The sequence below is a fragment of the Chelonia mydas genome, chromosome 1, assembly GCF_015237465.2.
Source record: "Chelonia mydas isolate rCheMyd1 chromosome 1, rCheMyd1.pri.v2, whole genome shotgun sequence".
NCBI lineage: Eukaryota > Metazoa > Chordata > Testudines > Cheloniidae > Chelonia > Chelonia mydas.
This window is the reverse complement of record NC_057849.1, coordinates 189,409,346-189,679,136: the sequence shown is the minus strand read 5'-3', so window position 1 is coordinate 189,679,136 and position 269,791 is coordinate 189,409,346. Positions and strand designations below refer to the sequence as shown.

General features: G+C 42.1%; 5 protein-coding genes and 3 long non-coding RNA genes across 22 annotated transcripts; 4 read left to right on the top strand and 4 right to left on the bottom strand.

Moving 5' to 3' along the window:
• Nucleotides 1-40,338: 40,338 nt before the first annotated feature.
• Nucleotides 40,339-74,133, bottom strand: CIP2A (cellular inhibitor of PP2A). 2 transcript variants are annotated; one of them, XM_037907503.2, is made up of 21 exons: nucleotides 73,785-74,133; nucleotides 68,388-68,535; nucleotides 66,519-66,631; nucleotides 63,245-63,339; nucleotides 62,494-62,590; nucleotides 60,744-60,866; nucleotides 60,428-60,573; nucleotides 59,783-59,858; nucleotides 57,622-57,849; nucleotides 56,847-57,006; nucleotides 54,565-54,706; nucleotides 53,597-53,696; nucleotides 52,366-52,484; nucleotides 51,519-51,711; nucleotides 49,329-49,403; nucleotides 49,113-49,223; nucleotides 47,974-48,170; nucleotides 46,602-46,715; nucleotides 43,707-43,789; nucleotides 42,970-43,109; nucleotides 40,339-41,976 (listed from the first exon to the last, which is right to left on the bottom strand). In XM_037907503.2, exons 1-21 carry the CDS (start codon nucleotides 73,884-73,886, stop codon nucleotides 41,806-41,808), a joined length of 2,733 nt encoding a protein of 910 aa, XP_037763431.1. In that variant the 5' UTR covers nucleotides 73,887-74,133; the 3' UTR covers nucleotides 40,339-41,805. The 2 variants fall into 2 exon arrangements, with proteins under 2 accessions (XP_037763431.1, XP_037763434.1); XM_037907506.1 differs by lacking the exons at nucleotides 66,519-66,631; nucleotides 68,388-68,535; nucleotides 73,785-74,133 and having other exon boundaries at nucleotides 63,241-63,339.
• Nucleotides 74,134-81,797: 7,664 nt separating this feature from the next.
• On the top strand, nucleotides 81,798-89,802 carry LOC122464136. Its single transcript, XR_006288049.1, has 3 exons — nucleotides 81,798-81,914; nucleotides 84,186-84,385; nucleotides 89,574-89,802. It is a non-coding gene; the product is annotated as an uncharacterized LOC122464136 (long non-coding RNA).
• SH2D1B (SH2 domain containing 1B) lies at nucleotides 84,282-92,986 on the bottom strand. Its single transcript, XM_007057534.4, has 4 exons — nucleotides 92,667-92,986; nucleotides 89,593-89,656; nucleotides 87,665-87,824; nucleotides 84,282-84,418 (listed from the first exon to the last, which is right to left on the bottom strand). The coding sequence occupies exons 1-4, from the start codon at nucleotides 92,798-92,800 to the stop codon at nucleotides 84,381-84,383; spliced, it is 396 nt and encodes a 131-aa protein (XP_007057596.1). The 5' UTR covers nucleotides 92,801-92,986; the 3' UTR covers nucleotides 84,282-84,380.
• Nucleotides 92,987-141,081: 48,095 nt separating this feature from the next.
• On the top strand, nucleotides 141,082-187,220 carry LOC114018946. Its single transcript, XM_037907481.2, has 4 exons — nucleotides 141,082-141,307; nucleotides 166,061-166,435; nucleotides 167,609-167,727; nucleotides 180,291-187,220. The coding sequence occupies exons 1-4, from the start codon at nucleotides 141,229-141,231 to the stop codon at nucleotides 180,396-180,398; spliced, it is 681 nt and encodes a 226-aa protein (XP_037763409.1). The 5' UTR covers nucleotides 141,082-141,228; the 3' UTR covers nucleotides 180,399-187,220.
• Nucleotides 187,221-187,456: 236 nt separating this feature from the next.
• Nucleotides 187,457-220,360, bottom strand: LOC122464134. The gene is made up of 3 exons (XR_006288047.1): nucleotides 220,278-220,360; nucleotides 190,019-190,748; nucleotides 187,457-188,633 (listed from the first exon to the last, which is right to left on the bottom strand). It is a non-coding gene; the product is annotated as an uncharacterized LOC122464134 (long non-coding RNA).
• Nucleotides 202,633-222,152, top strand: LOC102932126 (T-cell receptor-associated transmembrane adapter 1). Of its 3 annotated transcripts, XR_006288046.1 has the most exons (7): nucleotides 202,766-202,935; nucleotides 211,134-211,267; nucleotides 213,095-213,131; nucleotides 214,484-214,542; nucleotides 216,618-216,676; nucleotides 218,066-218,471; nucleotides 220,294-220,399. XR_006288046.1 is itself a non-coding variant. In XM_043538516.1 (6 exons), exons 1-6 carry the CDS (start codon nucleotides 202,928-202,930, stop codon nucleotides 218,315-218,317), a joined length of 549 nt encoding a protein of 182 aa, XP_043394451.1. In that variant the 5' UTR covers nucleotides 202,633-202,927; the 3' UTR covers nucleotides 218,318-222,152. The 3 variants fall into 3 exon arrangements, 2 of the variants coding, with proteins under 2 accessions (XP_043394451.1, XP_037763394.1); XM_043538516.1 differs by having other exon boundaries at nucleotides 202,633-202,935; nucleotides 218,066-222,152; XM_037907466.2 differs by having other exon boundaries at nucleotides 202,693-202,935; nucleotides 211,154-211,267; nucleotides 218,066-222,152.
• Nucleotides 222,153-226,312: 4,160 nt separating this feature from the next.
• Nucleotides 226,313-268,980, bottom strand: LOC102944284 (Holliday junction recognition protein). 12 transcript variants are annotated; one of them, XM_043538512.1, is made up of 13 exons: nucleotides 268,818-268,980; nucleotides 267,567-267,633; nucleotides 266,054-266,118; nucleotides 264,766-264,793; nucleotides 255,213-255,268; nucleotides 252,105-252,162; nucleotides 249,659-249,720; nucleotides 243,293-243,403; nucleotides 241,950-242,031; nucleotides 238,833-240,328; nucleotides 238,244-238,307; nucleotides 229,297-229,384; nucleotides 226,900-227,034 (listed from the first exon to the last, which is right to left on the bottom strand). In XM_043538512.1, exons 1-12 carry the CDS (start codon nucleotides 268,890-268,892, stop codon nucleotides 229,302-229,304), a joined length of 2,247 nt encoding a protein of 748 aa, XP_043394447.1. In that variant the 5' UTR covers nucleotides 268,893-268,980; the 3' UTR covers nucleotides 226,900-227,034; nucleotides 229,297-229,301. The 12 variants fall into 12 exon arrangements, with proteins under 12 accessions (XP_043394446.1, XP_043394444.1, XP_043394442.1 ...); XM_037907443.2 differs by lacking the exon at nucleotides 268,818-268,980 and adding an exon at nucleotides 267,884-268,189 and having other exon boundaries at nucleotides 238,833-240,331; XM_043538511.1 differs by lacking the exon at nucleotides 229,297-229,384 and having other exon boundaries at nucleotides 226,313-227,034.
• LOC122464135 lies at nucleotides 252,690-261,660 on the top strand. The gene is made up of 2 exons (XR_006288048.1): nucleotides 252,690-256,675; nucleotides 259,128-261,660. It is a non-coding gene; the product is annotated as an uncharacterized LOC122464135 (long non-coding RNA).
• Nucleotides 268,981-269,791: the final 811 nt, after the last annotated feature.

Genomic DNA, 269,791 nt, shown 5'->3' with positions numbered 1-269,791 from the left:
GTATAAGTTGAATGTATATACTAGTGGAATGTGAAAGTTGCAGATAATGTTAGCTGACTACAAGACAAGTAGTAATAATAGGGCTCTGAAGTGTGTTAGTTGGAAAACTGAATTCCAAGAGTTAAAAAACTTAGACAAACATCCAATGTTATATTCCTAGATTTACACTGAGGCGATTATTTTTGTCTATAATCAGACTGGAATAATGACTTACAAATTGAATCTGCTTCTTTTAAAGCTGCTGTCCTGATGGAATGGACAAGGACAGGTTACAAAGACAAGGGGAACACATGAGAAGAGAGAGGCTCACAGAACAGATAAACTAATAGAGGAGATGTTGATGTGCTATGCTTTGAGAGGGTGGATGCTTTACGGACAGGATACGCTGAGTGTTCCAGGGCGGGCGGGGACATGACATCAACCCATACAGGGGAGGTTACCAATACCAAGTGATACAGAAGCAATATTCCTTAACTAGAAACTATGTCCAGTTGGGTTAAAGGAGTTAGGGAGATAAAGGCAAAAGTTTCAATATGCTGTTCAATTTGGTTGCATTCATACAAGCAACATGCATTTGAACACAAAGCTAGCTACGTGCCCCACGTCCCCTAAAGTCCAAGCTGCTGTGGCAGATGTGTTTTTCACATTTCCATTGAACCAGTTTCATTTCACTCCCTCTCTCAAGCCACTGCTCCAGAACTAGTTAGCACTTTTGAGCGTGAAAACACTGATACATAATAATCCACACCACACCGGGGGGGATACGAAACTTGTCTAAGACCACAAAAGAAGTCAGTGGCAGAGCTGAAAGAACAACTCATCTGTTCCTGCTCCCACTCTTGTACCTAGAACACTCGACAACAGTTTACTACAGTTTTTTTCCCTCCAGATCAATCCCGTACTCTAGCTATCTCGTGCTCAGGCCTCAAAAGATTGGTTCTAAAGCCCTGCGCTTTGTAATTTATTGTTTTATATCTGGCTCAGAACAAACAGATTTGAATGTCTGGATTTAGACTATTTAGGTGAATAATGAATGAATGACCCTGTAAAACTTGATTGGATGCTCCTGATAGTGCAATGCAAAACATGATAGATTGCATGCATGGCCCAGATTAATGTTTATGGGGATGCTCTTAATCTGCTACTGAAGACTGGGAATGCTATAGCATTTCACATCACTCATGGCTGCTGGCGTAATACACACATGCTCTTTCCTCACGTCTCCTTTCATACTCTGTTAGTAACTATATTTCCAAACACGGAATTAAACACTAACAGCTTCTTATGTTAAAAAACACCTTTTATAGCCACTGTATTATTTTTTCATCTTCTGTTCTGCACATATTCATCCTCCTTACACCCGTGGTCAAGAGGAGGACAGACAAACGGCTGTTTCAGCAGCTGATGCCAATGCCATTTGATGGTTTGTGTCACTTGAAAGTGGCGTAGGTAGCACTGGGTCCAGCATGATCAATCTGTTTTCCTTGCAAATGCTGACATGGTTGGTCACTGCTCATTTGTTATTCTTGCCTTGTTGGGCTTCTCTCTCGTTTTTTTACTCCCCACTAGAATAGACAACTTGATTACGATTGGTAACAATGACAAACAAGGGCATTAGCCCCTGCACAGCTACATTTAGAAAGGTTAATACTGCTCACTATTTCTTTAACAGATGGTTAGGTTTGGAAAAGGAGGAACTTTGATAAAGTGCACTTGTGACTAACCTATTTTTAATAACATTACATATTGGAGAAGAATGCAATGGCATTTATCTTCTCTAGACCCAGATAGTGTCAACATGGATGGCATGGTCTTACTTAGAGAGGTTGTCATCTGGTTTGTGTAAAAGCCCATTTATGACACCTTACTGTTTTCTAAAACACAAAATGCATCTTGTCAAGGGCTAGCTGTCCCTTAAAACATGACATGCATAATAAAGTCTGTTCTTTAATAGCATGCCTTGGAAATAAAATAGCTTGTACTACTGAAGAGAGCTCTGCAAGTTAGAGGGATGCTATTGCTAATAAACAGATATTTGGAGACTTTGTCTTTTGATTCACGATTCCTTGGTCACTCCATAGAGTAAGCTGTAAAAGAGTATCCCTCAGTGAGGTGCACCATAGCTGTATCTAAAGAGATTTAGAGCCCACTGTTTACCCAAGGGCCCAGCTAGGTCATTGCTCATTGCTGCTGGTGCATTCACAAGTGAGGGGTGTTGTATTAATTTAGGTGGAATATATGGGCCCAAAGAGTCAAAGGTGCTGATATGACCTTGTCACCGTCCAACACGTAACAGTTATAAACAAGGATTGGCATTCAAAGACCTCAAGCTGCTTATTATCATGGCAAACACATTATAAATCAGAGGTGCTGGACCAATTTCTCCTGTGAGGTGCTCAGAGCCATGGAACCAAACTGTAAACCCTGTATGTGATGGAAACCACTTCAAGGGCAGCACCCTTAGTTCCAGCACCTATGTTATAAATCCTTTTAAACTTTTTATTAAAGATCCAGGAAAAGAAGAAAAAACAGTGAAAGCCTTTGAAATGTAAAGTGTTAAGCAATGCTTTCGTTTTAACATCCCTCATTCCCTTTCACTGGAGTAAATTTTTAGAAGGATACCCTCTCCCCTTGTTTGACAGTCTTTTAGATGGTATTACCATTATAAATATATTATATATCATATATAATGGTAAGACTGTCTTTGGGGAGAATAGAAGGAGATAGTTGAGATGGGTTGGAGCTGTTATTGTTAAAGTCTGATTCCATTTCCTATAAGACAAGAGAAGACAAACAGACACAAGAGGGGAGAGAAAAGAACAACAAAGACAGAAAATGCAGCTTCTGTCCCTGGTGTTGATTTTCACTTGCAGCCTCACTTCTGGAGACACACAGACACAGCACACAGCCTTATCCAGCATTCTGAAACGTGGCACACTTGAACCAGCATTGGGCTGTTGAGGGCATTGAAAGTAGCTGCCTTTCTGGTCACAGGTTCACAGCAGTGCTGCAAAATATATAGTCTTAGCTGGCTAAGCCAGACTCTTCTTAAACAGAAGGAAAAAGGAGAGGGGTAGGAAAGAGACACAATAAAGGAGGGAAGAAAAAAAGACACATGGGGTGTGTGGGGAGAACAACAAAGTCTCATGTCCCAGGTAGTGTTTGGGATTTAGCCAGAGTCAGTGGAGATGGTGATATCATCCGGGTCTCTCTCATGGCCCAGACTGATCACGACATCTCTGAGGATCAGGACAATGAAGGCCCAACAGCGTTACAGTAGAGCCCGTGGTCCCAGGAGAAGGTGGGGCTGACAGCTACCATGACACAGCTCACTCTCTTCCCCTTTTCAGTCAGTCACCATTGAGAGAGTGAGCTTTTCCCCCAAAGTCTCTTTTTGAGGACCTCAGGAGGGAGTGATGGGTGAAATAGCCCTCTCATTATTTTGTTCTCCAGTTAGGCCTGACTTCCAACACACCCGTTTTGGTTCATTGATTTCCAGTCCCACTCTTCTCTTACTTACCAGACATGGTCCTAACACAGTCCTTCAGTTACATCAGTGGGCCTTTTTTGTTTGGACTAGTTCAATCTGTTCCCTTTTTGCACCTTTCCCCATCAACATGTGTTATAGGCTATTGTGACACTTTATAAACTTTTATCCACTTTCCCACAGTTAGGCTCACAAGTGGGGTAAATTTGTAGGCTCAATTATTACAACAGGGGACAAATGAGAAGAAAGAGATCAAATGAACTAGAGTAGTCTGGTGTGCTTTTTCAGAGACAAAGGTCATCTGCACAGTAGTCATTCCATGGGGAGAAAAATGTTCAAGTCACATGGAGTGGGAAATTCATGGGCATTATGTATGGACTGGACCTCTTTCCTGTTATGCAGAATCTTGATTAAATTCTTTAAGGATTTGTGCTCTTTAAGATAGTTTTGGGAAGGGACAGTAAGAGGAGTCAGAGATAAGACTGTCTCAGAAAGTAGAAAAAAAGCTAGCTATTATTTTAAGTGGGTTCAGGAGCTTATCTGCCTACACAATTATGCTCTGCTACACCAGTAAAATTAAGCATGACAAAGCTGACATTATTACACACACAAAATTAAATTACAAAACAGGATTGTTGTTTTAGGAATGTGTAAGACAGCTAGATCATATCATTAGCATGAGGGGTTTCTTTGCACGCCTCCCTGAATTTCATCCAGAGGAAGCAGGCATGCTAGATAGCTTTCTAGGAGAATACTGAGTCAAATGGTTGCAATGACAAGTACCACCAGTTCATTTTCTGCCCACTATAGAGAAATAAATTTCACAATACTCATTTCTGAAGAGTTTAAATGGTATCCGTTTAAATTGTGTACAACATTTACAACTTTGCTGCTAGCTAGATCAGTTCTCTGGTGTGCAACAAGCAAGCTACTACTGAGAAATATATCTGCTCCTGCCCTCAAATTTATTCAGCCCCTACCCACTGAGAAACAGTCCCTCAGGATCTGGCTGTCCAGTATGGGACCTTTCTGGTGGATAATATTACCTTCCCCATCTGTTCCTGTTATTCAAGACACAAAAAGCTAGATTCCAAATGCTAAGCAGATCTGAAACAGTGCTCTGCTGTGGTTGCCAGGCTGCTCAGTGAGGGTCACCTGCAACAGCATCCTTCTTTGAATGACCACATGCAGCAAAGGCAGATTACAGCACCCCATCTAAAAGGTTTACTTACAACTGCCACTGTCAAGATCTACCACCTGCACTTGGTAACACCCAAACAGCTCATCAGAACAATGTATAATTTCAAAACAGCTGTAGACTCCCTGCAATGCCTTAAATGTCATCTCACTTTTTCCTTGTACCTAATGGATGTAGCTGAAATCTACGTCTTTGTATGGAGTGAACTTTCAATAAGTTGCACAAGCTCACATTCTGTCTAAGGACTTTACCAGATAAAAGCAACTGAAATCATTTAAAAAATTACTTCTCATTAAAAAAAAAAATTATATGCCGTTAGTTTACATAGCATTTACAAACAAAAATGTGTTTTCCTGCCTTAATGAGCTTACAGCGGAAGTAAAAATCACCAGTGCCCTAAGAAATACAGTATCAAATGAAAATATGAAACCTCAAAGGAAAATAATCTAACAATATATCAACTTCATACGACAAAAAGGTATTCACAGTCTCTGTTGTGTTTTCAGAAGACCACAATATCTGGCACATGATAATGCACTATGTTTCATACGGAAGCATCATGTGTGCTCCTATTCCATCCCAGGCTAAGATAATATATTACATTTTACATAATATATTACATATTACATAATATAATACATTTCAAAGCTGTCATTATGCTTTCCCCCTTGCTGACATTTGATCATTACAGTATCTTAAGAACTTCTAAATAGGTCATGCCTTTAGCGGGAGAAATCAGTTTCAGGAAGTGAGGCTGACAGTCCTTAAGCCTCTTACTAGTGATTACTGACATTGACGGATCCATCTGAGATTCCAGTGATGGACTTCTATACCCATTAGAGAAAGTAGAAAAACAGGAGCCAGCTAAACAAATGGCTCTCAGCTTTTTTAACTCTGCCCACTTCTCCAAAAGGAAGGACTTTATCACATTCCCTCTTTTTGATCTTATTTCTAAAAGCTGTCCTCTTCCTTTAAGTCTCTCCTCAGACAAAAGCTTTTCCATGCCTCCAGTCATTTTCATTACCCTACTCTGCAGGCGTATTTTGCTCACATGAGACCAGACATTAATTTATATAATGACATATTTTTAGAATTATTCTTTAAAGCTTTCTTAATAAAATCTTTTTTTAAAACACCATTATATAATGAGTTTTTTTTTTCTTGAGCTGTCAATTTAGGTTCTAAATTAATTATGATCACCTAAGGAAAAGACCTATCAAGGTGTAAGTCGTTCAGGTTGTTCTTTTCATTATTCATTATTCGGCAAATGAGATTTTATGGAGACAAATGCTATCATCTGGCCCATTCACCAGCATTTGTAGGCCCTGCTAAAGTTCCTCAGAGCCTGACTGTCTTCTCCAGCCTTGACTAGCCAATACAATGATGTTACCTACACATTTGGCCCAAAAGTTTTCATTCTACGATCTACTTCATAACACAGACCATCTCATTATCCTTACCTCCACCCAACACCTTGCTTGTAACATTCTCTCTGCTCAAGTAGTTCAAGCACCATCTTGTGATAAGAGGCTCCATCCTAAAATACACGTACGCCTTCAAACATGAGAGATATTCAGCTGAATTCCTCTCAGTGCCAATATCTGCTGTGGCAAACTCAACTTGGCTTTGCTTTTTATATCAAGTCATCCCCTTCACATGGGGGCAGAATTAGGGATGGTCTATGCTGGTCTCCTGGGTCTTTTTGAACATAACATTTTCAGGTTTATTCCCTTCAGACACTCCATATCAACGAACAATCTTGCTAGCAGACAACTTTACAGGTTAGTTGGTAGCTATGTCTGGTTGAAGCTAATATCAGACTGTACTACACATTTAGAAAAAATAAGCAGGGACAGTTTAATCTGTGAAATAATGTCTTTATCAGGATACTTTGAATACCTTTGCAAGTGCCAGAAAAACAAGGCTTACATGACTTAGGTTGAAATTAGACATCAAGGAGGAGTAACAGCAGGAAGCAGAGAGAAACAGATAGTTTTTCCTTTACGTGTACTCTGTATGTAAAGGGAGGATTCCGCCCGCCCCCCCAAGGTACAGCTGCGGTGAGCTATCCACCTTGTCAGGAAGCTCAGACAGTAAAACGCCTCAAAAGCAAGTCATCCTATATACTACCAGAAACCTTGCATTTCACCAAGAGCTTGAACAACTCTGCTCTTCTAGGATATTCTGAAGATCTCAAAAGGGGTTTTACAGATATTACCACAACAACCTTCATGAGATAGACATTATGGACTTTTTACAGAGAGAAACTGTCACAAATCAAGCGGGTGGTATGAACAGGAAAGGAACCAGGGAATTTAGTGCTCTGACCAATAAAGCACATTCCCTGCTAAAATATGATGCTTATAGAGTCAGACTAGGTACAGTGAATTCGCGGATCCATAATCTATGTGCCAAAGGGCCTTTTACATTAGAGAATTGCTAGCTATGAGTAAGGAGTTTGAGCTGATCTAAAGGGCAACCCATATGCTGACCTTCAGTGCAGTGCTCAGCTCTGCTTCAGTCACACTCAGATATGCCCCTGGCACTTGCTTCCAGAGAGTGAGTAATGAAGACGAAAAGTTGCACCTCTAAATACGAGTTAACCCAACAACCAGCAAAGCTCCTGAACTGCCAGAGGATGTTCCAGACCGAATCTGTGGAATCAGTTTCTTCTGAATGGAGTGTCTATATTCTCCTTCCTCCCTTCCAGCTGTGCATGAATATGTCAAGTCTGGGGCCAGATTGGTGCCTGTATTGAAAAACCAGGGAGAAAAGAGAGGTAAGACAGGTAAGATAGGCAAGGTAAGGGTCAGAAACAAAAGAGGTATAAATTGAACTCCAGCATATTAAGATACTAGACAAGTCCAATTTAGCATAATTTGGCTGCAGAACAGAGTGGAGAAAAGAACTAAACTGTCTGATGGGGTACACGATAGGTTAAGAGGCTGAGTGGAACATCAGGACTAAGTTGGAGGGTATTGGGAATGGGTTTATGTTGACATCAGACACACAAAATCCCATACTGTACTGTGCATGTCTGAGATTGAGCCCCACTTTGAAGGTTTTTCTGTTAGTGCTCTGATCAGAGATCTACTCTGACTGGACATTACAGCTACCGTCAGGTAGTTTGAAGTCAAGTTAGCTTTGCTAGAAAGGAAAGCAACAGGTTAGTTTTCCAGCCACATTGGAGTAGGATGTGTAGCAACTTCTACAGTTGAACAGTTCTACAGCAGAACAGTTTGATTTGATTTTAAATGTATTCTCATCTTTGAAAACTTAAAAAGATACCCAGAGAAAACAGATCAAATACTTGATCATATATTTGCACCAAGCTACAGTAACCACCATTCTGATGGAGTCATGTACTTTGATCCCATACAATGGTCTAGTGACAAAACACAATTTGTCCTTGTATGGTAATGTACAGAGTGACCCTCTGCTAGACCACTTTACACACATGGCGAGAGGATGGAAAACAGAGTGTCGACTTCAGTGATTGCCTCTAAAATTGCACATAAATACCACTGCATCCAAAACCAACCACGCACACGCATGTAGAACAAAACTTTAAATCTAAGGGCACCTGAGAACTGGTTGAAAGTTTTTTCATTAAAACTTTTTTTAGATGGAAAACTGGGTTTCTGACTAAACAATTTTTTTTTCAGGAAAAGCGTCTGCCTTGTGCAGAAAACTAACACTTTTCATCACAAACCTGAAATATTTCAGCCCAAACATGAAAACATTTTGATTTGCAAATGCTATCGCAGTGCTTTCCTTGTAGTTTGGTCGCTTCATGTCCTGGTTCTCTTCTATGGGCCACACTCCCCAGCTGGATGACCTCTCCCATGACAGGCTGGCTTCCATCTCCAAGAGAATGAGAACATGAGGTACGTGAACTACACCTTCCCTGAGGCACTGCTGTAGCAGGACTTCTGCCTAAAAACAAAATGTTCCATGGAGAATTTTGATGAAAACTCTTTATTTGAGTCAAAATTTCCATGGGAGAAACCCAAACATTTTTCACCCAGCTCTAGCCACTTGCCTTTCGGGACCTTTTGCTCTTGGTGGAAACACTGTTATCATTGTTTCTAGCACTGCAGTTGTACACTGTGGCTTTTCCATAATGAAATTAAAAAACAGGCCTCTCCCTTACACATGTGCAGCAAAACATACTCCAAAACCTCAGAGATGTGTTTATAGCCCAAGTAGAAATGTTTTCCAACCCATCAGGGCATTATCCATCTTAGGACAATTATATGGCCTCCATTAAGGTAGCACCTCAGCGTCTCACAATTTTTTAGTGCATTTATCCTCATAACACTCCTGTGAGGTAAGGAAGTGCTATTATCCTCATATTACAGATGGGCAACTGAGGCCAGTGTCTCAGGCACATCTAGCCCAGGGGTTCTCAAAGTTCATTGCATCGTGACCCCCTTCTGACAACAAAAATTACTACATAACCCCAGGAGTGGGGACCAAAGCCTGAGCCCACCCAAGCCCCACCAAAGTCCAAGCCCCACCACCTCGGGAAGGGGGACCAAAGCCAAAGCCCAAGGGCTTCAGTCCCAGGCAGGGGGCCTGTAACCAGAGCCTCACCACCCAGGGTGGGCTTCAGCTTTGGCCCCGGGCAGTGGGGCTCGGGCTTTGGCCCCAGGTGGTGGGGCTCAGACTTCTGTCCCAGCAAGTCTAATGCCACACCTGGCAACCTCACTCAAATGGGGTCACGACCCACAGTTTGAGAACAGCTGATCTAGACAGTCAGTGGTAGCCTGCAGCAGCAAGCCTACCTCAGGCACATGTTACCATGCTAAAAATAGCTGTGTAGACAGATCTTTTTAGGTTGGAGCTTGGGCTCCAGCTAAGGCTCTGACACCCACTGCCATCTATAGGCTTCAGAACTTGAGCTCCAGCCCAAGTAACAACATCTACACAACTACTTTTACTGCGATAGCATGAATCTGAGTTTGTCAACCCTGGGCTGGAGGCTTGCTGCCATGGGCTGTGTAGATGTACCCTGAGTGACTTGCCCAAGATCACACAGGAGGACCAGGAATAACCCCCCTGCCCACCACACGAACAAACAAAATGGACCCGTCACAACAAGTACTCAACAGCAGGCAACTTTAGAGGAAGGCTAGACTGCAAGATCACAATTAGATTTCTAGCCAGATGGACATTATTGCAATTTTTACTTGAATTGGAAATAAACGTTATTATGTAGTCTCATTTCTGATTCTCAGACTAGCGGTGGCAGAGTTATCGTAATTTATATTGAAGCCAGGATAAAACTAAACATGTCAAACCAGGGGAGTCAGACAATTAAAAAACTTGGCACTATAGTCCAAAAGCAGAACAAGAAAAATGCAGAAAAATGCCATTGCATAATAGTAGCAGCCACTATGTTTCATTTCGAAGTACGTGAAAGAATGAGATGTAGTCAGAAAATGTGGGCCACATTCAATCAGATAACCAAATTTGAGGATTTAGCCACCAAGTAAATCAAAAATAGCCCCAGCGTGCACTTGTGTTTCTAAGAGGTTTCATCTTCTCTTATTGATGTACACGCGGAAATTCCATTAGCGTTTCTGGGAGCTGCAGCTCACATGGAGTACAAATGCCCTAAGGGAGGGAAGGGAAAGAGGAGCATGAACTGAGCTACAAAACAGCATTTTATAATTTATTGCAACCTTGAAAGGCAACAGAGAAGGATTAGGAAGCAGCTCTATGGATTTAATCTCTAAAAACAATCAGCACAGAAATTCTGTTTAACAAAGTCTCTAACACCTGGAAAGGACCCTATTCCATAGATATTTCATGCATACAACTCCCATTGACTTAATTACATGAAGTAGGTACGGGATCTGGCATGGCACAAGAGGAGAGCAGAGAGCAAAAGGGAGCATGGCCTGAGAAACAAAACATTTTATAACACCAATCTCACAGACAGAAATGATGCCGTGTTTCAAATTCTGACTTTAAGTTTTCTGATGCCTTCTAAAGAATACCTTACATGCTTTCTTCCTTCAGATGATTTATTTCTCTGCTCAAAAGCCAAAGAATCCAAGACAGGCTCTTGCTCTAACTATTAGTCAATACTCCCTAATATGGAAAAATCTTGAAAGTGAGATTTCAGAAGAGCTCCACATGAGTAGAGAAAATAACATCTCATCATTTCCAGCTCTCTACTCTATTATTCCATTTTATATGCCACACTTTAAAGGCCATTTGTCACATATTATTATGGCCAGGGTGTTACATTGGGTTTTCAGAAGATTGAGATTTGTGCCTTGGATATTACTGCCAATATATTTTGTTCAGGTTATCACATTACTTTAATAATAATTCATTCTGCTTAGTTTGATCAAGACTGTTTCATCAGAACTGCCTCGGTGCATTTTACAGACAATAATTCACAAGAAACATTTTTTTTCATTCTCTTTCTTATAAGCTAAAAGAAGCTACATCTCCTTTATGAACTTGATTTGCCCTTTGGCAAATTGAAATTATTTCCATCTGTAAAGTCCCCACTTTGAAAACCTTTCAAACCCTTGGGCTCTGTACACTGTCTTATTCCAGTTGCTCTAAAAAATAGCACTGTAAACGGTCTTATTCCAGTTGCTCTAAAAAATAGACACTACACAACTGTTGTGATAATTAGGCCTTCAAATTTACCCTAATTGTGAGCTCAACAGTAAAAAGTGAGTAAAAGTTCATAAGGGTTCACAACAACTTATAATAATAAATATTGATGGGAACAGTTGCAAAAGGAAGACTGAACGACTGAATTAGTACAAACAAAAAGGCCTTCTGATATAACTCAAGGACTGTGTTAAGATCACACCTGGTAAACAAGAACACTGAGAGACCAAGTATCGATGACCCAAAACTGGTGTTATGGAAATGAGCTCTGTTGGTGGCCAAAGTAACGAGGGGATGGGCTGCTCCGCCCACCACTTCCTTTTGGATTTCTTAAAAAGAAAGACTTTGGGAAAAATATTGGCTCCAGAGTGAGCTTCACCTTCGTGACTGCCATCCCTGGACCTCCATCATCCTTATCCTCAGAGATGCCCTGACCAGACTGGGCCAAAGAGAGGGACCCCGATGACACTGCCACCTCTATCGGCTTCAGCTATATATTCCAAACACCACCTGGGATTGGAGACGGTCTTCCCCTCCCTTCACCCTCTCCACTGTGTTCATTTCCCTCCCTAGCTTATTTCTTCTTTCCTATCTTTCTCCCTGTGCCTTTAGCTGGCCAAGACTGTATATTTTACAACACTGCTGTAAGCGTATGAGCAGAAAGAAGCAGCTAAATGCAATGCCCTAAAGAGCCCCAAGCTGATACAAGTTTGCCAGGTCTGATAAGGAGTGGCTGATAAGCCTGTATGCTGTGCCATGTGTTTTTCCATCGCTGACACTGCACGGGAGTCAACACCAGAGACAGAAGCGGCGTTTTCTATTTTTCTTGTTCTTTTCTCTCCCCTCATGTGTGTTTGTCTTCTTAACTAACTGCTTCTCATTTCCCTAAAAGGACAGTTATTACCATCTTTAATACTGCCTAAAGACTATCAAACAAGGCCTTTTTCCTTCTAAAGACTCTCTACAGCTAAGAGGGATGTTAACAGGAAAGCCTTTCTTAATGCCTTACCTTTCAAAGGCTTTAACTGCTTTTTTTTCTTTTTCTGTGTCTTTAATACAAGTTTAAAAGGATGTTTAAGGGGGTGTTTGCCATGGTACTGAGCAGGCTGAGCCCGAACCTCGTTTAACACTGTTGGGCAGTGACTGGGTTACGTTAACACCCGTTAGCCCACATAGTCCATCTAAATTCACACCGTACCACCGAGGAAGTCTTCACGAGGCCTCTGAGGCCATCTGCAGGCTGATGACTAAGGCAAGTACAGGCTTCTGGAGCTAAAAAATCCATCATTGCCCATCATTATTAGAGCTCCCCACATTGCTACCGGCAGCTGGAACTGAAAAAGTGTTAGCATGGGTAGGACATTTTACACAACTGCCCGAGTTTAAACAGGACTTCTGCAGCTCCTCTTTTTTCCAACAGTGCAGTAATAAGCGGAGGTATGGCTCAGAGTGGCGTGCAGAGAGAGAGAGAGCGCATGAGCTGCTGCTCAAAGGACCTGAGAGCCAGTTCAAGTGCGGGGAAGAAGCTTTTCTCTTCCCTCCACCACTTCTTCAGCAAGTAGGGGAAGAAGCCCAGTAGCAACTGTTACTTAGTAGCATGATGATTTAATTCCCCCAGGTGGCAGCTCATTTCTCTCTTTTTTCCCAGTAAGGGGCGGAGAAACCCAGAGGCAAAAGGAGAGCACAGCATGACTTCACTACTCATAGCAATGCATTTATTTATTATACACACACACACACACACACACACACACAGAGAAAAGGGGGGGGGCAGAAAAATTAGCTGATTCCATTCCCACATGGCATCCCCCTTTTTTCATCACTGCTTTTGAAAACAATGAACACATCACGTTGGATGTTTTCACTGCTGATCAGTTCAATAAAAAGCTTTAAAGGTTGACTTTTAACTTGTCAGTGTTTGGTTTCAGCATTAACACTTGCCCACACCTGTCAGAGGTACTTTTCAGACTGGCTGCAGATTTGAGGGAAGGAAAAAAAAAAGAAAAGAAGTCCGGCATCTAATAGTAGTGGTAAGTTAACTACCTTCAGAACCATGAAGGACCTCACTTTTAAAATAAAATCCAAAGCTTCAGTTCTGCAGAAACTGATTGGAGAAGAGTGTTCCTGTTAAAGTTTGAGGGTGTTAAACCACCATCCCCATTTACAGAAAATTGTCTCTGCTGAATAGATCCATGTAAACCCAGCCTGGTGCTTCATTATATAAATACATATTAATACCAGATAAAACTACATTAAGATGGAGTTATGTTTGAGAGTATGTACCAATAACATAAGTGTGGAAAAATTACATGGATGTTGTAATTATCCTCAAACTAAAAGTATCTCAAACCCAGGAAATTCAGCGACAAGGTTACACTCAAAAGAAATCCAAACATGTTAGAGTGAGAAAGGCACAGTTAAGGCACCCAAACAACTGTAACTCTCCTGCATAGCGATGCCCTGCAATAACTGTATGATCATGATTAAGGCATTTTAGTATTTGTGGGCCCTGATCAGAATAAACTGATTTTCAGAGACATTACATTTTAACCCCATGTTTTTCCCTTAAGTGATCTGTACTCTCAAGCTCAACTTTGTCTTAACAATTTTTTCTCTGGGACTTTCCCTAGTTTTTTTTTTAAACTAAAAAAACCTCATATACAAACACTAAACAAGAAACTCAGAATGCTACGAGGTGATATTTCTAATGGTTTGAAGGTATGTAGAATCAACTTGAGATAATGTTGTAAAATGTATTTACTTATTTAGTTAGTTCTAACTTTTAAGGGCAGATTCACCAATAGGCCAAAGAAGCACAGAGCAGCCAGCACCTGCTGGTCAGTGAAATGGACTTGACCGCTGTTTCAGGTTGCTAGAGCAGTGCAATACAGCCCAAGCGCAGTCGTGAATCTGGCCTTTTGTTTGCAATTGACTTATTGGCTTGGAGGGCTGTGTTAGTGAGACCAATGCTATGTCACGGGAGGGCAGAGAGAGCCCAGTCCCTGAGCCCCAACAGCTCTGAGTTTTAAGGGCTCCCGTGTGCTTCTGCCCTAGTTCCCCCAGTCGTGCTCACTCAATGGACAGTGCAGTCAATGCATCCATGCCCTGGAGAGCTTTGATGCCCAAACCTGCATGTGGCCATGGACGCTTTAAAGAGCAGGGACAGCTGAGACAGTAAATCTACCAGTGAGAACTCTTGATGCATGTGCTCTGTGTCCCTCATATCACTGAGTCATTACAGCCAATTTGTTGCATGGAAATTTTATGTAGAGGAAGGGGGTGATTTGATTAGTTGAGTTACATCTGATGTCACAATGGACCCACTTAAGAGTTATTTGAGCCCGTCTGTAGCCCATATAATCACAACGATTAGATATAACAGTTGCTTATAACTTAATTATAAACTAAGTTCTTCAAATACACCCCATGCACAAGATTTCAATTAGTTTTAACTATATGGAAAATGTCAAGTGTCTGTGTTATTCCATTTTCATTCAGAACAAAGAAAACAGTGACAGATCTAAATTTCTTAAAGGATCCAGTTTGGAATGTATTTGAACTCACATTAATTAATGGAACTGTAAATTCTCAGTACATTTAATCAATTCTCAAAGAGTAAGTGCTGTAACTTTTGGGATGTACACTTTATGTTTCATACAGGAGCTAGAAACACAACGATATGTATAACACTTATTGATACAAAGGTCTACAAATATTCCATTTGCCCATAGCTTCTGGAACATCTCAATATAATAGTCTGAAGTCGCCATGCTTCCAATGTCTCACATCTGTCACATCTCCCCTCTGGAAAAGATCAGTGACAATAAGAAGCAAAAGAAGTTAACCCCTTCATCCTGGTAGGTAACAGTATGTATCGCGGGGTGCGGGGGGGGGGGGAAGGAGAGAGGACCAAATATATGTATCCTTTCATAAATATAAATCTGAAGTTTTCCAGTTCTCTACCCCTGGCAGCAATCTATTTGCATCATGAAACAGATCTGATTTCCCTTCTGTTTTGGCATATACTACTGAAATAATCCAACTGGTTTAAAGAACCTACTTAATTTTAAAAAAAAACTATGAAAATATTAAATCCTTGACTGCAGTGACCAAAGTCACATTTTTACCCATGACAGAACTTCTTGAACTAGCTTTCAATGAGCTCATCATATCAAAATATATATAATGTACACCGTGATTTATTAGCTTGCTGTATCAAGTTACTGTGAACAATGTAGATAGCTACAGGAAGTAACAACCTCCTGCCATTGTGTTTTACATGCCTTTAGAACGCAGTCTGTTTACACTAGGAATTTAGGGAAATCAGCTGACTGAACTGCAACTGTAATTATCCCAACTGGAAGAGTAAGCATAAGAGAGAACTGGGTTCATAGTCCTGCAACACCCTGCCTAAATGACATGAAGTGACCTTGTCTATTGTTCTCTAAGTGGTTTTTCCAGAATGTCACATGCATCTATTACCCACTTAACCCACTTGAGCATATAGAAACCAGCCAATGTTCTCCTTGCTACATATGGTTATTAAAAATGCAGTATCAATGTGCATTCAGTATCTCTAAACAAAATTCCTAATCCATATACTGTAGAAATATGATCTTAGATTAAAAACGTCACAAAAAACGTTTCACCTGAAAATAATAGTTCCAGAATAAATGTTTATATGTAGTAATATGCATCCAAAGGCTTTTAAGCTTTTAATGTTTGAGAAGTGAGCTTCATAAAACCACTCTGACGTGAGAACTATGCCAATGTCACACAGGGAAACTGAGGCAGAAAGTCTAAGATTTAGCCAGGGTAATACAGGAATTGTATGGAAAATCTAAAAAGAAAAGGAGTACTTGTGGCACCTTAGAGACTAACCAATTTATTAGAGCATAAGCTTTTGTGAGTTACAGCTCACTTCATCGGATGCATGCAGTGGAAAATACAGTGGGGAGATTTTATATACACAGAGAACATGAAACAATGAGTGTTACCATACACACTGTAACAAGAGTGATCAGGAAAGGTGAGCTATTACCAGCAGGAGAGGGGGGCAAGGAACATTTTGTAGTGATAATCAAGGTGGGCCATTTCCAGCAGTTTACAAGAACAGTAGGAGGGGAAATAAACATGGGGAAATAGTTTTACTTTGTGTAATGACCCATCCACTCCCAGTCTCTATTCAAGCCTAAGTTAATTGTATCCAGTTTGCAAATTAATTCCAATTCAGCAGTCTCTTGTTGGAGTCTGTTTTTGAAGTTTTTGTTGTTGAAGAATTGCCACTTTTAGGTCTGTAATCAAGTGACCAAAGAGACTGAAGTGTTCTACGATTGGTTTTTGAATGTTATAATTCTTGACGTTCTGATTTGTGTCTGTATGGTAACACCCATTGTTTCATGTTCTCTGTGTATATAAAATCTCCCCACTGTATTTTCCACTGTATGCATCCGATGAAGTGGGCTGTAGCTCACAAAAGCTTATGCTCTAATAAATTTGTTAGTCTCTAAGGTGCCACAAGTCCTCCTTTTCTTTTTACGGATACAGACTAACACGGCTGCTACTCTGAAACCTATGGAAAATCTAGGAGCTGAACTCCTTAGTGCCTCACCCTAGTCTTTATTAATTTATATATTTTCCAAAGTATACTAGAACAAACACACCCTGCCCCTTGTTTTCTTAGTGCAGACTCATGAATAATGAAAATACCACAAATGGGGGAAATGCAAGGGTGAGAGGTCTGATGGTTATAACAAATGGTTATAACAAAAGGACTTGCAGTTACTTTGCTGAGTTGCCTGCATATTAAATGGTTGTGTTTATAAACAAATTTAAAAAGCTAGATTGGGCTACTTTCACCCATGCCAGGAAATAAAGCGGGACGGGTGAGGAAAGGAAGAGAACCCTCCCTCGCCTGCAGCTGTATGTGGACTACCCAGACCTGGGGTGTGGGCATGACAGAGTAAGCAGGGGAGCTAAGGAGTGAGAGGAATGAACCACCCCTCTTCTTGCTCTCACAATTTCTTTGCTAGGGTGTTTCTGGAGTAACACAACTACATGTCCCTTAATATGAGCAATGTCCTTGGAACATAGTCTAGCCCCAAACTGTTTTTATGCTTCCAATTTAAGTGATCACTAATTTAATATTTCAGTTCATAACATATTTATGGGAATTAGGTTGATTGCCACTGTTTATATTTCATGAGTCTGGGTTAAATCCAAGAAAATGTTACCACTTCACAACAGTCCGAGACTAATGCCAGACTTTAGCTACCTTATTTAAAACTTTATCTCACTTCTCAACACTACAGTGAATGGAAAATACTTACCAAAGATTAACACCACTCCTTGCAATCTGACCCTTTAGTTACTTAAATGAATTTGTACTGTAGGTGCTTTGAAGCAGAAGATTGTAGGAAAAATCTATATGGGGTGGCCAACCTATCGCTCCGGAGCCACATGCGGCTCTTCAGAAGTTAACATGCGGCTCCTTGAACAGGCACCGACTCCGGGGCTGGAGCTTCAGGCACCAACTTTCCAATGTGCCGGGGGGTGCTCACTGCTCAACCCCCAGCTCTGCCACAGGCCCTGCCCCCATGCCACCCCTTCCTGCCCCCTCCCCTGAGCCTGCCATGCCCTCACTCCTCCCCCCACCCCCTCCCCCAGCCTCCTGCATGCCACGAAGAAGCTGACTGGGAGGTGTGGGGAGGGAGGGGGAGGCGCTGATCGGTGGGGCTGCCAGTGGGCAGGAGGCACTCGGAGCGGGGGATGGGGGGAGTGAGGAAGCTGATGGGGGGCTGCTGACGTATTACTGTGGCTCTTTGGCAATGTACACTGGTAAATTCTGGCTCCTTCTCCGGCCTAGGTTAGCCACCCCAATCTATAATTTTACTGTGCAGGTGATCTGACATTTGATAGCCTGTAAGAGAGGAAACATTCATATCTACTGTACATCCACAGCAGCCATGCTACAGAAATACTTTCAATCTGCAAGACATTAAAAGTTTCTATAGAAATTCAGGACATTTACATTGTAAAATCTCCTCACCCCCAATTCTTTGGGTCTTATTCATGTAGAACGACAATATTTTATGTCTATGTAGGATCATATTAGTAAGAGACAAGAGACCTATTGAGAATCCAACTTCCTACAAATTCAGGATACAGCCTTCCTGGAAAGATATAATGTAACAAAATTGATCTTGGCCAAAAGGCCTTTTATTCTAAAAGATCCGAGTACAATTTAAGCTATAACCATATAGCACTGCGCTGGAGGATCGCTCTGCTTTTATTGACTGAATCAGCTTCTTCACGGCCCCGGTGTAGTGGATGGGTTCCACAGGTTCTCATCAGCCACCTCTACTGCAAAAGCCGCTGGTGCACCTGAGCCAGGCAGGATACAAGGAGCATGATCAAGAAGGGGGACAGAACTGGAATTCTAGCGCATGGGGTAGACGAACTGCTTTGGTCCCCTAGTATAGCTGGAGCTCCAGGCAGGTGTGGTGCTTTAATGTCTTGCGACTGGAGGGGCTGCAAAAATGTACCGGGTTGGTGTTATGCCACTGGCCCTGTCTATGCTGTGGCAGGGGGTAAGAGCCACAAAGAAAGGCATTTTTATTTCTCATCAGATATATACTGAAGAAATTGACAATTTTTCACAGTATCAAATAGGTTCATTGTCTTCCACTTTTATTAAGTGGTAAAATTGTATTATGGCCAACATAACGAAACCCCCAATACATGTGGAGTGTGGCATGTTGCCACATCTTAGTGTACCGGGATAGTAATAATTTCCAATAGCAACTTGTCTAAAAAAAATTCCTATTTAGGATAGAGCCTTTCAAACCAAATGAACCAACAGCTTCATTTACAGTTACTTGCTTCTGAAGCTTTTACAACTGGCCTAGGGCTTATAATGGCACCACCACCAGATGTCAAAGTAAAATGTTTAGAGATCAAAATGAACATCTTACATTTCCACAGCATTTTTTCACCCTAAAATACATCAAAGCACTTCAAAATTTATTATCGGTGGGGAGGGGAGCACCACTTATTAAGATGCCTAATGCTTCCCATTGTAACACCCTATTTTCAATTACTTATAACTTTCCCCAACTTTAATGGCTTGGGCTAAAATTTTCCACGCTGAGTGACTGACTCAGGTAGAATTGGTCAGGGGGAAGGGGGGTTTCCTGTGTGTTTGGGTTTTTTTGAAAGTTTTGCTCAAAATGGTTTAGCCTTTTCCCAAAATTAGGCTGAGGAAAAACACTTTATTTTGCTATATAAAAAAATTCTGGCCACCTTTTCTTTGAGAAGCTCCATCACCTCTATGCTTTGGATCAGTGACTTAAATTTGGAAGGAGGTGTCCCTTGTGCCCTGGATGTGTGTCTTTTGCTGCTCCTGTGACAATCCACCCAAATTTGGCGTAGTGGAAATATCACACTTCACACATGCTTAGTAAAGACTTTAGAGGTTTTAGCAGCTAAATTCTCCAAAGGTTCCCTCATCACTGAGCATGCTCCATCGCCTCAGAGCTCCCAGTGCTGCCCAGACAGAGCATGCTTCAAGCCCAGGGCTATATGTGCAAAACTGGACATTTCCTGTAATTGCTGCTCCTGGGTTGTCAAGGCCAGAGCAGGGCCAGGCTTCAGAACTGAGAGCAGGGAGCATGTCTCTCTTGTACTCCCAATCATCACCCAAGCTGGCACCCAGGCAGCATAGAGGAGGAAGCCACCTGACTCTAATGCACAGGGGAACAATAGATGGACCAAGTAACTTCTCCCACATTGTCGAAGGCAAACTGTTTTTTATATACTGATACAGTCTGCTTCTGAAAAGCTGTGAAGGTTACAATCCCTCAGTGAGAATTCCTATTATTTTACAAGGCCACAAGAACAAAAGAGTTATATTCAGAATAGGACAAATCCACACAAGCAAGAAAATTCACAGATATTTCATTGTAACCTAGATTTCAGGTTGGATATGGCATAAAAATAAACCAAGGATTCGTCGAAGCCAGTGGTTCCCAAACTTGTTCCGCCGCTTGTGGGAAAGCCCCTGGAGGGCCGGGCCGGTTTGTTTACCTGCCGCGTCCGCAGGTTTGGCCGATCGCGGCTCCCAGTGGCCGCGGTTCGCTGCTCCAGGCCAATGGGGGCCGCTGGAAGCGGCGGCCAATACGTCCCTCAGCCCGCGCCGCTTCCAGCAGCTCCCATTGGCCTGGAGCAGCGAACCGCAGCCACTGGGAGCTGCGATCGGCCAAACCTGCGGACGCGGCAGGTAAACAAACCGGCCCGGCCCGCCAGGGGCTTTCCCTGCACAAGCGGCAGAACAAGTCTGGGAACCACTGGTCTAAGCTATATCCTCAGGAGATAAAAAGAGAAACAATTAAGGCACTTGATGTGACACAAATAAGCAAGCAGCAATGGCTCTTGACCTTTTTTCTAAGATAAAACAAAATATACTGTAACTGATCAGTGTTGTATTTTTCCAGGGCTTACCATAAGCCTCTGGATTTTTAAATTACAGCAGCTTTATACTTCCTTCAAAGGTCATAGGACTTTTTGGCTGTCCAGTAGAACTCAGTTGAAATGCAACACTTGAATACCAACATAAACAAACAACACACAGATACAGTATTCTAAAGTAAAACCCAGCCAAGACAACAGCTGCTTACTAGCAAAATTAGTTTTTAATAACATAATCCAGTGTGAGACCCCAAAACACATTATAAACTCACAGTTACTTTGAAGAAGAACTTAGCCCTTCATGAGGTATTTGTCTGCTAGTATAAAGACTCAGTTTATGTTTGCAGAAATCAGTGAAGAGGATTACAATTCCTGAGTAGCCATTTCTGCTATGTGGAAGATCCTAGCCCTATATAGAATCTGCTTTTCATGTCTGGGTAACTTTTTCCAGAGATGATATGCTTTGTCTTGAGGGAAAGGAGCTGCAGAATTTAATCTGCATGTATTCAATGACAACCCATTGGATGGAGTCAGAACAAAGGCTACAGATTAAGATTAGGAGACAATCACATTAAAAGAAAAACACAGCTGTCAGTTATTATGCTATTGCTAATTTAATTTAATGTAGCCTTATCCAAGGAAACCTGGGACTCTTTTCTTCTGTTTAGTTCCCCTACTGTGAATCCCCCCATTGTCAAAGAAGTGTTGGTATCCAGAGCCAGTTGGGAACTTTGTGATGAAACATTTTTGCATTAGAAAATGCAGATTCATTGGGAAGGTTTCACAGCTCCAGGATAGAATTTCTGTTCAGAAAATGAGAAAGACCCACTCCAGAATAGCCAGTAGCCTGGTGGTTAAGGCACTCACCTTACATGTGGTTTTACTCTTTGGGACTGAGGCTTTACCGGTCTTGTGAAGCACCTAGCACTTTTCTGGATGCTCTTGAAAAGAGTATTACCTATCTCCTGCCCCCCCACGTGCTAGAAGTGAAAATCCTGCCTTATCTTCCCTCTTTGCAGGTGAGTGAAGGTTCAGCCATTAACTTGCTCCGCTTCTGACCTATCTGGATACATATATTGTTCCCATCACAGTTATATCCTAGAACCTGTGATAGCAATGAGTTTGTCCATGCTGAACCTTCATTTTACATTGAAGGAACTGAGACATGAAATTCAAGAGACTTGCTCAAGATCACACAGGCAGTCTTTGGTAGCAGAGCTGGAATATGAACTCAGATTTCCTGGGTCCCAATCCAGGGCCTTAACGATAAGAGCATCCTTTTTCTTCACAAATCCCATTGTGAGTAAGCATGAAGATTCAGCTACTACAAGGAAAGTGCAGCAGCATGCAGTCAGTCTCCTCAAGGGTTAATGGTTACAATGAGTTTCTCCTGTAGGTGGCTTCTGCAGAAATCTTCAAGTTGAAGGGCAGGAACCTGAGGTGGAATTTCTGGTGAGTTTAAGTGGATGATGTCTATGTGCTTAAGTAAGAGACAGGTGCATAAATAGCACCATATTATTACTGAAAAATATTGTTAGACTTTCAACCCTACACAGTAGAGTTTATATTTTCAAGAAGTTCTTCACTGGGCCTGCGGACATGAGTGAATTGCAACCAAATTCTTGATTTAGTCCTAAGTGTAGCACAGGATCTGGTCCAAGAGGTGATTATAGCTGAACCACTTGGTAATAAGGACTATAATACAATCAGATTTAACATCCCTGAGGTGGGGGTTGGGCCCAAATATCAAAGAAGCCCACCATAGTCGTATTTAACTTCAGAATGGGGAACTACACAAAAAATGAGGAAGCTAGTTAAACAGAAATTAAAAGGAACAATCCCAAGAGTGAAATGCCTGCAAACTGCATGGAAACTTTTAAAAACCACCATAATAGAGGTGCAAATTAAATGTATACCCCACATTAAACATAAGAGGATAAAAAAAAAAGTATGCTACCGTAGCTAAATAGCAGAGTAAATGAAGCAATCAGAGGCAAAAAGGCATCCTTTAAAAATGTGAAGTCAAATCCTAATGAGGAAAATAGAAAGGAGAATAAACTCTAGCAAGCCAAATGTAAGAGTAGAATTAGGCAAAAGCTAAACCAGAATTTGAAGCGCAACTAGCAAAAGACTCAAAAACTAACAGCATTTTTTTAAAGTACATCAGAAGTACATAGGAATCCTGCCAAACAATCAGTGGGGCCACTGACAATCTAGGTGCTAAAGGAGTATTTGAGTAAGACAAGGCCATTGCTGAGAAGCCACAAGAATTCTTTGCATCAGTCTAAATGGCAGGTGATGGGAGGGAGATTCCCACACCTGAGCCATTCTTTTTAGGTGACAAATCTGAGGAACTGTCCCAGAGCTCTGAAGGAACTCAAATACGAAATTGCACAACTGTCACTAAAATCATCATTCTCCCTTACTGCAGATTAAGCCCGTTACTTCTTGATCTACTTTCAATGGGCATGGAGAACAAAGTCCTCTTTATAGCAGCCCTTAACATATTTGATGACTGTTATCAGGTCACCCCTCAGTCTTCTTTTCTCAAGAGTAAACATGAGCTGTGTTTTTTAACCTTCCCTCATAGGTCAGGTTTTATAAACCTTGTATCATTTTTGCTGCTCTCCTCTAGAATGTCTCCAATTTGTCCACATCTCTGGCACCCAGAATTGGACATAGTACTCCAGCAGGGGCCTCACCAGTACCGAGTAGACCAGGACAGTTAGCTCCCATGTCTTACATACAACGCTCCTGTTAACACACTCCAGAATGTTAGCCTTTTTCACAACTGCACCACATTATTGATTTATATTCAATTTGTGGTCCACTATAAGCCCCTGATCTTTTTTCAGCAGCACTACCACCTACCCGCTTATTCCCCATTTTGTTGTTGTGCATTCGGTTTTTCCTTCTTAAGAGTAGGACTTTGCACTTGTCTTTATTAAATTTCATCTTGTTGATTTCAGATCAATTCTTTAATTTGTCAAGGTCATTTTGAATTCTAATCTTATCCTCCCAAATGCCTTCAAGTCTTTGCAGGTTGGTGTCATCTGCAAATTTTATAAACATACTGTCCATTCCATTATCCAAACCATTATTGAAACTATTGAATAGTACCAGACCCAGATCAGACCCCTTTGGGACCCCATTAGTTACACTCTTCCAGTCTGATAGTGAACCACTGATAACTGCTCTTTGAGTACAGTCTTTTCAACCAGTTGTGCACCCACCTTATAGTAATTTCATCTAGACTGCATTTCCCTAGTTTGCTTATGACAATGTCACATGGGACTGCGTCAAAAGCTTTATTAAAATCAAGTCTACAGCTTCCTCACTATCCAATAGCCCAGTAATGCCGCCAAAGAAGGAAATTAGGTTGGTTTGACATGATTTGTTCTTGACAAATCCATGCTGGCTATTACTTATCACCTTATTATCCTCTACATGCTTACAAATGGTTTAATAAATTTGTTCCAGTATGTATCCAACGATCGAAGTTAGGCTGATTGCCCTCTAATTCCTTGGATCCTCTTGGTTCCTCTTTTTCCTATTAACCTAGTCTTTCCCCATTTTGGCTTGCATTTCTTCCCCCTTGTTGTTAATATTAATGGTGTTAAGTATCTGGCCACAATTTACCTTTTTAGTAAAGGCTGGAGCCTCCTCATCATTCTAATACAAGCCTTCTAATAGAAACTTAGGCGTAATACTGATTCTAATAGAAAGCTTCTAATATAATCGAATGATCCCATCGCAAATCAATTTCATAAAGGCAACTTACAATGCAAAGAAAAGTTACTTTCAACCTAACAGCAATTCTTCTCCTGAAAACATCAGTTCATGAATTCATGAATCACACATTAGGAAGCAAATAGCAGAGAATTAGACAGTAGAGGGTCTCTCTTTGGAAGGGTTACATGGAATGAGAGTATGAGAACCATTGACTTAACACGTGTATGCTGTGATGCAAAATCAACAAGCAAAAGAGTTTGCTTATCTGCATTGTAAATGAATATAACAGAAGTTGGAGATAAAAACTGGAAAACATGTTACCTGACAGTGTCTTCTCTGACATTTACATCTTCCCTCAGGGGTTTGCAGGACTCTTCCTGCAGTTACCAGAGCAGTCCAGACCCACCACTCAGGCTCTGAGGCATGGCCATGTCCCTTCCCCTGCCTACCAGTTGAGTATTTCCAAAGCTGCAGAGAAACATATATATCCTGTTAAGTTCCAACTAATATTTAATTTTGAACATGACTAAGCATGCGTTACATGCACATCTGATAAACATCAGATTTTCAAGAAAGTCATCCCGCACAGACCAGAAGGGAGATCAGGACCCCAGGAAATCTGTTATCTGTGATACACTACATGCAGACTGCTCCTGGCTTCAGTATCCCTCTGCAACAGGAAAATACTGGTGAGAGGAAGTTGGCAAGATGGAATTGCTATGTGTTAAGTTATGTTCAGTTTTGCTCAGCCTTTCAGAAATAGCCAGGCATGGAAGAGTCATTCTATAAGTAACTCTGCAAGGCTGAATGAGTTTTCTTCACTCAACTTAAACACCTAAAAATACTCTCTCTTTAGATGGCAGAAAGAGACTGTTTTAGCTTACAAAGGAGTAGAGGGCCTCTCTTTGCAACTGACCTGGGAACAAGGAAGTACACTCTTTTGTTTGCAATGACTAAGTTTTGCACAGACAGCATCAGTGGAATGGACTTGTTCAGATCTCTGAGAGCCAAATTTGTGCCTTCTACAGAGCAGAACATTCCACTAGATGTATCAAAGCATGTCTAGATTAATTTGGCCCACTTTTAAAATCTGTACTGTTGATCAGCGTTGAACTTGTTTGCAGTCCCAATTTCAGCTGAACCAGAAGATGAGTGAGGCTAAAGGTCCACTAGAATGACTTGACAGAGTGCTCAAATGGATACCAACCGCGTTCAGCGGAGTCAACCTATTAAGATTGCTCTAGTCATCCAGTTATGTTAGACGACTGCTACGTCCAAAGAGGCCTCCCTAAAAAAAGCACTATTTGAAACAAGAGTCATATAAATTTCAACGAGCCAAGATAATATCTAACCAGACGAACCTGCATCTCTAACATATGCAGACATCTGAAAGGTCTAGAAAGCAAAATGGAAAGAAGCTTTTATCTCAGCTTAAAAGCCTATGTACAATTTAAATGAAAAAAAATATATGCAGCCCTAAGGCTCCTGGCACATAGCTAACTCAGCTCTTGGCACTGCAAAGATTGTTCACTACTGAAAGCTATAGGTGAACTTTTGCAATTCTCTGCTTTGATCTGACAGAACTTTAGATCTCCTTTTCTTGACTTTTCCCAAATCGATCTGATTATCCACATATTTAGATCACTAGCCAACACACTCAGATTAACATCTGTTACAAATATGAACAGTGTAAATAATGTCAGCAATTCAATACATTGCTTTGTATAAGCAGAGCTGGTAGCATCTCATTATAAAGACCCTGTTTTCAGCTGATTACAAATTTTCTAAACTTAACTGTTTGGGCTGCAGTTTCCTACGCTCCAGCATATGCCTCAGGCTAATTTCTTTTTTTGAAAAATTTCAACCAAAATAGTTATGCTGTTTCTGGTGACCTTTTCTTTGGAAGGCATTTGTGGCCCCTTCTTCCCCCCCATGCTTTGCAGCTAGGACTTGAATTTTGGCCATTGTTTTAGAGATGCGGCTTTTGCCAACCCTGTAGAAATCTGCCTAAATTATAAAACCTTAGGGAAAAAAAAGTTAGTTTGCACATGCTCAGTAAGGACACTTATTTGATTTCAGTTAAAAAATTCCCAGGCAGCCAGGGCTGAGCATGGCTTTCCCAACAATTGCAACTCTGGGCCATAGTGGGTTTGGGTCCCAGACCATGAACCGAGAGCAGGGAGCCTGTGATTATGCTCTCAAAGACCCTCCTGCCAGGCTCAGGCATTGTGGAGGAGGAAACTACCCAATTTAAATGCAGAGCAAAGATGAGCTGGATGTGTGGGAGGTGTAGATTGGGCCAAGGAGCTGTGGGGGAGGGGGGACACACATAAAACTGAAACCCAGGAGAAGAGAGACAGACAAGGAGCCGACAGATTGGATGAGGAACTGGAAAGACTGGGACTGGCTGAATAAGGAGACTAGGACCAGCGGGTTAGCTGAAAAGGAAGAAGTTACTCACCTTGTGCACTAACAATGGTTCTTTGAGATGTGTGTCCCCATGGGTGCTCCATTGTAGGTGTGTCTGCATCCCTGTGCTGCTGATCAAAATACTTCAGTAGCAGTGTCTGTCAGGCCCGTGCAGGTGCTGTCTCTTCTTGTGCTGCACCATGGGCTAACCATCCTCAGTTTCTTCTCTACCACAGAATCATAAATGAGAACTCTGAAGTAGAGGGGAGGAGGGCGGTTGTAGAGTACCCAGAGGGGGACACATCTCAAAGAGCCATTGTTACTGCACAAAGTGAGTAACTTCTTCTTTGAGTAGTGTCCCTATTGGGTGCTCCATTGTCGGTGACTCCTGAGCAGTAGCCCTTCTGGAGGGCTGGGACTTCGGCATTGGGTAACTCACAGATGACAGAACCGTGGGGCCAAAGATGGCATCAAAGACAGAGTCCCCCCAATCATTGCAGAGTGTTCTGCAAAGGTGTGGGCTGATGCCCATGTCGCTGCTCTGCAGATCTCTGAGATACAGACATCATTAAAGAAGGTGACAGATGAGGAGATCAGTCTTGTAGAATGTGTAGGGATCGAGTCTGGAGGGATCATGTTACGAATTTGGTAGCACTGTCTGATGCAATTTGAGATTCACCTAGAGAGTCTTTGGACTGATATTGCTGAACCCTTAGATCTTTCCTCCATAGAGAGGAACACTTTAGGGGACATCCTGAAGGCTCTTGTCCTATCGAGGTAGAATTGTAGGGCTCTCCTAATATGATCTCCCTATTGTCTTGGTGAGGCTCGGGGTAGAAGATGGGAAGGTGGATTGACTGGTTCATGTGAAAAGAGGAGGTTACCTTAGGAATGAACTTTGGATGCAGCCTGAGCGTAACCTTGCCAGGGAAGAATACTGCATACAGGGGATGTGCCATCAGAGCTGCTACCTTCCCTATTCTTCTATTCAAGGTAACTGCTATCAGAAAGGCTCTTTTCATTGATAGTGAGTGAACAGGGGGCTACAGGTTCAAAGGTGGACCTGGTCAGCCCTTTCGGTACCAGGTTTAGGTCCCATGATGGGGCAGGAAGCCGAGGTTGAGGGAAGAGGTTTGTTATTCCCTTAAAAACCTTTTCGTGGGTGAGTGTGATAGTACTGAGTATCCCTCCATGGGTTGGTGAAACACTGTGATGACTGCTAGGTGGACCCTGAGAAAGCTCAGGGATAAGTCTGATTTTTTAATGACAGGTTTCAGAGTAACAGCCGTGTTAGTCTGTATTCGCAAAAAGAAAAGGAGTCCTTGTGGCACCTTAGAGACTAACCAATTTATTTGAGCATGAGCTTTCGTGAGCTACATCCGATGAAGTGAGCTGTAGCTCACGAAAGCTCATGCTCAAATAAATTGGTTAGTCTCTAAGGTGCCACAAGTACTCCTTTTCTTTTTTCTGATTTTTTAAGGGTCAGAGCATGTTTCAGAATATGTGGAAAAGTTGCTGACACTGGAGAGATTTGTTGGGACATGCACCAAATCTGAAACCTGGACCACTTCTGCATGTAAGTGCATTGCATGGAGGACTTTCTACTGTGTAACAAAACTTCTTGCACTTCCCTTCAGCATGAGCTTTCTAGGTTCTGGAACCATGTAGGAGCCATGCTTTGACACAGACAATCCCCAAGTTGGGATGCAGGGTTCTGATAAATATAAAGGGAAGGGTAACTACCTTTCTGTATACAGAACTATAAAATCCCTCCTGGCCAGGGGCAAAACCCTTTCACCTGTAAAGGGTTAAGAAGCTAAGATAACCTCGCTGGCACCTGACCAAAATGACCAATGAGGAGGCAAGTTACTTTCAAAGCTGGAGCGTGGAGGTGGGGGGGCGCGGGGGAACAAATGGTCTCTGTCTGTCTGTGTGATGCTTTTGCCGGGAACAGATCAGGAATGCTCTTCAGAACTCCTGTAAAAAGTTAGTAAGCAATCTAGCTAGAAATGCGTTAGATTTCCTTTTGTTTAAATTGCTGGTAAATAAGCTGTGCTGAATGGAATGTATATTCCTGTTTTTGTGTCTTTTTGTAACTTAAGGTTTTGCCTAGAGGGATTCTCTATGTTTTGAATCTGATTACCCTGTAAGGTATTTACCATCCTGATTTTACAGAGGTGATTCTTTTACTTTTTCTTTAATTAAAATTCTTCTTTTAAGATCCTGATTTCTTTTTCATTGTTCTTAAGATCCAAGGGTTTGGGTCTGTGTTCACCGATGCAAATTGGTGAGGATGTTTACCAAGCCTTCCCCAGGACAGGGGGTGTAGGGCTTGGGGGGATATTTTGGGGGGAAGACGTCTCCAAGTGGGCTCTTTCCCTGTTCTTTGTTTAACAGCCTTGGTGGTGGCAGCATAAGGTTCAAGGACAAGACAAAGTTTGTACCTTGAGGAAGTTTTTAAACCTAAGCTGGTAAGAATAAGCTTAGGTGGTCTTTCATGCAGGTCCCCACATCTGAACCCTAGAGTTCAGAGTGGGGAAGGAACCTTGACAAGGGTACATCCTTTGTCCTGTGAGAGGAGATGAGGAGTGGTCAGAAGGGAAATCAGCAGGCACATCGCAAGCTGCATCAGGTAAGGATACCAGGTCTGGCTTGGTCAAGTAGGAGCAATCAGGATTACGTGAGATCTTAATCTTTAGCAGGCCCTTCAACATAAGAGGAAATGGAGGGAAGGCAGAAAGAAGGTTCTTGAACCAGGGGAAGAAAACATCGACCTCAGAGTGCTGTCCCATCCCCGCCTTGGAGCAGTATCATGGACACTTCTTGTTCTGGTAAGTGGCGAACAGGTCTGTGGATGGTGTTTCCCACCCTGAGAGCAAGTCGTGAAGTACGGGTGGATGCATTTCCCACTCGTGGTCATGCGGGAATTTGCGACTGAGCTTGTCTGCCATCAAGTTCTGTGTGCTCGGGAGGTAAGTCACGGACAAGGTGACATTGTGAGAGATACACCAGTTCCATACCCTAATCACTTCTGCGCATATGGAGGGTGACCTGGCCACTCCCTAGTGGTTGATGTAGTCCATGCAGGCTATGTTGTCCATTAGGATCTTTGTACGTGACCTGCTATCAGAGGAAGGAAATGAGTGCAGTCATTCCTAACTGCTCTCAATTCGAGGAGATTGATGTGTAGGGATATCTCCCCGGTGACCATCTGTCTTGCATCATGAGGCCATTTAAATGCACCTCCCGATCCTATAAGCAATGTGTCGGTGGTAAGGAGCAACGATGGCACCTGCGAGAAGGGAATCCCTTTGCATGCATTGGCTGGGTTCTTCCACCAGTCCAAGGAGTTTTTGATCCTGGTAGGCAGTGATAGGGGTTTATCCAAACTGTCTCTGTTTGGTCTGTAAAACAAACTGAACCATAGCTGTAGGCGTTGCCTGTGTAGTCTGGCACGCAGTATCAAAGCTGTGCTTGCCACCATATGCCCCAAGAGTTGGAGGTGGGGTCTGGCCAGTATTTGAGGACTGTATTGAGCTGCATCTGAGTGAGACCAGGGATAGGAACCGGTCTTGATGTAGGAAGACTTTGGCCTGTAGTGCAGCTAGGTCGACCCCTTTGAAGTCCAGGTATTGCATGGGCATGATGGTCAACTTTTGGATGTTGATCTGAAGGCCTAGATCTGTGAACAAGCATACTGTGAAATCGATAGCTCAACAAGCCTCCTGGAGTGACCGGGCTCTGAGAAGACAATTGTCCATGTAAGGGTAGTTCATTATCCCTTGTGATCATAGATGAGTGGCTACCACAGAAAACTTTGGAAAATATGCTTGGGGCCGACAGAAGTCCAAAGGGGAAGACTGTGTGTTGGTAATGGTCGTGTCCCAGAATAAATCTGAGAAATTGTCAGGGAGACAGTAGTATTGAAATAGGAAAGTAGGCGTCCACTAGGTCGAGGGACAAAATGATGGAATGATCATTGATAAAGTGACCATCTTGAAATTTTGAGCTTTGACAAACTTGTTGAGAGCTCTGAGGTCCAGAATAGGTCTCCAAACTCTCTTTCTTTTGGGTCTTAGGGAGTAATTAGAGTAGAACTCCTTGCTTTGCAGATGTCGAGGTACTGGTTCTACAGCTCCAAACTCCTGACATAGTAAACTCTCATGAGAAGGAACCCTGAAGGGGGATGGAGAAGAGTGTTGTGGAAGGGGTAGAGAGGTGAAATGGATCCAGTATCTGGATAGAATAATCTCTATAACCCCTCTGTCTGATGTTTTGCACTTCCAGGCACTGCAGAACACAGCTAAATGGTGCATGGTCACAGACAGTAGTGGGGAGGGGTCTTGTGGTGCCTCAATCTGCCTGTCAAAAGTTGTGTTTAGGGGCAGGGACGAAGATTGAGAACTGGAAGTTTACAAATTTTATCTTCTTTCCTTTGGGGCTCATAGTGGCACTAGATGGAAATTGAGACGAATGGGACCCGTGCTAGGACTGGGTGCTAAAACATCTCTATTGCCCCAGTGTGTAGATTCCCAGTGACCTGAGAGTAACCTTGGAAGCCTTCAAGATGTGGAGAGGAGTCTGTCTCCTCCACAAAGAGTTTCACACCCTCAAAGGGGAGGTCCTCTACTGTGGTCTGCACCTCCTTTGAGAATCCCGACAGGTTGCTCCATGGTGGCTGTGGAGCCATCCAGCCGTGGAGATGGATCTGGCAGCTGTGTCAGCGTCATCAAGGGCCAAGTACAACAATGTTTTTACCACCAGTTGTCCTTCCTGGATGATGACCGTAAACGATTCCTAAGATTCCTCCAGCAGCTTGTCAAAGTCACCTAACTTATTGTAATTCATGTGGTCATATTTTGGCAATATGAAATTGTAAGATGGCTGAGGAATACACCTTCCTACCAAAGAGATCGAGGCACTTCCAGTCTCTGTCGTAAGGCATTGCTCTGAAAGGATGTTGTCAGCCATGAGAGTTTACAGCATCCACCACAATGGAACTGGATGGTGGGTGGGAGAAAAGAAATGCTGATTCCTTTGCAGCGACATACTATTTCTTGTCTGCTGCTTGTGCCTTGGTGCTACCAATGCCAGGGTTTGCCACACTGTTTTAGCTAGGTCTAAGATTGCCTTATTGATTGGGAGGACGATTTTTGAGGATGACGAAGAATGGAGGATGTCGATGAGCTGGTGGTGCATGTTTTCGACCTCCAATGGTATGTGGAGGGTATCCGCTATTTTCACCAGTTTCTGACACAGGGGGAAGTCATCTGTCTCGCTGCTGAATCTGAGGAAGCATGCCTGGAGGGTTGTTGGTTAATGCTTGAAGCTCATGAGGCAGGTTGTCTGTGTGCAACCCAGGGGTCCCAGTTTGGCCATTATGGTGGCATATGGCCTGGTGGAGGTGTCCATCAGTGGCTTTACCAAGATGGTAGTGGTGCCATCTGCTGGTACAATCCTGGACCCTGTTGATAGTGTGTCCCATATGGATCTTGGGAGGAGTACTGTGAAACCCCATCTGGCTCACTATCTAATCCCTCACTTGATAGTGGGGAGGCATGGCATGATTGCAGGGATATAAGCCATACCCAGCAATGGCTTAGTGCCATGATCTCGGTACCGACTGGTGGAGAGTTGGGTGCCTCCATCATGCCTAGGTTACTGGTTTGATGGAATTCCACTGGTACTGAGTGTCCCAATGTCGGGGGAGATGGAGACCTCATCTGTACTGGGTTCTCAGGTGCCAGGTGGTCTATTATCACTGGCAGTATTGATGTCAACTCGCCTACAGGGAGTGTCCTAGGGCCTTCGCCCTTCTCTCTTGACCCTGCAGATAATGTACTCATACCCAAAGGGTTCATGGGCCTATCAAACAATTGCCATGACTCGTAGGTGCCCAATTGTGGTCTGGTGCCAGCAGTGCAGAGGATACCGAGCGAGATGGCGATCGCTTTCGGCTACTTGTGGGCTTGCTGAGGGGACTTCCCACTCTCTTTTTTGACTCGTGAGAGGAGTCCCCAGGCTGTTTCTTCAACCCACTCTTCTTCAAAGTCGAAGGTTGAGGGGAAGGCTGGGGTCGGAGAGCTGCCTCCATAAAGATGATTTTCTGGCAAAGCTCTCTGTCCTTGTGGGTTCAGGCAAAACTGCTGGCAGAGGGATCACTTCTGCTGGATGTGGCCCTTACTGAGGCAGCAGATGCAGTGGGAGTGCTTGTTCATGACCAGGACAGCTGTGCTGCAAATGTGGCAATTCTTGAAGCCCGGAGAGCTGGGCATACCCTTGTCCAGGGGGATTCCCCCCACTGAGGACCTGACAAAAGAACAAAGTCTTTTCTTCTTTTTTTTGTAAGGCACAGCCAACTAAACATTTAGAATGAGAAAAGAAACAAAAGACATTTCAAAGGAAGCTACAATTTAGCAAATGTAAGAAAGTTAAAGATCCGCAAATGGACAGCTCGGGCTCTGACTCTTGCCAGATGCGGTTGAGAAGGGACTGAGGATGATTAGCCTGCGCACGCTGCCTATCCTCGTGGTGCAGCACAAGCAGAGACTACGCATGTGTGGGCCCGACAGACATGGTTACTGAAGTTCTCTGATCAGCAGTGCAGGGACGCAGACACCTACCAAGGAGCACCCATAGGGATGGTACTTGAAGAAGTAAGACGTTAAGAGGCAGGCAGAGAATTGGGACAAAGGAGCCAAAGAGTGAGGTCATTGAAATTGGATGAGGATCCCTCGGAGGGACATTGGGACTGCGACCAGTTGCTAATAGAGGCCAAAGTGAGAATAGGAAGACAGAGCAGATGAGGAGCCAGTAAGGAGTTAGGGGGGCAGGATTGGTATAGTCTGAAAGGAAAAGATTAGGACTTAATGGGCAGGAAGACTGGGATGGGAAATGGAGATGGGAATGAAGAACAGGGGCGGGGAAGACAGAACCTGGCAGAGACAGATTGGAAGGAACAGGACAGAAAGGGCGGGGTCAAGCATGGGGGAACTAGGGAGGCCTTTGCCCATTAACAGAATCCTCTCCTATGAAGCCTGGAATGGAATCTAAGGCTATGTCTACGCTACGAAATTAGGTAGAATTTATAGAAGTCCGTTTTGTAGAAAGCGTTTTTATGCAGTTGATTGTGTGTGTCCCCACACAAATGCTCTAAGTGCATTTAGTTGGCGGAGTGCGTCCACAGCACTGAGGCAATTGTTGACTTCCAGAGCATTGCACTGTGGGTAGCTATCCCACAGTTCCTGCAGTCTCCGCCACCCATTTGAATTCTGGGTAGAAATCCCAATGCCTGATAGGGCAAAAACATTGTCGCAGGTGGTTCTGGGTACATATCGTCAGGCCCCCCTTCCCTCCCTCCCTCCATGAAAGCAACAACAGACAATCAATTCGCGCCTTTTTTCCTGGGTTAACCGTGCAGACGCCATAGCATGGCAAGCATGGAGGCTGTACTCCAGGGTGCTCTTTTAGCTGACCTCGGGGAGGTCGGTTGGGGCGCCTGGGCAAACATGGGAGTGACTCAGCCAGGTCATTTCCCTTTTAAGTTTCGTCTCATGGCGACTCAGTCCTGCCGGCAGTCGTACTGCACCATCTTCTGCCAAGCACCCATGAGATGACAATGGCCAGCAGTCGTACTGCACCCTCTGCTACCAGCCTAAGATGTACAAAAATAGATGAAGTGGATCAAAACAAGAAATAGACCAGATTTGTTCTGTATTCATTTTCTCCTCTCTTTCTCCCTCCCTCCGTGAAATCAACTGCCTGCTAAACCCAGGGTTCTGAGTTCTATCCTTGAGGGGGCCATTCTGTTTCCCCTTGATGCAAAGCCACCCACTTTGTCGATTTTAATTCCCTGCAAGCCAACCCTGTAAGCCACATTGTCAGCCGCCCCTCCCTCCGTCAGAGCAACAGCAGACAATCATTTTGTACCTTTTTTCAGTGCAGACGCCATAGCACTGGGAACGTGAAGCCCGCTCAGATCACCGCAGCAATTATGAGCACTATAAACCACTCATGTATTATCCAGCAGGATATGCAGAACCATAACCCGCAAGAAAAGCAAAACCAGGCGAGGAGGCGGCGACTGCAGCGTGGCGATGAGAGTGATGAGGACATGGACATAGACTTCTCACAAAGTATGGGCCCCTGCAATGTGCACATCATGGTGTCAATTGGGCAGGTTCACGGCGGGGAACGCCGATTCTGGGCCCGGAAACAAGCCCAGAGTGGTGGGACCGCATAGAGTTGAAGGTCTGGGATGATGCCCAGTGGCTGCAAAACTTTCACATGCGTAAGGGCGCTTTCATGGAACTTTGTGACTTGCTTTCCCCTGCCCTAAAGCACAAGAATACCAAGATGAGAGCAGCCCTCACAGTTGAGAAGTGAGTGGCGATAGCCCTGTGGAAGCTTGCAACGCCAGACAGCTATCACTCAGTCGGGAATCAATTTGGAGTGGGAAAATCTACAGTGGGGGCTGCTGTGATGCAAGTAGCCAACGCTATCACTGAGCTGCTGATATCAAGGGTAGTGACTCTGGGAAATGTGCAGGTCATAGTGGATGGCTTTGCTGCAATGGGATTCCCTAACTGTGGTGGGGCCACAGATGGAACCCATATCCCTATCTTGGCACTGGAGCACCAAGGCAGCCAGTACACAAACTGAAAGGGGTACTTTTCAATGGTGCTGCAAGCAGTGGTGGATCACAAGGGACGTTTCACCTACTTCAACGTGGGATGGCCGGGAAAGGTACATGACGCTCGCATCTTCAGGAACTCTGGTCTGTTTCAACAGCTGCAGCAAGGGACTTATTTTCTGGTCTGGAAAGTAACCATTGGGGATGTTGAAATGCCTATAGTTATCCTTGGGGACCCAGCCTACCCCTTAATGCCATGGCTTATGAAGCTTGGACAGTAGTCAGGAGCTGTTCAAATATAGGCTGAGCAAGTGCAGAATGGTGGTAGAATGTGCATTTGGGCGTTTAAAAGCACGCTGGTGCAGTTTACTGACTCGGTTAGACCTCAGCGAGACCAATATTCCCATTGTTATTACTGCTTGCTGTGCGCTCCACAGTATCTGTGAGAGTAAGCGGGAAGACATTTATGGCAGGGTGGAAGGTTGAGGCAAATCGCCTGGCTGCTGATTATGCACAGCCAGACACCAGGGCGGTTAGAAGAGTAGAGGAGGGCGTGGTGCGCATCAGAGAAGCTTTGAAAACCAGTTTCAGGAATGGCCAGGCTACGGTGTGAAAGTTCTGTTTGTTTCTCCTTGATGGAAACCTCCCCACGGGTTCACTCTACTTTCCTGTAAGCCAACCGCCCTCCCCTCCCACCTTTGATCACCGCTTGCAGAGGCAATAAAGTCATTGTTGCTTCACATTCATGAATTCTTTATTTATTCATCACACAAATAGGGGGATAACTGCCAAGGTAGCCTGGGAGGGGTGGTGGAGGAGGGAAGGACAAGGCCACACAGCACTTTAAAACGTATTGAATGCCAGCCTTCTGTTGCTTGGGCAATCCTCTAGGGTGGAGTGGCTGGGTGGCCGGAGGGCCCCCACCCCCCGCGTTCTTGGGTGAGGAGGCTATGAAACTTGGGGAGGAGGGAAGTTAGTTACACAGGGGTTGTAGGGGGTGGTCTATGCTCCTGCTGCCTTTCCTGCAGCTCAACCATACACTGGAGCATGAATTTGATCCTCCAGCAGCCTGAGCATTGACTCCTGCTTTCTTTCAGCAAGCTGACGCCACCTACCATCTTCAGACCGCCACCTCTCCTCGTGGTCATATTGTGTTTTCCTGCACTCTGAGACTGTCTGCCTCCACGTATTTTGCTGTGCTCTGTCACTGTGGGAGGACAGCATGAGGTCAGAGAACATATCACGAGTGCGTTTTTTTCGCCTTCTAATCTTGGTAGCCTCTGGGAAGGAGAAACGTGCAGCTGGTGGAGGGGGAAAAAAAGGGAGAGTGGTAGTTAAAAAGACATTTTATAGAACAATGGGTACACCCTTTCACGGTAAACCTTGCTGTTAACATTACATAGCACATGTGCTTTCATTACAAGGTCGCATTTTGCCTCTTATTGAGGGTATGCTGGTTTGGTGTGAGAGATCACTCACGCAGGGCCGGGCAGCAGAATTCAGCTTGCAGGCAGACATAGTAAGCCACAGTCTTTTGGCTTCTTTAACCTTCATAACACGTGGGAATGGTCTCAAATAGCAGCACCCTCATTTCCCATATGAAGTAGCCGTTGGGTTGGCCATTAAAAATGGGCTGGTAATTTAAAAGGAGGGTTCACATGCAGCAGAAACCCAACTAACTACCCTCCCCCCCACACAATTCTCTGGAATGATGGCTTCACTCCTCCCCCCACCGCATGGCTAACAGTGGGGAAGATTTCTGTTCAGCCACAGGCAAAAAACCCAGCAGGAACGGGCACCTCTGAATGTCAGTTTACTAAAACCACCCTATTTCAACCAGGTGACCATGAATATCACCACTCTCCTGAGGGTAACACAGAGAGATAAAAAACAGATGTTGTTTAAATGCTAGCAAACACTGGGACCATACATTGCAATGCTTTATTCTGCAATGATTTCCGACTATGTGCTACTGGCTTGGCGTGGTAAAGTGTCCTACCATGGAGGATGGAATAAGGCTGCCCTCCCCAGAAACCTTTTGCAAAGGCTGTGGAAGTACATCCAGGAGAGCTTTATGGATATGTCCCTGGAGGACTTCTGCTCCATCCCCAGACACGTTAATAGACTTTTCCAGTAGCTGTACTGGCCATGAATGCCAGGGCAAATCAATCATTAAACACGCTTGCTTTTAAACCATGTATAATATTTACAAAGGTACACTCACCAGAGGTCCCTTCTCCGCCTTCAGGATCTGTGAGCCCGCCTTGGGTGGGTTTGGGGGGTACTGTGTACAGGGTGATAAACAGATGCTGGCTGTTGGGGAAACCGGTTTCTCCACTTCCTTGCTGTGAGCTATCTACAACCTCCTCCTCGCCCCCAAAACCCGCTTCCGTGTTGCCTCCCACTCCTTGGACGGAGTCAAAGCACAGGGTTCGGTAGTGGTGGCTGCACTCCCTAGAATGGCATGCAGCTCATCATAGAAGCGACATGTCTGGGGCTCTGAACCGGACCAGCCATTTGCCTCTCTGTTTTTTTGGTAGGCTTGCCCGAGCCCCTTAATTTTCACATGGCACTGCTGCGGGTCCCTGTTATAGCCTCTGTCCTTCATGCCATTGGAGATTTTTTCAAATATTTTGGCATTTTGTCTTTTCGAACGGAGTTCTGCCAGCACAGATTTGTCTCCCCATACAGCGAACAGATCCCGTACCTCCCATTCGGTCCATGCTGGAGCTCTTTGGCAATTCTGGGACTGCATGGTCTCCTGTGATGATGAGCTCTGCATGGTGACCTGTGCAGGTGAGCTCTCCACGCTGGCCAAACAGGAAATGAGATTCAAAAGTTTGCGGGCCTTTTCCTGTATACCTGGCCAGTGCATCTGAGTTGAGAGCGCTGTCCAGAGCGGTCACAACTGAGCACTCTAGGATAGCTCCCGGAGGCCAATAGCGTCGAATTGCATCCACAGTACCCCAAATTCGACCCAGCATGACCGACTTCAGTGCTAATCCCCTCGTTGGGGGTGGAGTAAAGAAATAGATTTTAAGAGCCCTTTAAGTAGAAAAAAGGGCTTAGTCGTGTGGATGGGTGCAGGGTTAAATTGAGATAACGCTGCTAAATTCGACCTAAACTCGTAGTGTAGACCAGGCCAAAGATTCCCAAGTGTTACCATTCTTCTGCAGTCACCCTATACCTGTGGTAAAAAGTGTTTCATCCCCCTTGAATGCTGGTCCATATAGAGGATGACAACCTACTAAGCTCTACATTACTATTAGCTCAGCTCAAGTGGCAGAAGTCTGCAGTGGCTCTAAAGATTTCAAACCCTGCTGGTGATCCATGTGGGTCTGAATCTGATGCCATCTGATAGAATTTGTTTTTTGTTTTTAAAGAGACCTACCATATTAAGAGCATTCAAGTTGAAAGGCCAAGCACTCAAAAGTTAAGTGCCAGAATTAAGGTTGCCTGTGCAAACTTAATCCCGTTCCCCCTTGTGTGTATGCATTATGATGGTCTTTAATTACGTGTTCACATACCTTTTTTTTTTTTTTAATATATATAAACACAAGACCCCTGCCTCATTTAGTGCACAGGGTTGCGTAGTGAAGAAGGCTGTTGTCTGTAGGACCCTTGCCTCGTTTGTTGCAGAAGTTGAAAGTGTGTAATAAACGAGGCAAGGGATTGTAGAAAGAGAAAGGAAAGTCTCAATTTAGGCATCTCAGCGTTGCCTTAGAGAAATGGATTCTATCCCTGCTTCTGCCATAAGAGTTTCTATATGTAATGCTAGACAAGTGCCTTAAACCAAAACTTTTTGCTAGGAATCACTATTTTCTGGGTGCACAACTTGAGGCTCTTGGGTTCTGATTTGCAGAAGCACCAATGCCTGCAACTGAAGTCAAGGGGAGCTATGCTTAATTATAATATAGTAATTAATGCTGGAACCAAAAGAGGCCCTGAATATCTCAAATTCCCGCCCCCCACCAAAACAGGATTTAATTATGACTGGCAGAAAGTGCTTTGTTTAAAATATGCCTAAGTTATTTGTAATTTCCATTAGGTAATATTCAGTATTACAGGTTAGAGAATGCAAATTACAAGTAATACCAATATACAAGTTCAGTCAAAGTGGTTTGATGTGTCCACGTATTCATTTGTTAAGAGTATTAATAAGGCTCAGCTAGAAAAGTAAAACTGGGGTAGTACATTTCTACAGAGACATTTATATAGAGAGCTTATCTTTGTGGATTCTGTATACTAAACCCTGAAACATTCATTTCTAATTGGCTGTGGCCATTAAACATTTTTATTGAATAGTCTCAATTCAGTGATCAGAATGCCTATTTTTAAAAGGGGAGAAAAATGCCATCTCAACATTTGTCAGTTAAAATTAGTAAAATGCTTCATATTTTGACTAAGTACTACCTTACATAAAGGAGTTTTTGCCTGATGAAAATATTTACTATCTTTTCATCCATGAGAAAGATTTTTCAAAAATATACCTGTGCCTGTAAAATGATTTTATGACATTCCCTCAAACTTGTTAACCCCTTACACTGAACTATACATTTTAGCTAGCAGACTATTTCCTCAATATATGCATACAAGTCTAAAAAACTGACAAGCAACTGAGCTAGTAATAGAATATTTACCTTCCAAAGCACCCATTATCAAAGTCCGGGAAATGAATCAAAGCTGGAATTTATTATAGATTGACTAGTAGCTGTATCTATAATTAAGGTTGCCCAACACTTTCTATTATAGTATATATGAAGCACAAACAAAATATGGAGTCATTTTTTTTATTCCCCTTCCCGTCGTGGAGGCCAACGATATCTATAAACTGGCCAACAGCCAAAAGATACACCAAGTTATAATAAATATACAATTGATAAGCAAGTTAAAATAGCCACTATTCAGCTGGAGTTTACAAATGTGTCTAATATGTAAAAGATTGTGCTCAGACTCTGCAGTTGAGCAGATTTAAAAAAGATGGACCCATAATACAATTGAAAAAACATAAGGCATCTACACTTATGGCAAGACCTTAAAGGCTGGTCAGTGCAAAATAAATAGTAAAATAATGGCAGTAATAATACAATTGTGATACACATTACATCATTCAAAATGCTGCTATGTTTTTTCTAAAATGCACACAGCCATTCTTGAAATTTGAGGTTGTAGACATGTTATTCATGTCACAGCCAACGTTGGTAAATGACAAGGAAAATAATGTTCCCATGACCCAGAAAAAAGCATGTCTTTTACATAAAAAATATAAAATGTTCTTCACATGAAAATGGCAAAAGTAGTTACACTGTAAGTTTAAAACAGTATAAAATCCTTTATACAATGCACAGTTGACAATGCTGAAAAAGCTAGTGTGTGCCAGGTAAAACTGACAAATTAATTGCAGACCTCTAAGAATCAGAAGAAAGTGCTGTAAAATTTAAGAGTAATGTACTGATGGAGTTTAACAGATATTTGAAGATGCATAAAGAGATGTATAGTATTCCATAAATCTACCTTTTCTAATTGACACTACTTTCTGGAAATTTGACAAGTATGCATTTTTTTTCAAATTCACATCCTTTCACAAATGTGTGGAGGCATTTCTAATATTAGTTCAATTTTAATACTTAATGTAATTTCAACTAAAGCTATGTCAAATACAGTTCTCGCTGTAAAATAGGTCTCTTGCAACAAGTACTACCTTTTAATCCACATTATCGACTCCATTTTATTTCTAGATTTGTACCTTAGACATTTGGAATCAATATTGCATTAATATTTCTATATCTGACATCTGTATAATTCCATACTGCTTACTTTGAGTCTACTTACAGAAGTGGCACTTAACCCTTCCATAATGAAAGTCTCAGTATATCTCACTGGCAGTAATAGGATGGGTAGCAAGAAGAGAGGACTCTTTCTCCTCTTTTTATTCCAGTGTCAAGGGATTGTTAGCCACATTAACAAGACCAGGGCTTTATCCTGCTTCCACTGGAGTCACTGGGAATTTGGCCATTAAATCTCAACTAAAGCAGCAGCAGGCCTACCTTCTGTAATACGGCTCAGATTTTTCAAGCCAAAGTGTTTTTTAAAAACAAGCAATCAAGTTTTTCTTTAATTAACAATGGTTTACGCTTGTGTCAATTTCAGGTGGGCTATGACATTTGAGCAAGATGGTGTATAAACTTTAGACTTACACAAACGTACAAGATATCACAAAACCAAACTTTATACTACAGAGCCCTATAAACTGAGGTTCACAGTTTCTGCATTTAGTTTACCACCACTTAAACTGTGAATCATTGCTATCATATGAGAATGTTTGCTCAGCTCTTCTTGCTGCAGTTTTACTATGGCTTCCTTTTCTTCCAAACGTCCTTCCAGTTGGGACTTTTGAACTTCGAGGGAAGATGACTGCAACATGAACAAAATCCAGTTCAACAATCTCTTCCACAACAGAGATCACAGAACACTTTCACTTAATGTGTAACAGGCTCAAGTAACTGATGTAATACATTTAAGCAACATATTTAATAGCAAAGGCACAGTTTCAAAACAAAGGGATTTGTTTTGGATGCGTCTTCCCCCACACATACATACATTTTGTTCATAACTAGTGCTGTTATGCTTCAGAAATGGTTTGGGCATTAATTTTTTTTTAGAAAATAGCTATTTGTTGTCCTGTCATCTTCCTAATGGTCAGGACATTGAGTTAAACCCTAAACAAAAGTTTGTGGTTGAATAAAAACTAGCTTTTTTCCCTTAGAGAGGCAAATTGTGTGTAAGAACAAGGGCACTATCAGTTTTGTAGCAGACACTAGTTTCTTTGGATGATTAGCCTGCATTTCAAGGGAATGGAATATTACTATTGGTAAAAAGCACATGCTGTAATTTGCATCTTCAAAATTCTGTACAAATATCTATACGCACCATTGAAAGGTGAGTATTAGCCCCATTTAAAAAAATTTAAAGACCAAGTTGTGCTGAACCCTTGCAAGAGCACACACACACACACACACAAAAAAAAATGTGCAAAAAAGCCTCTCTTTCTCCACAGCCTCCAACCCAGGTAAGACCCCGGGTTGTGCTCAGTGCAAGGATAGGTCCCTAACTAGATAGTTCCAGGAGACATTGTGGCTCCCAGAAGCACATCTCCTATAACTTACTGGACAGGGTGGACCTACACCTACTCAAACAGAAGCTCATTGCCTTAACAGCACAGATAACCCAAATCATACCTCTCTGGTTTAAATCTCAGAAGTCCCTTACTCAATTAACTATATAAGAAATTGGAGCAGCCTTAACTTTAGCTATTTCTACCATTTTCATACAATTTTTCATTTCTAGCAATTATTTTTTAACTTTGGCTTTTATAGTTTTCAGTAGGCTGCCAAAAAAAATTCTTACCTTAATGCTCAATTCTTTTCTTGCCTGTTCTGTTTTACTTAATTCCTTTCTGAGAATGTCAATAGTTTCTTCCATATCTATTTTTTCTTTCTGTCGGGCTTTCAGTTTTTCTTCCAGAAGCTTTATTTTTTGTTGTAAGCCTTTTAAAAGATTTGTTAGAGTCAGTTAGCAAGTTTTAATTTGTCCAATTACTAGTAAAACTCCCAGTATGTTTAAGTTTTACACACACCAGGGCTGCTAATATAAATTACCCAGTACTGCCATCTACTACAAAATTTTAGTAGGCAGCTACAGACTTTTCATATTCACTGAAGACTTTGAAAATTATGATCTATCTAATCTAATGTCTAATTTGTAGTTTAGCAAAAAAACTTTTTAGTGAACTTGTTCTAAAAAAGTTTTCAAGGAAGCAGCTATGGTTTTTGACAGCATGTAAAATGCAATGATTTAAGTGTAGGTTTGGCAGACTTTTAAACTTCCTTGGACTTCCCCATCTGTCCTTAAAACAATTCCTCATTTTTTAGTTTACAAATATTTAAGTCTATGTTTTGAGTAAGAGTTACAGGCTTTTCAGGAGCAGAAGGCAGCCAGAGAAGTGCATTTTGAGCCTTATAATCTATTTAGCAAAAATGCAGCTGCCCACAGAACTAAGGAATTCACCGAAAAGTCTATTTAAATCCAGTTAATTCTATCCAGTATGGATAGCACAAGATTTACAAAATCAGACAGTGACTTACTTGATATTTTACTATCTCTATCCTGTAGCTGTTTCAGTAATTCTTTTCTATGATCTTCTGTTTCCATCAATTGTGCAACAGTTCTGAAATTGGAATAAAATCCTGATTACCAGATATTTCAAAGATAACAGACAGATGCAAGATTCATGTCTCCATCTCTTTGCAGCAACAAGCTAGAATAACTTGTGCAGCATTGCTTTGCACGGTCACGAAAGTTCTTTTTAAACTAGGCAGGCTGAAGAGCACCTTTAATTCTGTGCTATACAAACATATTATTTTGATTCCTTATTTGGTTGAAAAAAATACAGTATTCAAGTTTTATTTCCTTCCCTCTGTCAAACACACAGTAGAAACTCCATATCCTAAGAAACCTCATTCCTTCCTAGAGCTTGAATCCTGGAGAATCAGTCCCCCCAGCTACAAGCAGTAAAGCATTCTTGATATTACCAAGGAAATGAACCCAACCATCCTACTAAAACTCTAAAAACCCATTTATCTAGTGTTTTAGATTTACTAATATTACATTATCCCATATTGAGCAAATTAGAAAAATCTGCTTCAAGAAAAAAAGTGTCTTCTGCAACTACTGTGCAACGTTTCCAGTACAGTTCTGTTCATCCATTAGGAGGACCATATATACTAGACCTGTGGTTCTCAACCAGGGGTATGCATACCCATAGGGCAGTGGTTCTCAAACTTTTGTACTGGTGACCCCTTTCATACAGCAAGCTTCTGAGTGTGACCCCCTTATAAATGAAAAACACTTTTTATATATTTAACACCATTATAAATGCTGGAGGCAAAGTGGGGTTTAGGGTGGAGGCTGAGAGCTCGCGACCCCCCATGTAAGAGCCTTGTGACCCCCCTGAGGGGTCCCGACACCCAGTTTGAGTACTCCTACCATAGGGGTATGCAGAGGTCATCCAGGTGGTACATTAGCATCTAGATATTTTCCTAGTTTTACAACAGGCTACATAAAAAGCACTAGCAAAGTCAGTACAAACTAAAATTTCACACAAAGTGTGAAAGTACGTACTTTTTCAGTCACAGCGTGCTATGACACTTTTGTACTTTTTTGTCTGATTTTTTAAGCAAGTAGTTTTCAAGTGAGGTGAAACTTGGGGTATGCAAGACAAATCAGACTCCTGAAAGGGGTACAGTAGTCTGGAAAGGTTGAGAACCACTATCCTAGACAATCTTTTTTGCTGGTAGCACATCTACACTTTAAGGTACTAATTGCTTAAGTTACAAATTTTAAATGGTTAGAATTTAAGTTTAGTTCTACTCTATCACTGTGACCACTAACTTATGCAAATGCACTAATGTGGGTCACTTTGTCCTCCCTCTAGTTTGTCTGTTATTCACCTGTTGCCTATTGTCTAAATCCTAACTGGAAACTCGCAGGGTGGCGGATGGGGAGTGAAGGGAAGTGGACTTATTTATTTCACAGTACCTATTACACTAGGGTCCCTAGGCACTATCCCAATAGACAATCTGAAAATGGCCATGTGAAACACAGAACAGCTTCCTGGTGTACGGAGTAATATCTGATTGCTAATACACATTTTTACACTTATTAATGCTGAAGACACAAACTATAAGAATGTGAATGGCATTCCAGTCTGCCTCATGAATCAGACTTGTTAACTAAATTCTGATTGCAGAATTTTTACTACTGGCAATACAAGAGCCAGGAATAATGCAGCTTGACCTCCAGGGCTGGCAGCTAGAAAAATCAAGCATTTTACTTATAAAGTGAACTTGTCTGGCCTGACTGTCATTTTGAAGAAGAGTACCAGCCTTTTAAAAAAAAATAAAAAATTATTTTTCTTGTTTCTAATTGATATTTTAGTTATTTACAACCAGGAAGCCTCTTCCCTCAGCTGCTGTAGTGAAATATTAATTTTCCTGCCCCGCCCCACTCTTGTCAGACCACCAATTTGCACCAAACTGTAATTTCTATCCTCAAAAACCTGGGTCAGGTGGTAAGCTGGTGGATTAGGAAAGATGAATGAAAAACAAAATTCAGAATTCTTGCTCATTTGGTATAGGAGTACACCTGTGCTTGTGAAGAGAAGAAAGAAGTTAAATAAATAAATGATGTTTGAACATGTTTCAAGTCCTACATCACAGGAGGAGACTGAAATACAGCAAAAGTGAATTATATATTGAATTACAGTAGTGATTATAGGTTGACCCACTGCAATCAAGGACAGCCATCTACCACCATTACTTCAAGTTGTACAGAAGACCCCTGCTATAAAGGTAAGCGATGAACAAGTTAGAAGCTCTACAACTATAGAAGAGAGAGTTTAAGAGTCAAGTTCTTTTCTGCCTTAACTACTACCAGCTATCAAAGTACTAATGAAGACTGTCAAATTTAGCCACATACTAATCAAACAACTCCTACTGGACTTTAATAGAAAGTTGCCTGCCTCATCAAGGATTGAAATTTGGCCCACGGTAGTTAAATGATAGTGAATTTCAATAATCTCTGGCATGGATTTAAGATACCCTCTAATGAGAGGGCATTAATTAGCAAAACTTTTGACCCCATCCGCTGACAAAAGCAATATTCTACGTGAGTAGAGAGAATCCTTGTACATTAGAAGGGAATCTTGAAACCTACTAAGTTCCATAAAATACGCTGTAAGTAGTCTCAGGTATTATACATGACCTCAAGTTCTCCTTCTGTTTGTGTGTAAGACCAGAAACAAAACCAGAAGAAACCGATTACACAGAGGAAACAGGTGAGAGTAACTAATTAAAGCAAAATGGAGAAGTCTCCCCCCCTCACCCCTCAGGTGATACTTGAAACCACAGACACTTAAACAATCAGTATTGATGTAACTTGACGGTCTCCCTTTAATTTGCTTTTAAAAAAAATGAACTTACTTGTCATTCTGTTGCTTGAGCGATTCATTCAGTTTTTTCATGGCCTCAGCTTGTTTATTTAGTGAATTACATGTAATCTGCAGATCTTTATATTGTCTTTCAGTGGTTTCATGCCTAAAAGTAAGTTAGTTAATGGGTTATGGTTAAGAAGCCTAAGTAACTTTTTAAGAGCTTTGCTGTGTCATGAAAGAAAAAATACTTTTGACATCCAATGAGCTATTTTTCCACTCCACTTCCAAGCAAAAAATTGTTATGCCCACTTTTGGCAAAAAACTTATTAAAAAACCTGCAGTGCATAAAATATAAAAAGCAAACAGCAACTTTCATCTTAACCTCAATCCTCATTGGAACCCTTACACATTATCACTGACTGTTTATTAAGATTAAGAATTGGATTGAGACTACACGTTTCTTTCAGACAAAGTTCACCACAATCAGGTGGTTCACACAAATGTAGCGAGTTATACATAATCAAACCAGTAGCTGGAAGTAGCTTGTCTGACAGAGGCCAGACCAATGCTTCAGAGGAAGTACAAGAATTCTCATAATGGACAATTATGAGATTATCTGCACATTGGAGATATTCCTTCTTAAGGAGTATCCAGTAGAAGTTAGTCTCTGCCTAAAGTACAAAGGTTTTTATTCTTTTGAAAATTTTTGATCGTCTAATCTAACTCCGAATGGTCTCATCCAAACAAGTGCATTCCTTTTTTGAATCCCACCAACCTCTTAGCCTCGTTTTTTTGGTATTCGCTTTAAAGTTGTTGCCTTTATTTCACTAAGTGTCCCTTTATTCTTGTATTATAAGGACAGGCAAGTAGGAGCACTCTATTTGCCCTTTTCAGCCATTAATTTTGTACACCTATCACGTCCACTCAACAAACTAGTTCCATTCTTTCTTTACATGGAAATCTTCATTACTCAAATCATCCTCACCCATTCCTTAACTTAATAGCTTTGGAATCTGCACCTTCATCCATCAATTTCTATATTCTGTGCAAGTTACAAACTTTTTCAAACACAGGATTAATTTGATCCAAGAACAAATAAAATTCAACTACATTAGCAGTGACCCACTTAAAACCTACATACAGAGTGTTTTAACACACTGTCCTGCAATACGATTAGCCTAGAAAAAGACAGTGCTTTGAACGCCTCAAAGCCCTTCTTCTGCTTCAGCTAAATTGGGCACTTACTGGATTCAAACAGAGCTCTAACCAGCATTCCTTGGCTGAAAGGACTAATCAGGTCAAAGTAGGTCCTTTAAGAAAGGCCTGTGTAAACCTATTTTCTCTTTTAATCTGTTACCTATCCAAAATTTTTCTGTTTTGGGTTAGTAAACAAGTAGTGCAGATAGATTTTAAGTTCTTACTTCTGCAGAAGATCAATGGAGGATCTTTTCAGTATCTCATATTCTTCAGCCACTGTCTGTAACTTCCTATTATGTTGAAAGAGCTGCTCTATGTCATTCTGCGCCCGTTCAGATTCTACGTGCTGAGCTTTCAGCAATACATCTAGTTCTTCATTTTTTCGCTCTGCATCCTTCAACATTGCAGCAAGCGTCCTTGCCTTTTAGCAAAAAGCAAATACACAGACTCCTTTACATGCTTAATCTACGCTATGTTACTTAACTCACTCAAAACAATGGGGAATTTTACATGGAATTAGAATTTACCCTACTGCTAAATTATCCACAAAAACCTATATGATCAAATGCTCCATGGTCAGTACACTATATTTAAAATTAGATAGCAAGTTTTAAGCATGTCTAAAGTTTGGGCAAATGATGACCGAATCAGTTATTTTACACTCTGAGATACAGTAGTCATTTGTGACCTTAAAAATAAAATAAAAGTTTAGATACTCTTTTAAAAAGTATCTGAAGTGCTTACACTTGTGGCTTAAGCTTCATTTGAAAGCACAGACTAGCTGTTAGCTTGCACATAAACAGGAAAAGGTTCTAGGGCTGTCTGCAAACCCCTAACATTTTAGTACTGTACTCTAGAATAGTGTTATAAAACAAACAGTAACACTAGTACAGTAAATCTTGTTGCATAGATGGGGGAGATTATTGAGGCTGTTCTGAAAGACCAGCCATTAATGGGACATTAACACTAGATATCTATGTCAACAAAGGGTCATATACATAATTTAGCTAAACAGCGGAGGAAGGGAGAGCTTCAAAAATGACATAAGGTCATACCTAAAGGGCAAAAATGTCAAATATGGAGGCTCAAGTTCCTTATAGAGAGAAGGGGATGAAACTAAAAGAATATTTACAGTAAGTATCAGAAAAATTTAGCAGTGACACTAGATTAGAATATTTTCCACAAAAGTGGTAATCTTAGAACTTGAGTTTCTTTTAAAAACTAAACACAAAGATTATCTTAATACTCATGTAGAGAACCATTCTGTACTGGGGCCTCCATGAGAGAACACTGGGGTTTGGACTAGACGACCTTATAAGTATCTTCCACCTCTTCCTTCCAGAGTGTGGTTGTTCATACTCACCTCAGATTCAGCTTGGACTCTCTGACAACGGTACTGGGCAATTAGCCTATCAGCCTGAGCAAGCGCTAGTGCCTTTGCCTCCAATAGATCTTGTAACCTGGTTTCTTTGGACTAAAGATTAAGAAAGATTAGTAGCGCTATTTCCTTAATTTTATCTTTCATAGTAAGTACACATACTCTACAGTCACGTAAATACACATGTTCATTTGTACTCACGGCTAATGCCGCTAGTTTCTGTTCGTAGACATCCATTATGTCAGACATCCTCACATCAGTGATTGGTTCCTTCATCTGTGAGAGAAGTTAGAGTAGTAGAATTCAACAGCCTGAAGATAAATAGTCTAATTTGTAGCTTCTGGATGAACAGTCATTCATTTTATAGATGTTGATGAGAGGATATTAATTAAATGAGCCCACAGGCTGGCAGCTACTCTGCCTTCAAAGATTAAAAGCCTTGCTGCATCAACTTGATTATAGCTCAATCCTGTTCAGTTTAATGTAGGAAAGTATTGGAATTACTGAATAAAATTTACCGAATAAAGGGACAATCATAACATCAGCTATCATGATAAGTTAGTGTGACTCCAAAAATGAGGAAAAACTCATTACGTACATATTGCTGGCTACTAAAGTAAACCTACTGGTTCGGTTGGGTGTGGGAAGCTTAAGTGTTCCTCCTGACAAATGGTATTTCAGTTCTGCAAGACTAGTGACAGCGCATTATGGCCAAAAACTCTAATCTCAGAATTCACTTAGCTTGACAGAGATAGGTCAGAATATTTTGATGAAAATAATACAGAGAAAGTTTTTGTGAAATGTCTCCTCCATCTTTCATTAAGATTCTTTAGTATGCTAAAGAATTTACTGACCTTTATGGCACTGTATAGGGCTTATATGTTTACTCAAATGAATACTTGTGTAAACATTTACATTTTTATACATTCAGTTAAGTAGGTAATTGAGGAGAGAGTCTTCCATGGGTGGTCTGGGGATTAAAAAAACTTTCCATTAAGATAGTGCTTGGGGAGGTGCCAGTGCCAGTTTTGGGGAGGTTGTTCAGTGTATGCTGATGGATGATGCTGTGCAAGTGAGCCCAGCTGTTTGTGCTTTTCAGTATAGAAGATAAATATCATCCAGTGGTAGTTTACTAATATCTTGTTTTCAGAACAGCACCAGCTCCTACACAGGGAAAAATTAGTTCAAAATTCCCTAATGCAGAAGGAGATTAGACATCTATTCTTTTCCCCATTTGTATGTTTTTCAGCTCTCTCTGTATCGTCTTGGACCCTACTGTTGTTGTTGTTACAAAGCTGAAGGATCACGTGGCGTAAGTAGTTTCATCTAGAATTTTATTTAAATGTACAAACAAGTCAATAACAAAACATTACTTGGAATATTCGGTTTTCTGCACATCTTGTATTTAATTTATTTAGCTTCTTCACGTGAAGAACTTAAACTACATTACAACAAGATGGCATCTTCTACAGTGTCCACTTTTCTTCTGTAGCTTGTGTTAAACATTTAAGGCTGAAGTGTTTGATGTTCATGGAACAAAAGATCAAATTATAAAAAGTCATTCCCTCCTGGAAGGAGCAACTCCTCTGATCAGAAGAGTTAAGTGCATCATCGCTAGGTATATGCCAATAAGCTTTCTTTCTGTCAGAAGTTCATCTTATGGTCTGGGTTGCAGGAACTGTTTCTGTATTTGCAGTCCCTTTGTGTTGGAGAAACCACAGTTAACTTAATGCAACAAATTCTGCATTTGGTGCCTAGACACTCTGGTGACATGCTTTAGAAAATTCAAATAAAAGAAATGATAGTGTAATAAAGTTATTCATCAACTTACGATGCACACTATATCGGAGGGAAGCAAGATTTCCACTGTTGTAAAACGACTTCCCTACCTCACAGGGATGCTATCAAATATCAAGATAAGGAGGTGCTCAAATACTACCGTGTTTGGAGGGCACATACAAGTATCTAAAAGATGGGTGATTATCCCTGATCCTATACGTCAGAATGTCATCTGCCCCCCAGGGAGTGTCTTTCTATAAAAAACTTCTCTCTCTCTTATCATTGCAATAGCTTAGATCTTCTGGGACACATCTGCTAAGTCCCCATGTCTGAAAGCTAGGTAAACGTAAGCAATACGCTCTCAGGGTAAAGTTTCTGAACTATGAAAGTCTGACAGACCGGACTGTTGACCTTTCTGGACACAACAGGGATCCTCTTTATTTGGCCTTCTGCCTGAGAATGTAATAGCATACGATTGAGTTCAGGTGAGGTGTTTGAGTTTACATTTGTCAACGTTTACACCGTAGTCTAAAAGTTTCAGGTGCTACACCCCTTCTGTAAATACTAAGAAAGTTAGCAGTTATCCTACCAGAAATATTAAATAGTATTAACCTCCAGTCCAGACTGAAGTTTCTGTATTAGCTCTTGAATGTTCGAAGTTGTTGCATCATCATTTGAAGGGTAGGAAGTAGAGCACTTCATGGACATAACACTAGTAATGGATGACTGCATATGGATTTTTTTTGGTGCATGCTCTGTCTCTTGTTGTCTGTAAGCATTATTTGCTGCAATGCTTTCACCAAGCCTATATAACAAGATAAATGAAGTAAGCAATAGAACCTGGAAAGAATGTTAATGTGAAGGCAGGAGACAATGATTTTATACGTCTACAACAATTACACACTACACTTCAAAAACATATCAACCCTTCTTGTACTATCATACTGAATTAGGTACTTCAGTTAGGTATGTGCATGAAGTATTTCGAGATATAAAAAAGGAGAAATGCTAAAAAAACAAACAGAGGCTGATCATTCACTCATAGCAGATTTTCTCTACAATCACTGTGTGAATTTTAAGGTTCCATAACTCATTATCTACTATATCTAGAAACAAGTGCCATATCCTATTGGAAACGATATTTCCAACTCCTCTCAAATGGCACAACATCTGTTTCTAGCTTTGATAGTTTGAGTTATTGGACTTTAAACCTCTCCGAGAACTGTGAATGTGGCCCAGCATGCATGACAGACCAGCATTGGGGGTGATGAGAAGAAAGATTCAACTATGAGAGCAGAGAAAATGTTTTGAAGAAGGTAACAATTACTCAAACATTTGGAACATTAGTAGTCCTAATGAAAAAGATTCAAACACAGACTTTAAACAAGTCACTCAGACTAAAGTAAGGAAAGTGAAAGACACCACATTATTACCCCCTTACCACACACAAGAAACTCACACTATGGCAGGGAAGTCTGGTAATGGTGCTGCCTCAAACAGTATTCTAAGTCCAGCCTGTACTTGTTCTCTGTGGTCTGATGTTAAAGCAAAAGCCAAAGGTGTAATCAAACGTTGATCCTGGGCAGAAACCACTTACGTCAATTTATAATCAACTAAAGAATCCAGATATTGCAACAGACCGAAGCCAATGCGAATAGATATAAATTTTTAAATTTCAGTTACCCTTTAAAAAAAAAAAAAAATTATGTATCCACACATACTTGCAATTTTCTGAAAACCCATTTAGTTAACCAGAGCAATGACCTTTTACAAATCTGCAAGACTTGCTTTCAGGATTCTGTACATTATCTGCACAGAATTATGTAATAGAAGCATTCAGATCAGACAATGTGTAATGAGTGAGTGGTATTACTGTCCCTGAGCGCAAAATCATCTGACGTATCCAAATACTAGTCTTCCTCCCATCTGGCCTGGATAGCAAAGGGAAGACTAATGCCCCAAACCTGCAACCCATTAAGCACGTGCTTTACTTTGAACATGACGGGTCATGTGGTGAAAGGGTTTACATGATCATGCCAGAAGCATGCCTAGAATAGCTTAAGTCATCCACCCTCCTGAAAGCTACACAAATCTTGTTTTAGATGGTCACCCAATGAGAACTAAAAGGAAGTTGAGTGTCCCTGCATTTGAGAAAAAGGGTGCAAAATACAGGCATTATGATGGTTTTTGCACTGTGCACCCTTGTCCACATGAAAGCGTACTGAATACTATTCATTTGACTTGTCAGTAATGACTGATATTGTACCATACGAACAAAACAGCTAGACTGGATTCAGACAAGAGGTGAAAAGTTTCATTTCCTAGTAACCAATCATCCGAGCCAGCTACATGATATAGGAACCAAAATAATTTTCTGAGTTTAGGACATTTTAAATTTCAACCCTAACACTATTGCTGTAGTTGATCATAAACGCTATATTTAAGTATATCTTAACATACATCACTGGAATAAAAGGCTCAAAACTTCAAAAACTAAATATTTTAAACAAACATAAAAAAACCATTTGGACTGAACAAGAAACATGAGGAATCACAGCTCCCTGGATAGGTTCTTCAATGTGTTATGGACACTTAAGATTTATACTGGAAACACATTCAGAATCAAATCAAGGGTGACATAATATATACTCACTTTCTTAATGATTCTCTGTAAATCATTTAAAGCCTACCTGAAGAATTTTGTAGAAACTGACTTCCATATTAGGCACCAACTGTTTAAGTCTGCTCATAAGATCAAGCGTTTTCAAAATGACAGCAGCAGCAAGTTTGCTTTAAACAAAATAAAATTGGAATGAAAAGTGAAAAGTCTGAAATATATACTGAGAATAAGTTTACACTTACTTAGAAAAAGTATGTGCTTTATTTTAGAAAAAAGGTTGACTTGAATTTAATGATACAATGGCAAACACGGAGATTGAATAGAACAGAAACAGGTGGTAGCAATGCAGGCTTCCCCTGTTCTACCATGTAATGTGCACCAACTATCTCTAGCAGAAAGTTCAGTCATCACACCATGGTCTCTCTGCTTCGATCAATGATAAGGAAGCCAATAGCAACAATGGAGGATTTTACAGAAGACATTTGTAAAACTTGAAGCTGACATAAGAAATTCATTTCATATAAGCCAATTAATAGAGGACAAATGATAACTCCTAGTCACCAATCATTTGGGATAGATCCAGATTGGTGACATTATGGTGAAACGTATGATGATCCCATTCCCATGCCCCAGCCCATTTGGTCCCCCTGAAATCATGTATTTTCAATGTTTCTACCAAAATAATTTCAAACAGATCTCTGAGGTTCAGTTGTCTAAAAACAAGATGTAAAAGAATGGATGGCTTGAACATTAAAGGCACCTAGGATATAAACTGATAACTAAGGTTGGACTAGTATATATTAGGTTAGCTTTTCCATAAAACCAGAATTCCAATTTAGCCTGAAAGAACTACAAAAGGTCTAACAATTTAAGAAAGACACTCAATGAACAGCTAAAGCTATCATTCTGCTCTCTCAGTGCTGCTCTCTATTGCCAAGAAAATTAGCCTGAACAGAAGCATAGTTTTTTTTGGTACTTTATAACCCTCATTTTCAGAGTAAATTAGGTTTTAGACTAATTTGATTTTAGCATGCTCACCACAGTTCAGAGTCCACTACCTTTGTCCCAAAGCCAATGTCAATCCCACTGCACGTAAATTGGTGTTCTATAAGAGATGTGCATCTGCTTGCAGTCAGTGCCTTAGAGACATGCATTTTCATCGTGTCATCTCCACATAGCAGTAAATTCAGTTAAGGATGTAGACTAATTTATTCTTTTATGCATTATAATAAACTAAAAGCTTTCTGAATTAGATTAAAAAAATCAAATGTTTGAGACACTTGACAAGTGAACACATCTTCTCAATTACAATGAAGCGCCTTAAAGACACAAGGGAGTAAACTTTTGTTTGTTTTTCTCTCCAAAACAGAACAAATTTTTTTGGCACTTAAGAAACCTAAACTCATACCATATTAAGCTGCGAATCACTAGCAGAGCAAAGTTTGCCTAGACCAGTTCTTGGATGGGAATCTCCCAAGAACACCAAGATGCTACAGGAAATAACTGATGACTGAAAAGGCGGCACCCTTCACTTTAGAGCTCACGCAAAAGAATACCCCTCCCCCCCCATCACAGGACATGGATCATTAATGCTGTAGATGTAATCTTTCCAAATTTACAAAAGAGGACCGACAAATAAATGCATGAATTGAAAGCTTTATGGCGCTCCTCATAGTAACTGACCATTCCACATTGTTATTACTTTATACTCAACACTGATGTGAAATAACATAATAGCCCCCGCCCCCCCCTTTTTTTCTTAAATAGATGGGGCACTGATAGGGAGAAAGTGACTTGCTCAAGTCTGTGTCAGAAACAGAACACAGATTGCCCAAACAGCAGTGCAGGTTCTTAATCACAAAATAATCCTTCTTTTCCGATCATCTAAAATCCATGGATTCTTTGCAAAAGCAACCTACCAAGTATGTGCTACTTAAGTTTCCCCTGCAGTTTCAACTAGAAAAGGTTATTTTCTGTCATAATTGTGGGTAGTGGTACCATGTGCTGTTAAACAACTGCCTGCCACATTTCTGTAGGCACCTGTATTGAATGTTAAATAAGGTGATCTTTGTATATTGGTTACAATCAGTGATGAGCTGCCAAAATCTTAACAATCGATTCCCTCCTCACGCCATGAGGGGGTCGTGGCCCCCCCGGGACCCGTGCCCCATCCACCCCTCATGCCCTGTCTCCTGACTGCCCCCGAACCAGGCAGGAGGGTCTTGTGGGCCACTGTAGTGGGTGCCCACTCCGCCCCGCCCCTAAGAGCCAGAAGGACCTGCCGGGGAGCGAGGTGGGGAGTCCCGGCGGTGCTTAACTGGGGCGGCTCCCAGGAAGCATCCGGCAAGTCCCTCTGGCTCCTAGGGGCGGGTCAGCATAGCTAGGGTGGGAGCAGGGGGAGCGACTGCACCCCCCCACTGATCACATCAAAAGTGGCGCCTTAGGCGCCAACTCCGTGAGTGCTCCAGGGCTGGAGCACCCACGGGGAAAATTTGGTGGGTGCAGAGCACCCACCAACAGCTCCCCGCCCCACCCCCAGCCCCAGCTCACCTCCGCTCTGCCTCCTCCCCTGAATACACCGCCCTGCTCTGCTTCTCCGCCCCCCTACCCCAGCTTCCCGTGAATCAGCTGTTTGCGCAGGAAGCCGGGGAGGGCTGAGAAGCAGGCGGCGGCTTCACGCTCAGGCTCAGGGTGGCGGAGGTGAGCTGCGGTGGGAAGCGTTTCCCTGCGCGGCCCCGCCCCCTCGGGTTATCTGCTACAGCCCAGGCAGCCCTCCTCGCGCCCCCCCGCCCCAGCTCACCTCCTGTCCTTGGGCGTGAGAGCGAAGCCGCTGCTTGCTTCTCAGCCCTCCCAGGCTTCCTGCGCGAACAGCTGATTCGCGGGAAGCCGGGGGGGTGGTGAAGCAGAGAGAGGCAGAGCGTAACTCAGGGGCGGAGGCAGAGCAGAGGTGAGCTGCTGGTGGGTGCTCTGCACCCACCAAATTTTCCCCGTGGGTGCTCCAGCCCCGGAGCACAGACTGAGTCGGCACCTAAGGTGCAACTTCTGGCTTAACAACCGATTCCAGCGAACCGGCTCCAGCTCACAACTGGTTACAATAACTAGTAGAGTACTTTTCATCCTAAAAGATTCCAAGCTGCAAGAGAAAAGGAAAATTTAATTTTCAAATTTCCTTTTAATTAAGACCTATTAATTTCAGGTCATCTTAATATCTTTGGAAAAAAAAAAAGCGATTTTATATCTAAAAAAATAGCAACTGATACAATCGTACAAGAACAGAGCTCATGTTATACAGCCAACAGGAATAACTTGCATAAGGATATTTAGCATGACTTCAATGACTTTGACTATTCTTTCACATTTCTTCTTTGCTAATAGCTCATCCAGATTCTGTTCTGGCAACTGAAGGTGATCAAGGAGGACAGGGAGCAAAAGATCCACAAAGCGTTCAGCTGAAGTGCTGTTGCCGGTATCAATAACATCCTGCAGCAAAACACAAAGATTCCGTATTTAAACCACCAATCAAGGATGTGCAACCTACTCTTATCCCTAGATCAGCCTACTAACTTCCTCACCTTGGTCCCAGTGACATTCATGCATCCAAGCCTAGGGGCCTCTCCAGCTCTGCCACCAACTGATCATGCTGTTTTTAGATTTACTTTTCAAACTATTGACCAGCATCATCAGATTTGAGGAAAGACTTGTTAACTACACACAATCAGCAGAGACCACCACACTTCTGCAAGTCCTTCAAAATAGCTACAATTGTTTATTATTTCTTGATGAAATTTTGTATTCTAAACATTTTAGAACCAAATGCGAGACTTTATGCATTTGGGTAACAATTTTAATGTATATCAGATATAAGATCTAGACTGACAGTGCCTTCTTAAGTGGAAAACCGGGTTACAAAATGCAGAAGTCTAGAAAGAAACATTACAGCAATAACACTTAGGGTTTATCGTCACGCTTTGCTTTCTAAATAAAAACATGTATGTGATACCCCATTTATGATTGGTAAAATACAGGGGCATATGTTTCTGAATTGGATAACATATAATTCAGATACAAGATGACCACTAAAATCAGTCTTGGTACCTCAAATATCTCCTTGAACAATTCTAAAGTTAGAACACAACAGTTTTCAGATCCTTCCAATGGTTGGTTTAACCAGTGCACTAAAACAACAGATGGCTCTGAAGGTTTAGAACGGGCTGTGAATCTGGTACTTCCAGAGACTGGCACACCAGATGGCTCCAGTATTGTCTGACGCACAACATGGCGCAGTTCAGTCACCGAACAAAAAGCAAGTAGTAATTCCAAGACCTGTACAAATTAGAAGTACATGAGGAGTTAAATATTTTAGTCATGCAAATAAAGCAAATACATTGTTAATTAGAATTGTGCACAGTGACACCTACTGCCGAGGTTGTCTCAGCATATCTATGAAGGTGGATTGATTTAAAGTGATTTAAATTACTGATTTTAATTATGATTTAATACAGCAAACAGGAAATCTTGATTTAAGTCACTGATTAGGAAAATAACTAAAGTACAAATGCAAAACAAGATTATAAACAAAAGTTGATTTTCATTGGCATTTAACCATAAAAACATTTGCAACTAAATATAGCCTTTACACTAAATTTGGTACTTTTTGCTACTAAGAGGATACACTATACACATTTGAGCAATTTCATATATTCAGATTCTTAATTTAAGCTACGTTAATGTTAGAAAATGGTGAATAATGCATTTCTTATTGACTAAATTAACTTCAATTTGTGACTTTTGTCAGGCTGCACTTGAATAGAAATTTAAATTGAATTATTTAAGCTAATAATTTTTTTAACTACCTTAAAGTGCTGGATACATAAGAAAAAAAGTTTATCAAAACATATTTTGCATTTAAAACGGATATATTAAAACATAAGTATTAGCTGTAGTAAAGTTAATTGAACTGATTTTTCCTGGTCACAATGTCCTTCAAGATTATAGAACTAGCAGACCTCATCCTCTCAGATTTTTATTCATAGATTCAAAGAGAAAACAAGCTTTTTCAGATCCCAGTCTGTTTCTCAATTTTAAATGAGCTACTCATTGAATTGAACTAGCTGAATAAAACAAAATGAAGAAAATACTCTCTCGCACCTGCACAAGCAGCCACCACTGTCAAAGCTGGTTTAGGATTTCAAGCTAATTCTAATTCCAGATATTTAGCCAGCGACTTCCACTAGTACAGTAGTTTGTCGCTATCTAAAATTTTGGCAGCAAACATGTACTGCTTGAGTATTAAAGTCATTTAAATTAATAGATTAGACAGTTTAGGCCTTAAAATAGGTTGTGAAATTCAAATTTAATTGAAATTACATTTAAAAAAATTATTAAAATAAATCTAATTTAAATCAATATCCACCTTTTCATTAAAAATGAATCATCCGTTACAAAAGATCACTCGGTTGCTTGCAGCTCTCTCAGAATATTATTCTATTAAATAAATTAGGTATGCTTGCTCTCTTTTAAGGGCAATTATTTTTCTTTGAAGGTAGCAGGTTCAAATTCCCTAAGATGTAGATATCCCTTTAAATGGTCTGATGGAAACCGCACTAATTTGACCAAGATATAAGGGTTATTAAAAAAAATAACAAAAAAAAATACTTTGCCCATGCACACTGGATGTTAAACAATAAGACTATTGCCCAGCAATCTATTGGCAGTGCACACGTATATATAATAGGATATTAATGGATGAAAGTGTGCACATTCACAAAAGAGATTTCAAATAACGAATCTCTAGGAACCTTCACATATCGAGCATGTATCTTTTTGTTCACTAGTACACTCAATGTCCAACACATTAAAATGTTCTAGCATTTATCGTCTGCCATGTTGTAAAATTCATTCTAGGAAGGTTTACAAAAACCTTTAAAAATAGCTAAGTTTACATTATATGCAAGGTACAACTGCAAATAATATTTAACCTGTAACATTTCCAGGTTGCTGTATGACTATTAATCTTCAAAACAAGAGGAATTATTTCATTTTATGAACGGTGATATTGACACAGAGGTTAACTGCCTGATCCCAGAATATACTGAGCACCTTCAACTCCCACTGATTTTAACAGGACTGAATACCTGTGAGAGAGATTTGGTTAAGGCCGCAAAGTATCTAGAGACAGTATTAGAAGTTAGCAGCTCCTGATTTAAGCCAAATGCTTGGTAAATTAGATTCCATAGTTTCTCTCACTGTAAAATACCTTTGATGATGAATCAGGATCCCTTCCATGAAGAAGGCCTAATACTTGATTGAGGCATGAGGTGAAGTGTTCATATCTAGATTATAAATGAGAAAAAGTAAACTAAGCTCTTACTTCAATGATGTAGTTACTCGATTAAACATTTATGAACAGCAGTGGATTAAAATGCCCTCTTCCAGCCACATCCCTAGAATAGTTATGAAAAGCCAATAGGAAGAAATAAAAGCCAAAGGAAACATCCTCCATCTTGTAACTGCTATATTCAAAAAGACTAAGCTTCAGTTTAAAAATCACTTTCTCCTGAAGCTTGTTTTTGTATTTTATGTTTCTATCTAAACATTTTTTTTAAATAAAAGGAGTACTAGTGGCACCTTAGAGACTAACAAATTTATTTGAGCATAAGCTTTCGTGAGCTACAGCTCACTTCATCGGATGCTGTAGCTCACGAAAGTTTATCCTCAAATAAATTTGTTAGTCTCTAAGGTGCCACTAGTACTCCTTTTCTTTTTGCGAATACAGACTAACACGGCTGCTACTCCGAACCCTTTTTTTAAATAGGAACTCAGGATGTTAAGCTTCTTTCAATCACTATTTGAAGATGAGTCTAAAACTGCAACTGGCTAATTTTACAAAGCAAAGTCATACCTAGTAAGATAATCTGCAATTTTGGGGTTCTTCAGCAGATCCATGAGTAGATCAACAGAATATTTTCTTGTCAGTGTGCCATCGCCGTTTACAAGAATGTTGAATATTAACTGAAATGTCTGATGAATGTTTCGGGCATGGAAGAGCTAATAAAAGGAAATGAGAGCTATTTATGCTACGACACCAATAAATCATCTCCCACTAGTCAAAACAATCAGAACAACCGACTCAGTCATTGTGGTTACTCGATAGTTTTATTCAAAGTTTACAAATTTCAGTGAGATTTTCATTACAAGACTCCGAAATATTTACTTACCTTTTCTCCAACTTCTTCATTTAAAGTCAGGCTTGATAATATCGAAAGTGCAAACACGACCATAGTTAAACTACTATGGGCCAAGAAACTGATCAAGGTACGATAGAAACCCTTCACGTCATTCTATAGCAAAAAGGAGAAACTCATGAGCATTTGACAGTTTTGATGAGACTATAATTGATAGAACTGTCTGGAATAATGATTTATAAACAAGGATTCAATTTAGCTTAAGAACTATTCTAAGGTGATACCCAGAAAGAGGCCAGTGAATTACATGGGAAATATACAAAATGTGATTTCCACTTAAGGCACATACTGGTATGAAAAGTATCCTCTAGAACAGAAATTTTAAGTCAAACTTGAATGGTAAAGAAAAAGGGGAGGAAGGATTTTCACTCATTTTACAAGATGAATGGAATGCCATTTCATGAACATATGTCTTTATAGATAAAAGATAGCTATCATAAATGGACACCCGATTCCTGTCTAATTCAGCTATATTTTTTTCTTTATAAATATCAGGGTTACAATGGAGGTATACTTTCAATGACATCTATGGAAGGATTAACTTCCCCACATGCTGGAAATATCTATGTATGCTCCTAAATAGTTTGGCAAAGCTGAGGGTACATTTCACTTTTCCATTTTATTCCCTTAATTAGGGTGAGAATTATTTGATGAAAATTTTAGCTTTAGTTTGCCCTAAGGAACCAGGAGTAACGTGAAGGGTGTTAACTACTCCACAGGCTTTTAAGTAGGATCCTGTGTACTCTAATTCTGCAGCACTAGACTTCACCTCATGGCACATAATTATGCTCCAAATTCTCAGCTTTCACTAAAAAATATGTTTGGAGCCTTTATCATAGTAGAGAAATCTAAAAACAACCAAGACAAGCCAAATGTAAAGCAACAGGATGATGTCTGCTTGAGTCTGCAGAGAAGCTAACTGAGATGTGGATTTCCCCTTTCACTTTAATCTGGCCCCCTGGATTAATTCCACTGGCATGGAATCTGTCTTTTCCCCCCCATAAAATGCCACAATTTTTAACTTTGCTGTGAATTCATCACTCAGCTAAAAACCACACTTAACATTAATTTGTGTAGTGGTGGGAATAACAATGAAAGTACATTACTGTTGAATAAACTGGTGTCGATGCTGAATAAGGGCATGAATCCAACACCAAGATCAGGGGTGATTTTTGCTTTCTTCTCAGATGGGCAAAAGCCTTAAGTATTCAAGTTATGCCAAAAATCAACACTGGTTACCCAGATCCATCTACAATAGTAACATGAGACTGTTTTAATGTTAAAAATATAGAGAAGATGCCATGCTTTTACACTGACAAAATTTAGCTTCTCCCACAAGATCTCAACTGGTGGGTCAGAATCAGACCTCAACTTAAAATCTTTCACTAATGAAACGTGGAAGCAGTATGTGCAATCTGAACTAGGTGGTAATGGTGTGGACAAAGCACAGAGAAGAGCCTGACCTCCTGAGGTCCCTTCCAACCCTGATATTCTATGATTCTAAGAGTAGGCGCTTCACATTAAATTGAGGAAAACGATCAGTGGGATAAAGTGGGACTGCAAGCTCTGGAGGGAAAGTTGGAATCATCACTGCATGAGGGATGGGGAGAAACAGGATGTCTGTGAAAAGGAGCTCTAAGTCCTCAAATGATCAGATTCTGACTACTCTCTTCCTTTCCTCTATCCCCAGAAGAGAAAATACATAATCAGAGAAGTTTCTTACCAAAGATTTTATATGAGCTTGAACAGAGAGATTGTGTCGACAAAGATTTGCCATTAGTCCCAAACATGGTATCGTTAATTCATCTTCTGTTGATTGACTAAAAAAGTTCCACAGGACTTAAGAATTTAACGGTTATAGCCATTTAGCTTCATTTATATATTCAGAATTCAATGAAATCTCCTTCTATATATAAACATCCATCCAAATTACAGTCATGTATTAAAAAGACATTTATAAACTTGCAATGCATATTCTGTATGGAAAAGCTACCCACAATACAAAAGTGAAACCCATCATATGACAGTTCAATCATGTCTATGGTCCTGAACCGGCAATGCGCTTCAGGTGCATGTATTAAAGTCACTAGAGCTCTACACAGGCACAGGTATCTGCCAGCACAGAGCTTGTTGTAGAGTTGGTGGCTCAAATTGTGAAATAAGTCTAAATGACAGGCAGAAGTGTTCTAACTGCTATTTTAGTTTTTTTTATTTATTTCTTCAAAAAGCTCAAATTCTCCTTAAACTCTACCAGCTGTTGAAAATCATAAGTAAATGCCCCATCTTTGAATATTCTTTGCAACAATAGCATTTTGAAAGAGACAAATGTCTGGTAATTTAGAAGCGATTACTTCATAATTTATGCTACATCCAAAGCTTGTGAAATACCACATTAATGAAGCTATTAAAGAAAGTTCAGAAATGTGTTTAGCTAAAGATTTCCTCCCCAAAAAGAAAATTGGACACATACTTACATATGACGCATTAGGAATAAAATCAATTCATCAGTATTAGTGCTGGCTTGGAAAACTCTGACATTGTAGGTTAATCTCTGCAGAAGTTGAATACTCTGAAGAAATAAAATGAAGTCAATTATATAGCCTTCCCACAGCATTCTACTGTAGAACATGGACATTTGGTGTTCAGACTAGAGGATACTTCTCTACAGTTTAATGAGTCATAAGAACAAGCAGTGTTAATTTTGAGACTTGATCACATTTAGATCTCATTAAGTATAAAGTTATGGTATTACAGAAACAATGTAGTATTGATACATGTGGGATATTCACCTAGCATATCTCTACTTAATTAATGAAAGCAAGGTAACAATCTTGGATTAGTACATTTGAATGCTCACAAACACATACAAATTGCTTAGAAATAGGTTGCCCAGTTCTCCCACACAGCTTGGACAATAAACTTGCAATGAGGTGGAGGGATTCTCTATATTTAACTGGGTTTCAGTGGGACTCCTGAATTTTTTTTATTTTTTTTTTTTAAACAAATCCCATATAACTATTTAGAGACCTCCAAAATGTAATCCACAACGGCAATAGTATATTGTAAGCAGACATGCATATTAAGAAGAACAGAATAATTTTTTTTTTTTTTTAAACATGAAGGCTTTTCCCCCAAAGGAATATGGCTTTTTTGTCAAAATGGAAAATTTCCATAGGAAATGTCTGTTTACAACAAAAATTTTCCCAGGGAAAAAACATTTTCCTACAAACTGTACTATAAATACGCCCCCATTCCCCTTTTTATGTGCAGAGAAATGACAGTGACTCACTCAACTCACTCAGCTTCCCAAAGTAGCTAATTTGAGATTTGACTGTAAACCTTTACATAGCATAGCCAAGGTTATCACCCAAATATATAACCTAACTTAGAATTTTTAAGTTAGGGAAGTGGGGAAAAATATAAATATGCTGCTTGCCGCTACCCTCGACACTTCACTGCTATTTTAAATGGGAATTTTCATATTGAGAGAAGCTTTCCTATGTTAGACACCAGACAAACCCATGAGCTGCTTGAGTCGCCTAGTGCCTTAACAGTCCCCCACAGGCCCTGTGACCTGTGGAGAGTCCCCTTAGATCAGAAGAGGTGGGCTCCTATGGTGACTCAATCTGGTCCCTGCAGATCCCTGTCTAAACACTATCAAAGGAGTGCAGCATTGCAGGCAGATCCTGTTCTTTTGTCTGTCTTCTCTCTCTACCATAAAGAAAGAGAGAGCTGCAACACAACAAGGATGGCAGTGAAGTGACACCTGGGAGACCAGTACCAGCTAAAAGAAAATCTACATGGGTTAAAATAAGCATTGCCAAATGCTCTGGGTTAATAAAGAGTGAACCAGTGAAATCAATCTGGGGAGGACTGCTTTAAGAAGAATGAATAGGATCTGCCTGAAGCTGCTGGTGGCAGAACATACATGGCAGGGTCTAAAAAAGTACAGCCATTCCCATTCTGCCTTGTCTGATAGGTCTGGTTCCGCCTTCAAACAGCAGTGAACAGATGGCAGAACGAAAACATGGACACACTGTAAGTAACGGGCAAACCGTTCAGTGGGAAAAAGCCAGTTTTCCTTTCATTAATGACTGATGCTAGAGTAGACACAAATAAGTTGACCAGAGAATCAGTGTCTATTGGTATTTATATCACTCATTAGAGATATCTGTCCCCTTTGTAAAGTGCTTTAAGATCTACAGATGAAGAGTGCTGCAAGAGATGGGGGGTTAAAAGGGTCTGTAACAAAAATTTAAAGATGGAAATATGCAAGACAGCAGAGAGATATCAGACTATCAAGAGTGATATCCTAAAAGCTAATACTTGCTTCAAAATAATAGAAAATGAACCCACTCCCCCCTCACTCATTTCTTGAAGTAAACATTGCCAATTTCTAAGTTAATAGTTTTTGTAAATTAGAGCAAGGTGAAAACACAAGATAAAAGTAAATAAGCAGTTTACCATAAGTAAATACTGAAAAGTAGTCCTAAAACCATTTGTACATCACTTAGCTACTACGATGATGATGATATAGAAAACTTTGAGACAGTAAATAAAATATACAACTTAAATACTTTGATTCTATATATCAGGGAGATCACCTTGAGCAGCATTTCGCAAATGCAGCCACCAAGGGCTCTTCTTGCAGCCACGGCCTCCTGAACAGCGACTGAGGAAGGGAAGAAGTGGCTTTTCCTTTCTGGAGCCACAAACGCCAGAGGAGCAGGCAGCTGATGTGAGTTGCCCACATTCCCAGGGGCAGCGGGACTTGGGCTTCCACCCTAGGGTGGTGGGTGGCAGGCTCTGGCTGTGGGGCTCCATCCCCTGGCTGCAGGGCTTCAAGCTCAGGCTGCGGGCTCACCAATCCCCCAAATGTCCCTCGCCCCTGCCACTTCCCTCAGCCCTCCATCACCCCTGGCCCCCACTGCCTCCCTACCCACCTTTCTATCCAGGGCTTAATTTGTTGCCCGGCTCGTGCTAGGGCTGAGTAAGTCTGCTGTGAAAAGTGATATTTGTTATCATCACTCTTCACTGCCTCCGAGCTATATAATAAGTCTGCTGTTTAAAGTGATATTAGCAAACATACAAGTATCAGTTTTCACAGCAGTAGACTTACAGATGCTCCCCAGGTTACGCAAGACCCGACTTACGCAAATTTACACTTACGGAAAAAGTTCCGTAAGCTAGAAATAGGAGGGTTTTTTTGGGCTGCGTAACTGTTGGGTATACGTTTCCTACTTACGCAAAATTTGCGTGACGCAAGGTGTAACCCAGGGAGCGTCTGTACTAGCTAGCAAGTCTAAAAAAAGGAATAAAAAAATAAAAATAAAACAAAAAAGACAAGACCATGCAAAGCACCTTATTTTGTTTCTATTCTGTTTATGTCCAGCAAAGAAGAGACAATTGTACATTATTTTTATTATTGAGACAGCAAAAAACCCTACTTAAATAAATTATGATTTGGACATGTATATGTGCATATTTGTTTTTCCTCAGGTTAAGTATTTTAAGAAAAATTGTCAGAGCAGCCACCATCAAGAGTTGGTGGCTGCACGCTAAGGCCACCAAAACATTTTTTGTGAAAATTCCTGACCTTGAGGTTCCTAAAATGCATGATTTCTATTATGGATCCCTCCTTATTAAAAATATAGCATTTTTGGTTTTGTTATAAATGTTTGAGAACAGACTCTTCAGAAGAATTAACTCTATGATACAGATAAAATATTAAGCATTACTTTGTCTTACCTGTAACAATACTGGATCATTAGGATTTGTAGAGCTTCGGTGAACCACTCCTGCCAGCACGCTAGTCAAATTATAAGTATTCTGAAGAGCTTCTCTGGTCTCTTTGTCCAAAACTACAGTGTAAAGGCATTTGTTAATGTCGTCCTGCACAACTGCAGTTAATAATAAAAGCAATATTAGCTAGCAGTCTGAGCACTGAACTGGGAACCAGTAACTCTGAGCTCTATCCCTAGTTTTGTTGTTGTGTGTATGTATTTTTTTTTTAAAACCAGCTTTTAAACTTTGTACATGATCTGTGACCATGAGCAAGTCAAAACTTCTCTCTGCTTGTTCCAGACTACCTTCTGCCTAAATGCAGCATGGGAACACTTCCACTTTCTTCACAGGATGTTGTAAGGACCATTCCACCCTGACTAAAAACCCACTTGAAGTATTATAGGCCAGCTGCACAAAACTGTCAAGCAGCTTTATTAGCTTGTGCAGAAAAATCTACCTGTAGTTCTTCAACCAAGATGGAGGGGGGGGCGGCTTAAAACTAAGTTTACTCACAGATCAAACACACTGCAAGATACAACTACTCTTCACTCTAGTGAGTAAACAAGCAGACTTTTACAAAGGTGATCACTGCCATTGCAAATTATCCAGTCTCAAATCTACCTCTAACCATGACCCATCACCCTCAGATCACATGACACAGAATATAACTTAATAGGCTTAAAACAGGCATTTTGTCTAGGTTACTGCTACACTTTTTTAAAAAAACTGTTTCAAGCTCTAGGAACCCATTAAAATCCTTTACAAAAAAAAAAAAAGATTTAAAACAGACTCCAACTACCCCGTATCATACCAACGTACAACCAGATGTAATAAACCTAAGACAACCAGCCCCCTTCAAATGCCCTGCAACCTCTTTCATTTCCCAACTCTTAGGGGCTAGATGCCAGAAAGCAAAGATCATCCTTCAAGCACGCCCTGGAGATTGGCTTGAATCACCCGGAGTCTGTTAAAGAGCAGAAGCAAGTTCCAAATGTGCAGCCCGTAACAAATGCCCTGCCAGCAACCCTCTCTTTTATCTCAGACACTTCTGCTAATTGCACTGTGAAAGAATCTCAAAGGGAAAGCAGCTGTCAAAGAAAATGAATACTGCAAGTGTCATTCAGTTACACAAGCTAGGTTGATGGGGAGAGGGAGAGAGAGAACTCTCATGCTTTGGAACATAAGACAACCACGAACTATATGGATTGAGGAACAAACTTCTCCTATGGGTGTATTACAGGGGTTCTCAAACTGGGGGTCGCAAGGTTATTACATGGGGGGTTGTGAGCTGTCAGCCTCCACCTCAAACCCTGCCTTGCATCAAACATTTATAATGGTGTTAAATATATTAAAAAAAGTGTTTTTAATTTATGGGGGGGGGGAGGGGGAGGGTCGCACTCAGAGGCGTACTATGTGAAAGGGGTCACCAGAACAAAAGTTTGAGAACCACTGGTGTATTAGATAGCTGTCAAGCACAGGAGCTTTTACGTAGTTCTCTGAAACATCTGGTATGGGCCATATTAGAGACAAGACTAAACCAGATGGATATTTTTTCTGATTCAGTTTGGCAATTTCTGTGCTCCCACAGAATGCAAGATATTACACATTGCCAGGAATAAGATATTAGAAAACTAAATACTTAATTTTGTTACAGTACATAGTTAATTATTCCCCATCGCTCAAATCAATGCAATTTACACAGACAGTATAGCAGATAAATCACTTGCGCATGCAACCTGTCACAGATTCCAACTGTTTTAAGACTTATTAACAATCTTTGAAAATTTAGCTTTAATTCCCCTAAAAGAAAAAATAAAGATGTGAACAACTTACCTAGTTGTGACAGCAAAGCAATCACAGACAGGATTAGACATGGACTTATATTTGGGTCCTCAATGAGCTCCACTAAACAGCTCAGACATTCACTTGGCAGTATTTGGTTTGATGCAAACAATCTTGTTAGCTTCAATCCAGAGATAACCTAAAAAGACATTTTAAATTAAAGAAGTATTATATGACTGCAACAATATTTGTCTCAGTTCTGCACAAGATTCAGAGGGGAGTCGTATTTTCAGTTCAATGCAATATACTGCCAACGCCAGTAGCATCCTTGATAGCACACAGATACTTTCGCTTGCCTCTTTTACCTCACTTTTGTTGAATTTGTAAAACTCTGGAAACATGTTTTTCATTACAGTAACTCCTCACTTCACATTGTAGTTCTGTTCCTGAAAAATGCAACTTTAAGTGAAACGATGTTAAGTGAATCCAATTTCCCCATAAGAATGAATATAAACAGGGGGGTTAGGTTCCAGGGAATTTTTTTTTGTTTTTGCCATACAGTACAGTACTATAGTTGAGAGGTGCCCCCGCCTTACCCCACACCGACACAGCCCACTGGCACTGGAGACAATGAGGCAGGCAAGGAGGCTGAAGGTGCTGTAGGCTAGGAGAAGCACGTTGCTCAGCAGCAGCTCCCCTATTCTGCAAGCACTAGGGGCAAGGGGCTCAACCCTCGGCCCGCCCACTCCACCCCTTCCCCCAAGCCCCCACCCTTAACCCGCCTCTTCTTCCCCCCTCCTTTACTCCGCACGCAGCATCCTAACTCCTCCCCTGCCTCCTGCCCACTGCAATCAGCTGGCTTGCGACGTTCAGGGGCAGGAGGGAGGACTTGGGACTCGGCGCGCAGCCTCCCCCCTTCCTCCCCTGGCTCCTGCCCGCAGCAATCAGCTGGTTTGCAGCATTCGGGAGGCAGGGGGAGCCTGCATGCCAAGTCCTCACTCCTCCCCCCTCTCTCCTGAACACCACAAGCCAGCTGATTGCCATGGGCGGGAGGAGGAGGGGGAGGGCGCTGATCCGCGGGGTCTACCAGCGGCTGGGAGGTGCTGTTGGGGGGGGGGGGGCATAGGGGAGCTGATGGGGGCTGCCAGCTGTGGACAAAGCAGGCAGCCAAACAACATTATAGCGAAGCATTGCACAACTTTAAATGGAGCATGTTCTGTAATTGAGCAGGGACGCAAGATCGAAACACCGTTAAGCGAGAGGACGTTAAGTGGGGAGTTACTGTACTGTATGTGTCCCCTTTATATTTGAAAAACATACATTTCTTCTGTTTCAGACTCATAATTAACAGTTGGTTTACTTTGTGCACAGCACTACCAATTATACCACTGGGAATTGATTTTAAGTTAACAGCTGATGCAGCGTGAACACAAATCATTACTAGTTTATAAATACAAAAATACTACAAGTCTGTATTTGTACATAAGAAACATACAGCACCAGGTAAGTTACCCACCAGTTTATGTATCTTTGAGGATAAAAAAAATACTGGTTTTACATAGCCTGGAAAGGTATTGTTTAAACAGAATGTTTGAAAATTAGTTCCCAATTAAATATGATAGACTAATTCACAGTAAGACAGATTTCAATAAAAAGGCATTATTCTGTACAAAGATATGAAATATCATTCACAAAGAACATTCAACTTATCTGTTGCATTAAAGAATGCAAGGCAGAAAGACTGAACTCTATATTTCTTCAACTCCAAATTAGTGGTTGTCAAAGAAAGACTTGTTTTCTTTAATGTAGAACCATCAAATTAATTAAAACATGCTGGAATTAATCTCATTTTAACTCTACAGCCTATACCATGGAATAGCTTGCTAGAACTAGTATATACAATAGACAACAAAAAAGTTACAGCAGTTATGTCTACAGTTGGTTGCTATAGACAATGAAAAACAAAAATGAACAAACATGGAAGAGCTACAGACAGACTCATTAAAATATTAAATTATCTGCAACTGGCAATTTCAGTTGTAAAACGTTCATGTACCACTCATAACTCGCACCAGTAGACTGAGCGATTGGCTGAAACAAGAAGTAGGGCTGAGTGGACTTGCAGGCTCTAATATTTTGCATTGTTTTATTTCTGAATGCAAGTTTTTTTGTACATAATTCTACATCAAGTGCATTTTGGGAAAACAAGGTTGCTTAGGGTTTTAACTAGGGCTGTCAATTAATCGCAGTTAACTCAGACAATTAACTCAAAAAAATTAATCACGATTAATCATAGTTTTAATCGCGCTGTTCAACAATAGAATATCAATTGAAACTCATTAAATATTTTGGATATTTTTCTACATTTTCATATATATTGTATTCTGTGTCATAACTGAATTCAAAGAGTATATTATTTTTTATTACAAATATTTGTACTGTAAAAATGATAAACAAGAAAAATAGTATTTTTCAATTCACCTCATACAAGTCGTGTAGCGCAATCTCTATCGTGAAAGTGCAACTTACAAATGTAGATTTTTTTTGTTACATAACTGCTCTCAAAAACCAAACAATGTAAAATTTTAGAGTCTACAAGTGCACTCAGTCCTACTTCTTGTTCAGCCAATCGCTCAGACAAACAAATGTGTTACATTTATGGGAGATAATGCTGCCCTCTTCTTAATTACAAGATCACCAGAAAGTGAGAACAGGCATTTGCATGGCACTTTTGTGGCTGGCATTGCAACTTATTTACGTGCCAGATAGGCTAAACATTCATATACTCCTTCATGCTTCGGCCACCATTCCAGAGGACATGCTTCCACGCTGATGACGCTTGTTAAAAAAAATAATGCATTAATTAAATTTGTGACTGAACTCCTTGGGGGAGAACTGTATGTCTCCGGCTCCGTTTCTGCCATATATTTCATGTTATAGGAGTCTCAGATGATGACATGATGTTCATTTTAAGAACACTTTCACTGCAGATTTCACAAAACGCGAAGAAGGTACCAATGTTTGATATCTAAAGATAGCTACAGCACTCGACCCAAGGTTTAAGACTCTGAAGTTCCTTCTAAAATCTGAGAGGGACGAGGTGTGGAGCATACTTTCAGAAGTCTTAAAAGTCAACACTGCAATGAGGAAACTACAGAACCGGAGAGGTGTTCTGATGGAACCACCAAAAAAGAAAATCAACCCTCTGCTGGTGGCATCTGACTCAGATAATGAAAATGAATATGCGTCAATCTGCACTGCTCTGGATTGTTATCAAGCAGAACCCATCATCAGCCTGGATGCATGTCCTCTGGAATGGTGGTTGAAGCATGAAGGGACATAAATCTTTAGCACATCTGGCATGTAAACATCTTGCGACTCTGGCTACAACAGTACCATCAGAACACCTGTTCTTCAGGTGACATTGTAAACTAGAAGCAGACAGCATTATCTCCTGGAAATGTAAACAAACTTGTCTGTCTGAGCGATTGGCTGAACAAGAAGTAGGACTGAGTAGACTTGCAGGGTCTAAAATTTTACACTGTTTGGTTTTTTAATGTAATTTTTTTGTACGTAATTCTACATTTGTAAGTTCAAGTTTCATGATAAAGAGATTGCACTATAGTACTTATGTTAGGTGAATTGAAAAATACTATTTCTTTTGTTTTTTTACAGTGTAAATACTTGTAATCAAAAATTATAATATAAAGTGAGCATTGTACACTTTGTATTGTTGTAATCCAAAAATATTTAATTGTTAAATAATAGCATTTAATATAATAAATCATATTTAAATAATCTATTACAGTAACTCCCCACTCAACGTCCTCTCGCTTAACGGTGTTTCAATCTTGTGTCCCTGCTCAATTACAGAACATGCTCCATTTAAAGTTGTGCAATGCTTCGCTATAATGTTGTTTGGCTGCCTGCTTTGTCCACAGCTGGCAGCCCCCCATCAGCTCCCCTATGAGCCCCCCACAGCGCCTCCCGCCCGCCGGCAGACCCCACAGATCAGCGCCTTCCCCCTCCTCCTGCCCGCGGCAATCAGCTGGCTTGCGGCGTTCAGGAGAGAGCAGGGAGGAGCGAGGACTCAATGCACAGGCTCCCTCTCCCTCCCCAACGCCACAAACCAGCTGATTGCCGAGGGCAGGAGGGGGGGAGGCTGCGTGCCCAGTCCCCACTTCTCCCCCCACCTTCCTGCCCCCTGAATGTCGCGAGCCAGCTGATTGCTGCGGGCAGGAGGCGGGGGGAGGAGGGAGGATGCAGCATGCAGAGTAAGGGGGGGGGAAAGAATAGGCAGGTTAAGCATGGGGGCTTGGGGGAAGGGGTGGAGTGGGCAGGCCGAGGGTTGAGTCCCCTGCCCCTGGTACTTGCACAGTAGGGGAAGCTGCCACTGCTGCTGAGCAGTGTGCTTCTTCTAGCCTACAGCACCTTCAGCCTCCTTGCCTGCCTCATTGTCTCCAGTGCCAGTGGGCTGTGTCGGTGTGGGGTAAGGTGGGGGCACCGCCCAACTATTGCAAAAAAAAAAATTTCCCTGGAACCTAACTCCCCTGTTTATATTCATTCTTATGGAGAAATTGGATTCGCTTAACATCGTTTCCACTTAAAGTCGCATTTTCCAGGAACACATTTACAACGTTAAGTGAGGAATTACTGTATTGTTTAATCATGCAATTAATTTTTTTAATTGCTTGACAGCCCTAGTTTTAACATGTATTTAGATTTTTTTTAACCTGATCCACAGCGCTGGGGAAGGAGGCTAGAACCACATTTTAAGCGTAAAGACACGGGTTGTAAAATAGATTCCAACAATTTCTAAGGAAATTGCTTCATTCAAGTCTCACCCCATGGCTTTGTTTGTTAATATTTACAATTTCTAGTTATGAAATGACCCCACTGTATTATCTGTAGATCAAACTAAGAAGTGCTTTGGAGTGCTTAAGAGACTACATAAATGCAGAATACGATTATTAAATGACAGCACGAAAGTATTAGCATATCTTCCAAGGACAGTCATCCTGAAGCTTTGACCAATTTAATAAGTTAAAAAGTCTCAAGTGTATGCCTGCCTTTTAGGCTCCCTGACAGTTGTCACTGTTTTGTTTCATAAAGGCATATTTTTGAAGTATTTTTCCTTTTCTCTATTCCTGTGTGAAAAGGTCCAAACGAGCAACAGGGCAAACTAACTTTTCCAAGCTTAACACGGATTTTTTTTTAAAAGTGCCCCCCCCCCCGCACGCACTCATCCCGGGACTCCCGGAGCTGGGGCTTTAAGGAAACACCCACCCAGTATTGTGGGACCCACAGTAACTCCCCACCCGCCGAGCAGAGAGAGACCAAGGAGGCGGGCTAGGAGCAGCCCCCAGCCCGACGAGGGGTGTGAGGCAGGGAGCTGCGCGGTGCCCGGCTCCGGCTCTCCCGGGGGCCCCGGGCTGACCGCGCGCTCACCTCCAGACTGCGCTGCAGCAGCGCCGCGTGCGCTGGGCTCTTGGCGGCCCGGTACTGGGCGGCGGCCAGCAGCAGGGATTTCATACAGGCCGAGGCGTCCATCCCGCTCCGCCCCGCCCGGCGCCTCACGCGCGCAGCCGGCTCGCAATCGTATTTCGCGCCCGCGCCGCCATCTTAGCTCCGCGAGCGTCCGAACCCCGGAGAACCAGCCCGCCCCCGCGCGGTGCATGACGGGACCGGCGCGAGCGGAGCCGCTGGCCATGGCGCTGTGGGAGGGGGACCCTCCGCGCGGGCATCCTGGGAGCTCGGCCCAGCGGGCGGGGCGGAGTCAGGTTCCTGCTGGTGCATGCTGGGAACGGCGGCCGCCATCGCTCTGTGGGGATAGGGTCCCGCCCGCGGCCCATGCCGGTGTACCGTATCGTGGGAAGGGAGGCCGCCATTGCTCTGTGGAGAGAGCTTCGCCCTGGTGCATGCCGGAAGCCCAGGGAGCGTGGCGTCCGCCATCGCTTTGTGAGGGTCTACCACGTTTGGTGCTTGGGGCGCCCGCCATCGCTCTGTGGGGGTGCGCTCGCCACGCGGCGAGACCAGGCAGCTGCTCGGTGCTTTGTCCTTGCTGGGCGGGTGGCCCAGGGCCCGGCTAGCAGCGGGGCTGGCACAGTGTGTATCCTGGGGGAGCTGAGAGGCATTGAACCAAACTGCAAACCCTGTATGTGACAGGGACCACGTCAAGCCGGGGGGCAGCTGGACCCCCAGTTCCCGCACTTGTGGGAGGGCGCAAGGTAGCCGGCAGCTGGGCGCGCCTCAGTGCAACCCCCTCTGCTCCAGCCACATGGCAGGGCAGATGCGTCTGCCTGCCTGCCGCGCCCCTGGAGCCAATGTCCCCAGCCCCCATCGCCATGACACAGCAAGCGTCCCGACATGTGCCCTTGGCGCAGCCCAGCCACTTAACAGGGCCGGATGATGCCCACGGGCCGCAGAGGCTACATGAGCTCTAAGTGTTCCTGACCCCTAGCGTGGGCCACCTGCCCTGGCAGTTAACATGACACCTGCTCTATGGCACGTGAAAGTAGCACTGACAGAAAGTATCCCGGGCAGTGAGACCACGGTATAATTTTGCATCGTGAGTAAAGCATTGTGGGCAGTAGACATCTGTAGGCAAAACCAGCACAATGCTTTCCGTGTGCAGAGTTGTTGGTGTGTTGGTCTGAGAATATTAGAGAGACAAGGTGGGTGAAGTAATATCGTTTATTGGACCAAGTGCTGTTGGTGAGAGACAAACCTTTGAGCCACACACAGCTCTTCTTTATGTCATCTTCTGCTTTGTGAGAGCATGAAAGCATCTCTTTTGCACCAGTAGAGGTTGGGCCAATAAAAGATACCACGTCTTGACACTTTATGTCCTTAAATGTACAGCACAGTAGAATGAGTTCATGGATTTCCACCAACATAGGGAAAGTGTGATAGGCAGGAGAGTGGGTGGTAACAGGTTAGGCCAGAAGGGGGAGAGCTCAGCTAATATAAGGGACAGGACCTCTCCTGATTTAAATTAAGGGGCAGAAGACAGTGGAAAACAGGCTGCCATGGGCTTCAGCTCTACAATTTTCTCAAGATAGGTTTCAGAGTAACAGCCATGTTAGTCTGTATTTGCAAAAAGAAAAGGAGTACTTGTGGCACCTTAGAGACTAACCAATTTATTTGAGCATAAGCTTTCGTGAGCTGCAGATCACTTCATCGGATGCATACTGTGGAAAGTACAGAAGACGTTTTTATACACACAAACCATGAAAAAAATGGGTGATTATCACTACAAAAGGTTTTCTCCCCCCCCCCCCCCCAAAACACTCTCCTGCTGGTAATAGCTTATGTAAAGTGATCACTCTCCTTACAATATGTATGATAATCAAGGTGGGCCATTTCCAGCACAAATCCAGGTTTTCTCCCCACCCCCAACACACACAAACTCACTCTCCTGTTGGTAATAGCTTATCTAAAGTGATGACTCTCCTTACAATGTGTATGATAATCAGGGTGGGCCATTTCCAGCACAAATCCAGGGTTTAACAAGAACGTCTGAGGAAGGGGGCGGAGGGTAGGAAAAAACAAGGGGAAATAGGTTACTTTGCATAATGACTTAGCCACTGCCAGTCTCTATTCAAGCCTAAGTTAATTGTATCCAATTTGCAAATGAATTCCAATTCAGCAGTCTCTCGCTGGAGTCTGGATTTGAAGTTTTTCTGTTGTAATATCACAACTTTCATGTCTGTAATCGCGTGACCAGAGAGATTGAAGTGTTCTCTGACTGGTTTATGAATTTTATAATTCTTGACATCTGATTTGTGTCCATTTATTCTTTTACGTAGAGACTGTCCAGTTTGACCAATGTACATGGCAGAGAGGCATTGCTGGCACATGATGGCATATTTCACATTGGTAGATGTGCAGGTGAACGAGCCTCTGATAGTGTGGCTGATGTGATTAGGCCCTTTGATGCTGTCCCCTGAATAGATATGTGGGCACAGTTGGCAACGGGCTTTGTTGCAAGGATAGGTTCCTGGGTTAGTGGTTCTGTTGTGTGGTATGTGGTTGCTGGTGAGTATTTGCTTCAGGTTGGGGGGCTGTCTGTAGGCAAGGACTGGCCTGTCTCCCAAGATTTGTGAGAGCGTTGGGTCATCCTTCAGGATAGGTTGTAGATCCTTGATAATGCATTGGAGGGGTTTTAGTTGGGGGCTGAAGGTGACGGCTAGTGGCACTCTGTTATTTTCTTTGTTAGGCCTGTCCTGTAGTAGGTGACTTCTGGGAACTCTTCTGGCTCTGTCAATCTGTTTCTTCACTTCCGCAGGTGGGTATTGTAGTTGTAAGAATGCTTGATAGAGATCTTGTAGGTGTTTGTCTCTGTCTGAGGGGTTGGAGCAAATGCGGTTGTATCGCAGAGCTTGGCTGTAGACGATGAATCGTGTGGTGTGGTCAGGGTGAAAGCTGGAGGCATGTAGGTAGGAACAGCGGTCCGTAGGTTTCCAGTATAGAGTGGTGTTTATGTGACCATCGTTTATTAGCACTGTAGTGTCCAGGAAGTGGATCTCTTGTGTGGACTGGACCAGGCTGAGGTTGATGGTGGGATGGAAATTGTTGAAATCATGGTGGAATTCGTCAAAGGCTTCTTTTCCATGGGTCCAGATGATGATGATGTCATCAATGTAGCGCAAGTAGAGTAGGGGCGTTAGGGGACGAGAGCTGAGGAAGCGTTGTTCTATGTAGTAGTAACCCATCCCTCCTGTCCTGCCCTCTAGAAAAACAGCCTTCTCTTTGGATTAAATGGTTTTTGTTAACCTTTTAGCTCATATGATAGCAGTCTGTACTAGAATAGTGACGGCTTAAGGCTCAAATCCTTCTATGACTCATAAGGAGAAATTAGCTGTTAAAGTTGAACACAAAATTTAGTTTTACCTTTTTTATAAAAAAGCAAATACAAAAATAATAAACATTGTTTCAGAGTCAAGTACTCCAAAATTAGGAAATGCAAGTGCAAGCGCAAGCTTATTTTCACCACTGCATGCATATATATATATACACACACACACACATACTGATATAGCTTTTAATTACATGATTATATATTATTTTTCCCACTACTCCCCTGCCTCATTCAGTGCACAGATGAATCCATAAGGGGAGCAGAATTAAGGCTGCACAGGCAACCATAAATCTATCATTTGCTAATCTTTGCATGCTTGAATTTTCTAACTAACATTTTTAATAGTTTGTGTGTAATACGGTTGATAGGAAGTTTGCCAGAATCCCTCAAGAAAAAGCTGATAAATCTTTAATAGGTTCTAGTCCTTGCTTGAGCTGCACATGGAAGAGTTCGCCTCTGGCATCAAAAGCCTTTCCAGTGAAAATGATAGTGTAGTTTAATCCAATATGGAACATTTGTTAATCGATTTAAAAGGATCATTGGGATGATCTCTTAATTATGGTCAGTTGTTGTTGCGGAAACTCACCAGCTCTGCAGTTCAGCTGCAGACAAAATGTTCTGGCCCTGCCCTATATTGTCCCACAACTGTAGGGCTTGCTGAATGCTCTGTAAGAGAGAGGCTTACAAGGAAGGATCAGATGGTGTCATTATGAAACAGTTAATCATCTCTAAACTGTTCCTCATTAGGAAAGACATCCCTAATTTTAGATTCTAATTTACTTTATGTACACACCTGGTGTTCTCACTTTGATTACTGAGTTAGAAATACTTAAGAAATTGAAATCAGAAATCCTTCTGGAGGCTGAAGAAATTGGCACAATCAGAGCTCCCTCCACTATCATCTTTCACTTCAACTCTATTTTACATTATATTCCACATTGGGTCATTAGACTATCAAGCAGTATGGGCTAGGTAATCACCACAAATAACTGCTAGTTCCTATGGCTACAAACAGTTTTCAAAAGATCCTGGGTTGTCCTTAAGGTTGACTCCAAGCAATTTAGAGGGTTTTAAACCGAATCTTGTCATATTTTTAATCCTCACTTAAAATGCATTACGTCTGCCTACTTTGGGGTTCTTAAACCTTACTATGAAGCATCTGGTACTGAACACTATGAGAGGCAGTGTACTGGAGTAGATGGATCTCAATTTGATGCAGTCTGGCAATTCCTATGTATCAGAAGACACATTTTTCCTAGATAAATTGTGAGAGAACAAGATTTTTTTCCTCAAAACATTAAAACCAATAGTGAGTAAATGTAAAATTAGGTTTATTTGGCTCTGTTATGTTGTTTCTCAGCCTGTGCTGGATAAGGGGAAATGAAAATTACAGCTAGGTGAAATTTTTAGGCAAATGGTTAATTTTGCCAAAAATCCATTTTTCAGGGCTCTGAAATGATTCATTGAATTTGGCCCAAGTTTGCAAATAGCTTCAGCTGGAAAAAAATAATAAAGAAACCTTTCAAGAGTCAAAACAGTTCATTTCAGCCATTTGGAAATGAACCATTTTGTTTGGCCATTTTGAAACTTAATCGTTTCAGCTTTTCATTGAGAAACAGCATTTCATTTTGAAATTTAGCTAATTTTAACAAAAGCTATCCAAAAAACTACCCCCACAACCCCCCAAAAAAGTGCATGTGTGGGGGGGGGGCAGGAGGGAGGGCTTTTCCTACAGAAATAAAAGTGAAATCTGTTCTGCCACCCTCCAGTTCCACATCAATTCTGCGTTCTCCACCTCTGCTTCTCCTGGGGCTCGTCACCCCCTCTCCCAGGCCTACATAGGCTGCAGCAGGATCCCCTTGTGACAGAATACACGCCGGTTTTCACACCCTACACACTGTTGTACTAATCTTTGTGAAAATATGCCTTTTGAGATATCATTTCAAAAAATAAATGTGCTGGTCAATAAAATCATGGTGAGATGTATATAGCAACATTAGATGTAAAGTTATGAACGTGCTCTGAACTGATGACTGAAATGCATTTACCAGACAAGTCTGAGGAGTGGGTAAGCCTGGTTCTCAAACACAAAGGACAAACTGACACCTCTAGCCAGGTGTCATCAAAGCTGATGGGCCATCGCCTGTCAAGTGGCCATTCTTTGGTAAAGAAGGGGAGTGGGAACAAACAGATCTACAGCTTATCAAACAACAGCATGAAACCTTTTCACAACAAGACACCTTGCTGCTGTCCTCACAGTGGGAAGGAACTTTATCAGGCAAATGCATTTCAAAGGGTTACCGAACTATAAAAGTGAGGGGCAAAAACACCCGTAGTTATCTCTCCCTGTCCATCTCTCTCTCCTTCATCCAAGATGACAAAAGAAACAGCCTTTGGACTTGGGGAGATCCTGGCCTGAGAATTTGATCAGCCATGTTACCGGGAATGTGTGGTAAGAGATTTCACCTTGAATCAAGTCTAGTTTGTTAAATTTTAATACTAGGAAGAGTTTTATCTTTATTTCTTTTGTAACCATTTCAGACTTTAATGCCTTATACTTGTATTCACTTAAACCTCTGTCTGTGTAATTAAATACTTTTTTATTCTTTAATCAAAAGTAATCCAGTGTTGTATTTAAACTGAATTGTGTGGATAACTCCACTTAGGGTAGCAAACTGTTGTATACTGATCCCCTAAGAGGGGCAACAGACCTAATATATCTGGACTGGTGAGGAGGGGGCTGGACAGTGCAGAATACATGTTTTGGATGAAAATTCGGGACTGGGGTATGTTGGGATCACTCTGTTAGTAGTAATCAAAGCTGGTGAAAACCAGAGTGGGACTAACAGTGGCTGGCAGGCTACAGCTATACACAGACTCTCAGGGTGTGACCTGCCTGCTGTTTGTGAGTGGCCTAGGTGGGAGCTACAGCTACAAAGCATTGTGAGGCACCCCAGGTTGCCGGGCAAGGGTGACACAGCCCCTCACTGGTCTGGATTGCTCCCTGAAATGTCATACCCCTGTACCTCTTCCAGGCTGGGTTCAGCAGAGAGGGGAGGGGAGAGGAACAGTAGAGCCATCCTCTTGCTCACAGGAGGGGAGGAGGGAGCAGAGTCATCTTAAGGGGCTGCTTCCTCTTTCTGCTCCGTCTCTCCCTTCCTGTGAGAGCCACTTTGGCTCCTGAGAGGAGCAGGCAGATCTTTTTCCTCCTTCCCACAGCAGTTCTGATTCCTTGCTCTTCCCTGGGAGGCAGGCATGTAGGGCAGGCAGACAATGAAATCAGCAAGGTTTTTCCCTCAGGCAGGGCTGAAGTCTGCATCCCTCAGCTAACTGGCTCAAGCTGTAGCAATATTATTTGCTGGGGTCTGTGACCCAGCACTCTTTAAGCACTGGTAGTAGAAGAACAAACAAAAGCCCTTCATCTTTAGGTCACCTATTCAAATCCAGCCCAGGTTGGTAGTGACCAACAGTCATTACCATCCTACAGTTGTTCAATAGCCTGCATGAAATGACACTGTCAGCTCTGGTCTAGAGAATAAGTGTTTATCTCAGAAAAACAACATCACTTCATTGATAGTGACTGGCGCACTGAGAGTCTCGACATTGGCTAAAAGCTGAACAGGAAATCAAATTACAATTTTGATTCACAAGTGGCCCCTCCAAGTTACAGTTAAAGTATATTGGAGAAGAGAGATAAAGAAACTTGTGGTTTCCTGTGCTGTACTGTTTCTAACACTATTTAAAAGTCAAGAAAAGAGAATGACTCATTCTCTGTGACTTTCAAGCTAGAGTCTTTCCCCAGAATTAAATCTTATTTTCAACAATGTTTTTCTCATTCAGTGTGCATGAATTAAATCTTATTTTCAACAATGTTTTTCTCATTCAGGGTGCATGGCCTGTGCTGACCTAATATGTTCATTAGAAAACACCTAGCAAAGATTTCTGCAGGAGTGAAGTTAGTGAGCTAACTTAGTGAACTTTATTCAGATCATTTTCAAGAAAAATGGATGCTCTTTTGCTGTTTCGATTTTTAAACATACATGTAATGCAATACCTGCCTAGGATACTGGCATAAAGCTGCCTCTGATATATACAGTCATAAGCTTTCCCTGAAACCTTTATAGAATTAATACCCCACTCATTATTTCCTTGATTTTCAGGCCATTGTTATCATCTAGTCTGACCTCCTGCATAACACAGACCATGGTCGGGCCTTAACCTCTTGCATGCAGGTATTAGAAACTTGGGCTCATTTTCCTGATGCTCAAGGCCTGTGAATTATCTAGAAACATGTCATGATTTTAATGACAAATAAGACATCTGACTATGTATTCCTCCCCCTGCCAATAATCCCACACGCTGCTGAAAGAACAACTACTGCCTATTCCAGTGGGTCCTATATGGGTACAGGTGGGTATTTTGGCTCAGTTTATCTTTATACTCCCTACCCTTTCCCCTCTTTTAGGACCTGATCCTGCAACGTGCTGACTGCTCTGTGCTTCTACTGACATCTACTGTACTTATTACTTCCAGCTGCAGCGGATTGAGTCCCTCGTTCTCTCACATGTTCTTCCAAAGGATATGTAGTTGGCTGACCTATTCTTCAAGCCATCGAGAACTGAACACAGCTTCTTGTGGAGCTTAGTCTAATGATGTAGCATACTGTAATCTGGAAACCTGAACACTGCTGGCACTTAGGTGGGGTCAATACTTAAAAGGTAGGTTGATCCAGTTACGTCACTCAGGGGAGTGAAAAATCCACACTCCTGAGTGACATAGTTAAGATTGTTATGCTTATAAGAAGCACACAGAATTTTTAAAAAGGGGATAAGGCAATATGCCACATTTATTGAGACTACAGTTAAAGCATTAAAACTAGTATATGCTTCCATTTACACACACACCCCGCCCCCCCACCGAAGGTTCTGCAGCTAGATTATATAGTTACCAGTCCTTAGTGTTGCTCAGTCAGTTTCAATGGTCGGCTGAAACTGCACACGAGGGAGGGGGTGCTGTGTTCTGACGAACACGTTCGAAGATCTGATGTTGATGCAGAACGAACCCAAAGTCCCACTCTTTTTTTTATAGTAATAAGTTCCCATACAAGTCTTTGGACCTTGCTGTGTATGCCCTATTCAAGGTTGCTTTAATTAGCATTATTTGGGTTGTTATTGGGAGTTATTCGCAGCTGTTTCTTATCTCGTCCCTCTGGCTTCACTCTTTATTTTGTTCTTGGGGTGTATGCCTTTGCTTTAGGGTTGTAAATTTGCCATCCGGGTGAAAGTTGGTGCCTCTCGACTCCTCCACTCCCTTCTTGACCATCTGGCCTAGCTGACTGTTCTTTCTTAGTTAATTACCATATATTCTTCGCTCACACCAAACAGTAAATAAGGCAATTACAGCCATACAATTTTTATCCTTCTAAAAACAATTATTAACACAATTAGTAAAGAATAAACTCAGAACAATTTGGGCTTGTGGTTTTAATTTGAGGCTACAATTTTTTTTTTTACTAATTTAAGGCTAGCAAAATAAAGTATAAGGCAAAATAAGCAAAATAAAGTACAATTTTACTTGAAACAATTTCTTCCCATTAGGCTTTTGGCCTACAAGATGACCTAATCCCTGGCGTAGACAGCGTTAGGTTGATGGGATAATTCTTCTGCCAACGTAGCTACTGCCTCTCCTGGAGGTGGATTAACTACAGTGATAGGAAAATCCTTCCTGTTGCTATAGTGAGTGTGTACACTGATGTGCTACCTCAGTGCTGTAGCAATCTGATGATAGAATGTGGAGCAGGCTGCTGGAGCTCTGCTAATATAAAAGCATTAATCCCTATATTTCTTTAAAGTAAGATTTTCCCTACAATACGGAACAGTTTTTTCTCCCCTTCGGCAACCACTTACATTCTCAAACAAATCAATGTTTTGGCCGTCTACACTAATCATCCTGGAAGTCTACGGATTAATTTAAACACCTATTTGCATCACAACACTACAAATACCCTCTGATTCCAACATGTGGAATCACAAGCACTTTAAATTTACAATGAGCCGAGAGTGATACTTCACAATTCTATGGCATGTTACCTGAAGATCTCAAGGCCCTTTACAAACATTAAAGAAACAATTTTTGTCGTGCCTCTGTATCTTCATTTTACAGATGTGGAATGCACACAGCAAGGTTATATGACTTGCCAGAGGTCACAGAACAATCCATTCTCCGTTCTTAGTTCTGCCAGTCAATAGTCCTGAGTTCTCTTTCTGGCAGGTAACCATTAGACATACCACTTCCCCAAGGTCACTTTCTGACCTTCAGAACAAAACTGTACAATAAGCAGATCCCTGGTTTAATTCTTTAAAGCCAACTCTTGTTAGAAAAAAGAAATATAGGCACCACAGAACCATTTGTTTGCTGTGTCAAATGCATGCAACAAATATTAAATATAAAAAAATTAAACTGTTCCTAAAAGTATCTGTGTAAAGCTTGCAGTCCCAAAGTAAATCTTCAACACTACCATTTATAGATATGAAAACAGTCCAGGTCATTTATTTACACTGTATAGTATATTCTCTATTTTCAGTTGCTGCTACTTTCAATGCTTTTTTGTCAGCAGCCTTGGATTGTATCAGTGCTACAGGATGATATTATTCCTTCAAGAGAGTAAAGATTCTGATTGAATACACCATTCAGTTAGCTGAAAATGAGGCAAAACTAATGTCTTTTGCACAAAATATGAAAACACAACAAAACATGGTTTTAACATTCTGTGGAGTCTATAGAGTTTGTATCATAGTAGATTTCAGCTCTGCCATTACCATTTGATCTACCCATATGCAATTAACATATTTACCTTACTATTTTCTAACAGGCTGCAGACTGGGGCAGCTAGAACTTCAGTTAGCAAAAAGGAAAATAACAAATTAAAAATAAAAATAAGTTATTCTAATAATGAATAAAATAAATATAACTTGGATTGTGTCCCAAAGAGTACAAGTCTGTTACCTGGATGCGCTGCCCAGGAGAGCGAATTTCAGAGCCACAAGTCCACTGATGAGAATGTCCAGCCAGCAGATGTGGCATGTGCAAGGATAAGGTCTGAGAACAAGCTTTTTACATTTGATCTGCTGAGATGGGGGCCAGAATAAGAGGTGGCCTCTGACAAAAACCAGGTCCCAGATGATTTAAGGTAAGACATCAACATAATCTCCATCTCCAATTTCTGTAAAGAAAGCAGCATAACAGTATGTCATCATTTGTACATTCCAATGATCTTCTAGGGGGAGGAAAGAGGAGCTTGTTGTAAAATAACACATTTTATTTTGGTTTTTGAGATGGAATCATTCAATGTTCTGGACACCAATTATATATGACTCCAGTTAGGACTAGGGTCTTGCAGATTTGGCCCCCAAGACCACTCCTTTGCCATTCATCTGAGTCAAATTGCCTGAAACTCAAGCTGAAGAGATCCTGCATTGTTCGCCTCCAGAACCTGACAGCTCAGTTCTTGAACTATCATATCCATGAAGTACAGTTAGGAATGCCTCATAGCAAGAAATAATCAACTGCTTCTGAGTGGAAACAGTTTACAAGACAGGTCAGTGGATCTGATGGCCAATGCTGCAACATATCCTTCCACTACGTACAATAGTTCCAAATAGAAAGACAATTGTAAACTGTAGGGCAAGAGAACCTAAGACTCCTTTTCTCTGAGAATAATAAATGTAATGCTAACTAACTTCTGTATTTAGCTGGGGACAAGGATGAGATTTGAGCTCTTAAGACCCTCATCTCCCTCTCCATTAGCTTAGATGTCCTTTCAAGCTGCTATCTGCACTGAACATTTCGTATATTACTATCACACATTCAAATTTTGCAAGAGAAAGGAAGTTTAGTAGAGGCCAAGCTACTTGTAGAGCTTAGGCAGATAGCTGGCAAAAGGATATTGCGGTTTTCTTTAAGAGGCACCAGTGGCCTCTCAAGGTATCCAGTGGCAAACAAACATTATTCTTTAACCTCGACTCATCTGTGCAACTCAGTAGCATTACACAGGAGCCAAGGCTGCTGCAAAGTGGAGCTTTATGTAGAAAGGAACAAAAATGGTATAAAAATAAATACAAACTATGTTTCCAATCCCAAAGTGTTATGACAAATCCCTACACGTATTTGCCAGGCCACAAGCCAAGTTCAGTGTTCAGTCTTTCTCCTGCAAGAGCCGATGCAGCTTCAGCATCAGATACTAAAGCATGTTTTAGATTAGTCTTTTTATTAAAATCTCCCACCATTACTCTCCTGCCAGTAGAGCTCCCCGCGTGCTAGCAATGATGAGAACTCTGGTTTAGACCAGCACTGTAGCCACCATGCCAGGAGCCCTGCTCAATGCCTTTCACCTCAGCTCAGAGCAGGTCTAGATGGCAACTGATCTACCCTAGTGGTCCCACCATGGCTACCAGCTATCGGCAATTGTGGGGAGGCTTAAGAAAACCTGCTAGTATAAACAAGGCTGCAACTTTACTACCCTTTATTGTTGGCAATGGTGTAGATGCACTGGCACCAGCAACATGGTGAACACTAGTAGGCATAGGTCTCAAGGGATTCCTAGAGCAAGTCTTCTTGATGCTGTGCTGAAGATGTCTAAGTATTTTAAACCATTGTTCGAATCAGGGTAGCTGCACCATTGCTGAAAAACAGGTGCAATGTGCCAACGTAGACAAGGCTCTAAAGCAGTGCAAGAGCGTCATTCCTCACACCGCTTTAGATGTCAGGGATAGGGCTTAGCTCTTACTGGGGGACTCAGGTAAAAATATATTTCAGTTAACTATTAGCATGTACTTGTCATTTTAAGTCTACCCATGTGTTCCACTAATGATCTGGAACCTTAAAAACTGGGCCATTTAAACATAAAATGTCAGTTCACCTTTAATTAGGAGCTATTTCAAAGATTGCCATTCAGGGCTCCAGGCTACCTACAAGAGGTGTAACTCACGCAGAGGATTGGAAACTTGAGTTTACACTCGTATAGCCACTGTTCCTAAGTGAGGACTCTTGCGTCATGCATACATGATTCCTACACTTTTGCTGGTATAAGCACTTACTCTTATGGGTAAACAGTTCTAATGGAGAAACGGTTTCTAATGACAGCTCACACTGCCTGATTAACTCAGCAACTAAGCATTATTCAGCAGTTCTTAAAGTCTTTTGCTCTGTGTCAACAGCACTGTCCGGGTTAACAGTTACCACTCTTACTAAATTCATCCGAACAAAACCAAGGGCATGTTACAGTAAAGACACATGACTACAATCAAAGTATACTATATCTGAGAGCCTCACAATTTTTAATGTATTTATCCTAAACACCTTGGTGAAGTATTAGGCACATTTTATAATTGGGGAACTGAGACGGAAACAAAGTGAATTGCCCAGCTTCACAGAAGACGACTATGGCAAAGCAAGGATTGACCTTGGGTCTTACAAATTCCAGGACAGTGCCCTAACCACTAGACAATACTTCCTCCCTCAATTTTTATTTTTAGGACAGTTTGGATTTAAGACTACTTATGATGTTAGAACACAAGGCAAAACAAAAAAACTATGAGTTTGAAGTTAGATTATATTTTCTCCCCTAGGCCCTCAAAGATAATTTAGTTTGTGCCATTTTTGGTATGAAGGTAATTTAGGACTCGGTCTCTCACTTAAATCAGTGGACTCAGCACCTTATAGAACTATATTGTAAATAACCATACTAAAGTAATGCATACTGGCAATGTTTATATTTTTTAAATCTTAAAACATTACGGGTCAAATCCCAACTCCATCAAAGTCATTAAGTATGTCTTTGTCCCCATTTTCGTTAGGGGGCTATTTAGCTAATGTCACTGGTAGGATTTTGATCACTTAGGCAGAATATGTGATTTTTGCTTTTCATCTTGAAATAAAAAGAAAGTTTAAAATCAAGTATAGGGGACTCAATGATTCAGGGATGCAAAATATTTTGCCTCTAACTCATGGGTTCAGATCCAGCCTGTGTTGGTAGTACTTAAGATTATAACCATCCGGAGGGTGCGTCAGAGGCAAGAATTCTGAGTATCACTCCTGACTCTCACCGTGACATGCTAGGAGAGTTTAGATGAATTCTCAAACCTTTCTGTGTCTCAGTTTTACCCATCTGCAGTAGGCCGAATTGATTTTCACATGCCTGTTCATTGTGATGCGGACACCTATTCTGAGAGTTGCCATTATCTTGTTACTAATGGGTACCTTGATTGGCAGGCTAAGAAAGGCTGACAGAGCTCCCTTCTCTCTCCTAAATGTGATTCAAAGCGTTATTGAAACACAGTGGTAAGGACTGAGTAGGAAATGTACAGAACTGCTGTCTGGGCTCTCTGTGCACTGAAGAGAAACAGAAGGGATTCATTCTCAGCACGGTCAATCCAGCACTAGGCTAAAAAGACAGAAATAAACCTCTTACCATCATAAACTTCATCCATCTCTACCTTGGCTTTCCCTGGGGACTTCGGTCTCCTGACTGGGTAGCGAAGGTTGATGACGAGTCCTTGATTTGGCTTTTCATATGCGTATATCAAATCATTTATCGTTTTGAAGACCCGTTGTGGAGCATCTTCAGAAGTCTGAAAGAAAGTGAAAAAAGTGTTGCCACTCCATGTATGTTTCATCCATAGGGTGACCATATTTCCCAAAGGGAAAACGGGACACCACCTAGCATGGGGCTGGCCCAAGCCACTTGCCTGAGCTCCCCCACTCCCTGCACAGGGCTGGCGTCACTGCTTGCCCAAGCACTGCCTGCCCCCCTGCCCGAGTCCTGCCTACCCCCTGCATGGGGCTGGCATTGCCACTCACCCCCACGCATATTCCTCCACACCCCGCTTTTTTCACAAAAGTGGGCATTTGTCCCATTTGCTCTTGACAACTTGATCAGTCAAGAAATATTGTTAAAAAAAAAAGAAAAGAGAGAGAGAGAGAGAGAGAAAGAAATCACACTCTTAGCTGACATTTTTATGCCAGGGAAACTTTCTAGGGTACACCTTGCCTGAATCTCTCAAATAGCTAATCTGACCCACCCTGTTCTAAATGTTTTTGTTGCTTCCCCAGAACAGCAGTTCTCCTGCAGGCATAATTAAACCACCCGCAACAAGCGGCGTTAGCTATGTTGACAGAAGAGCCTCTCCTGCCAGCGTAGCACTGTCCACACCAGCACTTTTGCCGGTGAAACTTAAGTCGGTCAGGGGAGTGGTTTTTTCACACCTCTGACTAACAAAAGTTTTATAGACAAAAGTGGTAGTGTAAACAAAGCCTTAGTGAATCAAAGTTCACGTTCCAAACACCATCCCTCACATTCAACTGGGTGTATAGCAGTCTCCTCTGCCCAACCTTGTAAACAGCACTGAGACACTCGGGAGGTGTCATGCCTGTGATTGAGGGCCCAGGCTGCTGTGATCGAGGTGAGAAGGCTTTTGAGAGTTGTGGTGGGAAAGATAAGGCTTGGAAGTTATCCCTCTATAAAAAAGGATATGCTGTAATGCCAGTTCTGAGTGTTCCAAAAATCAGGAGATTGGCTTAAAAGGGATATTTTTTTAAAAGTACTTTTGAGTTCTTTTTGTCTTCTGATGTCATAGTCTTTAGGTTGAACAGTTTGTCTGCAAGCTTTGCTCTGCAACCATAAAGGACGGAAACTTTTTCTAAATGAATAAACACAGGCCATCAAAATTCCACTCAAATACCCACCACCAATACCTGATGCCCCTGGAATGCCAGGGAATTAGTTTGGTGAGATATCCCCGGATGATCCTAGCAAGCAGTCTATACCCTGTGCTATAGAGGAAGGCAACAAAATAAAATAAAATAAATAAAGCAGAATGCCCTTGCTTAGAAATCCAGCCCAAATCAGTAATGCTCAAAAGCACCTCTCGGAGCATTACAGTCGCACAAAAATATTATATACAGATCTTTTTAAAAGGAAAGGACTAATTCCAAAATTCAAAACCCCTGAACATTCAGAAGCACAAGGTGTTTGTACACAGGATCCAGCAATGTTTTTGGTGAAATGGAAGCGGATTCCATCAGAAAAAGGAAGAAAAAAAAATATGTGAGTAGATACTCAAGAGATAGATTTTATGTTGTCAAAAAGGCATGGTCAAATCAGTAGCTATGGGCAAGCCATGCAATAAATTATGGATACAAAGAAATTACTGTGGAGATAGCAGTAGTGTGTTACTTCCAGGCTAATGGGTAATGAGAGAAAGTGTTGTCAAGGGTTGTGTGAGGTAGAATGCAGGTATGAAAATACCTTGTGAAGGTGAGATTTTATGTATATGATTTTTTAATCAGAAAATGACATTAAACAATATTTTCTCTTGCAGATGAAATGAAATTTTTTACCTGAATCCTAAAGTAACCTTCATGTTCCCTGAAGATTCGATAAGTGAAGATGAGCTGTTCAAAGCTGTGAAGAGATACCCTTTCATAAACTGTTTTTTAATCAACATTCAAGGAACAACAATGGCTAGACACCACTACATCTAAACCTTTTGGTGGAAGTATTTTTTTTTTAAATGTAAACCAAGCTAAAACAATAAATGACTAAAACCCCAGGGAGCCAATCTCAGGAAATGTCTGTCATTACATTTTTTGCTAACAACAATTACGTACCATTTACATCTCTTCTAAAGTACAAAGTATGTCACTTGTACAAACAGCTATTTTAGAAAATGCTTAGCCACTTAATTAGTGAAGTTAGATACCCCAAAGCTAACTCTGCAGCCTAAATCTAACAAAAAAAAATAAAAAAATGCAGGAGTACCTAAAAGCAGAAATAGTGTCCATTTACCTTTTTAAAGTGTATTGTGTGCATTTATAAACACTTGTCTTCAAGCACTACCATTGAAAGAAGGATACTGGAGAGTTTTGGGCACACATTCACTTTTACATTTGATTTATATTAGGGATGTCAATTAATCGCAGTTAACTCAAGCAATTAAATCAAAACAAATTAACTTGATTAAAAAATTAATTGCGATTAAACACAATTTTAATCGCACTGTTAAATAATAATAGAATACCAATTTAAATTTATTATATTTTTTTTATATTTTCTACATTTTCAAATATATTTATTTCAATTACAATACAGAATACAAAGTATACAATGCTCACTTTATATTATTTTTGATTACAAATATTTGCACTGTAAAAAGATAAATAAAAGAAACAGTATTTTTCAATTCACCTCATGCAAGTACTGTAGTGCAATCTTTATCATGACAGTGCAACTTACAAATGTAGAATTTTTTAATTTTTTTACATAACTGCACTCAAAAATAAAACAATGTAAAACTTCAGAGCCTACAAGTCTACTGAGTCCTAAATGTTGTTCAATCAATCGCTAAGACAAACAAGTTTGTTTACATTACAGGATATAATGCTGCCCACTTCTTATTTACGTCCCCTGAAAGTGAGAACAGGCGTTCACATGGCACTTTTGTAGCTGGTGTTGCAGAATATGTACGTGCCAGATATTCTAAACATTCATATGCCCCTTCATGCTTCAACCACCATTCCAGAGGACATGCGTCCATGCTGATGACAGGTTCTGCTCAATAACGATCCAAAGCAGTGCGGACTGATGCACGTTTTGTTTTGTTTTTTCCACCTAAGTCAGATGCCACCAACAGAAGGTTGATTTTCTTTTTTTGGTGGTTCGGGTTCTGTCGTTTCTGCAATGGAGTGTTGCTCTTTTAAGACTTTTGAAAGCATGCTCCACACCTCAATCCCTCTCAGATTTTGGAAGGCACTTCAGATTCTTAAACCTGGGGTCTAGTGCTGTAGCTATCCTTAGAAATCTCACACTGGTACCTTCTTTGAGTTTTGTCAAATCTGCAACGAAAGTGTTCTTAAATCGAACAACATATGCTGGGCCATCATCTGAGACTGCTATAACATGAAATGTATGACATAATGCAGGTGAAACCATGGAGCAGGAGTCATACAATTCTCCTCTCAAGGAGTTCAGTCACAAATTTAATTAACACTTTTTTAAATGAGCATCATCAGCAAGGAAGCATGAAGGAGCATACAAATATTTAGCATATCTGGCACATAAATACCTTGTAATGCTGGCTACAAAAGTGCCATGCGAACATCTGTTTTGACTTTCAGGTAACATTGTAAATAAGATGTGGACATCATTATCTCCTGTAAATGCAAACAAACTTGCTTGTCTTAGCGATTGGCTGAATAAGAAGTAGGATTGAGTGGACTTGTCGGCTATAAAGTTTTACTTTGTTTTATTTTTGAGTGTAGTTATGTAAAAAAATAAAAGATTCTACATCTGTAAGTTGCACTTTCATGATAAAGAGATTGCACTACAGTAATTGTAGGAGGTGAATTGAAAAATACTATTTCTTTTGTCTTTTTTACAGTACAGATATTTGTAATAAAAATAATAATATAAAGTGAGCACTGTACACTTTGCAATTGAAATTAATATATTTGAAAATGTAGAAAACATCCAAAAATATTTAAATAAATGGTATTCTATTATTGTTTAACAGTGCAATTACACCTGTGATTAATTGCGATTTTTTTTTAATCTCGTGATTAATTGTTTTATTTGTTTAACAACCCTAATTTATCAATCTAGAGTTTTCAGACCCTGGAAGCAGACATCTGTTTGTCTGATGTTGTTGCTTCAAGTCATGTTTTAAAAACAAAGGCTGGTTAAATGTGACTGTAAAAATAGCACTTTCTTCGCATGCAAGTTCTGTTCAGTTAGTTTTTAGGATCCAAATTTGCTTATCTTAGTGCAAAGTAATCTTCTTGTTGTTCCTCTGCAGAAGCAGCACAGCTAAGAGCCGGTCTGCAGTGCAGTCACTTGGTGCGACTGCGGATGGAGCAGACATACCGAAGCTAGCTTTAATTTAGCTAGCTCAGGTCCTGGAACAATGAAGCTGTGGCAGCACGAGCTTTAACATGGGCTGTCCAAATTTACCCAGAACCCTAAAGCTTGTGCTGCCCATGGGGATTCCACGTGTGATAATGAGCCAGCCACTTTAACCTGGGGTATATCTGATTGGGCTGGATTGCAGCTAGAGATGTATATGGGACTTGGTCTTTAACATATTACCATGCCAACTGTGTGCAAAGCATCCTGTGTGCCACCCTTCCAACCTTTTCAATTTCAGGGACTCCTAACTACTGCCATCTCCCTCATGCAAGACATGTCTACCCCCCACCCCTTCCATGCCCAAAGTCTTCACTCCCTCCTATGCCAGAGGCAATGTGTGCCCCTTTCCTCTGCAGAAATATTTTGTACGCTAACTAGGGCTATGCAACTTATTTAAGTTTCTGGCCTGTGAGATCACTTTCACATTTGCTACTTATTCACCTTTAAGGATGTAATAACTTCCACTTGTGATTGTCTTAAAATTAATACAATTTTAAAGTACAATACTTACAAAACACAAAGACACAAGGCTCCTGTCACGCTCTCGCTCTCTCGTAATAAGAAGCTGCCATCCTTGCCTTTCTTGCTTAGTAATTCTTCACAGGTTTTTTTTGTTATGTTTCCATGATAAAATGGGAACTCCATGGAAGAACAGGAACCAGACCCTTTGTTTTTATAACTGATTCCAGGTGAATTCAGCAGTCTGGCATGAAAATGAAGTTGTCTAGAGGATGTTGAAACTGAAACTGTGGTGCTAGGAGAAGTTTTTCTTGAAGCATTGATGATGTCAGTGGGTTCATTTTGTGTGGTTGTTACTGACCATTCTGGAAAGCTTTTCTAGCCAACAGAGAGCAAATGAATATGATTAACACAGGAAGTGTGAAATGGCCAATAGTTTACCTGAAATAGGCCCCATACCCCAACACTTCCTTATAAGACCTTGTTTTCCAATGCTCATAGCAAAGTTTAATCTATTGGGCTGATATTTTCCCTGTCAAGTGTGCACCTCAGGCTTGGGGGAGGGCGGGAGGAGGAAGTATCAGCAAACATTGTTCAACAATTTGAGAATAAGATTAGAGAAAAACATGTTTTACCCATGTTAAAAATTGTACACAACCATTTTGTGGAGCAGCTGGAGTGCAGCCAAGATTTAGAACATGGAATGTGAAATTTGGCTGGGCGGTGGCTTGCTCTGCTGTCAAGGATGTCCCTTCTGCTGTCCCCAAGAAAATCTACTCAAATTTGGCCAAATTATAACTCTTTGAAAAATGTTACAAGTCACGCATGCTCAGCAAAGACTATTTAGAGTTTGACAGCTAAATTTGCCCAAGATTCAGTCTGTACTGAGCATGTGCCAGCCCAGGGATGCAGAGACAGAGCAGAACTTTCATTGGAATTGCTACTCCCAGCCATGGAGGCAGCAGAACTGAGAGCAGTGAGCTTGTCTTTCCTGTGCTCTCAGTGGTCTCCCTTTCACTGCCCAGGTAGCATGGAGAAGGAGGAAGCATTCTGAGTTGAATGCAGAGGGGACAAGAGGCAGACTTGGGGGTGTGGCAGAGGAGGAATTAGATTGGGATGAAGAAGGGAAACCCAGAGGAGGAATCTAGGACTATTAAAGCAAAGAGACTAAGGCCTGGTCTACACTACGAGGTCAGGTCGATTTTAGCCACGTTATGTCAATTTTATAATGAATGCGTCTACACAACCAACCCCATTCTGCCGACCTAAGGGGCTCTTAAAATGGACTGCTGTACTCCTCCCTAATGAGGGGAGTAGTGCTAAAATCGACCTTCCTGGGTCTAATTTGGGGTAGTGTAGACGCAGCGCTGTGCAATTCGATGGTATTGGCCTCCGGGAGCTATCTCAGAGTGCTCCAATGTGACCGCTCTGGACAGCACTTTCAACTCCGATGCACTAGCCAGATACACAGGAAAAGCACCGGGAACTTTTGAATTTCATTTCCTGTTTGGTCAGAGTGGCGAGCTCAGCAGCACAGGTGACCACGCAGTCCCAGAATCGCAAACGAGCTCCAGCATGGAGCAAACGAGTGACACTGGATCTGATTGCTATATGGGGAGAAGAATCTGTACAAGCAGAACTCTGATCCAGCAGAAGAAATGCTAATATATATGCCAAAATTGCAAGGGCATGGTGGAGAGAGGCTACACCAGGGATGCACAGCCGTGCCGTGTGAAAATTAAGGAGCTCAGGCAAGCCTAGCAAAAGACAAAGGAGGCAAACAGTCACTCCGGGTCAGAGCCCCAGACATGCTGGTTCTATATCAGCTGTATGCCATTCTAGGGGGGGACCCTAACAGAACCCCAACACTTTCCATGGACACCTGCAAGGTGGCAGCCTCAGGCAACATGGATGAGGATTTTGTGGATGATGAGGAGGAGAATGCGCAGCAGGCAAGTGGAGAATCCATTCTCCCTGGCAGCCAGGACCTTTTCCTCACCCTGGAGCCAATACCCTCCCAGAGCCTATTGTTACCAGACACTGACGGCGGAGAAGGCACCTCTGGTGAGTGCACATTTGTAACGACACTACGGGGTTAAAAGTAATTGTGTTTAATATTTGATTTGCCCTGAGCAATTGGGATGCATTCGCAGCCAGCACAGCTACTGGAAAAGTCTGTTAACGTGTCTGGGGATGGAGCGGGAATCCTCCAGGGACGTCTCCATGCAGCTCTCCTGGAGGTACTCTGAAAGCCTTTGCAGAAGGTTTCTGGGGAGGGCTGCTTTATTTCATCCTCCACGGTAGGACACTTTACCATGCCAAGCCAGTAGCAAGGTCTGGAATCATTGCAGCACAAAGCCTGGCAGCGAATGGTCCTGTGTTTTGGTTGCATTCATGCAACATTCGGTCCTTATCTTTGTGTGTCAGGAGAGTGATATCATTCATGGTCACCTGGTTGAAATCGGGGAAGTTTTGTAAGGGAACAGTAGTCCCCTCTGTTTGCTGATCCCCAACACATTAGACACATTGTGCTTGGCTAAAAGGGATCATCCTGGAGAATAGCCATGCGGGGGGTGGGGGGGCAGGAGCGGTGTGCTGCATATTCACCCCAAAACCGCAGCCCCTCCTTTTAAACGGCAAACACAACCGGCATTGGGAAAGGAGAATGCAGCAGTTTGAAACCATTCCCATACGTTATGAAGGCGGAAGAAGCCAACCCCACGTACCCTTTGGCTTACCGTGGCTGCCTGTAAACCGAATTCTGTTGCCCAGCTATGTGTGATGTGTCACCATACTGGCAGGTATGTACAGCACACCCCTCCCCTGCCCCCCACGTGGCTATTCTCCAGGATGATCCCTTTTAGCCAAGCGCAAACAGCCAAGTTCCATATTCCCTTCTAAGAATGATTAAGAGCCAAGAAAGCCATAGGGTCTTTGACATCATGAGGAACAAAGCAGCATAGTGCACAGGTCAATACCATACCTCCCCACCGTCCTGGGTTTCACAGGATTATCCTGCTTTGACCCGCTCCTGCCCCTGCCCCCACAAACTCCATCCCCATTGAAGAACAACATTTCCCACATTCAGTGCTGTACACAGCCATACGCATGGCAAGCATGGTACATAGCATTGACAGGGTGAGAGCTAGGGAGGAGAGCACCTTTGGCTGCTCTTGGGCATGCTCTGGCCCTCTTGGGAATGCTCAGTGGCTGCAGGAGAGCTTAGGGATGGAGAGTGACACTGCACCTGGGTGGGCCAGGCTGGAAGGTGGGGGCTGAGCATGGCACAGACTCGGCAGGTGAGGTACTAAGGCTAGCAGCTGCAGTGGGGATAGCTCCACAGGGATTAATGGTGACTAAGTGTATCCCACTTTAGCCATTTAAAATGCTGTGAAGTCTGAAAAAAAAAGGGATTAAACTACATTGCTGCCAGGCATTGAAGACAAAGTAGGTGTAACCATTCTGCCAGGTGGAGTTGGCACCAACAAGGGTCAGATTCAATATCTAGGGGTTCCTTTGCTAACCATGAACAGCCAACTGTGAGTGGGGTGCAGTGGAGGGAGAGAGGAGAGATGTGTGATTCATTCGTTGGAGTTTCCCACCGTATGGTGGGAAGCTAAGCCAAAGGACACTGCTCAACTGTGGGGTCATATTTGCTTATGGTCACATGCTTTTGAATGTGGTTGTGATGTTTTCCCAAACTAATGCTTGTAGGATTGTCAGTTTTGGTTGGACGTATTCCTGGAGGTTTCATCACATGACAATTTTTAATTAAAGACTAATCTTTACTTCCTGGAGACTCCAGAATAATCCTGGCTAGTTGGCAACTCTAAATGCTTTGTTCCTGTTCCCTTTTACACAGACTCAAAGCCTGCAAGTGGGGAAGTATTGCTTTGTAGGGGCAATACTTGTAAGGTGGTGTTAAATTTTCCCAGATTAGTTAGTTCTGTTCTGTATTGTTTATAGGAATCCCTAGATATTGAACCCAGCCTTCGTTGCTGCTGATACTACCTGATAGAAGGGTTACATTTTGGGTGGCTCATCCGGGATACTTGGGTCAGTACCTCTCGCAAGCACATCTTGAGTAAACCATTAATTTGGAAAAACAATTTTGCTATATTTTGAGGAAATCACAATTTGTATAATGGCTGTACACATGCTAGAGGATTGGTGCAAGAGGATGAATACTGACCCTAACAACTGCCTTCAAGTAACAAGGATACCTGAGGCATTCAATGAGGGCTCAGATGAATCCACTTCACAGGCAGCCACAGAGGGCCTGAGCAAATGCAGAGTGCACGACTGCATTTTATGAGGGACGATGGTACCTTTGCAGCTCTGTGTGAGCTGCCAGAGGCAGTGGAAGCCCCACAAGCTCCAAGTGAGGTAACAGTGGTGGGCAACATGTGGAAGCTGGTAGGCTCTGAAAGCCAGTCCCCACCCACTCCTGCCTCAGATGCAGTTGTTTAAGAAGATGTCGGCCTTCTTAGGGAAAGACCCTGACTGATACGTTGGATGTCTTGGGTCTTGACCCAGAAGCCCTGAGTCTGGGGGCAGCAGCCTCACCCGATGAGTGGGCAAAGACACTGAAGCAAGCACCAGAAAAGGTTGTGCTGTCCCATCCTAAGTCAAGCTCCTATCATAAGTTAAGGTTATTTGCTGGGGGTCACATCCCAATACCTGGAAAAGAGGAGTTTGAACCCTAGTTGGAACATACCACTGAAATGCTGCAGGAGCGGGATGTACCTGATGCAGAAAAGTGAAGATGTCCAGTAGAGAGCCTCAGGGACCCAGCATCAGACATGATTAGCACCCTGAAGCTCAGTAACCCTGGGGTCAGTATGAAGGACTGCTTAGAGCAGTGGTTCTCAACCAGGGATCCGGGGCTCCCTGGGGGGCCACGAGCAGGTTTCAGGGGGGCCACCAAACAGGACCAGCATTAGACTCGCTGAGGCCCAGGGCAGAAAGCCGAAGTCCCACAGCATGGGGCTGAAGCCCAGAGCCCTGCCACCTGGGGCTGAAGCAGAAGCCTGAGAAACGTACCTTCTCAGTGCTCCCGGTGGTTTGGGGCCCCAGGCAATTGCCCTGCTTGCTGCCCTTAACGCCAGCCCTGACTTTTATTTGCAGAAAACCAGATATGGCACAGGTGGGCCGTGGAGTTTTTAGAGCATGTCGGGGGGGGGGGCGGGTTCAGAAAGAAAAGGGTTGAGAACCTCTGGCCTAGAGGCCCTCAGTCACACCTTTGAGAACACAACAAACTCTGAGGATATTTATTTTAAGTTCCTTAATGTCCGACAGCAAAGGGGCAAGAAGGTTTCAGCTTATATACAGAGGTTGGAGAAACTGCTACAGAGAGCTGTCAAGAGCGGAGCAGTGACTGCTGAGCAGATGGATCAGTCTGGACCGGCTCACATTGTAAGAGGAATTCAATATCAAACCCAATTCTACTTCATCTTCAGTTAAGAGAACAATAGGAAAGAAGAAAGGCAGCCAGCCAGTGAATTTTGGGAAGCCCAGTCACCTGAGTCAGCCAACACAGCACTGCTGGGACCAACCAGCGTACTGATGGCGAGCACCAGAGAGGAACTTGCCTAACAAATATGGGATCTGATGGCACAGATGACTGAACAACGCACAACATTAACAAAGTGCTAAGCATGTAAACAGAAAACAAGAAATAGAGGAAGTGGTCACTTGTATTTTTGGCCATATAATAAAAGCGGATATGTGGGAGAAGAAAAACAATGCTGAGCTACAACTCTGTCTGCTGTGATCTTTGATTCTTTCTGTAATATGTGAAAAACTGCCATGAGGCAGGCGCCTCTCAAAATAGGATCATAAAATAAAAATATGACTCAGATTTACAGTGCAAACTGGACCAAACTAGGTTTTCAACATATTACCAGATCACATTGAAGTCTGTAATGTCCAAGTCCGTAGTATGATTAAGGTATATAGTTTGGTCTCATCTACACTGCAAGACCAACCCACATTTTAAGCCTATTCGGTGTGCTGCCTCATTGTAACTGGGCTCTCCAATGAAATAGATTTTTCCACTGTAGACAGGCTTTTTGTTACAGCAGGATAATCAGATCTTCAGACTGAAAGAGGATAGTCACAATGTAAATGCAAGAAGCAAATGCAATTGCCAAGATCCATAGATAATAGGTGTTACTAGAGGCAGTTATGCCACACTAGAATGAAGATATATCACTAGATTGCCTCCAAATTGCGAAGCCAAGAGGAAACTTGATCCCTCTCTCTTTAGAGAGCAACATACATAACTGCAGCCTTATCCACAATACCATTAGCAGACTGACCACCAAAATTTCCATCCTGCAGGAAATTCCAATATTTCAACGTAGGTTTTCGGCCTATACATAAGTTGTGAAAAAATGTGGTTTGCAAACGTTGAAAGAATAAGATTAGATATTTCCTAGAAAAATGAAATGTTTCAACATTACCAGATGGAAGCATTTTGCTGCATGAGGCAGCTTAGTCTCTCAGGTGGCATGTGCTGGAAGTGTTCTGGCACTTTTGCCACATGGAGGACACAGTTTTGCTCTGAAAATGGCATCCTCCGCATGCACTGTCTGCGTGAAGTCTTGCTGGCAGGGGCATTCCGGTAGTATCTGTTCTTGCCCATTCAGGACTACACCCCTGAAGAAGAGACCATGGTGCATCAAAGGAGATGTAGTCTGGCTGGAGAGCTGGATGTGCAGGAGAGAATGGAGGCATTAGGAACCTGGAATTACATCTCCCATGAGGCACTGCAGCAGCTCAGGCACATGCAGAGATACAGATCAACCTGAAACATTTAGTTTAGATTTTTTCCCAATGTAAAATTCCACTGAAGTAGATCTTTTCCTGTGGAAAATTTTGATTTCAATGGAACTCCATTTACCCCAGGGAAAATGTTTCATTCAAAGTTTTTCAGCCAACCCTAATGGTAACTGTTGGCACGGGACTTTGTAACGATGGCCACAGGGAACACATCGGAGTCCTCCCAATGCCAATGCCACAGTGCTACAAAACAAGTGTCACAGAACAATGTTCAAACTCTCCAGTGGATGGTGTCTTCAGTACATATGGGGAGAGGGATAGCTCAGTGGTTTGAGCATTGGCCTGCTAAACCCAGGCTTGTGAGTTCAATCCTTGAGGGTGTTGGATCATATTAAAGAAGTTCTGTATTAAAATCACAAATGAGTTTGATTCCCCATAGTTTAAATTCCAGGGTATTACTAATTAAGAGGTCTCTTGGTTTTTGGTACTGTTTCTCTCCCTCTGTGTGTGAAACTTGCAAGCTGCTAATTGTGTTAGTACATTCTAAGACAGAGTCTGTTCTCAAAGCAATTCACAGAGACTCAAAGCAATACTCTAACAACAGAAACAGCACCCAGAGACTCCCCGCCCTTTTGTTGTATTAACAATTGTGATTAAAATCGAGATAGAGGATGTATGTGGATGGATGCTTGGTGTGGATAATAACTGAATGATCAGGGAGGTGCCAGCCTAAGAATCCAGTGTCCATCGGCTAAAGAAGGCGTCAAGTGGAAATAACCAGAGGACCCCCGGAGGGCAGACTGGAATCCACCCAACAGCCTCAAGAATGGGAGAACCAAAGAACAAGATAACATCTTGGAGCCGTCAGGAATGTGCCATCTGCTGATTGATTCAGCAACAGCATGATGCAGCAATTCCCATAGACTGGCATAGGAAGAAATTCCTATAAAAATAGACTCTAAAAAGTGAGAACTTTGGGGTCTGATTCTGCAAACTAACTTCCAGGAGCATCAGATGAGCATCTGACAAGGCCCTGCTCCCTCCTCATGTCCAGGCCACCTGGCCAGTGGCTTGGCATGAGCAACTCTAAGGCTGGTAACTATGATGACAACTTTGCAGAACCTGTGTGTGTGTGTGTGTGTGTATGAATGAATGTGTGAATAAATATGAGATTGAATGGAATGTTATAGCTATAATTAACTGCTTACTATGATAACAACCTTGCAGAACCTGTGTGTGTGTGTGTGTGTGTGTGTGTGTGTGTGTGTGTGTATGAATGAATGTGTGAATAAAGATGAGATTGAATGGAATGTTATAGCTGTAACTAACTGCTTACTATGATTCTTTCTGTATTCACAATAAATGTGGTATTTTGCCTTTTTCCCTTTAATAAGATCCTGCTGGTTTTTATTTTATTGGTACAACAAGGGGGCCATTTAGGGATTTGGGGCAAAAATTGGGGATTGGTCCTGCTTTGAGCAGGGGGTTGGACTAGATGACCTCCTGAGGTCCCTTCCAATCCTGATATTCTATGATTCTATGAATACATTTCTCATGAATATGGTTTTCCCGCATCACTGGGAGGAACACTTGTGCATGCTGCTGCACAGCTTGAAAAATCAGCAGCTGTCTTAAGCATTTGCAACAGTGGGATCTCCAGAGGCTTGGATGAAATGTGCTATGAATTTGAATCTTGCTCTTGTGTCTGTCTCCTCTGTGAAGAAAGAAGTGTAGCTACTAAGCGACAGGGGACAAAATGCTCATTATGAAAGCACAGCATTCTCTCCTCATTCATGCAGTGTACCTACCGCCAGTTACCCCTGAGACCTGCTTTGTCCATGTACTGCATAAGATAGAGCTTTGATGGTGGCTGCGAGTGTGATGAGTGTGATTGTGTGTAAATGTTTTAAGAGAGACTTTTGCAAGGATCTAAACCTTCTAAACTCAGGACTGAGACAAAAAGTAAATCTGTTAGTCCTTTGGGGGGTAAAGCCAGATAGCAAGCAGGAATTACAAAGCAGCTCAAGAACAATCAGCTTTCGAGCTTGTGTGCACGGTGAGGTTTGTCTGCTGCTGATCTCAAAAAGTCAGAGCTGTTGTCCACCCTGCGCTGCAGTATCAGGGGTAGGATGGAACACCTGCTTCAAATGGGGGCCCAGAAGATGTCTCCAATTCTCCTACAGGGCATGTAGGTCATCAAGGGGACTGTGCCACAGACAGTCCAGCAGACACAGTCTCGAGAATGAGAGTTCCAGAGCAGCAGGTGTTGAATGGAAGACACTGCAGCTGAAGGAGAAATGCTGCTCATGGAGAAGACATGGATGGAGCTGGAAGCCATGCATTAGAGTGAGCAGGTGGAGCCGGAGTGGCAGAAGCTGATTGACTGGCAGCAAGACAGAGAAGGCAGAGATTACATCAGTGGGTCTCAAACTTTTTTTACGCGTGACCCCTTATACATCGCAAGCCTCTGAGTGCGACCCCACTAATAAATTAAACACAATTTTAAAAATATTTAACACCATTATAAATGCTGGAGGCAAGCGGGGTTTGGAGTGGAGGTTGATGGCTCATGACCCCCCATGCAATGATGTCGCGACCCCAAGTTTGAGAACCCCAGGATTACATGAACTTGAAATGGAGAAAATGTGCCAGCAGCACCCTGATTCGGTAGCTAGGGACAGACCCCAGTTACCTGGTTTCTCAGATGGCATAAATTCTAAATGATTACCACACTAAAGAGAGTGGGAGGACATGGAAGTAATTTTAAATGCTTTTGAGAGGAGTTATGAAGTAATTGGGTAACCAACAAGGACTAGGTCCAGTATCTGTTCTCCCTGCTGACAGAAGGCACTAGAAGCTTTTCACCCAGATGTCTAGGGAAGACTGTGACAGTAATGAGCCCCGTAACCAAGCTCTACTCACGAAGTTTAAACTAACACCCGAGGCATAAAGGAATAAACTTGAGGGGGGGAGGAAATGGAGGGGTAGAAAAAAGGAGAACTGAGTTATTTTGAACTTGAAATCCAAATTACAAACAAAAATGGGGACGTGTTTGAGGAGTTAATAATGTCGAAAATGCTTCTCAGAAATGACTAGACTACAGTAATTTTACAAACTCTGCTGCCTTGATCTAAAAATCCTGGTTAATAGGCCGAAGCCCAAGGGCTAGGTGTACTTTAGGGAAATGGGCTGATACTTCTGCAGACAGCTGGGTCTCAGAGAAAACCCAAAGGGGAATGGCCTCTACATGGGACTAAGAAGGAGGACATGAGGGCGCTCCCTGCAATGGGGAAACACGCAAACCAGCCAATTACCCATGGTCATACATCACAGCAGATTAATTTTGTGGCAGCCTGCCTGGGGCAGGGGAGGGGCGCTGGGACATTGCCCCACAGATGCAGCAGACTAACCATATAAGTGCAAACAAAGAGGAAGTGTACAACATGCACAAGACTGAATGCATACACCAACCTTCCCTGCATCCTAGAGTCATACACAGCCAGATTCCCCAGTGGAAACAGGAGGCAAGAATCAATGGGGAGACATTTGAGGGGTGGAGACACACTGTTACCTGTCACACCTTAGTCAAACACCATGTGGTGAACCCTAGCAGGTGCTAGCAAGTAAACGGATGAGGGTAAAAGGCCCTATGATGAATCCCATCCCCCTGCCAGTTGCCTGAGTCCATATGGACAACAAAGAAAGTTCTTGGATTCTGAGAGTAGGGATAGTGTAGGATATTCCTTTGGTGTGTTAATGGGAAATGATATGGAAGGGTTGAATCCAGACTGCTGAGGCCTGATATACACTACAAAGTTCTAGCTGACATAGCTATGCTAGCAGGAGTGTGAAAAATTCACAACCTCTAGGTGACATAGACCACAGTGTAGACTACTCCAGTTCTAGTCAGCTAATCCATACAGAAGCAGAGTGCATGGCACATTGGAGGGAACATTTCAGCCAGCTGCTAAATGCAGCCCCAAATTGTTTGGACCCTTACATAAAGGCCACTGCAGAGCTGACCCATTCTGCACAAAATGATCCTGGTGAATTGACTATTGATGAAATCCACAGAGATGTAAAGAAGCTTAAGGTAAGTCAAGCAGCAGGAATCTGTGGAATTCCTGCAGGCCTGTTAAAAAACACTGGACCAGTTATTCTTTTGTGGCTGCAGACGCTGTTCAATATCATCTGGAGAACAGAGTTGGTCCCGGCCAACTGGCAAAATATATTATTTTGTCGATTTGGAAATGTAAATAGGCAAACGAGACTGTTGTAACTATCACAGCATTACTCTTCTATCTGTCACAGGGAAAGTTTTTGCTTCAGTCCTGTTGGCCAGAGTTGCTGATATCTTAAGGGCAAGTGAGGACCACAATAAGACAGCTTTACTCCTAGATGTTCCTCGACAGAGCAATCTTCACAGCGCACCAGCTTATTGAGAAGGTATGAGAATTCAAGTACCCTGTTCACATTGCATTTGCGGATGTCAAGGCCACTTCTGATTCTGACAAGGAATTGCTTTGGCCGATCTTGAAACTCGCAGGCCTCCTGGACAAGCTCTGTAGAATAGCTCCTCAAGCTGGGTACTTAATGGTAAAAGAACCACCTTCTTCCAGGTTAGGTCAGGCATTTGACAAGGATGTGTTGTCACCGTAGAACTCTTCAATGTCATCATATACTATGAGTTTGATCAAACACTAAATAAATACATTTTAGGCATATGCCTTGATAAGAACCTCACTGGCACTGATTTCACCAATGACATAGCGCTGGCTGTTAAATCAATGAATGAGCTAGTCTTGGCACTTAAAGCCCTGGAAAGTTCAGCAGCAAAATTCAGACTGAAAATTATTTGGGGTAAAACCAAAATAGTTCCCGCCAGTAATTCGAAACATGCTGCAGGCTCTAGAATCTTAATGGGTGACCACCTAGTTGAGATTCCTTAGAGACTAACCAGTTTATTTGAGCATGAGCTTTCGTGAGCTACAGCTCACTTCATCGGATGAAGTGAGCTGTAGCTCACGAAAGCTCATGCTCAAATAAACTGGTTAGTCTCTAAGGTGCCACAAGTACTCCTTTTCTTTTTACGAATACAGACTAACACGGCTGTTACTCTGAAACTAGTTGAGATTGTCAGTGATTTCACCTACCTCGGCTCTGTAGTCAATAACATGGGCAGTCTTGAGAAAGAACTTGAGCAAAAGCTTAGTCAGTAAGGAGGTGCATCATCAAGAACATCTTTCACAACCCAAACCAAACCACCATGATACTTACAGAGACAAAGCTAAGGATATATAATGCTTTAGTGGTCAGCATTCTGATCTATGGGACGGAAATGTGGCTCCTCCCTGTGAAGATTGAAAAGATGACAAGTGCTGCTCTCTCAAACAGTCACCCAACTCTCTCTAAGGTGGTAGGATCAGCTGCTCTGAACACCGACAGACTTCTCTGTGAGAATCATCTTCGATTTGACCCAATGAAAGCAGGATAGAAAAGACCCCCTGGAAGACCTAAGATATGATGGCTGGATGGTATCAACAGACACCTGTCCCTCAGTGGCATCCGACCCCATAGTGCACCAGATCTGGCTCAAGACATAAGATCATGGCGGCACATAACGTGTTCAGTGGCCTATATGCTGTCCAACTGACAGCATGAGAGCTAAGCTATTCTAGGTGACATTGCTCTGCTGGCAAAATCCCTTCCGTGGATGCAACTAACCCAACAGAAAAAGTGCTTTTATCAGCTTATCTAATGTCCTTCCTGCCCTTTTACTCTGTTGGCAGAAGAATTGCTTCTATTGACATATGCAGCATCTACTCCAGGAGGCTCTGCCAGCATAGCTAGGCCAACATGGATTCAGTACCGTAGACACGGCCTCAGATGCAAACCCACCAAAGCCAGACCACAAGCAGAGATCTCACTGCTGACCCTTACCAGGGAAACCAAGTCAGTGCCAACTGTGTCTGTGGTCAGAACTCCTGCTTGGAAGCAGGAGAAACTGAGGTGCAGCTGACAGGTGCTGAGAATCAAAACCCTACTAGGAGAAGGGAAATGGAGGCTGGGAAAGAACAGAGCCAAATGTATTATATTCATCAGAGGGTGGAAAAAGCCCCAGATAAATATAAAAAAACTGCTTGGAGAATCATAGAAAAAAGGTGGTGGTGGGAATTTCTCCCAAATCCATAACAACAGGTTGGTCAGTCTAAACATAAATGAACTTGAGAATGACGGGGGAACAAGTGCAACTCATCTTTCCTCAGCAGGTGAGAAGGAGATGGGGACTTGGCTCAGGGGTTAAGTGGGGAGACTGCCCCACTTGGGAACAGGGACCCCATATCTACCAGAAGTCCTGCAGGGCTAAGGCTCACTCAGCGGGGGCTAGGCCTTTTGTAGCCCACTCAACCACTGAGAAGTATTGACAACCCCATATGGGGAACACAAACTCTGCCCATGTGTACCCGGCCTGTGGGACCATGAGGGAAGAGATTTGTATGACGCGTGTGGGAACTGATCTGTAATGAAAACTATATTGGTGTGATGATTCCTGGGACTGTTTTACATTAATGTTTGAAACAATAAGAGGTAACAGCAGATGAGGAGTGTAAGAACTCTTCTGGGGTACTTGAGAGGTATCCCAGCCTCATTCTTTTTGAAGGGGAAGTGGGGTGAAGAGATGTAACCATATGTGAGATCTGTGTACAACCTGTGAGTTTGCTGTATCATTGAATGATTCCATGTATGTGGAGTCACCCATCTGCTAACAGGGCTGGTGTCATATCCCTTCTAGATGAGGGACAATGGAGAGTTATTAAGATGACTAGTTTACATTTTAAAGGGATTGGGGGAGGGGGTCAGAGGATTGGGGGTCCCAACTCTCCACCAGACCCCAGTTCAAGTCTTCCCCATTTGTAACATGAGGGTTTTCCCAACACAAACAAACAAAAGGCCCTATTCTCTCTCTCTTTCCCTCATGAGACAGGGGATCAGTGTGAAACAAAGGCAAAGATGGCTTATCTCTTACGCCGTCTTTCTGGGGTCAGCCCATTGGCGATTGGCTTCTCAGCTGGTCTACTGTCTTTAATTAGGGTCTGCCTCTGGCAGTCTGTGCAGTTTCAGGGACACTGAGGCCTGCAACTGTCTCCCTCTTGGCTGATCTGTCCTAGTGGTCAAGCAGTCTCTGGGGTGTAGCAGTCTTCTTTCTGCTCACCACTCCTTCCTGTAGCAGGTTTTCTCCTTCTAAGCTCTCCCTCCAGGCAGTACAAGCCTTACAGGTGAACCGGGCTAATGCTGAATGAGCCCAGAAGAGCTCATTAGTCTCCTCTTTACTAGAGTGAGGGCGTGCCCCTTCAGAGGGAGCACTTTAGGACAATGGGATGGCTAAAGCCTAGGGAAACCAGTTCAATTAAGGGCTTCTCTACACTTAAAATGCCAGAGTGGCACAGCTGCGCTGCTGTAGCTCATCAGTGTGGACATCTCTCCAAAAGGCAGATTACCTCTGTCTGCATGGGGGAGGGGGTTGGGTTGGTACAGGGCTGGATTAATTTTTTATGGGCCCGGCGCCAAACATATTTGTGGGCCCCCCTGGGGAATGAAGGGGCCCGGGGCAAGAGCACAGCGGGCAGGGTGGATTTGATTTAAATCATGATTTAAATCTCTAGTCAGGGAGACTTGATTTAATCATGGTTTTCTACATAAAAGTGCATTCTTGTTGGTTGTTATAACCTTAATACATATTCTTCACAACTCAGAGATAGACGTAGGTTTCATTTTTAGAAGGTACATACTATACATTTTTAAACAGTGATTTATTTTGAAAACTTCTCAGATGAGTTTTACAGCTATATCAGAAAATGAATGATTGTTTGGTTATTTCATTTACCAAAGATAATTGAAGAAGATATTTATGAAGTCATTGGGAGGTGAACTATCTCCAATTCAACAGGTTAATCATTAATATTTGGAGAATTTTCTTGCCATGCTGTATTGGAAGGAGAACATCACCAGAGAGACATTTAAATTGTTTTATTTAACTAAAACAATGTTAACTATTCTGGATTTTTTTCTTCAACTGCAAACATATTTTAACAAAAAAGCATACGTCCCTGGCTTATCACATTTATCTCCAGGCTTCTTCTACTTGTCCAAATCTATTCTGCCCCCAACAATCTTTTATTCATTGAACTTTTTGAAACTTTTCACTTTTAGACAGAGGTAAGGGATTAACTGTGTACACAAATTTGCAGAGGGACAATAGGGTTGAGGTCTGTTATTTCTCACCTCTATATATTATTTATTTATTTAAAACATTTTTGCTGTTAACAAGCACGTTACCTCTGGAGATACAAACCACAGTTTGAGAACTGCAAAACTAAGCATCTCTGATGGTATCTTCTAGACCGAGCACTGAGTCTCATTGGGTAGATAGAAAGATTAACCTAAATAATCTACACAGAAGCCTGTGGAACCACCTAAGATTGGGTCCCTAACCCATGAACTATTAGAACTCATTTACAAAACTTTTCTTAAACATTACATGAATATATTGTCTCATACTATGGAATTAGAATGTATAATCCCTATTCCATGATGAGATATAATGTATCTTAATTAAGACTATTTTTACATAGGGTTTTTCCTCAAAAATCCAATTTAAATAAAAAAAAATCCAATTTTTGGATTTTTAAAAAATAGTCATTGATTTTTATCCACCCTGACAGCGGGGCATGGTAGGGGGGGGGAAGGATTGGTCCCAGCTGGAGCAAGGCAGGGGCCAGGGGCAAGAGCACAGTGGGGCATGGTGTGGGGGAGGATTTGTCCCCAGCTGGAGCGAGGCAGGAGCCAGGGGCAAGATGAGCAAAGTGGGGCATGCGGGGAAGATTAGGCCCTGCTGACTGGAGCAAGGCAGGGGCCTGGGGCAAAAGCACAGTGGGGCGGGAGCTAGCTCATGGCAGGGGGCTGGAGGGGGTACGCCTTGATTCCACCCCCTTCCCCAAGGCCCTGCCCCCACTTCTTCTCCGCCTCCTCCAGCGAGTGTGCTGCAGCCCCGCTCCTCCCCCTCCCTCATGCCGGCAAATAGCTGTTCAGCGGCAGGGGAAGCGCTGGGAGGGGGAGGAGTGGAAACACGGCATGCTCAGGGGACGAGGCAGGGGAGGGGGAGCCTGGCTGCCGGCAGAGCCTGCCTTGTTGCAGCAGGAGCCGGCAGGACCAAGCTTCTGCCCGCTATCCCCACAGGAGAGAGAGGTGGGCGGGGGGCCCCTTTGGAGCATGGGCCCAGGGCCATGGCGCCAGTGGCACCATGGTAAATCTGGTACTGGGTTGGTTTAACAACATTGCTCCAGGGTATGGATTTTTTATACCCCTGAGTGGCATAGTTAAACCAACCTAATTTTCTCATGTAGATCAGGCCTAAGATCGTCTGCAGGGAATGGTGGTTGGAGCGGTGAAATTTTCCCAAAAGTGGAACAAGGAAACCGGGTATCAGTGTGAGCTTTTAAAAACACAGAGGGAGGAGGAGAGGAACAAAGGGACAGGCCCCAAAGGGCTCTTTCCCCTTATCTGATTAAAGGTTGCTGACTTGCAGCACATGTGTTATAGATATACTATTAACTGGGGGCTTGTCTACACTGGCAAGCATTGTTGATGAAACTAATGTCGACACGAAAAAAATTGACAAAAGCAAAGTCACCAATGCGAGTCTACATTTGCTCCCTCTGTCGACAGATCAGACAGATCTTGGACAGATCGTGTCCACATTCGGGGCACCACTGTCGACAGCATGAGCAATGCACTGTGGGTATGTATCCCACAGGGCCTGGCGAAACTATCTGTCGCAAGGCATTGTGGGAAGGCGGAAATGGAGCTCAGCACATCCTGGGATGTACAAAATGTCACATCATGCACCGCTTTGTGTCCCAGCCCTCCAATGGTTTCTGGCTTCCTTTAGTGCTGTTCTGGCTTTTGTTTTGCGCCGTTTTTCCAACGGTCAGTCTTTGTAGTGCACGCCAGCATCAGCAGTGAGAGAGGATGGATCCCACACTTCTCTGCTATATGCTGTTAACTGTCTTGAGAACATTGTGCGCAGCAGCAGAGTTACTCGTAAAGTTACTGACAGAGGATGAATCGCAGGCACCCGAGTGTGATATGGACAGCAGCAACTTATCAGGGCTTTTGGCATTCACAGAGCAGCTGCATACGGTAGACTGTCACTTTGGGGCTAGGGAAACAAGCCCTGATTGGAGGGATCGCATTGTCATCATAGAATCACAGAATATCAGGGTTGGAAGGGACCTCAGGGGGTCATCTAGTCCAACCCCCTGCTCAAAGCAGGACTAATCCCCAATTTTTGCCCCAGATCCCTAAATGGCCCCCTCAAGGACTGAACTCACAACCCTGGGTTTAGCAGGCCAATGCTCAAACCACTGAGCTATCCCTCCCCCAGTGCAGGTGTGGGGTGAAGACCAGTGGGCACAGAACTTTAGGATGCGTAAAGCAACCTTCCTGGAGCCATGTGCTGAGCTGGCCCCCAACCTGCGGCGCAAGGACACCAGAATGAGAGCTGCTCCTTTCAGTAGAGAAGTGTGTGCAATTACTATGTGGAAGCTGGCGAATCCAGACTGCTACCGGTCAGTTGCAAGTCAGTTTGGAGTGGGGAAGTTCACTTTTGGGGCTGTATTACTCCAAGTGTGCAGGGCAATAAATCGCATCCTGCTGCGGAGGACCATGACTCTGGGAAATGTGCATGAAATAGTGGATGGCTTTGCAGAGATGGGTTTCCCTAACTGTGGCAGGGCGATTGATGGCACACACATTCCAATTTTAGCGCCAGACCACCTTGCTTCAGAATACCTCAATAGGAAGGGATACTTCTCCATGGTGTTGCAGGCGCTTGTGGATCACCGAGCATAGAGAGAGGTGGGGTTGGCAAAGACTTGTGCGCGTGCTGCAATGGAGGTCGACCAGGGATCTGCTCAGTCTGCAGCTGTATCAAAGACTTGAGCAGCTCTGTCTGATCCTCCATCACTTTTATCATCCGCTCTGTCGCTTGCCCCTAGCAAATGCTGCATTCTCTTTTCTGTCCTGCCTTTCGGCTTCCCAGCACTCTTTGCGTTCCCTGCTCTATCTCTCATCACGCTGCAGCTCCTCCCTGGACAGGTCTTTGCTGCGTCTCAGCTTCTTCCTTATCTGCCAAAGCTGGTCGGCAGGGGTACGTGGTATGTTCCTCAAGGTCTCAGCTGCTGTGGACAATGCAGAGAAGAGGGATTGTTACATTCCAGCAAAAGATTGAAATATTTCAGTAACAAGGGCCTTTTTGCAACTAGTAGCAATCACTTCCTCTGAGACTCTAGGCAGGCACACAGCTCTGCGAGCATCCCAATCATGGTGAGTGTCGGGAGTTGGGGGGAAGGTGGTTGTGTGTAGGGACAAAATGGTCATGGCTTGCAGGGCAGATTTGCAGGGAACTCATTCTAAAATTATTGCATATTTTTTAACAGGCAGCCAACCTGCTGGCTGACATCTCTCTGCTGCAGGTAAGCAGGGAAACCAGGCCACAGCTACTGCATGCTTGCGGCTTTCCCCCTGGTCTATATGCAGCTCAGCTATGTGCTGCTTTGGACCCAGCTCCAGTGATTGCTAAATGGCATGGTACAGTTTCCTACAATGGGGGAACTAACAAGACTGCAATCCCTTGGAATCTGCGGCAGAGGATTAACAAGTACCTCTTGGAAACTTTCCAGAGCCTCTCTCTGGAGGATTTCCTGCAGGTCTTGATGTCCATCGACACGCTGCTTGGCCATGCAGATTAGCTACCTGGGGCAATGTCCAGCTCACATAAAACACTACCTGCCTCCCATTTTTCGATTCCCTACACAAGCCACAGCAACTTATCCGGCACCTCATCTGCTTCCTTCTCCCCGTAGAGCACTTCTGGAGTGGAGAAAAGTTCTTGGCTGCCTGCCCCACCGGGTGACCCCGCTGGGAACTCCACATCCTCTTCTAGCTCCACCTCTTCATCCAGAATTTCAGCCTCCAGGTTACCTGCTCTTTCTGCTGCCTGCGAAGTATCCATGGGGCTATCGGCGATGGAGGTGGGGTCACCAAGGATAGCATTCAGCTCCTTGTAGAAGTGGCAGGTCTTAGGTGCACCACCGGAGCAATGGTTTGCCTGCCTCAGCTCCTTTATCTTTGCTCTGCACTGCTGCATGTCCCGATCATAGCCCTTTTCGCACAAGCCTTGAGAAATTTGCTCATATGCGTCCTGATTCCTACAGGTCACTCGCAGCTGCGACTGAACAGACTCCTCTCCCCATATACTAATCAGATCCAACAACTCAGCGGTGGCCCAAGTGGGAGCACGTGTGGTGCGATAGCCAGCCATGCTCACCTGGGAAGCCAGCAAACAGGAAATGAGATTTAAAATCCCCGGGGCTTGCAAGGGGGAGGGAGCGAGTTGGCTGCAGGGCAGCGGACTTCAAACCGCTGACTGGAGCAGAAGCATGGGAACTGTGGGACACTTTCTGGAGGCCAACGAAATTGAAAAGAAAAAAAAAAGGCGTGGCGTCTACACTGGCTGTTTGTCGACAATAAAGGGAGGGGAAAAGAAAAGTCTCTCGCAGGGGTGGAAGTTTTTTGTCGCCAAAACTGGGCATTTTTTTCGACAAAAGTCCCATTGCAGTGTGTATGCTGTCGCTGTTTGGTCTCCAAAGGGCAGTTTTGGTGACAAAACTTGCTATTGTAGTCAAGCCCTTCCAATAAGAGTTGGAAGTATCATTCTGACTGGCTGAGATGGTCTGCTTTCGCCTCTTCTCAGAAAAAGTTCATCCAAACTAATGATTTCCATGGCAACAGTATATAATGTCTACTCTCCAATTTTCCTGAGCCCTTAAAACCTAGGCCCTGTTTTCTTTGCCTGGGCTGTTCCTAAAATTAGGATTTCATCTCTGTGTCCTTGGTCAAAATGCCCACAGTTGTGCTAGGTGTCCATTGGCTGCAGTCTGCCACCCCAGAAGTGGCTGCACTGGAGTTATACTGGATGGTTTCAGTTTACAAAATCCTCAAGGATATTTCAAAATTAAAAATACTGTGTAAGGTTATTTTCACTATGTTAATCCACCATTGCATGCTTTAAAACAGAATGATGGTGCTTTCACTTAGGTAAATATCAAATGCCAGAGGGCTCTAAGGTTTCTGAATTCCTGTGATGCTCACACTTAATGGGTTTTTTTTGTCTCTGCCATCCCCTTCTCCTCTGCAGCCAGTTGTTTTGATCACTTGATTAAACACATTTAATAACGAAGCCCCGCTCATGTAGAAGTGCCAGTTCTAGCACTTTGCACGGTTTTACTGGGAAATAACCTGGTTCCCATGTGAACACAACCCACGAACTGTACTGTAAACAGTGTGACCACATTGTTATTGCTTCACTAAGAAACTGCAAGCTGTGTCACCTCTAATGGTCTAAATTCTGTGACATCTCTGGTAAGACAGAATTCGTTCAACTGCTTCTTTATCCAGTACGGTACTTTATGAAATCAGCACTAGTAATTCCCACTTGGGTTCCTTCCATACTGGCTTTGAGGATTTCTGAGGATATCAGCAAACAGTACCATGATGCCATTTGTTACCCAACAGACTATACCTAAAGCCACCTTCGCTGCTTAGTGAACAACACTATCCCGAATCCCTAACTGGTCTTCTAGCTTTCCATCATTTTGAAAAGAAAGAGAATCTACTGCTGGTGAACTGCCTGCCTGCTAACTTAGCTTTCATGCCAAGATTAACAACTAATCCAGCTCCTAGTGTTAACTAGCTACCATCACGTTTGGTATGGACAGCAACTCATAATTCATAGGTCACTCTGCCATCGGTTGGTAAGAGATTTCTGTTACTTGGGTGGATTCGAACCACTGACCAAAAGGATGACAATCTTCCAGAAAGTTAAATACCTGAGAAGAGGGGCTTAAAATAAAAGGCCTCCTCAATATGACAGTATCACTATTACAACTCAGTAACTCTTGCTCATAAAGTTCTGTTCTGGTTTGTTTCAATTCAGCCCAGCCGATAAACAATTCTAATGAATGCATGCCTTCAACTGAAAGTGCACTTGAAATATATGGTTCCACATCAGAACAAGATGAGAGTTTTGAAAGGAAATAACTGTGAATTGGTTGCTTAACTTCCCCTTGAAAAATCTCCTCCATTGCACTGATAACTATGTTCATTACAAAAGAAGCGGTAGCAAAGAAAATGGGTAATGTCAAATTTCCACCTCTGCATCCTTAGCAAAGTCAGGGCCTTGTCTGTGACACTGATGGAGATACATAAAGGAGTCCTATGGGGAAAAATAGCATGTGATCACATAATTAAAGACTATGATAATGCATAAAGGGACTAAAATTAAAGTTGCTAGAATTAAGGTTGCCCCTGCATTTCTAACTTTTGAGTATTTGACTGTGCAGCCTAGCAAACATTCTTCAAAATAAACAGGAGGACTTAGAGACTAACAAATTTATTAGAGCATAAGCTTTCGTGGGCTACAGCTCACTTCATTGGATGCATAGAATGGAACATATAATAAGAAGATATATATATATACATACAGATAAGTTGGAAGTTGCCATACAAACTGTGAGAGGCTGATTAGTTAAGATGAGCTATTAATTAATAATTAATTAATTAAATGTTAGTCTCTAAGGTGCCACAAGTACTCCTGTTCTTTTTGCGGATACAGACTAACATGGCTGCTACTCTGAAACCATTCTTCAAAATCAGTTTTTTTAATGCAGGTATAAATTTGTTCTGCCATTTACAAGTGTAGCAAATTTATTTGTTGCTTTGCTGTGTTTGTTTTTGATTGTTGTCCACTTCCTTACCTTTTATTATTTGGGGCGGATGCTTCATTGGGAATCAATTCACAAGGCTTTTCAATCCATTCATAAGTCTTTAAACACATGCTGCAGCAGAAGTGTGGCATGAAACACCACTCATACTGGGGCATGAGCAAAAGGGTAGTCATATGCTGCAGCTTTTTGATTTTCAACTTACCAGAAGGGATTGAAATGCAGAAACCCATTAGCTAGAAATAACACCACGGACTGAATAGATGACATTCTGAAGGCTAATATACTTTGACCACATTCCACCACAAGTTTTTTGCTTGACAATAAGGTGCTGCTGTTTCTTCCACTGGGCTGCAAGACTATTAACATGCAGAAATTTGAAGGCTAGAAGGCACATTACAGTAGCTGTATGCTGCTGCATTTATGCCTTTGGACTCCTCTTACCTGTGTTACTGTTTCTGGACTCTGCAGCTTTCCTTTTCCATTGTCCTTTTCTCCATTTGATGTAGTATTTCTGATATCATCAGAAGCCTGTGTGTGGAGAGGTACTTGGAGGACATGAAAAAACCATGTGCCAAATTCCAGCTTGTCCTGAAACCTGGAAAAAACAATGAAGAAACCTGGAACGTGGCAGCAAAATGTATATATGGAGCAGCTGACTAAATGGCCTTCATGGGCAAGTTTACTTCTTGTTTTATTCTTGAGATTTTTAAAGCATGATGGTTTCAAAACAAAAAGTGTTTTTTACCCACCTAAAAGTGTTTTTTACCCACCCACTCAAAGCCACCCAATCGCTAAGCTATCAAGGGGCTATTTGATTGTTTCTTGTACACCCTCTGAGAGCATGTTTAGACCTTCAGCTCCCCAGCCATGCCTATTTACTCCATGCTAAGTTATTTTCTTGGAGTTATTTTCTTGCCTCCTGAAAAATAAGCAAGGCCTGTCATGCTGGCTTTTCATGCTGAAATGATTCAACAAAATTGCCCCATCATAGTCTAAAAGCAGCTCCATAGGCTTGTTCAAGATCTTCAGTAAAACAAAATGTCACTCAAATTGTTACAACCAAATATGCTAAAGCTGTACTGTATATATGGCAATGGGAAGGTAAACTCCAGTTGTGTGACAGACTTTAAAGAAATGCAGTCAGCTCGGAGCATCCCTCCCAGTCCTGAACTACCAGCTCAAACATCAACATTTACGAGTGAGAAAGAAATACACAAGAAACGACTTTCAAGAAGAGATGGTAAAACATTTCTCAGTCTCCTTATACAGTTTCACTGAGATTGTTTTTACACTACTAAATTAAATATGGAATGTTAAAGGGAAACTGGCAAGCTAATTATTATACATAAAACAGATTCTTTCCCTGTGTTACACTAACACCACCTTGCAGTACTAAGAGTCTGATCCTTTTAAGGGATCCACATGAGCAGAATCCAGAATCCTACACGCAGGCAGAGTCCCACTGATTTCAGTAGGACTCTAGACTGGCAGGACGTTCCATCTATGCAAATCCCTTTGCAGGGCTGGGGACCAAACTAGAAAGTTTTAGGCATTTATTACAGTGCAGCCAACTCTTGTGATGTAGTTACTGGAAGCCTCCCTGTGTGTGATGTTTTATGTAAAGCCGCAGCTCCTATAATCATGTTCTTACATAAGAATCCCTGCTCTTATTTTTTTTAATGAAGGTAAGTTTCTAGCCCTCATAGCAGCAGAAAAAAAACTTGATGATCCTAAAGGCTCAAATTCAGAAGGCAAATAAAAAGACAATTTTAAAAAATCCTCATTTTAAAGCTAATTTCATGGGGCTTTGGGGGTGGGGTGGGGTAGGACTGATGATTTTAAACCATGGACTGGCCAAATTTAATGTAATGTTCACTCTTCTCTGTTTACACAGATTTTTGCATATCACTCAGGTTGTGTCTACACTACGGAAACTATACTGGACTAGCTATGTCAGCGTAAGCCTGTAGTGCAGATGCAATCTGCACCAATGGAAGGGTTTTGTTTTTAATTTTGTTTTTTTCCAATCTGCACTGGAACACCACCTCCCTGAACAAAGTTAGCTGCATCAATGGAAGCATTCTTCCATTGACACAGCTGCATCTGTGCTGGGAGTTAGGTCGGCGTCGCTACATTGGTCAGGGTTCTGGGTTCTTTTTTTCACATCCCTGACTAATGTAATTACTTTGACTTAGCACTGAAGTGTAAGCTTGACCTCAGCTGAGCCTAAATAAGTTTGACTGGTGTGTTAAAAGGTGAGAGACAGAAGTGTTGAGGAGACTGATGTTTATTTTCCTGTCCCTGATCTCGTGGAATGCATTAGGGTTACAATAGTTTGTCCCTGTCATGTGGCAGTCAGTGTCCAGTTGCTACTGTTAAAACAGGTTAGATTCCCAATATTTAATTTCCAATCCATTTTGCTTCTCCATTCATTTTTAACATTGCCGTGGAGCGTTAAGATCACCCCAAAACTTGTCATTAATATATATATAAAAAATGAACACATTCTACTCTTAAGTTTTGTAAAGAAAAATCTTTTATAACCCTCAAATGTTAAGATATTCAGCAGTGCAATCCTAGAGTTTAAAAGCAACTAGAACTACTTTACTCTCCTCTTAACTAGTATCTGCCAGAAATAGAAAAAGGGGACTACCTAGGAGCATCCTTACTTATATCCAACAGATTATTTATACTGTTAATTTCAAAAATAAAAAATCCTTTTCAGTATCTAAGCTGTTTATTTAGGTGCATTTCATGCAGCAGACGTAGATAGAAGCTTCTCTTTCTAACTTCTAGCCAGTTTCTCTTTCTAGTTCAGTCACCAACATCACTAGCTTCTACAAAGTGCTTTGCATTCATAGATCTCAAAGTGCTATGACAAGGAGGGTAACTATTTTCATTTTACAGCTTCAGAAACAGAGGCACAGAGGCAACAGTCATAGACCTTGGATGGGAACGCAGGTTTCCTGACATCCACTCCAGTCTCTAGCCCCTGGAGCTACAAAGCCATTGTGTTTGGGTTCAGGATCACACTCCTGAAAGGGACTGATTAAGTCTGTGAGGGTGGGGGGAGGGGTAGAGGAAGAAAGAAAAAGAAACATTCTCCAACCTATACATTACAAAGCCCTTTCCAGACCCCTAGCACCTTAATTTCAAGCAATGTTATACTTGCAATTAAAAGTTCTTTTGCATTTTCAAACACTTATCTACCAACAGCCTTGGTTTGGCTGGATTAGTCCAAGATTTTGAACATCAGTCCTGGAGCACTGAAATATTAGCTGATATCTCAAGACTGTGGCAGTTGGCAAGCTCCTTGCTCTGATCCTCCTTCCCATCCAGGGAAACGAAATGCAGTTCCTGACCCAGCAAGATCTGATAGTAGTTCTACTGGAGGAGGAAAAAAAAAGGAGAGAGGTCAGGTGTTGGTGTTTAAATGGGTGTGGCAGGGCTAGTGATGGCAGAAGCAGCTCCTTGTGAGTTTCTGCCAGGTGTGAGATAGCTGACCTCTCATACCACTACCTGGAAGCTGTGACAGGGCCGTACGTGCGCATTATCACATAGAACCTGTGGAGATAAATACCACAGGAAGAGCCACCTCGGAAGGCTGGACTGATAGCTTCCTTTGGGGCCCCTGATTGGTCTAGGTGCCCTATTTAATGCCAGGAGGAGTTCCAGAAAGTGGCTGTGCAACAAGGTGGTATCCACTGACAATGGTAGTGATGGATCGGCCTTTTGGCTTGCTCTTGGACTCCTGATCCCTGCTCTGACCTTTGGGTCTTAACCCTGGCACTGACCTTTGATGCAATTCATGGCCTCTGACCGCAACTGCTTCAACTACCAGGCCTGGCTGCCCAACTCTGTTTGTGATATTCCTGGGCCTCCCTCAGTCATTAGGGGGCAGAGGCTCCCATGTGCTGCTGTAGCTCTAACCTCTTTGTTTTCTTCCTACTTTGGGTGAGAGCACAGGGACAGACGTTCATGGGGCAACTCACAGCCATGGAGGAAATGGAGGTGAATAGGACCCATGGACGTGGACATCTCAAATTGACAAAAAGGCCACAGAAAGATAGAGGGGAGATGTGACAGATGAGGGAAGGCCTAACTCTTCCCTACTCCTGAGAGAGAGACGCCATGATCTGCCCCCATTTTGCAGCAAGAGACACGGAAGCAATATTCTCTGAAAAACACGAGTGGAGGGAGTAGGTCCAGTGTTGCCAACTCTCATTATTTTATTACAAATCCTGCAATATTTGAAGTTTTATTTAAACCCACAGCCAGTGAAGACAACCAATTATGTGAAATTCTCAGCTTTCAATTTATAAAGATGTTTTAGCCTTCATGGTTGAAAGCTTGAAAGGGTGACCCCAGTGCAGACATCAGGTTGTTACACCAATAAAATAAAAACCAGCAGGATCTTATTAAAGGGGAAAAGGCAAAATGCCACATTTATTGTGAATACAGAAAGGAAGAATCATAGTAAGCAGTTAGTTATAGCTATAACATTCCATTCAATTTCATATTTATTCACACATTCATTCATACACACACACACACAGGTTCTGCAAGGTTGTTATCATAGTTACCAGCCTTTAGAGTTGCTCATGCCAAGCCACTGGCCAGGTGGCCTGGACATGAGGAGGGAGCAGGGCCTTGTCAGATGCTCATCTGATGCTCCTGGAAGTTGGTTTGCAGAATCAGACCCCAAAGTTTTCACTTTCTAGAGTCCATTTTTATAGGAATTTCTTCCTATGCCAGTCTATGGGAATTGCTTCATCATGCTGTTGCTGAATCAATCAGCAGATAGCACATTCCTGATGGCTCCGTGCTGCCACATGTTATCTTGTTCTTTGGTTCTCCCATCCTTGAGGCTGTTGGGTGGATTCCAGTCTGCCCTCCGGGGGTCCTCTGGTTATTTCCACTTGACGCCTTCTTCAGCCGATGGACACTGGATTCTTAGGCTGGCATCTCCCTGGTCATTCAGTTATTATCCACACCAAGCATCCATCCACATACATCCTCTATCTCGATTTTAATCACAATTGTTAACAAAGTGAGATGAATACAACAAAAGGGCGGGGAGTCTCTGGGTGCTGTTTCTGTTGTTACACAGTATTGCTTCGAGTCTCTCTCTGTGTGAGTAGTTGTTGTTGTTACAAAGAATTGCTTTGAGAACAGACTCTGTCTTAGAAAGTACTAACACAATTAGCAGCTTGCAAGTTTCACACCTAGAGGGAGAGAAACGGTACCAAAAACCAAGAGACCTCCTAATTAGTAATACCCTGGAACTTAAACTGTGGGGAATCAAACTCATCAATAAGGATAAGTGCAGGGTCCTGCACTTAGGATGGAAGAATCCAATGCACCGCTACAGACTAGGGACCGAATGGCTAGGCAGCAGTTCTGCGGAAAAGGACCTAGGGGTGACAGTAGACGAGAAGCTGGATATGAGTCAGCAGTGTGCCCTTGTTGCCAAGAAGGCCAATGGCATTTTGGGATGTATAAGTAGGGGCATAGCGAGCAGATCGAGGGACGTGATCGTTCCCCTCTATTCGACACTGGTGAGGCCTCATCTGGAGTACTGTGTCCAGTTTTGGGCCCCACACTACAAGAAGGATGTGGATAAATTGGAAAGAGTCCAGCGAAGGGCAACAAAAATGATTAGGGGTCTAGAGCACATGACTTATGAGGAGAGGCTGAGGGAGCTGGGATTGTTTAGTCTGCAGAAGAGAAGAATGAGGGGGGATTTGATAGCTGCTTTCAACTACCTGAAAGGGGGTTCCAAAGAGGATGGCTCTAGACTGTTCTCAATGGTAGCAGATGACAGAACGAGGAGTAATGGTCTCAAGTTGCAATGGGGGAGGTTTAGATTGGATATTAGGAAAAACTTTTTCACTAAGAGGGTGGTGAAACACTGGAATGCGTTACCTAGGGAGGTGGTAGAATCTCCTTCCTTAGAGGTTTTTAAGGTCAGGCTTGACAAAGCCCTGGCTGGGATGATTTAACTGGGACTTGGTCCTGCTTTGAGCAGGGGGTTGGACTAGATGACCTTCTGGGGTCCCTTCCAACCCTGATATTCTATGATTCTATGATTCATTTGTGATTTTAATATAGAACTTCTTTAATATGATCCAACAAGGTGACAAACTGAAAGAACCCCAATTTTTTTAATCTGATGATTTTTAAGCCAACCTCACGATTTGTGACATTTTGGGGACCGGCAATACTGTGGAACTGCTGCTCCTCCCTGAATAGTTTACAAGGGATTGCAAACCACTGGGCGTTCCCCCAAGAAGAGCAGGGGGGAACCTGTTGGAACAAAGGAGATCATTTGTGACTGGGGGCAGTGGTGGGGAAGTCAGCCCTTTTGTGCGTTCTGACTGCTTAGCTTACTCACCAACCTTCGGAGGCTCTGAAAGAGGAAATACTCGTTAAAACCATGTAAAATTCTCTAATATGCTATCAACCACCTGATCAAGCCATTTTTGGCTAACTGAGTGCAATATAGAAGAAACCAGAGATATGGAAGACTTATTAAGCTACCTAGACCACCTCCTGAAACTGATGTTTCACCTGAGGCCATATTCTACCGTGGCTCTGCATTCAGACCCTTCAACCATCTGAGTGGAAAGTTGTTTGTTTAAGCTGACAATATCCAGTTGACACTAGAATCCTTCCTCAAACCTTGAAGGGATTTTCTTTCATGACAGGACACAAGTTCAAGTCTGTTGGAAAATGAAAGTGGAATAGTTATAGGTATGGATCATCCTGGAGGATTATTTCAGTTTTACTGACAAGGGGCAAGTGGTTTTGCTAAATCTGTATCCTTCCCAGATTTTGGAACCAGAATAACATTCCATGGAAACTAACTCAGTTGTTTCACTACATTTTTAGATACTGTACTTCATAGGAATGTGTGTAATGGTACATTTTTGCAAAGACAGACGTTTACCTGACTTTACAATCCAAATATGCACATTTTCACCACATAAAGCTTCAGAGAAGGCAAGAAACACAGAGGTGATTTCTTTGAGACAATGAAAACCAGCTGAGACAAGGACAACAGTTATACCAACTCTAATGTCCAAAAAGATTACTTAGCGAATACAGTGCCATCTGTGACTCCAACACAATTCTTAAAACAACTGTAGTTAACTATGTGACTCTTTCAGTTCTTTTCTTGCCTTTTTCCTTTCCATCCCTTTTGAATTCTTTAACTTAATTTTTAGCATCCGGATCTGAAAATGTGATGGGACAGCGCCTACAGCTGAAGAGTAAAAGTCATTCTCTCAGTGTACAGTTTTGTTCTGAAAGCAAAGAGGCTTGATTGTTCGCACGTGCCTAGCCTTGAAGCTTTTTATTTATTTTAAATGAGAGCTGAAATCCTTTCAAAATCTTTGTACCGTCTCTAGGTGGCACTGCGCCCCTGTATTAGTCCCAAATACACAGAGAGCAATACCATTAAAAACAGTTCATTTTTGAACTGCTAGGTGGAAAAGAATTCATAGCTGCCAAGCAATATGCTTTGAGTTCTTTATATATTGAGCAAGTGCAGTAATAGCTTAATTTATAGTGGTTAATTAGTTCTTCAGTCACAACACAAGCTTATGCTTGACAAATAATCTTATAGAAGTTGCTTGTAGCTAATGCTGGAAGTTTAGCTAATAGATAAGCATAACAAAGTGCCCAGCTTTTTCCTAAAGAAAGTGAAGTGGCAAGCCTCAATACAATTAATTAGGGGCTGAATACTTGATTAACATTGCATGGTTGTACGCACAAGAGGCAATGGCTTTCATTTCTATAGCTGGGTTGCGTGGTGTATGCAACCGTAACGAAGGGTTAATCAGCCGTATGATTATCATTATCTTGCTAAAGCATATATAAGGTTATACTGTGTGTTGTCCTGGAACAGGCAAAAATATTTCTCCTGTTTCTGTAGTGGAATTAAACTGCTTAAATTATCTTTATAAAAATTGGTGCCATTTTCCTAACTACTTTTTACACAAGTACCATCCCTAATGTGAAAGCAGGATCATTAGCCGGTGATGCCTAAGGAAATAAAAAATAAATGAACAGGCTCAAGATTACAAGGCCCTGCCAAATTAGACGTTACCCAACACAACATATTGAGCACTAGGCTAGAGTCACTAAGGCCCAGATCCTCAAAGGTAGTTAGGGACCTAACTCCCATTGTTTTTGATAGGAATTAAGCACCTAAAACACCTTTGAGGATCTGGGCTAACTGTTTATCGTTGCCAAAAAATTAAAACCTTTGATTCCTCAATGGCAAGCAGAGGACCTGCTTTAGTTCCAGTGAAAGATCAGGGCTAATGTTCTGGTTATGCTACATATTCCCTTATGCTTAGATTACAATTGGAATTCACCCCTAAAAATAATGAAATTAAGTTTTCCATGGAAAGGGTTAATCTGTCCCGTTACCCACCATCCTCACAGAGGATCTGCTTTACATGGTATGCTGGATGATCCTTCGGATCCATGCCATTTTGCTCAATTGACCACAATTTTTTGCATTTGAAGGAGTGCTGTGCATTTAAAATATACAGGCACGGCCTTGTTCACCAACAAGCTCCATTCAAACCAGAGAGATAGGCTAGGACTTTCAAAAGAACCCAGCATTGGCCTAACTGTGCTTCCCTTGAAGCGAATGGAAGTGTTTAGGGGTTGGAGCAAGTGTGACAAATCTGCTGCAGTTCCCCGAATTGTGAGTTAATGTGTTATTCCTCTCACCCTCAGCAGTTCCAGATTTGCAGCTGCTGAGCGATGTATCAGCTTCCTGACATACCAGCTTAATCTGCCCTGCCAGCAAACTCTTTAGCACCCTGCTAGGCCAAACCTTGCCCAGCAGGTAACAATGAGTGAACTCCAATGCCCAAGTTCCTCAGAGACATTTCTCTGCTGTGTCCTGCCCTCTCATTGAACACACACACACACGTTTTTAAAGGAGCAGCGAACTGAATGAGACAGTACCCAGCAGCTCACCTTAATTGGGTACAAACACACTATTTTAATCAAAGCACTGAATTGATTTAAAGTAAAGTAAGTTTATTAAACAAAAAGTCATAGGTTTTAAGTGATATCAAGTATAAGGAATAAAGATAGAAAGGGTTACAACAAACAAAAGTAAAAATACACAACCAAGACTAAAACCTGATTTAACAACCTAGAGTCTCATGTCTGAAGAAGTGTTTCTCCCCAAGTCTCTTTCCAGCATGGCTGACCAGACTCTCTGGCCAGGACCCTTCACAGAGATCAAAGGGCTGGGTTTCTTTGTCTCCTTGGGTGAAAGATGCCAAATGGCACTTTTCCCCCTCTGCTTATATCTTCCCCAAGTTCATTGACCCTGATTCAAGAGGCAGGGAGGCTTCCTAGAGGTGCCGTTCCCATCCCCGATCGAGACTGTTAAGTGGTCATCTTTCCCTACTTGCTCTCTTTTGTTTACCTTGCTTTTTTCTGTCTTTGGTCACACCTTGCTTACTTTACCTTGGAGACACTCAAGCAGGTGGACCCACATTCCATTGTCTGGAGCAGGCATGGCTTAGGCACTGCTTGCCAAATACTTTTAAGGAACATATTCCCAGCACATAGCTATAAAGTTCTTTGTGGGTTTACTGTACATACGACACACAAGAATATTAATGATCAGTGAGTTATTGGTTTTCCAGTGATATATTACATGCCACCTTTTGAGTATATATCACTATAACTGTGTGCCAACTGGCAATAGGGGGCTCTTAGGATCACAACAAGATACTGGATTTAGGACCCCTACATTTTATTCACACTCTGCCACTGCTTCACTGGACCTGTTTTTCTCTCAGTTACTCCCATGCTAATCAGAAGTAACTATTCAAGATAAAAACAGATATGAGAGATGAGGCCCACAGTGCTACCTTAGATAACCAGTATAACCTCTCTAGTCTTTGATCCAGCTGTAAAATAGATGCAAGTTATCTGCCTTAGAGGCAGGACTGAGGCTCAGTATTTGTGATTTCATCAAAGAATTTCAAGCCCGGAACCTTAGAAAGTGCTTAACTTCCATTGAAATCAATGGGGATTAGGTTCCTAAATGTCTCCGAGGATCTGGGCCTCAGAGATTTACAAAGTATTTAGTGGAGTGCAGATGTAGCGAACTTTGTGCCAGACATTCTCCTGGTTCACATCAGTGTAAACATACAGCTAAGCTGTTTGACCTCTGTTTTGTGGATAATAAGAGTGTTAGGAGAAATAATCATTACTCCAGCTGATATTCTTAGCTACACAGAGAGATTTATCTAATTTCTTTACCAAGCCCAAGAGGGAGCAAAGTATCCTTCCGCAACACAACTACCTTGTGTCAAAGTCTTAAATAAATACTGACTGCTCCTGAGTTTTGTGTTTCAGATCTCGGTGAGCGGCAGGAATAAACTAGAAGGATAAATAGAAAGAAAAACCCAAGACAGCTTTAACTGCAGAGGTAAACTAAGCAATAATATTCTAACAAGCAAACCCCTGTACATTATTGACACATGATAAAGCTGCAGGAGTCTCGATCTCTCTTATACACACAGCCAGTTGGCAGGATTCCTTTTTTCTCTCATTTTTAAAGGCAAACTGCACTTGTCTTAGCCATGCCACACTAATGTCTTAAGCAGCTGAATAGCCAATCAATCATTTCAACATGCACCTACAGTATGTTTAAGTTATCCAGGTCCTCAAGGGTATGCCTACACTGCAGCTGGGAGCAAGACTTGTGTCAGCAGGGCTTGAGTTAACATGCTAAAAACAGCAGTGTCTGCGTTGCAGCACAGGGAAGGGGCCTAGGCTAGCCATTCAGGCTCCGAACTATCCGCTGGGTGCTGAAACGTCCACACAGCTATTTTTAGCATGCTGGATTGAGCCCTGCTAACGCAAGGCTGTCAACCTGGCCTAGAAGGCTCATTCTCAACTACTGCATAAACATACCCAAAGGGCTTGCTCCAAGATTACCTGTCTGCTTTCCAGAATCATCCCTTATTTCCTAGAGGACATTGATCACCATTGCAATGCTACAGCAGGAGAACTTGATTATAAGGAAGGATACCTCTGCATATTGTTTGGTTCGCTGAAGTTCTTTTTTCACATTTTATATGCTTTTAAAAAAATCCTTAGCAAGCTTCCCTGCACTGAACAAAACAAATAGTCCTCAGAAGCAGACTCCTGGCCTGCTTCAGTCTTCTGCATGCTAGCATGCTTGAGCAGAGCAGGAAGTTGATGACCACCATGAAGCAACAAAAGTTTGTGTCCTTTCAGGACATTGTAAGACTTTACACATTAACTTTGTTTGGCCACCCAACTGCTCTGGCGGGTAGATAGTAACTGACTACCTCTGGAAACATTTGTTTAGCCGACCTGTACCTGAACTTTGCTACCCAGATCTGAACCAACTCTTTGTTTTGGGAAAACAAACCCCAGTTGATAAGCCACCCCTTTTACCTATCCCTCATTCAGTCTGAGGCCCTGTCTACATTAAGGAAATTCATAGTACAGGTACTCCCGTGCAGCTTCACTGGTCCAAGACCCAATTACAGATAAACGGTAAAACTCCAAAGTGGGGCTAATGCCAGTTTACTTCACTGTGTCACTAGATTAAGCTGCACAGGCATAAACGCTGCTTTAAAGTGGCGCAGCGTATCTAGTAACCGGGCTCATCCTGGATATAGTTCATGTGAATTTCCTTAAAGCAGACAGGGTCTGAGAGGGGCCAAAACTGGAACATGTCATATAATCTGCTCACGGTAAAGATCTGTATCCTTGTGCTGGATGAGATATACTGATGGCTTCTGGCTGGTGTGAACTCTGGATCCAGGAGAGCCAATAGATGGCCAGATAGCTGACTTTGCTGGGCATTCTGAAGTTGCAGTGGAGAGGTAATGTAGATCGATTGATGTAACCTTGCACTACACCCTGCAGCTAGCATGATGGAGCTGACAATGGACCCGAACCCAAGTGTCAAGTCTGAACCTCTGTAATCTGTGTAATCTGCAACGTGACTACCACAGGACTGAAGGAGTTATACAATGTTTGGACAGAGGCAGATTTATAGTTAGGCTAAATGGAACAATCAGTTTATAAAAGTGAGTAGGCAAGGCTTTGCATGAATTCCCAAATGTAGGAAGTTCAGGTAAAATAGGTCGAGGACCTAATTCATGTTTTGCAAAGCAAGAACCACCCTGGGCATATCAATTGATAGAAAGTGAAATGTTAGTTTACAGAATTGCAGTTGCTGCTTTTTTCCTCCCCTCTACAACCCCCTTCAATCAAAAATAGGAAACAAGAAACGGATATTGCACGTGCATGCTAGAGACTGCGCTTTATTTATTCCACTTTGTATTAGCCATCTTTTACATTCTGTGCTTCTAGCAAAACTACAGATACTTTAGCCTTCATCTGCAAAAATACACCAACAAGGAATGCAGCTAGCAATAAGAAATGATTTGGCAGCAGAGTCTACTGATCTTGCACTTAGATGTATTTTATTTAGAGATGGACCTCAGACATAACCCCAAGACTGAGAAAAATTCAAATACCAGCTTCACAGCTGCATCTCTCTAAATTAAACTGAATCCAAATCCAAACACTCGAAGATCACCACATTTTCACCTAGGATGAAGAAATTATGGCGAGAGAACTGTTCACATACCAAGCCCTGAAACCACCTCACTGTGAAGTAAACAAATTAAGAATACCAGGTATTGAAAGAAATCTTTTGGAAGAAAGCTTCATCTCCAATATATCCTAAACTGTGAAGTTCAGATTTTGATCTAAATTTACTCAAGTTTGGAGTATCCTGACATGGGTTTCAATTACATTTTTTATTTTTGATTGAAGAGTCAAAACAAAAATTTCAAATTGAAATATTTTGGAATTTTGTTCTGCAAAAGGTACTGCTATTTCAGGACAAAATTACAGGGTCAAAATATTGGAATTTCCTGCAGGATAAAAAAAAAAAAATCAAGTCTTCTCAAACAGCTCTAGTTTTGAACTGGGTCCATCTCTAAATGCAGAGAAGTAAAGAACCAATTTGTCTGAGCTTATTTACAAGCAGTTACTTAAAATTTGCTCTCCTACTGTGAACTTAAATAAAGGGAAATATTCAATAAGGTACATTTCAATTAACTAGATGACAGTATGAAGGCTGCAACATAGGTATTGATTATGATTATTAGATCTCCTGTACAGAAATAAATGTAAAACAAAAAAACCCCAAACCACAACCCCCTAGTTGTAGAAGTTTGGGAGCACTTGATAGTCTAGTACTCTAGAGAGCCTTATGTTACACATAGCTGATCTTAGCTCAGCTCTTTCTTGATAGATTTATTAGGAAATAGACATTTTTAAACAAGAAATCTTGCTAAAAATATTTTTTTTTCAAGTTTTCCCCTTATGTCCCTTATATCATTTTCCATTACATTATCTTAAATGAGAGTATGAGAAAGATAAATCCACAGTGTAGGTAATGAACAAAGCTAGTTAGTGCTCCCTGATCCTGAGGGCCAGCCTGAATTAGCTCTGGTGAGAGAGAGCAGCTGAGGGGCTGCTCTAATTTATGCCACTGTTGTAAGGTTTCTAGTGTGTGTGGGCATCCTTTCATCTGCGAGAGATGTTGGGAATTGCAGCCTATGATGTAGATGGTTTGCAATGTCTCATGTGACTGAATAGACCAATCCGAGATTTGCATGATCTTTGGCAGTTATTGCAAATGTATGTATCTTGGTTGGGAGCTGCTTGCTGTAGAATGGGCTCTTTTCTCCTCAAGCTGTAGGAGCCAACTCCTGTCATGGACTTTGATACCCTGATGGAGACAATGGTGCCACTTGTTACAAACATTTGCTAAGATTTCCCATTGGTCAGGATCAATTCCAAATTCCTTCATATATCGCTTGCATGTGTCTTTATAGCGAAGCTTGGGACATCCTGTTGTTCTTGTTCCCTCTGATATTTCCCCATATAGCATGTCCTTGGGTATGCATCCGTCCTCCAACCTACTCAGATGGCCCAGCCAGCGCAGTCGTCTTTGCTTGACCAGGGCTGTCACAGTTGGTAAATTTGCCCTTTGAAGAACATCTTTGGTGGTGACTTGCCATTTGGTGTTGAGTAAGTGGCGTGAACAACGTAGGTGGAAACTGTTCAACCTTTTCTCCTGATGAGCATAAAGTTGTCCAGGTTTCCCCACCAGACATGAGAGAGCTGAGGACGCAAGCTTGGTACATTAGCATTTTGGTCTTGATAGTAAGCTTTGAGTTGTTCCATGCTCTTTTAGTTAGTCTGCTAAAGGTGGTGGCAGCCTTTCCAATGTGAACATTTAGTTCTTGATCCAGTAAGAGGTTGGTGGTCACCGTAGAACCTAAATAGCTGAACTTTTGGACTACTTCTAGCTGATTTGCATTTAAGGTAATTGAAGGACCTTATGGAACCCCCTGTCCTACAACCATTTTCTTGATGCTGATGGTGAGAGCAAATCCCTGACAGATACTTGAAAGGTGGTCCATGAGTTCTTGTAGTAGATCTTCATTGTGGGTTATGAGGGCAGCATCACCAGCGAATAGAAGTTCCCTGATTGGCACCTTTTTGACTTTGGTCTTTGACTTAAGTCAGGACAGGTTGAAGAGTTTCCCATCTGATCCTGTATGGAGATACACTCCATCTTTCATGTCCTTAAATGCACAGTTCAAGAGTACTGAGGAGAATATTCCAAAGAGTGTACAGGCAAGAACACATCCTTGCTTCACTCCACTTTTCATCTCAAAGCTGTCTGAAGTGGACTTGTCAAACTGGACAGTTGCTCTCATGTTGTTGTGGAATGAACATATAAGACTGAACAGGGTTGGTGGACATCCTATCTTTTCTAGTATTGCAAATAGACCTGCTCTGCTGACTGTGTTGAATGCTTTAGTTAGGTCCACAAAGGCGATGTACAATGGTCACTTTTGCATTCTGCACTTTTCTTGGAGTGGGCGCAGAGAAAATATCATGTCTATAGTTGATCTTCCAGCCCTGAATCTGCACTGTGATTCAGGGTAGACACGATTCACCAGCTGTTGTAGGCGCACTAAGATGACTTTTGCGAAAGCTTTTCCTGCTACGCTTAGTAGCGAGATACCCCTGTAGTTGTTGCAGTCACCCTTTTTGCCTTTTTTTTTTAATACAAAGTGATGATGTTTGCATCACACATCTCTTGTGGTACCTCACCCTCTTTCCAGCCTTTAAGTAGCAGCTGATGAAGATATGGTAATACGCTGTCTTTCCCACACTTGAGGATTTCTGCTGGGATGCCATCTTTTCCAGGAGCCTTGCCACTTGATAGCAAATCAGTGGCCTTACTTAGCTCTTCTACAGTGGGCTCCACATCTAGCTCTGACATGACTTGTAGAGTTGGTATTTGGTCCAGTGATTCACTGGTGATGTTTCTTTCTTGTGCGTATAGCTCTGAATAGTGTTCAACTCAACGAGACAACTGCCTGCTTTTATCTGTAATGATTTCACCGCTGTGCGATTTGAGAGGGGCACCCTTGTTGACAGTGGGACCTAGAGCTTTCTTCAGACCATCAGATGTGACTTTGAGGTTTCCTGTGTCTGAAGCTGTCTGTATCCTCTTCACAGAGCTTGATCCAGTAATGATTTGCAAAGTGTCTGCTTGCTTTCTATATCTCAGTTTTTGCATGTCAAAGTCTCACTTTGGTGCTCTCTGCTGGCTTCTTGTTGTGTTCCAGATAGGTTGTGTTCTTAATATTGAAGAGAGATAATAATTCCGCTTCATTTTCTTCAAACCAGTCCTTTTTTGATGGTCTCTTTCCCACAAATATAGCTAAAGTGATTTCATGGATTGTGGTTCTTAAATCTTCCCAAAATTCCTCTGCCTTCTCTGGTAATGACTTCCCATGTATGCTAAGTCCAAAAGCCTGCACAAACTCCTGGCATTTCCTCAGGTTTTTGGTGTTAATAGCATTGATTTTGGGCTTGCTCCTAAGTTTTGCTCGATGTAGTTTCTTGGCTGCAATCTTCACTTTGCTAATAATCAAGGAGTGGTCAGTGTCACAATCAGTGCTGTGGAACGTGTGAGTGTTCTGCACTAAGGGTAGGTCTTTCCTCCTGACGATAACAAGGTCTAATTGGTGCCAGTGGCCTGATCGTGGATGTCACCATAACACTTTGTGGTGACCTTTTCCTGCAAAATATGAATTAGTAATGCACATTTGGTTTTGGGCACAGAATTCAAGAAGTCATTGGCCATTCTCATTCATCTTACCAATGCCAAAATGTCCTAGGCAATCTAACTAAGAGTTGTTGTCTGCACCGACTCTTGCATTAAAGTCACCCAGGAGGAAAAGTTGCTCAGTTGATGGTATTCTTTTGACGACTTGATGCAAAGAGCTGTAAAATGTATCCTTCTCTTCAGGGATAGATTTGAGTGTTGGTGCATAGGCACTAATGATGTTCACAGAGCCGATGGCTGTCTGAAGTTTAAGTGAGAAGATACGCTCTGACTTCCCAATGGGTGTTTCTAGGAGCTTTACCCACTTGTTTCTCACAGAAAAACCGACACCGTGCAGACGATTTTCTTCGCTGCTTTTACCTGGCCAAAAGAAGGTGTAATTGGCCTCTTGGACAGAACCAGCATCTTCAAGTCTTGTTTCCTGAAGTGCTGCAAAGTCAAAATTGAGTTTGTACAGCTCACAGTCTATCAAAGCTGACTTCCACACGCTGCTTGTGTATTGTAGGTCGTCATTGTCTGTCAATCCCAGATACATAGTCCTGACATTCCAGCTGCCAAGCCGGAAAGTTCTTGGTTTCTTATTTTTGCCAGGTGCAAGGTTTCTGTCTGCCATTCAACTTTTGGTCTACCCCCACACACCCCTTGAGGTGGGCCCTCCTCCACGCCAACCCGTAACTGCCACCTTCTGTGTTGTGACCTTGTTGCCAGCAAGGATGGAGTGTTTTCTCCATGTGATTTGGCTGCAATAGCCTGGGCAGTTGATATGGAGGCTCTGCTTTGCCCATGTGCCCGCTGCAGGAGTTGCCAGAGCAGAGGAGATCTTCCATCTGCCTGCCTTTCGGTGCTCCATTCCTACATTGGTTATCAGCCACATCTGAAGGCCCCAATCTGTCCTGTGTGGATGTCGTTGGCAAAAACACTGAGTGAATGTGTTCATCTGCCTTTTGATGGCATTTCCTCCCTCAAGGGTTCCACTACCCTCCTTAGTCACTCATCAGCCCAAAGCTGTTGGCGCTTCCTGTGGTTTCTGGGTTAATTAGCTACGGCCCAGCACTCAGCGTTGACCAGTACAGGTTGTACCACTGATGGTCATAGCGGTAGCAGATTTTCAATTCTGACCTGACCAGAATAGGATAAGCCTCCCCTGCCACGTCCCCTCCACCAGAGCTGGGTGGGACAGCTGGTGAATACAGTGCCTTCACAAACTTTACACAAAAAGTTTTTCCTTGCACCAGTGGAATTCCCTTCATACAGATTCACGCTTCTTTGTATGTGTCACTCCAGCAAGCAGGGTTGGATCTCAGTGTGACGGGCTGGGTCACAAAAACCCCTTTGGGACTACCTCTGAGCCCGTTTTCCCTGCCATCTTGGGACTTCAGTGCCTTGCCTTGTTTGAGCCAGGCATGCTTGCCTGCTGCAAACACAGATCCAAGTTTGGACCACGTCCCCCACAAGCTGCAGGCTTAACTGAAAACAGTTTAAGAAGTGCTCCTGTCTCCAGCACTCAGACACCCAACTCCCAATGGGATCCAAACCCCAAATAAATCTGTTTTACCCTGTATAAAGTTTATACAAGCTAAACTCATAAATTGTTCTCCCTCTATAACACACAGCGAGATATGCACAGCTTCTTGTCCCCCCCCAATCAGGTATTAATACATACTCTGGGTTAATTAATAAGTAAAAAGTGATTTTATTAAATTCAGAAAGTAGGATTTAAGTGGTTCCAAGGAGTAACAGACAGAACAAAGTAAATTACCAAACAAAATAAAATAAAACATGCAAGTCTACGCCTAATACAGTAGGAAACTAAATGCAGGTAAATCTCACCCTCAGAGATGTTTGAATAAGCTTCTTTGACAGACTAGCCTCCTTCTAGTCTGAGTCCAGCAATCACTCACACCCCTGTAGTTACTGTCCTTTGTTCCAGTTTCTTTCAGGCATCTCTTTGGGGTGGAGAGGCTATGTCTTGAACCAGCTGAAGAAAAAAAGGAGGGGTTTTCCCAGGGGCATATATAGTCTCTCACTTAGGGGTGGAAACCCCTCTCCCCCTCTGTGTAGAATCCAGCTACAAAATGGAGTTTTGGAGTCACATGGGCAAGTCACATGTCCATGCATGACTCAGTTTTCTACAGGACGTTCCCAGGAAAGCTCGGATGTGGATTGGCATCTATCAAGGTCCATTGTTAAACAAGTTCTTCCAATTACTTGAATTACCCCTTCACACTATGTTGACCAAATCTGCCTTAGGTGCTTTCTACAGCAAACACTTTAAATACAAGCACAGAGCCAACGCTCATAATGTCAGATATAAAAATGATACATGCATACAAATATGATGCATACATGCAGAAGAACATAACCATTGCAAAGATATGTTACATGGCATAACTAGCATAAAACATATTCCAGTTATGTCATATTTACATTCATAAGCATATTTCTATAAAGCATTATGGGGTGCAACATCACACTCAGTAGATAATCTGGCCTTCTGTGTTCAGATTTCAAGTTCCAAGTTGAAATGTATTAAAAATAGCATTTTGTCTACCAGTTGTGACCATTTATCTAACCACTGACGGAGAGGGTGAGAAATCACATAGTTATCATATTGCATGAATAATCTCTCGCCTTCATGTCACGTGTTCCAAAAAGAAATTAATTTGAATGCAAGAGCTTTGTCACAGCAACACCAAAGCGTAGAATGTGTTGCATTTTAGTTGAAGGTGAAAAGGCTGATTGCTTAGATCCTTTAGCTATTGGGGTGGGCTCTTGCTATTCTTGGCAGGCATCTGCCTTAGAGGAGTGGGCAGTAGGGACAGGCTTACGATTAAGGCACAGGACTGGCAGCCCAGAGATCAGGTTTCTATTTCCAGCTTTGCCACTGGTGTACTTTGTAGCAACAGGCTTGTAATGGAGCGGAGTCACCCGGTGACACCTCCTGCTGCTCGTCAGCAGGAATTAGTGTGTCAGCCTCTGGAGCGCACCTGTCTGGTGATCTGCCTTACCACTGGGCCCAGTCCCTCCCAGGACCCGGTGCCTCCTCCCACAGGGGTGCTGCCCCCTGGCAGTAAATCCCAACAATCCCTGAGGGTCTCCCGTCCCCGGGGAATCCCCACCCACTATCCCCACCTGGCCTCAGTCTTGGCTACTGCCAGTCATCGCCTAGCCCCGTTCCCCGGGGCAGACTGCAGTGTATCAGCCACTCCTCACCGGCAAGGGGGTGGGACCTGCTGCCTCTGTCTTCCCGTGGGCTGCCCCCTTGCAATCCCAGTACCTAATAGGCCCTAATCTAGGCCTCATAGCCTGGGGGCTCCCCTGGACCTTTTCCTGAACAGAGAGAGACTGGCCTCTTTGTAGGCCCAGCTGCAGCCTGATTGGGGCGTGGCTCAGTTGCAGGCATTTCCCCAATCAGCCTAGCCTTTCTTGCCCTCAGCCCTGGGCTTTTCAGCCCCACAGGGCAGGAGCGGGTCATCACCCCACTACAAGGCTGGTCTCAATCAATACCTCGGAACAGGAACAATAGCAGCCTCTCCAGGGTGTTGTATTGCTTAATTCATTATTATTGATAAAGCACTCTGTGATCCACATATGGAAAAGAGCAAGAGTATTAATCCTTATATCAAACCTCTAGCTAGAACAAGGAATTAGGAATCTGGGCTCTTGGGATATGTTTGTATCTCAACCACAGACTGTGGGACCTTGGGTGGATTAATTAACCTGCATGGTTTAGTTTCCACACGTGTAAAATGTGTAAATACTTCTCACAGGTCTTTATTAAGTTTAATTATTGTGAATAATTTGATGCTTTGATGTCCTCAGATGAGAAGTACGATATACTTTTGTCATGCTAAAACATTTAATGGTCAGAGACACCTCTATTATAGATCGCTTAATATGAGAAAAAGTCAGGCCTCTATTCCTCACTAACTGCCAAAAATCGCTATTTAAAGAGCTTTGAAGTTTGAGATATCTGAAAAATGTTCTCCAGCATCCTTGCAATTAAAGAGAAAAGTGACATGGATAAGCTAAAAAGACCTGAAGAAGAGCTCTGTGCAAGCTCATCTCTCTCACCAACAGATGTTGGTCTGATAAAAGATCCTGCCTCACTCACCTTTTCAAGTTAAAAAGAGCTGGTTCCAAATCATGGTCCAACAGTTGTTGGGTCAACAGGTGCAAATCACATAGCTTCTTTCCTTCAGTATCCTTGTCAGTAAAAGGGGCTACACTTCTGCAGATTTTTGAGATCAAAGAGGGAAAATTATGGTATATTCCTGTTTTATTTTTGTTGAAGTCTTGTGACTAGATCCACTGGAAACCTAAGCCAAAACAAACCCCAGATAGGAAGACTTAAATTAGATATTGGTTTTTACTGTCAGATCTCCAGCTTCATTGAATGTCCTAGGGCTTCTCTACACACCCATTTAGTTCACAGCAAGCTGGGGTGTGACTCTACCTGGCACTAGGCTGCCATGTCCACCTGGATCCTGCTGATGTAGAGTAACAGGTCCTTAGTGCACTTTGATCAACTCCTGTTCCAAAGTGGGGTAGAGCTAAAGTGCAGTAAGGAACCATCCATATGGACACTCAGTGCACAGCAAGCTAGTGTGTGTGGGGGGGTGGTTACACCCCAGCTTGCCTCAAATGAAATGTTATGTAGACAAGCCCTTATAAAATTTCTTATGAGCTTGATACTCCAAGATGCTGAGCGCTCTGGCATTTGTTCAACAAAGCGCTGAAGTGCATGCTTAGCTATCTTACTGGACAAGGGCCAACATGCTCAGCACTGTAGAGGACAGAACCCTCTATTAATGGCTAGTAACATGTGCTTACAGAAATTATGATGTGAAGCTGGGCAGCACAGCATGGGGAGGAGGTGACCAGCCCTCTGTGGAGAAAGAAGTGGTTCAGGACTATAGAAAAGCTGGACGAGCACAAGTCCAGGGGGCCGGATGCATTGCATCCAAGAGTGCTAAAGGAGTTGGCGGATGTGATTGCAGAGCCATTGGCCATTATCTTTGAAAACTCATGGCGATCGGGGGAAGTCCCGGACGACTGGAAAAAGGCTAATGTAGTGCCCATCTTTAAAAAAGGGAAGGAGGAGGATCCTGGGAACTACAGGCCAGTCAGCCTCACCTCAGTCCCTGGAAAAATCATGGAGCAGGTCCTCAAGGAATCAATTCTGAAGCACTTAGAGGAGAGGAAAGTGATCAGGAACAGTCAGCATGGATTCACCAAGGGCAAGTCATGCCTGACTAATCTAATTGCCTTCTATGATGAGATAACTGGCTCTGTGGATGAGGGGAAAGCGGAGGACGTGTTGTTCCTTGACTTTAGCAAAGCTTTTGACATGGTCTCCCACAGTATTCTTGCCAGCAAGTTAAAGAAGTATGGGCTGGAGGAATGGGCTATAAGGTGGATAGAAAGTTGGCTAGATTGTTGGGCTCAACGGGTAGTGATCAATGGCTCCACGCCTAGTTGGCAGCTGGTATCAAGTGGAGTGCCCCAAGGATCGTTCCTCGGGCCGGTTTTGTTCAATATCTTCATTAATGATCTGGAGGATGGTGTGGATTGCACCCTCAGCAAGTTTGCAGATGACACTAAACTAGGAGGAGAGGTAGACACGCTGGAGGGTAGGGATAGGATACAGAGGGACCTAGACAAATTCGAGGATTGGGCCAAAAGAAATCTGATGAGGTTCAACAAGGACAAATGCAGAGTCCTGCACTTAGGACGGAAGAATCCCATGCACCGCTACAGACTAGGGACCGAATGGCTAGGCAGCAGTTCTGCAGAAAAGGACCTAGGGGTTACAGTGGATGAGAAGCTGGATATGAGTCAACAGTGTGCCATTGTTGTCAAGAAGGCCAATGGCATTTTGGGATGTATAAGTAGGGGCATTGCCAGCAGATCGAAGGACGTGATCGTTCCCCTCTATTCGACATTGGTGAGGCCTCATCTGGAGTACTGTGTCCAGTTTTGGGCCCCACGCTACAAGAAGGATTTTTTAAAAATTGGAAAGAGTCCAGCGGAGGGCAACAAAAATGATTAGGGGACTGGAACACATGACTTATGAGGAGAGGCTGAGGGAACTGGGGTTGTTTAGTCTGCGGAAGAGAAGAATGAGGGGGGATTTGATAGCTGCTTTCAACTACCTGAAAGGGGGTTCCAAAGAGGATGGATCTAGACTGTTCTCAGTGGTAGCGGATGACAGAATGAGGAGTAATGGTCTTAGGTAAGTTGCAGTGGGGGAGGTTTAGGTTGGATATTAGGAAAAACTTTTTCACTAGGAGGGTGGTGAAACACTGGAATGTGTTACCTAGGGAGGTGGTGAAATCTCCTTCCTTAGAAGTTTTTCAGGTCAGGCTTGACAAAGCCCTGGCTGGGATGATTTAGTTGGGGATTGGTCCTGCTTTGAGCAGGGGGTTGGACTAGATGACCTCCTGAGGTCCCTTCCAACCCTGATATTCTATGATTCTAAAAGGAATCTCAAGAAATTAATTTTATATTTAGCACAGGGCTTGGAGAGTAAGTTAGGCATGGCACCACACAGAGAGACGATAAGCAATATTGAACCACCCAATTCAATGAGCACTGTCAGTCCTGGGTGCTGCATGACGTAGGAGTCTTGTGGAAAAACATAGTATATGATTATGTAAAGACAGATTATTATAATTCATGAGAGTGGGGGCAAATTAAGATTGCACAGGCAACCTAAAGTCTACCATTTTTTAAGTTTTGAGTGCTTGACTTTGCAACAGTAATGTTGCACTACACTATATATGGTGTTTTTTAATACAGGCTTCTTGATTTCAGTGGGCTTTGGATCAGACTTCATGTTAGCAGCATACTATTTGTCGATCATCAGATTCATTAGTGGGACTGCCTGGCCCAGGAGATAAATTATGGGTAATAATGTCTTTCCCCTCTACTAGTGGTAGCGAATTCTCAATTCTATTCAACCTATTAGGCATGGAAACCCATCACCATCTGAGGGCGGTTTGATAGCTTGGTCCATTAAGTTGGCAGGCATCCAGATCACAAAAGCCACCAGAGTTGCTGTTATTTTGTAACATTCTGGGCAATTTTGCGGGGGGTGGGAGGGACAGGACAGAGAAGCCAACTCCTACCCCCCTCCCAAATAAAAACCCCATAATGGGTCATGAAGACTGAATTATGTTCTTGTCCCTACAGGCAATGCCTGCAGAGGATCAGAGTTATGTTCCATTGATCCATTCAGAGGGGAGAAACTTGAACTGCTACTGATTGTGACATCTCTATTTTACAGAGAGAAAATTTCTAACTCATGAATTAGGTCCAATGTTCATCACCAGCACTAAATGCTAATTAAGTGAAAAGAGTCTTTTCAAGCAATCAGAATATTTCCTACCAGAATAGCCACATGGATCACAGCACAGGAGCCAAATCCCATTTTAAAGATAAATCACTGCTTATTATTGACAAAATTTAGACTAAAAATATTAATTTAGCTCACTGGGCATTTTACAAAGTGACAGAACTGGCCAAAGTCAGCACTGGAATAAACCGTTTTGTCAGGGCTAAATTTAGCTTCATGTTTTATGGCAACTTCTCCACCTGATCAATGAGTACTTTGTCCTTCATCATTCATCCCTTTGAATCCCATCAGCATGTATCCTACTTGGTTTGTATTTTGTTTTTTTTTTCCCTTAGAGACAGGTTTTTAAATCTAGGGAGCATTGCTTGAAGTTCTACAAATAACCAAGTATAGTAGAGCTCGTCCAGTTTGGAAATTCAGCTTGAATACTGTAGTTACTTCACTAACACATGCTTCAAGGTGTAAGAGCAAAGCAGTAAACAATAAACCACAGATGCTGAACTAACTGCTAAGGCGGACTAAAAACCACAAGACTGGGGTTTCAGTTTAACTCCACGTTTGCCGGACATGATCAGAGACCCTCTGTGGTACACAGGACCAAAAAAAGATTAAAAATACACTGCTACCCCATGGAAAATTTTCAAACATTCCTCACACAGAATTCTGTCAACACATTTTAGGAGGTTCTCTTTTTATTACCAGGATATTAGCCTGATTTTTTCTCTTGTTTTATTGTCTCCAACTCCATATTCGCCACGTGAGGCCCTGATCCTTTCCGCAGCTACCAAGAGTGACAATGCAGGCAGACCATGATTAAGAGCTCACCATCTACTACAATTATGAAGCGTCAGAAAATATAAGAGCAATAGCGTTGGAACAATGTGTATAGTGGGCGTGCTGAGAGCCATTGAACCAAACTGTAAACCCTGTATGTGATGGAAACCACTTCAAGCCAGGGCAAGCTGTTGCATCTCTAGCACCCCTAGTTCCAGCACCTTCCAGTGTGGAAGCACTCCAGATTCCAACATGCATTATTATAAATGCAGCACCATAGGGGTTCATCGAGCCAGAGACCTGTCACAATTTGCCTATAAATGGCAAAGAGTTTACAGTCCAAGCCAGACAACATAGAAAAAGATAACGAAAGGCAGGGAAATGCTGCAGGAGGACAATGCTTATATACAACCATACAATAACAAAGGCTCATGCTATATGGCTCAGGAAGTATTTCTGCAGCTAGTTGGTTTCTCTCCACCGCGCCTTTTATTTTTAAAGTGAGTTTACTTTGTGACCAGAGTGAAGGCTTTTATAGAACAGCAGCTTCATGGCTCAGTATGTGCGCCATTTTAGCTTTTGGTTTGGTCAGTTTAGATTTAGCAGCATGGAAAAGCTGAACATTCGGCCTCCCAGGGAGATTTTTAGGAAGGGGCAGGGCTGACCTTACCATGAGGTGAACTGACGTGGCCGCCTCAGGTGCCAGACTGTGGTGGGGCGCCACTAGGACCCAGAGTTTCAAAGTTTTGGCCCAAGTGAGGGGGCATGGGGGCGTCGTTTGAGCTCCCTGCCTCAGGTGCCAAAATGTTGTGGGCCGGCCCTCGGAAGGGGCCCCACACTGAGGCAATTTTTGGTACAATTTTCCATGCTGAGGACTGGAGTAAAACTTAACTGTGGCACAGGGCTTTGTGTGGGCATGGGTCCCTCTGATCTGGGGTGCATTTCATAGTGAGTAGCTATTCAACATATCTTTATATTAATGCACATCTATCTCCCCTGCTACATAGCTACTGTCTAAGCAACTTTGTGTACTGTTTTGAGCTGGACCAAGATAAGTTAGAGCTCCTGAGTCATAGAGTCAGAGATTAAGGCCAGAAGGGACCACCAGAGCATGTAGGTGTGGAATAGGACTACTAGAACATTTATTGTACAATAAACCGGAGAGACTCATCTCATTTGCTGCTTCAGCGCTTGACTCAACAGCACTTAATTGGCATGACACGTATACAAGTGTGGCCAGAGCATAAAGGATGGAATTCAAGAATCTGTCAGAGGGACCATAGATCAGCAGCGCAGAGTGTGGTTAAAGAGACAAACACCCTCACCACCAATAATGCACTCCAGTAACCATTTCCAGGTGAAAATTACAGACAGAACCGGTCTATAAATGTTTACTTTCACACCCTGACTCAGATTCTGAAAGCTATGGTCCTCAGTTTCCCCATCTGTAAAATGGGGATATTGATACTTGCCTCCATTTGTAAAACACTTTGAGATCTACTGATGAAGAGCACTGCATAAGAACTAGGCATCATTATTTTAAGAGAAAAAGTATGGCAAAGAAAGAGTCAGGTTACATTTGTACATCACATCGTCTCCAATTCCATGGACATACATATCGTACCAGCTTTGGGTACTTTATTTTCCAGTGCCAAGCCCTCTAGTCTAGGGTAATTCCATACATCTGAATTTTAATTAGAGGAAGTTACTTTCAAGAAATAACAAATCTCTAAAATAATAAAGTTTGGTTAATTAAAACCCTGCACATACGATCCTCCTCCTCTTATTCAAGTTAATTTATCAATGTTATTCCTTTTGGAACATCCAGTGTTCTCTATCACAGTCTTTAAAATAGCTCCATTAACAAGTGAAATCTGTTAGACTGTGGAATAGCCTTGAAAGAAGTGGAAGAATCCCCATCCCTTGTGTCATATAAAGTTAAATAAAACATAGTACTCGGGCATGTACCATACAACACAATGCTATATTGACAGAAGGATGGAGAAAATTACCTAATAGGTGTTTACCAACTCTGGTAGGATTTATGAACCAACAGAACAAAATTTAAGGTTTTGTCATACATTAGTTCCACGCTTATCATTTACCTTCCTGTTTACTGATTAACTGTACTTAACATATTTTGTCTGGTAGTTCAAAAATGGTTAAGACAAAGTTTGAATTCTAGTTTCCAGTTTTGTGCCCACAGCCAAGTAGGAGTTCAATTCTGTGGGCACAAAACAACAAGTCTGATTTGCAGGTGCAACTAGCTAAATCAATGTCTAAAGGAAATACTTAGTCTCCATGAAATTGCAAGATGGTTTTATAACTGTTTTGCTCTTACAGTAATTGCAGAAACAGGCTTGTCTCATTTCTGTTTTTTGTAGGTGTTCATTACAGTCCTTTCCCCCAATAAGAACACGGTCTAGTTTTAAGTTTCCTGTTGTGGTTAACACATTCCACCCCTCCAAAGAGCCCAGCATGAATGATTGTAAATCTTATTTGTGTTATTGTATTTCTAGCAGAGTCAAAGAGGGGAAAAAAAGTCAGTTTTATTTAAGTCATAGTTTAAAGTGAGCCTTCAATTTGAACTTGGAACAGAAAAGCAATGCATTCTCCTGTCATAGTTGGTTTATTTTACTTTCTCCTAATTAAGGCTTGGAAGAGCTTAACAGTCCAGTGTGAAGGTATGGTCATAACATATTAGATATATTTCTTTAGCTACTAATACTGTTCTAATTTTGGAGGGGACGTTTAGTTTATTTCATCATCACTATGTTGGTCTTAAATAAGGCTGAAATCCTGGTCCCATTAAAGTCAATGGGCACGTCGGTGCGGATTTCAGTGAAGCCAGGATTTCATGTCAAGTGTTTTTCTCCTATAGAAATGTATAGTCATGAAACTAAAAGTATTTCATTAAAATCAAAAGGCAGATTTTCAGGATCCTTTGTGCTATAAAATGACAGACAGACAGACAGACAGACAATCTCTTTTAAACTTAATTTTATAGTCACTATATTAGGCATAAGTTCTTGGTTGTGGCCAAGTGGTAATATTACAGACTGGCTTGGATACATTTGCTGATGACAGACTTCACCTTTGTTTCAAAATAATGCCGAAACTCAATGACATTTCTCAAAAGGAGGCATAGTAATGTTCTGTTATTGTGAATTTTTTTTTTTAAAAAACAACTTTGTTGCAGTCACAATATTTGGCAAACATTAAATGGAGCAATCCTTTTATCGGCTTTTTACGGCTGGGGAAAAATTAGCACAGAGGATGCGTGATTTGCCTCAGATCACACAGCAAGGCTCTGGCAGAATTAGAAATAAAGCCCCAAATCTCCTCATTCAGAGATGTACGTTTGGACTGCCCTTCTCTTTCACTAACACAGAAAAGGTGGTTTATTTTGGAATGCTTTCTCCATAAAAGAGGATGTGATAAGAGCAACTGTATGTTTACAGTAGCATAGCAACGAAGAATCAGGGAGGTCTGTGGGTTTTGCCACTGAAATATCCATTTACATTCAATTAGCCGTTTTTAGGAGGGTGAGGAATGAAATGTTTGAGACCTCCTAGTCAGAACTTTATTTTGTATACATTGATTTAGAATGTTTCTCCTGTGCTTTGCTATGAAAAAAAAAATTAAGTCCACAATAGCAGACAAGATTCAAACAAAGAAATGTAAATCTTTGCTTTGTAATCTCTTTATCATTGCAATATTTGAGTGTAAGAATTAACTAATTTTAGATTGCATTGTTCTATTCTGTACATGTACCCTGTTCTGTCCATTAAGAATAACGCATGAATATGAGGTCTAGGAAGAATGGTTACCATGAACAGCACTGTATTGGTAACAGAGAGACAAGGTGGGTGAGGTAATATCTTTTATTGAACCAACTTCCGTTGGTGACAGAAACAAGCTTTCAAGCTCCACAGGGCTCTTCTTCAGGTCTGGGAAAGGTACTCAGAGCATCACAGATAAATAAAAGGCGGAACAGAGTATTTAGTGAAAGTAGTTGACACATACTCTAAGGGACCATTCACACCCCTGTAATCATAGGACAAAAAAAGAAGGGTTGGTGGATTACAATAAGCCATAAATCCAGTGTGTTTATGAAGACCGTGATTTTTAGTGTCTAGCAAAGTTATGAATTTAAGCTCCCAGGCTCATCTACTGAAGGCAGTATGCAGGTTTTCTTTGAGGATGGGGATTGAGACGTCAGATATGGAGCGATTGTTTTGTGTAAAGCATCTGCATGCAGGCGACATGGTGTTTTCTTCTTCTATCACATTTCTGTGTGAAGTCGTTCAAGAAACCAGACAATCACTATGTTCAATCATGGTTTTTACTGGAGCATTTAGAGTGCACTAGATGAGGTACATCACATGTTGTGATAGGCATGGCATGGATCTTGCAAGGTGTGTTGCGGGAGATATTGATCAGCATAGCAGGGGAGATACATCTGCAGATTTTGTATCAGTGGTTCTGGCAGGGTCTGGTGCTGCTTTGAGCTGGCTCCTGATCTCTGGGGAGCGTGTTGCTGCTGCTGAGTTGGCAAGGTTGACGGTGTTTTGAGGCCAGAAGAGGGGGTTTAGGAAACATTTCTTTCAGGATGTGGTCCCTATCGAGTATGGGTTGTAACTGTTTGATGATACCCCATATGGGTTCCAGTGTGGGGTGGCAGGTGACAACTAGGGGTGTTCAGTCAGAGTGTTTTTTCCTGTATTGATACAGGTGTGCTGGGGGTATTTGGGTGTCTTGTTCCATGATGTGATCTACTCCTCGGGGCGGGGGAGAGGGGAGGGGGAGAAACATCCTTGTTTGGTGAAGGTGATTTTAAGTGTTAAGAAATGGATCCCGGACTTTCTCCTTGGAGAACATTGTGTGGTATCTGAGGACCTGGCTGTAGATAACAGATTTTTTGGAGTGTTTGGGGAGGTTACTGGATCTGTGAAAGTAGGTGTGGTGATCTGTGGGTATCTCGTATATAGTTGTCTGAAGGGTTCTATTATTGAAGCTGATTCTGGTGTGGGAGTATACTAGAGAAAGTTTGATGGATGGATGCTGGTGGTTGAAGATGTGGAGGAAATCTATGTGGGATTTTAGGTGGTCCGTTCCAAGGATGAAAATATCCATGTGTATAATTGGTTTTGTGGTGCATTGGTCCAGAAATTCTTCCTCAAGATGGCCCTTGAAGAGGTTGACATATTAGAGAGCCATCCAGTACCCATAGCTGTTACCAATACTTCAATGTCAACCATGGGAACTGGCATGGATAAACCCAATATATAAACATATGAAGTTTCTAAATCAGAAAGCAAGAATGAATAACCAATCTTCCAATTATTATTTTGTAGAGCCAAAATGTTTAGTTCATGGCTACTCACCTTAGGCTAATTCCTGAGCACCTGGCCCTTATCCTGCAAAGCATTTAAGCACATTCTTAACTTTAAGCATATAAGTAGCCTTTTCAGCTCAGTGGGGCTGAACATGTGTTTAATTTTAAACATGTACTTAAGTGCTTCGTGGGGTCGGGCTGGTGTGCTCAGCACCTTGCAGAATTAAATCTTGTGTGTTAATTCATACAAAGTCTGATTCTACAGACCTTCCATTGAAGTTTATGGTAATTTTAAGTATGTAGGGACACTAGAGGCCAAGCCTTTGAAGTACAAACGTTTTTCTATGGAAATTGCATCAACAAGTTAAAAATGATACATTCTAAGAGAAGCTGTTTAAAATTCTAGGAGGTACATTTAAAAAACACTCTAAAATTTAACGAAAGGATTCCAGCCAAAAAATAGTTTTGACCAGTAGCTAAAGTTGTCCTTTTCACTTGATTTTCTACTGTATTTTTTGCTGATCTTTGGAGAGCCAACATAACCAGATATCTTCCTGTACTGGACAGATTAGACAACCAATAGCAGTCTTTGGGAAGAGCACCCATCTGGAAGGTTACAGCTGTGACAGACTGTCAGGGTTCCCTCCCCACTCTGAACTTTAGGGTACAGATGTGGGGACCCGCATGAAAGACCCCCTAAGCTTATTTCTACCAACTTATGTTAAAACTTCCCCAAGGCACAAATACTTTGCCCTTGGAGGGTACGCTGCCACCTCCAAGTGATTTAACAAAGAATCAGGGAAAGGACCATTTGGAATTCCTGTTCCCCCAAAATATCCCCCCCAACCCCTTTCCTGGGGAGGCTTGAGAATAATATCCTAACCAATTGGTTACAAAGCGATCACAGACCCAAACCCCTGGGTCTTAGGACAATAGAAAAATCAGTCAGGTTCTTAAAAGAAGGATTTTATTTAAAAAAAAAAAGGTAAAAATCACCTCTGTAAAATCAGGATGGAAAATAACTTTACAGGGTAACAAAAGATTCAAAAACAGAGCAGAACTTCCTCTAGGCTTAGTTTCAAAGTTACAAAAAACAGGAATAAAGCTCCCTCCAGCAAAGGAAAAATTCACAAGCGAAGCAAAAGATAACATAACATGTCTTGCCTGGCTTTTACTTACAATGTTTGTAATATGAGAGACTTTTAGGATAGTTTATAGGAGAAGGAGTTTTAGGACCTGATGTTGTACCAATAAAATAAAAACCCGCAGGATCTTATTAAAGGGAAAAAGGCAAAATAGCACATTTATTGTGAATACAGAAAGAATCATAGTAAGCAGTTAGTTACAGCTATAACATTCCATTCAGTCTCATATTTATTCACACATTTATTCACACACACACACACAGGTTCTGCAAGGTTGTTATCATCATAGTAAGCAGTTAGTTATAGCTATAACATTCCATTCAGTCTCATATTTATTCACACATTCATACATACATACATACACACACACACACACACAGGTTCTGCAAAGTTGTTATCATAGTTACCAGCCTTAGAGTTGCTCATGCCAAGCCACTGGCCAGGTGGCCTGGACATGCGGAGGGAGCAGGGCCTTGTCAGATGCTCATCTGATGCTCCTGGAAGTTGGTTTGCAGAATCAGACCCCAAAGTTCTCACTTTTTAGAGTCTATTTTTATAGGAATTTCTTCCTATGCCAGTCTATGGGAATTGCTTCATCATGCTGTTGCTGAATCAATCAGCAGATAGCACATTCCTGACGGCTCCAAGATGTTATCTTGTTCTTTGGTTCTCCCATTCTTGAGGCTGTTGGGTGGATTCCAGTCTGCCCTCCGGGGGTCCTCTGGTTATTTCCACTTGACGCCTTCTTCAGCTGATGGACACTGGATTCTTAGGCTGGCACCTCCCTGATCAGTTATTATCCACACCAAGCATCCATCCACATACATCCTCTATCTCTATTTTAATCACAATTGTTAATACAACAAAAGGGCGGGGAGTTTCTGGGTGCTGTTTCTGTTGTTAGAGTATTGCTTTGAGTCTCTCTCTCTCTGTGAATTGCTTTGAGAACAGACTCTGTCTTAGAATGTACTAACACAATTAGCAGCTTGCAAGTTTCACACAGAGGGAGAGAAACAGTACCAAAAACCAAGAGACCTCTTAATTAGTAATACCCTGGAATTTAAACTGTGGGGAATCAAACTCATTTGTGATTTTAATACAGAACTTCTTTAATATGATCCAACACTGATGCTTCTCTGCTTCCCAAGAGAACACGCACAACAAAGCCTTCCCCCCACCCAAGATTTGAAAGTATCTTCTTCCCCCATTGGTTCTTTTGGTCAGGTGCCAACCAGGTTGTTTGAGCTTCTTAACCCCTTACAGGTAAGGAGGAATTCTAGGCTACCCTTAGCTGTACGGTTATGACACAGACTTATAAAGGCACCATCACTGTGATAGCTGGGTGTAACTGACGTAGCTGAAACTGGGTCATTGTGAATCCAGAAAGAAATACACCATCCTTCCCAGCAGCTTTAAAAACAAAGGAGATGAACCTGGCCAGTCAGCTACCGTCCATCCTTCTTAGGGCTAGTTAAGATTATTGCTTTGATAGTTAAGTGCCACTAAGACCCTAGGACTTCAGAGTTCAGTCAGTTGAAAAAGCCTGGGCCACAAGATGGACCTTGACACTATAGAGGTGGCCAAGCTTGTGCTTCAGAGTATTTTCACTAGGCACATGGCCCCACTACAAAGAATACCCTGCCTGGAGCTCCACCTAAGCTGGGTATTCCAAGGCTGTGGTCTAGGGTGCTAGGAGATGAAGACACTGTCTTGAAGGCCCTCCTGAGTTTTCAGACTTGCAGAAGGGCATAATCACCTGCCTCACATGCGTGCTGAAAAGAGCAAAGAAAAATAATTGACAGATTCCATCCCAACCTCAATGGCTCATCTATTACACTGCAGGGGGAAAATCCTGGTGTTGGACAAGCTAATCCAACAAGTCTTTCCCATATCTGCTGCTTTTGTGACTTAGTGCTGTAGCTTCTCTCCAACAATGACAATGCTGGATATAATTCATAGCTTGGTGTGAAACCCCACAACGAACCTGGTTTTGATCTCACAATTTTACTTTTGTGGAGTGCTATTTATTGCATTTATTGCCCCATTTAAACTAGTGTTACTGGAAGTTGAATTGGGCCCAGTGCATCTAATCATGAGATTCTTACAGTCCTTGTTCAGTCAGCCTTATCCAGCAGCCACTTACACCTCACATGAGTCAGAGACTCCATGGCCAGAAGGGATCATTCGGATCCTCTAGTCTGAGCTTCCATACAACACAGGCCAGAGAACTTCCCCAAAATAATCTCTAGATTTGATATAAAGAAATCCAAACTTGATTAAAAAATTGTCTGTGATGAAGCATCCACCATGACCCTTGATAAATTGTGCCAATGGTTAATTACTTTCACCATTAAGAATTTACACCTTATTTCAAGTCAGAATTTGTCTAGCTTCAACTTCCAGCCATTGGATGTTACACCTTTCTCTGCTAGACTGAAAAATCCATTTAATAAATATTTGTTCCCCACGTAGGTATTTATAGACTGTAATCAAGTTACTGCTTAACCTTGGTCTTTGTTAAGATAAATAGATGAAGCTCCTTGACTATCATTGTAAGGGCAGTTATCAAATCCTTTAATCATTCTAGTGGCTCTTCTCTGAACCCTCTGCCATATATCATCATCACACTGTGTAACAACGTGCTGGATTAGGACCATTGCAAACTCTTTGGGGCAGGGACTGTACCTTTTAGGTTTGGACAGGAAATAGCATATTGTGGGTGCTACAATACCTAGTGAGGAACCTAGCAGTACCTAGTGAGGAACTCTGCAGTCTGACACAGTAATGGCCATTATTGCAATTCTAGCTGCCCAGGAGTTTGAACCCAGTGATTTTCTGGTTACCCCAGGAACAGTCTTTGGTAGATGTTACTTTGGCCTGGATTATCCTGCCAAATTCCAGGTGTCGATGTCTCCCCTAGCACAATCCTCCCTGCTTCTCTAAACCTCACAGGGACTTCTCCATGGGAAGTGGGTGGGAGACTGGACAGATTGGGCACAAGAGTGAGTGAGAGTGTGTGTGTGTGTGTACCTGGGGGAATGCACATCAATTCCCCCACTTCCACCACAAACAACATCCCTAATGTGAAAGCTGGATCATTAGCCGGTGATGCCTAAGGAAATAAAAAATAATGAACAGGCTTAAGATTACAAGGCCCTGCCAAATTAGACACTACCCAAAACATAACATATTGAGCACTCGGCTGGAGCCACTAAGGCCCAGATCCTGAAAGATATTCAGGCACCTAACTCATGTGGATTTCCATAGGAATTAAGCACCTAAACACCTTTGAGGATCTGGGCTAACTGACTAGCGTTGCCAAAAAATTAAAATCTTTTATTCTTCGATGGCAAGCAGAGAACCTGTTTTAATTCCAGTGAAAGATCAGGCCTAGTTTTCTGGCTACGCTACATATTCCCTCAGGTTCAGTTATAATTGGAAATCAACCTCAAAATAATGAAATTAAGCGATGACAGGAGTTTTCCATGGAAAAGGTTAATCTGTCCTTTTACCCACCATCCTTACAGAGGATCCGCTTTACACAGTATGCGGGATGATCCTTCGGATCCATGCCATTTTGCTCAACTGACAACAAATGGCTGTGTTCTCTGAGGGAGAGCTATGCCCTTAAAATACACAGGCATGGCCTTGTTCACCAGCAGGCTCCATGCCAACCGGAGATACAGGCTAGGGTTTTCAGAAGTGCCCAGCATTGGCTCAACTGCTTTTCCACTGAAATGAATGGGAGGATTTAGGGGTTGAAGCATGGTACTTGACTCAGGAGTCCTTTCCCAGCTCTGCCATTGGCTTACTGGACAGATTGGGCTCAAGAGGAGGGGTGGAGCTGGGGGAATGCACATCAGTTCCCTCACCACCCCTGCAGAGATAGCCCAGGTTATGTATTTTCCCCAGAATCTCTTTTCTGTGTATGTTCTATCTCCCATCCCCACCCCCGGGTAGCTGTGGCCAGCATTAACCTTCCTGAACTGCACTGTTAGTGAGCCAGAGGGGGCCCCATTGGGGAAGGGGGGCACAGTTGATGCAGAGGCACAGTCTCTCTGTGCTAATGGCCCTGGCCTTCCAAGGAATCCAGGGGATATATTGGGTTTGGGGCAAATTTCTCCTCTCAACAAAACAATGTGGGCAGGGCAACTTCACCTGAGTTTCTTCTCCTTGAGCCTCTGCTTATTGATTTTCCACACAAGGAGCTGATCTGAGCTTATAGCAAGAATTTTCCTTGAGAACAAGGAACTCATATACATAACGAAGTTAACTTAACATGGGAACGATCACACCCCTCCTTTGATGATTTGCAATGGAGTTTCAACTAAACCCTTTTCTTGCTTTAACTATTCCAAAGACTGTGTCAATATTTCAAACCAAACCTTGCTAAGGTTGAGCTGCAGAGTTGGTCTGCATACATACATCTGGTGAATTCCCCAACCTCACGAGTGTAACAACATGCTCAGACTGATACTGCTCAAAGTATGGTTGGCCTTTCACTTCAGCTTTAATTTTTTTTTTTTGTTATATTTCCAGACATTCAAAAGGTGAGAACTAGAAAAAAAACCCACATGGTGAACCAGCTGAAGACCTTTGGGGGTGGGGTGGGGTGGAGTGGGGTGGGAAGAGGAGAAAAACCACCAATGGTTCAGATGAGTTCAGTATGCCACAACAGGTTGTGCATACCTTGGCTCTAAGTGGTTTTTTCATCCACCTCAAAAGTGCCCCGAGAACTAAATAATGCAGACAGTATGTCTTCTGCTTTTGGAACGTGTTTTAAAAAAGGTGACAGTTTGGAGCATCCATTATAATTAGTTATGACAACTAGAGCAGTTTTCTGGTCTAAACACAGTTCGAGACTTAACAGTTCACCTGTTAATTTCCAATTTGTATGGTGCAAGACAACCCTCAACACACTCACCTGGCATACCCTGTTCAGTTCTGGTCGCTCAATTTGAAGATTTTACAGAAGCAAAACCGAGTCTATAGACAGACAAGCTAGAGGTGCGGAAAGACTTCTAGGAGAAGAAAGGAATAAGATTGTGATTATTTAATTTTAGAGAGAAGATTAATATTAAGCAATATTATTAAAAGGCAACGAGTTTAAAATTTATAGAAATAAACTGTACACAGTGCCAAATTTAACTGCACAAGTCACTAACGAAGGCACTTATCGAAGCAATCCAAGTAACCATGCAGATTTTAGAGCACTCAGAACAACAGAGATTTGAACAGACAGCTAGACTAAACCTTAACTATAGTAGAGCTGGCAATCCCTTGTATTATGACCTCCATCACCATAGTATCTATGCACCCCACCATCTTTAACATACTTAGGCCACGTCTACACTAGTGAGCTTGCAGCAGCACAGCTATACCGATGCAGCTACACTGCTGTAAGATCTCTCGTGTAGCCGCTCTATGCCGGCAGGAGAGAGCTCTCCCGTCAACGTGATAAAACCACCTCAACAAGCAGCGGCAGAGGGAGAAATGATCCCACCGGCATAGTGCCGTGCACACTACCGCTTATGCCAGTGAAACTTATGTCGCTCAGGGGTTTGTTTTTTTCACATCCCTGAGCGACATACATTTTGCCGGCATAAGTGAGAGAGTGTAGACATGGCCTTAATCTCATAACACCTGTGAGGTTGGGAAGTGCTATTATCCCCTTTTTAGAGAGGGGGAGCTGAGGCACAGAGAGGCTAAGGGACTTACCCACAGCCACATAGGGAATTTGGTGTAGAGCAGGGATTTGAACTCAAGTCTCTCAAGGCCTAGGGTAGTACCCTAACCCCTGGCTCATGCTCTTCCATTGGACCACCCAGCAGGGTTATAGAGACCAAACATTACCAAGTATGAAGAATATAAACCCTCATGCTTCACGCCATAAGGCAACCCCTAAGTGCTGGAGTTAGGAAGAAACTTACCCAATGGTAGTCAGCAACATAGTGTCCTTACCAAGGTTTCCTAAACCTTTTTCTGTAGCGTATGGTACTCACCACTGTTAGAGACAGAATATTGGCCTAGATAAATCACTGGCATATTCGGAGATCTTGCAGATTTTGTTCCTTGCCTGAGTTTATATGATAAATTATTCACAATAAATTATGACCACATTCTGAAAATAGATCCCTCTTCCTCAAGAAAACATGGCCAAAGTGGATATACTTTATCACCAGGATGAATGTGCATGATGATGGGTGGACATTTACAAAAAAGTCTTGCTCGTGAAAAATTAAAGCCTCATAAAAGTTAAGCATGAACACCTGAGCTAAAAAGTAGGCAGTACTGTGAAGCTAAGCGAGTGACCTTGACCTGTAATGAAATAGGAGTTCGCTGAGTAGGTGTTTGAGACAGGTATTTTTAATCTGAACAGGCTTCTGTTTTCCTGGAGTAGGCATAGCAAAGAACAAATGGACACGAAGACCAGGTCTACAGTCAAAAGTGACATCAACCCACGTACCTCGCTCAGGGGTGTAGATTGTTCACTTCCCTGAGCGACATATTAAAGCCGACCTGACCCCCACTATAGACAGCACTAGGTTGATGGAAGAATTTTCATCAGTCTAAACTAACTACGCCAACAGGAGGAGACACCCTTCCACCACTGCAGTGAGTGGCTACACCTCAGACACTACAGCAGCACAGCTGCGCCATGCCGCTGTAGCTTCAAAACGTAGACTAGCCCTAAGTGTTTATTGTTACTCTAAAACCACAACATCAGTTCACCACATTACTTGTTGTTGGTGTCTATTGCTCTTAAACATAGAAGTTGAAAAGATCAGATGCAAGCTTGAACATATTCAGCAATGTGTTATACAACGTAACCCTCGATAAGCCATGTGTTACACAGCTTCCACTATTGACCCAATGTCTTGGTGTTATGGTGGGGCTGGAGGTCTGTACTATGCCCTCAGCAGGATTTAGACACCAGGGCCAACATTTTACAGCTTTGCTGCCAATAGGAAACTAAGCCCATTCTTGGGCATCTATATAATAGCAGCTTGATTTCCAGAAGAGCTGAGTATCTGCAACTCCCACTGAAGTCAATGGGGGAACTAAGCACATAACGGGGTTGGCAGGTGGTTGGGAGACCTTGCTGGAAAATTATGGCCATCTAAAACAGAGAACCAATGACATAACCAATGGAAACTTCAGTGTTTCATTTAAGATGGCAGTGGTGAGTTCTTTACACCTGCTCTGGCCCCTTCACGCTGGGTGAAAGGGTCACAGCAGCATAAAGAAGCCCTGAAAGCCCTGGTTCTGGGCAGAATAGGATTCCCCTGGTTCAGGCACTGTGGCAGATGGCAGTAAGTCTGCCTCCCAAAAACTATTCCTCCCATTGCAAGCCCTGGTGTAGAGGCCATGCTGGGAGTAGGGCCACAAAACACAGTGCTGAGGCCCCAGGAGGCTGCCCCAACTTGGAGAGGCCCCCCACAGGACTGTCACATTACACCTCAGGCCTCTCCAGTAGTCCAGGATCATGAGGGCACAAAGATAGCTTCAAGGTACCTTGGCCCCCCTCCCCCTGAGCTGCAAGTTCTATGCTGTGACTTTTAGAACTGCAGCACGTAATCTGGATGCAAACTTGTGAAGAAAAACTGTCCGCAGATTTAGATTCTGTTGCTATCTGCAAGCTGACTGGCTGGCTAAAAAAAAAATCTGATCTATATTTCCTATTCATACATCCATCCATCTATGTCTAGCACTACTGAGATTATTTGTCAACATGTACAAATTTATTGACCATTCATTTGTGCTTTATTCTAACATCAGGCAGACAATTTATCTTAGGCTCTGTCAATTTAATTGATTGTGGCTTGATCTTACACCACCACAGGAAACAAAAAAGCAAAAACTCCCCAGCACCCACCTCTTGCCTTTCCCCCCCCACCCCCAAGCACCTTGTTCAAGAGTCCCATTCTACCAGATTAAGACCTGCACCAGCCAATTCCCACTGCATTTTACTGAGCAATTCTGTAATACCAGGAACCAGAGAGCGTAGCCAAGTCCTGCTCTGACCACTAGCTACCAAGTTCCTATAGTACTGTACAGCGAAATCTGGAATGCTAGCTCAACCTCAAAGCATGAGTGGAGCTACCTAACCAGACCTAATGGTTTTGGACTTTTGTAGTAGCTGACACTACAGTCAACAACTCTCTGTATTCGCAAAAAGAAAAGGAGTACTTGTGGCACCTTAGAGACTAACAAATTTATCTGAGCATAAGCTTTCGTGAGCTACAGCCCACTTCATCGGATGCATGCAGTGGAAAATACAGTGGGGAGATTTATATACACAGAGAACATGAAACAATGGGTGTTACCATACACACTGTAACAAGAGCGATCGTTTAAGGTGAGCTGTTACCAGCAGGAGAGCGGTGTGTGTGGGGGGGAGATTTAGAACCTTTTGAAGTGATAATCAAGGTGGGCCATTTCCAGCAGTTGACAAGAATGTCTGAGGAACAGTTCAGGGGGGGAAAATAAACATGGAAAAATAGTTTTACTTTGTGTAATGACCCATCCACTCCCAGTCTTTAGTCAAGCCTAAATTAATTGTATCCAGTTTGCAAATTAATTTCAATTCAGCAGTCTCTCGTTGGAGTCTGTTTTTGAAGTTTTTTTTGTTGAAGAATTGCAACTTTTAGGTCTGTAAGCGAGTGACCAGAGAGATTGAAGTGTTCTCCAACTGGTTTTTGAATGTTATAATTCTTGACATCTGATTTGTGTCCATTTATTTTTTTACATAGAGACTGTCCAGTTTGGCCTATGTACATGGCAGAGGGGCATTGCTGGCACATGATGACATATATCACATTGGTAGATGTGTAGGTGAACGAGCCTCTGATAGTGTGGCTGATGTGATTAGGCCCTATGATGGTGTCCCCTGAATAGATATGTGGACACACTTGGCAACGGGCTTTGTTGCAAGGATAGATTCCTGCGTTAGTGGTTCTGTTGTGTGGTTGCTGGTGAGTATTTGTTTCAGGTTAGGGGGCTGTCTGTAAGCAAGGACTGGCCTGTCTCCCAAGATCTGTGAGAGTGATGGGTAATCCTTCAGGATAGGTTGTAGATCCTTGATGATGCGCTGGAGAGGTTTAGGTGATGGCTAGTGGCATTCTTTTATTTTCTTTGTTGGGCCTGTCCTGTAGTAGGTGACTTCTGGGTACTCTTCTGGCTCTGTCAATCCGGTAGTAGCTCACCTTAAGTGATCACTCTTGTTACAGTGTGTATAGTAACACCCATTGTTTCATGTTCTCTACGTATATAAATCTCCCCACTAAATTGCATCGTATTTTCCACTGAATGCATCCGATGAAGGGAGCTGTAGCTCACGAAAGCTTATGCTCAAATAAATTTGTCAGTCTCTAAGGTGCCACAAGTACTCCTTTTCCTTTTGCGAATACAGACTAACACGGCTGCTACTCTGAAAACTCTCTGTATTGTAGACTGTGGAACACCTGTCTCTTCTTCCAAGAAGCTCTCAGTCATGCTGCAGGCATCAGCCAGAAGGGGATGCTCCCAATTCAGAGCAGCCTGTATCCTTTAGCTGGGAAGAGGAATGATGTGGAATGTATTAGGCTGGAATCAAACATGTTTAATTTGTTCCCACCCTTTGTTGTGGTCTTTCTAGCTAATGGACTAATAATATGGCAAGGAAATCTTATGTATTTCTGCTTTATCTGCACTTCATAACCAACAATATTAAAGGATAGCCCTAGGAACTATAACAGCCTCTATATGTAGTATAAAACTTGGCAGCTTTTGTTCTCAAGGGGTTTGTGCAAAGCTTCTCTTGCTTTTTTGCTCGGAGTTTGTACCTTCCTGAGTTTCAGTTTTGAATGAACTCAAAATCTCAAAGAAATTCAGCTAGTACTGCTAGGTTTCGCCCAGTCTGGTGTCAAAATAATGCAAAACCCACCAAATTTCACATTGGTACCAAGCCATGTAGCCCTGTCTGGCACCTAAAATATGACCCAGTTTTACTGAAAATGTTTGTGAACTTGACCAAAGGTTCAAGTCTGCAATAAAATCTGAGACCAGATAACTCTTGCCTAGCTTACAGTATCATGACAAGAGAATTGCACAGCTTTAGTGTCACCAAACTATTGCCTAGGGTCAGGATGAACTGACTGTCCCAGTTTCAGGGTCACTGCACCTATATCTCCGCTTCATGGTCCACTCCAGGAGTGCCCAGTCAGGTCTCAGGCTCCAGCTATCGTCTCTGGGCAGGGATCAGTGTCCCACTCCCTTTTGAGTGGGGATGTCAAGGCTACATGGCTTCCTCACTGTGATATCCTTAGCAAGCCATCTGCTTAACAGCCACTGCCTGAGCATTGCTTTCTCTCTCAGGGCTATGAACAGTTGCAAGTTACCACACAGCTTTCTTGGCAGAGTACGTTTATCCTTCGGGTAAAAGCCTCACAGATCTGGTCACGCAGACAGAAAGCAGAAGACCAGAAGTCTGAAGTGCAGGCAATGCAATGTTTATTGGGGTTAGTTCCAAGCAAACATAACCATAGCTCTACATGCCGGCAGAGTCTGTTTCCCAGTGTCCCCGTTCCCAGCTCTGATGCTGCAGAGCCTGGCCCGTGACCCCGTTCCCCATCCCCACCCCCTCCTCCGCAGGCACTGCAGGTATATTTGGGCATGTTCCTAGTCACACCCCTTACAACTTATGGTCATGTTCTGTTTTGGAGGGTTGTAAGTCTGAGGTCTTTGTCCCACCTCTTTTGTATCCTATGGGAGGGGTAAGAAGTGAGGTTGTGCTCTGGCCAAGGCCAGGCCTCTCTTTGGCTTTTAGTGTCTTATGCCGCCCTCCCTCGGCCCCCCGCCAACAAGCCCCTTGCCCTTCCTAACCGGCAGCCTACCAGTGTATGCTTATCTATTACACTCCCACCATACCCTTTAACACTTAACTGTTCTTATCTGTTCCCATTATACTAACAAACATCTGTCCAGGCAGAAGCAACACACACAGTATCTTTGTCCCTTGTTTACACATATTAGCATAAGATATAAAAGTATCAAAAAGTCAAACCCAAAATTCTATCCCAGGCTAACAAACAGGGCTATATACTAACATCTGAGCCTGTGTTAACTCAGCCTCTTATATCAAAAGCCTTTCTTTGTCTCTTGATTTCTGAAAAACTCAGTTTGACTAGCATATGCAAGCCACCACAGGAGGTGGTACCTCTCAGAGTTGTTTATAATCTGAGCAACTCACCTAAAATCACCCCCCCACCACCCCTGCACGCACACACACACACACATACTATTTTGAGCTCCTGTAGGAGTTGTGGTTACCTGCCCCCATGGAGTAGAACACAAACATACCAAAATTGTTCAGAGATTTAATACAGCGATCACCTAAGATGTTGTATGAGATTGCAATTATTGGTCACAACAAACAACCACAGAAAAGGGAGTGGTGGACAGGAAGCCAGGGAGAATGTAGTAGTATTTATAAAGGGGAGCATCATCAGTATTTGGTTTGTCATTATCTACTCATAAAAAAGTCTTTAGTCCCATTTCCCCATAAACTCTCCTACCTCTCACGCAAGTCCAGAGCTTCCTAAAGAGGCAGGCAGAGCTCTGTTGATGCCCAACTGTCTCAACTCTGAGTACTCTTCTCCCCAAGATGATTCTCCTGCTTCTCCTTTCAAGAGCTGTTTCCCCTCCCCCACATTCCTTCCACCTCCCAAGACTTTTTGAGTAGTGTCTTTTCCCTCTAGAAAGAGTTGGGTCTGGGTTACATAGGCCCCAGGCCCTGACCAGTAGCCTCTGGGAGGATTGGATAATTGGAGCCAGTTGCAGGGGAATTTTTAATCCTCCCACATGTGACAGTTTGCTCTGGAAATTTGTACCTCTTGCATTTCCGTTGTGAATTAACCCAAAAATTGCAAAGAAATTCAACTGATATGGCTAGGTTTTACCCCATTTTGGGTCACAACAATGCAAAATCAACAGAATTCCACACTGGTACCACCAGAAGCCACATAGCCTTAATTTATCCTCCTTAGCATATCTAACAATGGTTTTGTCTACTGTAATGCCAGACAGGGCAATCTGGCACCACAGGCAAAGGCCACATCGGTCCTCCCATGTCTTGACCCCCCCACACTATGGCCCCATCCTTCCATAGGGTGGCAGCTATTTCAGAGATAGGACAAATGGGGCAGTTATTGTTTCAGGCCACACGCAGACTCAGACAACTGTCAGTTCACTCCATTCACATTTTCAGTTCACATTTTCCAAGCTTCTCTTTGCATCCATGTGGGCCAGAAACTTCTTAAAATGAAAGCCAATATCCTGATCTTGTTATGCAACTCCAGGAGATAGACACTGAGAGCCAGTGCCTAGGACCCCATGCCTCGATACAGCCCTGGCACCCAGGCAATTTCTATTTACCACAAACAGCCCAAATAAAATCTTCATTTCTGAGCCACTAATTCAGTTCCATTAGCGCAGCTAGGCAAGAGTCACAGACTTTAATCCAGATTTCATGCAGTTCTTGAGCTTTTAATTCATGCCTGAAAGTTGATTCTGAAAAACAAGCCAATGAAACATAAAGGAAATAGGAATTAGAACCTTCTGCAGCACTTTGCTCTAGTCATCCATTATGAAGTAATTAACAGACATTCTACAATAAGGAGAGCACCAACCAGCAACAATTGACAGATAAATCACAGGTCATTAAAGTGCTCTTCAAAACTTTATAAATAAGTGAGAGGAAGTGAGAAGTGAATTATGAGATTTGTAATTAAATATTGTAAAATAAACTCATTTATGACTCACTAAAGCTTCCATCTTAAACATCAGTGGTTATAGAATCATAGAAATGTAGGGCTGGAAGGTCATCAAGGCCAACCCCCTGCACTGAGGCAGGACCAAGTAAACCTAGACCATCCCTGACAGGTGTTTGTCTAACCCATTGCTAAAAATCTCCAGTGATGGGGATTCCATAACCTCCTTTGGAAGCCTATTCCAATGCCTAACTATCCTTGTAGTTAGAAAGCTTTTCTTAATATCTAACCTAATAAACCTCTGCTGAAGATTAAACCAGTTACTTCTCATCCTATCATCAGTGGACATGAAGAAAAAATCATCACTGTCCTCTTTCCCCTTAACATATCAAGTCCCACCTTCAGTCTTCTTTTCCTCAAGCCTAAACATACCCAGCTTGTTTAACCTTTCCTCATAGGTCCAGTGTGACAGAGTGCACCTATTGAATTCTGGGAGGTGAGCCTGCACTGTGATCATTCAGATGTTAATTAGTTCCCCTTGAGAAAGCTGATGTGGGTAATTAGACAATTAGGCTGGCCAGCTGGATGGAATAAGGAGCGGTTTCTGGGGGAAGAAGGCGGGAGTGGAGCCATGTCGCATGCCAGTCAGGTTTTCTAAACCATTTATCATATTTGTTACTCTCCTCTGGACTTTCTCCAATTTGCCCACATATATGATCCCAGTGTATATACAATCCTGGGGTAAATGAACTAGCCCAATAATATTGGCAACATCAAGAAAGGAGTGAGAAAGGAGACCTTATTTTTCCTTTAGAAGATATATCCCCCTCGTCTTGATTTGAGAGTTTCCTTTTAAACCTTAAGGTAGGTCTGCACAGCAGCTGGGAGGTGTAATTCCCAGCTCAGGTAGACATACATGAGCTAGCTCTGCTTGAGCTAGCACCTAAAAATAACTGTGTGGCCAGAATGGCATGAACAGTGGCTTGGGCTAGCTGCCTGAGTATGTACTCAGGGGCCAGGTGGGATTGTACTCAGACAGGTAACCTGAGCCACTGCTTATGTTGCCAAGGCTCAGGCGAAAACTAGCGTACTTACATCTACCCAAGCTGGGAATGGTACCTCCCAGCTGCTATGTTGCTGCTCCCTTAGTCAACATGCTTGGATGCTACATTTCATAAATTAGCTGAAATGTGCTTCCTACTCTCTCTCTCTCTTTCCCCATTAACATTATTGGGGTCTGAGTCTTTTCCTGCATGAAAGGAATAACTGATATTGTAGGTTAGTTTACACTTGTAAGCAAAGGGAGTTACACCTATTATGCAGGAGGACAATCGACCCTTGGATTTCACATTCTCCTAGCTGCTTTCTGTAAGTACAGGAAATGGAGGTTACGATACCTGCTCCTTGTTAATGACAGCCACAGTTAAATCCAGTTTTTATCCACGGTAGTGGATACTTCGCTAAGGTTGCAAACAGTTTCTATTCCAAATCCAGTCACCACTCCATTTGCATGTACACCTAAGTCTGCAGCAACATTCATGTTTTGGGGGCTGCATGCTTGATCTCTGCCTTAAGGTTTGTTCAATTTTTTCCCCAAACACTTCCAGAATCCTTTCAGCTGTTTTTCACTAAGGATGGGCAAAGGCAAAATTTTCCCTATTATACATATAAATAAATGCATGCACACACTGGAGACCAGCAGGGGGCCAGAATAACATAGTTGCCTAAAGCCTGAGTGAATAACAGAATAATCTGCTTCCATTGACCCCCAAGCCCACTAACCTCCCTCCCCCTATCCACTCACACACCCCCAAAACAAAACCAGAACACAGTTGCAGAGAATGGATTCTCCAAGAAAGTCTGAAAATTTCAAACTACCTCACTAAGAATGCTTCTGGCTCACAGTGTGAAGAAACCACTCAGACTCCAAGTGAGCACATTTCTGCCTCGTTTGGCTGCTATGCCAGAGTTGAAGAAAATCAGAATGACCGCTTTGCTGGCCATCGGGGGTGGGGAGGGGAAATCTCTGAGTCCAAGGCTATGAGAGATGATCGGACGACCAAGCTTTTCACAGTAAAGGAAGTAGCTGATTTGAGAGAGTCACAGTGCTAGAGGCTGGTCCAAGAGAAACAAGTGAGGGAACCAGAGCTGCATGACACTGATAGAGCAAAGAGAGAGCGATGCAATTTAAATGGAATGATATAGAAAAACAGATCAAGATGGAACATCATCAGAATTAAGGGACTGACGACACACTGAGGGAGGAAACCCGATCTGGCATGTAAAAACTTTAATTGTGGGGTTGTTACATCTGACCTCTCTGGAAGAGGTAAAAGTGGAGAGAGCAAACACAGTGCTGCTCCAACGACCTGGGCCTCATAATAAATCCAGAGACCTAACTGAAATTTCATGATTATCAACAGAAAAAAAAATTATGAAGAAAAGCCAGAGTGCATTCAGTACTCATACTCAAAAGACAACAAGCTCCAAATTTTTCATGACCTCTTTTGCCCTAACTTTTAAAAAGAGGAGAAGAGCTGGGGGGAATTACAACAGCACTTAGGAGGGCAGATTTCCACTGCAGATGGGGATTCCCATTTGAACCCTCATTCAGCTTCCAAAATCGTATTATACAATAAGAAACTAAACAGGGAAAAACACACTCCAGTCACTTGGGATCTCAGACGTACAAGACAACTCTCCAGAGGTAGTAACTACAGATAAACTGCTGAAAAACTCCTGGCAAATGGTTAAAAACCAGGAAAAAGACTACAAAAGACTCTAGAGACCATACTGGCATTGGCAGACGTTCAGATACCTGAATAGTAATCCAAAGACTAATCAGAAAGGACTTCTTGGGAGTCACCAGAAACGAACAGCTGAACAGTAACTATGTTAATGTTATAAAGATAATAATATGATGTTCAATTTAATTGGGGGTGAAGAGTAATAGGTGTGTTCTGTATTTTAAATATAGAGTAAATTAAGGACAAGAGCGAAGTGGGGTGGGATTTCAAAGTTGGAGGAGATTGGAGAAAACAGAGAGGGGGAGGGAACGAACTTTAGAGGGTCTGTGTAAACCCATCCCATAACTCAAATGATCAGATGGTAATCTATCCCTAAAGCTGAGGATCAAGGTGGAGTAGGTACCTCCTTTGGATTGCAAGAGAAGCAGTCCAAGTGCTTTCGCGGAAATTACAGGGGTTCAGGGGTCAGCAAATCAGTCATTTGGGGACTGTTTTACATGTTATGTTGGTATTTCATTTTGTGGTTTTAGAGTAAAGGGAACGGAGAAGAGGGAAGGTAACTAGGGAGGCAGGGAGGAATTAATACAAGAAATAGACATGGAAGCTCACAAACATAAACCACGCCATATTCCAGCACACAGTAGTAAATGCAGCATAATTAGAATCAAGAAACATTGGCAACACAAGTGTTCATGTCATCAAACAGCTAAAGAATTGTAATAATTTAAGGTTTAAGCTAAACTAGTTACTGTCAATGTCTCTTCCTTTTAAAGTAACATCTTTGAAAGTCTAAGAGCTAAATAATGTAATTAAAAAGGAACAAAAACCCTGGTGGAACTTAAAAACCCACTCTCAGATTATTCTACTTCAAGAAATTCATTTTCAGGAGGCAAAAATAATAGGCATGAAAGGCAGCTGATTTCAACAGACATATTTTACTTTAGCAAATATTATTCCCAATCTTCTTTCCTTCAGCTGAACATGTACCTTTTCAGATTAAACATCAATTTGTGGATAAAAAGGGACTATTTATATTGCTGGGTTATTAACAACAGTGGGATCAGTTTAAAACCCGATAAAACTTTGGGGAAGGGGAAATTATACTTGCAGGAGACTTCAGATGCATCCTAGAACGATGGTGGTGGGGGGGAAGACCACACCCCATGTTGGATAGGGAAACAGGTACAGTACTGACTTCCTGGTGCCAACTATTCACTCTTTCAGATTGCTGGTGAGAATTATGCCAAGGGGAAAGAGATTACTCATGTTATTTACACCCTTCCAATCTCTAAATCCTTAATGAAGCCGACAAGATCTGCAGAAACTGGCAACATTACAAGATCATGCACCAGTGGAAGTAATATTTGATAGCTGGGTTGGGCCGCAAAGATCACTATGCTGGAAAATGAACTGCTTGCTTCTCCAAGGAAAAATCAGGTTGCAGCAATGAAAGACATTGTTCAATACTTCAAATTAAACAATACGGACAATATAAAAAGATGCCTTCTCTGGTAAAGCTGTATTTAGGGGTTAGCTGATAAGCAGAGCCTCTCAATTGAAAAAAGAGCTCTAGAAAAAAATAGAAGTAGAACAGGAGATAAAAAGGTTACAAGACATTCACAAAGCACAAGTGCAGAAAAACAAACAGTTAACTAATATTAGGGGGAAGTTGAATATGTTGATGCCAGTGAAAAAGCCCTTGGAGATACAAAACAGATGTTTTATGAAAAAAGGAAATAAAAATGATAGGTTATTGGCTTCAAGAACAACATATATTATTCCCCCCAATTAAAAGCAATCGGCAAGAGATTGTTACAGCCTAAATGAAATATGTGCTACTTTTTCTGTTTAATAATAAACTCTCTATAACGCAGATACTCCAAGCTCTGAAGTTATTAAAAATATCTGGAAGTTGCAGGCTCTCCAAAGAAAAGCCAAATTGATAAAGAAACTTTATCTAAAGAAATAACAGAAGAAATCCTAGAGGTAGTAACAAGTATGAAAAGTGGTAAAACTCCAGGATCTGATGGCTTTCAAGCTGAACTTTATAAGCTATGTAAGGAGGTGTTGGTGGGTGCTTTGAGAGGTATCTTCAATGCAATTCTGTTAGGGGAGGAACTTCTACAACTTGTGAAAGAAAGTTATCGTGGTCGTTCTCTCTAAAGATGAAAAAGAGCTTACCTTATGCAGTTCCTATATGCCCATCTCTCTGTTGAATTGTGACAAAGACTTTCGCAAAAATACTAGCCAGCCAACTGCAGTGTATGCTCTCAGTTTATATAAATCCGGATCTAACTGGATTCATTAAGGATAGACAAACATCAGACAATATCTGGGGAGTGCTTGGAATCATCCATAATGCCAGAGAAAGTCTTTGATAGAGTAGAGTGGGAATTTCCGTTTCAAGTCCTGTCCCATATGGACTTCTGCCCCAATTTCCTTTAATGGATAACTGCTCTTTACACCAGCCCAAAAACAGCTATGCAAGTTAATGAGGTTAAATCTCCTCTGTTTGAATTACACAGAGGGACTAAGCAGGGGTGTCCACTCTCTCCTTTACTTTTTTGCACTGGCCATGGAGTCTTTTGCACAGAGGACAAGGAACAATGGATCCATCACAGGAATAAAACTTGCAGGAACACATCAGAAAATAGCATTATATGCAGATGTAATATTTTTATCTAAACCAAATATTTCCCTAAAATTAGTGTCTAACGAAATCTAAGATTTTAGTAAAGCATCCAGATTTAAAGTAAATTATGCCAAATCTGAAATGCTAGCTATAAGTTTGCCAGACTCTTAAGAGTCAATCTTCCAGAAAATAAATAGGCAACCAATTCTATAAGAGATGTGAGATTTAAATCTCAAACAACGTGGAAGAGCGCTATGATTTAAATGTCAAACCACTCTGTGGAATACTTACAGTTAGGCACTTTTGCTGAATAGCTGCCCAAGTTATTTAGCAATCAAAACTAATTTTAACTAAACCACTCTCCCCTGGTACCAGTACTTCAAGTCAGGCACTGTTTCTCTCAACTTTCTAGAAAATCTGTTTTATGGAGAAAGCTAACTTTAATAGAAGTGATGGTGTCTGGTCAATTAGGAAACAAAAACAAAACCAAACAAACCACTAGTTTATATCAATCTTTACAGACAGATTTTTTTTTTAAAAAGGGAAAAAAAGTGTTCATATATGACACTTTGTGAAAAGTACGTAGATAGAAAAATTACCCCAGAGAAATAGGGTTTGATCTGGAAAAGAGGACCAGCAACCTCAGTCTGAAGCACAATAAAAGAAAATTTCTTTAAGATACTATTTCAGTGGTACCTCACACCAACCAGGTTAAAAAAAAAGAGAGAGAGACTGAATGGGGATAAATGTTGGCAAAATTGTGGTGGAAGAAGAGATTCTGTGCTTAGGAGGTGGATACGTCCAGTCAGAGTGTATTGGGATGCAATCCGTAAGCAAATGGTTGGAAATTTATCACCAAAATGATCCTTTGGTAAACCTCCCGGGGCTTCCTAGTGGAAATGGTCACACAAAAGGAAATGAAGAATTATTCTCTTATCTGTTACAAGCTGCTTGGTAACTGGTAGTGTCTCAATAGAAAAATAAAAATAGCTCAACCATTGAGCAATGGTTCAAAAAAATATAAGTTGTGGTTATGAAAAAAATTAACACACCAATTACCTATGCAGCAAAAAGGCAGATAGATATTTGGTTACCTTGTATTCAGTCCTCAAAGTACATTAATCTAACCTCCACCCCAGCATACCTGCCCATTTTTTTTTTAAATGTTAAAATTTGATAGACACACCTGGTCTGTTAAATAAAGAGATTAGTAGAGAGAGAGAGAGAGAGAGAGAGAGAGAGAGATTTCACTAAATCTAATGAAATCACTAGAAAACAACATGGGTGTTGGAATGATGCTCATTCCGTAATATGGCAACACCCTGTTAAATAGAAAGAACTGATGACTAGATTCCTGTATAATATCTCTTTAAACAGAAGATAACAGTTCTAAGGATTGTTTTGTTTTTCGTATTTACATGGCAAGGATTTGTGAACTTGTCAAAACTTCCTCAAGAAATAAGAAAAAAAAATGATGCACTTTAGGTAGTTGTGGCGATAGCATGTGAAAAAGCTGAATCCAAACTGAACTTTTGAAAAAACATTTGAGTAATTTAGCTGCACAAGTCCCATTGACTTTCAGTGGAATTTGCTACTAAATCACTTACCCCTTTTTGAAAAGCCAACCTTGTTAAGCTTTGGAAACTCAAGTTATGGACATTTGAATATCTATGTAGATACATACACATTAATGCTGCTACATGTTAAGTTGGGCATGAAGCTAACTCAACTTTTTGAGGAAACAACTAGGCCCCTAAATTGTTTTGAATCACAGCAGCTTCCCTAGTATTTTAGGAACTCTACGGTCTGAAAGAAGGCATCAATCCTCTTCTCTCCACAAAAGTGCTCCCTTGGCTCATGGTTGTCCAACCTGATCCAATATTTCAACTTTCTAACCAGAAAATATCCAGCATTTAACAATCCAATTGTTACATCAGTGATATGCATATGTAAAGTGCGTCTCCACAGTATTAGTGCCGAGCTCTACAGGATTGCTCACAATGAACAATATTGCCCAATCATCATCAATAGGGAAGACAGTGGGGCCTTGTAGATAGAGCACCAGACTAGGACTGAGGAGACATAGGTTCTATTCCCAGCTCTTCTGCTGGATGATCTTGGACAAGTCAGTCACTTCACCTCCCTGTCTTATATTTCACCATCTATAAAATGGGGATAAGAACACTGAGTTCCTCTGTTACATGCTTTGAGATCTCTAGATGGAAAGCAGGATATAAGAGCCAGGTATTATTACTTGTGTGTGTGTAAGCACTTCTCAGCTTTGGGTTTGCAGAAACAGACTGTTAGATGAAGTACAACAATTGGGCACTGCTATGGGGCTTTCACACAACATGGATGTTCCCACGTCCTTAAAAAGACAATTTTTTAAAAGATGAAAAACTTGCTTGAGGAAACCTGAACAAAATGTTTATATATTTAGAAAAAACAACAACACTGTGTGAATTAGGAACTAAAATTCCAGACCCCTCTCTCCAGAACAGGAGCTATACTAATTTCTAATTACCCTTTTACATCATCTCCCCTTTTGATGAGGGATTTCTTAAAGCAAACATTGAAAAAGCAGTGCTCCTGCTGTGATATAATCAGGAATACTCATGTAACAGCCCCATGAGAGAACACACAGCCTTCTAATTAAGGCTATTTTTAATCTATCAAACAGCCAGATTAGTGCCTAATTACATTTGGAGGCAGATGAATCTTAAAGCAAGTGTGAAAATTTAGGACTAATTTGGAAGCAGTAGCTGAAGATCTGCGAGATAAGAAAGGAACATGGACTAATAGATGATTTGTGCTTTTATTTTACAGCCTATATCACAGTAAAGCAATATCCCGCCGTAGCCTCTATTAAATATGGCACATCTGCACTTCTTGATTGTATATTTGACTTCCAGTTTCTATCAGAGGCTGAAATTGAAGTATACTGGAATATTCAACTGCTGCTTTTTAATGATTCCGTGAAGAAAATAACTGTGTCTTCAAAGATGTTGCCTTTAAACCAAAGTGCTTCGTTGTCAAGGGATGATGGAAAGTACAAGCTCACAGGCAATCTTCTAAAAGGTGTAGTCTTCTTAGAAGTGAACAATTTTCAACCACGGGACATTGGTCTGTACACCTGCAAGGTGGCACGCCTGATACCACCTCCGTATCTAGAAGGAAGTAGCAATGGAACGTACATCTGTGGTAGGATTTTGCTAAGCCTCATTTTGAAACTTTTCCTTGATCTTCAGCTAAATTGTGTTAGTCTTAAAGGTACAAGACCATACTTCAGTCACTGTTATCATACCAGTATTGCCAACGGACACCAGGCTGTTATGTTCTACAGAGAGAAACTGTAGCATGAGAAACCATTTTATGATATTTGTTGGCAAATGGTGACTTCTTAAATAGCAACTACTGTCCCTACTTAAGTTTAAATGTAATGAGCAGTCTTTATCCTTAGATGCAGGCATTTTTTCCCCCATAGTCTGGAAAAACACCCCCCCCACACACACTTTAATACTAATGCAAAATGCTGCAACAGCAGCTCTGGAGACTGAAATTCTAGGTTTATTCACAGAACTAGTATACTGTACCAGGGACATCACCAATTCACAAGTTTCCCCACGCTACCACGCATTACTGCTGTTTTGCTACAGTACTGCCCTCTAGTGACTAGCCTACAGAATATAAGAACCTTACTGCTACTTAAGGACCTAGCACAAATCGGGTGCTATGTAAATATCACATCCTCAGTATTCCAGTTAAAAAGTTTCTCCTTTGGCTTAAGTCACTAAATTTGCATTTTGGACACAACCCCATTTTCAAATGCCACACCTATGTGCTGTAGCAGATAACTGATGCTTTCATACATAAAGTCATAGGTTTATTTATACCATCTAGGGCTGAATGGTGTATTTATAAATGGTTATTCATTTCAATAAAGTATGGATTATATACTATAGAACAAGATGCTCTTAAAGTCACACTATCAAAACCCACAATCTATGAACTATTGGCTTTGTGTCAGACATTAAATATTAAAATAATGTTCATGGTTTTTAAGATTAAAACTACAGTCCCAATGCAGTCATATATTTGCAGCTGGTTTCTAGTTTCTAGACCCTGTTTTTAGACAGGGAAACATTTTTGTATACTAACTTGCAAATGGCTTGACATTTTGTTTTCCAAAAGCCCTTTTGGAGTCCCTGTGTTTTGACTCTGCAAAAACAACAAAACATTTCTCTTAAAGTGCGTGTTGGGTTTTTGGGTTTTTTTTTAAAGTCTACATTTTTATGAAAAGCTTAATGAAACCTGAGTAGAGAGTATTTGCTGCAGAACCAGGTTTTATTTTAAATTGTAATATTTTATGCTTAGGAATAGAAGATACATTGCAAGATTCCTGCAAGCCATCAGAAACTAAATTTGTCATATGCTTGGGGACCCTGGCAGCCTGTACATTTGTGATCATCATGACTACCATAATTTATGTACAGGTAAGCACACCATTTAATGAGTAGATTTCTCAGAGTGACACAGCAGCATTTTGTATACAGTGAGGTCGTGTTTGTACTCCGTTTTGACAGGACTACAAAACGATAACTGACTTGTCCAAGGTCATGGAGTAGAGCCATCAGGAAGGAGTATCTATTCGGACATGTCTAATGCACTCACCATTCAGGTATCTAGGTGTGCAGACAGGACCAGAGAATGGGCAACTCTTCACATGAATCTTTCCCTTTTGAGATTTTAAAGAACTCTATTAGTTTACCAAAGACAATTTCATTCTTGAAAGCCTGCACTAAAATTGTGCAACACGTTCACAGCAAGCCACTGATTTTGGATTAAGAAAAGGAATACTTGTGGCACCTTAGAGACTAACCAATTTATTTGAGCATAAGCTTTCGTGAGCTACAGCTCACTTCATCAGATGCTCATGCTGTAGCTCACGAAAGCTTATGCTCAAATAAATTGGTTAGTCTCTAAGGTGCCACAAGTACTCCTTTTCTTTTTGCCAATACAGACTAACACGGCTGTTACTCTGAAACCTGATTTTGGATTAGCTTTCCAAAGAACTAGAGACCAAGTTATCATTTCAAGTCAAACTACCCTGCAGCACACTGGGGCTTTTCATGGTTTGGGCCCAAAACCAAGGTGAAATGCAGGGATTTGGGGTATACAAACCTGAACTCAAAGTAAACGCAACAGGAGAAAAACCTGCAATACAGCAGGGAACTAAATATGAAGCTCCACCTAGCTATCTCATTTGGCCCCCATTCCTGCAGTATTGAGGCTCTCACAATGTATTTATCCTCACAACGCCGCTGTGAGGTAGGGAAGTACTATTATCCCCATTGTACAGGTGGGGAATGGAGTCACAGAGAGGCTAAAGTCACTCCATCAGAGGTGTGACTGCAGCCTCTGTAGCCATACCAGAGCTAGTTTTAATCCAGCTAGCTTGGACACCAATAGCAATGAAGCTGTGGCAGTGTGGACTAAAGCAGTGGTTCTCAAAGCCAGTCCGCCGCTTGTGCAGGGAAAGCCCCTGGCGGGCCGGCCCGGTTTGTTCACCTGCCGCGTCCGCAGGTTGGGCCGATCGCGGCTCCCACTGGCTGCAGTTCGCCGCTCCAGGCCAATAGGGCTCACGCCGCTTCCCGCAGCCCCCATTGGCCTGGAGTGGCGAACTGCGGCCAGTGGGAGCCGCGATCGGCCCAACCTGCGGACGCGGCAGGTAAACAAACCGGGCCGGCCCGCCAGGGGCTTTCCAAGCGGCAGACTGGCTTTGAGAATCACTGGACTAAAGCACAGGCTAGTCGCCACTGCCAGAGTACACAGCCAGGGTCTTGGGTGGGCTAGTACAGCTCATGCTGTAGACCATGCCACCACAGTTTCACTGCTCTTGGACTTGAACTAGCTAGCTTAAAGATAGCTCAGGTGTGTCTACATGTGCTGCAATCACTCCTCCAGCTGCAGCGTAGGGATACCCTTAGTGATTTGACCAAGGTCTCACAAGAAGTCTGGGGCATAAGAACAGAAACAAATAGCATACTACTACAACAAAAACTTCTCCTATGGACTATAGCAAATAGGCTGAAGTAGGAAATAGAAATTCCACAAGAAAATTTTCTTGTCAAAAAACCAAATCCAAGCATCTCCAGTAAATTGCAATAACCTTCCAAACTTTGGAGGGTTTATTTGAACTGCAACATCGGACTGTGTTTCCCATTAGGAATTAGAAGCTGCAAGCCTTGTCATTCCAGGTCCTTTTTCTTCTTTAGATCAGTCTATTGCCCTCATTGCATTATTTCAGTCTGATTGTTCTTTGTTTATATCTTAAAGCATTTTAGGAGATTACTTTTTCTTTGAAGTTTATTACTTTGCCACCAGTAACTCCCAAAGTTACCAGATATGATTAGAAAAAAAAACCCCACCCTGCACCTACAACCATTTGGGAGAGTAAATGTTTACTTAGTAACATTTTTAGTCTTTTGTACCAGATTACACTGGAAATATTTTCCCCGTTCCTTGTATCTACTGAGTTGCATATCAGCTTGAAAAGTTGTAATTACTGAAACAAAAAGATCCAGACGAAGGAAGGGGAAGAGGCTGCAGCTTTGATGATCCTCCCAGAAATCAAAGTTCTGGTCTAAACTGCACAGGGACTAACAACAAACTCAGATCTGAATTACGGAGACAGTGTAGTCGTCCACTCTTCTGAACCCTAGCTAGAAATTAAAAATTAAGTTTCTCTCCTCTGGCAAGATAGCAACAACAGCAGGTAGTTCTGCTCTTTCCCCATCAGAGAAAATTAGTGTGTGTAAAGCAATTTTAAAGCCTCCAATCAAAGGCACTTTTGGTCAAGGACTGTCTCTTCACCTGTGTTTGGAAAGTGCCTAGCACATTATGGCTGCTACTGCAATCCAAGTAATGGTTGCACTTTATATTAAGGGTACATTTAATAAATAGTTTATAAAGCTTTAATGATAGATGTTATAAGCATGTTACAGACAAAAGTGTCTCATGCTTCTAGTCATCTAGAACACATTAAATGCTTCTAGAGGATGTTATGGATGATTATAAGCACCAGAAACACTGGACTTTTAATAAATAGCTAATCAATCAGCCCTTTGCTTACATATACAGATGTACTCCTAATAGTATTATCTATTATCATTTAGATCACACTGAGAACAAGCTCCTATAGACAGATTCGGCCTTGGAACCCATTCTTCCCTGACCCACCCCTTTTCGGTATCAGTATCAGGCAGTCTCTTTGCGCAAGCCTTCAGAAAGGCATGCTGGCAGGAATACTGTCATACAGCTTGTGTTTTACATTAGACACTGGGTATTTGGGTTTCATTTCAGCTGCTTTTGGGTACAGAACATGATTTACAAATCTGTGTAGCCTTAAGTTGGCTTTGTCGTCGAGTAGGAGCGAAGTAGATCCTCTCTATATTACATTATGCAGGAGAAACTTACCAGTTTAATTGCAGGACTCCTTCAATCCCTAAGTCTCACAACAACCCAGCCATCTTACTCCACTCCTCACAGATTTAAGAATCATTGCCATAATGAAGTCTTATTACTAAATTTTTTTTACATGCACAAAGTACATGAGAAATAAGTGACATTAAAATATACGTGTCAAACAAGACGAACCAAGTACAGTCTGTGGTGCAGAATTCTTGTTCACTACCTAAAGCACAGAATTTACTCACTCAAAGGAACTTCAGGACAGTGAGACTCAAGAGTTCTATAATATGCTTTTATTTATATTTTCTGCTAGTGTATTATATTTCATTCTGAGATGCATAGACTTATAGGCTTTAAGGCCAGAAGGGGCCATCGTGATTATCTACTCTGACTTCCTGCACGTTGCAGGCCACAGACTCTCACCCACCCACTCCTGTAATAGATCCATAACCTCTGGCTGAGTTAATGAAGTTCTCAAATCATGATCTGAAGACTTCAAGTTGCAGAGAATCCACCATTTACGCTAGTTTAAACCTACAAGTGACCCATGACCCAGGCTGCAGAGGAAGGTGAAAACCCCACAGGGTCTCTGCCAATCTGACCTGAGCAGTGGGGGATTCCTTTCTGATCCCAAATATGGCGATCAGTTAGACCACGAGCATGTGGGCAAGTCCCACCAGCCAGACACCTGGGAAATAATTCTCTGTAGAAACACAGAGCCCTCCCCATCTAGTGTCCCATCACCAGCCATTGGCAATATTCAGTGCTAGCAGTAAAAGATCAGCTACATGCCATTGTAGGCAGTCCCATCATACCATCCCCTCCATAAGCCAATTAGTTTCTTTGCCCTCACTGCTCCCCTTGGAAGGCTGTTTCAGAAATTCACTTCTCTGATTGTTAGAAACCTTCATGTAATTTCAAGCCTAAACTTGTCGATGGCCAGTTTATAGCCGTTCTTGTATCCACGCTGTCACTTTACCAGGGAAGGAGTGGAGTTATTTAAGTTTTTATCCCTCTGATGTATTTATAGAGAGCAGTTATATCTCTCCTCAGCCTTCTTTTAGTTTGGCTAAACAAGCCAAACTCTGAGTCCCCTCTCAGAAGGTAGGTTTTGCATTCCTTGGATCATGTTAATAGCCGTTCTCTGCATCTGTTCCAATTTGAATTCATCTGTCTTAAACATGGGAGACCAGAATTGCAGACAGTATTCCAGATGCAGTCTCACCAGTGCCTCATATAAGGGCACTAACACTTCTGTCTCTACTGGAGATATCTTGCTGATGCATCCTAGGACTGCATTAGCTTTTTTCACGGCCATATCACATTGGCGACTCAGTCATCCTGTGATCAATCAATACACCCAGGTCTTTCTCCTCCTCAGTCTCTGCTGACTGATAAGTCACCAATTTTTGCTATAAATTGGTGACTTGTCTCTAAGTGCATGACCTTGCACTTTGCATTATTAAATTTCATCCCAATTCTATTACTCCAGTTTTCAAAGTCATCCAGATCATCTTGTGGGATATTCCGGTCCACCTCCATATTGGCAATACCTCCCAACTTTGTGTCATCCACAGATTTTATTAGCACACTCCCACTTTTTGTGCCAGGGTCATTAATAAGAATGTTAAATAAAATTGGTCTCAAGACCAGTCTATGAGGATCTCCACTAGTAATCTCCCTCCAGCCTGACAGTTCACTTTTCAGTATGACCCATTGTAGTCTCCCCTTTAATCAGTTCCTTATCCACCTTTCAATTCTCATATTAATCCCCATCTTCTCCAATTTAACTAATAATTTTCCATGTGGAACTGTATGAAGTGCCTTACTGAAATCCAGGTAGATTAGATTTACTGCACATCCTTTGCCTAAAAAAAACCAAAACAAAAACAAAAACCCACCAGCTTCTCAAACAAGATCAGGCAAGATCTCATGATCTACCTTTTGTAAAACCATGTTGTATTTTATCCCAATTAACATTTACCTCTATGTCCTTAACTATTTTCTCTTTCAAAATTTGTTCCAAGACCTTACATACTGTCAAGTTTCCTTCCCCACTCTGAACTCTAGGATACAGATGTGGGGACCTGCATGAAAACCCCGTAAGCTTATTTTTACCAGCTTAGGTTAAAACTTCCCCAGGGTACAAACTATTTTACCTTTTGCCCTTGGACTTTTTTGCTGCCACAACCAAGCCTCTAACAAATATATATAACAGGGAAAGACCCCGCTTGGAAATGTCTTTCCCCCCAAAATCCTTCCAAACCCTACGCCCCCTTTCCTGGGTAAGGCTTGATAAAAATCCTGACCAATTTGCATAGGTGACCACGGACCCAAACCCTTGGATCTCAAGAACAATGAAAAAAGCAATCAGGTTCTTAAAAGAAGAATTTTAATAGAAGTAAAAGAATCACCTCTGTAAAATCAGGATGGTAAATACCTTACAGGGTAATCAGATTCAAAACCTAGAGAATCCCTCTAGGCAAAACCTTAAGTTACAAAAAGACACAAAAACAGGAATATACGTTCCATTCAGCACAGCTTATTTTCTCAGCCATTTAAACAAAACAGAATCTAACGCATATCTAGCTAGATTTACTAAGTTTTAAGACTCCATTCCTTTCTGTTCCCGGCAAAAGCATCACACAGACAGAGAGAGCCTTTGTTTCTCCCCCCCTCCAGCTTTGAAAATATCTTGTCTCCTCATTAGTTATTTTGGTCAGGTGCCAGCGAGGTTATTTTAGCTTCTTAACCCTTTACAGGTGAAAGGGTTTTTCCTCTGGCCAGGAAGCATTTTAAAGGTGTTTACCCTTCCCTTTATATTTATGACACATACAATTGAGGTCAAACTTACAGGCCTGGATCACTTCCCCCACCTGTCCTTTCTAAAAATAGCAACAAGATTAGCAATGCTCCATTCATAGGGTACGACCCCTGAGCTTACAGATTCATTAAAAATCCTTGCTATTGGGCTTGCAATTTCGTGTGCCACTTCCTTGAATATTCTTGGATGGAGATTATCTGGGTCCCCGATTTAGACACATTAAGGCAAATTTGAGTTCCATCTTGAATGTGATAATTTCTACTTCCATATCTTTGTTCCCATTGAACACCCTGCCACTACCCCTCAGCTCTTCATTTGCCTTATTAAAAACTGAGGTAAAGTATTTGTTTAGGTGTTGGGCAACGTCTAGATTATCTTTAATTTCCACCCCATTCTCAGTGTTTAGCATCCCACTTCTTTCCTTGTTTTCTTTTTATCTATATGGCTATAGGACCTCTTACTATTGGTTTTACTTTCCTTTGCAAGGTCCAACTCTGCTTGGCTTTTGGCAGTTCTCACTTTGTCCCTACACTTTTTGACCTCCAAGAGGTAGCTTTTCTTGCTGAGCCAGCCCATCTTCCATTCCTCACATTTCATTCTGCTTTCTCTTAATACAACAGTGTGAGATACTGTTCAGCTTGGTCTGCCACCCTTCCCTATGCATTTTTCCCCGTGCTTGGGATGGAGGCTTCAGATACTTTAAGTCAAAGTTTCAGAAACTAATTCCAAGCCTCCGTCACATTCAGATCCTTGAGTTCTTCAGTCCAGTCCACTTCCCTAGCTCATGATCACTCGAACCAAGGTTGCTCCTATGACCAGTTGTTCTAGGAGGTCCTCGCTACTCACCAATACCAAATCTAAAATGGCATCACCTTTTGTTGGTTCATTGATTGAGTGAAGAAATCTGTTGGCTGTCACATCCAGGAAAACCTGGGCCCTACCATTATTAGTAGTGCTTGTCCTCCAATCTATAGCTGTGAAATTAAAAAGTCTTCTATAATTGCACAATTCTGAGTACTATTTTTTTCATTACAAAAACATTAAAGACGTCTCTATCTACATCTGAATCGGATTCTGGCGGTCTGTAGAATACCCCAAGCAATACCCGCAGGGAACCTCTAGTAGCTTTCTTCCCCAAAGTGATTTTGACCCAGACTCTTATCCATCTATCGCTCCCCGCCCTTTTGTTGTATTCATCTCGCTTTGTTAACAATTGTGATTAAAATCGAGATAGAGGATGTATGTGGATGGATGCTTGGTGTAGATAATAACTGAATGATCAGGGAGGTGCCAGCCTAAGAATCCAGTGTCCATCGGCTGAAGGAGGCGTCAAGTGGAAATAACCAGAGGACCCCCGGAGGGCAGACTGGAATCCACCCAACAGCCTCAAGAATGAGAGAACCAAAGAACAAGCACGGAGCTGTCAGGAATGTGCCATCTGCTGATTGATTCAGCAACAGCACGATGAAGCAATTCCCATAGACTGGCATAGGAAGAAATTCCTATAAAAATGGACTCTAGAAAGTGAGAACTTTGGGGTCTGATTCTGCAAACCAACTTCCAGGAGCATCAGATGAGCGTCTGACAAGGCCCTGCTCCCTCCTCATGTCCAGGCCACCTGGCCAGTGGCTTGGCATGAGCAACTCTAAGGCTGGTAACTATGATAACAACCTTGCAGAACCTGTGTGTGTGTGTGTATGAATGAATGTGTGAATAAATATGAAATTGAATGGAATGTTATAGCTATAACTAACTGCTTACTATGATTCTTTCTGTATTCACAATAAATGTGGCATTTTGCCTTTTCCCCTTTAATAAGATCCTGCTGGTTTTTATTTTATTGGTATAACGCATTGCTGTATCTTTTCTTACTTGATTTTCCTCCCACTCAATGATAGAATCAGGTGTGGAGATTACTGAGTGCCTCCCGGCTGTCTCCCCCAAAATTCCTGGTTTAAAGCTCTTTTAATCAATTATGTCAACCTCCACTCCAGACATCTATTTCCTTCCCTATGCAGATGCAGTCCATTCCATACAAACAGTCCCCTCCCCATGAATGTCTCCCAATGTCCAACATCCCAAATCCCTCCTTATAGCACCACTGCCTGAGCCATATGTTGATCATCAGACCTTCATTCTCCTCCTCTAGGGATGGGTAGAATCCCACTGAGGATCACCTGAGCCTCCATTTCCTTAAGTGTCTTCCCCAGCCTGACAGTCTCCCTTGATACGTTCTAGTCAGAATCTAGCATTATCATTTGTCCCACATGAAGGACAATCAGTGGATTCTTTCCTGCTCCTATTAGGATCCTCTTCAGCCTCAGGTCCATATCCCTATCTTAGCTCATGGCAGACATCACGCCCTTCTGCTCTCTGGATCAGCTCTAGGGACAGGTCTGTCTGTTGTTCTTAGTAGGGAGTCACCAATAACTTAGACTTACCTTTTCTCGGTGACAGTGTGATTCTCCAACCTTCCTTCTGTTCTTTCTGGCTTCAAATCATCTTGTTTTTTAAATTCTCCCTTTCAATCTTTCAAGAGTTATTCTGAATCCTCCTGGGGCTCTGAACTCTGCATATCTCCATTGGCTCTTCCTCTCTTACAGGACTAGCTGTTCTCTTTTTCCTGGCCCTTCCACCTTCAGTTACTGCCTGCTGGTCCCCTTCTTCATTTTCCAACTCAGCAAAGCTATTCCTGAGCTCTATTTCTCCTTCACTAGCTGGTCTTTTCCTCTGCTTGGTTCTCATCATATGCTTCCACTAGCCACTTTCCTCACCCAGCAATCTCCCCTCAGAGTTCTTCAGTCCAGCTTGCATCTGCCAGTCTTGACTTTTCCCTTCAGCGCTTCTTCCTTCCCTCATCATCTGCTTGAATCCCCTTCAAAATTCCACCACACTTTCCACCTGTCTCCCCAAGCCTTGGATCTTTTCTTCCATCAGCTCTATCAGGTGGTACTCCATACAAAGCTCTTTTCAGGTACCCACTCCAGGATCATGTACAACAACCCACAGCTTCTACATCCAGTCATTTTCATTGCTTCTTCCATTCCTTGGGTCACTACCACTGACGACTATCATGGCCTTCCTGCCTAACCTCCTGTCAAGGAAAACGAAAACCAAAAACTCCACATATGCCCCTCCCCAAACTCCCTGTACAAACTCCCCCATTTACAGTTCTGTTTGCTGGCTCCTGTGCTGCTGGCTACTGTTTGGCTGCCTTTATAGGACCCATAATCAGGGAAAACCCATCCCGATCAGGATTCTGCTTCTCTGACAGCACACTGCCCCATGCCACCCTTTACAAACTGAAGAGGAAACACACATCCATAGCCTCAGGAACATTAATATCCAGTGTGAAACCCAACTACAGACAGACATTTTTGATAAATGGAGTACCAAGTTCCACTTGAAACATTATTACCTAATAAATCAATTTTAAGTCAGAGGTACTGATATTTTTATGGCCTCTCCATTCAGAATAATGGGTCTCTAGTCACAGAGGCTTCATAATTTGAATAGAGGGCATCTTTTAGATTGACCATATGATTTATAAATCTTGCATCATGAGTTGAGAATCATTATGTAAATCAGAAATGTTTCTTGAAGTGAAAATTGCTGTTGCTTTGATGAATGAAATCTGTGTGTTCTTTGGAGAAACGATTTAAATTCATAATCCCAGCACATACTTTCATGGGAATAACATTATGCTAATGAAGCCTATTATCGATTTGTAATCCTACCTAATTAAATTTGAGCAATGGCTTGTCGCGTAAAGACATACGTAGTTTAATTTCCTGTGTGACTCACTGTCATGCCATGGCCTATAAAGGATCACACACAGTCTATGTCAACATGTAAACAAGAAAAACTCCCACCTGACAATTGCCCCTGATTGTGAAAGATCATGTGTCTTCTATTTTAGGCTCAAAGTAACACTTGGTATTATCTGATGGTTTATTTTTGTCAGACTATTGACATCAGAGATGTTGAGTCTTGCCTGGGGTGTTATAGGGCCCGATCAGCCTCATAAGGGGTTGAAGAAATGAATCAGATATTATTACAAATGGCTACTTTTCCTTTTGTCTTTCACCTAGTGTAAGGTATTTTAAAGACCTGCAGTGCATTTTCCCTGGCAGATGGAAAGATATGAAGAAAATAACTAGCATTGATGGGGGAGGGTGGGTGGAGAGAAATCCTATGTTGTGTGTGACTGGTGAAGTTATAACTAACTACAGTAGAATCCACATTATTTAAAATCCTCACAACTTACCCCTCCTCTTCTGAGCTGCTAGTCTCTCCTGCACTGTTGCTTCTGAATTATCTGATAACACAACCATTTCAAATGACCCAAGCAGCGTCAATGATTAGGATCATACTGTGTTATTGTTCTATTTGATTTATTTTGGTCTCTATAGTTGTGTCTGTGTTTTGAAGAAGCAGCAGCTTCTCCATAATTAAAGTTTCATCTAGCTTCCATTTTATAGGCCTCTTTTAGCACTCCGAGAACTTTGGCTTGAAATGTGTTCTTGACCTGAAAATTGCCATATTGACCCTGAAAACAGAGAAAGAATTTGCAAAATTTGAAGAAAATTCAACTGTATTTGAAAAAAGAAAAGGAGAACTTGTGGCACCTTAGAGACTAACAAATTTATTTGAGCATAAGCTTTCGTGAGCTACAGCTCACTTCATCGGATGCATTCAGTGGAAAATACAGTGGGGAGATTTATATACACAGAGAACATGAAACAATGGGTGTTACCATACACACTGTAATGAGAGTGATCAGGTAAGGTGAGCTATTACCAGCAGGAGAGCGGGGAGAAAAAAACCTTTTGTAGCGATAATCAAGGTGGGCCATTTCCAGCAGTTGACAAGAACGTCTGAGGAACAGCTGGGGGGGGGGGGGGCGCGAGGGGAGGAATAAACATGGGGAAATAGTTTTACTTTGTGTAATGACCATCCACTCCCAGTCTTTAGTCAATTTGCAAACTGGATACAATTAACTTAGGTTTAATTCCAATTCAGCAGTCTCTCGTTGGAGTCTGTTTTTGAAGTTTTTTTTTGTTGAAGAATTGCAACTTTTAGGTCTGTAATCGAGTGACCAAAGAGATTGAAGTGTTCTCCGACTGGTTTTTGAATTTTATAATTCTTGACGTCTGATTTGTGTCCATTTATTCTTTTACGTAGAGACTGTCCAGTTTGGCCAATGTACATGGCAGAGGGGCATTGCTGGCACATGATGGCATATATCACATTGGTAGATGCGCAGGTGAACGAGCCTCTGATAATGTGGCTGATGTGATTAGGCGCTATGATGGTGTCCCCTGAATAGATATGTGGACACACTTGGCAATGGGCTTTGTTGCAAGGATAGGTTCCTGGGTTAGTGGTTCTGTTGTGTGGTGTGTGGTTGCTGGTGAGTATTTGCTTCAGGTTGGGGGGCTGTCTGTAAGCAAGGACTGGCCTGTCTCCCAAGATCTGTGAGAGTGATGGGTCATCCTTCAGGATAGGTTGTAGATCCTCGATGATGCGCTGGAGAGGTTTTAGTTGGGGGCTGAAGGTGATGGCTAGTGGCGTTCTGTTATTTTCTTTGTTGGGCCTGTCCTGTAGTAGGTAACTTCTGGGTACTCTTCTGGCTCTTTCAATCTGTTTCTTCACTTCAGCAGGTGGGTATTGTAGTTGTAAGAACGTTTGATGGAGATCTTGTAGGTGTTTGTCTCTGTCTGAAGAGTTGGAGCAAATGTGGTTGTATCGTAGAGCTTGGCTGTAGACAATGGATCGTATGGTGTGGTCTGGATGAAGGCTGGAGGCATGTAGGTAGGCATAGCGGTCAGTAGGTTTCCGGTATAGGGTGGTGTTTATGTGACCATCGCTTATTAGCACCGCAGTGTCCAGGAAGTGGATCTCTTGTGTGCACTGGTCCAGGCTGAGGTTGATGGTGGGATGGAAATTGTTGAAATCATGGTGGAATTCTTCAAGGGCTTTTTTTCCATGGGTCCAGATGATGAAGATGTCATCAATGTAGCGCAAGTAGAGTAGGGGCATTAGGGGACGAGAGCTGAGGAAGCGTTGTTTTAAGTCAGCCATAAAAATGTTGGCATACTGTGGGGCCATAGCAGTGCCGCTGATTTGAAGGTATACATTGTCCCCAACTGTGAAATAGTTATGGGTGAGGACAAAGTCACAAAGTTCAGCCACCAGGTTTGCTGTGATGTTATCGGGGATACTGTTCCTGATGGTTTGTAGTCCATCTTTGTGTGGAATGTTGGTGTAGAGGGCTTCTACATCCATAGTGGCTAGGATGCTACTCTGAAAACTGTATTTGAGTTACAAATTATTAAGAGTGGCCTTGATTTGAAGTTTTAGCTATTGTCTAATGTTTCTCTCTTCCTCAAAAATTGCATGTTATTGTTCCTTCACACTTTCACGCAGGTAAGTCTCCATGAAAGCTTGTTCACAGGCTATATCTGAAGAACTTAGATTACTTTTAAGCAAAGCAGTGTGGCTGAGGACAATTTTGACATCAGGGTGGGCAGGATTGTCAATGGGGGATTTTTGCCATGGACTTGAGTGGGAGCAGAATTAGGTGAAATGGATTTGTTCCAGGAAGCTCATTATCTTTACCACTAGAGGTGATAAAGCAACACTGACAAATTAAGAAGTCAGAATAGAAGTCAACTCTGATGTGTATAAGATGTGCCTGTGCATCTTTAACAGATTACACACTTACTGTTTACGTAATACATCTTAATGCTTTCTTTTCAGGTGAGAAGAAAATCTACCTGCACAAGTTCTCCTTCACTGCCAAGCAGAGACTCTATGGTATACGTGGATATGAATTTTGCAAAACAAAGCACTAACAGCGAAGAGTGAAAACTATGGAGCTAGAAATGTTGGAAAGTGGCTATCCCAGCCTTGGTTGAAAAAAAAAAAAAACAAAAAAAAAAACCCTCTAGAATGATTGGATTTTTAAATCATAAAGCATGATGGGTGTAGAGCACTATAATGCTATTCTTAAGTATAGTTTGGCGGGATTTTGATTTGTTTTTAAACATTGTAGAACCAAAATTTGTTATTGTAGCATGTAGTTCAGGCCCTTAGTCACCAAAGTACTTAAGCATTCACCTGAGGTTAAGCAAGTGCTTACATCCCATGGAGCTCAATGATTAGCTATTGTTAGCTGCACATTATCTTAATTATTTTTTATGGTTTCTCTTACCACTTGTGTGTTGTATTTTAGCCTTTACAAGAAGCCAATCTTTTTGTGGCTGCCCAAATAGGGGTTGCAGCAACTTAACAGTTCTTTTGGTTTGTTTTTAAAAGCAATCTTGACGAACCCCTGCATTATGAAGAATTCTGACTAACTAGCGAACCCGGTAAAGGAGCCCATCCATCTTGGTGGAAGAGCAAGGCCCTAACCAGCTGCATGTCTTAATGATTCTGAGTCAGTTTTCACAGCAGTAGAATTTTTTAAGTCACGTTCTGGCCAAGTTCTAGTTGGGCTGTTTGTTTTCAGCATGCCTACAATCCCTTGCACTTTCAACTAGATAGATACAATATTCTTCTTAGCTTCCAATGTTGCTCAGTGTTGCTTTGAGCTGTGAAACCATTACTGCTTGCAAAGATACCTGCATTTCAGAGGTGGGAGTAATAATGACTGTATATGGGGGTGAAAATAATTCAATCAGGAAAGTTTCTACTCGTAAATGGAAGGGTCATGAGAAAATCATGAAATCCCATTTTTTCCCCTTCACATTAGGAGAACACATCGGATTGCTGAGCATTAGAAATGAAAGCCAGTTCCTACAGTACATCCCTATCGCTGTCATATTAACCAGAGATAGCAAATGTAACTAGGAAGTAGAACATTTGGATTAACTAAATCCATAGGCACAGGAAGTAGGGGTGCAGCAGCACTCCCAGGTTTTAAGCAGAGCCACTGGCCCTGTGCCTAGGGCTCCACTCCCTGGTTCAGGGGCTGGTTCTGCGCCCAGGGCCCTGATCTCAGCCCTCTGCTTCCCTGGCCCTGTGCCTGGGGCTCAAGTCTGGGCTAGCGAGCCTGCACTCCGATCCCCAACCCAGCACCCGGGGCTCTGCTCCTGGGGCCCCAGCCACTGTCCTGGCTCTGCACGTGGAGTCCCAGCTGCCCGCCCCTGCCCAGAGCTCTGCTCTTGGCCCCACCCCCACCTGTGGCCATAGCCTTGGTCCCCTTACCCCTGTTCGGGTCTCCCCCTCCCAGACACACAGCCCTGCTCCCAGCCTCAGCTTGGGGTGGCGGGGGGGGGGGCAGTGTGGGCAGCCATAAGGGGGTTGGCTTTCAGCACTCCCAATACTAAAAGTGTTTCAGCGCCACTCACTAAATCCATTCTATTTCATATTCCATGCGCACACTAAATTGTCTGTATAAAGTTTTAGTTATCATCCCCTTCCGAATACAATTTGTATTTTTAAAACAGTGTCAACAGAAAGGAAAACATGCACAAAACTTAAAAAAAAAAAAAAAAAACTCAGCCTCTGAAGAAGAGAAGGTATCAAGAGGAGACATGTTGTAGCCATATGAAATATGGTACATCTGGTTGAAAGATGAGGTGGGAAAGCTCTACAAGAGGACAGTTCATCTCTTCTCCTACTTGGTGGTACTCAACTACCTGTCCCTCCCTGGAACGGCTTGAAGTAAGGAAATTGTCTTGAAATAAGAAGAGCGAGAGGAGACTTGAGCCACATGAATCCTTTAAACACACATATTTAAAGGGTTCACACAGCTGTCCAAAGTGGAGCTGAGTGGGAAACGGTTAAAAAAAATTCCATCCTAATCAGGACCAAAAGTGAAAAAACTAAGTTTTCATGAACGAATAATCCAAAAAAAAAAGTCAACCAAAACATGTCAGTAATTTTGGTTGACTTTTTTTGTAGAAAAAACCCCACTAAAATCTGAAACAAAACCTTTTTGAACAAAACTCAAAAACTTATTTCCAAAGTGTCAAAATAAGACACTTAATTTTGAAACTTATTTTTTTTAAATCAGGAGATTCATTAAAACAGACCCTTTCTAGTAAACACTCTTTTGTTTGAAAATGCTGATTTGTCGAAACAAAGACATTTAGTCTGAAAACTCCCAATCAGCTCCAGTTCAAACTACCTAATGGCCATGATTCAAACCTACTAGAGGACACATACAGAACACACATCTGGAGCAAAGTTTCCCTTTCAAGAGAATCATTAGAAAAATGAAGGGGCCTGTCCTGCTTAATTAAACAAAACAAAATTTGCTATAGAGCAGTTTTTCCCCGCAAAGAGTAAGGGATGAGAATCAGGTGAATCAACCGTTCCTTTCATTCTTAATCATACCCAGAACGTCCAAGCACTTGCCAGAAAGGGCATTGTCAGTGGTTGGATAGATCATCTGCTCTTTAGCCCAGGGTTTACCCAGGCCTGTCTTCATTATAGCCATAATTTTCTTTAATGACACTTCTATTTATTTCTCCAAATCCAAAGTGCTTGTTAGTGAGGTGGTGGAATCTCCTTCCTTAGAAGTTTAAGGTCAGGCTTGACAAAGCCCTGGCTGGGATTATTTAGTTGGGGATTGGTCCTGCTTTGAGCAGGGGGTTGGACTAGATGACCTCCTGAGGTCCCTTCCAACCCTGATATTCTATGATTCTACGTTAAAGGTTTCAGACTGATAGCCTTTCACTTGGCTAGGTGAAACAAAGAGCAGCAATACAAGGCTCTGCTCAGGGCTCTGCAAATGTCACTCATCGCTGCCTGTCAAGATCACTTAAGGGTAAGCAGCACTTGCTTCGTCATGCCCACTCTTATAGAGCAATACTTTGGTCATTATCCAGATGTTTCTGCTAAGAACAATGATACTGCTGTGGTAGGGCAATTACTGAAGTGTTTTTAAAAGCATTTAGTGCTTAGGTTGTCTGTGCTAACTGCAAATGAGGTGGCCATTAGTGGTTGGGTTTGTTTGTGTGGGAGGAAGCATACCTGATCCAGTAGACTTGATCTCAGTCGAATTCCATTTTTCATAGGAACTTAACAGCCCTCAGAAGAGGACAATGTTCATTCACTCTCAGCCTAAGCCATGTTCGAACCAGGGAGGTGAAAGACTATTTGTATCCCACTACCAATCCCCCTGAGCCATCCAGGCCCTCTACAATATTTCTTTTAATCTGGTTACCACAAGCCAATAACCTTCTGGATACACGCTACCAGTACCTTCTCTAATACTTCACCTACATGCAGTCAGGCAGTTCCTTAAATCTTTTATTCTAGCCCCGTGTAACTAGCATGAGAATCACTTGCTTTTCTCAGCATTATCGCAGTTGTCTTCTTCCTGCCTCTCCTAGCTTAAACAGATTTCTCTCTTCTCCACGGGTTAATTCACTTGTGCTATTCTCTCACTACTGCCTTTTCTTAAAAGAAGCAAGAGTAAGATTTGAAAGGCCCCAGTAAGCTTATGCATAAGTATTAATTGGGATTCTGTTCCCATGGAGACAGATATCAAGATGCTCAGGAGGAGACAAAATTACCAGGACAATATATCCCCAGCCACATGCTGCTTTTAGTATCTAAAGGATAGTTCAGCCATGTTACGTGGAAGAAAGTTAGCTGGACAACTAATTTGTACAGAAAAGTCTTAAACAGAGACATTAGTCTCACTTATTGCTAACGGCTCCAAAATGCATTATAAAAATGGGAGGTCAGATTAAGATTAAAGAGCAACAGATTTGTAGAGGTTACTGTAAATCTCATCAACTAAGAGAATAATAGAGCTTTAAATTGACTTAGCAGGAGGTTAGGCACATGAGGTTAAGAATTAGGTCATCGAGCATTCTGTGATGTTGCTAATAAGGGACTGATATCAATGAAGGTGAATAACCTTTGCTCATATCCTTTGCATTTATCTTCTTAACTATTATCTTAATCCTCACTATGTAGCACAAAGCCCAGCATTGCAAATCCTCGCTCAGCTTTTGGAATATTATTTTCACCAAATGAAAATCTTTAAAGCAGTTGTCTGTCATACTCAGTGGTAACAGTGCTTCATTCTCCAACACCCACGGCTTTCCCCATCAGCCAATTAGCTGTTCCAATTACATTCTTCATCAGCAGAAACCCCTTCGTGCTGTATGGAGAGTTTACCATGTAACAAACTTCAAGGAAGGCAACAGGGCTAGCAGAGTCAGGACCCCCGGATTACATTGCTGGCTCTGCCCCCGATTCCCTGCACGACCCGGGTGGAGTCACTTAACGTCTCTGGAAAATGAGAACAATATTTATGCCATTGTAACTACTGGGGTGTTGTGAACTTTTACTTGTGTACAATGCTTAGAGATCATGGCATGGAACAAGAGTGTTTATTACCTAAAGAACCGACTTCCATCCTTGCTTGTTTTTCCCAACTCCTTGTTCACTTCAGGTCCTCTTTTTTCTGCATCTCATCTTTTTTAAATTCCTCTGTCCTTAAAATTTTGACCATTCAATTGTATTTATTTTTACTCCCTCTATTACTGTCCCCTCCTCCATCTCTTTCCAATTTTCCATTATTTTCACTTACTGTTTTCCTTGCCATCTTACCTTCAGGATGCTCTTTCCTCTTCAGTCCTTTAGCCTGCACCCCCGCCCCCACCCTTTCCCATAGCCATTCTCCGGAAAATAAGCTTATGTCTATAAAAAAAAGGAGGGAAGGTATTTTAATTTTCCTTCTCCCCAGGCTGTCTTGCTAAAAAATAGCTTGTTTTTAGTACAGTACCAACTAGAGGTCCCAAATGACACAGGGGGTGGGGAGGGGAAAGGGTAATATTTCCCCATTCAAAGGAATTTAGGCACCTAATTGGAATAGTTTCTTAAGTAGCTCTGAGCTTGTGGGCCTAAGTGACTTGCCTATGGTCACACAGGAAGTATGTGGCAAAGCCCAGAATTGATCACTAACCTCAGTCCCATTCTGGTGTCTTAACCACAAGATCATCTTTCCTCAAATGATCCTTCCAAAAATGTTAAGAGGTTAGCCCACAGCAACCATAGCACTGCGGATGATCTGCTCTCGACCCTAATGGAGTTTCTGGTTGTTTCACCTTATGTCCGCTGCACATCTCAGTACAAACTCGGCCAGGGTTGTGCTATGAGCACAAGCAGAGCAGCTGCTACCCGTGTAAGAAAATTGGTTTCTACATGGTTGTATATTTAAAAACAGAATAGCTAAAAAAAGAATAGCTTTTTTTGCAACTATTTTTGTTACTCTTGGACTCCTAATTCTTAAATAAGCACAAGAAAGTTAGCTTGGAAGATTATGCATGGAAATATTACTAATAGTAACAACGTAATGTACTTCAGCAGAGAGGAATTAGAAGATGTGCAGTTACAAATGATCTTTCCCTTCTTTTATCAGACACAGGAAGCAGGTGGTTTCCATCTCAATGATGGAGAGGCAACACGCTGCTGCTGCTGCACAGGTTGTAGGGGATCAGCAAAAGAAATGGAGGGGACAGCATTATACGAACCACATAGTGCCATTCAGAGTGCAGATTTGTCCTCTGCAGCAACAGCGGGAAGCAGACTGTAATGCAGAGCAGATTGCTTCTGATTGGGTGGTTGAGATGAAGCTGACTTGTCAAGTGGAGGTTTGAGCTATGTTCCCACCTAGAAAACTTGCACTTGGGAACACCATAGAGCAGACACCAGAGTTTGCCCCCCACCCCCTGCTCCCAGTTTGTAGCAAGGAGAAGACTGCCAAATGCCAATCCAGCTATTGGAGCCCATGAATTCTCTTAGATTAATCAGTGCAAGAATTCAGGCTCCAAACAAAATTTAGAGGAGACAACAGCAGGTTAGTGATCAGCAGCAATCCAGGGTTTTTTTGGTTTTTTTTTTTTTTTTTTTTTTGGGGGGGGGGGTTATGGAGGCACGCTTTACTTTGAAGGCATGCTTTTCCTCATTCACAACTGTTCAAAAAGGTAAGGGAAATGGGGGGGGGGGGGAAGAAGAGGAGAAATCAGGAAAACTAAAATCATCACAACCAGGAAAGCATGCATTGCCTCACCATTAGTGTAGCATCCAAGCATTCCCACGAAGGTATGTTCCCCAGGTCTCTTCTATGAGCTAACAAAAATTATTCATTTCAAGTACAATTGATTCATAAAGAAATCACAAAGTTCCCAAATTTAAAACAGAAACATAAAATCAGATGTTCAGATACAGCCAGTCATCACAATCATGAGTCATCAGTTGCATAAAAAGTATTTGGGGTCCTGCTTTCATGAAACGCTAGCCATCATCTATAGTTCAACAGTTCACCACTCAATAGTTCCATCCTCTTCCAAAAAAAGAAAAAAAACCCACACAAGAGTACAGAGCAGCTCACTAATCTACCATTACTGCACTACCTATTTTGAAAGTGGAATCTAGGCTGCAAGACCACCTCAGAGTCTAAAGGAGAGCAACCTAGGCAACAGCAAGATAAATATAGTTATGCTTTCACTTCTCCCCCACACATTTAAAAATTATGACATCATTGTTGAGAGAAACCTCATTGTGGGTCACTCCTCTCAGAGTTAAAAATTCCTGAACAGAAAATTTCCAGTTAGGTAAGATTTTTTTATACATGAATGAGAAAGCGCGATAAAAATATAGTGATGAAAGAGTGTGAAGAACCTAAAGATCATTTTATAGCTGAAATATATTTTATGCAATCATTAAAAGAGTACTGTACCTTTCTTACCTACACGATTTCTTGGCAGTTTTTCAGTTGGTTTCTCTTGACAGGTCACCGTTCTTCCATGTTAGAAAACAAAACTAATATAACCAAGTTAAGTAGCATGGGGATACAGTCAAATGGCAGGAATACTGATTTTAAGTCAGCAGCAAACCACAACCCAGAAGCCCTCTACTTTCTTGAAATGAGAACACAACCTCTTTCTCAAGCTGAGAGAGAAACTCCATTAGTGTTTTGTAGGTGGAGCCTGAAAGAGAACTTTAGGCAACCCTATCTTTAGAGAAAAATGTCTGTTGACTTCCCAGCATTTGATGTATATTGCAGGCATTGCTCTGCTCACAACACACCTGAGGATAAAGCATAAAAAACCAGTTTGAAAAAGTATGGGAGTGTCACATTAAACATTCACCTCAGAGCTACTTGTAAGGGTAGCTTAGTGTATGAGTATTTCTTGGAAAATCCTTCCATTTCCTTTGGAGCAACAGGAGGCTGGGTCTTAAATCTTTAGATTATAAGAACTTGCATGTGAATTTTTACAGTAAGATATTTAGGCCCCAATCCTAATATTTATGAGCATTGTTGACTTTACAAGTAATCCCACTGAACTCAGGGCTCATTCTGAACCAGTCTGTGATTATGGAACCCTCTACAATTGGAGAGCAGCCTGAAATCATGGGACAACTCCTGCGTTTAAAGTTAAAGATATGCATAAGTTTGGAGGCTCAAGGCCCTAGTTTCTAAACCTCAACTCTGGAGATAAACAGTTTGCTGTCTTGCAAAGTCATGAAGCAGGTGGGCTTCCCATTCCTCTTTCCCCCTCCCCCAATTTTAATATGCCCATCACTGCAGTAGAAAGGTACCAAATGCAATGAATTAGCAAGAAAGAGTTATCACGGGCAAATGATGAACCATCTTTCTTCCTTCTTGGCTACTTGTTAATCATTAAGAGGTGTCTTGTACTGTGTTGTCAAGGAAGCGAGACACAAACTCAGCCGGATTTCCGGTGCTAGGGAGCTTCACAGCCACAGCTCTTCTACTCCAGAAGCCCTGTCTCTGACTCTCAAGATTTTTCACTGGGCTCCATCAACTCTCCCGTTCTCGTTGCTCGGAGTATTTGCAGGGTGGTGCGGAAGAACAGCTGTTCCCTGACACATACAGGGTCTCTACCAATGAGGCTTTTGAAGACAGACACCACACCAGCACTACATATAGGCTGTCCAAACATTTTTTTTTTGGCTTGCCATACAAACTACACTTTGCCTTTCCTGAGCACATGACCTAGTATGGGAGAGTTCTCTCACTGTGTCCTCTGGACTTGACTTTCTTTTTGGCTGAAACGAGTAAACAAGCATTATCGGTTTGTCACTGGATCAAAAGCAGCCGCCGCCAAGCACCTGCAAACGAGAGGAAATAAATTGCCTGTAGAAAATGATAGTTAGTAATGTCTCAATCTTGTATCTGAAATGTCATCTTTAAACACGCAAGGGAGCATTGTTCTCAACTGGTATTTTCTTGCAAAGCTAAGAATTCTTGCAGGTTTTGTTTACATTTGGGACAGGTTGAGGTGAGGCAGAACACAGTAGTCAGGAAACAGATAAAGATCCATTCATTTCAAAGTCATCTTTTCAAATCTGTTATGTTTCTCCATATGCAGAGGGCAAGCATTCTGACTGGAAGACTTAATTCAGACAAAGTATTTGTTTGCCTTTTGTGTATGGAGAAACAGAACAGATTTATAAAGATTAAAATGTGTGATTTGAAAATATTTCTTGTAACCATCAGCACTAAATTGAAGGACAAAAATGATGGTCCCTCTATTCAGGAGAGTTCACAGAGCCTTAAAGGTGCGATATACAGAGTCCGAAAGTACATAGCATCATCCCAAATGTATAGTGCCTGAAGTTCAGCAATTGCTGTGAAATGAATCTTAGTCCAGTTTCCAATGACTTAAATGTGCGCTTCACAAACATACCACTGCTACTGGCATTCTTGTTACCTGTTGTAGAGAGTGAAAGGACTGAAAGAATGCAAATAATGAAATACTCATCCACTCCTTAGGGGTGCTGTATTATTTTTGATTGAATATATGAGCCTAGCGTCTCAAAAATGTTAACATGACCCTATCACTGTCCAACATTAAACAGTTTTAAACAAGTTTTGGGTTTGGTATACAGAAACCTCAGGTTGCTTAGTACCATGGCAAACATGATTAAAAATCTTGTTAACCTTTTATTAAAAATAAAAGAGAAGGAGAAACAGTTAAGCGTTTGAAATTTAAAGTATTAAGTAAAGCTTTCATTTTAACATCCCTTTTTCCCTTTAGCTGTAAGGAGTCTTTATAAGGGGGGAAAAGCTCTTATTTGACAGGCTTTTAGATAGTATTAAAGGTAATAACTATCCTCTCTTTGGGGAAAAGAAAAAAAATGTTAGTTGTGAGGAGCTGGAGCTGCTATTGTTAAAAGACAAAAGGGAAGAGAAAAGAAGAGCAAAGACAAAAATGCAGCTTCTGTCTTTGCTGCTGAGTTATATGCTAGAAAAGACACAGGTACAGCACACGGTCTTATCAGCCACTCTGAGACCTAGAAAACTTGTACCAGCATCAGGCTAATTAGGACATTGCTTTTTGGTCACAGGCTAAAGCAGTGTTGCAAAATATGCAGCCTAGGCCAGCTAAGCCAGAGTCTTCTTAGACAGAAGGCAAAAGGAGAGGATAGAAGAGAGAAGAAATAAGGTGGGGAAGAAAAAGGATACACAGGCGAAAAGGAGATGAAAGTCTCACATCCCAGGTGGGTTTGAAATTTAACCGGAGCTGGTGGAGATGGTGATGTCATCTGGGTCCCCATCTTTGGCCTGGTCTGGACATCTTTCAGGCTCAGGACAGTGAAGTACAGTGGTATCATTGTGGAAGTGGTAGGGTTGGCAGCCATGATGATGATGCTCATTTCTTCCTGTTCTTTCACCTTTCAGTCAGCCAGCATCTGTGTCCACCAATTTTCTTCCCAAAGTCTGTTGTTTTTTTTAATTGAGGACCCCAACAGGGAAGTGATAAGTGGACTAGCTCATCCCCTCATCATTTTGTCCATCAAATAGGATGAATTTCCAATACCAAGTTTGATCCATTGATTTCCAGTCCCATACTTGTCCTATTTTCTGGGCACGATCTTAACACAGTCTTTGACGCCTTTTTCTGTTTAGGCAATTCAGTCTGTCTCTCTTTTGCACCTTTTCTCATCATGAGTTATTGTTATAGGTTAGTGACTTAACTTTTATCCAGTCTCTCAGAGTTAGACTAACCATTGGGGTAAGCCTAGTAGGCCTCAAGTACAGGGGATCCCTCTGTGTCAAATTGAGATACTCAAAACTTCAATTTCTTCTTGAAATCAAATATGGTCTTGGTTAAGACTGTTCTTCTATTGGTGGCCTCAGGTCTGTTTATCACTACACTACGTGGTGCTGGTGCACAGAGGAAGAGAGAGAGGGGGCTTTGTGGTCAGACTTCTTGCTTTGTGCTGCAGTAAAATAGGAAGCAGGTGAAGCAACGTTCATTCATAACACTGCAACATTAACAGACATGAAAGACTACAGCCTAGATTGTGTTCTAGGAGTGGGAAATTCACCCCCAAAGGAGAGAGCCAGCATAAGGCTATGAATTAATTTAGGCTGGAAATTAGAAGGTATCTACCAGGAGTGAGGTTCTGGAAGAAGCCTTCTAATAGGGCAAACAACGTAACTAATTTTAAGATAGCACTTGATGGGGGGAGAGATAGCTCAGTGATTTGAGCATTGGCCTGCTAAACCCAGGGTTGAGAGTTCAATCCTTGAGGGGGCCATTTAGGGATCTGGGGCAAAAATTGAGGATCGGGCCTGCTTTGAGCAGGGGGTTGGAGTAGATGACCTCCTGAGGTCCCTTCCAACCCTGATATTCTATGATAAATTTACAAATGGGATTGCCTGCAGACTGGATTTGATGACCCAGAAGGTCCCTTCCAGTCCTATGTTCCTGTGTACAAATTACACAGGCTTAAGTGATGCATAGGACTTGTGCTGTGCCTCTGCACAGGGGGCATTTCACCCAGTGAGCAGGTTTTTGGATCAGAGTGGGTTAAAAGCTATGGAATGGTACAACATCCATTTAAACATGGAAGATTTCTTAGAACATGGTTAATATACTCTCCCTTTAAAGAAGTCCAGGGAAATAAATTCTGAATGAATCGGTGGACATTGGACAATGGAGGGCCTAGTCTGGCACTGAGAGAAGAGCCCCAGTGGTGGAAAAATCAGTCAGGGGCTCAAGCTGCAATATTGGAAAGTGACCATGAAGTCCTCTATGTGGGGAGGGATTGACCCTAAGGTGATATTGGACAGTCTATGGTTTGGCGTAACCTAGAATGCTAAGCATACATATAGAAATAATGAAAGTTATTGAAGATGTAAAAGCAAATAGAAGAATCTAAATATATGTATTAAAATAGACTTGGCTGTAGGGCTTAAGCATTAAGTGTGAAGGGCTTAGAGTAAGGCCTGGTAAAAGTTGGCAGTTCGTATAAGCTAGCATGAGTATTATGTGCTTGACCAAAAGTTATGAAGTGATACGTACTTGACCTAAGGTTATAACTTTTACCAATACATAACTTGAGATAGTTCAGTAATGCATTATGTGATAAATAGGTAAACCACAAAACAATTAATCAAATATGGTCCTGGACATGTGTGGGTAGAATAGGAAAAGGTGCATAAAAGATGTGGTTATCCATCCTATTGTTGGGACACTCGGGGATGACCTGGGACATCCAGATAGGAAGCCTAGCCCAGCCCCATCTTAGTTTCTAATGGTCTCCATCACATAAGTATGAGCAATGCAGGTAACCACTTTATTGTGCCTATTTTAATTGTATACTTATTTCAGTTATATTTGTCTGTGTGATGTTTCCCTGGTGTTATCTGAACCAGTGATCTGCTAGGTCACTCCAATCGCCAACTCTGGGGGCCAGCCTTACCTTGCTCTGCTGTGAGAACCCCCACTCCTGGGCTGTTCACACACAGCCTCTAGCATGTAAGCTGCTTGGATTGTGCAACTGAATGATGCTAGCCAATATCTACAGTCCCAGACACAGCTACAGAGGACAACAAAAGTGGACAGTTGCCATCCCAAAAGAGTGTCACAATGAAAGTGATGTGGCATTTATTAATGCTAGCAGCACTAGATTAGCATGGCATTGATCATGGAGACATTCTTCCCAAGATAAATTTGGTACACGCACACAAACTTTGAGCTTTTGTTATTACAGAGTGTCCCAGTCTGTATCTCGGGGGAAAATCCTGCACCCCCAAGTTATCCTTATAATATGATTACATTGTTATAGTGATGTTATAGGTTGTAACCTCATGTATATAGTTATAAGGCTGAAAATGTGTCCTCATGGCTTAAAACAAACCCAGGCAAAACTCTCTCCAGGAACAGAGGGGCAGTTTACCCGTCATCAGGGCATGTATGGGACAAACTCAGCCCAGCCTCACAGGAACAAAGGATTGGTTGGACTCTTGAGCGAATCACCCCCCTTCCCTTGGTCAGTTGGAACTATGATGAGGTAATATTTACCTGACCCTGAAGGGGGGGGGAGGCAAAGCCAAGAGGGAAGAAAGAACATGATAAAAGGAGAGAACTTTGCCATGCTCTTCCTCTCCCTTCTACCCCCATCTACAGACACCACCACCAAGTGACTGAAGCACTGATGAAAGGGGAGAGCCTGGCTGAAGGGCAACCAACCAGCCTGTAGTGAGAAGCATCTAAGTTTTGTAAGGGCACTGAAAGTATTAAGATCAGCTTAGAATGCATTTTGCTTTTATTTCATTTGACCAAATCCAACTTCTTGTGCTTAGATTTTAAGTGATTATAAGTCAGTCTTTTGTAGTTAATAAATTTTGTTTGTTTATTCTACCTGAAGCAGTGCATTTTTGGTTTGAAGTGTGTTAGACTCCCCTTGGAATATCAAGCCTGATCCATATCAATTTCTTTGTTAAATTGATGAACTCATAAGCTTGCAGCATCCAGAGGACATAACTGGACACTGCAAGATGGTCATTGGCATCACAGTTAGCACTCGCTGAAATGAACAGGACAATACATACTTCAGAGCTATTGTGTCAGGCTCTCTGAAAACCCAGGGAAACATTACGGCATCTGTGATACTCAGGGTCATGGAGACAGACTTCCTAAAGTGACCCAACTGCTAGAGGCTAACTGAAAAAAAAGAAAAGAAAAAGGAAGGAAAACGAAGGAGAACAATAGGGTATATATCTGTACCCCTGGAAGTGGATAAATGGAAAATGCTGCAGTAGGCCCAACTCCTCCATACTTGTGCACTTAGCTTTAGCCCTGTGAACAGATCAACTGATGACAGTTGGACTACTCGTATTCAAATGAAGCATGTGCAAAAGTGTTTGCATGATCAGGGCCTCAATTAGTAGTAAACCAGATTCCAAGTAGGTTGCTAGTGGGCACTGTGCTTCTGACTGTGTGCTCTTTGAGATGAAATATAAAGAAGATTCGGGGCACTTTTGGAACAGTAATTAAAGATCCCATACCACCCCTTTAGAAGAATAGGGAAATTAACTCCAGCATCCTGGCCAAATTCCAAGTTGCCTAATTACATTCTGCTTGGTAGAATGCTCCCTGAATTTTTCATTAGGCAGCATTCTTCCATTCCTGCCTTAAACAGTTGTGTAGAGTTACTGTTGAATGGTTGCTATGTTTTACATCAAAACTGGCTGCAATTCAATGTTGAATGAAATGATCCTGGTGAATAATAATATGTATCATTTATTGAGTTTAATTTGTAAAACATTTGAGAGGTTTCAAACATGCAAAACAGGATTTCCATGTAAGTCCTTTATAACAAATCTTCAAATCAGACTTTAATCCCAAAATCTAATCCACACTGGCATGCAGGAATGAGTTTTACCCACGCTGATAGAAGATGGCATATTGAAATAGTGCCTGTCTTGTCAACTCACTATTTTAACACATGAATCTTGCATCCAAGTATACATACTTGACAGACATAAGCACCACAGAAAATGTTGTTAAACATAGAATCTGTTGTGCTACAAATCTGTCATATGTTTCTTCTCTCTCTTGCCATAAATAAGAGATTAGGAAACTTCTTTAAAGGAAGATCTTTAGAGGAAAGAAAAAAAAAAGAAAAGAAAAGAAAAGGAGGTGGCATCCTTTCCTAGATACGATCATTTCTAACTGCAGAGAGAAAGGGATTCCTGGGCTTGTGTTTACAAATGAAGTATTGCACAGTTGTGTATACATTTATCAACCCCATCACCAAGTATATACAGGGAATTGGCCAAAAGTCCCTCTCACCCTCATTTTTGGGCCAAATTCAGTTCTCATTTACAGCTATTCAATCCTCATTAAATTCTGATGCATTGTAGTACCTAACTCCAAGAAGGTTTCACTCATGTAATGGAGAGCAGAACCTGGGCTTCTGGGTCTACCAGTATTAACTTTTTTCACCATGTAATTCTGCATTGTTATCAGTTGCATAGTCTCAAGAATGATGACCCAACTTTGCTCTGTTGGGTCCTTGACTATGAACTAAACCTCAAAGACTTTGATTCTTTATTTTCTTATAAATGATTAGTGTCTGGCTACGTTTTCTGCAGCGAGTATCTTGAGAAAGGGAGCTGGTTACAGATGTTCTGGCAGGCGTCAAAGTCACCGAACAGACATTTAAAAAGGAAGAACAAAAGGGCTTGCAAAAAAGGGAAAAACCCACAAACCAACATGGTCAGCCTTGACCACATAGCTTTTACAAAGGCTGTAACACCTGTCTTGTTTGAGTACTGAGCACTAACCTTCTGAGGATTATTACACAACAGTGTTATAATCTCTCCATTTATTTTTTAAAACTACAGGTGTCAAAAAGTTTCAACACAGGTTCTTCCCTACTCTTACAGTAACATTTCGTGGTTTACTAAATGGTTTATGTATGAAAAAGTCACTTTGGCTAGGGTGAACATGAATGCATTTTCCATCATAGTTTCACCTGAAAGCAAAGCTGAGTGTTTTAAACTGTACCTTGAAGTCAGCAAACGACTCCATACAGACTCCAATAGTGGGACCATTGCATGTTAAACTCACTTGCTTTTAATTTAAATTGTAACCACTATGGGGCAGGGCCCATCCTTTATGTTGTGTCTATAGAGAGTAGCCTCATGGGTCCAGTCTTCTAAATCTACTGTAACGTTATTAATACTAATATTCTGCTTTGTCACTGGAGAAAGTGAATTAACATCAGAGCAAACATTTCACTTAGGGCTCTCACTGTCTAGCCTGCATTAAGGAACTGGCAGCTTCTGACTGCGGGCTAAAGAGCTTCCCTTTGAATTCGTTATTTTGAAATGTGCCCTTCAGGTTACTTTTCAAGCCTCATGGTTGGCTTCTTCAGGAGCCTTCCTAAAACAGTGTGAAGAATGACTCATCGGGAAAGACGGAAATTCCATTTCTCTCAGCGGTGCCTGTCTATTTAGTATTATTAGATGCTCGGCCTGTCTTGTATTGACAGCCATACAGCAGTGTGCCATACTACAGTTCGGCAATGTGTACAGACTCAGGCATTTTAAGTTGTCAGTCAAATCAGGCTCTGAATTGAAGTCTCCCAGCAGCTGCCAGCTAATGTCAACAGCGATGCCTTTTATTTTTTAAATGCCATTATATGGATTTGCTTATCTTTATGAAAAGACAAGAAATCCACAACTGAACCCCTCTGACCAATATTAAAAACACAACAAACCACTAAAAGTGGCCCAGTGCAGATCACACATCATCTACTAATGATATGGCCTTGACTCTGTGATGGCCTTGAGTTTTTTTGAAGCCCTAAATTCACTTACAACGGAGGGGAAAAGAAAGTCACAAGTGACTTAAAATATTTCCTTGTCATATTTGCCTTTTCATAGAATCATCGAAATGTAGGGCTGGAAGGGACCTTGAGAGGTCATCTATTTCAGCCCCCTGTGCTCAGCCAGGACCAAGTAAATCTAGACCTACCCTGACAGTTGCTCATCTAATTTGTTTTTGAAAGCCTCCAATGATGGGGATTCCAGAGCCTCCTTCAGAAGCTTTATTCCAATGCTTGGCTGCTCTTATAATTGGAAAGTTTTTCCTGATATTTAATCTAAATCCCACTTGCTGCAGATTAAGCCCATTACTTCTTGTCCTACCTTCAGTGGACATGGAGAACAATTGATCACTGTCCTCTTTATAACACAGGATTTTAGCATACAACGACAGGAATGACAGTGGTATTGTTTAGACCCAAATACGCCAATAACCTCCAAATACAAATTTGGAAAATAGGACTTTAGGAAGTAGAAGGTAAGGAGAGTTTGTCTGAGATAGGAAACATTGCAAAAGGCATTAAAAAATTGGATATCACAAATAGGGGTCTCACTAATTTACAAAAGTCTTCTGGTCTAGCAACAGAGCTCTTCCCCACTGCACGTGTAGGCACACACTGACTGTTGTATTACAAAGAAGTTGGTGCACGTTTTTCTTAACCCACATATTCTGTTGAAAAGGAAACAGCACAAGAACAATGCTAAAGCGGTATAGCGGAGAATGTGGCGAGACATCACTATTTTTACCTATCAGATATTTCTTTAAATAGCCAGCCACAAAACATGGCTGAGCTGAAAAACAGCTTGGTTATCCAGCCTATTAGCTACTGCAATATAGTACACCGCTTCTTTTACTTTCTAAGGCACTGGTAGCACTCAAAGATCTAAGCAGGGAACAAAGTTACACAAGCTGACAACATAATAATGACAATAATACTTTGAGATCTATTGAAAAGCACTATGTAAATGCAAAGGGAATTAGAACAAAGGGTTTATACAATACCACCACCATGTGTATACATGAGTCTGAGACACTCAATGGGTAAAAATTTTCTAAAGTCCCATTTTCAAAAGTGACAGCTGCTCGGCAGCTTATATCTCACTGAGAGTCAATGGGCTCCTAATTGTATTCAGTGTTGTAGCCGTGTTGATTCCAGTATATTAAAAGACACAAGGGGGCTGAGGTAATATCTTTTATTGGATCAACTTCTATTGGTGGGAGAGACAAGCTTTCAAGCTCTTCTTCAGGCCTCTGTGTAGCTTGAAAGCTTGTCTCTCTCACCTCCCCCACCTTGTCTCGCTAATGGGCTCCTAAGTCACTTTTAAAAATGGGACTGATGCACAGTTTGAAAGTATTACCCATAGTGTTAGGAATTCACCTCACACTTTGGTGCAAATCAGAGAATAGAAGTTCACAGAGCTGGGAGGGGGTAAAGCCAGCAAGAGAGAGGAGAACCAGGCTCCTTGAGTTCTGTGGGGCAACTCATATTAGTAGAGGCTGCAGCAGGATCAGACTTGTACTTACAAAGGGGAAAACTAAGCAACGTGTGTTTTTGAAATAAAAGTTAACAGTGTCAAGGGAGATTATGACTATCAAAAATCTACTCATAAGTAGAATATATAAAAACATTCCTCCAATGGAAAAGTCCCTCTTTGCCAGTGGCTCTTTTGATAGCCACTGTAGAGAGGGATGACTTCTCTCTCTTCCCCTCCCCCCGTAGCAGCTCTCCCGAGCCTGAACTAAAGCCCACTGAAGTTAATGGAAAGACTGCTAGTGACTTCAATGGGTTCTGGACAATGGGCTCTGCCTATTCCACTTGGGTCCAAAACCTACTCAGCTTTCTCATGCAAGTAATCCCAAAATATTGCAATAGTAAGGTGGGTTCTCTCTCTCTCAATGGAAATTTTGACACTGATTGCCACAAAGATAAGAGGTTTTTCTGCAGGTTCAGTTTAGTGTCAGAGTCCTTGAGAATAAGGTTGTGCAGATATCGGAAAAAAGCCGTGGTTTCCCCACAGGAAATCTGTGATACAGGTTGTAATAAAAGCCATCATCTGCTCAAGCGAGTGGGCTAAAAATAGCAGCGTGGCTGTGGCAGCATGGGCAGCGATCAGGCTAGTCGCCCAGCTACATACACGGGGGTCAGGCAGGATTGCACTCAGGTGGCTAGACCCAGCTGCAACCAGTGGCCATGAGAGCACCAGTTGCAGCTGAAGCATGCTAGCCGAAGCAGCGCTAGTGCAGGTCCGTCCACGCGCACTCCCAGCTGCTGTGAAGCCATACCCTTTCAAGTGAATCTGTTCTGGAGCACTGGGGAAAGACAACTATAGCTGAAATACACCCACATTTTTGAGGGGGCCTCTGCATGGCACTGCAGAAGTGGAATCCACGCTGGCCGCAGTTGGACACCGAATGCACAGAGACGACTCAACACATCTGAGACCCAAGTCCTGCTTATGGGCCTGTTTCTGATTACATGGTGGTGTAAGCCAGGAGTAATGCTACTGACATTACACTAGAGTAAAATTGCTGTAAAAAAAAACCCACACAGAATCAAGCCTTTGGAGGGGGACTTAAGTGGTGCAGACCTAGCACATTTCTGACCACGTGCGCTGGGGAAGCGCCTTCTCAGCTGCTGTGTGCCGTAAGACAGAAGCTCTCAACCTTTCCAGACTACTGTACCCCTTTCAGGAGTCTGATTTGTCTTGTGTACCCCAAGTTTCCCCTCACTTCAAAACTACTTGCTTATAAAATCAGACAAAAATACAGGCGTAAAAATAAAGCACATTACTGAGCAATTGCTTTCTGTCTCATTTTTACCATATAATTATAAAAAAAATAGGAATATAAATATTGTACTTACATTTCAGTGTATAGTATCTAGAGCAGTATGAACAAGTCATTGTATGAAATTGGAGTTTGTACTGACTTTGCTAGTGCTTTTTATGTAGCTTGTTGTAGAACTAGGCAAATATCTAGATGAGTGGATGTACCCCTGGAAGACCTTTGTGTACCTCAGGGGTACGCATACCCCTGGTTGAGAACCACTGCCCTAAGATGCACACTGTAAGCAGAATTACTATCTGCACATTGCAGTAGCCCTGAAACTATTCAGGACTTTCACTGTAAACAAAATCACTCTCCGTTTACCAGTGCATTCCATTGTCAGCCATGATGCCACTTATTATGCGGAGGGCTGTTTTTCAGTGGTTGTGATTCAGGGAATCATTATCCTTTAGGAAGCTGGATCATACACAAAGTAGACATGAAGGGCCAAACTCTGCTGTCAGTTATGCTACTAATTTCTGTAGGAGTTATGTGGGCATAAACACACTTGATGATTTAGCCCAGTTCCAGAAAGTTATATTACCAATGCTTATTGAGGCTGATAAAATGACTCTCAGTCTTAAACCTCTACAGCAATATGTGCAAATTGCGAATTTGCAAATATGGAATACAATTTATGAAGCTATGTTACCCTATTACTTGAAAGAGATGGTTCTCTCCACTCTAATCAAGTATACCTGAGCCTTGTATCAGCTGTCTAGACTGTCATTCCTTTGATTTATGTATGTGTTTTTTTTTTAGTTGATTAATTTGTTTTACACCAATTTTTGAAAACCAATTTCTTTTTTTAAAGAAACTGCTGAGGCTTCCCATCCAGTGTTTGCACTATAAAACAGACCATGTAAAGCAACAACATTTTAGCAGGGAAACTATTCAAGGGAGTGACACATCTCATTTGTTTGACAGCATTAGAAATTAGTTCCCATTAGAAGAGGGAAAATAGTAGCGTGGTGGGGGCAAGCATTTAGACACATTTTTGACAAATCCTGAAATTCCTTTTAATTTGAACCTGTTTTTGTCTGAGATGTCCAGTGAAACTGTGCAGGTTGTGGAGGTTTGGATTAGAACGACGCAAAGCAAGTAAGGTAAGGATGGGCTTTTTGACAAAAAGTTTTGCTCGAAGATAGTCATCTTTTCAGGCAGCTTGGTGCCCCAGCCAACAACTCATTCCTGCAAGGTGTGAAATACACTGCTCAGAATCAGAAATATACTGACACGCACATAACTGGATCTTATTCAATGGCCACTGCCTCAATTTCCCACTCCTTTCACTACAACTGGTGCTTTGTAATTATTCTCCCCTTATGGGGTCTGGTTTAACAGTACAGCTGAAACCTAGAAATCCATAGCCTTATTCTCCAGGCTCTCCAATTCATTATGCCTGGGCTCCCAATTTTCTTTTAAGGATTTTCCTCCTGCCCCTCACTGCCAGTAGCTCCAGCCAGGCCTTTCCCCCCAGCTGATAGATATTTCATTCTGAATCTCTTAACCCTCAGGCAGAGGGCCTGAGGAACAAGTAGAGTGTCTCTAGGTATGTCTATGCTGCCATTAGACACCCACGGCCAGCCTGTGCCTGCTGACCTGAGCTTAGGGGCTGTTAACTGCATTGTAGGCATTTGTGCTCGGGTTGTAGCTCAACCTCTGGGACCCTCCCACCTTGCAGGGTCCTAGAGCCCAATTGTCTACACCGCAATTGAAGAGACCCTTAGCCCTAGCCCTGGGACCCTAAATCAGCTGGCATGGGCCATCTGCAGGTTTATAACTGCAGTGTAGACATCCCCTCTGTATAGAGCAGCTCACAAAGCCCTCCTGTACCTTTGAACTTCTCCCCAAACTCAGCAGTCTCACTGAACTTAAGCCCTTTATACCTCCCAGCAGCCCTACTGCATCATGTGACCCCTGGACTCATTCCTTCGCTTGGTGAGTGGGCTAAGCCTGCAAAAGTGGAGCTGAGTCCCAACCCCTTTAAAAGGTCAACTCCTCCTAACACAACATGATTAATGTTAAGCATGTAAATAGCTCCACGGAAGTCAATAGGATTGCTTCCCTGCGGGATGTGTCGAAGTGCTTTGGTGAATCTGGGCAAGGGTATGCAGTATGTAGGGGGACTGAGCCCCATTTTGTCTTTTCACGTTCAGCAAAGTTTGATGTAATGGCTATTTTTGGATCAAAAAATTCACATCACACATTTCAAATCTCAAATATAATAGCTTGGTAAAGGTCAAAGCTACCTTCCACTCAGAAATGGAGCCTTTTTCATATGAACATTTATCAAAGGAGCCTAATTCATGTGTGTAATGAAGTACAAAAAACATTTACTGTTTTCAGTATTTTTACCCTTAATTGTTCCTAATTTAGGAAACCTAGAGGTCTATCAACCTTGAACAATCACAGGTTCCATTTGGCTTTGAGGCAAAACAGCTGAATAGTCTTATGTTATCAGAACTAGGTTGTTTACTCATTCATCCCTAGGTCAGATACGGGTGTCATAAATGCATTTTCTAAATATTGATCTAAGAAATTAATATATAAAAATTATCCTTAAGGAATAGTTTGAGTAGGAGAGGCATGGAAAAGAGCAGGATATTTTCCTCCTACAGTGTATTTTCCACTGGGACTGGAATCAGCATGATTCCATAAAAAAAATTCCACATAAAAATATAATGCACACATGAAATTATAACTCTTCTAGCCTGCAGAGACCAGCAGGGTCATTTTACTTAGGTTTATTCAGAAAAAAAGATCTAGTCAAAATGATTTTTTTTTTTAAATGCAAAAACAAAGAGTATACTTAGGTTTAACCTAAAATAAGGCATTTTAGTCTGAGGAAAACAAAAATAAAAGGCTTGTCTCCATGAATGCGCACAGTGTGCACGTCTCCTCGACAGTAAGCTATAGCTGCTCTAAGAACAAAATAGCTTCAGTATCTGACCACCAGACAGATTCCACAAAAATTTAAAGATACAGCACACTATGACCTGGCCTCTGCTCCAGGTCTTGTGCTCGTTATACTTGTAAATCTGCATGTTGCAAGAACCTAGATAATAGATTTTAAGGTGTGATGGGGGTCATACTATGGTCTTCTAGTTTGACCTCCTGCATAACACAGACCATAGAATTTCACTTCGTGATTTCTACAACAAGCCTGTAAATTCTGGTTGAGCTAGAGTATCTTTTAAAAAGACATCCAAACTCGATTTAAAGCGTTCAAGTGACAAAGAACCCACCACAATCCTAAATAAGACATTCCAGTGGTTAATTTCCCTAACTTAAAATGGTTGTACCTTATTTGCTGTGTGGAACCACGGGCACGCCTGAATTCAACACTACTCTGGTATCATTCATACACACCCAGTTTCCCCACAAAACTGAACAGAGTTTGAATCTGGCTTCTGAAGGATATAGATCCATTTTATTAAGATGTCACTCCACAGCATACATGACTGTGCTGCAATCATACTGTTGAAGTGATTGAATACACTTGGGCAGCGGCCTGGTTTGTCACTCAAGCATACAAACCGCACCATTGAATTTAATGGAATTATTCATGTAAGTACTGCTTAATATGAGCAGATTGCAGAATCCAGCTCATCACATGAGAATTTTAAGTCTCACAGTCTCATGCTGTGTGTGTGGCAGGACAGATAGATAACACCAAATACAAACGATCACACATGTATGTTTTCACTTTTTTGAGGAAAACAATGCAGGAGATCACCAATTTGATACGAGGTAAAAGCGGCCTCCACCACATTTCCTGTTCATAAGTGTGCAAGGAACAGATGTTAAGACTTAAGATCGAATAGAAGTCTTTAGGTACATACTCAAATTGCAAGGCCAGAGCAGAACAGCACATCGACGTCTGCCAACGTTTTAAAACCAAGTTTTGTTTGTGATAAAGGGGGAGGATTTTCTACAAAACCACCATATATGAACAGGTATGTCTTTTTTTCCTAATCTCTTGTTTCTGGGCGTATTGTACAGAAAAAGTGTTTAAATAGATTACATATCTCCTGAGTACGTTGCTTAGAGACTCAAAGGCTGAATATTAATAATAAATAATAATGAGTCATCATCATAAATCTTAGTTAATCTCCAGTGAAGTGGGCCAAAGTGCACGAAGATTTGTTAAAGAAGAAGAAACATGAGCATCATTTTTAGGCTTAAAATTTTTGCCTCCACGGGGGGAATCTGATTTTACTGTGCGCTTTTTCCCTTCTCAAGTATGAAGTTTATATCTTAAAATGTAATTAGCCACGCTCTACTTAACTGCAGGTTAAGGACTCCTTTCCAGGGAATCAATCCTGTCTTTAAAGTTCACAGCTGAGGAAGCTTTATTAATGTTAATTTAACATTCAGTCACTTAATGGATTTTTGGATAAGGGTCATTACTACAGAACATTATCTTACTGTTTAATTGGAAAGAATATTTTCTTACCATAGACAGTCAGAATTTAGTCTGCACGGAGAAGCAGAAGGGCCAATGGAAGCGACAAAATCCACCGCCTTTTATCCTTCAAATCACCCCTTAAAATCTGGATCATGTTGGTAGTGCCCAAAAGTAATTCAATACATTTCCCTCTGTGATACAAGGTGTTGGAACTGGATTCGCCACATCCTCTAAGTGGACAGATGTCCGTCTCCGTGAGAAATCAGGATTAATTGGGAGGTGGTGACCGCTTTGGGGACAATCATTTATTATCCTCTGAATAGCTATAGCTTGGGCTGCTGCAATGACAAGCTCCCCCACATTGCTTCTGTACCTGACTTAAAAGAAGCCTTCATAGCAGTCTCAGCTGAAAGAACTGAACAGAGAATGAACTGTCTGATCCCGCTTAGGGATGGCTTCTCGAAGTCAGGTACAGGAGCAATGTGGGGGAGCTTGGCACTGCAGCAGCCCAAGCTATTCAGAGGACAAATAAATGATTGATTGCCCCCAAAAGCAGTCAGTTCACCACCTTTCACCAGCACCCAATTAATTTGGTAAGAGAAGCCTTGCTGTGTCTCCCCCCCCCGCACCTCTCAGATTATATCCGAGCTGACAAGCAGGAGTTCAGACAATGGATTTTTGATTGCAATTCTAGCAGAGTCCTCTGCAAACAGGACAAGATATTCACAAGATGTCTGAAGAGGGGAATTAGAAAAGGGTAAAAAGCAATTGCATTGCCAGGAAAATATTTTAAAAGAATCTTAAACATTTTATTAGCACTACACTAATTTTATTTTTACACTACAAACATTTTATTAGCACTACTATTAATGTACAAAGCAATGTACAATATTCTAAAACCAAGGGCAGACTCTGCCCTGAAGATCAGCAGCCCCCCCCCCCCCAAAAAAAAAAAAAAAAAAAAAAGGGCACAGGCATTCCAGTTGTTGAAATTTACAAGCTAAAGGGACCAGAGGAAGGTATTTGTTTCATTTAGTCTCACTTCTCAATTTGACCCTTTGTTTGCAAACCAGATTTGTTTGCAAATCCCTTGGCTGGGGGAAAACAATAGAGTAGCACAAGAAGTGGCATAAATTCAGAAGCAACCCAAATGCAAAATGTTTTTAATATACAACCATGTAATGTATTAAATATATCCCCCAACAAGGTACAAAAACTGAAACTAGAATTCCTGGTGCTCATGAGTTGTTTTATGAAGCTCTTTGGGCCGAATTGTGACCCTCTTCCACACACAGAGGAGCATGTTGCTCGAAAAGCAGCCAGATTGACTTTGACAAGATTAGTACCCTGAGCAAGCTGCTCTTGAGAGCAAGTAAATTATTGGAATCTAGCCCTTTATGTTTCTTTGTCAGAGTCTGAAAATGATCCTAGAAGCCCTTGATGAAATTGCAGATTTATTATAGTCAAGCTACGGTCATTATTCCTACAGATCTTCTTTGTTCTAAAGCATTATTTAAAAAAACCCAAAAACTCAATTGTTTCAATTTTTATCTTGTTTTTTAAAAGAGGGTCAGTTTGATCACACTTATTTACATATAAATGGAGAATGCAACCAAATGTGCTGATAAAGATCTTTAAAAACAATCTCTCGCCTACACAAAATGTATTGTTTTTGCAATATAACAGCAGATTATGTGGATGAGAATTAAAATTAGAGAAATTAATCCATAGAGCAATCCAAATGATGATGAGAGAGCAAATATTCTGACCTTTCTTTCCATTTTTTGGTCCCCCTCAGTTTTATTTTTTGGACATCTTTTGCACAGCAGGTCAGTTTTTGCAGGTTACACCTGCTAGCACAGAGAGAGAGAGAGCGCACTTCAATTATCTGCAGGGACATTCTTTTCTGTGCAGAGCTATTGGGTTTCCCCACCACTGCCGCAAAAGTTATAGATATTGAAATAATTCATTTAGCATAGTAAATATGGGTAGGAGTCTATTGCAAGCATGCAGGTGATAAAGGAACAGATGGAGAAGAGAAGGGGAACATATCTATAAAGCTAGGAATATGGAAATACAAGATTTTGCTCATTTTCTGTTTAGATAGTGAAATTAGCTTGAAATTTACATTTAAAAGGGTCGGCCACATGGAGAGGCATTCTTAGGGCTTTATGGATATTTTAAGACTCATTGTTCATGAAATAAGAAAAATGTTGGCTGACAAGCAGATCAAATATGTGTTCACTTATATAAGAACGATTAAAGATTCAGAACAGAAATGGGATGTGTGTGTATTTATATTTCCAACTTAAATAAAAGCCAATAAAAGAATGTTTGAATGAGGGCTTTGGAAAATAATTTTAAGATTTAAATGTAAAGTGACCTTCTGAGGAAAAAGCTCAATTGGGTGTGTGCCTCCTCGCAGCCCTTTTAAATATTTCTTAATGAAAGTTAAAAAAACCAAAAACAAAAAAACCCCATGCACTTGTATAGTTGTGGGGTTTGTTTGTTTTTAATTGTCTGGTTGTCTTTTTACATTAGAAATTCAGATCTTGCATCTCCTGGTTTTGCTAGGAGATTCTAAAGACGTAGGAGGCTTGTGACATCTTAAAATACCAAGGAAGTTAAACCTGATTATCTGAGAAGTAAGTTTTATCTAGACTGAAATATTGGTTAGTTATTAATGCCAAATTAAATCAAATGCCCCCAAAACTGCTGGGAGAACTGCTCATTTTAGAGGTTCAGTAACCCCTGCCTCTTCAGTTAGGGGCTGAGAGCTCTCAGTTCACACCTCAGACTGCTATTCCTGCTCCAGCAAAATCAGGGAGGATTAAAATTCACAATATTCCTTAAGTAAAAGGACAAAATGGATTTTTGTTTTAAATTTCAGGCCTTCTCTACTTCAGAAAGGGGCACCATCTCAGCTGTTTTATTATTATTTTTTATTTGCAAGCCACCTTAAAAACTTACTTTTTGGGAGACTCTCTCTTCTACAAAACTTTCTAATCCAGTGAAGGCAGAAGTGACATTTTTATGCTACTAGTTTCCATTACAGCTCCTTATACTTTCTTCCCTCTCAGGCCACATCATTTCCTTCTCTCCCCCATGCCTGGCAATAAAACGAAAGTGGAGAAAATGAAAAGCAAAAAGAGGTTGGGGAGGGGAAAAGGGTAATAAATATCTTCAGAAGGAGTGAGAAAGCAACACAAGGAACGACGGTTTTGGGATTAAGGTCCTGGACCGTCACTCAGGCGATCAGAGTTCAATTCCTGGCTCTTCCAAAACACTTCTTATGTGACTCTGGGCAAGTTTGGGGGAGATTTCCAGGAAATGCAAAGGGCTTTGGATCTCATGAAAATCTCCCCTAAGAGGAGATCCCTTTGTTCCTCATTTCCTCCTGGGGAAGAAAGGGGAGTAATGCATACAGACTTTATATCTCTATGAAATATAAGTTCTTAAAGCCAGTTACAAGCATTCATGATCCTCAAACAGCAGGCACTTCTAAACATACAAGGTGTTACTGGTGCTCAGACAGCATAGTGAAGGAGAGCCTAGAAATACCTTAGGCAGGCAGAACTGGTCTCAGAAAGCAGAGGCCTGAAGGAGGTCTCAGACCCACTGCAAAATAATGGGAGAAGTCTCACAGGTGGCAACAGCTGTGATTGGACTGCAGCAGCGTGTCTTCTGGGAGAAGGAGAAAAAAATTAGGGCTTCTTGAAACCAGCACTACACTTGCCAAGAAAATATATTTTTCTTAATATTTAAGAAAATGCACGAAGAAGGTTTCATGACCCATGTGAGAGAATGCTAGCATTAGAGACAGAGATTGATTGAATCATACGGAGCAATGTGGTTATAGTGCTCAAAATATTCCACACATTATTGAACCTGGGGAACTACAGCCTCACCACAGTCCCTGAAAAAAATCATGGAGCAGGTCCTCAAGGAATCCATTTTGGAAGCACTTGGAGGTGATCAGGAACAGTCAACATGGATTCACCAAGGGCAAGTCATGCCTGACCAACCTGATTGCCTTCTATGAGAGATAACTGGCTCTGTGGATATGGGGAAAGCAGTGGATGTGATATATCTTGACTTTAGCAAAGCTTTTGATATGGTCTCCCACAGTATTTTTGCCAGCAAGTTAAAAAAGTATGGATTGGATGAATGGACTATAAAGTGAATAGAAAGCTGGCTAGATCGTCAGGCTCAATAGGTAGTGAGCAACAGCTTGATGTCTAGTTGGCAGCTGGTATCAAGAGGAGGGGTAGGTCCTAGGGGTAGGGGCTGGTTTTGTTCAACATCTTCGTTAAGGATCTGGATGATGGGATGGATTTCACTCTCAGCAAGTGTCATCCGCGAACTAAGCTGTGGGGAGAAGTAGATAAGCTGGAGGGTAGGGATAGGGTCCAGAGTGACCTAGACAATTTGGAGGATTGAGCCAAAAGAAATCTGATGAGGTTCAACAAGGATAAGTGCAGGGTCCTGCACAGAGGACGGAAGAATCCAATGCACCGCTACAGACTAGAGACCGAATGGCTAGGCAGCAGTTCTGCGGAAAAGGACCTAGGGGTGACAGTGGACGAGAAGCTGGATATGAGTCAACAGTGTGCCCTTGTTGCCAAGAAGGCCAATGGCATTTTGGGATGTATAAGTAGGGGCATAGCGAGCAGATCGAGGGACGTGATCGTTCCCCTCTATTCGGCATTGGTGAGGCCTCATCTGGAGTACTGTGTCCAGTTTTGGGCCCCACGCTACAAGAAGGATGTGGAAAAATTGGAGAGAGTCCAGCGAAGGGCAACAAAAGTGATTAGGGGTCTGGAACACATGACTTATGAGGAGAGGCTGATGGAACTGGACTTGTTTACTCTGCAGAAGAGAAGAGTGAGGGGGGATTTGATAGCAGCCTTCAACTACTTGAAGGGGGGTTTCAAAGAGGATGGAGCTTGGCTGTTCTCAGTGGTGGCAGATGACAGAACAAGGAGCAATGGTCGCAAGTTGCAGTGGGGGAGGTCTAGGTTGGATATTAAGAAACACTATTTCACTAGGAGGGTGGTGAAACACTGGAATGAGTTACCTAGGGAGGTGAGGCAATCTCAATCCTTAGAGGTTTTTAAGGATTGTGATTTAGTTGGGGATTTGTCCTGCTTTGAGCAGGGGTTGGACTAGATGACCTCCCAAGGACTCTTCCAACCCTAATCTTCTATGATTCTATGACTAAGTAACCCCACTTAGCCCCTGTTACTGGCAGATCTCTGTACCTGTGAAGCCCCATTGACTTCCCTGGGACTCAGGAAAGACACAGAGGTCCTGGTATGCCATTCTCTTTGTAGTATCAGGGTCTTAACCCTTAAATGAGAGAACTACTTGCAGCCTGGGTATCAAGTTGATTACAAGTCAGATGGCTGTCAGTGAAGAAGCAGCCATGTCAGTTAGTGGTTTCAGCAAAGAGCTGGGAAGCAGGGAGTTCTAAGAGAGGCTATGCCATACACTCACTGTGCCACTGTATTCTGACAAGTTGTTGGACCTCCTTGTTGCGTCCGGTCAAATCACCCTAAAAACCAGAGGCAAGAACCGAGCTGCAGTGACTGAGGTCAACAGGACACAATGAGAAATACATTGTTGGTGCTCTACAGATAAAATCATCATACTACTATACAAACGAATACCAAGGGGGTGAAGCTGAAAAGGCTATAAAAAAAAAAGGGCAAGGGAATGGAAATTTGATGACTTAGTTAAAAATGCTTCAAAAAGTGGCTGTGGGTAGATAGTGTGTAACAACCAACAACATTCTTTCAGAGAGAAAATTATGGTTAAAGCAATTCTACAAAGAAGAGGGATTTGTGGGGGAAGGAATCTGAGACCAGAGACCTGCGCAATTCGTGATGGGAGCAATTTTACTACAAAGTCCCATCTCCTGGCTCTTCTAGTACATTTCTAGGTCCGGCTGCTGAGCAGTTGTCCTGTTCAGACACAGGGCAATAATTGTGAGCCTTACATTGCTCCCACTGAAATCAATGGAAGCTTTGTCCTTGGCCTCAATGGTAGCAAAATTGAATTCGAAGAGCGTGATCCAATGCCCTTACAAGTCATTTGGGATTTTTCCATTGACTTTAATGACCAATGGGTTGGACCTTATGAAAAGGACATTTTACACAGAAGCAACTGCTGCTTGGACTTTTTTTTTTTTTTTTTTTTTTTTTTTTAAAAAGCAGCTCTTGCAGTAGGTACATCATTAGGGAATAAAAAGTGCTGCAACCAGAGGGAGCAATGCTCCAGGTGAGCAGCAGCTAATGAGCTGAGCAGCAGCTAACAAGCAGCAACTAATGAGCTGAGCTGTGTCTTCTCAACAGGAGTGAAAGCCCTGGCCCTTCCTGCAATGAAAACAATTTCCCCCCCTTTAGACCTTTATTTATATATATATATATATATATATATATATATATATATATATATATATATATATATATATATATATATATATATAAAGGCAAAGGAAGTTCAAGGACGTCACATGAAAATGACGTTAAGGGTCAGATCAGACCTGCTGATCAACATTCACTCCAATTGCCACCCCCTCCCCAGAGGTCCCTATTGGCCCCTGTTCCAGCTCAGTCCTTTCCTGCAGATTACTGGAGTTCAAGTGCTTTAATAACCCCCCACCCCCATGGGATCCATTTCAAGTGCTCTGATACTGCCATGATGAGAGACAAGAACCTACAGAGAAGCAGATGTAGATTCAGGTTGTCTCTACTCATACAGTTGAGTATTTCTCTCTGGGAATAGTTTCCCCATTACTTGGCAGATAAGAGTAATCAGACGCATGACACTCTGCCCAGTTTTTGGCTACGTCAGAGCAGGAGGTTGCAAACACACTATGGTCTACTCACCCAGGCTTGATGGTGGAGAATTTGGATGAGCTAAGTTAGCATCACAAGAGGAACCACTGTGAAAAATGAGGAAGGCATTTAGTGAGGTGGGTTCCTGCCTTGGGCAACAAGGAGAGGATGACATGGGATGGAGGGACCCCAAGCTGCCCTCAAATCCCCCCACTATATGCACAATTAATACTCGCTGACTATTACTTTAGGGTTCCTCTGAAGCAATTGCTGTTGCTAAGATCTGCCTCTGAAACCCTTTGGAGGTCCACGGACTCCCAGCTGCTTATATTCTTACAGCGCTGGGTCCTCAACTTCTCTCCCTTATCTTGTTGCTGGGGTAGAAAGACTTCCCTCCAGTAGCCCAGCTGGTCAGGAGGAGAAAATGGCAGTTTTTGGTAGGGGAAGAGGGAGAAACAGGGTCAACAGATTTTTCACAGGAAAGGAGATGTGGAAAAGGAGCAGAAAATATGAAGATGCAAGAATAGACCAACCCTTGAGGTTCCTTTGGAAAAAAGTCCTAATATACAGCCAAATAATGAAGTCCTTAGTCTTTAAGGAGGCAAACTCTCACTGAAGCCAATAGTTTTGCCGGAATAGAGAATAAGGCCTTGCCTACCAAGGGCGTTATTTTAGAACACCTATTTCTAATTAACTCCATGCGTGAATGCTCATATTCTAGAATTAGTTTAGTTTAAACTAGTTTGGAATAAGGCACTCAATCTGGAATAAAGTACAGTGTAAATTGAATGCAGATTAACTATTCCTCATTAACTCCATGTGTGGACACACTTATTCCAGAATTATTTTCATATAAAAGCTTGTCTATAACTTCAGAATTTGGCTCACCAACCCATGTAATATGCAGGGATTTGCTTTCTGTTACAGAAATGGAGTTTGCATGCCACTTTTCAATCTGGGGACTTCTAGCCTTTATGACTATGGCTCTGATTGTTTCGCTGGTCATAAATATTTCATACTGCATAGCAAACAAGCAAAAAGGTAAGAAATGACGTGCGTGCATGCACATGCAAAAGATTGTGTTTGAGTATTTGAGAGAGACTACAAACAAATTCATCACCACCGGGAATTTTCTGGCAAGCAGACCGAATGTTTTATAATTAACTTTTTCCTAAAAATTTATTCTAGTACTAATGCATTTTTAACTTGCAAGGCATGGATACCTGATGTCACATGGTATGACAACTAAAAACAAAAGCTTTCAAAACATCAGTATGACTCAATTTAAAAAAAAAAAAAAAATCTAAAAACAATCCCCCAACCTACTCTCCCCAAATGAGCCAGCCAGACGTGAGCAAGGGACAGAATTTAAGTCAGATAACGTTTTCAACATTTTTCATGTAGACAATTTCCCTCATCTGTAAGTTTTAGCTACCTGAATTTCAGACATAATAGCACTTTAAGTACACATTAATACAAGCTATGAATCTAGGTGGCAATATTTTCTCCCCCCTGAATTTAGGAATGCTTATTTGAATTTCAGATTTCATCCAAATTCTATTTTTTCTTCATTAGGAATTCAGCTCCAAGGTGGGGGGGTGGGGGGGAGGGGAGAGAAACAGGGGTTGGGGTTGTGTATGTGTGCACATGAATGTGCGTGCGCACCAAGGTAGCTGTCAAGCCATCCTATTGCTAGAAAGAGGGGACTTATTTTGCTTCATGGATGTTAGTCCATGACTGTTGGTCTGGTCTACACACAGATTTTACATTGGTATAATTATTTTTTAAAGGGGGGGGTGGGGGAAGGTGATTTTTTTAAAAACTGAAGCTATACCAGTACAACCCCTAGAGTGGGTGTAGTTACACCAGTATAAAGATACCTTGTACAGGGATAGCTTATTCCCCTTCCTACATGGTAGTAAGCTGTACTGATATAACCAACTCTAGAGTTGGTTATAACTGTGTCCCTACTAGAGAGGGGTTTATATCACTTTAACTATTCTAGTACACAGGTATACAAATTGTGCATAAAGAAGTCCTACGTATACAACTGGCACTTGCAGTGCACAAGGAAAACTGTTTGGCTGAGAGATGCTAAGGTGACACCTATTTAATGAGCTGCAAAGCAAAATATTTTTATGATGAAAATGAAATTTCCGAAACTAAGCAGGGGAGCAATGAGATAGAGGCCAGAACACAGAACTGAAAGCCATGAATTCCTGAATTCTAAACCCAGCTCCAACAGTTAACCCCCTTGTGGCCTGGTACTCTCTGCTTCACTTTCCCTATTTGTGTAACAGTAGGTACCCCCTTACCGGGACATCAGTAGTAACGTTTGTAAAACCAAATGAAGAGGAAAAGGTGGTGAGCCTACCACAGCTACTGCTTACTCACACAGCATTCTTTCATTGTTTCCTTGTTCTACCTCATCCAGTTTCTCTCTACCTCGTGTGGGGCATCATAAGTTTATACAGTAAATTCTTTGGGCACAGTGACCGTCTTTTTATGGTGGGTGTAAATATAGTACTTAGCAAAATGGGGACATAATAGGGGCCTGTAGGCATTAGTGCAATACACAGAATACTAATAAACTGTGTTAGCCACAATTTAAATCTAGATGCTCCTGAGGAAAATTTTTTAAAAAAATATCCTCAATCTGAATCTGAGAGCCTACAGCTTTCAGTCTCACACAAACAGCATGAATACTGCTACTGAGCCATTCTTAGACTCACGTTTCTCTCCACGAGTCACACAATACAATTCTGTTAAGAACAAAGCCATAAAGACAGCAAATGGAACTGCTCAACAATTACACAATTCATATTTTCCTTTCTGCTTAAACTACTTGTGTTTTAAAATATTTTCCAGGTTACACGTACAGAGACTATCAAGAATATAGTCCAAGGTATGTTGAAGATTTTAAACTTTTAAAATCAGACATAATACTCAAATTAAGTTACAATGGCTGGATTTGAAGGAATGGGCCAGAGGACATACGAAAGGTCTTGTTTGATCTACATGGAAACATTTTTACAGCTAAAAGGGGTACTTAAGGAATGAAGGAAAGAATGCAACTTGTAATGGGACATACTGCACTCACTTTATTAAGCAGGTGGAGGGAGTTCACTTAGTAATAGGAGAAGCATGATAGAGTTAATCAGTTTAGGATAGCAAGCTAAATGGGTATTTATTATTGCTTGGCCTCAGAGAGAATGAAAATGGGCCCTCCAAACTCACTGCTAACTGCTCAGATTAATTACCGCTCCATAATCTCTCAGTATTTGTATTTATATTTTACAGAATAGGGTTTTTTTTTTTTTTAAAAACTGGCTCTGGATGATCCAACCTCATGTTTTTCAGAAAACAGACATTTACAAAGCCCTTCTCCACCCCAAAACACCTTAATACAAAAATGCTGTACCCCAACAATACCCTACCATTGATTTGTCTGAAGTTAGCATGTAGACAGCCATAACTCCTCAAACAATGAAAAATACCCTTTGAAAAACTATATACCACTGACCAGGCACAGAATAAGCTGCACAGCTAGGAATGTGTCATACAAAACATCTTTCAGCATGCAGAAGCCTGCATGCACAATTTCCATGTTTTGGGCACACACCATTTTAAAACATCTAGCCTTTAAGTTATACCATTCATTGAGGATAGGATGCTCTTGAGCACCAAGACCTGGAGGATTCTGGATGTTCTGTAATGCCAGCTGGGGATTGCACTTGCCAATGATTTCTTTTTCCTTCTTCAGATCTGCTTTTCTCCTCTACACTATCACCACCTTCAGTTTGTAGAGCTTTGAAGGTCAGAAAATATTTGGGCTAAGTGTGGTTTTTACAAAACCAATTACAAGCATATTAAATTCTTCAAGTGGACCACAAGGATGATCTTATGATTAAGATCCTGGACTTGGACTCAAGACATCTGGGTTCAACTCCTGGCTGTTCCACAGACTCCTTGCCCCAGCTCCCCAGCTGTAAAACAATACTTGTCTCCCACTCTTCACCGGTCTTGTCTATTTGGACTGCAATCTCTTCTAAGGCTCATACTGGTTTCTGTTAATAATTATCTATATGTAGGTCTATATGAAAAGTGCTTAGCACAATGGGCTCCTAACCTTGATTAGGGCCTCTGGGCACCACTGCTATTTACATAAAAAAGGATCAGGTTTGCTCTGTGCAGCAGAAGATATTTCAATGCACAATTACAGAGTGAATTACAATTATTTCTGATTCCCCATTATAGCGATGATGATTATACTGAAGAATGCCCAGTTTATGGCAACCTCAATCAGGAGATTTTAGGTAAGATATCTTATCCTAAGAACTTATTAAAATGAACATACAATAATAGACACAGAATGCTTAACATCCTGTATGAAAGGTCTCCTAAAACATGAATTTCTGAAGCACTGTCTGTTGATAAAATGGATACGCACTTGTTCCAGTTACAGGGGAAAGAAGCAGCGAACCTCCAGTTGCTCATTTTAAAACCAAAATATGTTAATTCCCATAATATTAACCTAGATCTTGGGATAGTGCTGTGACAGTGGATTGACTAGCACAAACTGAGTTTGATATTTTACTCTCCAGACATTAAAATATGTGAATGAAGAGGGCTATTTAGAAGTTCTCAAAAGCACATAAGGGCTAGTCTACATGCAGAATTGCACCAGTTTAACTAAAGGCGCAATGTTAAACCAGTACAAAAGGCTGCGTGGTCACTTATTTCAGGTTCAACTAGGCTTATTTTGGTTTGCCTTAGAGAGATTAGCAACAGGTTTAAACTAAACTCAAAGACGACAGTGTTCACAAGGGAGTTTGCATCAGTCTAACTAGAACCAGTGCAAATTTGTGTTCACACCCTCAGCCTCAAAACTCCTCTATGAGGAAGATGTCCTTTTTACCAGGGCATAAAATGGAGGCATGAAGAGAAAAGATAACTTGGCCCAAGTTTGTTGTACCAATAAAATAAAAACCAGCAGGATCTTAAAGGGGAAAAGGCAAAATGCCACATTTATTGTGAATACAGAAAGAATCATAGTAAGCAGTTAGTTATAGCTATAACATTCCATTCAATTTCATATTTATTCACACATTCATTCATTCATACAAACACACACACACACAGGTTCTGCAAGGTTGTTATCATAGTTACCAGCCTTAGAGTTGCTCATGCCAAGCCACTGGCCAGGTGGCCTGGACATGAGGAGGGAGCAGGACCTTGTCAGACGCTCATCTGATGCTCCTGGAAGTTGGTCTGCAGAATCAGACCCCAAAGTTCTCACTTTCTAGAGTCCATTTTTATAGGAATTTCTTTCCTGTGCCAGTCTATGGGAATTGCTTCATCATGCTGTTGCTGAATCAATCAGCAGATGGCACATTCCTGACGGCTCCGTGCCGTCAGATGTTATCTTGTTCTTTGGTTCTCCCATCCTTGAGTCTGTTGGGTGGATTCCAGTCTGCCCTCTGGGGGTCCTCTGGTTATTTCCACTTGACGCCTTCTTCAGCCGATGGACACTGGATTCTTAGGCTGGCACCTCCCTGATCATTCAGTTATTATCCACACCAAGCATCCATCCACATACATCCTCTATCTCGATTTTAATCACAATTGTTAACAAAGCGAGATGAATACAACAAAAGGGCGGAGAGTCTCTGGGTGCTGTTTCTGTTGTTACAGAGTATTGCTTTGAGTCTCTCTGTGTGAGTAGTAGTAGTTGTTACAAAGAATTGCTTTGAGACCAGACTCTGTCATAGAATGTACTAACACAATTAGCAGCTTGCAAGTTTCACACATAGAGGGAGAGAAACGGTACCAAAAACCAAGAGACCTCTTAATTAGTAATACCCTGGAATTTAAACTATGGGGAATCAAATTCATTTGTGATTTTAATAAAGAAGTTCTTTAATATGATTCAACAAGTTCATAGAAAGTTAGTGGCAAAGCGAGGAATAGAACCTTATCATTTTGCCCCGCCCCGCCATTACTCTAACCCTGACTCCGGGTATTTCTCTTACCCATATACTGTCCCTTCTCAGCTATATTTAGCTTGTAAGACCTGTCAAATCACATGGCGACTGACACTATCAAGTCTGTCAATGTTTTAAGTTGCCCTATAATTGTAAGACTTTTGCTGGACAACCTAATACACTGTCCAATAATATGATACTGTGAAAATAAAAAGCTAGGAAATCCGTGGGTAGAGTTTATTTCCTAGCAGCTTGGAGAGTGAGGGAGGGAATATAGTTTAGAACCTGAACTTCCACTAATGTAGATATGGAGAATTGAGTTCTATAACAGGGTGTCTGTTCACTCTTTAATCACAGGCAGAATCTTCTAACCACTATTAAATATTTTCATTTCTAATAATCTCTAGATGAATGTTGCTATGAACAAATGAAGGCCCAGCCTCGGAGACGCGCTAATGAAGTAAAGGTATCCTCATTTATATTCTTGCTCTTAGCCTTCTGCATTAAGGAAGGCACTTTGCCTCAAAGCTCTTCACATGTATCCAATGGCAGAATATACCCCAAGACTTCAGTCTTCTTCTTACAAAAATGGACATACCAATTCAGCAGAGCACTTAAGCATGTATGTAGGTGTTTTGCTCCATCAGGGCCTTAACTGAGGAAGTCTGAGGATTGCAAGCAGCTAAGTACCAGCCAGATGTGTCAATTGTGTCAAACTTGTCAATTCAGCCATTAGTCAGATGAAAGATTACATGTTGAAGGCATTTTACTATTTTGATTACCAATGTTTTGTAATGTGTTCAGCCCTGTAGTATTGGTATACTACAATAAAAACTAGAAAACCAGAATTTTTGGTTAAGTGGAAGAGATATTATCCACTATTGTAAATTAAGCAATGGCCTGAAATTAAAAATTTTGCTATCAATTGCTAATAAGAAGTTGCAAGCTGAAAAACCTGGTAATCATTAATTCATTAGGGATATAGTTCTATATTTGATTATCTCCAACATGCCCAGTACAAGGTAAGTACCCAAAAAACGTAAGGCCCAGAGTCAATACCACACCCTGTGGCCAAGATCACATATCCTCCCTACCCCCCGGGGCAAAACCGGTGTAGGTTTTCACACACCCTGCAAAAAACCTGGCATCTGAGTTAACTCTTTACCAAATACCAGGATCGGAGAAGAAGAAACAGGGTTGGGAAACCATCTAGTGATGCCTCTGAGCCCAAAACTTTGGGGTTGCCGTACACCAGTAGCTCCCAAAGTGGGGTTCCCACACCCCTCGGTTATGCAGGGGTCTGTCCCTTGAGCCAGGTCAGAACACAACAGCGTTCTGCCACTTTTGCCGCACGGAGAACAGGGCTGGCTCTAGGTTTTTTGCCACCCCAAACAAAACATTTGCTGCCCCAAGCTCCGAGAGCGCAACTGCCCAAGCAAAAAAAAAAAAAGGGGCGGGGCCGGAATGCCGCCCCTGGAATTGTGCCATCCCACGCACGTGCTTGCTTTGCTGGTGCCTAGAGCTGGTCCTGACGGAGAACAAAATGGCATCCTCTGCACAGCAGGACCTTGCGCACGCTGTGAGTGAGAGGTCACATTGGCAGATATGTTCCAATAGTACCAGAAATGAAAGGAGTCCAGGACATATAGTCAGATGCCAAAGGGGTCCTTGGCAGAAAGGACCCCTTGAGAACCAGACTTATACAGTACATCCCTCACCCTTCAAAACCGAAATGTCTCACAAGAACCTATGCTGAAGGTTCCAGTCTGGTGGGTTGTCTTAAGAAGCTGAAAGTCTTAAAAGGTGTAGTGATTAAGGAAAGGATTAAACTGAACAAAAATGATTTTCCTCTCAGGTGGAGGTTGAAACTCAGATGTGCTATGCCTCCCTTGATCACAGCATCAAGGAAAAAAACAGGAAGCCTAGGAAAAAGAAAGCTCCTCCATTAGAAGTGAATGAAGAAGAGATGCCATCTAAAAACAGCACCCTGGCTTCCCAAACTAGCATTTATCTCAACAGTGACCAGCTGGCAGCTGAAAATAAACCAACAGAGGAAGCCATTCATGATGACCCTATCAGACTGTTTGGCTTGATTCATGCAACATAGGACAAAACATCTACAGAGGACCCCTGACTCAACTGACAGATCACACAAGATAAAGTAGATTTTTCACTTGTTTATGTTGCGGGAAAGAGACTGAATAAATAGTATCCTGAATTTGGAAGAATAGCTTGGTAAATGAAACCAATGGTATAAATGGGTAAGTGATTCATTCAAATTGTCCACTGGGCGTAACTGCCAACTAATTTAGGTCAGCAGGTAGCAGGATTTTAGACACAGAATGCTAATTTTTAAAGCAACCCAAAGAAGAGCTGGCCACCTTCACAGTTATCTATTTTGTAAAGCAGTTACAGGAGCCAAGTACCTCTCAGAATTTGGCCCCAAATTAGCAATTATCCTGCATGCTTTATAGCAGGACTTACTTCTTCATTTCAGTTGCCCATGGATCCCACTTCAAGGGATCTAAAAATGGGCCACATGATCCTCTGTAGAAAGCTAGCATATTTTGCCTGTTATTCTATGTTGTTTCAAGAGTAGTTTGGGAAATCAAAGGCACTTTAAGACTGGCATATTTAATAGTTAAAACTTGTCCTGCTATTCAATATTTAATACTGTCCTACTGTGACCTGCAGTAATATTTAAGGTTAATTAGAAAATAATATAACTGCTTCAGTTCATTTAATTAGTGCTTTGTATACCCAGCAAACATAATGCTATTCGAATATACTCTTAGCTTCCTATGGCAAACAGTACCAGAATCTCAAATCTCTACTTCTGTACCAGTAACATTTTCTCGGTCTATTCAACAATCTGTAAAAGAAAGTGGCAAATGATCTGTGAAAATAAGCCTCCTGAGGAGGACAAAATGATTTCTACTGGGTTTCACATTGTCACTTTAAAAACGATTTTAGGAAGATAGGAAAAAGTCTTTTTACTCCCCAAACAATTCAGTAACTGTATGCATAGGTCATACTTAAAAATGTACAGCACAATTTTATCTTGAAAGCTCTTTGGGGGCAAAGACTAATTTTATGTATGGCACATTTTGGGTGCTACGTAAATAGGAATAGTAGCAAACACCAATACACCACTGCTATAATGCTACCGCATCTGGGTGCCAGGGCAAAGGGGTACATTTTTCCCATATGAAAAGCATAAAGAAAAACAGAAAGAACTTGATTGCTCAAGGTCCTATTTAAAAGCAACACACAAATTGACTTGCTCTCCTAGAAACTATTTCATTCTAAGCGAGATGTAGACAACTAATGTTGCAGAGGCAGAAATAATGCTCGTAGGGAATCAATAGAAAATACATGAAGCATTATAAAAAAAACCAATTCCCCAGACTAATACCTCCCTGCCCCCTAAAAAGAGGTAAACCTGAAGCTAAACACAGGGACATCAGAACAAGAAATGCTATCTTAATCTGGTTGCCCTAATTACCATAGTTGAGTGAGATTGAATCAAAGTAAAAAGACTTAGCTGCATATCAACAAGCTCTTGGCCCCATGAGCCAAAAAAGTTTTGAACAGCATCTCTGTTAATGGTGAGATGTAAAATAAGTATTTCAACTAAGCTGACACACCAAACAGATCTAGTACCAAGCCCCTTCAAGGTAATTAAAAGTAAGGCTTATCTAACTAACTAGGCAAGCAAACAGCCCCCAGGACAAGCATTCATGTTGTCACATGTTTATGTTATACAGAGAATCAAAATAAGGAATGTAGTATTCTCAGTTAATACAATTTATGAAGCCTTTTATCTAAATAAAGATTGGCCAAGGTCCATTATTCCCTATATGTCTCTCACTTTTTCAAAGGGCACTCCTACCCCACAGTACCCACTTGCTGGCTAGATAGCTCTGCTGAGGCCTGCCTTAGTTTCCCTTTAACTCAGTCTCCCTTAAAAAGTCCACACAGGCCAGATATTCAGAACATTCCCCCCCTCCTAGGGTCCAGTTTATTAAGACCTGCAGAAAGTCTTTCAAAAGAAAACTCAGACTTACAATCTCTTCATCCCAGTTTCCTCTAGGACCAATCCCTCCTCCCTGAGGCTCTATCTTCCCTACAGACTTCCAGTACTGTTCACCTCCAGTTCCAAGCACAGCACAACCAGCCAACCAGCCAGCCAGCCAGCCAGCCTGCCTGCCTTCCTTCCTTCCTTCCTTCCTTCCAGGAGGCCTGAGGTATAGCCTTTTCCATTACTACCTTCCTCCTCCTGAGTCACAGCCCAGCCAGGGCCTTCTTATGCCTTACAGCACCTGTGAGTAACTGCTAACAACCTGCAGCTGTCTAGCCCTTTGTAAGGCCCAGGTGCCTTCTCTGAAGCACAACTAGGCAGCAGGTAATCAGTCCAGGTGCACTGGACCTCACACTCCCTCTCAAAGGGGCCAGTGACATTGTAATACACCGTTTGTACTCTGTGCATGGTCTGTATCTTTGGCTTCCCTGCCTCACACTGAAAATCCCATGTCTCTGATAATCAAGGTTCAGAGAACTTTACCAAAGCCCCAATTCCACAAAGCACTTATGCTTAAGGCCCATTCAAGTCAGTGGGATTTAAGCACTTGCTTCACTTAAGGGCATGTACTTAAAGTCCTTTACTGAGTTGGTGCCCAAGTCAGTACACTTGGTTCCCTCTGTGGCATTGTCAGTCTTCACTGATTTCAGTCAAGCTATGACAATTTACACCAACATAGGGCCTGCAATATTCCTTATACTTGTCCCTTGGTGGTTTGTTGGGAGAAGTGAAGATGGAAGTTATCAGCAATTCTCTCCCACACTCAGCTTTCCCTCCCTGGCTGATCACTGCAATGGTTAAGAACATAAGAATGGCCACACTGGGTCAGACCAAAGATCCATCCAAACCAGTATCCTGTCTACCGATGGTGGCCAATGCCAGGTGCCCCAGAGGGAGTGAACCTAACAGGTAAGGATCAAATGATCTCTCTCCTGCCATCCATCTCCACCCTCTGACAAACAGAGGCTAGGGACACCATTCCTTACTCATCCTGGCTAATAGCCATTAATGGACTTAACCTCCATGAATTTATCCAGTTCTCTTTTAAACCCTGTTATAGTCCTAGCCTTCACAACCTCCTCAGGCAAGGAGTTCCACAGGTTGACTGTGCGCTGTGTGAAGAACTACTTCCTTTTATTTGTTTTAAACCTGCTACCCATTAATTTCATTTGGTGGCCCCTAGTTCTTATATTATGGGAACAAGTAAATAACTTTTCCCTATTCACTTTCTCCACATCACTCATAATTTTATATACCTCTATCATATCCCCCCTTAGTCTCCTCTTTTCCAAGCTGAAAAGTCCTAGCCTCTTTAATCTCTCCTCATATGGGACCCATTCCAAACCCCTAATCATTTTAGTGGCCCATTTTAGTTACATTATCTACTGCTGTCACCACAGCCTCCATTTTAGGATAAATAACCATAATGTTCATGTCAGTTATATACTGAGACACTGCTACTGTTGCTCTGTGAGATAGAGGTTTTTTCCTCCCCAGGCTGCAGATATCTATATAATGAAGCAATTCTCTGGCTCTTTGGTCTCAGGTTCACTTTTTAACCTGGACTAAGCCTGTTGCATTTAGGCACTACATCCCTGAAAGCCATAACCTGTCCCAGCAATAGCCTTTGTTGTTGTTGTTTTTTTTTTTTTTGCCATAGTGGCTTTCAGGGGGTTGCTAAATGTCTCTTAAAAACAAAGTTGTCTGGCAGAGAACATTCTTCCCTGCTCTTTAGGCAACATATCACCTAGTGGACCTGATGTAACTTTTGGTGTTATTGATTAAATGTTATATAATTACAATGACATAAAGTGAATTTATTAGGATGACGTTAAGAATAAACATCTGCATTATTTAAATATTTTACTATGTTAATGATAATTTTTTTTTTAAAATGATACAGTATAGTCTGAAACCACCTTCATCGTATCAAAAACATTTTTGGTATTTATTCACTGCTTTACATTAGAATAAAGTCAAAAGAAAAAGAAACAAAGAGGAAAAAGAACAAAGCCATAGTGAACAGGGGAAAGATGGCTAAGGGCTTGGCTACACTTGCAAGTTAGAGCGCATTAAAGCAGCATCGGGCACCCTAGCTCACCACCCATCCACACTGGCAAGGCACATAGAATGCTCTGACTTCACGGCTAGAGCACAGCTGGCACTCCACCTCGGCGAGAAGATTAACGCTTGTTGAGTAGTGGCTGAAACGCCCGAGCATCAGTGTGAATGAGGTGTTGCATTACTGCGCTCTGATCAGCCTCCAGAAACGTCCCATAATCCCCTTAAGTCAAGTGACCACTCTTGTCTTTGTTTTGAACTTGCCCAGGAATGCGGATATGCCCTTTGAAAGCTCTGTTTCTTACAGCTACTCCAAGACAAAGCAAGCTGTTACTGTGGAATGCTGTGTGAGAGAGAGGGGCGGGGGGGGGGGGGGAAAGAGGGGGTCTGTTGCTGTCTGAACTTACAAGACAGCACGCTGACATGCTTTCAGCTCCCCCAAAACCCACTCTCTCCCCCCACATACACACAACACACTTCCTGTCACACTCCACCCCACCCCCGCATTTGAAAAGTACGTTGCAGTCAATTGCATGCTGGGATAGCTGCCCATAATGCACCACTCCTAATGCTGCTGCAAGTGCTGCAAATGTGGCCACGACTGTGCGCTTAAAACTGTCAGTGTGGACAGACTGCGGCGCTTTCCCTACTGCTGGTTTAACTCAAAGCGCTCTACAGCTGCAAGTGTAGCCAGACCCTCAGACAAGACCTGGTAGACCAGACAGAAAAGGTAACATGTAGAACCAAGATGATGTCATACACATCACATCAGTCTATACGTTTTTCAGCAGTGTCACCTGGCACATCAATAGAGTTTCCTGGATACGTCACCATTTCTTAGATAGTGGATAGAACTAAATATTGAAAAACAAATGACAACAAAAATTGTGGAATTCTTTCTTATGCGCTACTCTCAGCATTTCTCAATCGAGAACTGTTAGCATCTCTCACTTACAGAAATTAATATCAGATACAGGATCAAACTCAAATGCCTCTTGAGGTTTTTCCTGGACCACTTCTCTAGAATTCTTCTAGTCTGTTGGGACAAGTAGGTTGGAATATGTGTACTTAATCTCAATCTCTAAATAATTTCTACTATATCTTAACTGAGTAAGTATTGTACAATACTTCTAGGCAGGAATGAACCTCACCTTCTATCACCAGTATTGGGAATATTACCCCTAGAATAGCCAAGGCCTGTCCAAGGAACACATTCAAATATACTTTAAAGATGTTCTGGAACAGTTAAAACAAAAGAAGATAAATTATGCACGCAATATTTGAAGGATGGAGAAGATTTGGGAGATCATTGAGTGGGGAAGAATTTTATTTCAAAAGATCCATTGGAAATGGCACTTCCAGAGCACATCACCTACTATTCATGTGTGTTTGAAATGGGAAGAAACAGAAGCCAACAAAAACAATATATAAGAAATTGTTTGTGTTTATTGTTAAAAGGCAGACATCATCCCAACGAAGAATCCAGTGTTCAGAAAGTAAAAAAAAAAAAACACGCAGTGAAAGGAATCTTATAACTGATTTACATTCCTTTGCTACACCCACCAGGATAGGTGATGTGGCACAAACAAAAAGAGAGCGCTTGACGTTGTGATGAAGGACTTCTAAAACTATGTGCACAAGAGCCTTTTCTACTACTAAGACTAGTGACAACCTAGCAATGCTTTCTGTAATATTCAGGAGAGGTTTTGCCTACCTTTCACTCGATTATTTTCCCAATAAAGTTATCTTTTAAGTCAATTTGAATTGGGTATCTGAACTGTTAGCTGGGGATAGTTGTTGCCCTTAGACAAGAGTTTTCTGGTTTCTCAAAGAACAGATGAGAAGTCTCTCATCTTACCCTGAGATTGAAAGCTCTTTTGGTTTAGGACCATCTTTTTGTACTGGGGCTCCTAAATCCTACAGTAATACATACATGCAACCAACCAGATGACTGCCTCGGTACAAAGTCACATACATAGGGATCACTGGTTTCCCCTCCTAAGGAGTGTAACAGGGGCCTGTTAGGGTCATTGTGGACACAGAATGCATGTGCCCTAATGGGCATCGTAAAATGATTCCTCTAACTTTTAGGAAGCAGCATCAAACCTCCCAGGACTTGTTAGGCAATGGAAGCATGCTCCTGTGGCCTGCAAGAAGTCTGTAATAAAGCGGCTCTGTGCTTGCAGCAGTTATACTAGCAGTTACAATAGAACAATCTCCCTGCCAAGAAAGAACAGGAGGTGGGGCCATGAAAAACAAAACAACAAAACAAACAGACAAACAGAACCCACAGCACGATGACCACCTGAAATGTTTGCAGATTACCCAGGAACGGGAGTTAGGCCAGAACATGAACCAGCTGAAGTGATGTGCTCTGTAAATCTGGGAGAGCATTTGCCCTTGAAGTACCAAACATGCAGTAGGCAGACAAATTTGTCATACACACTCCTGTAACAAGGGTTGAACAGCTGGAAAAATATATTCTATCTTCCCCAAGAATAACAGCCTGAATACATTCTGGTGCTTCTGATAGGTTCTTGCATATATACTGGCCTAACTGGCATGTTATTTTTTTTGTGCTTTAGAGTATGTGGACCCTTATTACATTACATTATCATGATGAAATTGTCATTGGTAAGACTGGGAACGATGAAATTGCAACACCAAGTTTATATTTAGTTGTGCTGTCGATTAATCACAGTTAACTCACACGATTAACTCAAAAAAGTTAATCGCGATTAAAAAATTAATAATGATTAATTGCAGTTTTAATCGCACTGTTAAACAATAGAATGCCAATTGAAATTTATTACATTTTTTGGAATGTTTTTCTATATTTTCAAATCTATTGATTTCAATTATGACACAGAATACAAAGTGTACACTGCTCACTTGATGTTTATTACAAATATGTGCACTGTAAAAATCATAAAAGAAAATTTTCAGTTCACCTCAGACAAGTCCTGTAGTGCAATCTCTTTATCATGAAAACGCAACTTATAAAGGTAAATTTTTTTATTACATAACTGTATTCAAAAACAAAACAATGCAAAACTTCAGAGCCTACAAGTCCACTCAGCCCTATTTCTTGTTCAGCCAATTGCTAAGACAAACAAGTTTGTTTACATTTATGGGAGATAATGCTGCCTACTTATTTACAATGTCACCTGAAAGTGAGAACAGCCATTCGCATGGCACTTTTGTAGCTGGCTTTGGAAGGTATTTACATGCCAGATATGCTAACCATTCGTATCCCCTTCATGCTTCGGCCACCGTTCCAGAGGACATGATTCCATGCTGATGACGCTCGTTAAAAAAATGTGCTAATTAAATTTGTGAATGAACTCCTCAGGGGGAGAATTGTATGTCTCCTGCTGTGTGTTACCCGCATTCTGCCATATATTTTGTTATAGCAGTCTCGGATGATGACCCAGCACATGTTGTTCATTTTAAGAACACTTTCACTGCAGATTTCACAAGACATAAAGAAGGTACCAATGTGAGATTTCTAAAGATAGCTACAGCATTCGACCCAAGGTTTAAGAATCTGAAGTGCCTTCCAAAATCTGAGAGGGACGAGGTGTGCAGCATGCTTTCAGAAGGGTTAAAAGAGCAACACTCCAATGCAGAAACGACAGAGCTGAACCACCAAAAAAGAAAAATTAACCTTTTGCTGGTGGCATCTGACTCAGATGATGAAAATGAACATGCGTCAGTCTGCTCTGCTTTAGATTGTTATCGAGCAGTGTACACTTTGTACACTGTGTTGTAATTGAAATCAACATATTTAAAAAATGTAGAAAAACATCCACAAGTATTTAAATAAATGGTATTCTATTATTAACAGTGCAATTAATTTTTTCAATCACGTGATTAATCGTGATTAAGTTTAATCGCTTGACAGCCCTAAAATTAGTAATATATATATCTATTAAACTTTATAAAAACTGCCAAATCCAATAATGTATAAAAAAATTTATTAAGCAATTAAGATTTATGATGAAGTACATTGAAAATTAAACATTAAAACCTCAAATCTGATATTACAGCCACATTACAAAGTCATAATACATTATACTGCATTTGGACCTTCCAGACCAGTGTTTCCAGGAGCCTAATAACGTGTATATATAAAGCAGGGGTGGACAGGAGAGGCTAGGAATTCTGGTCGAATACAAAGCCAAGGTACATTATTATTAGCATATTAAAATCCATGTCTATAAGCAAACAGAAAAAATGCAAATCACAAGCATCTATTACGACAAACACTACTAAATATAAAAGTTAAACAAATAACTCAGACCAAAGAAGGAATCTTGATTCCCTCCAGTGGACTTCTGGGGCCAAATGAATGACTCCTCATTAAGGAAAGGTGCCCTGTCCACCTTGGCTGAAGGCAAAGCTGGTCTCCAAGGAATTATTTTGGATGAGAGGGAAAGTACATAGCAGGACTAACTATATACTAGAGCACTATTCCTCAGCTCCCTCCCTATCAATAAATGCAATTTTCAGATTGCAATGGTTAATTAAAATGTCTTTGATGTCTTTACAAATTTATAAAATAATATTTTCTCTGTAGCCTTCCAGAAATGCTCCTTGCGTATCTTTAGCGATGAAGTCTTCCCAAAAGAAAGCCTGAGCTTTTCTCTCTTCCATTATTGTAGCTGAGTTTTCTGGATACTCTGAAAAAGGATTTTAGATCATAAGTTACTGGTAATTAAAAAGCATCCATGCTAGCTGAATCTCCAACAGAACAGAACAGAAGTTGAATGCCAAAGCAGAGAATCTAGTCACCTTAAAATATTAATGGCAAAATGCAATAGGCCTAATACAGGAATTCCCACATCCACCCAACTGTTGAAAATCCTTTATTTTTTCATTGTATTAATGCTTAAATAATATGAATAAATTAAATGAAATCTGCTTTAACCTAATTTAGGTTAAAAGCTTTAAAAACAATCTACTGCATGTGTACAAACATAAATGTAAAGTTTTGCTCCACTGAAGCAAATACATCTATACAGAATTCATCTACTGCTCTACTTTTCATTTTCCCCCTCAGGAACTGAAGGATTGGCAGCTTGTTATTTAGATTTGTTGTAAACTAATCCGCTCTGTGATCACACCCTCAAGTGGTCCATCCCAATACAGTGTGAGGCAACAATTCATAACAGATCTATAATAAATCTGTTTTTGACCTTTCCTTCTCTGAAATTGATCTTTTATAATTAGCTTCTTGCTAGAAGTTGCCAAATCCAAAGTCGTTACAGACACAAGAGAACTTATCTGGTTCTTTCCCAGCTGTTCATTAGAACATACAGCAGCTTCACTATCTACTTGACTAAGATTTCTGAAGACTTCAAAACCACTCAGCACAAGTTCCATTTCCAGGATGTTTACTGCAGTCATCTCTTGGACCTCTAAAGCTATCATAGTGCTAGACTGAGCAAACTCTCCAGCTGAGTCTTAATTCAGGTTACACAAATGCATAATCACTGATTTGCAATTAAGGAACACATTTTCTATTCCAGATAAGTTAGCAATCGAACACTCACTAATGCTTTTCACATGAAGCCTGTTACCTGTGTGCACGAAGAAAAAAAAGTTTCTGGCTGGAAACAACTTGCCCATATCATAGGGAGAGGTTTCCATTTATAGCAGAGGGAAGAAAAAAGCATGAATTAAGAAACTGAGTAAAGATGTAATAAAAAATATTTACGTGAGCAAGCTCAAGCAAAGCTCACAGAAAGTCCACCTACCCATTAGCTTGCTCAAGATCATCCACTAAATCAACTATTTTTTAATCTCATATAGAAATGAAAGGCCTTAACCAAAGAGAGATTCCATACTTTAATTAAAAAAGAAAATGAAAAGAGCAAACAATTTAAGCAGGAGTGGAGATGACATTGCAGAAACACACACACATGACCAGCCTACTACATTTTCTGTATACATCATGTGTTAGAGAAATTGTTTTTGAAATTATACTTTTGTAATTTTTTTGAAAGGTTACTACTGTATTGTTTTCAGAGTAGCAGCCGTGTTAGTCTGTATCCGCAAAAAGAAAAGGAGTACTTGTGGCACCTTAGAGACGAACAAATTTATTATATTGTCTATTCTGTTGCCTATAAAGCTGGATTAGTTATGAGTCTACAAGAACAAGACTCTGAGGGAGCTGAAGTTTCAGAAATCTGGTAGCTTAATATTTTCTTTCTGAACAAAAATCACAAATTAAAAATATTTGCCCACTGGAAAGCTGGAAGTCTCCCATTTCCAATGGTAGATAATATCATACCTGTTTCTAGCCTTAGTACGCCACAAGATATCCAAACCTGAACCTGTCAATGTACTAAAGTTATTAATCCTGGGTCTCAGAAAAGTAATTTTTTTGGGAGGGAGGATAGGATTTAGGGAAGGACACGTGATGAGAAGAGAAGCAAATTCTGTGGTATGTTTAAAAATACTTGTGGATGTCAAGTCAATCTGTAGATTGTAACGTTAATGCTCTTTCTATATATGGATAAGGCAGATGAGATGGTCTGTTATGTTTCATACTTTATTACATATTCTATACGTGTGCACATATATTTAAATAATGTATTCCTCTATCATGTATACAGACCAACTACAGCCTTTAAAATCTTAATGTAAAAAAGTCCCATGATATATTACAAAAAGTCCGTGACACATGGATCCTAAAAATATAGGTTTTTACGAAGAGTAATGTAGTGTTATCAATTCAGTGATTAACTGCAGTCATTTTTTGTTGTAAATCCATAACCTATATGTAGGCCCCCACACTCCCCCAAATCACCACATGAAGAAAATTAAAAATAAGGAGCACAGCACATTTGTAAACCTTTTTTTTTTTTTTAAGAAAAGGAAAAATGAAAAAAAACAACTTATTTTGCTGCTATTTTTGTAACTACTGAAAAGTCACTTGCCTTTGTTAATATTTTTGTGCACTTCTGGATGAGCCATTATTTTGCAATGTCCTAGGGATACTTGCATAGATATTTGCAATCCTGGATTCTGGTGATAAAATTAATGGGGTCATAAGGTTAAGTACCACAGTGAGCACTCTATCCAGTACTGTATGTTAAAATATTGGACTATTCTGACCTTAGGAGCAAGCTCAGAGCAGCAGTTCTAAGTATTAAAAGAAAGCAACAACTTACTTCCATCTGCGAAGTATAATGAACGTTCTTTACGTGAAAGCCTCTGGCCAAATTTAATTTCAGATACAATTTGTACTTTATAACAGTGAACTTAAGTAAGTGTATAACTAATTTCCTTTCAAGACCTTATAATTTATCAGCATTAGAAAAGGATGGAAATATCTTGCAATTAGATTTAGGATCACAGAAAGGCATTGTAGGGAGCTGTGAATATCAGTTAAGAGAAATAATACAGAGGGATATAAGAGGTTAACAACTCAGAGCAAACAATAAAATGAGACTCATCTTGGAAAAATGAGACCTAAAAGAAATAGTTAACATGAAAAAAGCCTTATTTCTGAAGAATTTGTATCTACTATACTTACCAGAAACAGAGATTATTAAAACTGTAAGGCATTAACAAAAAATATATATTTTTTCCGGTCTGTTAACTATGTGCATTTGAGATTGTTTTATGTAGTCTGTCACCATTTCCCCTGCATATTGAGTTAGTTCTTCCCTTGCTGAAAAGATCCTAGTGTAACAGAAAAACTAACTTTTTAAAATGAAGTTAAATTTGACAGTGTCCATTCATATATCTGGGGAAAATAATTCAGAACACAAATGTTCAGTGGGAGTGAGAACCTTATCAAACAGAAACACTGAAACTGATGACAGTAGATAAATTAGATACACGTTTGCAATGCTACCTTGTAGGAAAAAAAGCTAGTGCAATTTCCTTACATAGAAACATCAAGTCAGAGTAGAAAGTTAACAGTCCCTCTTCCATATTGCTTGTATGTCATCAGACGTGGAATACTGCACTCGATTCTGGGTCTCATTAATTAGAGCACTGTGCAAATGCAAAATCTGGATTCGCATCTATCTGCGATCTGTAAAAATGGTCCACGTATATGGATATTAAGGGGATATCTGCGGATTTGAAGGGCTCTACTCATTACTAGACCTATACTAACTGGACAGAACTTAAGGAACAGCAACAAGAAACGACTAGAGGGGCCACTGTGATTGATTTATAAAGAATGATTAAGACAGTTCAATACTTATAGTTTGGCAGTGACTCTTTAATTAGGTATGGACTGGAACATAGTAGTGAGCGACAAAATATTTAAATAGTATAAACATACCACAGATACAGGGGAGTATCTATAACAAAGACAGTATATAATAAAAATGTCAACATTTTGGTTGAATATCAGAGGGAAACAACCTTCCTGACAGCAAAAGCTATTTAGATTGAAGAATCCTGACCCACAGAGGTGGTGGAAGCTCCATCACCTGGGAGAGGCAAGGACTAACTATGCTAAGCAACAGAAGTGCATAACAGGAAATAAAACTCTGCAGTGGCATGGAGATGGGCTAGATAACCTCACAGGAAAGTTTCATCTCTACTTTCTGTAAACTTATCTGATACTGTCACTTTTAACAAGCAGATCAGGGCGACAACTTTAAAGAAAAGAAAGTCAAGCCTGTTTACATATTATTTTCCACTTTTCCTCTTATATGATTGAAATTATTCATCCCTATATATCACGTGCATCATTTTTTGGGAACCCCAGAACGGATCCTCCTTGGAGAGGATATTTATGTAAACAAGTAGTTCAGAAATCACAGAAGGTAGATCTGAGTAACCAAAAAGTTATCTCTAGGAGATTCCAGGGATGTAAGGCAAGGATGACAAGAGAGACGTGATAGCAGAGGTATATGACACGTCCTTTGAGACCAGAGGCTGGATCTCCGTCAAGCTTTTTGCCAAAGGGTAAGCTCTGGAAAAAGATGTGTTCCCCAAAAGTGTGAAATTTTATTATTCTAATTATGTTGATGATACCAATCTAGGTGAGCAGTTGTACAGATTTAGCTTACTCTAAACCTAGGAGAGCTTTGCTGGTATCAGTATACCTAGTGGCAAAGCATGCCTAGTACAGATTCAGTTTATACTGGCAAAACTGAGCTTTTGCCAATATAGTTAATACATTATGGATAACCTGAAAAATTTTGCTTGACTAAATGAGAGCAAGAAAGACTGACCAGAAAATTCTTTCCCCTTACAATGGCTTCTTTAAAAGTCTTAAGGGCTTTCCCCAACCCCTGCTGATGTTTATAAAGGTGTTTTCATCAAAGGAGAAGGCCAGCACCCCCATTAAATGTGTTTGGGTCTGCCCATTTCCCACCTGTCTCTTGCTTTTGTTTACACTACTGACGGCATGCCAGCTTCAGCAGCACTGAAGCAAGACCTCCTAACCTCTGAACTCTAGAGAAGTCCCAAAGAGTAAAAAATCCCTCTCCTAGCTCCCACTGCTCCCTTCTCTATACTATAGTTTGGGAAAGGAAGAACAACCTTCCTGTCTGCACCCCCAGCCACAAACAAAATGGTCTGTGGAGGGAAGGAGGAGGTCCCCCTGGCTATCCCTTTTTGCCTCTTGCCTACACAGGGCCCCCAGGAAAAGCGTATACTCTCCTGGCACCAAACTTAGAAATAGCAGAAGCTCTTCTCTTGTGTTTCTGGTAAAAAGTAAATGCCCCCTTACAGGTACTAAGGAGAGGCATACATGTTCCCCACAAGAGCAATGCAAAAGTAATGACATGCTAATGACAACTCACCATGAACAGAACCAAGAAAGTGAATAAACACAGTGCTGTCAAAATGCACAAAGCAAAAAAAGCTGAGGAAACAGAAAAAAAAATCTTGAATCACTTTCAGCTTCTCTTATGTACTTCTTGCCACAAGTGGATGTATAACACCTCCAAAGAGTAATGAGATTTTTCAAGTTTATTGTGTCCCCATAAGCTTCAGCATGGAGATTTTATGGCCAATTTAGATGGACCTGAAAATAATGTATTAAATTGGAAACACTGACAACTTTAACTATGAGAACTCCTAAGCAGGTGCTGCTGTATCTGAAGTAGCTTATTTTAAATATCAAGCTTCAGATTTACAATTCTCTGTAACTCTTTATTATGGTAACTACAAAGATTAGGAATTTTATAGGCCCTGGGAGTTTGTGCCTATCTAATCTCAAACCAGTTTAATTTTTCAAATTCAGAACTTGAGCAAATCCTCTTGCTGACTTAGTGGCAGCACTTGAATTTAGCTTAAGTCCTCCTAAGGAAGATCTACACTTACAATGCTGCAACAGTGCAGCTGCACCGATGCAACTGCACTGCTTAAGGAAAGATGCTCCTATGCTGTTGGGAGAGCTTCTCTCATCCCCATAATAAATACACCTCTGTGAGAGACAGTGTCTATGTCAATAGGACAGGCTCTCTGCTGACATAGCACTGTCTACACTGAAGGTTAGGTTGATATAACTATGTCATCCAGGACTGTGGATTTTCACATCCCTGAGAGATATAGTTATACCGATATAAGTCTGTACTGTAGACCTGACCTAGGACATATTTGTAATCTTGTTACGGTGTAACCACAAGTTTTGTAGAGCTGGAAGCAGGAACTCCCCAAGAGTGGTGGTAAAAACTTTTAGTTCTTGAAAACATGACTAACTAATCAGCAACTTCTCTACTACACATTAACGGATATTAGCTATTTATGGTATTAGCAATATAGCAGAGAAGGGGAGCAGGAAAAAAGATGGTTACTCACCTTTGTAATTGTTGTTCTTCGAGAGGTGTTGCTCATATTCATTCCAATTAGGTGTGTGCGCACCATGTGCACGGCCAGAGAATTTTTACCTAGCACCTCCTGGCGGGTCAGCCGTGGAGCCCCCTAGAGTGGTGCCTTCACGGCGCTAGATATATACCCCAGCCGATCCAACGCCCCCTCAGCTCCTTCTTGCCGGCTACTCCGATGGAGGGGAAGGAGGGCGGGTTTGGAATAGATATGGGCAACACATCTCAAAGAACAACAGTTAAAAAAAATGAGTAACTGTCTTCTTTTCGAGTTCTTGCTTATATTGATTCCAATTAGGTGACTCCCAAGCCTTACCTAGGCGGTGGGGTCGGAGTGAAGTACTGTGGATTGTAGGACTGCTCTACCAAACGTCGCATCGTCTCTGGCGTTTCGGACGATGGCATAGTGAGTGGTAAAAAGTATATACTGAAGACCAGGTAACAGCTCTGCAGATCTCCTGGATTGGGACCTGGGCCAGGAAAGTTGCCGCCGAGGCCTGAGCCCTTGTAGAGTGAGCGGTGAGTGGCAGGGTCAAAACACCAGCCAGATCATAGCAAGCACGGACACAGGAAGTGATCCAAGAGGAGATCCGCTGGGAGGAGACCGGGAGGCCCTTCATCCATTCCACCACTGCGACGAAGAGCTGGGTCATTTTCCTGAACAGCTTTGTACACTCAGTGTAGAAGGCCAGGGCCCTACGAACATCTAGGGGATGTAGCCGTTGTTCCTGAAGAGAAGCGTGCGGTTTTGGGTAAAAAACTGGGAGGAAAAATGTCCTTGTTGATATGAAAGGTGGATACCACCTTGGGAAGAAAGGCCAGGTGAGATCATAGCTGCACCCTGTCCTTACGGAAGATCGTGTATGGTGGTTCTGAGGTAAGAGCCCTGAGCTCAGATACACGCCTTGCTGATATGATAGCGATGAGGAAAGCCGTTTTCCAAGAGAGGTATAGGAGGGAACAGGTGGCCAACGGCTCGAACCGGGTCCCCATGAGCCTGGAGAAGACCAGATTCAGGTCCCGGGGACTGGCTGTCATACCTGTGAGTAGAGACGGTCCAGGGCCTCAAGGCACATACTGACCATGGAATTGGCAAAGACAGATCAGCCATTCGCTCCCGGGTGGAAAGCTGAAATGGCCGCCAGGTGGACACTGATGGATGATATCGCCAGGCCCAGCTGTTTCATGCTCAGGAGACAGTCCAAAATGAGAGGCATGGACGCCTGGGGAGGGGAGGAGGGGGGTCTGCTGTGGTGAGTGCACCAGCATGAGAATCGCTTCCATTTAGCCATATATGTGGCCCGAGTGGAAGGTTTCCTGCTACCCATCCTGCTGTACTAAATGAGAGCAGAGTAGCTCAGAGTGGCTCAGCCATGCAGCATCCACGCCGTGAGGTGGAGGGATTGTTGGTTGGTGTGACAGAGGCGTGATCCTGAGTGATCAGGTCCAGAAAAAAAGGCAGCAGAACTGAGGCGTCCACCGAAATCTCCAACAGTGTGGTGTACCAATGCTGCCCGGGCCACGCCCGGGCAACCAGAATCAGTCATGATCTGTCCCTGCACACCTTGAGCAAGACCTTGTGTACAAGGGGAAACAGCGGGAAGGCGTAAAACAACCTGCTCGTCTACAGGAATAGGAAGGTGTCTGTGAGAGAGCCCGGGGAGTGGCCGTGAAAGGAGCAAAATGCCAGGCATTTCTGGTTGCTGCATGAGGCAAACAGGTCAACCTGGGGAAACCCCCACTTTAGGAAGATGGAGTGGATGACATTGGGGCGGAGTGACCACTTGTGGGATTGGAAGGACCTGCTGAGGTGGTCCGCCAACATGTTCTGGACCCCTGGGAGAAACGACGCCATCAGGTGAATGGAGTGGGCTATGCAGAATTCCCACAGTCGAATGGCCCCTTGACAGAGGGGGAAGGAATGAGCCCCCATGGCGATGGCCATGATGGTGCCGAGTGGGTCTGTGCTGAATCATGTTGACGAGACGAAACTGATCTCCAGCTTCGCCGTACCAATCAGTGCCGAGACGGAGAAGAACGGTGCCGCGACACTGGGGAGCCCCCCCAACTTGTTGATGTAGAATATGGCCATGGTGTTGTCTGTGACGAACGCCATGCAACAACCATGCAACCGCTCCCAAAAGGCTTGGCACGCAAGACACGCCATCAGCTCCCGTACGTTGATATGAAGAGAGAGATCGGACGGGGCCCATAGACCTTGCGTCTGGAGGTCCCCGAAGTGGGCGCCCCAACCCAGGACTGATGCGTCCGTGATGAGGGACAAGGAAGGCTGAGTGTCGAAGGGGCCTCCTCCGCTGACTGCCCTTGGGTCTAGCCACCACTGGAAGGAGGCCAGGACCCACTCCGGAATGGTGACCACCAGGTTCAGGCTGTCTCGACCTGGGCGGTAGACTGATGCCATCCAGGCTTGAAGAGGGCGTCGAGGTTGGGAAGATCTGAAGGCTCCTGATGAGGCCTGACAAGGCTTGGAAGCGAGCATCTGGAAGGAGGGCTCAAGCCCGCATGGAGTCGAGGACCACCCCGATAAATTCTATCCTCTGGGTCAGTTCGAGCGTTGACTTCGCCACGTTAAGCAGAAGGCCTAACTGTTGCAACATGTCTGTGACGAATTGAAGGTGAGCCTGCACCTGCTCTTTGCTGTGCCCTTGGATGAGCCTCTGCGGACAAAATGTCAACCACAGGGTCCTCCACCTCAACCACCTCCTGTGCTTGCAGGTTCATGTTCCGCGCCACCCTGTGCAAGAGTTCCTGGTGGGCGTGGAGGTCTATCGGGGAAGGACGGGGGGGGATGACCCCGTTATAGCAGTCCTCGCCACAGCCTCATGGGGTGAAGATGAGGAGGATGCCACAGAAGGGACAGGATCATCCAGAGCCTCTTATTGAGCTGTGCCCCGCTTCTCCGGACGCGCAAACTCAGTGTTCAGGCCGGGAGCTGGAGTTGGAGTACGAGGAGCTGGTGCCTGTAAGGGCGATGCCACCGTCTCCATGCCTCTGGGAGCAGGACAGCTGGCAGAGGCCTCAGGCACTCGCGGCGCAGACGGGGCCGAGTGAGAAGCCTCAGAGGGAGCACCCTGGGCCTGGTGGTACACCCAGGGTGTCCAAAAAGGCTACTAGTGGGACCCTTGAGTGGGGCCCTGTTCTTGCGCCTGCCACTGATCTGCCCGAGCCCAGGCGGCTGTGATCCGAGTGGTGGCAGTCTGAGAAGCGTGACCCTGCCTCAGACCCTGATGAGTGAGAGGTGGAACGCGATGGCCATGATGGTGCCGAGTGGGTCTGTGCTGAATCATGTTGACGAGACGAAACTGATCTCCAGCTTCGCCGTACCAATCAGTGCCGAGACGGAGAAGAACGGTGCCGCGGCACTGGGGAGCGGCGTCTGGACCTAGATCAGTATCAGGACCTGGACCGGCGCCTGGATCTGGACCTGGGTCTCGACGATGACGACGGCCATCAGGAACGGTATCTACTCCTGTGTCGAGACTGGTGCCAGGAGTCGGAACAGTGCAGCGAGTACAACCAGCGCCGCGATGGAGAGCGGTGCCGGGACTGCAAACAGCGCTGGGAGCGGGAATGGCGCCAAGAGTGGAAGCAGTACCGAGGCTCAACCGACGGTGCTGGCAGGTGAATAAGAGTCTGTTTGCCCCTAGATGGTGCCACGCGGACAGGTGGCGGTGCCTTGGCCAGTTGAAGGGATGTTGATACAATCAAGGCAATCAGATCCCTTGCCGCCACAAAGGTATCTGGTGTAGATGGCAACTGGACCTCAACCATGCTGCGAGTCGGGGAGTCCAGTCACACTGGACTCAACTGCTTCGTTTTCGGTGCCGGAGTCAACAGTGCCGAGGCCGTCACTTGTGTCCCTGGGCGCTCTGCTGTGGAACGAGGTTCTGGCCAGGCGAGTGAGAGCGGTGCCGGACTACAGACGTTGGTTGCGGTGCCGGGGAACTTCAGTGCTGTGGCTATCAGCGTCCGACTGCGGTACTGTTCCTGTAACGAAAGCCGGGGCGCTGCGTACTGAAGTGCTCGGCACCGGGTCTTGTCACGCTGCTGGAGGCTGAGTACTAAGAGCCTCCTCCATAAGGAGCTGTCTCAAACGAAAGTCCCGCTCCTTCTTAGTCCGGGGATGAAAGCTCTTGCAAATCCTGCACCTCTCCGCCTGATGAGATTCCCCCAGACACTTCAGACAAGAGTCGTGGGGGTCGCCCGTTGGCATGGGCTTGGAGCAGGATCTGCAGGGCTTAAAGCCCGGAGCTTTGGGCATGAGCCCAATCAAGTACGGGAAGGAGGGGAAAACCCCTTCTCCCCCACTAATACAAACTACTATACTATAACTAGAACTACAAATGAATGCATCCAATGAAGTGAGCTGTAGCTCACGAACGATTATGCTCTAATAAATTTGTTAGTCTCTAAGGTGCCACGAGTACTCCTTTTCTTTTTGCGAATACAGACTAACACAGCTGCTACTCTGAAACCTAGAACTACAGCTGTTAATCTATAACAATACTATAACAACAAACTATGAACAAACTGTAGGGTGAACGCTAGGGAGAGTGGAGAGTAGCAAAGCCAAGCTCCACAGTTCCAACGACCGTCACGGGCGGTAAGAAGGAACTGAGGGGGCACTGGGTCGCCAGGGGTATATATCCAGCGCCATGAAGGCGCCACTCCAGAGGGCTCCACAGCCGACCCACCGGGTGTTACTTGGGTAAAAATTCTCCGATGGCTGTGCATGCGGCGTGCGCACACCTAATTGGAATCGATATGAGCAAGCACTTGAAGAAACACCAGTATTTATTAAATGAAACCTTAAGAAGAAAATTCAGATCTTATCCAAAGAAAAAAAGTAAAACACTCCAAAAACTCTCAAGCTGTGGTCCAGGAAGCCCTTCTCGGTGATCTCTGGAAAGACACATTTTGAGACATACCCAAGGATTGTTGGGAGAAGAATGGGTGTCACTTAGGAAGAGGTCTGCAGAATTTAAGAGTTGGAGATCTACTGGCTTCCCCTTAAAAGAAGCCCTCCTAACTGATAAAGTAATTCAAAATGCTTTTTGAAACTTACCTTGCACAAAAATACTTGGACTAACCGGAAAAGTGTGATTTGAAGACGTATGAAACCCAGAATCCTGAAAATGAAGCACTGAGAAATTAAATCAAAGTAAACACAAGTGTGTTACAGTTAACAGCCTGGGTCAGAACAAGGAAATGGGAATCCTGCACTAAGGGCCTGATTTAAAACCCACTGAAGTTAATAGGACTCTAATGATTCCAGGCCATTAGCTTGTCCGGCTCAATTTCCCTGCCTGCCTCTCTTACACAGGACTGTGAAGATGATTTAACAATGCTCATAGTTTGAGATTTTATTCCTTTTAAACTCAATTGCAATGAACTAAGATTAAACTAATAATTTTGTTGAATATTTTTTAGGGGCCATATTCCCTAAAATGGGGAAATGGGATTAGGGGGCCCATGAGCTTAACGACACTTTAAGCATTTCAACCATACTGGTCAAAAAACTGAAGCAGAAATTTTAGACTGACTTAGTCCAAGAGAAGCTTTAAGTCAATCTTTTTCAAAATGACTGTAGTAAAAGTTACAATTTTTTAGCCTTCTGCACATTATCAACCAAAATAGAGTAAAAGTCTCCTTACAAAGTTTTCAGATGCCTGACTTTGACAATTAGGGCTATCAAATATGCCAGGAACAATCCCATCCATCACACTTGAGAAATCCAGGCCAGTTGTCTGAGGATTAATATTTTTTCTATGAGGAGACTGATTACTGGCTCTAGGAAAAAAATCTTCAGGTATATTTTTCAGTCTCTTTACAGGTGAAGACAAAAGATCTTCATTGTGGAAATCTGCTACTCTTTTAATTCTGGTAACTGCAGGTAAAGTTCGTATGGGTGAGTTAATTAAAGCATTTACAGTTTCTGACATCTGTATGCCTTCATATTTCCGTAAGTTTGAAGCTCTGAGAAACGTGGGCAGTTTTGGAAACCCTTCGGAACACAATCTCTGATAAACCTCATCAAATGCACTATCATATTTTTTATGAGACTTTACAGAATTACAGAAGTAGGACTTGATTAGACTCTCTTTTTCTTTAGGGTTTGAAGGAGGCTTTCTAATCTTAAGAGGTTTCTGAAGTTCTTTGGGGCACAGCTTCTGGTAAAGTTTTTCAAATTCTTCTTCACATTTCTGGCGAGTCTTGACTGGACTTTGATTCACAGGAAGTGAGGAAAAAGAATGACTGCGCTGCAGTGAAACACCTCCCCTGAAAGTTTTTATTTCAGGATTTCTGATTAATGCATTTGATGTTCTTACTAGAGAATAGCTGTTAAGTGGTGGAAAGGTATTAGCATCACCATTCAAGTTGCAAGTGGACAAGTGGAACCCTGATGTACCATCGAAAGCTGTATTGTCAATTTTGCCATTCTTGCTCTCTTTCACGAGACAAGGAGATGTTGTGCAAGTTACAGAAGAGCATCCCAGAGAAAGTACTTCAGGCAGCTTCCCATTTGGGCTGCCTTTTGAGTCATGTAATGTCATGGTGGTCTGAGATGGACCCTCAGTTAAAAATGTTTCTTCTGTTCTAGCAGTAACATTTGGAAAAACAGACTCTGAGATGTTTTGGTCTATTCTTTGAATGTATGAATTATCTTCTAAATTTCGAGGCCAATCTATTTCCATTTCACTCGTATTAACATGTGGGTAAAATACCACACCAGATTCACCATTAGTCACACACTGTGTCAGACATTTGCCATCCTGAAGAAGCTGGTTACTTTCATTTAAATTATTTCCAACAGGCAATTTATGATCATTACTATTTGTGTTAGGCAGCATAGGCTTCAATTTAGATGTCCTGAACCTTCTTATTCTTTCTATGGTGACATTAAGCTTTGATTTTCTAGGAGGCCATCCTCTGTATTTGTAGTGTCTGATTATGGAATCAGCTGCTTTTTTCTGAGAGTGTTTGTTCATCAACTTGCTAAGTGTCTCCACCATTCCTGGATACAAATCTGCAAGTGTGACGTTGTTCCAGGAACATTCTTCATTTGCAGACTGGTACTCTTCCATGAAGCTATCATAGCCCGTTTCATTTTTTTCCAGAAAAGGTATATGTCTGGGTACAGTTATCTTATCTGCTGAAATAAGAAACACAGAAACACATAGTATGAGAGACCTGGATGCAGGAGGTGCATTTCTAGACGCTGCTCTCCTTCTAAAACCATTAGCTTGGTTGTGTATTAGGCCAAATAAAGTTATATACAACAGTGATTAGAACATTTCAAAAATGTATTAATTACATAGCATAAATCTAATTTTAAATATTAGAAGGTGTACAAATATTCTTGCAGTGTTGATCTTCATGTGCTGTTAATAAAGCCTTGTAATATTATAGATTGTTTTCTTTTTTCATGAGTGAAATCTCTAGTGTTTTTCATCACGATTCCCATCAGGTTACAGGATTGTTGCTGGACAAATATGTTTTAGTAAATTTTCATCAAAGTTTGTACAAGGCTATATTAACAGACTGCAGAAAATGGATACCAAGTATCTTGGAGTACAAACTATTTTAAAGTTCTTCTGGGGCATAAGTGGGAGTTGTCCTAAAAGGACTTCTTGCAACAAGAGTATGTACAACACTCAGTGGTGAATGCATTTTAGTGCAAAATACTTTCACTGCCAAGACAAAGAGAGCCTCTCCTCTTATCAAATCTGCAATAATGACTGGGAAGCAAATGAGAATTTCTTAGCAAGCAAAGACAAAAGTGTCATAAAACTCACTACGTTCATTTGACGATTGTAATGTTGTCTTAAAGTTATAATGAGTAACTTACTAAGTTACAAAGTGCTCTAAAGTATTTACTGTAAAAGTAACAAAGATTCGTAAGTGGCAGCACTCCACTCCTAAGTCATTGTGAAACAGGAAGAGACTACTGATTTTGGGGTAAATTACCATCTGCATATAAGCAAATGTGTAAATTAACAAGGTTCAATTGAATAATGAAACATAGCGCATAGCCTTATGTAGAGTTTTGGTCAAAGTAGTACAATGATTCTCCCTAAAAGCCAAGTTTTTACCCAAGACTTTTATTGTCCCACCTTTAGTAACTGAAGCCCATTAAGTCCAAAAATGTAGAAGGATCAAGAGGACTTTCTATAATCCCAGGGTACTATGTACTGAAAGGAAATGTTTTCAAAAGGAACAAAAGGCAATTAGGTGCTCACTAACCGCTATGTCTTAAATGCTAGGGAACAGTATGCTTGATTGGGTGTCTGATAGCAACTGTTAGGATGTGAAAATAACATGGAAGAAGTAAACCCTTCTGCAAAAGAGCACCAGACTTCAACGCAAGTTTTCCCCTACCTAAAGACGGCAAAAATCAGGCCCATTATCTTCACACTGCTCCTGCACAAGCAGTTACTTGCAAATACAAGACTCCCATGAGACTGTGTTGTGCTACCAGCTAAACAAAGCACACACAAAAACATGTAATAACTTGACCATGTTTAAATTCTTTATTACGGTGGGTTTTTAAATGTATCTTTTTCTCTGACTATTTTAGAAGAGCTGAGTTCATTTATAAGAGATAACTCCTTTTCAAAAAATGTTTAAAATACGCCTATGGTAAAACATTAACAATGGGCCTATATACCTCCTCAAGAAGTCAAACTGTTGTATCTTTATGTTCAGGTGACCACACTTTTCTGCATTTTCAACAAATATGTTAAATAACTACAGTTCAGTGTCATACTCACCAACTGGAGATTTAGTCATACCCATCAAGTCTTGCCATGGAGATGTTACGTGGAGACGCTTTGATTTTTCTTCAGGTGCAACCTGAAAAACGCACAGAACTTATTTAGTAATTTATGTTTATATTACAGCAACAATCATGCCCCATTCAGGATTGTGGTCCCATTGTGCTAGGCACTGTACAAAAGACATGAACCATACCCTGAAGAGCTCAGTAAAACAGGGAGGAAAAAGTTCTATTTAAGATTTGCTTTTGCTTCAGTTACAGTTGCAGTATGATTTATTTGACAAAGCAACAGATAAGAACTTGAGAAAAAGGATATTTGGCAAAATATTCAAAATCTTACATGACATTTATAATTTCTAAATTAAGCATAAAGTTTGCATTTCTTTCCTAAATATTTAAATTTACTTCCATTTATAAAACAAGGAACACATATCTGAACACTTTAGGCACCTCTGAGAAATACAATAAATTAAAAAAAACAGCAGCCCCATTACATAAAACATTACTACATAACCATACAGCTCCCCACTTCCTCCAATTTCTTATTTTCCGTGAACATCAAGCCCAAAAATATTTGCTTCTTCAGAAAGTCTATTAAGATTCGTAAGTAATGACAGGTAAATAATGTATAATGGGAAAGAGTAGTTAAATGATGTTTGTTCAGTTTCTTTGAATCATCCCACAATGTTTCAAAGCTATCAGGGCAATACTTTCCACAATGGGCAAAAGCCAGCACTCCCTACCCCACCAGAAAAAGCAATAAAAATTCAAGTGAGAGGCAGCAAAGGAAAGTATTTTGGTTGTCTTTGTGATGCAATTCTAATAAAAAGCCCACTACTATTGCATATTGGTGACTGTAACCTAAGTTGAAAGAAAAAGAAATCAGGGATACTGAAGACAATATTTGAGAGTTTGAAGGAATGTTACACAAATGAGCTAGTTCAGTGATGAATGTACCTGGCATATACTGAGACTGTGCCTTTGTTCAGCAGCCAAAAATAGGGCTTAATAAACCAAGATAGCTAATTCTAGGGACACATCACTGGTCTCCAACCCAATAAGAAGGAAACAAATTGGAATATGACGACACTGACAAACTCATACTGGTATACGGACTCACAAGTTTGCTTTAAACTGACAAACTGTATATTGATTCAAATTTTTATAAGTGAATAAGATGTTCCATCTTCAAGAAACTCATCCTATTTTTCACAAAGAAGTTCTCACAGATTTGGATTGCCCCTAGCCCAGGCACACCAAGCAATAGTTTGGCTAGTAGTTTAAAGATTCCAGTTTTAAGTAGTGAATTAATTCTACCAAACCAAGCAGATGCATTACCATAATCCATTTAGGGATGTTTCTTTCATCATCTTGTACTATCACATCCACACGAACTCTGACTTTCTCTCTCATTTCCAGCTCAGAAGGGTTTAGAAGTCGAATGTCCTCCTTTTATTCACAGAAACAAAAACATGTCAAATGCAACATCCAAACAAAAAATGTTTACACAGTAACAAGTTAGGAATAGAAAACTTCACAAAACATATTCAAATCATAGGGATTTCAAACTTGAAAAAACAACAACAGAACAGTATAAATATTGACCAATAAAGACAAGCCCAATCAGGTCACTGCATTTCAAGTAAATGCTGTTTATATTGGAAGTCAGAGAGAGTAGTATAAAATGCTCAGTAACTGTAATCTAACTTTTCAATTATATATATTCTCTGGTTTAAGAAAAAATATGAAATTGTGTTTACATTAGATGCATGTATAAATAGCAATATGAAACAAGAAATTCACAGTCACCTCCTAAGTCCTTTGGAACCACATGTACTTGTGAGATGTGAATAGCCTAACTAGAAGCCAATACCACACCAACTACTTTCCATCTGAAGTATTCCAGCAGACTTTCTTCACCTTTAATTTATTTATTTTAAATAGGAAAAGTTTGATAATGATTTATGGAAAGATACTGTCTTCTCATAGCCATACATCACTGACTAGTTGGGTGATCCTAGGCAAGTCAACCTCTGTGCCTCAGAGTGCCCATCTGTAAAAAAGGTTAATAATACTTCAAAATATTCTGAGACAAAATTTTGTAAAGTACTGAGATCCTTGGATGCAAATAACAAAAATGCTAAATATTGTATACTAATAAATGAGATGCAAATTATAATCCATACTCCTACATAAAAGGGAGATTTGTCTCCATTCTTAACCTCTACCTAACTCTAGATTCTCTGGCCTTCTCAGTGTTAATACGTGCCTTTACCAAAAACATAGGAATTGCCATACTGGATCAGACATGAGATCCACCTAGTCCAGTTTCCTGTCTTTGACAGTTGCCAACACTAGATGTATCACAGAAAAGTGTCAAAAGAAAAGGAGTACTTGTGGCACCTTAGAGACTAACCAGTTTATTTGAGCATGAGCTTTTGTGAGCTATAGCTCACTTCATCGGATGCATAGCATATCGTGGAAACTGCAGAAGACATTATATACACACAGAGACCATGAAACAAAACTTCCTCCCACCTCACTCCCCCGCTGGCAACAGCTTATCTAAAGTGATCCTCAAGTAGAGCCATTTCCAGCACAAATCCAGGTTTTCTCACCCTTTTCCCCCCCCCGCACACACATACAAATTCACTCTCCTGCTGGCAACAGCCCATCCCCCTTTGAAACCCCTCTTTATAATGCGCATGATAATCAAGGTGGGTCACCTCCAGCAGTAATCCAGGTTTTCTCACCCCCCCCCCAACACCCCCCCCTTTTCCAAAAACCACACACACAAACTCATTCTCCTGCTGGCAACAGCTCATCTTACAATGTGCACAGCAATAATCCAAGTTTAACCAGAGCGTCTTGGGGGGGGGGTTTGCAGGAAAAAAAACAAGGGGAGACAGGCTACCTTGCATAATGACTTAGCCACTCCCAGTCTCTATTCAAGCCCAAATTAATAGTATCCAATTTGCAAATGAATTCCAATTCAGCAGTTTCTCGCTGGAGTCTGGATTTGAAGTTTTTTTGCTTTAAGATAGCGACCCTCATGTCTGTGATTGTGTGACCAGAGAGATTGAAGTGTTCTCCGACTGGTTTATGAATGTTATAATTCTTGACATCTGATTTGTGTCCATTTATTCTTTTACGTAGAGACTGTCCAGTTTGACCAATGTACATGGCAGAGGGGCATTGCTGGCACATGATGGCATATATCACATTGGTGGATGTGCAGGTGAACGAGCCTCTGATAGTGTGGCTGATGTTGTTAGGCCCTGTGATGGTGTCCCCTGAATAGATATGTGGGCACAGTTGGCAACGGACTTTGTTGCAAGGATAGGTTCCTGGGCTAGTGGTTCTGTTGTGTGGTATGTGGTTGTTGGTGAGTATTCGCTTCAGGTTGGGGGGCTGTCTGTAGGCAAGGACTGGCCTTTCTCCCAAGATTTGTGAGAGTGTTGGGTCATCCTTCAGGATAGGTTGTAGATCCTTAATAATGCGTTGGAGGGGTTTTAGTTGGGGGCTGAAGGTGACGGCTAGTGGCGTTCTGTTATTTTCTTTGTTAGGCCTGTCCTGTAGTAGGTGACTTCTGGGAACTCTTCTGGCTCTATCAATCTGTTTCTTCACTTCCGCAGGTGGGTATTGTAGTTGTAAGAATGCTTGATAGAGATCTTGTAGGTGTTTGTCTCTGTCTGAGGGGTTGGAGCAAATGCGGTTGTATCGCAGAGCTTGGCTGTAGACGATGGATCGTGTGGTGTGGTCAGGGTGAAAGCTGGAGGCATGTAGGTAGGAATAGCGGTCAGTAGGTTTCCGGTATAGGGTGGTGTTGATGTGACCATCGTTTATTAGCACTGTAGTGTCCAGGAAGTGGATCTCTTGTGTGGACTGGACCAGGCTGAGGTTGATGGTGGGATGGAAATTGTTGAAATCATGGTGGAATTCCTCAAGGGCTTCTTTTCCATGGGTCCAGATGATGAAGATGTCATCAATATAGCGCAAGTAAAGTAGGGGCGTTAGGGGACGAGAGCTGAGGAAGCGTTGTTCTAAATCAGCCATAAAAATGTTGGCATACTGTGGGGCCATGCGGGTACCCATAGCAGTGCCGCTGATCTGAAGGTATACATTGTCCCCAAATGTAAAATAGTTATGGGTAAGGACAAAGTCACAAAGTTCAGCCACCAGGTTAGCCGTGACATTATCGGGGATAGTGTTCTTGATGGCTTGTAGTCCATCTTTGTGTGGAATGTTGGTGTAGAGGGCTTCTACATCCATAGTGGCCAGGATGGTGTTATCAGGAAGATCACCAATGGATTGTAGTTTCCTCAGGAAGTCAGTGGTGTCTCGAAGGTAGCTGGGAGTGCTGGTAGCGTAGGGCCTGAGGAGTGAGTCTACATAGCCGGACAATCCTGCTGTCAGGGTGCCAATGCCTGAGATGATGGGGCGCCCAGGATTTCCAGGTTTATGGATCTTGGGTAGTAGATAGAATATCCCAGGTCGGGGTTCCAGGGGTGTGTCTGTGCGGATTTGATCTTGTGCTTTTTCAGGAAGTTTCTTGAGCAAATGCTGTAGATGCTTTTGGTAACTCTCAGTGGGATCAGAGGGTAATGGCTTGTAGAAAGTGGTGTTGGAGAGCTGCCGAGCAGCCTCTTGTTCATATTCCGACCTATTCATGATGACAACAGCACCTCCTTTGTCAGCCTTTTTGATTATGATGTCAGAGTTGTTTCTGAGGCTGTGGATGGCATTGTGTTCTGCACGGCTGAGGTTATGGGGCAAGTGATGCTGCTTTTCCACAATTTCAGCCCGTGCACGTCGGCGGAAGCACTCTATGTAGAAGTCCAGTCTGCTGTTTCGACCTTCAGGAGGAGTCCACCTAGAATCCTTCTTTTTGTAATGTTGGTAGGCAGGCCTCTGTGGATCATTATGTTGTTCAGAGGTATTTTGGAAATATTCCTTGAGTCGGAGACGTCGAAAATAGGATTCTAGGTCACCACAGAACTGTATCATGTTCGAGGGGGTGGAGGGGCAGAAGGAGAGACCCCGAGATAGGACAGCAGCTTCTGCTGGGCTGAGAGTATAGTTGGATAGATTAACAATATTGCTGGGTGGGTTGAGGGAACCATTGCTGTGGCCCCTTGTAGCCTGTAGTAGTTTAGAAAGCAAAGTAGAGCAATCTGGACCCCTGCATTAAGTCTTAGAATCACTGAACTGGAAGGGACCTCGAGAGGTCATCTAGTTCAGTCCCCTGCACTCAAGGCAGGATTAAGTATTATCTAGACCATCCGTGACAGGCATTTGTCCAACTTGTTCTTAAAAATCCCCAGTGATGGAGATTCCACAACCTCCCTAGGCAATTTATCCAGTGCTTAACCACTCTGACAGTTAGGAAGTTTTTCCTAACATCCAACCTAAACCGCCCTTGCTGCAATTTAAGCCCATTGCTTCTTGTCCTATCCTCAGAGGTTAAGAACAACAATTTTTCTCCCTCCTCCTTGTAACAACGGTTATGTCCCCTCTCTGTCTTCTCCTCTGCAGACTAAACAAACCCAGTTTTTTCAATCTTCTCTCATAGGTCATGTTTTCTAGACCTTTAATCATTTTTGTCGCTCTTCTCTGGACTTTCTCCAGTTTGTCCACATCTTTCCTGAAATGTGGCACCCAGAACTGGACACAATACTCCAGCTGAGGCCTAATCAGCACAGAGTAGAGCGGAAGAATTACTTCTCATGTCTTGCTTACAATACTCCTGCTGATACATCCCAGAATGATGTTTGATTTTTTTGCAACAGCGTTACACTGTTGGACTCATATTTAACTTGTGATCCACTATGACCCCCAGATGCCTTTCCGCAGTACTCCTTCCTAAGCAGTCATTTCCCATTTTGTATGCGTGCAACTGATTGTTCCTTCCTAAGTGGAGTACTTCGCATTTATCCTTCTTGAATTTCATCCTATTTACTTCAGATCATTTTGAATTTAAATCCTATCCTCCAAAGCACTTGCAACCCCTCTCAGCATGGTGTCGTCCACAAACTTTATAAGTGTATTCTCTATGCCATTATCTAAATCATTGATGAAGATATTGAACAGAACCAGACCCAGAACTGATCCCTGGAGGACGCCACTCGTTATGTCCTTCCAGCATGACTGTGAACCACTGATAGCTACTCTCTTATAGCAGCTCCATCTGGGTTTTATTTCCCTAGTTTGTTTATGAGAAGGTCATGCAAGACAGAAACAAAAGCCTTACTAAGGTCAAGATATACCACATCTACCGCTTCCCCCACATCCACAAGGCTTGTTACCCTGTCAAAGAAAGCTATCAGGTTGGTTTGACACAATTTGTTCTTGATAAACCCATGCTGACAGTTATTTATCTTCTAGACGTTTGCAAATTGATTGCTTAATTATTTGCTCCATTATCTTTCCAGGTACAGAAGTTAAGCTGACTGGTCTGTAATTCCCTGGGTTGTCCTTATTTCCCTTTTTATAGATGGGCACTATATTTGCCTCTTTCCAGTCTTCTGGAATGTCTCCTGTCTGGAATGTCTTATCGTGGTTTCTAACAGTTAAATATTGGCTTATGCATTGAGGCATATAATTTAACGTGCCTTCAAACTCTGATTTTTAAAACAACTCCAGATTGCATATGGATATCAAAACTCTTTTTGATTTTGCTAAATTCTTGGCCTCAACCCTGTGAGGCAAGGTGTTTCAGTCTAATTACACATTGTATTGATTTTGAATTTGCCACCAAATATCATGAAATGGCCCTCTGTTCTTGTGTTAAGAGACAAGGAAAACTAATTCATGATCTATTGCTTCTTTACAATTCATTATTTTATATATTTTTATCACACCCACCTCCTCTTATTTAACTCCCTTCTAACATGAACAATCCCCATCTGTTTAATCTCATCAGATGAGTTTTTCATGCCTTTGATCTGAACCCACTAATTCTGCAATATCCTTTTAGAGATACCAGTGACCAGTACTGCATACAGTATTTCAGATGAGGACACACCATTTATTTATATTCTCCATCACACTCCCTATGTATCTTAACATCATTTGCAGTTTTGACTGCTCTGTGCATTGACCTGAGGTCTTCGCTGAACTGTCTAAAACTCCTGTCCCTTTCCTGAGTCAACATTAACTTCAGAAACCTGTAAAATGTTTTCAATAGTTCAATTTTTTCCCCCAATCCAATGTATGTTACTTTACATTTATCAACATTGAACTTAATTTGCCATCATATTGCTTGTTTAGGGTCTCTGAAATTCTTCGCTGTCTTCTCTGGGTCTAGAAACCCCAAACAGCTTATATGAAATGGCTTCGTTTGTGTCAGTCCAGATCACAAATGCACTGAAAATGTTTAATAATATTAATCAATAACCTTGTATTGTAAGCAATCTCAGGTCTGAACAAGGATGGAAAATGAATCTCCCTCCCACATCTACAGTTGGTCACTAGCACCGAAGAAGTATATAGGCAACGTAATGGAGAAAAGGAGAAGAAAGTTGTATTAGTATAGTGCTTGCTGTTGGCCACGCTGTAAATGACCTGTGAATGAACAGGAATTAAGTTTGTGGCTGTCAGTCCAGAACTTGTCACCTACACAAAATCCACATGAAAATATTTTAAATTAAAAAAATCCAACCCCTTAAAGCATATGCAAAAGGTATAAAGCAGAATTGTTTTTACCTTGAGGTTAACATTTTCAAATTTTCTTCTAATCGAAACCAAATCAGCTTCGCTTTCGGTATCTACAATTTGAAGTTAAACACTAAGTAAATTCCAGTTCATCCAAAACCAATGCAATATATTTGTATTTCTGGGAATGATTTTAAACTGACACTATGAAGTCCAAACTGGCCAAAAAATTACATCTTGAAAAAAATACATTTTTACAAAATCCTTAAGAAATATGTTCCTGTACTATATTTTTAACTTAAATCTCATTGAAAGTCAGTGGAACTTGGGATCCGAAGCGCCTAAGTCACTTTTGAAAAATGGCATAACCAGAGCTCTTTGAGATGGACTATGTATATTCACACTCATGGAATGCGCTGGCCAGTGTAATTCAAATGGTTGAAAATGTCTCACAGGAGTGACTGTTACAGAGCTCACATGCCCCTCCACCCCACCGTCCATTCCCAAGTGTTCCAAGGGCAAGGCTATTAAAGGGAGCATGGTGCCCTCTGCAACCTTAATTCCTTCCACGGTTTTCTCAGTCAGCATTTCATTAGGACTCTGAAGAGGACAGGAAGGTTGGCAAGGAGTGTGAATATGCAGAGTCCATCTCAAACAACTCTGATCAGAGGTAAGTAAACTCTGTTTTTCTTCCTTCAAATGTCCTCTGCATATTCCCACTCATGGGCACTCAATACCCTATTCAGTGTTCAGGGAACATCAAACAAGTCTTCTAACCTTGCTTTCTCAGGTGGAGAGTTGTAAGAAGCGTAAGAGTTTTTTTCCCCCCACTTCCCTTATAGGCAATGTATCTTGCAGATCTGGTAAATGATCTGACTGTGAACTTGTGTGATGCACTTCATCTAAAACCATGACAGAAGAAGCTGGAAGTACTGGTGACAAGGTTATCACCAGTTGCAGAACCAAAGTTCTATCACCAGTTCTATCACCAGTTGCAGAACCAAAGTCTCTATGAAGTTCACTAAGAACAAAACTTTCCTTAAATCACAAACTTAGCCAAGACTAACACCAACTACAAAGCAGGAAACCACACTAAGCTAAAGCACTATAATCATCTAAGTGAAGGATCTAGATTAATGGAGGTTTACATCCATCTGATCCTGCAGTTGGAAGGAACTGAGTCTGCAGAGGGTGCCATGCCCCCTTTTAAAGCCTTGCTCTCAGAACATTAGAGAACGCAGACAAGTAGGAGGCGGCATGCATGCTTTAACAGATATAAGAAGTTCCTATAAGAAGTTGCCACCATCTGGGTTACAGCAGCCATAACATCCCATAAGTACGAATATGCTGAGGAGATAAAGACATTTAAAAAGCTAATGCGACTGTCCTTTTAATTGTCAGAAATGTCACATCTTGAAATGGTTGTTTTCCATTGATAGATAACTGCAGAGGGGCATTTTAAGAGATATACTATGACATGCTTATGGATAGGGCCCTACCAAATTCACAGACATGAAAAAAAGCATCATGGACCGTGAATTCTGGTCTTATGTGTGCTTTTACCCTATACTATATAGATTTCACAGGGGAGTTCACGTTTCTCAAATTAGGGGTCCTGACTCAAAAGGTTGTGCAGCGGGGATCGCAAGGTTATTTTACAGGGGAAGGGTGGCGCAGTTTTGCCACCCTTACTTCTGTGCTGCTGTCAGAGCTGGGTGGCCGGAGAGCAGCAGCTGGTGGCCAGGCGCCCAGTTCTGAAGGTGGTGGCCCGCCAGCAGCAGCAGCAGCGCAGAAGTAAGGATGGTAATACCATACCATGCCACCCTTACTTCTCTTACTTCTGCGCTGCTGTCTTCAGAGCTGGGTGGCCAGAGAGTGGCGGCTGCTGACTGAGGGCCCAGCTCTGTAGGCTGTAGCAGCTGTGCAGCTCTGAAGGCAGCACCACCACCAGCAGCAATGCAGAAGTAAGGGTAGCAGTACCACAACCCTCCCTACAATAACCTTGCAACCCCCAACCAAACCAAAAAATAATAATAAACCACTCATTTCTATTTTGCAGTATGAGTTTTCATTCTTTCTCCCCCTTTTGATTTATAGAAATGGCAGACAGATGCAAACGAACCTATTTCATACTTAGAGAGACAAGGTGGGGGAGATAATATCTTTTATTGGACCAACTTCTGTTGGTGAGAGAGAGAGAGAGAGAGAGAGAGAGAGAGACAAGCTTTTGAGTTTACACAGATCTCTTCTTGGATGCCATACCAGTCACTTCTGTGCTGGCGTCTAATCAAGGACACGAATATTGCACTGGTCGACAATATGGTCTCATATGGTCCCTAGTCAATACTTCAGCTACAACATATTAGGAGTGTAAAAAGCAGACACAGATTAACCCACCATTTTAATTATTTTGGAAAAATCACAACGAGCAGGACTTTCATTCATTTTAAATTAATAAATACTAATGGCAAGATTAATAACTTTTTTGAAATCTTACCTGTGTCAGCAACTTGAATCTCTTCATAGGAGTCTATAAAGGATTTCCTAGCAGGTTCCTTGAAATAAAAATACACATGAACAAAGTCACAAGAACTAGTAGCAGTTTAGCTCTAATAATCTGGACTACTCGAATTCCCTTCGCCATTAGTTCCACTGTTACTGCTGAAAGCCCAATTCTCTTGTGAAAATGACTATGTCAAAAAGGCATCTAAAACAAAACTGCTCCTAAAGCCTATTCTTGACTCTCAGCTGAATACTCAATTTTTTACCACTTTTTCCTCCTTTTATTCCCAGAGAACCAACATAAAAGTGAGAGGAAGCTAGTGTGTACTCGGTTACACATTATAATATAACAGCTCAACAGTGATATAGTGATGGGGATCAGATAGATTGGTTTAACAGCTAAAAGAATTTTAATTGCTGTATCTTTCCTGTCGGTAATCTATGAGCCAAAAAGAACCCAGTTTGCACTTCAGAATCCATGTTGAGTTTGTAGACCTGGCAATTAGGGGAAAAAAACATATACTTATAAACTGAGTCCATTTCATCTGGTGTCATGCAGAGCCACTAACTCTTCAACACCACAATGCTATTCTTGGAGTAGAATCAAGCGCGGAACCACCTAGTTTCAAAGTAGTACCACACTTGAGGTTACTTAACTGTTATATGAAGGCTGCCTTGCAAAATGGTCATGGAACTTTACCAGCTGAGAAAAAAAAGTTTACTCTCTCATCCTCTATTATGAGAGGGACACTGAAAAGAACAGAGATCTTATTTGCCTGTCAATTACAGTTGCTTGCCACAGGAGAACAGAAATTTGCAAGAGCGATTGACTTACTTTACTGTAGATACTATTACATTATAGAGAGTCAAATGAAGTTCTCTACTTCATCAAAAAAAGGGACTGGTTATTTGCAACTGGTTTTCTTAAAACTATATTAATATTCCCCAGAATATGGGGGTTTGATCCTGCACCCAATGAAATAACTGGAGTCAATAGGGAAAAAAAAGTCACAATGTATGCAGATTAGGCTCTTAACAGTTTACTTAAAAGGTTTCAGAAGAGACAATTTCAGAGTCAATATTTTTAGGAACTTTTTACATTCCAATGCAAAGGATACTCATACAGACAAATAGCTTTTTCTACATGTTTTCAATTGACATCTTGCAACGAGGTTCTTCAAGAACTCTGGTAAAACAAATCTAAACAGTATTTTTCTATCTAATCCAAAAATGCACTTTGGACTGAAGACAACAGCAAAATGCAGACAGACAAAAAACTTTCATGAACTTGAGACAAATAACTAGAAAAACAATGTCATTACTTAAAGGGCGCAACAAACCCAAGAAGCCTGCCATACTGAATTTCAGGTACTGTTTCACATTTGATCCTGAGAAGGAGCAAATCCCAAAAGCAGCTAACCCTTAAAGAGCCTGTAGAGTTTACAATTGACACATTAAACATCAGTAAGGTTAAAAAAAACAAAAACAAAACCAAACCTATCTTCAATTGAAAAACAAAACAAAACCCCATCTGTAGGTGTTAAAGCCCACAAGAAATAGCTCTTTCACTTCAGATTAATTTAAAACAGAGGCTGGGATTCAGCGAATGTTCATATATTCACAGCACAGGAGGGAGGAGATAATCACACGATGGACAAAGAGTTATAGAAGACATAATACAAAAGACTATTTCTATATGGCCTTCAAATAAACAACATGCATTCCTTGATAAAAAGTGAAATAAAAAATACAACTGTGTGTGCAATACAAGAGGAAAGAATATTGTAGTACACTTTAAAAACAGTAAGAACAGGCTTAAAAACCTCCCCCCCAACTTTAGAACAATGGTGACCAATACCAGGGTCCAAATATAATTTTCCAATATTGTTGAGAGCTATAACCAAAGAAAAAAAAAACAATAATTGCTCTATGGACCATATTGCTCACTGGCTTTCCAGCTTCATCCAACCCATAAAAGCCTCTAGACCCAGATGACTTAAGCTTAGCAGGATTCATTTTAAATCAGCAGTCATTAGTGTAAACTGATGCCACCTGACACACAGAAATGGATAAACAACATATCCATCCATTGCAGTTAGCAAATAAAGTCTCCCCCACACCTTATGTGCACAGGGTCCAGTATCCCAGCCTTGCAGGAAGCTCTCTGTTACAGTCCCACTCACTCATTCATGGGAGTGTGGGGGCCCTTCCTGGGGAGAAGCTGTTCAGCAGCAGGTTGGCCTCCTTGCAGCCAGGAGCCAGCTCTCCTTCTCGTGGTCTTGGGGATCTCTGCGCAATCCCCACCAAGACCACAGCCTTCCCTGCAACTTCTGCCTGTAGTGTCATTGGCCCTGCAGCTGTGCAGGGAGCCTCCTGCAATCTTTCTGTTAAGCTGTGAAAATGTACTAAAAAACTTGAGGTCCAATTACATCAGGGTTAAACAACTAAGCAGTACAGTTTAGTTGAACTTCTGTATGATCTGGGGTGCACCAAATGCAAGGGCATATTAGATCCAGGTTTGACATGGTCTGAACTCTGTTGCACCAAGTAATGCAATTAGAAACCATTGTGCCTCTGCGCACATAAAATGAGGCCTCAAACTCATCTTGCAGATGGGGGATACAGCTGATAAGGGTATGGGGAGGCACAAAACCCATAACAACTGCAGGCCACCTCCAGTTGCTCTATTGCTTTAAAGATAGAAAATGTAAATTAGATGATCTCAGTAACTATGAGAATAAATTTTGTTTCAAACCATGCAAATACTAACAGTAATAGCTCTTCTAAAAGGATGCAACTGGCCATAAAGGACGCATGTGCATTCAACAGCTGGGGAACTATATGGGCAATTCTTGAAGGAGATGCACTGCTGCAATACCATAGTAAACAAGGAAGAAAAATTCCTCATTTTTTCAAAAAGATTGTATCTGTATTAGACAGCATGGTAATTTAATTCAATAATTCACACACTTATTTTAAATTAGGCTATCATAAAAATCATACAGAATTCTGCATGAAGAAAAACATAGTAATTATATTTACAGAGTCATACATTCATATCTAACACATTCACATTTGCCAGAAAACCTTATGGTGTCCATACCTGATGTACTTTTAAATCTTCATCTTCAAAATCAGAGATCCATTGCTTTCGTGATTCTTAATTAGAAAGTTTGAAAAAAGAAATCTATGTTAGAATGCGACATATTGCAAACAAGTGTTAGATTTGCATCCAAAAACTGATTTAACTAATTCCTCATTTAGACATAAATATTTATGATTAAAGTATTTTCTAAATAAGTAAACTCCGGAAAGGTTTAACAAATTCAGAACACAGACAAAGAAATGAAAGAAAGGAAGAAAGAGAGACAGTCAGATTTTCACCCAACATAAATTGGCATAGTATCACAGAAGTCAATGAAACTATGTTCATTAGATCAGCTACAGATCTCACCCAATGCTTTTAGACAGATACTCAAAAGACTCCCTAGAAGACAACCACAAACTATTTGTAAAACACCACTAATCTCTAGGGACCCAATCTTACAATACTTAAGCAACTGTAACTTTCTTTATGTGGGTACTTCTATTAACCTCATTGGGACTACACAGTAAGTCAAGTTATACACACACACACACACACACACACACACACACTTAAGTGTTTGCAGGATCAGAGCCTATTTCTCTACAGTACAGGTAATATTCACCTTTAAAATATACAAGTTGCCCAAAACCAATTATTAACATTCTTAAATGTTAGGGGGAGAGATTTTCAAGGGAACAAGTATAGTTGGGTGCCAAACTTCCTTTTGTACCTCTAGAAGTCATCCCTCTAATTCTGGACTTTTGCATATTCCCTTCTAACTATGAAGCTTTTCCATAAGCATTGGTTCCTGGACATTTTTACTCAACTTTTTAAAGTTGCACACATGAAAAAAATCACGCTGTAGATACTGGAAATTACATTCAAAGCACAAGACTTTCTCTTTTAAACAAAAAGATTTACAAGGTTTACACTACAGTCATTAATGTACTCTTTTAGGTAGATAAATATTTATACTACTTATAACTAATAATTACTGATTACGAGTTGCAAATACTATTAAAACCATTTATAATGTTCTAATGAGATGCAGCACGCCTTCTTCTGTGTTCTTTGCGTGGATTATTTACATAGTGCCTAAAAATGTGCTAGAAAACAAGGAAGGAGATGATTTAGAGCTAATTTTTTTTACTAATATATAAGGAAAAATAGAGTATCATAAATATACATTTGTCTAGTTTCAAGTACCCTTTTTATTTTGCCTGCTCCAGATACTTGCCTCAAACACAGCACTGCATTAAATGAACACTATTTACACAAAATAATTCTGCTGGTGTTCCCAGATCCGAGCCTTCCTGCACTACTTCACCAATACCATCTTGCAACTGTCAGATGTGCCATGACTGAACCAGGGAGCGACACCTCCACGTGCCCACATCAGTTTGAGCTGCTATACGAGGGGTGGGCAAACTTTTTGGCCCGAGAGCCACATCGGGGTGTGAAACCGTATGGAGGACCAGGTAGGGAAGGCTGTGCCCCCCAAATAGCCTGGCCCCCACCCCCTATTCACCCTGTCCCACTTCCTGTCCCCTTACTGCCCCCCTTCCGGGACCCCCCACCCCAAACCGCCCCCGCCAGGATCCCAACCCCTATCCAACCCCTCCTGCTCCCTGTACCCTCACTGTCCCGACCTATCCACACCTCCACCCCCTGACAGGCCCCCCGGGACTCCCACACCCTATCCAACCCCCCCTGTTCCCTGACCGCTCCAGAACCTCTGCCCCTGGGACGCCCCGCCCCTAACCGCCCCCTACTCCCTGTCTGCCCCCGGGACCTGCTACCCAACCCACCCGCCGCCACCATGCGCTGCCGCCACCGCCCCTTTACATTCTGCTCAGAGCGGCAGGAGCTTGCAGCCCCACTGCTGGCGAGGATGCAGGGGAGGGAGAACAGCGGGGGAGGGACCGGGGCTAGCCTTCCTGGCCAGGAGCTCAGGGGCCAGGCAGGACGGTCCCGCGGGCCAGATGTGGCTCGTGGGCCGTAGTTTGCCCACTTCTGTGCTATACCTTTCCCGCTTGCTCCCTGAAGTGACACCAGAAAGTGGATATCCTCTGCCTACATTTCCTGGTACTGTCTTTGAGAGTCACGAGAGAAGAGAAAGAGGGGAGGCAGTTTTCTGTGTATTTTGAAGGGATATCAGGGAGGTTTGGGTTTTTTCCCACCTGCTACTTCAGGAGCTGCTTTATGTACTTCATATCTTTCTGGTATATTTTGGGCAGCCCATCTTAGAACAGTTTCTTCCTTTACAAATTGTGCTTCCCCTCCTTGGCTTAAGGGGGAACTTGTCTCCATCCCTATATTTTAATTTTTTTTTTTCCCCACAAGAAGCAAGACAAATGTAAAGACCATAACAACATCTGTTGTTATAAAAAGAGTCTAAAACATGTTCCATGCTTTTTTCTCCTTTAAGAATCCAGTGAAAGATTCTACTTTGTGCTTCAGTCCCCACCATCTTCTCCCTTAGCTTATTAGTGCACCAGAAGCACTCAGCCTGACTGATTAAAAAAAACAATCAAATTTCCTTAAAACCGGTGATTACATCTGATGCCAACTTTATTTAATTTGTATTTACAGCTGCAAATACTCTTGAAGGGTAATTTGATTCTTGATGCTAAACTAGATACTGTCCTTAATAAAATGTCTCAGATGGAAAACTGATTTGAAGTAGTTGAGAAGAAACCCGAAAATATGAAGAAAAAGCCTTTGGCTCTGGAAACAGAACTAAATAGGCATCTTAAACAAGGATAACTCCTTGTTATATTGGAAAACAGGATCTAGTTTCTCAATAGTAGTACAGCCTCTAATATCCATACATGGGACATGCTTTTGATGTGCACCAGAGGCAGGGGAAAAAGAGTAATTAACTCAGTCTGATATTATTACACTATTAGCAAGAATTTGATTCTCTTCTATAGAACGAAGGATACCTAATAAAAGTTCTATACCTAAATCTTCCTAATCTGCTGGTACTAAAACTGTAGTGCTTATGTCTTCTCATGACAGAGCGCATGTGATGCAATTGGTCTGCAAAACATGGAAACATTATGTATAATAAAAATATATGTATAACCAAATAGTCTAAAGCTACCCATCCATGTCTGACGTGGAAAAAAAAAAGTTCCTGCTGAAGGCAAAATTTGTTGCTTTTGCTTTAACTCAGAGGTGGGCAAACTATGGCCCATGGGCCGGACCGTTCTGCCTGGCCCTTGAGCTCCCGGCCAGGGATGCTAGCCCCCAGCCTCTCCCCTGCTGTCCCCCCACTCCTGCACAGACTCAGCTCACCATGCCGCCAGTGCTCTGGGTGGCAGGGCTGCGAGCTCCTGCTGGGCAGTGCGACTGTGAGAACCACTGGCCTGCCCCGGTGCTCTAGACTGTGAACTGGTGTGGTTGGCTCCGGCCGGAAGGCACGGCTGCCAGTCCTGGTGCTCTGAATAGCATGGTAATGGGGCAGGGAGCAGGAGGGCTGGATAGGCGTGAGTGTCCCGGGGGGGCCTATCAGGGGGCTGGGGTGTGGATAGGGGTCAGGGCAGTCCGGGGACGGGGAGGGTTGAATAGGGGGTGGTGTCCGGGGACAAGGAGCAGGCGGGGTTAGATGGGTCAGGGGTTCTGAGGGAGGTAGTCAGGGGGCGGGAAATGGGAGGGGACAGATAGGCGGCCAGGGCCAGACTGTTTGGGGAGGCACAGCCTTCCCTACCCGGCCCTCCATACAGTTTCGGAACCCCAATGGGCCCTCAGGCCTAAAAGTTTGCCCACCCCTGCTTAACTGCTTCAAGTCTGTTCCTAGATAAACTGATGTTAGTCAAAGATCAAAGTGTTATTTATTTTTATTATGATAGGGAAAAACCTTTTGACTTCTTAAATTAGGCATATGGGGATCCTGCAAATATTTGTTCATTGTGCTCAATTTTACAGATACAAGTATTCGCACTGAAGTCAATGGGACAAATTTCATGCCTAGCAGTTTGCAGGATGAAGCCTTCGAGAAATGCATATGGAATTATAAGGGGAGGAGGACCAAACAAGACTATGATGGGATTACTCGCATGCATAAAGTTAAGCACGTGAGTTTATGCTGTTTGCAGGATCAGGGCCTTAGCTTGTAAGCTCTTAGGATCACAGGGATCCATCTTGCTCACTTTGTGAACACGACGTACATCTACAATGCATTGAAAATATCTTTTAGCAATATATTTTATTTTTAAAATGCGGATTCAGGGTTACATTACTCCCAGGTTAACTGTGCTACTGAGAAGCAACAAGGGTAGTCATATCAACCAAATTTCTGCTTTTGTCCCTAGAGAGCAAAATCTATTAAACATCACAGAGGGATTTTTTGTTTGTTTGAAACTGGAACAAACATTCCCTTTATTTAAGTAAGGAAAAATTTGGACTGTATGTTAAACACCACAGAAATATCATTCTGCCAGGAGTTTAACACATTTCTTCCTTGGTCCTCCTACCCCCACTGTACACTTTGTATTCTGTGTTGAAATTGAAATTAATATATTTGAAAATGTAAAAACATCCAAAAATATTTAAGTAAATTGCATTCTATTATTGTTTAACAGTGCGATTAATTACGATTATTTTTTTCCAACTACTGATGCTTGTCTTTGCAACCTGAATGTTCTTTGAACATAGGGGTGGTTTTGGTTTGGTTTTTCTTTGTTAATATATTGTTAGACTGGGTTAAAGGTGGACTCTTGGATAGGGAATGAATATAGATAGCACAACAAAAGGATGTTAGGGCCAACTATCCTTTAGGGGGTTCAGCTGATGTAATTACATTCAAATGATGGGGGAAGAGAGTTAAAAAAGTGTATTGTTTATATGGGTCAGGTGTGAGCACAAGAGCAGTACTCATAAATCAAATGGCGTAATAGAAATTCTCCCCGAAAAAAGGTTTCTAGTATATGTTAACTGTAGGCTTTCTCCAAAGGCCACTGAAGTCATATGATCACACCTCTTAACTTTCTAATTTTATAATAGTATGTGTATATGCTGACAGGGGTGGGGGGAGAATGGTAATTAAAACATATTCTTAGGTAGTGGAATGAAATTGAGACAGTGGAACAGCTTGCAATGGAGACTTCAAAAGACAGCGTTTGATGTCTCTGCACTGGGAAGTCTTTGCATTAAGCTCCGGATTTGACCCTAGCCCTGCTATGTGCTAATGGCATTGAAATTAATGCCAAAGAAATGTATTTGTTCGGTTGGGGGGGGGGGGGGGGGTGTTGTTTTTTAGTTCTAAAGGCTTGATTTGAATCTCATCATCTTTATTGTATGCAAGGCCATGTAGAAGAAAAAACACTTCACACCTTCTGTTCCCCCCCCGCCCCTTTTTTGAACTTAGTTATGCTAGTCTTAAGTCCTCCTAAGCAAGAAATACTTTACACTTGTTACCAAAAATGGATGGACAGCATGGATGTTTCTCTGCTTTTGTTCTGAGGCAAAAAAATAAATTTTCCAGTTTTTCTTTTTGTTTATGTATTTGTATTAGGCCTGTCAAGTGATTAAAAAAATTAATTGTGATTAATTGTACGATTAAAAAAAAAAGCAATTGTATGACTAATTGCACTGTTAAATAATAACAGAATACCACTTATTTAAAGATTTTTGGATGTTTTCTACATTTTCAAATATATTAATTTCAATTTCAACATAGAATACAACACATTTCCCCTCCCCCTCACCAAGTTTGACCCCTTCTGCCTTATCCCCTCCAAACTGGCTATTCCAGCCCTGTCTCTTCCCCACCTGTGGCTCCTTGTTCCAGGCCCTTTCTCCTTGCCTATCCAGTCCAAGTCTCCACCCCTCAGGGTTCACATCCTAGTCCCACTCTTCTTGCCCAATCACCGTCTTAGTCACCCTCGTCAGGCTCCTCATACAATGTAAATCTCTCTTCCCACCACACCCCATGCTCTTCCCCCACTGTTTCTTAGTGACTGTCTCCTAGACCAACCTGTCCCAGTGTCCCCACTCCCCTTCAGCTTCTCATCTAATCTCAGTGACCCCATCCGCACCACCAACCAGTTCCCAGAAGCCCATCCCCCACCACCTCCCAGTCTTAATCTCCATGCCAAATCAGTCCCAGTCTCCATTACCCCCGCTATCCTCAATCCCAGCTTCTCCCCCTCACTCCCTCCAGTCCCAGTTTTACCAAACAATTTGTCCCAATTTACTCCTTACCTTCCCCCCTGTACAGCTTTTGTTCTCTCTGCATTCAAATCAGACTGCTTCCTCCTCCATGCTGTCTGGGTGCTAACTGGGGGGACGGGTCCCTATGAGCACAGGAGAGACAAGCTTCCTGCTCTGATTTTCAGTGTCCAGCAGCACCTAGGCCCAGAGCAGCCATTAGAGGGAGTACCCTGCTTAGCCTGCATAGCCCTGGGCTGGAACATGCTCAGTCACTCTGTAAGGATGACTAGGGCCCAACCAAAGTCATGGCCACGAAAAACACTTCACGGACTGTGAAATCAGGTCTCCCCCATGAAATCTGGTCTTTTGTGTGCTTTTACCCTATACCGTACAGATTCACAGGGAGACCAGCGTTTCTCTATTGGGGTCCCCAATGAGTAGCGGGGTGGGGTGGCGGTGTCGCAGTATTGCCACCCTTATTTCTGCGCTGTCTTCAGAGCTGAGTGGCCAGAGAGCGGTGACTGTTGGCCAGGTGCCCAGCTCTGAAGGCAGCACCCTGCCAGCAGCAGCACAGAAGTTAGGGTGGCAAAACCATACCATGCCTTCCTTACTTCTGCGCTGCTGCTGGTGGTGGCTCTGCCTTCAGCACTGGGCTCCCGGACAGCAGCCACCACTCTCCGTCCGCCCAGTTCTGACAGCAGTGCCACCGCCACAGCAGTGCAGAAGTAAGGGTAGCTGTATCACAACTCCCCCACCCCCAACTCCTTTTTGGGTCAGGATCCCTACAAATACAACACCGTGAAATTTCAGAATTAAATAACTGAAATCATGAAATTTACGATTTTTAAAATCCTATGACCATGAAATTGACCAAAATGGACCATGAATTTGGTAGGGCCTTCAAGGATGACAAATGCACATTCCTGTCACCTACAGTAGTCTTGAGGAGATGGAGAATGTTTAGTCACTCTGTGGGGACTGGTACCTGCGCTAGGAGCTGAGAGAGGCTCAAACATGCTCAGTGAGCATGGAATCTTCTGGGATTTTAGCTGCTGATATCAAACTACTGAGCATGTGAGAGTTGCTATTTTCCAAAGGCTTATAACTTGACCAAATGTAATTAGATTTTCACAAGGATGGCAAATCCACAACCCTAGCAAAAAACCCCATCCTCTCCAGCCCAATTTCAAGTCCCTGCTCCAAAGCCTGAAGGCGCTAGAGCTTTTCAAAGAACAGGTCACCAGAATATAATGGGGTAAAAAACCCTTATTTTAACCTAGACTAGTTCAGCCATTTTTGAGAATAATTCGGCTGAAATTTTCCAAAACTCAGCCTGAGGCAAACATCCAGCATGGAAAATTTCAGCTTGAAAGATTTGGTTGCTAGAAGTAACTGAAAACAGGGTCTTATAATAGGAAGTGTTGGGCAATCTTAATAGGCAATGATACCAACCACACCTACCGGGTAAGCACTCATCTCAAGCTTTTTTTAAATCCACATTTCAGAACCTTTTGGAGCATTCATCTGACCTCCCTTCACTAACAATTTGCACTTTGAAGAGTTCAGATTTAAAAACAGGACTTTTAAAAAACATCCCATAGTAAAAATGTATATGATAATTAGGGCTGTAGATTAATCGCAGTTAACTCACACGACTAACTCAAAAAAATTAATCGCCGTTTTAATCGCATTGTTAAACAATAGAATACCAATTGAAATTTATTAAATATTTTGGATGTTTTACTACATTTTCATATATATTGTATTCTGTGTTGTAATTGAAATCGAAGTGTATATTATTTTTATTATAAATATTTGCACTGTAAAAATGATAATAGTATTTTTCAATTCACCTCATAGAAGTACCATAGTGCAATCTCTGTGAAAGCGCAACTTACAAATGTATATTTTTTTGCTGTTCCATAACTGCACGCAAAAGCAAAACAATGTAAAACCTTAGAGCCTACAAGTCCCACCCAGTCTACTTCTTGTTCAACCAATCGCTAAGACAAAGAAGTCTGTTTACATTTACAGGAGATAATGGGGCCCTCTTCTTATTTACAAGGTCACCTAGAAAGTGAGAAAAGGCATTTGCATGGCACTTTTCTAGCTGGCATTGCAAGGTATTTACGTGCCAGATATGCTAAACATTCGTATACCCCTTCATGCTTCGGCCACCATTCCAGAGGACATGCTTCCATGCTGATGATGCTCATTAAAAAAAATAACACATTAATTTAATTTGTGACTGAACTCCTTGTGGGAGAACTGTATGTACCCATCTCTGTTTTACCCATATTCTGCCATATATTTCATGTTATAGGAGTCTCGTATGATGACCCAGCACATGTTGATCATTTTAAGAACACTTTCTCTGCAGATTTGACAAAATGCAAAGAAGGTACCAGTGCTGCAGCTATCTTTAGAAATCTCACACTCGACCCAAGGTTTAAGAATCTGAAGTGCTTTCCAAAATCTGAGCAGGACGATGTGTGGAGCATGCTTTCAGAGAGCAACATTTCAATGCGGAAACTACAGAATCCGAACTATCGAAAAAGCAAATCAACCTTCCTCTGGTGGCATCTGACTCAGATAATGAAAATGAACATGCATCGGTCTGCACTGCTTTGGATTGTTATCAAGCAGAACCCGTCATCAGCATGGACGCATGACCCCTGGAATGGTGGTTGAAGCATGAAGGGACAGATGAATCTTTAGCGTATCTGGCATGTAAATGTTGCCAGCTACAACAGAGCCATGAGAATGCCTGTTCTCACTTTTAGGTGACATGTAAACAAGAAGTGGGCAGCATTATCTTCTGCAAATGTAAACAAACTCATTTGTCTGAGCGATTGGCTGAACAAGAAGTAGGAATGAGTGGACTTGCAGGCTCTAAAATTTTACACTGTTTTATTTTTGAATGCAGCTTTTTTATACATAATTCTATATTTGTAGATTCAACTTTCATAATTAAGAGATTGCACTACAGTACTTGTATTATGTGAATTGAAAAATACTATTTCTTATTTTTACAGTGTAAGTACTTGTAATCAAAAATATACAGTGAGCACTGTACACTTTGTAGTGTTGTAATTGAAATCAGTGTATTTGAAAATGTAGCAAAAAAATCCAAAAATATTTAAATAAATGGTGTTCTATTATTAACAGCGCAATTAATTGAGATTAATTTTTTTAATCGCTTGACAGTCCTAATGATAATCTTAAAAAAAAAAAATCACGCTTTTTATAAAGGCATACTAACATGTCCAGTAGTGCCACTGTAAAAATATTTTCTGGGGTTGAAGACATCTGAGGTCTTTAGTCTTATACTGCCTAGCATATTAAAAGCAAATGTATATTTCTAAAACAACACATACAGTGATACGGCATTTTTATTTTGCTTTTCCTTTACCTGTGATTTTTTGACATTGTGTGGCCCTCTGCAATTAAAAACAAAAAAAGAGAAGAGTCAGAACAATCTTAGAACAGTGTAAGTTATTTTGCAAGACACTTATTTACTTTGCTTATTTATTTATAAGGGCCCTGATTCTGTAAAGTACTATTCAACCTCAATTCCCAACAGCTTTTGGTTGCAGTCTAAGAGGTTATTGACCTACAAAGCACTGAATATCCCTAGGATCATCTTACCTGAAGCACCACCTTGCTTTCTCACACCATACTGCTACTGTTGAAATCAAAGACACACAAACTGCAGATACCTTGGTATATGAGAGAGCTAAGGAGAGAGCATTCTCCTTTGGGTCCCCTCAAGACTAAAAATTCACTCTTCTTTCCTTTAATCTGCCCAGTTCAAAAAAATCCAGATTTGTTGAGCTTCAAGACACTCCACACAGCCCACCTTTTAGAACAGGCATTTGGGAGAAGACTGAAGGTTTGGTTTCTTACAAATGTTTGTAATATACATTGGCTGAGGAGGCCAATATTTGTTTTTTGGAGTGACGCAGGAAGAGAGGGAAAAAGGAAACACATAAAATATAATTTCCACAACAATAAGGGAGGAAGAGAATTGAGCTTGGCATGCGCACACTTACGCTATGTCTACGTGAGACATCTTACAGCAGCAGAGCTATACTGATGCAGCTGCGCCGCTGTAAGATTTCGTGTAGCTGCTCTAGGCCGGTGGGAGAGAGTTCTCTCATCGGCATAATTAAACCATGTCCAATGAGCGGCAGTAGCTATGTCAGCGGGAGAAGTTCTCCCACCAACATAGTGCTGTGTACTCTACCACTTATGCCAGCGAAACTTATGTCACTCAAGGTGTTTTTTCACACCCCTGAACGACATAAGTTTTGCAGACGTAAGTGGTAGTATAGACATGGCCTTAGAGACAACTCAGATTGCTAAAACATTGTCATTACTTTAGTTCAATCTCTACAAAACAATGCATGTAAATAATAGTAGAGGTGGGACCATTGGAGGCCCGAGGGCAGAACTTAGCCAACTGCTGTCATTTCATCTCAAGTATATTTTAAAGTCAACAGTGATATGCTGAAGAGGTACAAGAGTATTGTTAAAAGACCTTCAAGCTGTATACTCTCAGCAATATTTTTTTTGGCCGCTGAGCTTATTAGCGCTATGAAATGGAGAACTATTTCTCTTTGACTATATCCCACAAATATTCTTTGGAACAGCAAGGTTAAATTAAGGAAATCATACCATGCAAGAGAGTTATTAAATACCTTATGTAGTTTTTTCTTCCATTCATTAATGTTTTTTTCTGACATATCACCCCATAGCTGTGGTCCTAGATATAACAAAACAGAAATTACAACAAACATTTTGCATGCATTATAGTATATGTCTATGTTGAATAACCTCTCTGTATTTAGGGAGTGTGTTAGGCAGTGAAAATGTCATCAAAACCAATCTACACCTGCAGGGCATTTACGCTGTGTGTTGGCCAGCAATTTATATGAAAATGACTTCTTTAATGCAGTTCTATGTTTGAGATGAAATTGAATAAAGTCCATAAATTCAAAGTTAGTTTCCTTAATGACATAACTCAGCTCCATTGCATGTTATGGCCCTGAACCTACAAAGACCTAAGCAAGCAGTAACTTTGTATGTGAGTAGTCCCATTAAATGCACCAAGCCTATGTGGAGTGTACAGCAGTTCACATGTGTAAGTCTTTGCAGTAATGGGACCTATATGTAGTGTTTCATATAAGGTGTAAATAGATGTTACAAAAACCAGACACATTACACCAGACACAGCCATTGCAAATTCACACATTCCAAGCGGCAAAAATGCAAACACACAAAAAAATCCAACCCTAATCCTTAACTCCTGAAAATATATTTAATTATATTAAGATTGTAAAAACCTTTAAAAACACAGCCTAAATTCTGGACCTAGGACTACATAATAGTTGGTATTTTTGTAGCACTTTACATATGCCTACAATAGTTAACTTAACCCTGGTAAGGCACTTAGGTATCCATCCTCATTTGACAGGTAGGAAGCTATAGCAGAGCAGTTCTTGGCTCCAAGTAACATATTCAAACCATTAGACCACATTGCCTATTACATTGCAGACCATACGAATATTTTAGACAGATCTCAGCCTTTTGTGTTCGAATCTCCTCATATACATGCAACCCTTCTGATGGATGACAACTTTTATGAAACCTTGGAAAAACATGACTTCCCCCAATCTCAGTACAGTAACAAAATTAACCATGTGCTCTCACAGTGAAGAAAACGTCTTCTTAAGATAACAATCTATTCCATCCAATGAGATGCTGCAAAACATTCACATCACAACAGCTTTTACATAACAGCTTCTGAGTTCTCCCCTTCATTCTCTTTTCTCACTTACGTTCTTTCCTTTAAACTCCTCTTCTACCCTAATGTTTGTTCCTTACAATTCACTATAGTAGAGCCCCAATACCCTTTTTTGTCTAAATAATGACTAAAATTGTAACTTGCTTTTACCCTTCACCTATTGCTACATATGGACGTAGACCCAGAGCCTGTAAAAATTATCCATGCGTTGCATTTTACATATGGCTTCGCTGGGACTACTCCCATGGGTAAACTACAGCAGATACTGAAGTTTTTTTTTAGGATCTGGGCCACAGAGTGAATTATTTTTGCCAGACATTATCCAGTCCTATTTGTGTAAATCTGTACACTGTAGTAGGTCTGAAAAAAAAAAAAATGAAAACACCTTTATTTTAAGGAATTCTTACCAATGGGTGTATCATAAGTCAATGATTCCATAGAGACAAGTATATCATCTTCAAAGGGATAATTGTACTATTTAAAAAAAAAAAACAGACCATTTTAACAGTTAGAAATGATTGGTTAAATATTTAACAGCAGAGGTTTTACATAAAGTTCAACGATTTTCATAAGCTTGGTTTAGACTGAAAAACACACACACACAGACTTTTATTTTCAAATATTTTAAAGTCTGCAATCTGACAATACCCTCTTTTACATGAGATGAAATACGTTTTTAAAGGATAGAAATACTGCTGTCCCAGGGCATAAACCGAACACTAACTGAAAGGTGTTGAGAGGTAAATGTGCACCATGGACAAGATATCCCGTAACTGTCCCTTACAGGGCTTCTTCCACTTTCCTCTGATGTAACTGGTTTTGGCCACTGATAGACTGGGAATCTGATTAGAGGGACTGCTGGTCTGATCCCGTAAGGCAATACAGTGTAGAGGGGACTGGCAAGATGAGAAAGAGACATTTACCACCATCACTGTCTAAACGCGATCACCAAGAAAATCAAGGGTATTTTTAACCAAATACACCGCATACGTATTTTTAAAGTTTATAGATAAACATGGAGACCAAACAAAAATACTTGGGGAACTTCCGTCTCCCGGGCGCTGGAGCCACCCCCTTCCCGGGCGGCAGCGTGGGCGCGGCAGTAACTGGCTTGTGACCGGCCGCGTCGCTGCCGCATACAACGCCCCCGGCACGGAGCCACAAGCTTTCTAACACTAACTCCCAAACCCAGACTCCGAGCCCGGAGTAAAAGGCCCCCGATGTCCCCGGGCGGCGGCGCCCGGGCGCTCCCGAGACGTCGCGCCGCTGGGGGCGCAGCAGCGCCTTTGCAAAGTGACCCCAGTCCCGGGCTGTGGAAGCGACGGGCGACAGCTCACGTCGCGCACCGTCTGCGCGGGAAAGTGGCGCCTGAAAGGTCTGAGGCGAGTGAGCGCCCGGCCCGCCAAACGCCGCCAGCCCGGGCTGCTGGTTGCGGTTGCAGGGAGGGCAGCGGGGCCTCCGGACTGTGCCCGCGCGGGGAGCCGCGTCAGCGGCCGGGCCGCCCTGAGCAGCCACGGGCGGCGCGTCGGGGCCCTGCGACCCCCGCGCGTGGGCCGCGCGACTCCCGGCCGGGCCGTTACCGGAGCCGGGGGGCGGGCTCACCCCGGCATAACGACCGGGGGGGGGGTACGGTGACGAAGCCCCGCCCCCAGCCTCACCTTCTCGATGATCCGCTGCAGGGAGTCCACGAAGCGCGCGTTGCTGCGGCGCAGCCTCTCTTCCAGCTCCTCCATTGCGGGACGCCCCCGCCCCGCTCCCCCGATGTGTATTCGTCGCCCCCTCTCGCCGATTCAAACTTCGCGCCGCCTTCCGCAGCCCCTGACAACTCGATTGGAGGTGGGCCGTGTCACTTTATTCGGAACAGCCAATCAGTGTTCCCAGTTCTCTTCGATTGGCTATCGTGTTCGGAATGCCTGCCCTTTTTCTTATTTTGTCCCGCCTATCTCCTTTTCAGAGCTTTCTAATTGGACGCTGGACTCGGAAAGGCTGAGGGTTGGGAAAAAGATCTCTATTCTACCTAGCAACACCGGCCCATCGTTAGCTCCTATTGGAGGCAGCATTCGGGTGGCCTCCTATTGGTCACTGCGACCCTGAATTTTTTTTTTTTTTTTTTTTGAACTCTAGGGCTTCCTAGAACCAGGAAGAGAAAATGCTGGAGAGAAGGGGAGGCGTAGTTCCTCTGCCTGCTCCAGGGAGGGTCTGCTCCAGCCTCTTCATGCCCAAAATCACTTTTTGAATTTAAGGGCAACCCAGGATATATCCCGCCCCTTCTCCAAAGCCCTGCCCCACTCCATCCCCCCCCATCTGTCCCTGGCTTTCTCCCACCCTTGCTCACTTTCACCTTGCTGGGGCAGCGGGCTGGGGTCCGGGAAGGGGTGCAAGCTCTGGGCTGGGGCCAAGGGGATTACAGGGTGGGAAGGGGCTCTGGGCTGAGCCGGATGTGGGAGGGGGTGAGGGGTCCAAGCGTAGGCGCTGACTCTGGGGGTGCTCCGGGAAAAATTGGTGGGTGTTCTGCACCCACTGGCAGCCAAGCTCCCCACCGCAGCTCACGTCCGCCTCCACCCCTGAGCGAACCGTTTTGCCTGCTTCTCCTCCCAGTGCTTGCCGCTGCAGAACAGCTGGTTCCTGGTGT

Bases quoted from the DNA above. Each gene is read 5' to 3' on its own strand.
- CIP2A (XM_037907503.2), bottom strand. From the start codon at position 73,886: ATGGACGCCTCGGCCTGTATGAAATCCCTGCTGCTGGCCGCCGCCCAG. The intron at 62,591-63,244 runs GTAAGTATGTGT...GAACTTTTTTAG, and splicing joins TTATTCCTAATGCGTCATAT to TCAATCAACAGAAGATGAAT. The intron at 49,224-49,328 runs GTGAGTACAAAT...CTTAATCTTTAG, and splicing joins AGAAACTAGCGGCATTAGCC to TCCAAAGAAACCAGGTTACA.
- LOC114018946 (XM_037907481.2), top strand. From the start codon at position 141,229: ATGCATTCTCCTGTCATAGTTGGTTTATTTTACTTTCTCCTAATTAAG. The intron at 166,436-167,608 runs GTAGGATTTTGC...TTTTATGCTTAG, and splicing joins CAATGGAACGTACATCTGTG to GAATAGAAGATACATTGCAA. The intron at 167,728-180,290 runs GTAAGCACACCA...CTTTCTTTTCAG, and splicing joins CTACCATAATTTATGTACAG to GTGAGAAGAAAATCTACCTG.
- SH2D1B (XM_007057534.4), bottom strand. From the start codon at position 92,800: ATGGAGTTCCCATTTTATCATGGAAACATAACAAAAAAAACCTGTGAA. The intron at 87,825-89,592 runs GTAAAAAATTTC...ACTTTCTTTCAG, and splicing joins AAGGTTACTTTAGGATTCAG to ACTTCTGAAGATGCTCCACA. The intron at 84,419-87,664 runs GTAAGAGGTTTA...CTTTCTTTACAG, and splicing joins GATGGATGAAGTTTATGATG to AAATTGGAGATGGAGATTAT.
- LOC102944284 (XM_037907434.2), bottom strand. From the start codon at position 268,078: ATGTCTCTTTCTCATCTTGCCAGTCCCCTCTACACTGTATTGCCTTAC. The intron at 249,721-252,104 runs GTAAGATTTCAA...TTCAAATTGTAG, and splicing joins GATTCAAGTTGCTGACACAG to ATACCGAAAGCGAAGCTGAT. The intron at 238,308-238,832 runs GTAAGGAGACTT...CTTCATTTTCAG, and splicing joins GTCAGGCATCTGAAAACTTT to GATTCTGGGTTTCATACGTC.
- LOC102932126 (XM_043538516.1), top strand. The intron at 211,268-213,094 runs GTAAGAAATGAC...AATATTTTCCAG, and splicing joins CATAGCAAACAAGCAAAAAG to GTTACACGTACAGAGACTAT. The intron at 214,543-216,617 runs GTAAGATATCTT...AATAATCTCTAG, and splicing joins CCTCAATCAGGAGATTTTAG to ATGAATGTTGCTATGAACAA.